The sequence below is a fragment of the Equus caballus genome, chromosome 3 (genome assembly GCF_041296265.1).
Source record: "Equus caballus isolate H_3958 breed thoroughbred chromosome 3, TB-T2T, whole genome shotgun sequence".
NCBI lineage: Eukaryota > Metazoa > Chordata > Mammalia > Perissodactyla > Equidae > Equus > Equus caballus.
In genome coordinates, this window is record NC_091686.1 from 122,715,066 (window position 1) to 122,970,138 (window position 255,073).

At 54.1% G+C, this 255,073-nt stretch overlaps 4 protein-coding genes, 1 long non-coding RNA gene and 1 other non-coding gene across 28 annotated transcripts; 3 read left to right on the forward strand and 3 right to left on the reverse strand.

Annotated features, from left to right (window-relative positions):
• The first annotated feature begins 21,032 nt into the window (after nucleotides 1-21,032).
• Nucleotides 21,033-42,175, forward strand: LRPAP1 (LDL receptor related protein associated protein 1). The gene is made up of 8 exons (XM_023638454.2): nucleotides 21,033-21,374; nucleotides 31,564-31,708; nucleotides 35,261-35,385; nucleotides 36,407-36,527; nucleotides 37,227-37,385; nucleotides 38,158-38,240; nucleotides 39,681-39,857; nucleotides 41,719-42,175. Exons 1-8 carry the CDS (start codon nucleotides 21,168-21,170, stop codon nucleotides 41,779-41,781), a joined length of 1,080 nt encoding a protein of 359 aa, XP_023494222.1. The 5' UTR covers nucleotides 21,033-21,167; the 3' UTR covers nucleotides 41,782-42,175.
• A 10,532-nt stretch (nucleotides 42,176-52,707) lies between these two features.
• DOK7 (docking protein 7) lies at nucleotides 52,708-88,694 on the reverse strand. 8 transcript variants are annotated; one of them, XR_011437270.1, is made up of 10 exons: nucleotides 88,473-88,661; nucleotides 88,355-88,400; nucleotides 80,065-80,295; nucleotides 78,065-78,254; nucleotides 66,395-66,514; nucleotides 64,444-64,563; nucleotides 62,520-63,244; nucleotides 57,995-58,037; nucleotides 53,959-54,087; nucleotides 52,708-53,612 (listed from the first exon to the last, which is right to left on the reverse strand). XR_011437270.1 is itself a non-coding variant. In XM_023638456.2 (10 exons), the coding sequence occupies exons 1-10, from the start codon at nucleotides 88,524-88,526 to the stop codon at nucleotides 53,476-53,478; spliced, it is 1,782 nt and encodes a 593-aa protein (XP_023494224.1). In that variant the 5' UTR covers nucleotides 88,527-88,664; the 3' UTR covers nucleotides 52,708-53,475. The 8 variants fall into 8 exon arrangements, 7 of the variants coding, with proteins under 7 accessions (XP_023494224.1, XP_023494223.1, XP_023494225.2 ...); XM_023638456.2 differs by having other exon boundaries at nucleotides 78,054-78,254; nucleotides 88,497-88,664; XM_023638455.2 differs by having other exon boundaries at nucleotides 78,054-78,254; nucleotides 88,473-88,663.
• A 6,646-nt stretch (nucleotides 88,695-95,340) lies between these two features.
• On the reverse strand, nucleotides 95,341-104,276 carry HGFAC (HGF activator). Of its 8 annotated transcripts, none has more exons than XM_023638465.2 (14): nucleotides 104,107-104,276; nucleotides 103,365-103,545; nucleotides 103,114-103,210; nucleotides 102,758-102,837; nucleotides 101,921-102,043; nucleotides 101,649-101,780; nucleotides 101,354-101,464; nucleotides 101,095-101,269; nucleotides 100,687-100,772; nucleotides 99,768-100,023; nucleotides 97,497-97,636; nucleotides 96,957-97,097; nucleotides 96,711-96,859; nucleotides 95,341-95,593 (listed from the first exon to the last, which is right to left on the reverse strand). In XM_023638465.2, exons 1-14 carry the CDS (start codon nucleotides 104,218-104,220, stop codon nucleotides 95,411-95,413), a joined length of 1,968 nt encoding a protein of 655 aa, XP_023494233.2. In that variant the 5' UTR covers nucleotides 104,221-104,276; the 3' UTR covers nucleotides 95,341-95,410. The 8 variants fall into 8 exon arrangements, with proteins under 8 accessions (XP_023494233.2, XP_023494232.2, XP_070118933.1 ...); XM_023638464.2 differs by having other exon boundaries at nucleotides 100,657-100,772; XM_070262832.1 differs by having other exon boundaries at nucleotides 100,657-100,772; nucleotides 101,921-101,981; nucleotides 104,107-104,257.
• Nucleotides 99,255-117,981, forward strand: LOC138923538 (uncharacterized). Of its 2 annotated transcripts, none has more exons than XR_011437273.1 (3): nucleotides 99,255-99,445; nucleotides 109,557-109,686; nucleotides 113,933-117,981. It is a non-coding gene; the product is annotated as an uncharacterized lncRNA (long non-coding RNA). The 2 variants fall into 2 exon arrangements; XR_011437272.1 differs by having other exon boundaries at nucleotides 99,257-99,445; nucleotides 113,336-117,981.
• Nucleotides 106,722-239,658, reverse strand: RGS12 (regulator of G protein signaling 12). 8 transcript variants are annotated; one of them, XM_023638459.2, is made up of 18 exons: nucleotides 239,463-239,658; nucleotides 204,837-206,817; nucleotides 186,189-186,305; nucleotides 161,549-161,570; nucleotides 132,605-132,774; nucleotides 131,956-132,048; nucleotides 130,843-130,986; nucleotides 129,821-130,000; nucleotides 129,348-129,501; nucleotides 127,223-127,299; nucleotides 124,746-124,940; nucleotides 124,317-124,390; nucleotides 123,678-123,804; nucleotides 121,029-121,125; nucleotides 119,234-119,313; nucleotides 118,701-118,854; nucleotides 116,637-117,119; nucleotides 106,722-107,197 (listed from the first exon to the last, which is right to left on the reverse strand). In XM_023638459.2, exons 2-18 carry the CDS (start codon nucleotides 206,715-206,717, stop codon nucleotides 106,971-106,973), a joined length of 4,275 nt encoding a protein of 1,424 aa, XP_023494227.2. In that variant the 5' UTR covers nucleotides 206,718-206,817; nucleotides 239,463-239,658; the 3' UTR covers nucleotides 106,722-106,970. The 8 variants fall into 8 exon arrangements, 7 of the variants coding, with proteins under 7 accessions (XP_023494227.2, XP_070118924.1, XP_070118925.1 ...); XR_011437271.1 differs by lacking the exon at nucleotides 118,701-118,854; XM_070262823.1 differs by lacking the exon at nucleotides 204,837-206,817 and having other exon boundaries at nucleotides 239,463-239,548.
• LOC111773033 (U6 spliceosomal RNA) lies at nucleotides 228,637-228,746 on the forward strand. Its single transcript, XR_002807241.1, has one exon. It is a non-coding gene; the product is annotated as a U6 spliceosomal RNA (small nuclear RNA).
• Nucleotides 239,659-255,073: the final 15,415 nt, after the last annotated feature.

The following is a 255,073-nucleotide window of genomic DNA, read 5'->3' on the forward strand; positions in this document are numbered from 1 at the left end:
GCTGGGGAGCCACCCCAGGTGTCAGAAGGATTGAGATGACCCCCAGGGCTAGCCCCGAGACCAGGCCCCTCCACAAGCCCACTCTCTCTACCTCCTGCCAGTCTGATGGCCGCCACCCCCACCTGGGCCTCAGGGCTGCCTCCAGCCTCTCCTTGAGCAGGCTTCACAGGACTGTCTCTCCTGTTTGCTGTCATTTCCTGCCATAAGCAGAAACACAGGGCTGACGGTGACACAGACAGAGCCACACTATGTGCAGCCACTTGTAGAGCTGATTCTGTTCACTTTGGGCTGTTGCCCTGGAAGTTGGAGGGCATCTTGCGACTCACCCAAGGAGAGCGCCTCTCCCTGCGCTCCCAACCCCTCCCCCGTGTCCCTCTCAGCCACCCCGCCCCTCCTGCCCCCGGCCTCCTGGGCACGCAGCTCTGAGCCTGGCATGAAGCAAGCCCTCAACGCAAGTGGACGAAAGGACCCATCAAGACCTGGAACCCACAGTCGTGCCAGCTGTGTGCACCAGCATGGACGGGCCGCACTTCTTTGTAAACAGAGTGACGGTGACACAGCAGGTGTCACCAAATGTGCACTTCCTCTCCCTCCTGTTGGGGCCAGAAAGTGACACTACAATTATTTTGCCACAAGGAACAGCCCTCCCTCCACGTGACACGCCAGAAACAGCAGAGCCGCCGCCCACCCGCCAAGCTGCAGGAATCAAGCCACAGGAATCGCAGGCGCGTGGCCTGCCTCTGCTCCTGCGCCTGCCACATGAGAAGCTTTGCCTGGAGGAGCCTGTGCTGCCGCGTCATGGGTCCCCGGCAAAGGGAGAGCAGCCTGGTCTCTCTATGAGGGGCCCTCAAGGCTCTGGGGGCTTCAGGACCGAGGACACAGTCACTGCTGTTGGGAGAGGCCTGCTTTCCCCCCGCACCCCCCAGGGAGACGGAGTGGGGGCTCCACCCTTCCTGAAGCACCGAGAGGCGGCTCCTGGGCCCCTCGCTGCCCCAGGAAGGAGAGCTGGCCGGTCGCCTGGCTTAGCCCTCAGCAGGGAGCTCAGGTGAGCCCTGTCCGCTGCAGCTCCAGCCCTCAGAGGGAAGGCGCTGTCGTCACTCAGCCCACCCATGGCGGGGGCCCTGCCCCACGCTGAATCCACCCTCATCAGTCATAAAACTGCTTGTCCTCCATCTGTGCGCATCCTGTGTCTCAGCTCTCCATCCGTCCAAACACGGCGAGGAGAGGGAAGGAATTCTCCTAAAACCCCGCACCAGCTGATGGGGAGGAGAGACTGACTCATAAGCTGGTGCTCTGTCTTCATGCCATGTGTCCCCTCCAGCCAGCTTCGGTGGCTTGGGGTGGATCGTCATGGACAGACTGCCATTGTGACTCAAGGAGAAAGCCACATGGCCTCAAGTCCAGACATCTGAGAAATGCCAGGCAGAGCTGGGCATACCTGCCACTTCCAGCGGTGTGACCTTGAGCAAGTGCCTTCACCTCTCTGAGCCTCAGCCCCTCTGTAGAAAAGTTATGATAAGTGTTAGCAATAATATATCTATGACGGCTTGGTTTGGCTGCACATAACAGACCAATCCCGACAAAAGAGGCATAAACAAGATAGAAGCTTATTTCTTTCAAAAGTAAAAGTCTGAAGGTGACTGATCCAGGGAGGCATGGCAACTCCACAATGTCCTCAGGGACCCAGGCTCCTCCATCTGCTCCTCCTCACCCTCAGTGCACGGCCCCCATCCCCAACGGCATTCGTGGTCCAAGGTGGCTGCTGGAGCTCCTGCCATGGAGACCACAGGACAGGCGGAAGAAGGGGCACGCCTCTTCTAAACAGACTTCCTGGAAGCCTCAGGGCTTGGCCTGAGGTCGCTTTACCCCCATTGGCCCACTTAGCTGGCGGGAGGGAGACTGGGAAACGTGGTCTTTTGTTCTGACCAGCTACATGTCCACCAAAACACAGCGTCTGTTCCCCTCAGGAAGCGGAGCGGGAGCGTCGGGAGGACGTGGTGCCCACACGAGGCAGCCCCACGATAGGCGGAGCCGCTGCTGCTGCTGACGTAAGTGTCCCGGGAACGTCCAACATGACCTTCACCCTGAGGTCAGGGGGACACTTGCCACGCCCCACCAGCACCAGCGTCCTGCCCAGGTGGGTCCTCACCACGGCCTGGAGGGAACCAGGGTGGAAAGGGGACCAAAACCGCCTCCAGAGACAGAGGGCTGAGGGGCAAGCTGGTCCCGGCAGCCCAGGTGTCTCAGTCAGCGGGGGAAGGTGGGCTGTGGGTCTCGCCCCACACCCTTCCTCCCTCTGCCCTCTCTCCTCACTCACTCCCGTGCTGTGAACTAACGTTCATCTGTGGAAGCCCTGCCCCCCACTGTGGAGACGTGGCCTTCGGGAGGTGAGTAGGGTTAGCTGAGGTCCCAAGGGCGGGGCGCCATGGTGCACCCACCAAAGAAGGCCATGTAAGGACACAACCAGGAAGAGAGCTCACCAGAACCCCACCACGCTGGCACCCTACTCCCTGACGTCCAGCCTCCGGAACCGTGAGGATCAAATGTCTGTTGTTTGAGCGCCATCTGGGGCGTTCTCCTTAGGGCAGGGGACTGACCTCCTCCTCCCCCCACCTCTGTTCCCAGCAAACACTCGCACATCCAGGCATCTCCTGCCGGATGGTGCCTCAGCCTCCCTGGGAGGGGCACACACCCGTTCGCAAGGGACTCGGAGCAGGGAAGCCCATGGAAGGCAGGAGGGAAGCCCTGAAGGCCCCCAGCTCTCCCGCAGGAGACAGACTCCCCCCAGCTGAACCGGGCTTCCACCTCAGAGAGATCACCACCGCAAACTGCTCTAAACCAGTTCCACCCAGACCGCCAAACTGCGCCAGCACAGCAGGACTTGGCGGTGACCTGACGTTGCCTCTGCTCCGTTGCTGTACAGAAATCTCCCCCACCGAGTACCCCGCCGGGCACACTCCGTGCAGTGCTCAAAGCAGTTCGGAGGACTGCGCTCACCAACCACTCCTGGAAACCTCCGCCCTTTCCTGGGCCCCTGAGGACGCTAGAACCCTTTGCCCCGGGGAGTTCCCCATTTCCCCGTCTTCCAGAAGAAGGTGTTTTAGAGCACGGGCTCTCCTTCTCCATTCCTTGATCAACAAATCAAGTTTCTGCTCTGCTGCTCCAAACCCGGTCTCATCCTATTGACGAGAGCGACTCCGGGCAGAAGGACCCACTTGTGGGCCACCCATCAGTCCCTTAGGGCTCAGTGACAAAACCATTTCACAAATGAAGTGACAAAGTGACAAGTAAGGTGAGAGGACAGATGCCGTGGAAATCACAGAAGGGACATTTAAAAAATGGAAAAGTGAACAAATAAAAAGAACTAGGAAAGAGAGTAAAAGGGATTAGAGAGAAAGTGACAGCTGTGACAGCAGCAAAGGGTTCCAACATACACGTAACTGAAGTCTCTCAAGGTGGTAACCAAGACTGTAACAGGTCAGAACAAACATGCAAACTATTACTCAAGAAAGCTTTCTTGAAATAAAGGCAGACATGCACGTACCCGTGGAAGCACAGGCCACGTACCTGGGTCCATTGGCCCAGAATGGTCAGCAGCAGGACAGCGCCTGGTAAAAGTACCGACTTTAAAGGCAAAGAAATCATCCTCTGGACAGCCAGACAAAAAGACCAAGCATCTCACAAAGGGAAGAAAACCAAGCTGAAGTCAGACTTCTCAACAGTCACATTGAATACCAGAAGAAATAAGAGCAAAACCTAGAAAACCCTTGTGGGTTGAATTGTGTCCCCCAAAATAGGCATTGAAGTCCCAACCCCGGTACCTGCGAACTCACGTTATTCAGACACAGGGTCCTTGTAGGTGCAGCCGAGTTGAGATGAGGTTGTACTCAATTAGGGTGGCCCTGATCCAACGCGTCTGGCGTCCTGAGAAGAAGGAAAAACAAGACACAGACCCAGAGAGAAGGCGATGTGACGGCAGGTGCAGTGGTTGGCGTGCAGAGGCCACCAGCCAGGAAACACCAGGGATCGCCAAGAAACGCCAAGGGTTGCCGGCAGCCCCAGCAGCTGAGAGACCGGCCTGGAGCAGCCCCTCCCTAGAGCTCCAGCAGGAGCACGTGGCCCTGCTGACACCCTGACGGCGACGTGCCACCTCCAGAACTGGGAGAGAGGAAACTCCTGTGGTTTGAAGGACCCCGTTGGCAGTGCTTTGCCATGGCGGCACTGGGACACTGGTCCCAGACCCAAGGGAAGAAAGCGTGAGCCGAGGGGTTCACGCCCGGCTTGGCGGTCTCGGGAGCTTTGCACACGCCAGCATTTGGGAAGCCTGGCACACACGAGTGTTTCTTGGAGTAACTCCTGAGCATGCGCTCTCCCCTCTGAAGCACGACGGAGGGAAATTTGGCAAAGGATTGGCAGAGGGCATCAAACGGAATTAACTGCAGACATTAAAAGAACTATCAAAAGTGAGAATGAGGACAGCCTAAGAGGAATTGAATGCAAGTATGGCATGTCCCAACTGTGCAGCAATAACACACCAACCAACCACGGAAGGAACGGGGAGACAAACGGAAACACAGGCGCTCCTGGCCGTCTCCTTGTAAGAGCTGGAAGTCAAAGGACCACAAAACTGACAAGGGTGGGCGTGTTCAGCAGCACAGAGGTAGACACTGAGAGAGTGTTGCGTCCCAGAGGAGAGGTGAAGGGGAGGAGGCGGGGGACCAAGGAGCCGTGGCCACACCCCACCCCACCACCCCCCCCACCACCCTCCCACCTCCAGTCCTGGGCTCACAGACAAGAGCCGCAGGCGCAGACCCATGAGCTGGAGGCCTCTGCAAGAATTCTCCTGTGACGTGAGATGGCCCTGCAGAGAACCAGCAGGGCCAGCGAGCTGTTGGCGTGGATCCTGCAACAGCAAGTTCAGACCCCGAGTGAACCCCACTTCTAGCTCACAGACTTCCCCCCATTTAATGCCAGCCTCTGCCCCAAAGCCTCTCCTGTATAAAGCAATGACCCAGACACATGGCCTTGGGGGACCCATGGGAAGTCAAGGGATCGGGGAACCCCAAACCCTCCTTCACCCCCAGGACCCCCAGCATGGAAGGACCCCACCAAACTCAGGGCCCTCTGCTCCAAACCAGGCCAGGGTCAAGGGCTATCAGTGCCCAAGGTGTGGCTTTCACAGGCGAGGGCTTGATGACCCCACGTAGCACTCCCTTCTGTGGATTTGACTTTGAGCAGGGACAGTGAAGGACATTGGGGGATCAAGTGGCAACGTTAGGTTTCAGGCTCTGAGGCTGCAGTGGGGGCCACAACTCTCAAAGCCCGGAGGGGGGACGTGTACTCACCAGGCTGGTAAGGAGGAGAGTGCAGGCCGGGGAAGGGCGGGCCCGGCCTGCGGGCTCCTTGGGGACCACGGTGGTTCCCAGGCTGGTTGCCATGGCTGCTGCTCAGGACATCCTTGGCAACAGGGGTCTGGGTCCAACAAGACACCAGGGGAGGGAACGTGAGCAGAGGGTGCCCAGGGAAGATTCCGGATCAAGGTTTCCCTTCCAACCTCGTGATCTGAGACTCGCCCAGATGCCTTTCTCCCCTTCACCTTTGCTGAGCTTTTCCCCGTGTGGGGAAGAGGATGCTCGGGTGGAGCCGGGAGGCAGCCCTGGAAGGAGGAGCCCTCACCAGGCCTGGGAAGGCAGCAAGGCGAGAAGCGGGGTGCGCTGGGCCCCAGCACGCAGCCTGAGTGCTGCGGAGTGCTCACCAGCCATGGCTCTCAGGCAAAGGCCTGACTTGGGGCATCTGCCACTTGCCAGGGTGTAAAGACACCACGGGGCTGATCTCAAGCTACCAGGTGACACTCCGCACCATTGGCACTCACGCAGAATTCAGCTCTGAATTTCAGTCTGCAAGCTTTCATGGTAAAAAGTTGGAAGGAAAAGCCGTCTCTGCAGAGTAATAGTGTATCATGATTTCGTCACCCATACACGCCGGCTTCCCCAGCCCCAGGCAGCACACTCCAGAACCGGCCACCCCTCTTTCTGCACGGGAGGCGGGAATGCTTCCTGGGAGCCCAGGAGGAGAGCACGGCCGGAGAGCAGGGACCTGAGTTCCAGATGACCCCCCGAGGCAAGCATGGCTGTCCCCACAGCACGGAGGCCTGCGCTGGCTGCCCCAACCTGCCCAAACCACTTCTCTCCGGCCTGAGTCCAAGTCCATGGAGCCTGCCTTCCCTCCCAGGCCAGTTTAGACTCACGGGTCACGGGAAGGGCACAGCCCCGGGGAGGCTGGATCCCCACCCACCTCAGGAAGGGTCCCTGGTGCAAGCCTCCGCCCTGCCCAGGGGCTGTGCATTCCTGTCTCCAGTCCCTCCCTGAGCCACACAGCCCGCCGAGACCCACTACCCCACCCCCCACCCACTCCCCACCCCCACCCTGTCAGGACCCCTGATACACCATTTACACTTGCGCACTTAACCACATGCAAGCATGGACTTTGAATAGATCCCAGCCCCCTTTACAGAGGAGCAAACTGAGGCTCAGAGAGGTTGAGTTACAGCCCAGTTTGCACAGCCAGGACGCAGGGCAGGGGGGCACCGAGCCCACAACCCTGCCTCCATCTCATTAATGCCCAGCCCTGCCCCCAAGGAGCACCCAGTCCAGGAGTACAGGTCAATGCAAACCCCAACGGCATGGCCAGGCCTTGACGGGCAGCCTGGCCAGGGGACAGAGCAGAGGTTTAGGGCCTCTGGGGGAGTTTACATGTCAGCTCTGCCTCCGGCTAGCCACAAGGTCCAGGGGGCCATGGGTGCCTTTCTGAGCCATGGCTCCTTTATCCACTCAGGGAGACAGTGGCGCTGGCCTCAGCGTGCTGTGAGCCCGAGGGGGTGTGTTGGGTGCTGGGCGACTCCTGCTGCCCCCCGAATCCTGCTCCTCCCAAACAATAATGGCAGCTCACGGCCTCCCCCACAGCCTGGATATTCCACTCAACATATCACCCCTCGGGAGATTGAAGAGGCCTCCAGGGCCTCGTTAGGGTAATTTTCTTTCCAATTAGTCGAGTGATATATTCTTGGAGATCCTGAGTCGCTCCGCCTTTGTCAGCGTGCAAGAATCAAAATCTTGCTGCGCCAGCTCAGAAGGTCTCCAGGATCTGGAATTACAACCCCAGGTAAGCTCAGGCAGGCCTCAGGGGGCTACAGATGGGGGTCTGGGGCCCAGGGTCTGGGGAGGCAGGAGCTCCCTTGAGAACAGGACAGCACCGGGCCTGGGGGCAGCTGTTCTGGGCAAGGATCTGCCCTGGCCTGTTTTCCTCGTCTGTAAACTGGGAGGAGCACCTCTCCTCTTGACTCTGGGAGCGTGGTGATTTGGGAGGTGGGACCTCTGCACACACCAAATGTTCTTTGGCAAAGTGCCTGGCGCTCAGACCCCGAGCTGTGGTGCTGGCCCAGCCGCAAGGCAGACACGGCCCTCCCAGGACTCAGTCCATCAATCTGTGGAATGGGAATAAGCGCCCTTGTCCTGCCACTGCACTGATCCTGCACGGAGTCCAGGCTTCTTCCCAGACCCCCAGACTGTGCGGATGGCCTGGCTCCTCCAGGTCTCCACAGCCTGGGGCAAGCCGGCGCCTCTGCTCTGCACCAGGGTTTCCAGCCCGGCAACACTGATGTTCGCTGCTGGAGAGTTCCTCGTGGGGGCCTGTCCTGGGCACTGCAGGATGTTTCCAGCATCCCTGGCCTCCCCCCCGCAGATGTTGGTAGCACGCCCCCCACCCAATGGTGACAGCCAACTTATCTCCAGGCATTGCCCACTGGGGGAGTTTGCATGTCAGCTATGCCTCCGGCTGGCCACAAGGTCCAGGGGGCCCATGGGTGCCTTTCTGGGCCGTGGCTCCTTTATCCACACAAGGGAGACAGCAAAACTGCCCCAGCTAAGAACCATCGCTCAGGAGCCAGACTGTCCTTTTCCCCTCTGACCCTTCCCCAGACAGGGCGTCTCCAGCACAGCCCTCGTCCAGCCCAGCTCTTTGTGTCCCCAGCATCCAGCTTTGGGCCTGACACTTAGTGAGGGCTCAGCAAGCCTTTTCCGAATGAATGAATGAATCGCTGGACGTGAGCACCGGCAACCCGCTTCACAGTGACGAGGTAGGGAGTGCTCGGTGGTTGAAGGCCCACTGTGTCCCAGGTGCTACGCTAACCACTAAAGGGCCACCCTCTGGCGGGATTCTAGGGGATTCTGGCAGCCATCCGGCAGGACGGGTGCCATCCTGGGATGACCCAGAGGCCTCAACACTGACAGTCACTTCCCAGGTCTCCTCCACCCTGGACGCAGCGCCAGGCCACCTCGTCCCAGCAAGGGGCAGGCACAGGGCCCTGGCAGGCAGGATGAGGTTTCATGGGGCCTGAGCTAATACAGTTTTTGGCTTTATCCAAAGAAAACAATACAAACTTACAGAAACAAAATTAGGTGTGAAAGTGAACGTTTATTCAGAGTGAGAAAGAAATTAAGACAAAATACGTTTTAAAAATCTGACAAATACCACAAACATACAAAATGTGGAAGTAACATCATATTTTTACTAATTAGCTGTGTGATGCAGCTCCGTAATACTTTCGCCTGCACTTTTTGGCCGCACACTTTCTGGTCATCTCAGTGTATGACAATTTCACATCATGTTCGCTAGAGGGGATACAAATGCAGCTGTCTCTCTCCCAGCATGGTTGATTGAAATGGGTTTTTCCTTATTTATCATTAGAATGCATAGATTGTGGTTCCTCACCCAATGCGTGTACCGTTTGCAGCACAAAGTTTGTTTGCCTTAAACAGCAGGAGTTCTGATCAATTCTATTTCATAAGTTCCTTTGTATGCGTGTGTGTGTGTGTGTGTGTGTGTGAGGAAGACCATCCCTGAGCTAACACCTGTGCCCATCTTCCACTGTTTTTTGTACGTGGGACACTGCCACAGCACGGCTTGATGAGCAGTGTGTAGGTCCACGCCCAGGATCCAAACCCATGAACTCTGGGCCGCTGAAGTGGAGTGCATGAACTTAACCACTATGCCACCAGGATGGCCCCAGATTCCCATATTTTATAAAAGGGACAATGCATGGTGCACATTTATAATTGTGTACAAGCCACTATCAAGAGCATTTCTGTCCTGACTAGGTGTTAATGAGGGTTGAACGCTCTGCTCACAACCGTACGTGTCTGAGGACTGCTGGAATAGTCCACAGACGGGCTCTGGCTCTGTACCTTTCGTGTCTTCTCCCCCCACACACACACCCGCACACTTGTGGTGCTGGGCACCGCGGGACGCACTCACATCCCACACACTCTCTCGCCCTGCAACATCAGGTCCTGATGCCAAAGAGACGTTTTGTGCCCGGGTCTTAACTTATAAAGGTGACTGAGGAATGACACAGAGCAGTCAATGACATTGAAAGAAAAGTTTACTGTTATTCACAGACCCTCAGCAACGAGAGGCTTGGCACACCCTGCAGGGCCACTGGGGAAGCACCAGAGTTGGTCAGGAGCCAGAAAGGAGTGAAGGGAAGGCCTTGGCCACCACCCTTTTGGGGGTTTGGGCAGGAAAGGAAAGGCAGGGCAGGGCAACCACTTAGGGCCGGCCAGTGTGAATAATTCCAGCAGGCTCTGGGGCAGAAGGGCTGTCCGTCATTGTCTGGTACCCAGGCCTGGGGTGATGTTGGCTTGGGAAATATCAGCTTGGTGTGTGAGTTAGATAAGGAGGTGGTTCAGAGTGTGGGATCTGGATTACAGGGAAGACATAAACAACTTTGACTGTTGGTTTGGCCTTGTGACTAAGGATGCCACGGAAACAAATACAGAATTTAAGAAAACACGCAACCAGGGAGGGGCCGGCAGAAGGACCGAGCATGGGAGGAAGGTGAGTGCAGGGTATTCGCTCCTCTGGCTCCCTCCCTTCCAGGAGTGAAGTGGGTTCCTCTCCCCCAGCCACAAGTACTCTTGTGCACCCAGTGAACGGTCACACATTAACAGGTCAAAAGACACAACTCACGTGGTCATCTCAATAAACGCAGAAGAAGCATTAGACAAAATTCAATTTCTGTTCTCAAGAAAATGTCTTGGCTGTTTAGGACGGGAAAGGAGCCCCGTAAATCTGATGAGGGCTATCTACAAAAACCTCGAGCAGTCACCCCAGTTAACGGAGAGGTGTTGAAAGTGTCCCCTTGAGACTAGCCAGGGGACAGACGCTTGTTGGCACTGCTATTCAGTGTCAGCCGGGGTGGGGCAGACGGCTCCAGGAGTCAGGAGAAGTTTGTAAAGAAAGAAACAAAACTGATTTTATTCACAGACGACATGGCTGTGTGTGCAAGAGTGTAAAGAACCAAAGAGAAATTATGATAATTAATAGGGAGCTCAGCAAAGTTGTTGGGTTGAAAGTCCACGTGCAAGATGAACTTTATTTCTGTATATAAGCAACAATGTTAGAAAAATAAAATTTCATAAGTAGACTGTTTATATCAGCATCAAAAAAATAAAAAATCTAGGGGGCCATCCCTGTGGCGGAGTGGTTACAGTTCCACGCACTCCACTTGGGCGGCCCGGATTCGCAGGTTCGGATCCCAGGTGCGGACCCACTCCACTCATCAGCCACGCCGTGGAAGCATCCCACATACAAAGCGGGGGAAGATTGGCACAGATGTTAGCTCAGGGCTAGTCTTCCTTACCAAAAAATATATATACATCAAAAAATCTAGGAATAATGTACAAGACGGCTATAAGGAAATTATAAAACATTATGAGAGACATCAAAGAAGGCCTAAATAAATGGAGATGCCGTGTTCCCGGAGTAAGAGACTCAATACAGATTCCCCCCAAATTGATTAGTTCTTTCCAAACCGATGTACACAACCAAAGAAACGTCCATCCAAATCCCAACCAAGTTTTTGTGGAACTTAAAATACTGATTCTAAGATTTATACGTAAATACAAATTCACTTCGACAAATACTTGCTGCTCCTGGTACTTGCGATGCGTCGGAGAATAAAATCGACAAAGGTCCCACCTTGGGCAGCTTTCATTCTAGCAGGGGAGACACACAACAAACCCCAAACACGAGAGGGGAACTTCCCAGTGTGGAGAAGGGAACAAAGGCTGTGCGGAAGACCAAGGGCAGAGCAGGATGAGGGGCGCCGGGACTGCGGGGGCGGGGGGGCTGGCGGAGGGAGGGCAATTTATTGAGGGTGACATTTGCAAGACTCAAGAAGAGCTGAAACACAAAGTGATGAAAGGCGGGAGGACAAGAGGCGCTCCACCAGCCCCGGGCGTATGAGGACCCTTCCGAAGACAGGGGGGCACGGGCACAGGGAGGACTCCCAAAAGTGTGGAAAAAAAATAAAAATCCCAGAAACACACCTTGTCTATACCAGCAGTTGACTTGAGACAAAGGTGGCATGGCATGGCAGTGGGGAAAGAAAGGACTTTTCATTCACTGGTGCTGGGACAACAGGCTACTTATCAGAGAAAAAGGTGACATTGTGCTCCTACCTAAAACCATCATCAAAAATCAATTCCAGGTGGCTTAAAGACTCAATCGTGAAAGGCAAAGCTATAGAGCATTTGGAAGATAGAATATATTCATGGTCTCGAAGTAGGAAAGGATTTCTTAAGAAAGACACAAAAAGTAGTAACACTGAAAGGAAAAAATATTGGTAACTTCAAGTATATTAAACTATACATCAAAAGACACCGTTAAAAGAGTAGAGCCAAGCCACAGAACAGAAGAATTTGCAACACATAAAGCTGACGAAGCAGTAGTGTCTAGAATATATAAAGAGTTTCAGTATATCAATGAGAAAAGGCAAAAACACGAGTAAAAAAGTGAACGAAAGACCTTGAGCGGAAACTTCACACAAGAGGAAATCCAAATGGCCGATATAGACAAAAAAAGTGCTGAACCGCATTAATAGCCAGGAAAACGCAGTTTAACCTGCCACAAGATGCTCCACAGGCCTCCCAGGTGGGCTGGCCGGAGGACATCAAGGGTTGGCCATAACTCGGACCATCAGTTCCACCCACTCTCTGCCCACGGGCATACGGACGCCCACAAAGCAACGCTGACTCATCTATTAAAGCTGAGGAAAGGCAGGCCGTGCAACCGAGGAATTCCACTCCAAGGCAAATACTCCAAAGAAACATAAGCTTGTTCACACCTGTTCTTAGCTGCAGTGTTGACAATTGCCAGAGACCAGAAACAAGCCAGAGGGCCACCAACAGTAGACCAGATAAGGGAGGCACAGGGTATTCCTGCCGTGGAATACCGTACAGTCCTGAGAATGCAGAACCCAGAGGTACTCAGAACACGGATAAGACTCGTCAACGAGACGTTGATGCCAGAGAAAAAGGGAACAAAGAATACACGCAGTACGATTCCATTTGTATAAGATGCAAACCAAACCACGTTGTTTGGGGCGCAATCATTATTGTAAGACTATAAAGAAACGCAAAAGAATGACCACAACAAAAAATAGAATAACGACTCCTGATTACCACTAACGGAAAGGGAGAGGCTTGGGGTCGGGAGGGCGTTCCTGGGGGCCGATAGCATTCTAGAGTTAGAGTTCTATCTGCATTGGGAAGACATGCTCCAAACACAGCTCATGAGCACCATTCATAAACGGCTTCAGCCTGCGCCCCTCGTAGGGTCCTCAGAGCAGTCCTGGGAGGCAGGCGTCTCCATTTAGAGACAAGGACTCAAGTCGCTGGTGGGAAACACTCTCTTCTAGTGCTTGGTCCAGGCCACGCCCAGGGAGGCCAAGTCACTCAGGCTGAGACGAGGTAACTGTCAACACCAACTGGTCATCACTTAGCAGAAGAATTTGCATTTTTCCAGTACACTCGCCTTGGACTGGGAGCACCTGAGGGCAGAGACTCTGGTTGTCTGTTCATCACTGTGTCCTCAACAGCTAAAGCGACACCTGACACACATGAGTGCTCAGCAATACTTGTTTAGTGAATGAATGAACCTCTGGCTTTATGGCAAACACCATAGAAACCAGCCTTAGAATTGAGGGTGAGAGGGGGCAGGACGAGACGAAGGAAAATCGTCACTGTCATGCAGCCTCATGTCCTGGGTAAGATCAGCTGACACGGATTTGAATCCCGGCTCTGCCACTTTCTAGCTGTTTGACCTTGGACGAATGACCTCACCTCTCTAAACCTTCATCTCCTCCTTTGCAAATGGGCGCCGAGTCCCTCCCAACAGAATGCTTCCTAGCAGAATGCCAGACACCCTCCCAACCCAGTGAGCAGGAGGCCCAGCTGTGCTGTCCCCCTTCAGTGGATGGCTGCTCAGTCTCGGGAAGTGGTGTGAACTTCCTGGAGTCATCCACATGTCTCTCGTCACCAGAAGAGAGGCCACTTATTTCATCAAGGAGAAAAAGTCCTTTTCCCCAAGTTCCACAGCTCATTGAGACGGGCCCTGGGAACTGGCCTACTTAATAAAGCATTTGTTTCCTCGGGTGGCAGTGCCAGCAGGCCCTAAGCACAGGTTCGCACCAAAGACCTGGTGACAAGGTGGGCCTGGCCACTTCCTAGGCCCCGGCGAGGGCGCTGGGCCCTGAGCCAGTTTAACTGCACATGGGCATCACAAGTTAGGGTCACACAAAATTACCTAAGCGCATGTCGCTTTGGGGGAGGCTGGAGCGCAGAGGAGGATGAACTCTTACAAAAAATGTCAACTTTTTAAAAACGTGTTTTCAGTAATTGCTGTTCTGTGCCAAGTTTCTGCCTGGTGGGAGTTTCATGTCGGAATTACTAAGTAGGAGTTTATAACAGACAAGTTAATCGTCCTTGTGTAGGGGTGAGGTGCTGAGTGAAGATCCCGGTGCCCAGGTGAGGTGCTTCCCAGGTCTGCCAGCACAGAAGACCCCAGAAAGGATGAAGGGCACTGGAGCAGGGGGTCAGGGGAAGGCGGGAGAGGGGTCCCCACCACAGCGACACACCTGGGGGAGGGGCCTCCAGGCCAGCGCCCATACCTGTGGGACCACACCGCCTGAGCCTCAAAAACGTTCAGGGGGGTACTGTCTGGAGTCTGGCAAAGTGGTTCAGAGCTGCCTTCTCTCCCCCACTCCCCAGCCTTAGCCCCCTTCATCAGCCAACGGATCCCACCTGAGTCTCTCTGAGGCCTCTTCTGGATCTGAAGAGGGTATGAAACATGCCATTCCTATCGCCCCATCATCACGAGGGACTTTGTGGCACCTTGTTTTTGAGAAAAGACAGCACGTTCCAGGACTGGGCTGAGAACAAGGGAGGAATTCATCACACATCCTTCCATCTATCCACCATCATCCACTCTTCCATCCACCTCCCTATCCATCCATCCACGACTCCTGCCTTCCAGCTATTCTTCCATCACCCATTCATCCATCCATCCACCCACCCTGCTTTCCACCCATCCATCCGTCACGCAATCACTCTTCATCCATCCACCCTTCCACTCATCCATCCATCATCCATCCTTCCATCCATTCATGCATCATCCATTCATCCATTCCACAAACCTTCATTGACCACCAGCTCGAAGCTCAGCCCCATGCTGGGCAACAGGAGACAGAGATGCAGGAAACATATCCCTGCTCTCGGAGAGCATTTGGTCCAGAGGGAAGACGATGGGCAGAAGCACAAGACAAAGATGCAAATAATGGCCAATCTGTGGCCCACATCCTGGGGGACAACTAGGGGTCTTGGTCTGAGGAACAGAAGACTTGGGGGAATAGGCAGCTGTTGCTAACAATGTTGGGTGCCCACCGTAGCAGCTGACAGGGGAGAAGAAAAACAGGAGGGGCTGATGAACAGTAACAAGGGGGTAGGCTCAGCTCATTGTAAACCCCAGCAGTTGAAGAATTGTTGAGGGAGGACACCGGAGGGAGTCAACTGGAAAGACAGGAGATGGTGACCACTCAGTGGGTGTTTGGAACTGTGTTCAGGGAGCAGGTAGAATTCACAGTCATGGGTCACAAAGTCTAGTGCGTGGCCATGGGAGCGGGTGGCTGGGGTAGTTGTGAGGTCAAGATCATCAAAGGAGAGCAGGCTAGGGTTTTGGAGGTATCACTCACCCGGAAATTGAAATCCACCCACTTCTTCTCACTCTGCCCACTTTCCCTGGGTGACCTCGGTTACAGCTCCCATCTCTCTCTCTGTCTCCTCTCTCTGCTCTACCCCTCTTCTGAGTGCTGAATCTATTTAACTAAATGCCCCCTGGAGAGCTCCCCTGGACGTACATCCTGCAGAGACCTCACACTTTAGAACTTTAAAACTGGATGCACCATCTGCCCTCTGAATTTGCTCTTCCTTCTGGGTTCTCTGTCTCTGGAAAGGGCCCCTCCCTCCATCTGGTCTCCTCAAGTAGAAGCCTGGGCGTCGGTCTAGACTTCAGTCACCAAACTCTGTCCCTTCTACCCTCATGTGGCCCCTCCATCTCCAACAGCTAAACACTCTCTCTCCTGAAAGTTGGCCCACCCAAAATGCCATACCCCCCAAGATGAGCTATTTGTTTTGCCCAGAGAGACAGCCTGCAAGTACGGCTCCCCTTTGCCTTAGCAGGCAACAAATTCAGTCTGGACATGGCCTCTTCCTGTGGCATCCTCAGGAAGGTCGAGGATGGCGCTCCCGGTACCATGTTTGTCTATCTACACAGCTTCACCCTCACCCTAGACAGGAGGGGCTTCTACCCAATGTGGAACGCTCGGTCCCCAGCACAGCCAGGCACAGTGGGTGCTGAGGGGGCTTTGTGGAACTGAATTGAGGCAGAAGTTGGCAGTTGCTGAAAACAATGACCAGCCCTGGAGGAGAAGCCCAGGAGAAGAGAAACCTGATGGCCCTCACCCAGAGCACCTGCTCTGTGCCAGGCATTCACTGAGTGTGTTCACTCATTAAAATGAAGATTTCTTGTTTTGACATAATGCACACAGAGGAGTGTAAAATGTGTACGCCCAATTTGAAGACTAATGACAGACACACACCTGTGCCCCCACCACCCGGGTTAAGAAGTACAAGGTGGACAGCACATGAGAAGCTTCTCTGTGTCCACCTTCGTCACGTCCTCCTCCTCCCTAGCCCAGATAACCACTATTCCAACTTTTAACCATCCCCTTGCCTTTCCTTAGAGTTTGACCAACTAGGTATGTATCCGTCTATCAGAGATAGCTTAGTTCTGGAGCACTGAGCGGCACAGGCAGCCATGGCTACGTAAGAAAGTGTGGTGGTGCCACTGCAAGATGAAGGTTCCCAGGAGAGGCTTTGGTTCCAATCTGGCTTCCATTTCCCTGTGAGTTTTAAGAGCCCTTTCTGGAAACACCAGGGGGCAAGGGAAAAACAAGAGTTCACAGAACTGAGGTGCTTGCAGGCTCTGCTGAGGACCAGGTCCCAGATGACCACCAGGATCTGCTCTTGGGGGCTGGCCCATCTGGACTGTATTGCTCTAAGCCCACCAAGACCTACCTCTAGCTCCGGGAGCAAGACAGACGGATACACACACAGGGTGGACGGGTCTCAGGGCATGGAAAGAAAAGCAGGAACTGGAGGGCACATGGTGAAGACAAGTACCCAGGAGAATCTGGGCCTTCTTTTGGTAGGTTTAGAAACGTGGAACAATGGTACTGACAGCATTGGACCAGCTGTCTCCTGAGTCACGCTGCTCCAGTAGAAACTTGCCTCTCCTGCAGCTGGCCATCCTCCCTTTGCCATCCTCTCAGGCTCTTGGGGGATTCCCTTAACCTCCCTCCTTCCCACGTGCACTCCATATTGGATCTTGTATCCTTGTCTTCCTCTTTCTTGGTTTATTTCTTGGTGGAGCATTCGCATGTCTGAAATGGCTTTACTAAGAGACTCTCATTAAGCACTTACGTACTTTCTTGATAGTTTGGCTGGGTATAGAATTCTAGGTTGGAGGTCATTTTCCTTCAGAGCCCTGAATTTACTACTCCACTGCCTTCTCACTTTGGGTTGCTGTTGAGAAGTCTGAAGACACTCTACACCCTTCCCGTTTATTAGCTTTTCTCCTTAAAACGTTATCTTATTTTTGCCCTCCATATTCTGAAATTTTGCACTAATGTGCCTTAGTGTGGGTCTATTTTCAGTCATTGTGAGAGTTGCTTGGTAGGTCCTTTCAACCTGTAACTTATGCCTTTGGGTCTGGAAATTTGTCTTGGATTATTTGATAGTTCTACCACTCCTCATTTTCTCTGTCCTTTCTTTTGGAAATTCCTGTTAATCAAATAATAGGTGTCCTAAACTGGAAATCTATTTTTTTCTTGTCTGTTCTTTCCTATTTGTCATCTCTGCATTACTTCAATCTGCTTTTCAGAGATTCCTTCAATGTTATCTTCCTATCCTTCTATTTGGTTTTTCATTTCTGCTATCATGGTTTTATTTTCCAATAGCTCCTTTGTTCTCTGAAGGCTATATATTTTCCTTCTGTAATATTATATATAATTCTCTAATTGTGCACACGTGTGTGCTCCATGAGTCTTCTCCCATCTCTGTGAGGATAGTATTGTCATTTTCCCCTTTTCTTTCCCTGCAGGGATCTTGTTTTCTCCAGTTGCTTTTTGGTGGTTATTGTCTGTTTCAGTCTCTCTCTTCCCCACTAGGAGCTCTCCCCAGATTCTCAGGAATCTTTAGCTGACTGCTCATGAGAAGGAGGAGGGGACTTAAGAGCTGATAGGAAGCCCTGCACACTCACATGCTGTTTGTTGACAGAGCTTCACTCTAGGTGCACCCTGGCAGGCCCCATGTTGGGTTACCCATGTGTCCATATCTTTGATTCTTTCCTGCTGAGATGGCCCAATTCAAAGGAAACATTTCTTCTAGTCTCCTGTCTGGAGGCTGAGGACCCAGCTGTCAGTGTTCTGAGAGCTGAGCAGGGGTTCAGATGAGGGTCTCTGCACTTAGAGTTCAGGATGACTCAGTCCCCATGTGTGTGTGATGGGGTGTGATGGTGTGTGTGTGTGTTGTCTTAAGATAAACTTCACATGTAGCAAAGTTCACAGATCTTAAACATGTAATTGATTTTTCACAAACGTATACACTCCTGTAACCAACATCCCAATCAAGACATCCAACATTTCCATCACTCCAGAAAGTTCTCTTGTGCTTCCTTCCAGTTAATGGCCGGGCCCCCCACTCACAGCCATAGGCAACCAATGTTCTGATTTCAAGTACCTTAGATTACTTTTGCCTTTGAAAAATGCAATCATACACTGTGCTCTCTTTCGTTTCTGGTTTATCTCACTCCTCATAATGACTTTTCCATATTGCTGCATGTAGCGGTAGTTCATATTTTGTTCTTTTCTTTTTGTGAGTAGTATTCCATTACACGCATATACCACAATTTATCCCTTCTCCCATTATGGGTATTTGAGTTGTTTCCAGTCTTTATTCTATTTTGTCTATTATGAATAAAGCTGCCCAAACCATTCTTGTACACGTCTTTTTGCAGGTATCTGTTTTAATTTCTCTTGGACAACCCAGGAGTTGAATTGTAGCATCATAGAATAGATGTTTGTTTAATTCTATAAGAAACTGAAAAACGGTTTCACAAAATGATTGACCATTTTACACATCTACTAGCAATGTATAGAGTTTCTGTTGCTTTATATTCTTTCCAATATTTCACATTGTGGATCTATTTAATTTCGGCTGTTCTAGGGGGCATGAAGTGGTGTGTTGAATATTAGTAACAAAAGTGAACATTCTTGCGTGCTTTCTAATTTTAGGGTGAAAGTGCTGAACATTTCACACTAAGTGTGATGTGAGTTGCACATCTTGTGTCGCTGCCTCTTATCAAAGTGGAAGAGTCCCCTTCTGTTGCAAGTTTGCTGAGCGACGTTATCACAGACGAGCGATTGATGACATTGGTCAAGTCCTTCTACTACACGTATTGAGAATGTTATGCTATTTTTTTCTCCTTTATTCCATTAAGGAGGAAAATTACAATGACTACTTTTCAAATATGAAGCCACACTTATTCATATATCTATATAATGCTGGATTTGATTTGCTAACATTTTGTTAAGGAATTTTGTGTCTGTGTTCATGGAGAATATGGGTCTGCAATTTTCTTGATCTGACGTATGTTTAAAAGGCTAATTCTGTTTGCTGTTTTGAGGCTAGACTCCTAAGGAAATGAGTTTAAAAGCATAGGGGCCAAAAGGGAGATACTGAAGTTATCAGGACAAGAATGCTAATTAACTAATTATGCGACTTTGGGTCAGTCGAACCACATCTCTTGGCCTCTATTTACCACTCACGTGTCTGTGAAACAAAGACGTACAACTAGATGATCATTATGGACCCTTACAGCTCTGACGCATTCTCGGTCTGTGAATTTTTGGCTTCATGATTCCAAGACCTGGAAGGTCACTGGCCTTGAGATCTGCAGTCCATGATATCCACCAAAAACCCAGAGGGAAGTAGCACCACGATTGCCCTGGATTAGCTCTTCAGTCAGGCAGTCTAAGAAAAACTCGGGCCAGCTGACCACAGCACTCGCCCTCCCTCCACCTGGGTACACAGCTACACAGCGTTTCACAGCTTCCCTTGTAGTCAGGTGTGGCCACAAGCTTGCTTCTAGGCAGTAGAAGGTGAGCAGAAGTGACAGTCCTGGCCTCTCTCCCACGTTCCCTGTGAGCTCCTCAATGCTCCGTCCCCTTCTGCTTCGGAAGCAGTCTCGGAAGGCCCGTGTTGAACATGGGTCAGCTTGGACCCCTGAATCACCACCTGGAGGACAACTGCCTGCTGATCATGAGCGTCTGCCTTTCAGATTTGAAGAGGAGTAAGAATAAACATCTATCCTCTGGGGGCCGTTATGCATTTTGGAGTTTGTCACAGTAGTTAATCTAACCTAACTAACAAATAGGATAAGCGTATTAAATATTAACAGGCTAGCAGCTGGGAAATCGTGTTTCTGGATAAGATGGAGTAATAGGGACTGAATTTATCCCTTTGCCTGAAACAACAAAACAACTGGACAAAATATATGAAACAATGGCTCTCAAGATACTGGACACCAGGCAGAAAGGACAGCAAATCATTCCTTAATCCCAGGCACCTTAAACCCTTTCTGGAACAACACAGGGTATGACTTAAAAGTAACTGAATATCAATTCCTCTCAAGATGCCCAGGTGTTCTTCACCCCCTTACTTTGTCCTCATTGTCCCTCCACTTGGAATGCCCTTCCTCGAAGGCACAGTCCACCACCTTGGGAGGCCTTTCAGGTCATCCTTACCAGATGGACTCACCCTGTCCCTCTCTAAGCCCCAAAGCACCTAGTTGGTGCCTCTACTCGACCCTCTGTCTCAAGCTACTTGAAGACAGCAACTCCCATCTCACTCTCTCCCTTTGTTTCCCACTCTGCCTCCAGGGCACTCACCGGCTCACCAGCCCAGCCCCCAACACATTGGCTATGTTGAATTTCGCTGATCTACTAAAACGTTAGGGGGTGGGAAGAGATGAAACAGGTGCGGGAATCTCTCTAATGCCTACAGAAAAAGTGCACGGAGGGTCAGTGTTTGGGAGGCAGTTCAAAGGCTGCTGGGGTGCCCGCGCTCCCTGGGTCATGGGGACGGCAGCGAGAAGGCCCAGGGCACTCCCTGAACCTCAGCTTTTCTTCCCGTCAAGTGAAGGAGTCAGCCAGGTGGTTTCCAGGTTCCTGACAGCAGCGACACTTACTCCTGAGCGCCAAGCAGGGCCACCTTGATGAAGCCCGTAATGACAAGGAAGATTCCCTATCAACGCAGGTGACAGAGAAGGTCTAAGGAACAGCCAGACACTGTCCCGATTTCTGAACTGTGTACTCTTTCTACGGAGTGGAGGGGAACGGGCCTCCTGTCATTCCAGATTCCGGGGTCTGGGCGGCTGGGTCCCCTCTCAACTCCGCAATCCCAGTTTGGGCAACCCTGGCTGTAAGGGCTTGCGGGGCGCCAGGCGTCACGAGGCGGAGGCGTGGTTGCCTAGGAAATGTCCACGTGCCTCCGCAGGGCTTCCCGGACCTTGTAGTCCGCCGGAGGCCTTGCCCGGGCCGGCCGCGCGGGAAGGGACTACAACTCCCAGGAGGCGGCGCGGCGGGGCGGGGCGGGGCGGGGCGGGGCCTCTTCCGTCCGGCAGCGCGGGGTCTCGGCGGCTGGAAGAGGAAGATGGCGTCGCGGAGGGTCCGAGCTGTGTCGCGCGGGCTCCCGCCGCTCTTGCTGCTGCTGCTGCTGCTGCTCGGGCCCCTGCCGGCGGCGGGCCACGGCGGCAAGTACTCGCGGGAGAAGAATGAGCCCGAGCTGTCGCCGAAGCGCGACCCCGGGGGGGAGTTCCGCATGGAGAAGCTGAACCAGCTGTGGGAGAAGGCCCGGCGGGTGAGCAGGGTGGGGCCTCCTCCACCCGGGGGTCGGCGGGGCCTGGGTCACCTCTGTCTCGGGGGTCCGCGAGGCCAGGGTCACCTCTATCTGCGGGTCCACGGGGCCAGGGCCTCCTTTATCCCGTGGGTCTGCAGGGCCAGCGTCACTTCTGTCTCTGGGGTGCTCGGGGCCAGCGTCATTTTTATCTGGGGCTACACGGGGCCAGGGCCTCCTGTTTCTCGGGGGTCCGCGGGGCCAGAGTCTCCTCTGATCTCAAGAGATGGATGGAGTGCCTGGCCCAAGCTCCCACTGACAGGTGGTGCCTACAGTCCTTAGACCCGCCCCCAAGTGTAGATAGGGATGTCCCTTGCCCCCCTGCCTTGGAAAGAGAGACCCAGACTCATGATTTCAGGCCGAGACTGGGGAGGCCTTTGTGCTGGTGCAGAAGGGGCTGCCCCCGCCAGTTAGTGCCCCCTCCCCCTGCAGCTGAGGCTGAGACCCCTCCCTGCATGCCGGCCCAGTGTTTGCTGCTGAGCTGAGTGACTTCTCCAGAGTCAGGGGCAGAACCAGGCTCGACCTCAGGCCTCCTCCGTTCAGGTCTGTGCTTCCTCTCTTACATTCCACCTCCCTGTGTGGAGAAACCAGAAACAGCCGTAGTGTTGGGCACAAAGCTGTGTCCCGGGACGGCAGAAATCCCAGCAGCAGGCCTGTTGTTAGCTGGGGAGAGAGGACCTGGTGAGGTGAGAGGAGAGGGCTCAGTTTAGAACACAAAGAGCACTACACTTGAGGAGTGCTCTCATCTGACTCGCATTCTACAGATGAAGATAAGGAGGCCTGGAGGGTAGAGGGCATCCCCAAGGTCACTCAGCCTGTGAGGGCAGAATTGGGACTACACTTTCTTAATGGGTGTGTGACCCTGGACCAGCCGCTCTCATTCACATACCGGTCACTCATTTGTTAGGCAGGGTGTGTGTTGAGTGGCAAAGGTATTTACAGGCTACACCCCCGCCCCTCCCGGCCTCAGTATCTAAGGTGAAGGGGGTCAGATTAGATCCAGCCTTCCAGTTTTATGCATTCCTGAATCTTTGAGAAGGAGAGTAAAACATTTGCAAAATAAGGACTAAGTCTTGGAGGAGAAAGAGGAGAGACTTTGGCAGGGGAGAAGGGGTGGGAGAGGGCGGGGAAGAAGACTGCAGGGGCGCTGGGGGGGTGGGATCCGTGCCAAGAGCATCAGCTCCACAGGCCCTTAAAGAGATTCTCCCGGGCCCAGTGCTGTTCCCAGACTAGTGTCCTTGAGGACTCTCTGGGGGGCCCAGCTGTCAAGGCCCGTTGGGTGTTCAGCCTGCAGAGGTGAGCGAGAGCGCTCTGGGCTGGAGAGGCAGGCAGGCTTCTTGAAGTGGGGGGCTCAGGAGGGGCTGGGGGCACCTGGATTTGGATGTGGCCGTAGAGAACAGAAGTGATGGGGAGGCCCAGGGATCCGTCCCCAGAGCCCCCTGTGGTGGGTGCCCTGCACAGCTGCTGAGCATTTGGGAACAGGAGGGACTGGCTCACTGAATCTGAGGTCGTGTCTGGAAATGCACTCTTGTGCCAGAGAGCCCGCCCCTGCCTCCCACCTGCCTGCAGTGCGTCCTGGTCCGCCCCACCTTGTTGGCAGATGCTGCTTTGCATGTGTCAGTCTGGATGGCTTCCTCGCATCTCCTGGCTGCTCACCTGCCCTCACTGCACCTGGACGTCCCCCACGTTCTCACCTGCGAAGTCCAGGCGTGACCTGTGTCAGTCTCAGGGCCTCATCCCCTGCTCTCTCTGCTCCGGGAACCCCAGCCCTGTCCCGGCTTTGGATGGCCGGTCCTTGAACTAGATGACCTGTCTGGTCCGCCCAAGTCCTGAAATTCTGCAATCGCAGGTGCAGGTCTTTTCTGCTGAACAAAATGCGCGGGTCCTCCAGGTGGCGTTTATGCCTGGTGGCATTTTCTGTGTCCCTCCCCACTTCCGGAGAGCCTCGCCCTTGGAGGCAGGCTCATCTTGGTCCTCCTCCTAGACAGTGGGAGCTTTAAGGGCGGCAATGGGAGCTTGTCCTGGGCAGCGAGCTGCGTGTAGGCCTCAGGCAGTGCCCGGCTCAGAATCAGCACTCCTGCTGCTCAGAGAGCCTGGGCCGGTGCCACAGAAGTGTCTCATGGCACACCTTGCACACCAGTGTTCTCAGCCTTTTTGATAATTTGCTCTGTGAAAACATCCAGTGTCTTCGTTTTCTAGATACAAAATGATATCATGGTGTATCATGTACAGCGTATCGTAGGATATATGGCGTATCACATAAATAGGGTAAAGGAGTCTGAGGAAGTTACTTGCCTCGTCCTCTCTCTCCAGCCCATGTTTTACGGGGCGGGGTTGGTGCCCTAGTTCGGGACTTCTGAGAAGACACTGAAACTCCCTTCCCGTCCCCTGAGACTGGACCGGGGAACGGCTTGTGTTGCTCCATCCCATCCCCGCATCTTAAATCTTGACTTTCTGTGAAATTACCCAGTTCCTGTTTGATGGGAGTCCATGGAAGGGCTCTGGGCCAGACCTCGGGAGCCAGGGTTGCTTTTGCCCAGCCTCGTGGGTCTCGTGACATTTTCCGGGCTGTTGCGAGACTCCTGAGCAGTGGGGCTGGGGGCTGTCTGTGGAGCCTTGGGGTTTGGGTAAAACGGTGAGAAGTCTTCTCGGGGTGCCTCTATGGGCATGGGGTCGTCTGGATGCCCCGTGCTGTGATGTGGGGGCATCCCGAGCAGGGCCACGGGGTGCCCCGGCAGAACACTCAGGGGCCTGGTTCTGTGAGCTCCAGGCTCCCGTCAGGGATTTAGTCATCCTGACACCGGTGATTAAAACATTTTGAAGCATGTCTTCTCCTCCCAGGTAGGAGGGCAGGAAGAGGGGGTTGTGTCTGAATGCACTTTCCCCCGCGTGGCCTGTTTCCCTTCCCTCATTGTGTGTACGCAGGCACCACACCCCTCGCTCCAGGGAGGCCTCAGGAAGGGCAGGCCAGGGACTGGGCATCATCTGCACATGTGCCCCCAGCGGCTGGGGGATGAGTGGAGCTGGGTTCTGTCCTTGGAGCTCACTCACTGTACACGATGAGAGTAAGACGGGGGGTGGGAGGTTGCCTCGAGGTGGATGTGGGCTCCCAGGTCCCCGTGGGCACAGGTACAGTGTTGGTGCCAGCACGACGCCCAGCCTCCTTGATTGTGCTCTGCACACCGTCGCTCAGCCAGAGCGCAGAGCTGTGGCCGGGGTGACGTTTTCTTTTACCACTTTACTGAGATGTGATCGGCATCAGAAAAGCTGTGCGTGTTTAACGTGTGCATCTTGACGCACGGCAGTGTTGTTAACCATAGGCACCCTACTGCGCGTAGGCCTCTAGGGCTTGCTCGTCTCACAGAACTGATGCTTTGTGCCCTTTGGCCAATACCGCCTGACTCCCTCCCCCCGGCGCCTGCCACCACCCTTCCACTCTGCTTCACTGAGTTTGGCTGTTTGAGCTTCTTCCCGTGAGTGTCACGTGGGAGTGTTTGTTGTTCTGCGTCTGGCTCCTTTCACTCAGCATCATATCCTCCGGGTTCATCCATGTTGTCACAAATGGCAGGATTTTCTTCTTTTTTGAGGCTGAATAATATTCCATTGTGTGTTTATACCACATTTTCTTTATCCATTTATTTGTCAGTGGGCGTTTAGGTTGTTTCCACGTCTTGGCTGTCGTGAATAATGCTGCGTTGAGCATGGGGGTGCAGCCATTTCTTGGAGATTCCCATTTCACTTCCTTTGGACACGTACCCGGAAGTGGGTTCTGGATCACGTGGTAGGTCTGTGTTGAGTTTCGAGGAGCCCCGTGCAGTTTCCACTGTGGCTGCAGCAGTTTACGTTCGCATCAGCAGTGCACAAGGCTTCCGCTTTCCCTCATCCTCGCCAGCGCTGGTTGTTTCCTGTTTTGTTTTTTTATAATGTGTCCTGCCAGGTGTGAGGTGATACCTCGTGGGGGTCTTGATTTGCATTTCCCTGGTGATGGGTGACGTTGAGCACCTTTTCATAGACCTTTTGGCCATTTGTGTGTTGTCTGAAGAAATAGTCAAGTTCTTTGCCCTTTTTTTTAATCACTTCTATTCAACATGGTACTTCAAGTCCTAGCCAGAGCCATTAGGCAAGAAGAAGAAATGAAAAGCATCCAAATTGGGAAGGAAGAAGTAAAATTATGTCTGTTCACAGATGTTATGATCTTACGTGTAGAAAACCCTAAAGACTCCAGAAGAAACTGTTAGAGCTAGTAAACTCGCTGAAGTTACAGGATACGAAATCAACGCACGAGAGTCAGTGCCTGTCTGTACACCAGCATCGACCTCTCTGAGAAGGAAAGTAAGAAAGCAGCCCCATTTACAGTAGCATCAGAAAGAGTGAAATACCCCGGCCAGCTCTGGGCCAGCTTCTTAACCTCCCTGGGCCTCAGTGTAACCGGCTGCCCAGAGTTGTCGTGAAAGTCACGGAGCCCTCCGCCTGGCACGTGGCGCTGCTCAGCGGAGGAGGGTGTGACGGGTCACGATGGTGCTGGCGCCTCCAGTCTGAGAGCAGTCCGGGAGGACAGGTCAGCCAGCCCGAGCGGCTCCTCAGAGAGTGCTCGGCTCTCAGGTGCCCTTGGTGCTCCCCCGGAGCATCTGGAAACACTCGTCTCTGACCAGCCGCCTCCTTGCCCGCCTGTCGGCTTGTCTCGTCCTTAGTGATGGTTTACCTCACTGTTAGTGTTGGGCAGATTCTGTTTGCATTTGGTTTTTATTAAGTAGTTCTTTTCTCATGTTGGGTTAACATTTACCCTTCAGTTGAAGAATTGAAAGAATGCAGAGTGGACGCCAGGTATTTGCGTGCGACCTGTTCCTTTTCCTCCTTTTTGGCCTGGACTTGATGGCTGCTGCTTCTGGGGCACTTCTGCCTGGGGGCATTTGCAGCATCAACTCGCGGGCCCTCCGTTTCAGGGGAAGGTCAGCGCCAGATCACGGCTGCTTTCTGTGAGATGCGGCATGTCGTCTAGATCCCCAGAGGCCTCAGAGCAGAGAGGGAGGGACTCGAGAGGGCATGCCAATAACGGGCCCTGATGGGCACCAGAGTGTGCAGCACCCTGGGCTCCTGCCCTGACGTTGGTGGGCTGACTCCGCTGGGGCCCTGGGGAGGTGGACAGATAAGAAGGTGAGGGGTCACTGGGTCCCCAGGCCCATGCTTTGTCTGCCAGCTCGAGGTCGTCAGATCTGTCCCCCTGCGGTGCAACTAGCTGGCAGTCAGAAGACACCAGGTCCCTCTCCTGCAGCCCAAGAGAGGGACACCCAGGGTCGTCCTGCTGTCGCAGTGACCATGGAGAACAGGGCCGGGAGCCAGCCCCTCCGCCCTCGCCGTCCCCAGCTGCAGCTCCTGCGGCGAGCAGGCCCCTGGCGGTGACGGCAGAGCGAGCCCTGCTCTTGCACAGAGATGCTCTGGGGCCTGGGCCTCAGTGCCTGTGTCCTCGGCGTCCTAGATGTGCTGCAGGCTCCCTTCCGGGCAGCACAGCAGACGAGACGCCACTCAGTAGGAGGCTAGTAACAGAGCAGCCAGACGTCGCGTTCAGGGAACCAGAAACGGGAGCAAGCCTGTCACTCCACAAAGCACACTCACAAAGCACAGAGATGCGGCTGAATGCCTCGCAGTGCCAGCCTGTTCTTCCTGCAGAAGGGGCCTCCCTCCCTTCTGCCTGCCCACTGCCCACCTGCCAGTGCCGGGCCGCCCCTCCTGGGAAGTCAGCACTCTCAGATCCATCGTCCAGTTCGTCTGCCCCGGGGAGCGCACAAGTCAGAGAGGTTGCGGTCCTGGTGGTCCTGAGAGCACCAGCAGACAGGCATCCAGGCAACGGGCCTGGAGGAGCCTGGGACGGAGCTCCGGGAGCTGGCTGGGCAGGTGGAGCCAGGTAGCCCCGCCCTGGGCACTGTTTGAGGAGCCCCGGGCATCCATGTAGGCTTCACATGGAAGGGTTTCGGCCCCGGGGGGGTGGTTGGGGTGGGGAGACCATGAGAGAGCCCAGGGCTCCTGAGGAACCTGCCCCTAGGAGAGCCCATGGGGGGGGTGCGAGCCCACAGAGCAGGTCAAAGAAACTTCCGGAGAATCAGAAGGCCGTCCTGTCCTCGGCCCTGGTGCCCTCTTTGTACTGTTGAGGAGCTGTTCTGGGCGGATTTCAGACCTGGGGAGGGCGGCCCGGGTTTCCTCGGCATCTCCCGAGAGGCCTCCCGGAAGCTGGGTGCTGATCCCGGTAGCTGTGGGCGATTCCGAGGAGAGAGCTCTGCCCTTCCTCGGGGCCATCCCCAAAGGGGTCATCGTGGTGACGCTTTTAACCTCAGAAGCGTGGCGGCCCTGTTCCTGTACCGTGTGGTCAACGGCTGGCTGTGCTGTCCCGTGCATGTTGGGTGGTTCCAACCGACCCCCTCCGCCAAGAGTGCCGCGTGCCCACAGGAGCGCCTGCAGGCTGGGCCTCGCTACCGTGGGCTCGGGTGCCTGGGCAGTGGCCTGCGCTGAGGCCTGATCCCTGGCAGGGGCAGCCATGTGAAACTCGGCAGCGGAATGTTCCAGTAGAGGAGTGCAGTGGAATGTTCCAGCTGGTCTGGCTGTGCCAACAGGAGTCAGCGGGAAGGGCTGAAGCAAAGGTCCAGGTCTCCTCTCAGCCTCCCTGGGCTCTGTCCCCGTGGGGTGGGGACGGTGGCCCAGAGCCTGGGGCCACAGAACACAGGGTCAGTGCTCACGCCTGCCTGGAGCCGAGGCTTCTGCCTGCCTCCCGCTGCCTTGGGCAGGGGCCGAGAGCTATGGCAACACCAGAGGGCGCTGGGCCCTTACTTCCCAGCGCCTTCACAGGAGGACCCCCCACACGGTACATGCATCCCGCTGGCCTTCTCCACTTGCCCCAGTGGAGGGTGGTGGCCCACTCCAGCTGCTGAGGCCACTCAGCCACCTCGAAGCCCCAGTTCCTCACACGCGGGGGCAGCGGATCACTCAGCCAGCGTGGCCATGTGTGGGCCCCCGTGCGTCAGGTGTGGCAGAGGCTGGGCAAGGTGGTCCTGGCACAGCTGTGAGGGGTGGGGGTTTTCTGAGGGGGGGTGGCAGAGCTGGCCGTGTCGCCTGGGCTGTGGCACCATCCAGCTATCGGTAGTGGTTCACTGGCCCCTGCGGGTCAGCCTGTGGTTAGGGCCTCCTTGTGCCCGGGCCTGGCACTGCCCCGAGGAATGAGCTGCCCAGGGGTGGGCGCGAGCCCCAGAGGACGAGTGGGGGAGGCAGCTCCAGACACAGGTGGTTTGGCGTCGCTAGTGCATCATTCTGGTCAGTCAGTGTTCCTAGGATGGGGCCAAGGAGTGGGGGACTGGTAGGTCCCTGCTGGAGCCACAGAGAGGTTCTGGTGGGGACCAGCTTCAGGACAAGCTCAGACGTGGGCTTTCGGGATGTCCTTAGCCACCCCTCACCCCAGGACTTGTTCTCGAGAATCTGGGTCCTCGCAGAACTTAACCGGTCTGAGATTCAGTAGATTTGGGAAGCTGGGCTCAGCAGAGCTGATAGTCCTTTGCTGCAGGACTTCTCAGAACCTTTAGTATGCTGATGTCACAATGTGGGCATGCTGTGGCCTTCCCCACTAAGCTGCCCTCAACCCATTTCCGTGAATCCTGGTGTGACCATCCAAGGCACATTCTGGGTAGTGCAGATCTTGGCAAACCTGCTTTATGAAGAGGAGCCTGAGCTCCACTGAGGACCCGGCTTGCCGCGGCACACCGAGCCAGGAGCAGGTCAGAGTCGGGAGCTGAGCTCACGAGAAGGTGGCGTCTGACCAGCTCTTACAGCGTGGGACGCTGGTGTGGTTTTAGACATCAGCCGCTAAACTTGCAGGGGTTTTTTTTAGGGTTTTTTTGGCATTTGGAATGCTTTGATCTTTCCAGTTAGCACCATTGGTATCCATAACTGCAACGTCATAACTTTTAGCATTTCACATAACTAGTCAGTAAGGACATTTTTTGAGGGTGGGAGTAAGAACAGAAGGGCAGGAGCTAGAGTGTCAGCTTTCACACTTCTCTTAAAAAGTCAGAAATCAAGGGGCCGGCCCAGTGGCGCAGCGGTGAAGTTCGCACGTTCTGCTTCGCCGGTTCAGATCCCGGGTGTGGACATGGTACCGCTTGGCATGCCATGCTGTGGTAGGCGTCCCACATATAAAGTAGAGGAAGATGGGCACGGATGTTAGCTCAGGGCCAGGCTTCCTCAGCAAAAAGAGGAGGATTGGCAGCAGATGTTAGCTCAGGGCTAATCTTCCTCAAAAAAAAAAAACCAGAAATCAAAACTGTTTTCTTCTCTGCATCGAGCCTCCTGCAGACTTGCAGGTGCTTTTAGCTTTAATCCTGGCTCATCTCCTGGATTGGGTGTCTGCGAAGGAGAAGAGCTTGCTGGGCCCCGAGTCCTCCGGCCCCACTGCTCTCTCGATCAGCGGACGCAAACACCCTCCTCTCGTACCGCCGCTGAAGCTGGGGCATGCGGACCGCACCCTTGTCCTGCGCTCCCGCCACTGTCAGCTGCAGTGGGGTCGGGGACGGCATGGAGTAAGCATGTCTTCCCAGCACCGGGTGGCCTGCCTGCTGACGGGCTGGGGCTGGGGTGCGCCTGCTGGGCCAATCGCAGCCGGTGCGTGGGGGTGGATTCTCCTGTCACAGAGGCCTGGGGTCCCTTTGAGGACACTCAGGTGGAGAGACCCGCTCCCTGAGTGAGGGCCGGTGAGACGAGGACGGCAACTCTGAAGTTGTGATTGTGGATGAAGGATGTTCAGCTGAGTGTCTGTAGTCTTTATTGTCACTTTGCCCAGGACCACAAGCTCAGGCCTCCAGCATTCGGTCCAGTTCACAGCAACTGTCTGGCCCCAGGGAGGCCGAGTCGAGGGGCCCCTGTCCGCGCTCCTTGGTGGTCAGGGTGGACGTGCTCCGCCCCGCCACTCCCTCTCCTGCAGCCGCTGTGGTCCTCCCTTCTTGGTAGCCTTCAGTTTTCCTCGAAATTTCCTTCCTGCCCTGACCTGAAACTCTTGCGTCAGAGGTTCTGGCACTGGTGTGTCTTCCCTCCCTCCTGTGCTCATGGGCATGCGTACACATCCACACATGTGTGTCCAGCCCCAGCTCAGACCCCGGGAACAGACCCTTCCCGCCGGACAGCCAGGCTGCCCGGGGTCAGGTCCCAGCACCCTCGCCCGTGTCTGAGCGGACATCCACAGGGGAGTGCCTGCCTGGGCCGGCACCAGCCATTGAAGGAGCTGAGGCACGGAAGTGCTACCCAGGGGGCCCCGCACCCCGCAGCCCCGGGGTGTCATTAACCAGTCCCTCAGGGGTGGGGGCATCTGTCAGGCATGTTAACTAATTCGTTTTTAAAGCTGCATGTTTAAGGGAACAAACTAGAACCTTCATGTGTCATTTCATCCAGCAGAGGTGGTGCTGGCCTGGAACTCGGTGGCTGAGCAGGTGAGCAGGATCTGTGAGGACCCAGAGTTCCCACGGAGGCCCTCGGTCTGTCGGCTCCCAGCCTGGCCACCTGCTCGGAGGGAAGAGTGCAACGTGGGGCAGAGCTTCCCAGCCACTCCCTGGGGCCCCAGTTGTGCTTTTATTCATTTTTTCTCCATTTGGAAGTTTTCCGTGAATCCAGTCTCCTATCCTCTCTGATAGTTGTAGTTTATTTTTTATTGTAGTTACATAATACAAGGAAAAGGTGGTGGTTTCTTCAAGTCCCACGTTCGTGCCCCTGCATCTTCCCCCTGCATTGAGCCGGGTCCCCACGAGTGTCCCCAGGGTCCAGGCTGGGAAGCTGGGGTGTGCTGTTAGAGATGGCGTCCCTCAGGGGAAGGGGTGGCCAGCCTTCCCTCCCGTGCCCGCGTGCTCAGGCTGCTGATAGCATTGGCTCCCTAGGGCCTTGAGATTTCTAGATGCTTTCATGCCATAGTGACAGGTCTTCCTTCAGGCGAGGCTGGAGAGCGGGCTCAGTGTGAAGGCCCGTGGTCTGCACACCGCAGGGCAGAGGTCCCCTCAAAGTTCTCATGGGGACTTGTGCAGGGCTTTGACTGTCTGGGCCCTGACTCCGTCTCCCACTTGTCTCCCGGGTGGTACTGTTGGTTCCTCACGCAGCGGGATGTCAGGTGTCCTCTCCCCTCCCTCCACAGCTTCAGCTCTCTCCTGTGAAACTCTCCGAGCTCCACGCTGATCTGAAGATACAAGAAAGGGATGAGTTCAGCTGGAAGAAACTGAAGGCTGAAGGCTTAGATGAAGACGGGGAGAAAGAAGCTAAACTTAGACGCAATCTCAATGGTATCCTTCTTTTCTTTTTCACGTGAAGGGAAGCGGTCGCCCCGGCTCCATCGCCCTGGCTTCTCATTCTGACTCCTTGGTTGGTGGACAGGACGGAAGTGGGGCCGTCCTAATGCAGCCTGCCCGGCGGCTCACCTCCCAGGACAGAGCAGCTCTCGGCCGTGGGCACGGCTGCTGGGCTGTTTTGAGGGCTCTGGCAAACAGGAGGGAGGGCCAGGCCAGGGGCGTCTGGGGCATTAGCACACAAGCAGCTGAAGGCCCTGGAGCTGCTTGGCCCAGGAAGGAGGCTGGGGGCGGCCAATGCCCACAGTCGCCTGGAAGAGGAAGCGGGTGTTCCCGGGGTCTGGAAGTTACGGGCGAGCCATTGCAGGTCTGTTAGGAAAATAGCTCTCTAACAGAACAGGATGCAGTGAGCTGCTTGTTGCTGTTGATAATCAGGAAGAGACAGAACGATTAACTGCCCGGGCAGCCCAGTGTGCAAGAGATGCGTGTTCTCAGGACCCGGAGGTTTTTCAGACCCCCTTCTCTGCCGTCCTCTCAGTCCAGCCAGGAGCCAGCAGTGCCCTGGCAGGAGGAGGCTGGACTCCAGGCGCTCCCATGCGTTCCGGTCAGCCGTGTTTTAGGCTGGCGCTTCCGAGCTGACTGGTCTTGCTGCCGTCCGCGTGGTGGAGAGCAGAGAGTAGAAGGAAGGCAGGTCACCATCCCGCCTGCTTGGCCCTGGCGCCTGGAGACCCACCACGCCCTGGCCTGCCATCCGCCACGGCACGTGGGCGTGCCCTGGCCACTCTGCGCCTGGTGCAGCTCCCTGCAGAGCCCAGACGTCGGGGGGTCAAGTGGTTGTGGCTGTGGGTGCTGCACGTGTGGCTGCAGAGTCTGCTCTGCCTGCGCTGTAGCCCTCCCACGTCTCACGCATGCCCCGTGCATTCCAGGTGGCCCAGGGCCAAGATGGAGGGGCAGGAGGGAGCACAGAGGTCGCCCAGCAGTCCTCTCCCTCCCCAGGGCACCTTCACCCTAAACTCCCACTGCCAGGCCATGTCCTCCTGGGAGTAGCCTTCAGACCAGAAATGTCCAGGTCCGTGTCCCAGGTGGAGCCATCCCTGTTTTCTGCTTGGGTGACGTTGGTGCCAAAGTCACCTGGCAGAAGATTGACCTGGACCAGAAGAGCTGGAGTGCTGAAGCAGACGCTCCCGAGCATTCGCTCTGGGAGACCTGTGTTCACCGAGTGGCTAGCCATCTTCCGGGTGTGGCCCGTAGGCCCCCACCCCGGGCTGTTACCAAGGCTGATGCCACACCTAGGGGTCCACATGGTGCAGCGTCCTGGCCAGAGCTTGGGACATGAAAGGGAAGATCCAAGTGTAACCAGATTTGTCATGGGCACGCCAGACGTTTGGTCCACCGGCCATGCCCCAGCTCCTTAGGGAGCAAGCCACATCGACTCTCCCTTGTCTTGGCCGACGGCTTTGAGCAGGCGGGTCCTGCTTGCTGCATCACCTCCAGAGCTGCGGCGCGCCCCAGGCTGGGCTGGCCTCGCCCCATCCAGCGTGGTGCTCCCTCCCCGGTGCACCCCAGAGGCGTGGCAGGGCCCATGAGCAGAGGAGGCTGCACTGGGTGCTCTGTGGGGCCTCTTCCATTCCACTTTAGTGTTTGTGACTCCAGTTCATGCCGAACCCAGCACTGCTGGGATCCAGAGCCTTTCACGGTCCAGGCTGCTGAGGGCACGCTCAGACTTGGGTGACTTGCTTTTTGACGGGGTCTGATGCAGCCTCCTTTGGCCTCTGACTTGGGACTCTCGGCTCGGACTTGGAGGACCTGGGCCAGCTGCTCTCTGAGAGCCCGATGACACGGTTGGGCCCGCTTCCCATTGCTCTTCCTCCCCAGGCTCGGGGGCCACTGGGGGTGCGCCAGAACTCAGAGGGGCTGGCGGGACGGCCGCTGAGTGGACTTCAGAGGCAGGGCCAGGCACCAGCTTGCTGGACGGGAGATACCCGGCAACCTTTTCTTCTAAATAGTGTTTAAGGTGTAAATTGCATGTGATGAAACACAGATCGCAGTTACACGGTGTCATGAGCTTCATAGCTGTGTGGCCCACACCTGACCATGTCCCTTCACCTGAGGCAGCTCTCCCTGGCTCAGTAGAGGGGCTCCTCTGCAGTTTAGGGCAAAGACCCCAGGCCATCTTGAATGTTCAGGAACCCTACGAGCTCTCACAGGCTGGGACACTGGGGGCATACACCTCACAGGTCATTCTCCAGACCTCCAGTCTAGGCTTCCAGGTGGAGTGAGTTCTGAGATGCAGGCAGTGTAGACTGAGACCAGGAAAGTGAAGCCTCCAGGAGCAGCTGAGCACAGGCCCCAGGGCTGACATGACCGAGGGTGGGCCCCTGGGATGAGGAGCGGCGTGTAGAGGTGTGCGCAGGTGGGCCATGATGCCCCCTGCTAGGACTGGTATGTCCAGTGTGCATTGTGGTTGAGGTCCAAAGGAGGGGCTAGGGGTCAGGGTTGGGTCAGGTGGGCTGCTGGCTTGAATGACAGGGACCCCAGGGGTTGCCAGGGTGGGGTGCAGGGTGAAGGGGAGTCTGCCACCCCACTTCTAGGGGAGACGTGATTGGGAGCTTGAGGGAGGCCCAGAGTGAGGACACCATCCCTTCAGAGCAGGGAGGAAGGGGCAAGCCCACCTCCAAGTAAGGAGGGGTGCGGGATGGGAGGGGATGCTGGGAGGGCACCAACGTCCCAGGTGGGCCCCGAGTTCCAGGTGGATCCAGCAGAGGGCTTGTCCCAGAGAGCCACAGCTGGAGGTCAGAATCCTGTCCCATGCCCAAAGCCGGCTTCCCGGGCCTGCCCCACGTCGTGTGGTGATGACAGGGTGCTGAGACGAGCCGCAGAGCAGGCCCCGTGCTGGAGAGGGGCTGTGGGGTGAGCCATGTCCTAGCTTCACTGAGAAGTAACCCTTAGTCACCGTCCCATGTTGACCGGCCCGGAGCAGGCTGTTAACTTTTTATTGGGAGCTGCTGACACTGAAGTTTCTCCTTTAGAAAATCTTTTCCTCCAAATACGAATGAGATTTGGGCTGCAGAAAACTCCCCTTGGTCTCCACCCGTGCACCCGTGAGCTGTCGTCCTCTTCCACGCTCACTGGCGTTCGCCCCATGACAGAAGCGGGGCTGCAGGTGTTGGTTTGGAAACGGCATGAAACCAGCCAGTAAAAACAACCCCATTGGTGGCGACTCCTGTCTGAGCCAGACCTGCCCACATGCCACTGGGTGCAGTGTGACCCCAGTGTGACAGGCATCAGGCCCGAAGTGTGTTCGGTAGGAAACCACGATGTGGTGGCATCTGTCTGAGGGGTCCCTGAAGCTGCTGGACCCATTGGTGAGAACAGGAGTCCTGGTCTGTTCACTCCTGTCCCCATGGGCCATATCCTGAGTGGTCACCAGAAAACCAGAGTGGGCGGAAGGACACTTGGAGGAAGGGAGCAGGCCCATGGCCAGCTTGAGTGGTGTGGGCTGTCCCTCACACGGAAGACCCTGTTGGGTAACCCCTGCTTCTCTCCTAGTCATCCTGGCCAAGTACGGTCTAGACGGGAGGAAGGACGCCCGCATGGTGACCAGCAACTTCCTCAGTGACGGCGCCGAGGAGGACAGCCTGGGCGACCCCAGGCTAGAGAAGCTGTGGCACAAGGTACCCCTCGGCGCATGCACACACCTGGAGCTCGTGTCCTCTCGTCGGGAGTTAAGGGGGCTGTCACGGAGCCTCTGCTCTGCAGGGTGGTCTCACCAAGGCAGCGGTTTCTTCATGAACCGGACGCCGTCTTCCTGTGGTCGTTGTCTCTCTCCTGTTCGGAGTACCTGCCCTCTCAGCAAAGGAATTCTATTTGGTGTACCAGCCATTAGAACTTCCGGTACAAGGACATGCTTAATCCCGTGTAGTTAACCGCCTGTACAGGCGCATAGTGTCACACGGGCCACGTGTTCACTTGTATTTAGTTTTAGGGTTGATCCTGTAGACTGTTTCTGTGATTCAGAAGGGGGTGTTCACCTGCTGGTCGGTGGCATTGGGCCACCCCTCGCCCTTCCCTGTGGGGGTGCAAACCTCCAGCGGGTGCCACTCCACCGGGCAGTGGTTTGGGCTGGCCGCAGCAAGGCGCTCATTGCTCCACTCCCCTTCGTCCACTGCTCCTGTTCAGCATGTTCTGCCTGGACCGCACTGGGCAGGGTCAAGCATTAGAATTCCAGCACCAGCCCAGCATCCTCGGTCACGAGGGTGGAGCTGGAGCAGGAGGGAGGGTGGGGATGTCTGCTGAGGAGTGGGGATCCCTGGACCTGCGTTACCCACGTGTCACTGCACAGCTCCAGGAGACAGGTGGGGTGACGATGAGGTGACTGGCCTGCGGCATCTCCTAGGAGGAGACGGTGCTCCCCACAACTGGCTAGTTTTATGGCCGTCTCCCCATTGGCCTTGGAGATGTTCAGGCAGGAGTGGTGACGGTGGTTGTTATTTTCCTGCCACCCCCCTGATAAAGGGTCATCAGGGGGAGAACAGGGCCCAAGCACTTCACACGGGAGCAAGGGTCCTCCCTGACCCCCGGGAACAATGACCTGTGTGACCCCAGGTGAACACTGCCCACAGCAGGGCACCCTGAGCTGTTGGTGGGTGAACATGGCCCATGGCAGGTGTTCACTCGAGATTGTCTTCCTCTTAGGCAAAGACCTCTGGGAAATTCTCCAGTGAAGAACTGGACAAGCTATGGCGGGAGTTTCAGCACCACAAAGAGAAAGTTCATGAGTACAATGTCCTGCTGGAGACCCTGAGCAGAACTGACGGTACTCCCCTGGCCTCCCTGTGAGCCCTGGCTCCACAATGCTCCAGAATGTTCTAGGATGGAGCTGCAGGGGGAAGGGGAAGATGGGGTTGGGGTGGGGTGCCCACTGCCTTTTTCTCAAGACTCTACCCAGCCCTCTGAGAATCTCAGTGTTTAGGGATATGTCAGTGCTTTTGACAGTTGCACAAGCACGTTTGGTTGGTCGAAACGTGTGTTTAGTAATATAGTCACCACTGGCCATCTCTCTCACACAAACGCGCAGTCGCCGCCTTTGGACTGCTGTGGTCCTCTGTGATAGCACCCTTGTTTTGGACTCGGGACTCACCCAGAATCCGTGGTTTTCCCACCCTCAGAAAGTCAGCAAACTGTGGGAGGGCTGGTGCGGGGTCACTGCATCCAGTCAGCCTCGGGTTCCTGGCTGAGCTCAGGACCGTCCCTGCAGGGGGCAGTCCTGGAACGTGTGTGCTGACGTCTGCACCTTTGAGCGGACGTGCGATGACAGTCCCCGTGTAAGAACCGCAGAGGCCGGCTGAGGGAGCAGGGCCTCTAGCAGGAGTGAGAGAGATTGGTTGCCCTCGCGGCCATGTGGGTTCAGGCAGAGCTCCGTGGGGTGGCATCTTAGGGCCATCTCAGGTCCTGCTGTCCCTGGGCCCACCCCCCCAGTGGAGGTCATCATCAGGCACTTGCTTCATTTCCGCAGAAATTCAGGAGAACATCATCAGCCCCTCCGACATGAGCCTCGTCAAGGAGGAGGTGCTGCACAGCAAGCACACGGAGCTGAAGGACCGCCTGCGGGGCATCAACCAGGGCTTCGACCGCCTGCGCAAAGTCAGCCACCAGGGCTACGGCGCCGAGTCCGGTACGCTCCGGGCCGTCTCCGGGGGGGAGGAAGTCCGGCCGTCTGCCCCAGTCACCCCTCTGATCCAGAACCGGCCTGGGTTGTGGGGGTGGGGTGGGAGCAGGGGGCCTTGGGGTGGGCGCCCTCCTGTCCGTCTCTGCATTCTCTGCAAGCGCACCTGGGCCCCTCTCTCTGGTGGCCACACTCAGCTGCACTTCGGGGCCATGCCACCCCTTTGACATCCGTCAGTCTTCCCTCGGCCCTGCATCAGTCAGGACTGCTGGTTACGCCAGGACAGGCAGTGGCCTGAGCCTCAGCCCAGGACTGTGGGCAGATGGACACAGTCCTGCCCTGGATGCCCCGAGGAACCCGCAGTCTCCGGACTCTGCTGCCCCTCGCCCCCACACACACTGCCTGCTCACTCGTCCGCCCCACCGGCCTCGAGTGCACAGGAGCACACCAAGTTAGCTCTGTCCCGCGGGAGAAGGCCCTCTCCGAGGTGCAGCAAACGCTCGTGCACACTGAGGAGAGTGGCTTTGACCAAGGGGCGGGTGAGGGCGTCCGCGAGGCCACATCCCGGGGTCCTGTGAACTATAGACTGAACGTGGGTGGGAAGAATGCTGGGTTTGCTGTCTGAGGAACCTGAACACATGCACGCACACTCATGCATATCACATACACATGCTCAGACACATGCACCTGTGTCCCCAGGGCTGGGTGGGACATGTGGGCCCCTGAGTGTCACGGGGGTGCTGCCACGCAGTCCCTGAGACGACTTTTGCTGTCCTGCCAGAGTTTGAGGAGCCCCGAGTGATCGACTTGTGGGACCTGGCCAGGTCTGCCAATTTTACAGAGAAGGAGCTGGAGTCGTTTCGGGTAAGGGGGCGCGAGAGCGTCCTGCCTCAGCAGCGCCGGCTGGCAGTGCCTCTCCTACGGGATTTCTGATCCCACGGGAAAGGCCCTTGGGCCTCGTCCCTTTCTGCACTCCGTCCCTCCATCGTCTGTTGTGGCATGTGGGGACCGTGCGTGTATCCTGGGACAGAGCAGGCCTCCAGTGAGTGGAGAGTGGCTTCAGGGCACCTGCTGCACGTTGGGTGTCCTGGGTATGAGAATTGGGGTGCGTGGAGGCAAGGGAGTTGATGGGTCTCTGGAGGAGGAGCTGTGGAGACCCTGCGTGGGGGCCCTGGCAGTGGACCTGGAGGAGAAGGTCTTTGGGTATCTGTGTCACCTCAGTGTGGGTCCTGTTGTGACAAAGCCACCACAGGCCAGTGGGTCAGGGATCAGCAAAGGGCACAGGCTGAGGGTGTGGAGCCGCCATTTCCTAGGACAGGAGCCCAGGGAGGGCAGAGTCTGCTGGGGCAGGGAGCTCCACCTGGGGCCTGTGGAGTTGAGCTCCTTCTGAGAGGTGCGGCCTGGAGCCAAGGGGTGGCGGGAGCTGGGAGCAGGGAGCAGCCCCCAGTGACGGAGGGATCAGGGAAGCCTCTGAAAAAATTGTCAGGTCGGATGAGAACAGAGACGTGATGTCGGGACACACAGGGAGGTCATTGCTTGTCCAGCAAAGGTCTCTATGCTGGGCATCTGTCCTGAGCTGGATGGGCAGTTGGCCCCTCTCAGAGCTTAGAGCAGTTCAGAGGGATGTGTCGCTGAGCTCTCACAGCCCCAGGGCAGGGCACTTGGCCCCACCCTGGAGGAAGTGACAGCTAACCGAGACTAGGACTGTGGTGGAATTGCTGGTTTGACGTCTCACCAGGAGCGCATTGGGCAGGAGGAGCAGGCAGGGTGGGACGGGGAGGAGAGGACAGTGCAGGAGTGGCCGGGATCAAAGCCCGAGCTCCACGTGTCGGGCTGGACATAGGGTCAGGGCTGGAGGGAACCAGATGCCTACAGGTGCCAATCACCGAGAGGGCACGAGGTCAGGGGTCAGCCAGGGCGCAGAGGGGCAGTGGCCCAAGTGTGGCCCCCAGCCGCTGTCGGGTTCTGGAGGGCAACCCGTCGGCGGATAGTGGTGCTCAGTATTTCTCCGTGTGCCGCTTCATAATGGCGTGGCGGCGGGGCCGGCGGAGCCATGGCCTCCACTCGGCCCTCGGGGCTGTCCTCAGCAGGCTGCATGCTGAAGGGGGCTCAGTGTGTGCAGCCTTCAGAGATGGGAGCACCTGTGTGCCGTGCTGCACCCCGTCACTCCGCAGGACCCCGTCCCTGCCCCAGACTGCAGCCTGCCGGCACTGTTCTCCTGAAGCCGTTGTCAGGCTTGCCCGGGGGCCCCAGAGGGCGTTAAGAGCATGTTAGGGAAATTCACTTGTTTAAACATCTGTCTAGGAGGAGCTGAAGCACTTTGAAGCCAAAATCGAAAAGCATAACCACTACCAGAAGCAGCTGGAGGTTTCTCACGAAAAGCTGAAGCACGTGGAGAGCTTTGGCGACAGAGAGCACGTCAGCCGGAACAAGGAGAAGTACGCCCTGCTGGAGGAGAAGACCAAAGAGCTGGGTTACAAGGTGGGCGTGCGCCCCCAGAAGGCGGCTCCCACTGGGGCTCTGTGGGGCCGGTGCGCACTGTCGCACTGGGGCCGGGATTCAGCCGTCTGCCTCCCCGGCCCCCGCGTGCACCAGCCTCCCCTCCCTGAGCCTCCTTTCCTCCTCTGCAAGGGGAGGCGGTCATCATGCCCCATGGAGCTCATGGAGGCGTCAGACAGGCAGCCACCTCCCGTCCTGCATGGGGGCTTCACGATCCTGAGGGGGCGACTGGGCCATGGTCTCTGCTGTGGGGCAGGGGCTTCCAAGCTCTTCCCACCCCCTGCCTCTGGGCCTGTTTGGCGCCGGGACACCTACACTACCACTCACACTCTCGGTGGTGACTCAGCAAGGGCGGTGGCGTGCACACACTCAGGTGGGGCCAGTGGGTGGGGCTGGAGCCTCGGCTCTTCCAGCTGCACAGCCAGCATCTTGGCCCCCAAATGTGTGGCTGGTCACTGGTTCTGTGGGTCCTTCGCTCCCGTGCGAGTGGCCCGTGATGGCTTTGGCGTCTCCCAAGTGCACCCGGCAGGCAGCGGTCTCTCCAGACTTTGGCCCCATGCGCGTGGAGACCATGCCCCGGGACACAGGGACCGGCTCAAGGCTGCAGCAGCTGGCCGAGCGGGGTTATCCTGTGTGTGTGGCTCGGATGGGGATCAGCTGCATTATGGGGAGACATTTGAACCCCAGATGATACACAGCCGTGGAGGACAGCTGAGACTGAAATGGCTCCCTTCTGGGGGACGCTCTGTATCCATGGGGTCTGTCTCTAGACCCTCGAGGCTGGACACCTGACCTGGCAGGGCCACCCAAGGTGGTGCAGGCCCCAGGCCAGCCACTGCTTCGTGCTCTGTAACAGCCAAGATGAGGGTGACCGGTGTCCTCCTGCAAGGCGCTGGTTAGGCTGTTTGTGGTGAGCCCACAAATCAGGGCACCTGCCCCCAGCATCAGAACATGAAGGGTCCTTTATCCAGAAGAGCTGCGGACACACGGGAGACTCTAGAAGGGGATGGAATGGGTTGCCTTGGGAGGGAGCTTCTCTTGTGCCTTTTGAATTTTGAACTACAGGGATGCGTTACATGTTCAAAAGTAAGTAACACTTAGAAAATAAAATAAGGGAAGATTTCCGAGAAGGAGGGGTGTGTGTGGATGCGCAGCTGCGTCTGGCAGGCATGGCGGGAGCAGCAAGTGCCTGTTGCCTGGGAGGTCGAGTCTAGAGTTCGCACCATAGCGCGAGAATGCTCAGGGGGCCTCCCCTAGGACAGAGGAAGATGACAAGTGAGCAGCTGCTCCTGGCTTCACCTGGCCGTGCAAAAAAGATGCCCTGTCGCTAGGAAATGCGTGTAGGTTGGACTCGGGTGCTTACGAGGACGGGGCGAGGGCAGAGGAGTGCCCAGTTGGTCGGAGGGGAGCCCCTGAGAGGAGGCACCAGAACCTTCCACAGGTTCTGCCCCCAGCACCAGCCTGCAGGGCTCTGTGAGGATTGGGAGAAGCTGCAGAGAGCTGAGCCTGGCCTGTGGGTGCTGACGAGGCTCCGCCCGCCATCGCGTTGTTGAGGGTGGACCCCTGGAGGAGCCAAGAAGAGTCCGACTGCCTTCGTGGCTTTGAAAGTGACGGGAGAGGACTGAGACAGCGCTCTTCTTTGTCAGCACGATCTGCTCCGAGCTGTCTGTTAGGCTCTGCAGGCGGTTTCTGGCTTGTGTTGAGCCGCTTTCGTGGCGTTCGTGACGGGTTCCCGATGCGCGGGTGACTGGACGGGAAGATTAGGAGCTCAGAGCTTCACTTCTAGACAGTGCGTCTCAGGTCCGGGTGAGTCTCCTCACCGGGTCTCCTTTGCTCTCTGCAGGTCAAGAAGCACTTCCAGGACCTGTCCAGCCGCATTTCAAGAGCTCGCCACAATGAACTCTGATGGCCCGGGGAGCCCAGCGTGAGGAGAAGGGAGGCACGATGCTCAGGGATTTTCCCAGAGACCATCCAGTGCTTTGGGGTGGCGTTCACATGACCAGGACCTCGGAAGGCGTGATGGGGACTGGCCCAGGGGCCTCAGGAGGGAAGGGTTGCTTCAAGTGCCGCCCGGGCCTGGCAGGGGCCTGCACTGTCGCCCTGGCAGCCCTGATTGGCCAGCGCCCTCCCCTCCAGTAATGCCGACACTCGCCTCCGGCCAGAGCGGTAATTTCCAGCTGCCGACTGAGTGGCGGCCTCTACGCTGCCAGGTGACAGTTCATGTCAAATCTTATAAATCTGCCCTGGAAATCCTCTGTGTGGAGTCCTGGAAATAGACGTGTGTGAATTGGGGGTCATTAGGTCACGTGGTGTTTCTGTCTCGTGTCTACGTCGGTCACGGTGAGCGCTCTGCCGCTGCGGCTGGAAGGGCCCTCTTCTGCCCCCACGGCCCCATTCTTGTCAAGAGCGTGTGGGGAAGGAAGGGCTGATGGCCTTAGCGGTCACCTCTCCTGGGGTTGGAGTGGAAATTACAGGGTGGAGAAGGCCAGGCAGGGGGAAGGGACTGTGACCTCTGGCCTGAGGCCTGCTGGGGTGGTAGGAGCCCGACGGGCCTGCAGGACCCCCTTGTCCAGCGACATGCCCAGTTCCCCCGAGGGAGGGCGCCCTCTCACAGCTGAGGTGGAAGTCAGCAGCTCACACAGTCCTGTTTTGAGCCTGGAAAAGGCCCAAGCTGGGCACGGCGTTCCTGTGTCAGTCGGCCACATCTTGGTGCCAGCGCCAATGCTGGGCTGACAGCACAGATACCCAGTAGCCGTTGTGATAAGAAAACCCGAGGCCAGGGCTCGGTGCTGGGCCTTTGGGTGTCAGGGCCGTGGACAAGAGCGGGCGGCATGTGTGCAGCTCCGTTCATCCGGGGGTCACTGGGTCACTGGCCAAGTGGGGGGCCTTCCTGCTGGGTCCCTGCCACCCCCTGTGCATGCCCGGCACAGGAGCCTCACTCTGGGCCTCCACGTCGTGTCTACTGCTAACCCGGCCGGCTGGTGTGTCCTTCCCAGCCGTCGCTGGGCCTCAGGCAGGGCCAGGGCCACAGCAGACTGCGCACAGGTGTGGTGTCCAGGACCCAGAGAAGCTGCCTTGTCAGGCTCCCAGGGGGCTGCCTGTGGGTCTCAGTGCTGAGTGCCCTGTGTGCAGGCCCAGCCCGGCCCTCATGGGGTTCCAGTTGGGGGGGTGCAAGCCCTGGGATGAGGTGACCAGAGGAGGACACTTGACTCAGGGTACCATCTGAGGAGGTGATGCCCTGGAGGGGGCCCCTGGCCTAGGGACTCGTCTTCACTGTGGGCTCGTTGCCTCTGCCCTGGAGGAAGTGGGCAGGGAGGGAGCCCCCACGCCAGGGGCCAGTGGCCACCTTGCTTGTGTTTAGCTTCTAAAGGACGGCTTTGAAGGAAAACATGTATTCCTGAACGGGCACAGAACCTGTTCCTGTGGCTCCGAGGCTCGGTCCAGTGAGTGCTGTGGGCGGGAGGGAGAGGCAGCTAGGATCCTAGGGTCCTGGCTCCCCAGTACTCCTCTCTCCTATAGCTCACCACTTGCTTGTGTGCCCCCAAATTCGTATGTCGAAACGTAACCCCCAGTGTGACGGTGTATGGAGGCGGGTAGGTCATGAGGGTGGAGCCGTCATGGATGGGATTGGTGCCCTTAGAAAAGAGACCCCTGAGAGCTCCCTCGCCCCTTTCACCATATGAGGACACAGTGAGAAGACCAGGTGGCGGGCCCTCACCAGACCCCAAATCTGCCCGCGCCTTGATCACGGATGTCCAGCCTCCAGAACTGTGAGAGACGAACGTGTGTCGTGAAAGCTGCCCAGTCTGTGGGATTCTGTTGTCGCAGCTCCAAGGGACTCAGACACACTCTCTTGACTTAATAGGGTTGGATGTCCCTGTTTGAACCTCACTGACATGAGATTACAGTGTAGTGTGTGTCTGTGGTCTGGCTGCTTTTGGTGGCTATGTTGCTGAGATTCAACCACGTCTGGAGCAGAAATTTGTTCCTTTCTATTGCTATATAGTATTCCATTATATGAATATACCACACTGTTTTTAATCCATTTTGCTTTGATGGATATTTGAGTTGTTTCCAATTTTGGATAATAACGCCAGTTGGAAAGGACTGTGTTGAACGTCTTGTGTGTGTGCGTGCACACGTTTTCTGGCTCTGGGAGGAATATCGATGGCTCCCACCGTGTGCGTTCACTCTGCAGTGCATGACTCCCGGTGGCTTCCCAAAGGTGGTGCCCTCATTTGTGCTTCTCCCAGCAGGACGGGGCGATGGCCAAGGCTTGGTGTTCGTCCTTAACTCTAGACCTTCTGGCTGGTGTTCAGTGGGATCTGACTGTGGAGTCGTTTTTCTGTGAGGTTATTTCCTGTGTGAGAGAGAAAATGGGAGGGAGTGCACACCAAAAGCACGCTCCTCGGTGCCGGGGTGACGAGCTGATGGTTGTGATTCCCGCACGGCCACTGCCCCGAGCAAGCAGCATGTCCTTCGCTCCCGAAAGCCGGCTTGCCGGGCGGCCTCTGGCTCGCTCTGCCTGGCCTTGCACTTCACTCAGTGGGATGGGCTGTTTTCCTGCTCTGCGTGCCTTCTCCCGGCAGCTGTGTTTCATCCGGTGGTGGCGTGCAGCAGTGACGGGTCCCGCTATTGCTGACAAGTGTCCTGGTGCACGGATGTCACTTGCTGATGAACATTTGGATTTCCGGCACTGGTTGGAGTCAAGTTCGTTTTTTCCTTACGTTGCAGCACTGTTGGTTATGCAGATTTCTCTCCCTTTGTTACTTGATTTGGTTTGGTGCCTTTGTCAAAAGTCAAGTGAGCTGCAGGCTGGATCTGTTTCTAGACTCGATTCTGTTCACTGGTCTGTTTGTCCGTATGTCTCTTGATTAATGGCAGCTTTAGAGTAATCTTGAAATCAGGTCGTATGCATTTCCCTCTCCTTTTTAAAGGTTCGTTCAAGGTCTTTGCATTCCCTGTACATTTTAGAATCAGCTTCTCAGCTTTTACAGGAAAGCATACTGGGTTTGGCAAGGGGGCCCTTGAACGCATGGGTCGCTCTGGGGAGAATCGACATCACACGTTGTCTGTAGCTCCGTTCAGGGGGCTGGTCTCTCTCTTCTCAGCAGTGGTCTGTTTGCTGTACCCGGGCCTCCCTGTTCCATCACATTTATTCCTGGTACCAGATATTCTGTGCTATTGTGAGTAGTCTGTTTTTACTCCACTTTTCAGTTGTTTGACTCATATAACGATCTCACACCTGTACCCTAGATTCACATATTAGCTCTGCGTGCTTGCTGTGCCGTCTGTCAGGACGGCAGCCTCGCCCCGGCTTTCCTGTCACCGCGCCTTCTCTCCACACTGCCGGGTTGGCCAGTCCAGCACTGCGCAGCGGTGGCGGAAGTGGACACCTTATGTTCCCCGTCTTAGTGGAGTCGTGGTCCTTCTTTCACAATTAAGTAGACTTGAGCCGGCGGGCTTTCAGGGGAGCCCTTACAGGTTGAAGAGCTTGCCCCCGTTTGCTGAGAGATGTTCGTGAAGGAGTGCCGAGTGTCGTCAGCTGCTTCTCGTGTGCCCACTGAGGCCATCGTCAGGCTGTGCTGCTTTATTGAGCTACCGTGCTGACACGCCGACTGCGCGTCATGCGCTAAAATAACCTTGCACCCAGGTACCTCCCACTGGCTCATGAGGCACTGTCCTTTTTCTGTGTGGCCAGTCTAGATTTGCCAGTACTGGGTTAGGGACTCTGCTTGTATCCTCCTGAGGGACACTGGTCTGTATGTCCTCTTCTTGTGGAAAGTCTCTGTCGTGTTTTGGTATCGGCAGTACATCAGCCTCCTAAAGTAAGTTGGGACATGTTCCCTTCTCCGTTTCCTGCCAGTTTGTGTGGTATTGGCGTTATTTCTTTCTTAAATGTGCGATGGAATTTATGGGTGAAGCCGTGTAGGCCTGGAATTTTCCTTGTGCTAAGAATTTTTATTAAGAGCTCAATTTTGGGGTCGGCCCGGTGGTGCAGCGGTTAAGTGCGCACGTTCCACTTCGGCGGCCTGGGGTTCGTGGGTTCAGATCCCAGGTGTGGACATGGCACCACTTGGCAAGCCATGCTGTGGCAGGCGTCCCACGTATAAAGTGGAGGAAGATGGGCACAGATGTTATCTCAGAGCCAGTCTTCCTCAGCAAAAAGAGGAGGATTGGCAGCAGATGTTAGCTCAGGGCTAATCTTCCTCAAAAAAAAAAACACTCAATTTTTAAAAATAGGAGCCTCCTTAGATTTTCTACTTCTTCTTGTGTCTTTTTTAAAGTTATGTTTGCCAAAGAATTTCATCTAAGTTGTCAGAATAATTGGCATAAAGTTGTTGATGACAGCCCCTTGTTGTCTTGATGTCTGTAGGATTTATGGTGACTGTCCCCTCCTTTATCCTGATACTGGTAATCTGTGTTTTCTCTTCCTCTGATCGGTCCAGCTAAGGGCTCGTTGATGTTACAGGTATTTTTCCCTCAGAATCAGCATTGGGTCGTGGACTTCTCTCTGTTGTCTGTCTGCTTTCTTCTTCATTAACTCTCTTCTTACTCTTTACACTTCCTTCCTTCTCTTTATTCTGTGTTTAGTTTGAGGTCCTTGTCCAGCTTCTTATGATGGGAGCTTAGATCATTGATTAAAAATATAGAAGAATGGACAGTGTGATTAACAAGCCTGATCTACTGTGCCCATTTAGAGAAAACATTCTTGTTAAGTATACATGGAACATTTTAAAAATGGACTCTGCACCAGGACACAAAGCAAATGCCAGTAATTTTCAAAGGTAGGTTAGCGGTGATCTGTATTTGACCTCAATGCGATTAAGGAAGAAATCAGTAAGAAAAAGATAATTAAAATAATTACATTTAGAAACTTCAAAAATGCACATGGATCAAAGATGAAATCATGTTAGAAATTAGAAAATATTTTGAATTGAATGGTAGTAAGAATATGGCCCACCAGAACTTGGGGAATGTGGCTGGAGTGATGCTTGGAGGGAAGTCTACAGCCATGGTGCTTGCTTTAAAAAAGCACGGGGTTATCTGGACCCTCCCACTGAAAATAAACATGCCTGTTAAATATCGCACAGACGTCCTCAGAAGTGGTGGGATCTGACCACCTGTGAGTGTCCGACCGAGGCAAGAGGAGGGACAGCAGGAGCCAGAGGCCACGCACCCCAGAGCTCTGAGCGCCTCGCCAAGGGCTTGGCCGTCCAGGCGCACTGGGCTCCGGTCCCGTGCCTCCCTTGGTGACAAGACAGGTCAGGGCCACATACTGGTCTAAGGCAGGGGTCGAAAGGGACAGCCTTTCCATAGGAATCCGGACCCCAGAGCTGTCCCCGCAGGGGGAGTCCATACCCAGAAAGGAGGGCTGGCTGGCTGCTGGCCAGAGAGGGGCTGGGGGAGAGTCCTGGCCCTGACGAGACCTGAGCGGGGGCCAGCCCCTAGGACTTGGTCTTGGGCCTCAAGCTGCAAACTTGGATCAGGGTGGTTCTGGACTGGTGCTGCTCCGGCGCCTGGCAGAAGTTAGCACAAACAGCCCTCTCTGGAAGAAACTGTCGTTATTCTCATCCTCAAATAAACCCAAGAATAGCTGTTCACAAACACCGAGTTGAAAATAACCAAGCACAGAAGACAGCAAGGCCCCACGAGCCAGAGCGCGGGAATAACAGCAGAAACGGAGCCGTGAGCCATCGGCGTGCCCAGCGGCAGACTCCACAGCAGTCGTGATCACTGTTTACAGAGCAAAAGGAGCTCAAAACACTGTGGAACAGGAAACCACGGAGTCACCTGACAGACTTGAAGAACTAGATTCCGGAGGAAAAGACTAGAACCCTCTAGATTGAGGAGAGAATGTCTCTTCAATAAACAGAGTTGGGGCAGCTTGTCGTATGTGGGGGGCGTTGACCTCACACCGTAGACAAAGTTAATTCAGGATGGTTCATAGACCAGAATGTGAAGACCAAAATTGTAACGCTTCTGGGAGAAAACAGGAGAATATTTTTCTGATCAGAGGGTAGGCAAAGGCTTCTTACGCCACAAAGAGCTCCAACCATAAAAGAAAAAGGAACAAAAATTGGATTTCATCAAAATTAGAAATTTCTCCTCATAATCTACTATTAAGAAAGTGAAATAGCCAGCTGGACACAGCGCCTATGTCTGAGAAAGGACTCAGACCCAGGATTCTACAGTGCAGTTTTCTTAGTGGACAGAAGAATTCGGCCCTTTACAGAAGAAGACAGCCCAGTGGGCGGTGGAAAGGTGCCCAGCATCATTAGTCATCAGAGAATTGCAAAGCAATACAGTGCGATAGCACCACGCACCCACTGGATGGCTGACATTCAAGTCAGGCCCCAGACCAGCGGGTGGGGACAGCAGCAGCTGGTGGAAAGCACAAGATGGTAAGACCACTGGAAAACTTGGCAGTTTCTTTTAAAACTTAAACATTTGCTTACTCTGTGACCTGGCAGTGCCACCACTCCTCGCAGACGTATCCAAGGGATAAATGTGTACGTCCAGAGGAGGCCTCAGCAAGAACGCCACAGCAACTTCACTCGAGACCAGAAGCAGCCTCAATGCCCAGCAACAGGAGAATCGATGGAAAGTTCTGGAGTGTCTGTGTCCGGAATGGGAACAGTTGAAAAAGGATGAGCTGCTAATACGACAGTATCGATGAGTCTAAGAAACACTGTGCTGAGCAAAGGAAGCTGGATGCAAGAGACCAAATCGGTCCATAGGGATGGAGTCGGAATCGTGCTCAGCTGGCGTGGTGGGCGGGGCCTGGAAAGGGGCGAGAGGGAGCTGTGGTGGGAGTGCCCTCTGTCTCACGGGCTGGAGGGTACGCGGGTCATACAGGTGTCACAGTTTGTCAAGCTGTACACTTAGGGTTGTGTGATTTTCTGTTTGTAAACTAAGAAAGTCCTCGGAGATAAAAGTGCATCCATGAGACAAGCATAGGATGCCATAAAAAACAGAACAAAAGAGCTCTTGGGAATTAAATGTTTGGTGACAGAAATAAAACACCCAAAGACTAGGAAATAAGAGTGGAGAAACTCACACTGAAAGTACCATAAAAAGATGGAAAATAAAAGGGAAAAAATATGAAAACTTAAAGAGCAACCCTGGTGGCCCAGCAATCTGAACAATGGGATCCAGGAGATCAGAGGGAGTGGAAAAACCAAGGAATTCCAAAACAGTCCCCGGAGCTGAAGAGATTTCCAGAATGGAAAGCCCCGTAGAGGAGACGGAAATGATCATTGTGAAATTAAAAGCAACAGAGGCAACAAGAAGATTCCAAGTACTACAGGAAGAGAGTGGGGTTAGGGCCCTCAGAACCATCCAGAATGGCAGCGGGCGCCACAGCAGCACAACCCGCTAGTCCACGGAGCAGTGCCTTCGAGATTCCGCTGGAAAATCACATCCACCCTAGAATTCCGTGCCCAGCCAAGCAGGCAGGAGGTGTGAACAGGAATCTGGGTGTTTCCCAAGCACGTAGGATCTCAGGTTTCCCCCAAAACCTTTCTTAGGTTGCTGCTGGAGGAAGCACTCCTTAAAACAGAGGGAAACCAAGAAAGAAGACCCGGGACCCTCGAGGAAGGGCTGGGCTTTCCAGGGCTTTGACGGGGGATGCAGAGTAAGAGCTGCACAGTGGGCTCCTTTTCAGAGCAAGGTTCTGATAAGGAGAAGGTTCCAGAAGAGACTTACTCAAGAAAATGACACTGATCAACAGCCTAATATGTTGGGCTGTTTTGAGAGGAGATTCGTACGACTACGGGAGAGTTGACCACATGTCACTGATGCATGTGTAGAAAATTGCACCCCAGGAAACCTGAAGCTGAGCCAGAGTCCTCACCTGTCGGTGGAATCTGCAGTGAGAGAGGGTGAGGGTGGAGCACTGCTCTAGCCAGTGTTAGTGCAAGGACACCGAGAGGGCAGCAGGCGTTCGCTGTGTGCGGGCGGGGTGCGGGTGCTGGTCATGGGGGACAGAGCCCCACAGTCCGCCTGGGAATTCAGGAAACCGGCGCGGGAGGACCAGCGGCGGCGCCGCGCGCAGGTTCAGTCCTGACAGACACACGGGCGCTGTCTGTCTGCAGGGGGTGGGCGCTGTCTGTCTGTCTGCGGGGGGTGGGTGCTGTCTGTCGGGGGGTGGTGGGCGCTGTCTGTCTGTCTGTCTGTCTGCGGGGAGCTGGGGGTGGGCGCTGGCTTCCTAACAAACCTGGTAGACAGTTTGATTCTAACTCATGTGATCTATCTCTGATTAAAAATATTAGCAAACTTATAAATCAATGTCATTGTGTCTGGGTATAAACAACCCCATAGAAAAGAGGGTGAAAGAGCTGGGCGGGCAGCGTGAGCAGAGGAAGCCCCGGCGGCCTGGACGGGTTTTCTTGCGCCGCCACGCGCAGCCTCACCAGTGCTCACAGAGCTGAGCCCCCGAGCTTCCGTCTCGGCCGCTGCGACTGCCCGGCCCTGGACCTGCTCCCGGGTGTCCGTCTGCACAGCCCGTCGGGAAGGCGGTGGCAAAGCCTGGGCCGAGGTGGGCCCTGGCCTGCGGAGCGCCGGCGCACACCGGGGCCGCGTCCTTGGGGTGGGGCTTCGCGGATGACTGCCTCTGGGCCGGGAGGCCGGGGGTCCAGGCCTCAGGTCTCCTTAGGCTGGGTCGCAGGTCCACGAGGGTGCAGCGTTTCTGTGCCTTAAGTGTCCGGTGACACCTCCCTGCCCCTTGGGGTCTCCCTCCCCAGAGACAAGCTGCCCTGCCTCTCTGCTGCCAGGTCCCCTCCCGAGACTGCACGTGTGCACACACGTGTGAAAAAAGAAGGCCGTGCCCGCTGCCCCGCCACCTGCCTGCTTTCCCCTGGCATCCCCAGGGCTCCTGCCTGGGCACGGGCCGCCGCCGTTGTCACAGCTGCACAAGGTGGGGGGACGCACATGCCCAGCCACGTCAGCAGTGCCCTGCAGAAGGGCAGCAAGGTGTCCTGTCCACGCTGGTGGTCCAGGGGTGAGTCGCTAAACCCACCCAGCATGGCCGGCCCTGAAGCCCCTCACCAGCCTCCAGCCGGGGCACTCGGGGGACGAGGTGGCGCTGCGCAGGGCCTGTGTCAGCCTGGCACAGTCTCCCTCATGCTGGCAGGAGGGCCCTAGCCTGGGCCAGCAGAAGCCGGAGGGGCCCTGCGGGCGGAGGGCGTGAGGGCACAGGGGAGCTGGGCGGGCAGGGGGTGTTGCTGCAGGGCGCCAGGTGCCCTGCCCTCTCAGCAAAGGCGGGGAGCCCTCCTAGGCTCGAGCTGGGGTTCCCACCTCTGCCATGGCCACACAATGGCCGTGTGCCTCATGTCGCGGCTGCAGCAGCTTTGCAGAGGGGACCCCAATGTCAGACTCTGGCCGCCCCAGCACTGACCAGCCTCCCTTCGCAGCCCCAGAGGAGGGACAGGCATCTGTCTGGTCCCTCTCGGCCCTGTGTGGCCACCCTAGCTGGCTTAGCCCCAGCACCCACTAAAGCCGCCCTGCCCTGGGCCTTGGCTGGCCCCACGGTGGCCTCGGTGGAGCGTGGACACTTGTCTCCTTTCGCAGCTTGCGCTCCCCAATCGCGCCTCACGTGATCCCCTCGGCCGGGCCTGGCCAACCCCTCGGGGATGTTTGCTCTCTTCCTGTGCCCTGCCCCCGTGTCTACACATCTCTAGGTGGGTGTTTCCCGGGAGACCCCTTGGCGACCCACGGGGAAGAGGGCGAGGGGCAGACAAACTCGTGGCGGGGAAAGAACGGGGCTCAAGTCCTGCCAGGCCCCCGGGTCTGAGCCCAGCCCTTCACGATTCCTCACACCCATGACCTGTGTGTCAGTATCACGAAACACAGCAGCTTATCCCATTTTGAAAACAGGAGACCCCAGGCGCAGCCACTCAAGGTCACTGGTAAGGCCCCAGAGCCCAAGTTGCCTGTTCCAGAGCTGGTGCATGCCGCCTGCCCAGGGCGTGGCCTCCCGAGCCTCTCCCATCAGAGGGGACCCCGACTGCTGGAACCCTGGACTGGGGTGCACTGGCCATGCTTTACCCCACTTGCAGCTTAAAAAGGAAGTTCTGCTACCCTAGGCTGTTGTCCAGGGTGTGCCAGTGGGAGCCTTCCAGGCTGAGAACCTGCCTTGTTTGCTGGATCAGCCCCGGGGCCTTTGCATCCCACCCAGGACATTTGCCCCCATGGGCTTAGGGCTGAGCCTGCTTCCCATGACCTGGACGGGTGGCTTCCCCAGCAGTCAGACGTCAGCTCAGAAGATGGGGCAGGGCAAGGGGGGGCTGTGGTCTGGAACCCACCAACCCAAAGGACCCCAGCCAAGGAGGAGAGCACATGGAGTGTCAGCTGCTGTGCTCCCCTCGGGCAGCTAACAGACTCGCTGCGTCCTTGGTGGGCTGTAGGGGGATGGAGGGATGGATGATGGATGGATGGTGGATGGAGGGGAACAGGGTTCTGGGTGGGCCGTGGTTGGAGCCCCTGTCCCAGTCTGGCTGCGAGGCTGGGTTGGAGGCCCAGCCCGCTGCTTCCCTCTCATGCCCAGGGCCTCGAGAGCAATAGCAGGAAGCCCACCACCAATGCCAGAAACTTCCCAGCGTCCAGACCCCCATCAGCCAGTGGAGCGGGGCCAACCCCCTTCCCCCAGCCCCAATCACTGAGTCATGGAAATATCCTCGAGACACCCCCAAGGCCACGGGCACGGTCGGGAGGAAGCACCAAGGGGGGCGACCCCGGCCCTGAGCCCCTCCAGCGTGTCAGAGACGGCAGAACCGCACCTGGGGCCGCGGCCCTCTGCAGACCCAGCGCAAGAAAGAGAAAACACCTCATCCATCAGGAAAATAGTATGTGGTGTTAAAAATAGAGCATTAACGATTTTAAACTATTTACATGACTAACTGTGATGGGTCCCAAGAAGCGATGCAGCCAGGTAAACACGTGTGGGGCCACGCGGGCGCCTGACAGGTCCGAACGTGGAATAGCCCTCCCGCGCCCAGGGCTGGGGCGGCTGTGACCCAGGAGGGGACGGCTGGAGGCCGCTACAGAGAGGGCACGATCGGGGGTCTGAGGTCCCTGAGCCGACAGCTGCCAGACACTCCGCGTGGGTGGGGGACTGGCCCAGCCCTGCTGTAGTTTGGGGACGTGCGTTTTGCCAGGACATGTCTGTATGTCTGTCGTCAGTTGGGTGGCCACATCCCCCAGAAGGGGACAGCAGTTGGCATCCCAGAGTCTCAGAAACTGCTCCCCGATCCCCCGGCCAGCTGCAGCCGAGCTGCTGCCACAAGAAACCACCCAGAAGCTGCCTGACACCTGGCACGTGGCCTGCCCACCCGCCTGAGGTCCAGAGTGGCTCGTTAAGGCAAAGGAGGGTCTGCTCTGGCACCAGCGACCAGCAAGGCGAGGGGGGCCGGGGCCTTCCGCCAGCCGCACCAGGGCACAGGGACCAGCCGCGCCCACCATGTGGCTAGGTGGCCACGAATCTCGGAGCCTAGATGGCCATGCAGAGGCGGGGCCCCTCATGCCCCTGGCTATTGCCCACCGAAGGGGCGGCCCACTCGGCCACGTTGGGCTGTCCAGCCGCAGGGGGTGTCCAGCCAGCTCACGGCGGGGCCCCCTTCCTCCTCTGCTCCAGCTCGGGCAGCCGCTCCTCCCGGCTCTGTGCGTGCCGGGCGCCCGCCCTGTGGGCCGCCTCGGTGGCTGTGATGTCGATCTGTGCGTAGCGGGAGGTGCCGGCCCCTGAAAACAGTGTGAGGTGAGCCGGCCCCGCTGGCCCCAGCCTCCCACGACCCCACGTGGCCTGCACCTCCCACAGGGCCTCGGCCTGGACGGGGTGACGGGGGCTGGGGCTGGGGGCTTCACCCACACCATGCACCCAGTGAGGACCTGAGCAGGGAAGTCCCTGAGTGGGGACGCAGGTGGGCCACAGTGTCGGGGACACGGCTCAGCAGGAGAAAGGAGCGGGGTGGGCTGGGAGCAAGAGCCCGCCAGCCGAGGGCTGAGATGCTGGGCGTAGGGGTTAAGGCCCCTTGGGGCTGCCGGGCTGCAGGCCCAGCACTTGCGTTGGGCCCGAGTGGGGACTCACCTCGGACGCCCGTGCTGGCCTCCTGGAGCTCCAGGCCCATGTAGTGCAGCTGCTTTTTGGAGGAGGGGCTGGCAGGGATGTTCACGTAGGTGGGTGCCTCGCTGCGTGGGCTCTCGGGCCCCAGGGCTCCTGTGGGGAGGGGGCTGTGGGTCCCCAGGTTGTGGCCGAGGGCTGAGCTGACCCCCAAGACTGTTCAGCAAAGAGCTCCCCACCCACACCACCCCGCACATCCCCCACCCTCCACCTCTCCAGGGCGGAGGGGACCTCCCGACTCTCCGATTTCCCTGGAGACCTTTGCCCACCCTGAGACCCCACCCACATCCCTCCCTGACCCAGGCACCCACCTGTCCCCCCTTCACCACCGAGCTTCTGGAAAGGGTGTGCCCCTCCCGTGCACTCTGCCTGCTGCAAGGGGCTGACCACCGCTGTGCTGCCCCCGGGGGGCCCCCATGGCCCGCTGGAGTCAAGCGACCACACTCTTCTACCTTCAGCCCCCTGCTGCCCACCCTCCACACTCGACCCTCATCCGCTGGACCGTCCCTCCCGGCCACTTTCTCCTCGGCTCCCCAGCACCCTGCCCCTCCCAGGCAGGACGCCCCTCCCTGTCCACGCCCCAGCCCTCCCTCTATATCCTCCTGGGTCACCCCGGCCGCTCCAGGCTTCAGGGACCCTCTCCAGACCGGTGAGTCCCCACGGGATCCCTCCCCTGAGCACAGGCCCACACTTCCATCCACAGTGACGCCTCCTCCAGGATGGCCCCAGGCACTTCAAGGCCCCTCCCCCATCCAAGAAACTGGTCCCCTGCCTGTCCCATGTCCCAGCAGCTGATGGAGTGGGACTCAGTGCTGGAACAAGAAGGTCCTGGCAAACCAGGACGCATTGGCCACCCTGCTGGAGACCCGCTGCCCTCCAGGGAGCATGGGAAGCACGAGCTTCCAGGCCGGCGCTTCAGGCCCTCGGTTGCCTGGGTTGCCTCACTCCGCCGGCCAGCTCGCAGTGTCCTGTGCCCTTGTCAAACAAGGACACACTGAGTGTTTTCGGTCCCCAGAAAATCTCCGCTCTGAGGCAAGCATTTCCGTACATGCGCTGCCTCTGCAGCACACGGGATCCATCACAGGAAAAGATGCCCTCCCCCACGGCCTGGCAGCCCGGCCAGGAGTGCCTTGAGGGAGTGCCTTGGCGGGCGGTGCAGGGCCAGGGCCCTCTGCCCGTCAGGCGGCGAGGCAGAGCCTGCCGCTCTGTGTCCACACGGGCTCCAACCACCTGTCTGTACTCCCAACAAACAGCACGGGAGCCTCCCCAGCCAGGCCAGGTGGGCCCTGGCACACAGAGGGGCAGATGCAGACCCTCTCCCGCGTCACCCACCATGACAGGCTGAGGCGCCCGGGGAGGCTAGGGGAAATGAGGGCAGGCTGCCTGGAGAAGGGGGCATGAGCCGGGAGGAGTGGAGACAAGCGGGGATGGAGGTGAAGCAGGCAGGGGCAAAGGCCTGGCTGGAGCTGGGAGACCCGTCAGGGGCCTGAGACGGGGTCCCAGGAGAGTCTGGGAAGGAGGCCCAGCCTCCGCACAGGGGCCTCTCAAAGCCAAAAGGGCAGCTGGATCTCACCCGAGGTCACGTGGCCAAGCTCCCCACCACTCAGCAGCTAGTGTTACGGGTGCCACCCATATGTCCCACGGTGGAAGCAGGACGGGGTGGAGGGTTCTGGACAGCCCGGCACCACCAGACTCGCACCGGCAGCCGAGGAAGGCTGCTCCCTCCCTCTCGCCTCAGCCTCTAAGCAGGTTCGTGGGCTGCAGGGGTGCTACACCCAACACCCGCCCCAAACTGCACCTCCCGGAGGAGGGCCCCTCAGCCCCGCCCCCTCACCCCTCCCGTCTCCCTCCCACTCCCTCCTTCCCCTGCTCCGGCTTCCTGTCAGCATCCCACGGTTGCCTCCTTGGCCACACGGCCCGTCCTTCCTACCGCAGCTCTGGCCTCACTTTCTCAGGTCCCATTCATCTCTGTCCCCCACCAGACCCAGGCGCCACCTGCCCCAGCCCCTGGCCTCAGAGGAAAGGATCCACGTCCCCCAGCAAATCCTGATGCCTGTTCTTCCCCCTCCCGTCCCCAGGGGACACACGCCCTGTCTCTGTAAAAGACACGTGAAGGGCACGGGCGGCTCCAGCGAGAGGCATCCAGAACCGCCTGGGAGGGCCACCCACAGCCTCGTGTTGTCAGGGGATGGTCCTCAAGGCCCCACCCCGACCGGGGAGCCCCAAGGCCAGCTGGTGTGGAGCCTTCCTGTGGTCTGTCTGACCTGCTAGCCCGCGGCCCTCCCGGCTCCTGCTTCTGCAGGTCCCCTCTGGGTGGGCCTGGGCCTGCTCCGCCTGCCTGCTCTGGCCCCACACATGCACCTCTGAAGAAGGGATGGAGGCACCCAAGCGTGTCAGGGCCCAGCCCCCAGCCGGAGGCTCCAGCAACAAAATGAGGCACAGAGCTGACCCCTGACCGCCAGCCACCCCTCCGCACCAGCCCAAACCCCCACCAACCTTCAGCCTTTCCCAACTTCCCAGGCCTTCCCCCTAGTCAGAGCCAGCGTCTCCCCATCGCTCCCTGCCTGGACCTCCCCCCACCACGGTCACCATCACCCGTGACCATCAATCGGTCCCCTGGACCGTCACTCACCTCTGTTCTCTGTCGCCTGAAGGACACGGCGCCCTCCTAAAGGCTGGGGTTCCAGGCCAGCCCCGACCCTGTCCACTCTGTCCACACACCCCACCCAGCTAGGCTGGCCACACTCAGCCACCCTGTCCTCAGCTCCCTGCCTGGCCCTGGCCCACTCTGGCCAGGGCTTGCCCCAGATGCACACGGCCACCCTGCTGTCCACTGCCACCCACTATCCATTGTCACCCCATCCACTGTCATCCCTCTGCCCACTGTCACCCCTCTGTCCACTGTCACCCACTGTCCACTGTCACCCCTCTGTCCACTGTCACCCACTGTTCACTGTCACGTCTCTGTCCACTGTCACCCCTCTGTCCACTGTCACCCACTGTCCACTGTCACCCCTCTGTCCACTGCTACCCACTGTCCACTGTCACGTCTCTGTCCACTGTCACCCACTGTTCACTGTCACGTCTCTGTCCACTGTCACCCACTGTTCACTGTCACCCCTCTGTCCACTGTCACCCACTGTCCACTGTCACCCCTCTGTCCACTGTCACCCACTGTCCACTGTCACGTCTCTGTCCACTGTCACCCACTGTCCACTGTCACCCCTCTGTCCACTGTCACCCACTGACCACTGTCACCCCTCTGTCCACTGTCACCCACTGTCCACTGTCACGTCTCTGTCCACTGTCACCCACTGTCCACTGTCACCCCTCTGTCCACTGTCACCCACTGTCCACTGTCACCCCTCTGTCCACTGTCACCTACTGTCCACTGTCACTCCTCTGTCCACTGCTACCCACTGTCCACTGTCACGTCTCTGTCCACTGTCACCCACTGTTCACTGTCACCCACTGACCACTGTCACCCCTCTGTCCACTGTCACCCACTGTCCACTGTCACGTCTCTGTCCACTGTCACCCACTGTCCACTGTCACCCCTCTGTCCACTGTCACCCACTGTCCACTGTCACCCCTCTGTCCACTGTCACCCACTGTCCACTGTCACATCTCTGTCCACTGTCACCCACTGTCCACTGTCACCCCTCTGTCCACTGTCACCCACTGTCCACTGTCACCCCTCTGTCCACTGTCACCTGCTGTCCACCATCACCTCTCTGTTCACTGTCACCCACTGTCCACTGTCACGTCTCTGTCCACTGTCACCTGCTGTCCACCATCACCTCTCTGTTCACTGTTGCCCACTGTCCACTGTCACCTACTGTCTACTGTCAACCATTGTCCACTCTCGCTCCTTGGTTCTCTGTCGCTGCACTGTCCACTGTCACCTTGCTTCCCTATCTGGTGTAGACTTTCCGACTGGACTGTAAGTGTGGCCACCTTGTCCCAGGGCTGTATGGGAGCTGGTCCCCAAGCCAAGGCCTACCTGAATGCGTCATCGGGAGCCCAGGGGGGGAGGCAGCTGCTCCCTAGACCAAAGAGAACCGGTGTCAGTCTGTCCATCTGGTCCTGCTCATCCTGCCCCCATCCCAAGAACCAGATGTTAACCCCGAGGGTGACACAGGTCACTGGGGGCCATGCCACCTACAGGGGAGACCAGCCTGGGGCCCTATTCTTCATCTCTAGGGGCCCCTCACCATGTCCTCCAGGACTCCAGCCGGCCGGCCAGCCTGATGTCCACGTGACCCCGTCTGGGGAGAGGGGTTGGCAACTCAGGCCCCCAGGTCAAACCCGCCCTACCTCTTCTTGTAAACATGTCTCAATGGCTCACCGCGCCCCTGTCCAGCTCATGCTGCCAGCCACACAGCAGGGTTTGCAGCCGATGCACAAGGGCCCTGGGCCCCGCCTGCCGTTGTAAGCAGCACCTGCAAGGCGGCCCACCCGGGACCCGGGAGAGGAGCCTCCAGATGCACAACGTGTCTTCGCAGTGCCTGACTAGAGGTGCGGAGACTCGAGGGAAGAAGGGGCCCTGGGGCAGGCCAGCTGGCAGGTCGGGAGGGACGGTGGCCCACGGCTGGCATGTTCATTGCTACTGGGCTGCGGTCTCCCAAAGCCCTCAGGGAACTGGCCACAACAGGGCCAGGGCAGGTGACATCCCACGAAAAGGCCTGGCATCCCCAGTGCTTCCAGGAGCACGGCCAGCAGTGGGGCCTCGCAGGGAGCCGGGTCTAGAACGGGGGTGCAGAAGCCCAACCCCCTCTCCGGGAGGGCAGAGGTGGGTGCCACAGACTCAGGACACTGCACCCCGACCCTGGGCCTGGGCCAGGCTGGAGGGACGCCCCTGAGCCCACTGGGCTCGTCTAACCTGCCACCTGCGTAAAGAAGTCCCCGTGCAGCCTTGGGGACTCGGGCAGGGCGCGTCTGACCGCTGACACCTGGGACAAGAGGCCAGCTGCTCTCGGAAGCCCTTCACACACACAGGCCTCTGGACCAGAGTTCTCGCCTGGCTCCTGACACAGGCCTCTGACACAGGAGGTCGGCCACTGCCCTCAGGAGCCCCCATCACTAACGGTTCAGAGCCCACCTGAGATGGCACCTGCACAGGGGGCCAGCCCTACAGACACCATCAAAGCCAAATGCTGGGTGTGGGTGGGATGCAACAAGATGCCACGGAGAATGAGCAGACACGGACCCACCTTGTCCCCTCCCTGGGGGCCAGGACCCAGGCGGGGCAGGCTGGCTTCGAGTGGCCCCAGGGAGGCAAGGAGGACTTGTGGCGGGTGTCTGTCCCTCTCCCCGTTGCCCCTAGCCCTGACACTCGGCAGGAAACCCCAGGGCACCTGAGAAGCCCCCCACACTGCCCACCCCACCCCAGGGAGGAGGAGCGGAGCTGGTGGCCCTGGGTGCCGGAGCAGCCGGTGGGCCGGAGCCTCGAACGGCTCCCAAGACGGAGCAAGAGGCCCACCGTGGGGGCCCGTTGGGAAGAGAACGGATGTAGGTGAATGCCTCCGGCAAAGCCCCCAGGAAAGGCTGTCCTGGCGCCCCGCCAAGCCCCACCAGACAGAAGGCCCCTGGGGCCACCACCTCAACCCCGGGGCCACGGGGCCACCAGGGATGGGGAGAGATGGAGGCACACTCGCTCTGGGGGCCTGGCCCTCCTCCTGAGCAGCCCAATGGCACAAGATGCCATGGCCCCCAACAGTTCCCAGAGGGTTACAGTGGTCAGCGGCCCCCCACACAAAGGGCCCCTCCCTCCTCTGGCCAGGACTTCGTGCAGACCGCCCAGGCCCCGCCTCCCCAAGTCCTCGGCTGAGCCTCCTCCCACCACCAGACCCAGGCCACCTGGCGCCCACCTTGCCCAAGACCCCACCTGGTGAGCCATAGTCCACCTTTCCTGCCTCACCCACCCGGTGGCCCTTCCCTGGAGTCCCAGCCATCAATCTCAGTCAAGGAGACCCTAGTCCACTGCCAGGACCCCCACACAGGAGGGGCAAGCAGAATGCCCGGCTCCAGCCCTCCCTGGCTTCCCAGCAGGGGCCAGACCCTCAGCTGCTGGGCCTCAGTCTGTTCTGGTCTGAGGGACCCCAGCCATCTCGGGGCAGGAGACCCGTGGGAGCAAGGCGGGGCTGAGCCCAGGTGACAAGGGGCTCTGGCCAGAGCAGACAGCCCAGCCCTGCAGCGCTGCTCCAGCCAGCTCACCGCACCAGCAGCTCGCAGCCTGATCTCTTTTGCAACAGGCTGGCCGGGGGCCTCGGGGGAGGTGAAAATGGTGTGTGTGACGACGACTCCCCTTCCCAGGCCTCCTCCCAGCGCTGGCATGCACCGTCTCATTAGACCCTCTCAGGGTACCCAGGGAGGTGGGGACTAGCATCCCCACCTAGGAAGAGGAAACTGAGGCTCAGACAGGTGTGGTGACTTGGCTGAGGCCACCCAGCCTGACTTTCTCAATGCTGCATTCAGTGTGGTGGGAGACCCCCAGCTACCCTGGCAGAGTCGGCTCCCACTGGGTGGTAAGCAAGGGTGAAGATGGGTGTGAGAGGGCAGGGCAGGGCCCCCCCCCCCAGGATGTGCAGGGGGCTGAGTGGGGATCCCCAGAGCTCCACCCACACGAGAGAGACAGGGAGGGGGTGCACCAGCTCAGAGCCAAGACCCTCACTGACCCAGAAAGCGAGTGTCCATCCTCACTGGACATAGGCACCACCTGCCTCAGCCCAAGGGACCACCAAGGACCTCATTGTGGTCTCCAGTGAACACAAACAAGCCACCTGTGTGCATACACATCACACACACACTCGTGCACACACGACGCATACATGTGCATGCAACTCACATGTGCATGCATATGCATACACACACCACAGATGCACACTTCACACCCCACATACAAATGCACGTACATGCAATGCATCACACACATGCACATGTATGCACACCATGCTTGCACATGTTTGCATGTGCAGACCATGCACGCCTCACACATATGTACAAATACATGCACCCAACACACACATGCACACACACACACAAGGGCCCTGGGGGTTTCTGAAGCCGCCTCTCCTTTTCACTCCTTGAGCGCATTCAGGCTGAAGGCAGACTGCGCAGCCAGGCAGCACGCTGCTCTCCTGACCCCCAGGCCAACGGGTGCCGGATCCTGGATTTCTGAGACATTCAAAGGCCCTCCTGGGAGGGCAGGGTGGGAGGCAGAGAGGGCTGGCCAAATGGAAAAAGACAAGACTCTAAGAAAAGAACATTTTATTTCCAGTCTAAGAATGTATTACAAACAGTGTCAGATTTTAAAAATGCAAAAGAGCAGCACACGTCTCCAGCCAACAGCGAAGGTTCAGAGCGAGGGATTTACAGGAAGGCTGTCTGCCCCGGACGGGGCTGATTCCAGACCGCGGGGACGAAGCCCACAGAGTCCACGACCGGAGGGACCAGGCCACGCCTCTCGCGGGAGCATCTGACATCGCAGAACGGACAGAACCAGGCCACGCGCTGCACTCCATGCAGGTGAGCAGACAGACCACGGAGGACGCCGGAGAGGCACGAGGCCAGGTGACCCAGGGGCGGCATCGGGGGCCCTCTACGTGCAGAGGGACGAGCCCTCGGAGCCAGGCAGCCTCTGTCCTCGCCACCAGCCTCCCAGCTCCCAGCCAGGAGCGCCGGGGGGAGCGCGGGGCCCCAGCACGTTTGCAGCTGGACCTCCCGGCAAGCTGACCCTGCAGAGCGGGCCCAACAGAAGGAGCCCACCGCCCTGCTCTCTGCTCCGCGGGCTGCAGCCCAGCCCTGCCCACCCCTCGCAGGGAGCCTTCAGGTTCAGGGAAAGGCTGGTGTGCAGTGAGCAGCGGGGGTCTCGAGTCCCAGACCCCACAAGTCCCTGGGCTTCCTGAGCCTCAGTTTCCTCCCCTGTAGGAGGAGCCACCTGCAGGTGCCGCTTTGGGAGGAGGCGAGGGGCAAATAGGTGAAGCTCGTCACACACACACACGGGACGCCAGCGGGTGAGTCTCGGGCTCACGTTCACGGGACTCAGGTGTCTGAGGAGCCGTGGCGGGGACTGAATCTTCAGCGGGCGGTGTGATTATGCCCCACGGAGGGGAGCAGGACTAAGAAGTAAGGCTGCTCACCAGGGAGGCGGTGGAGCAGGGAGCGGAGGAGGCGTCCAGGCCTGAGCACCTCAGGGGCACGGCATGAGCCAGAGGGACGCGGGCCCGCCTGCGCCCCCAGCACCTGAGCCTTGGGACCCTGCTGCCCCCGGCCTGCCCCGCGCACAGCCTCCCACTTTCCAGAACGCACTTTCAGCTGCATCCAAGCCGGACAGACCTCCCCCAGTGGCGTGGGCCCTCTGTAGGCGGCTGCAGCGCCCTCCCCACCAAGCCGCACATCGCGGCTTTGCCAACGCACGCAGGGCAGCCCTCTGCGAGGGGCCAGAGCCCCCACCTCCCCTCCGTGCGGAGGGGCCGCGGCCAGCCCTAGCGGGGGCCTGGGAGATGCTCTCAGGGCGGGGGGTTTACCTTGAGGCCTCCACAGACGGGACACACGGAAAAGAAGGCAGCCGGAGGCCCGGCGGGGGACACGCCCGCTTCCCAGGGCTCGCCGGGGGCCGGGCTGGGCAGTGCGGCCTCACCACCCGGGGCCTCTGTCGCCTGTCCCCGCCGTCTCGCGCCCAGCCAGCCAGAGGGACAGCCCGCAGACGTCTGGCTGCCCAAGTCCCCGGCTTCAGCGTCACCAGGGCGGCCCTGCGCGGCCAGGGGCTGGTCCCGGGGGCCATGGCGCAGGCTGCGCGGCGTGTCATAGTGGGGCCGTGGCACGCCAGGCACCTGGTACTCAGCTGCACCCGGCGGGCAGGCGCACAGGCTGGGCTCAGGTGCCCCGGGCATTGGTGGCAGGCTGAGCAGCGAGCCAAAGTCGTCGCCAGCGCGCCACACGTCCAGGCTGCTGCCGGCGCAGGATGAGAAGCTGCCTGAGTAGGAGGAGTGGCTGCCCGTGGCGATGCCGCTGTCCGAGGAGCTCTGGCGGCCGACCTCCTGCAGCTGCCGTGGCCGCAGTGGCTTGGGGGGCGGCCTCGAGGCGCCCAGCGCCGCCTCCCCAGGGGCCTGGGCAGCCGCCATCCCAGGCCCCTCTTGTGATGTGCCGGCCGAGGACGAGGACTGCTCAGGCCATGCCGTGAGCCGGCTGCCGGCGCTGACATCCGAGTGGCTGGCCTCTGACGACGAGCTGGACAGGCTGCGGTCATCCCCTGAGATGGAGAGCAGGAGCTGAGGCTGCTGTGGGGGCTCTGGGGTGCTCATGGGGGCTGGGGAGGGCTGGGTTAGAAGTGACATCTGGTACCCACCCGGTGCCCCCCACCCATCAGGGGTCGGGATTCTAGTCTCTAGTCCCGCTCTCCCCAGACCTCACCTGAGGCTGGAACACAAACCTAGCGCCACCCACCCCAGCCCCCCTCCCCACACAACTCTCTCCTCTTCTCCGGCCCTCTTAAGAGCCCGTGCCCCTCCCCTCTGTCCCCCTTGGCCACCACTCTCTGGAAACCCCATGTGAGCCCCTCCTCCAAGAAGGCAAATGCTCAAAGAGACCCCCTGCTCCAAAGGGTGGGCCTGGATGGGAGGGGAGAAGGCCACCGCCCCCACTGTGCCGCCGGTGGGACTAGCAGCAATCTGAGGACAGATAAGCCCACAAGCTCCCCTGCTCTGGCCCGGGAGACCCCAGTGCAGCCCCACCCCCCACTGGCCGCCCTCACCAGAGCTGAGTGGCCCCTCGGAGGGTGCCAGCCCCTTCTGTCCCTCTTCCCACAAACTGCGGCAAAGCGCAGACCGCGGGCAGCTGAGAGGGCCTCTGCTCTGAGCAGCCAGCACCCCTGAGCCTCTCTGGGCATCAATGGTGAAAGTGAAGCACGAGGCCATGGCCTTGCCCGGGCCACGTGGCTGTGAGTGGAGAATTCAAACCCAACCCACCGGCTGGTTCTTGGAGCCACAGCACACTTCCAGTCAGCACCCAGGCAAGAGCTTAGCGTTTGTGGCGTGGGAAGGAAACGAATAAATGAACAGGAGGGAGAGGAACGAATGAATGACCAGGAGGGAGAGAGAGGAATGAAGGAATGAATTAGTGAACAGGCAGGAGAGGAACAAATGAATGATCAGGAGGGAGGGGAATGAATGAATATCAGGAGAGAGAGAGAGAGAGAGGGGAATGAATGAATGAATTAGTGGACAGAGGGAGAGGAATGAAGGAAGGAATAGGAGGGAAAGGAACAAATGAATGATCAGGAGGGAGAGGAATGAATGAATGAACAGCAGGAAAAGGAGTGAATTAATGAATGAATAGCAAGGAGAGGAAGGAACAAGTGAATGAACAGGAGCTTGGAGGTGGCTGAGAGGGACCACGGAGCCGCGCCACTGCCCCTCCACCCGCCCAGGCCGAGGCCGCCGCCCGCCCTACCTGCACTGCCCGGCCGGCCGGAGTGGGAGAGGAGGCTGAGCCGCTTCTCCAGCTGCAGGGCTTCCAGGGCCTCCTGGGCCACGCGCTCCTCCACCGTGGCCGGCCCCCCCGGGCTTGGGTCTACGGCAGAGAGGAGAGTCAGCAGAGGAGGCAACCCCAGCCCTCTCCCCGAGGACCCTCGGCCGCAGCCCACGTGCTGCCCAGGACATCACGGTGAGCCCAGCACTGCTAGGGCCACGCGCACCCTGGTCCGGCCCCAGTACCTGTGCCCCAGCCACGTACATCAAACGCAGGGCGCCCAAACCACCCGCATCCAGGTCTCCTGGTCACCAGCCTGTGTCCTGTGCCCACGGACAGCCCTCTGCCAACCCCCCCCAGCCACCCCACGCCTGCGGACAGCCCCAGACTATCAGCCTGTGTCTTGTACCATCAACAGCCCCCTGACCAGTAGCCTATGTCATCGTTCCTGTGGACAGCCCCACACTGACCACCAGCCTGTGTTCTGTGCCCTAAAGCTGACAGGCCCTGTGGTGGGGACCGACCTCAGTGACACCCAGGGTCAGGAGCCAGGCGCACCCTCCTGACCACTTCTCACCTGGCAGTTCTTGGGGTAGCATTCGCTGGCATCGGACAGACTCTCAGTCCAACCATTGGCCCTCCCGGAGCCCCGTGTCCACGTCTGAAACCGTGGATGCAGAGACGGGGGGCCCCAGTCGCTGTGGGGCCAGGACGGGAGTGCGCAGGCTGTGCTCAGGGCAGGGCAGACCCCGAACACTAATCTCTGGCCCCCTCCTCCCAACTCTGTCTACGTGAGGTTAGTCCTGGCTCTGGGGTCTGCGTGGGTCTGGCCCAGCAGGAGTCAGTGGGAGAGGATACCAACCCCCTTCTGATCCCTGCCGCCCAGGCCACGTCTGCGGCTGCAAGACAGGCGAATGCCAGCAGAGGGCGCCACCACGCCGGCCACCAGAGCCGGGCAGCCAGGCTCTGGCCACAGGGGCCGCCTCCTTCCTCCCCAGCCACGCCTGTCCCTGGGGCCTGCGTAGGGAGGGGTGGGAATGGAGGGGTCGCGGCTGGGAGAAGGGGGACCTGGACTGGGGGCCAGTCGCCCGCCTCTGTCCTTCCTCAGGTGGCCCCGCCTGCCCTCGCCCTGGCTGCAGTGCCCAGGCCAGGAGGCTGCAGGTGTGAGCTCACTGACCCCCTGCCAGGCGGCCCCAGACCCTGGTCTGCCCCCCAACCCCGACAATAGGACAAGCACTGCCTCACTGAGGCAAGGGGAGAATCAGCAATCCTGGGTACTGCCCACCTGGTGGGGCAAGGGAAGCCGGGGTGACCAGGACCACCCTTTGTCTCTCCCACAGCAGCTGGGCTCGGGCCTCCCCGGCTGTCCCTGAGGGGAGGGCAGACCTCACCCGGTGAGAGGAGGTGCCCGGGGTAGCCTGGCCCCTCAGGGGTCCAGCACCGTCCCTGGCCTGGGGGCGCTTGACGAATGGTGCCCCAGCCACAACCAGGGAGGGCGTGGGGACAAGACGAGGCAACCTCAGTGCACCCTTGTACCCCCCAACACACTGAGACCCCACACACCAGGCAACCCCACAAGGTGGCTTCCCGCCAGAAAGCTGGCTGGACAGAGCCGGTCCTGACCCCAGCCCTCAGTCCAGTAACCTCTGGCAGGGCCCCACCCAGCTCTGGAGGACGGGGCAGGCTCGGAAGGTCTCCAGGAGCCCTGCTCGGGCCCAGGCCTCTCACTGCCACTGCAGCGGGGCTGTCCCAACAGCTCTGGCCCCGTGCAGGAGGGGCCGATCCCTCGCCACCCTGCCCTCAGGCCAGTGTGGCTCCGGGTGTCTCCGCTGCGCGTGGGGCGCAGGGCAGGGGCAGAGGCAGAGGGAAGGCAGCCCACTCAGCAGGGCTGACAGATCAGGGCGACCCCCCGCCAGGTCCCGCTCACACCCACCTGGGAGAACGGGCCGCAGCCCAAAGGGGCCCTTGGTTGGGGAGATGCCGCGGACGATGCAGTCGAACAGGAAGCTGATCTGCTCTCCCTCGGCCGAGGACAGGAAGAAGACTCCGGCCCCTGCATAGGGAGGACAGGCCCGCGTCAGCCCGCCCGAGCACGAATGGAGGGACCCCTGCAAGGCGGGCTCGCGGGAAACCAGAGCAAACCCACAAGACCACCACGCCAGGAGGCAGTGTCCCCAGAGCACCTTGCATGAGTCTCTCCCGGGCCTGGGCGCACCAGCCTGCCCAGCCAGCCCGCCACGTGCAGGAAGGCGCAGGGAGAGGAGTGCAGCCCTGCTGTCCCCAGCCTCTCCCATCCGCCGCCTTTGGCCAGGACCACGACAAGGAGCCAGGACTGCCTCTGGAGGAGGCTGGTGAGGGCGTCCTGGCTGCACAGGAGAGCCCAGCTGCCCCTCCCTCATGTCCCTGCCCTCCCTTAAGGGGCAAGGGCCTGCCTAGATTGGGGTTCACATCCCAGGAGGGGGCTACGAGACCTCGGTCACGTGGGAGGCCCCCACCTGGTTTCCTTACCCGGGGTTGTCATGAGGGTTAAGTTCGGGGCTTGGTAAACAGCATGCGGCAGTGCCTGCCCCACAAATGAGGCGGCCACCGCTGCTGGGCAGGGGTCCTCTCCCTGCTTCCTGGGTCCGATTTCACTGGGAAACTGGAGCCACGGGGTCAAGGTGCGAGGCTGAGGTCATGCCCACAGGGCTCCCACCAGCTGGGCGAGGCCCCTGCAAGGGATCCAGCCCGGGCAGGGGGTGCTCGGGTGGAGGGGGCACCTGGGGCAGAGGTGACGACACCTGGAGCCCCAGGAGCCCACGGGTGCCAGAGCAGAGAGCAGGCCGGTGAGTCAGCCCAGCACCGGGCCCCAGGCCGCCGCCCTCCCGCTGGGCCCCGAGCCGCGGCCAGAGTGAATGAAATCGCTCGCCACCTGCCCGCCAGTGAATGGGGACTCGGGTCACGTGGGGCTGGCTGCTGGCGCAGCGTCACCGCACAAGAATCCCTCGGCGCTCGCCCTCTGCCCATTGCCCAAAGAAAGGCACGCTCTCCCTGGAAGGGAAGGCTCCGGGGCGCTGGGGCGGGCGGGTAGGGAGGGGAAGGCTCCGCACCGAAACCTGTGTCACAGCCACGGCCACGCTCCGCCTTCACGGGATGCCAGGGCCTCGGGCCAGCCCCACACGCAGCAAGGCCCCCAGGACCTGGGGGCAGCGCCCCTGGTGTGGGAGCTCCATCTGTGCGATGCCTGCACTGCGGACAGGCCTGCTCTGGGGATGAGAAAGCAGAGGCCCAGAGAGGGGCCAAGAAGTGGACTCGAGCAGCCACCGGGCCACCTGGCTTGTCCTGGCACCACAGAGCTTCTGACCAGGAGGAAGGAGAGGCGAGGTGTGCAGTGGGGGCCGACGCCCACCCTGGCGCCCACCCAGGGACACCCCAGGAGGCTGGCCACTCAGAAAGGCCCGGATACATGGGCCTCCAGCTGGGGGACACGGTCGAGAACTTGTGCCCAGGACCTTGGCCAGAGGGCAGGCGAGGAGAAGGCCCTCACGCCGGCCACCGGCCCACTCGCAGTGTCCCTGTCCTGCCCCGCCCCGCCCCGCCAGGGCCCTCACGCAGGGTGGGGCCTCTAATCCTGAGCTCACGGTCAGCTGGCAGAGGCTGCAGCACAATCAGTCCCCCGACTATAAAAAACCACATTACGAAGGGAGCCGAGCCGGCAGCATTCCACCGGGACAGCCGCCCAGCGCCACACTCCCTGAAGACACGGCCGCCCCACCCGGCCAACAGCAGGGGCTCCCTGGGGAGACGCTCGTCCCCAAGGGCCCAACGGCCTGGGCTCACTGACCTCTCGCTGGCCCTCCGTGGGCTCCCCTCCCCGACCCAGGCTCTTTGGGAACCCCCAGAGCTCCCTAAACCAGCCCAGCCCACCCAACACACCCCCCAACCACCTGTAGTGCCCTTCACCCGTCGAGACTCTGCTCACATAATGTCACTTTCTTGATGCCTCTCCTGACCCCTGACCTCTGACCTTTCCCCGGATGACGCTTTCAGGTAACGCCTCCTCTGGGGCAGACCCTGTGGCCCTTGACTTCACATGTCCCCACATCTGTCTGGATGCCGTCCCGGCACCATGCCCAGTGAGCACCTCCCAGGCAGGGACCACTTCTGAGTGACCGGTCTGTGGCACCTGGAGACCCCCATGTGCAGTGTGGATGGAGAGAGAGATGGAGGCAGGCGGCCCTGCCCCTCCCCAGGGAGGCGCTCTTCACATCTCTCTGTGCTGGCTTGTTTGGGGCCGGGAGCCCGACCCAGGCTCGCCAGGGTGGACAGTGGGGGTCACTGCAGAGAATGCCCGCGCCTCCACCCATCAGTGTCCGTGAAGCCCCCCACCCGAGGCGGGGCCAGCCTGTGGCGTGCTCAGCCCACAGGGAGTGGCAGACAGACACTCTTCAGGGTTTGGGGCCGAGGTCCCAGGGGCTGGTGACTTCTATTCTCTTTTGGAAGCAGCCACCATGTGGGCAGCCGGCTACCCTGCTCAAGCGGCATCCCAGCCAACAGCCGGCAGGCACCAAGGCCCTGGACACATGCCTGAGGCCATCCTGGGCCTTCCAGCCAGGCCACCCGCCAAGTGCCACTGCCCAAGGGACCCCAGTTGGCCTGGTGGAGCAGAGACGAGCCATGTCTGCTGAGCCCTGCCCAGACCCCACAGAATTGCCAGAAACAGCCACTAGGTTTGGGGCGTTTGTTACGCAGCAACGAGTGACATAGGGAAATAAAGATAAGGAGAAGAGAGGGCTCTGCTGGGCCAAGAGCCAGCCGCCTGCCGGGCTCACGGCCACCTTATCCTCAGGACAGATGCTGAGGGTCCTCAGGATTGCGGGCAGACCTCACCCACCGTCCACGCAGTTACTCCCGGGACAAATACCTCCGATGGAAACACTGACGTGTTCGACTCAAAGATTCCCCAGCCGTGAGAAGGAAGAGGGTCTGCACTCAAACGGCCAGCGAGCTGGTCAGAGCTGGGCTGACTCCCTGAGGAGTCAGGGTGTCAGGAACCCCAGGGGCCCGATCCTGCCAGGAGCTCTCACTTCCTGCTCAGACTCCCAGCAACTCAGAGATCAGGTATCAGTGTGCCACCCTGTGTGACAAAGACCATGCGGTAGGAGTCCTGTCAAGGACTGAGAGCCCGAAGGCATCTGGAGGACTTTCACACTGAGAAGGTTCTAGAAGTGTGCAGACAGCACTGGCTTGCCTTGTGTGAGACCTTCAATCAGAAAGCTGGCACAGACAACCGAGCCCCTTGGGATAGTATTTGGCACAGGGTTTCCTAACAGAGTAAAACACCCACTAGTGAGAATTTCATTCTTCTCTGCCCTTATTTTGGGAGAAAGAAGCAAAGTTCGGTGAAACAACTTCCTTTGAAATTAAGTTTTAAGTCTCACCCAACAATCTCACACCCACTGGGAGGAGGAGTGTTTACAAAACAAAACAGAAACCAGTACTGGTGAGGATGTAGAGAGACTGGAACCCCGTGCTCTGCTGGTGGGAGTGTGAAATGGGGCAGCTGCTGTGCAAGCAGGATGGGGGCTCCTCAGAAAATTAAGCAGAGAATTATCACGTGAGCCAGCAATTCCACGTCTGGGTGCAGGCCCCAGAGAAGTGCAGTCAGAGTCTCAGAGACAGTGTCCAGCTATGTTCACAGCAGCACTGCTCACACTTACTGAGTGCCCCTCCAGGGATGGACAGGTCACCAAAACGCGGTCCCGCCACACAATGGAACGTTATCCAGCCTTAAAGGGAAGGACATTCCGACACAGCTACAACATGGACGGACCTGAGGACATTGTGCTGAGTGACATGAGCCAGTCACAGAAGGGCAAATACTGAACGAGTGCACTGACAGGAGGCCCTAGAGGAGTCAGAGCCCCAGGGACAGACAGCAGGACAGGGCTTGTCAGGGGCTGGGGACGGGGGATGGCAGTCAGTATGTAACGGGGACAGAGTTTCCATTTGGGACGATGAGAGAGTTATAGGGATGGGCTGTGGTGATGGCTGCACAACAACGTGAATGTGCTTAATGCCCCTCACTGGACACTTAAAAATGGTTACGATGGCAAATGTGTATATTTTGCTAAGGTAAAACCAAAACAATAAAACAAAACCTCAAGCCCAGCCACCCCCCGGAAGCAGGCTCTGCCCGCCGGCCCAGCCGCGCCTCTCTCTGTGCCACCGCTGCCCGCACAGCACGGACCCCGCACTGAGGGCATGTAAACTCCTCGCAGCCCCTCCCGCTAAATCCCAGGCCCAGGCCCCAACCACAGTGACAAGGACCCCTACACACACACACACACACACACACACACAAATGCCCCAGGGGCACAGCAGCCAGGAGGGGACCTGACGCCGTCCTGAGCCCAGTGGGGGACACTCGGCCGGGTCAGCCACGGCACTGGGCTCCATGCCTGAGTGGCGCTGGTCTCAGTCTCCCTGTCACCCATCGACACCCTGCTCCCTGTGAGGTCCAGCCAAGGCCACTCCTCGGTGACCCCCTCCCTCCCCCGCCACTGTGCTGACCCTGCCCCAGGGCCGCGCTGGGCACCCGGGCACAGCCAGCTCCAGGGGAGTCTCCTCAGGGCTGGCCCGGGTATGACTTTCTCTGCAACTCCCCAGCGCGAGTGAGGGTCCTGTTCCTCAAACCATCTGGAAAATGGCATCCTGCATGACCAGCAACAGAGGCGCCAGGGCGCCCCTGGCAGCCTCCCAGGCCAGGTGCGCAGGGCAGTAGCAGGAGGGCACAGGCAGCAGGGCCTGGCAGCTGGCACCGTCCCCAGCCCAGCTTTAGGACGTGGAGCTGAGGCGCGGGGCCGGGAGCAGCGGGTGAAGACTCGAACCCAGGCCCTGCTCTTCCCACGGGGCCGGCCGCCTCCCAGGGTCGTGCCAAGGGGAGGCTCAAAGGCTTGGGTGGGGAGGGCACTGCTCACGTTGCATCTCTGCCACCGGGAAAATTCCGTGAACTGCAGCCTGCTCGCCCAGCTCCACCACGGAAGGCGGGGCCCGTGCCGCAGCCCAGTCCATGCGGGCCCACGTGGCCCAGCACAGGGGTCTCTCGCTGGGAGAGCAGGACACAGCTGTCCCACACTGCCCAGGCACCTGGCTACATTGGCACCCGGCACCAGACCCTCCCTAGCCGGAGACCCAACTGTTGGGGTCACTCCTGAGCCACAAGAAGCTGCAAAGCTGGCGGAGGCGGGAGCAGCCTGGGGGGAGGGACTGAGCACACACGAGGTCAGGATCCAGGCCGGCCCTTTACCCACACGGTCGAGTGCTCCAGGCCCTCTTAGGGGCACAGTGAGCCCCACAGAGCAGAGAAGAAACTGAGTCTCAGAGAGATTAAGAGACGCAGCTAAGGTCTGAGGAAGTGGCAGAAAAGTTGTACATTGTCCTGAAATCCTGGGGTGAATGGGACTTCAAGCCCAAGGACATGGAGAGGTGGGATGAGGCTCGCATGCCATCACGTCCAGATGGTCCCACAGGGGGCCACAATGCACATCCCCGAGGCCAGGGGGACACCGTGCCAGCCCCTCGGGCTGCTTCTCTTCCCCGGGGGAGAAATAGACTCAAGCAAAATGCCCCGAGGAGGAAGCATGGAGGCTGCTGAGAGCTGGAAAGTGTCTGAGTTACTTAAGCTGGTCCTGCCCCACTTAACCCCCTGCGGGGCAGGCACTGGGCCAGGCCACCCGGGGTGCGATCCCGGTTCCAACGGATCCAGGCAAGTCAGGGACTGCTCCCTGCCTCAGTTTCCCCACCTGTAAAATGGGGACGGTGCACATACCTTGTAGGGTTGGTGTGAGGACCAACTCGCTAATACCAGTGATAGTTACTAAGTGTGGGACCCTGCAGGGTGGCTCTTGGGGCGGCTACCACCAATAGTCCCATCTCTCCAGGCCCCGGTGGCCCAGCCTGAGCTCCCACCCTGTGCAATGTGGTCTCCCTGTCATCTCCCTGGACACGCAGCGCACCCCGAATCATCATGGTATGCCAACGCCATGGGGGCCACAAAGGGATGACGGATTCCTGGCCCGACTCCCACCCCAGAGTAGAGCCTCAGAGCAAGGGGCAAAATGGACCACGGACCATCAGAAACGTGACAGGCGGTCAGCGCCCTGGAGGGGAGGCCCAATCTCCTGGATAAACTGAAATGCTCCACACCGAATGCCCGCAATTCGCACACTCCACTCAATTTGCTGCTGAGAGGAAGCGAGACGGGGCCTTTGCACAGGCCACTCCCCTGCCTGGGACGCCCCACCCATGGGTAGAGCACTAGAACGCCCAGCACGAGGCAGGGGCCCCCAGCAGCCCTCGCCTCAGCAAGGGCCCCATCTCCCCGCCCGCCCCAGGCTGGCCCTCCCTCTCTGCCCCTTTCAACCACCACACTGATAACAATGCTGGATCCACAGGGCCCTTCCCACCCTCACAGCGGCTGCTCACTCAGCTGGACCACATCTGGAACCTTCCCATGGCCCCTGCCTCAATCCCATCTGCACCCTGGGGCCAAAGTTATCACCCTAAACACAGACCTGCTGGTGGCACTCTCCTGCTCAAGCACCTTCAGTGGCTCCCTGCTTCCCCGGGAATGCAGTGCAAGCTTGGATCCAGCCTCCCAGGCTCTTCGTAACCCGGAACTGCTTCTTCCTTCTGCAGCCCCACCTCACAGGTTCCCACCTGTGCCGTGCGGATCACCCGTCCAGGCTTGACACACATCTGGAGCACCTTTTCTCTTCTCCCCACCTCTCCCCAACCCTGTGATAGCTGGGCTAACTCCTATTCACCCTGCAGAGGCCCCGCTCAGGCTCATCTCCAGAGAGCCTCCCCAACGCCCCTGGGCTGGAGTCTGTGCCCCCCGCCCGCCCCTCACACACACCCCCAGTGGGTTGTATGTCTCGCATCCGTCGCACACAGGCTCTGTGGCTGCCCGGCCCAGCCATGCGCTCCCTGCTCTGACCCCTGCACCCAGTGCCTAGCGCGGAGAGGCCACTGAACACATTCCCTCCTCCCCCCCAGTTCCTGGGGTCAGAGGCCAGCGCTTCAGCCAGCTCTGTCGAGACCGCCCAGCATTTGGACCACAAAGTCCAAAAGAGCCCCTGGAGGGCTTGTCAGAGCTGGACAGAGGCAGCGTTTTAAACACACGGCAAGAAAGTCTCTCCTGGTCTGGGCTTCGTCCTCGGCTCATTTCAAGAAGCTCACTGTGCCCCAGGAGGCTGCAGGAATGCCTGGAGGGATGGACTGGACCCAGAGGAGACGGAGGAGCCCGAGGGAGGAGCAGCCAGCAGACGGCTGGGCACAGGGACAAGGGCAGAGCGTTTCCGAGGGTCACCGTTCACCACGCGCCTCTGCCACAGACTCAGGGACCAGCCCCGGGCCTCAGTCTCTGCCACCTGCCACATTCCCCAGCATCCAAGGACCCTGATCCTTTGTGAATGCAGCCAGGGCTCAGGGATGTGGAAATGCCCTCGACGTGCCCTTGACAGGAGGACCCGCCAATGCCGGGGACCGAGACTTCCTCTGGGCCTCGTCCTCCTGGAAACTCCTACTCATCCTTAGGCACAGCCCAAATGCCCTCCCCCCAACCCCCGCCCCCAAAGCCTTCCTTTCCCAGGCTCTGGGCTCCAGGAGGGCCCCCCCACCTGGACAGTCCCTGAATCTCTGGGCCACCCCACCATCTGTCCCTGCACGCAGGGCCAGGTCTCGTGTGTGCAGTGCCTACGCCCTGCAGCCCTAAACACACAGCGGGCCATGACAAACCCAGAGAGAGGGAGTCAGGCCACAATGGGGGACCTCAGGCTTCCGGCCACCAAGCCCACCCCCATAATGAACCTGAACAGGCCGCTGTCCACGTGGAGGCCACAGAAAGCAAACGTCCACCGTGAGGTACCCAGAGCTGCACGGAGCCCCCGCGCACCTGGCCAGGTCCTGAGAGGTCTCACCCACACACCCCTGGTCATACCTTCCCGGATGCCTCTCCCATGCCTGCCAGGGCCTGCCGCCCCCTCCACACCCTCCAGGGCACATTCCTGCCACCCAGTCACACCGGACGTCTCAGATGGGCCAAGGAGACCAGGGTCTCTGTCTGCTGCTCTCTTGAGACTTGTCTGGGACCGAGGGCCAAGGGGCTGCGGTTCTTGGGGCCCTGGGGCCAGGCTGGGACCTGTACCAGGGGACGGAGAGGATATCAATTCCCTACACCCGAGACCTTCCAGGGCCTTCCAATGACTCCAGCCAGCTCTCTGTCCTCCAGGTGCCCAGGGCCCACAGACACATCACGGTCCAAATTCTGGAACCTTCACAGTCCAGGCGACCCCTGCCATGGGCTGGATGGTGGCACCCAAAAGATGTGTTCCCATCCTGGAACCCATGACTGTGACCTTGTTTGGAAAAAGGGTCTCTGCAGATGTGAACAAGCGAAGGATTTCGAGATGACCTCATCCTGGACTATGGGATGGCCCAAAACCAACGCCTGGTGACCTATCGGGACGGAGAAAAGACAGGGAGAATGTCATCTGAAGACAGAGGAGAGACGAGAGCAACAAGGCCAACAGCCCAGGGACTCCTGGAGCCCCCAGGAGCCAGGAACGGCAGGAGAGACCCTCCCCAGAGGCCCCAGAGCCTCTGGTGGCCCGGCCTACACACACCGGGACTCTGGACAGAAATGGGAAGGATCCGTGTGCCTCGTTCTAAGGCCCCGGCTGGAGGGGATTCGCTGCGGCAGCCCCAGGACACTGACCCCCACTCCTCCCTGGCCCTAAACCACCCGCCCTCCGCCCAGGTCCTGAGTGGCCTGGTGGTCCGACCACATGAGCAGGGGGCCCGTCCCTCTGCCATGAAGCGCTGCATGAGGACGTCCTTGCTCCGCTGAGGCGGTCTCCCGTAACAGTCTAAAACCAGCCTAAATCGGTGGAGCAGGGGCAAGCTTGTCACTGGAGAACAGAGCTTGGTGGGCCCCTCGGGAGGGCAGAGGGACGGGCTGGGCTGGCCCAGCCACTCACTCCCCTCCAGTGTTCTCCCGCCGTCGGCCAGTGGCGCAGGATGGGAGATTGAGAATCCCAAGAGTGTCTGCGCTCTGGGGTCAGCGACCCACTGGGGGACGGAACAGGCCCGGCTGGAGCACTGTGGGTCGAGGCAGGTCTGCCGGACCAGCCGGGGCTGCGCACAGAACTCATTCGAGGCCTCGCACAGAAGCCCCAGGAGACCCTGTACCAGCTCACTCTGGTTTTTTGGCAACCCAGGGAAAACACAACAGCGCGAGGTCCAGCCTCCGCCCTCGCAGGAGCCACTGCTGGATGCCCGGACTGTTTACAAGCCGACAAGAAGCCCACCCACACCGTGAGTCCAGAGTTCAAACTCTGAGGCCTGAGAGGAAGATACCCAGTGGGCCCTATGACATTAGATCCACCAAATAGCACGGGTCTCCAAGGAAATGGTCCTCCCGCCCCCAACACCGCGGGGCGCACACCAGCGCGGCCGCCGGCAGTGTGCACCCCAGTCCTTCAAGAAGCCACAAAGGATCCTGTCTGAGCATCAGCGCCAGGAAGGCCTGAGCCCGGGAGTTCCGCCATCCTGGGGGCGAGCAGGGAGCGGCAAGCACGCAGGCCTCCCTCCACCAGGGCGCCCCACAGCGAGGGGATCTCGGGAGCGGAGGGCTGCCACGTGCCGGGACAGCCCACTGTGGCGTGTGGCACCCAACCACCCAGGCAAGGGAGAGAATAAAGCTGGGTGAGGGTCCCCCACACCTCTCTTTGTTCTGGACCCCCAAGTGCCACGACCTCTAATGGGCCCAAGACAAGGGGGTCCGAGGGCTCGTCCAGCAGTCTCTGACCGCGGGCCCAGCCGGCCCCACCACACCAGCCCAGAGCAGCGGTCCAACAGCTGTGCTCACTTCCTGCTCAGAACCCCAGGGGAGGGAAAGGCACAGGCCTGGCCGCAGTCAAGGCCCTTCAGACTCTAGCTGTGGCCACCCCACTGGCTCCAGAGGCAGCTGCCCCACAAACCCACCTGCACCTCTGCTCATCACCCCCTCCTGCCTCCTTTTGCATCTCCAAACTCACAACATCCCCCAAGCCCACAACCCAGCGAGCATTGTAATATGCAGCTGCTGCAGATGTCCAGCTGCCTCGAGCGGGAACTGGACCCTCGCCTGCTCGTTCATGTCTTCATCGAGCATCTTTGTAGTCTGTGTCTCATCTCCTCACAGGCTACCCCCACAGGGCTGGCTCCTGCCACAAGACCCACTGGGTTTGTTCCCAGTGCCTGGCACAGCCGATGGAACATGGGCCCAATCAGCCTGTTCCACCCCATCTGCCCCTTGCAGAACGAGGAGGCCCAGGTGGCCAGCATCCAGCACGACCACGTCCTCACAGGCATTCCTTCTGCCCAGAGAATCCAGGCATGACCCAAGCCCAGGAGCCCGGCAGACCCCTATCCAACCTGGCCAGACCGAAAGGCTGTGGCAGGCCCTGAGCCACGAGAGCGCAGGTCAGGGGATCAATGCCCATAATGGTGGGGGGCAGGCAGAGTGAGGTCGCCAGCAGCTCAGAGCCTCCATCCTCACCTTCGCCCCAGGGAGGGGGCGACGATCCTTGTCTGACGGGGGTCCCGGGCTGAACAGGGATGGGGTGCACAACACTGGGCCCAGCGCACGGCTCCCACCCGGGGCCCACCCTCCAACCCAGCACACTGCCTGTGCTTACTGCGGCTGCATGCCCGGTCACCAGGAGGCCACTCGGCCCCACCGCGAGCCCTGGGCAGCCAGCACAGACAGACGTGCTCCTCTGGAGAGAGGATGAAGGGGCTTCGCGCTCCGCCCCCACCAGTGACTGCAGGTCCATATAGGGGCCCAGACGCGTGCACACCTCCTACTCAGCGAACTGTGGGCAGTGAACATTGGAATAACCCCCGTCCCCACGGGGCCCCAACTCCCGGTGGGAGGGGCAAGGGTGCGCTGCTCCGGCCAGGCCTCCGAGCCTGGAGGCCAGCTCGCTGGCGGCTTCTCCACACTCACTCCAGTTTCTGCACTCACCTCGCCTAGGACATCACTACAGCCCTCGGGGACGCCCTGCCCTCAGAGCTTGGGCAGGGCCCCCATCTGTGACACCCGGGCAGCTCCTCCTGCCCCACCCTGCACCTGGCTGTGGGGGCTCACAGACGGTGGGAGCTGGTCTGTCCACAGGGAATCCTTGGTCCACAAATGTGTTTCTCAGTAAGTCCTTGATAAGTTTATTCTTTTTTTTCCCGTTAAATGCAAACATGAGCAGCTCTGACGCTCTGTGACCTCAGACTCAGAGCCATGAGCTGTGACGTGAAGGCCTCGCTCCAGAGATGCTGAGCGCCTCCTGTGGGGGCTTTGTTCCCCTCCCTCCACCAGGAAGAGCAGGGTCAGCTGAGGGTCTGGATTCGGCGCTAAGCACCGGATCTTTGGGAGACAGAACCTCGCCGGGTTTCAGAGACGCCGGCAAAGCGAGCCTGCGAGGGGTGGGCTGGCTCCAAGCCAAGGTTTGCGGGGAAAGCTGAGAGCCCTGGAGCTGCCTGGGGTCTGGGGTCCCCGCAGCCAGCATACTTACAGTACCCACACCTGGTCCCGCCCTCAAAGATGAATCCATTTGGCACGGCCCCGTAGCGCCGGAGGTCGGACAGCTTCCACTGCCCCGTGACGGCCGGAGGGACGTCCCTGGCCACGACGAGGATGTCATTGCAGAGGTGGAGAGTGGCAGGGCCGCTTTCCAGCTTGGTGCCTGGAGCCACCGTCACGTGGAACCTGTGCACTAGGGGCCGGGCAGAGGCGAGAGGGCATCACCGGGGGGTGGAGGAAGGAGGGGAGGAGCACCCCAGGCGTCAGCTCCCTCGGGCACCGCGGCCCTGCACCACGGCCCTACCCTCGCCAGCGGCTCCCAGAGCGGTGTCCAGCCCTGGGGTGGCTTTACTCACCTCCCCTACCCTTCGGGACCACTTTGTTCATGGGTGCGGGGGGCAAGTCCTCAGAGGGGCTGCCCTGACCACCCTTCCCATCCCTGCCCCAGGAGCTGGCCTCGGCGAGCTCTTCACACGGGACGGCTGACAATACCCTTTGTCGGGATCCCTGTTCACAGAGCACCTCCCCTCAGGAAACACCCCACCATGGGCAGCTGGCATCGTCCCATTTCATAGATGGGGAAACTGAGGCTCAGGGAGGCCCAGCCTCCGGTCAGTTCACGGAAAGTCTAGGATCTGCCTTACAGCCCAACCTGGCCACAAGGACACTCAAGAAACCGCGGACCCTCCACTCTCCAGCTAGGGGCTCTCCCTGGCACTGAGCACGACAAACGGCTCCCCGCGATCTCGTCCACCTCCTCCACTCGGCCCTCCAGCCCTGACGCTGCTCCGAGGAGGAAGAGGAGCTCTGCTCACCCCAAATGGCGCCTCTCGGAGGGGGTGGGTGCAGCGTGCAGTACGGCCCGGCAGACAGTGGCTGGCCCGCCTCAGCCGCCACCTGGTCTCCAGCCCTGAGGCAGCAGGCCATCCCACCCGTCTCCAGCTCCCTACTGAGCCCCACCCCGAGGTCCTGCAGTGGGGGTGTCGAGGGCTACTGGGCAGGGACATCAGGCGCACCTGGTCCCACGTGGCTGGGCGTCAGCGAACCCATCATGACGTCCTCATCGTGATTTCTATAAAGGCGCCATGAAAGTGTGCCAGCTGCATCTGTGCAAGAACTGCCACCCCGTAGGAGCAGAGGGAGCTGTGCCACCGAATCGGGCTGAACCGGTGGGAGCCCCCAACTGGGGAACCTTCTGGAAAGGTGTGGCTCTTCCTTCCGGCCCCTGCGCCCTCTCACTGAGCCGTCCACCCGCCCCCTGCACAAAGCGCTGGTCTGGGGGCTCCTGGAGGTGGGAGGGGCTGCTGCCCGGCAGGGCTGGGGCGGGGCGAGCGAGGCCCTCACCTCGGGCCCAAAACGCTCCTCGGCCCAGATCAATGATACTTGAATGATTATTTAAACAAAGAAAAATTGATGCAAAAGTCCATGATGAACCAAATCTCAAATGTTTACAACAAAGACAAGGCTGGCCAGGGTCCTGGGGTCGAGTGAGGTGCACGTGCGGGCTCAGAGCTGGTCTTTATTTTAAATGGATTTTGAGTTTTTTAATTACTGTATTAAGCTATCACTGATGCTGACGGCTGTGTGTTCCGGCGTCCGAGGCGAGTCCGGGCCTGCGGCTTCACTGCTGTCCGCAGGGTCGGCCCCCACCGTTCTGCTGCTGGGGCTCAGTCCCGCCCTGGCGCAACCAGGGCCGCCCGCCTCTGCTCGCACGGCCAGGAGTAGGCAGCTGCCACCCCGTCTGCCCGCCGGCCGCCCTGCAGGGCCGTGAGGGCCCGCCCTGTTTTCCTCCCTCCCCTCCTTGGCCTTGTCACCCTGGGACGGTGACACTGTGACATCCCTCCTCGCACCCCAAGCACAGAGCCGGGTGGAGGAGGTACTCAGATACTGCTGCACGTGCCCTGGAGTCACGTCCTGGCCTCTGCAGCCCGTGGGTGCGGGCCCCACGGGACACTTAAGGGTGGAGCTGTCCCCTCGGATCCCCGAGCCCTGGCGTCACTCACCCTCGCCAAGTGCGTAGCGGATCCGGGCGTCCCAGGCGCACATGGCTTCCCGGCTGTCGAAGCCCAGCATGACGGCCTGCGACAGGCAGATGATGGCGAGCGTGTGGGCCAGGCCCTCGTAGGGCAGGCCGGGCTCCAGGCCACAGATGTCCTCCAGCGTCAGGCTGCTGCGCTCCCGGAGGCCCTTGGCTCGCTCCGACTTGTCCTTGTAGGCCAGCATCAGCAGGCAGTCTGCGGAGGTCACGGGACAGACAGGAGGCATGAGGGGCCATCAGGGGCGCGAGGCCAGCACAGATGCCACCCCCAAGTCCCCAGCATGCCCCAGACTCAGAGAGTCCTCGGTCAAGGCGTGACCCCAAGCAAGCCACCCAGCCACTCTGAGCCTCCATTCCCTCGCGTACAAAATTGCATCCCCACCCCACACAGCCTGCAGGCCACATGGGCACAAGTGGGCCCGCAACACCTCGTGGCCCACCCACCCGTCCCACTCAGACCCCCAAGGCTGGGTCCGGGCCCCGCCGGCACATCCACCCTGCCCCGGGCGCTAGGCTCCTGCGGGCTCCTGGGGGCTGCAGGAGCTGTGGTGGCCCAGGGGACGGGCATAGAGCCTGCGGGGCACTCGCACCTTCAGCCTGTGCCCCTTCCTGCCACAGCAGACCCACCTCGGCTCCTGGACTCCAGCCCCGGGAGGGGCAGGCGCTGGGCCCCAGGTCCCACTGCCAGACCCCACCCAAGCCCACCCCCGAGGCCCCGAGCAGCAGTCTCCTCCCGGCTGCAGGGGATGTGCCCGAGGCCGGCCCCCTCAGGCCTCTGTCCTCAAGACCCCCCCCGCCCCCCCTCGTTGTAACTGCCGTCCTGTTACTCCAACGGCACAGCGGACCCCGGGCCCAGCTGCCCTCGGCGCAGGGATGCGGTTCCAGACGCCGCCCGCCACCGGCCCGTCTGCCGTGTCTGAGGGGCGTGTGGGGTACGGGCCCGGCGTGAACACCTCCGGGTGAGACCACTGCACCCCACCTGACAGCCCGAGAATTGGGTGCCCCTGCCCTGTGCAGAGAGGGAAGGGGGGCAGCAACGTGTCCCCTCTAATCCTCAGAAAAGCAGGCCCCACAAACCAGGCGAGGACCAGGCCCAGGTGACCTGACTCAGGCAGGTCCTGGCCCACCGGAGATGGCGCATCCCCCCGCCAGGCCCGGACGCACAGCAGGGCCGGGGCGAGAGCAGCCCGGCACCCCCGAGGACCCGAGGCCACCCCTCCCTCCCTGCAGATGTGGCTGCACTCGGCTGACTCCTTCGGAACTCACTGCCGGCCAGAGAGGAATGTCATCCAGGCGGCATAAGGTCATGTGCCATTATGGAAACGTCCCCACATGTGCCACCAGAGGCCCCAGAGGTGAGAACTTCAGGAGGCAGTGAGCACAGAAAGACTCGCAGTAAAGAGCCTCCTGCACGTGATAGGAGAGAAGCCGCGAGCACAGAGGGCAGTGACAGAAGGGAGCGCAGCGAGACAGCCGCACCACCCACACCCCCAGACACACCGACCACGTCCTGCCGCCCCCTCCCCACAGCAGGCTCCGCGTCCCTCGCGGTGGTTTTTCTACCCAGCTGTCTATCTCTTGTCACTCTGCTGCTCTGTCCCCTACAACCGCCCCGCACATGCACACAAAGGTGAGCTCTTGAAGGCAGGCCCACTCCTGCTTGCGCAGTGACAGCCCCATCGCCTGGCACAGAGGAGGGTAGGGATGTGCTGTCAAATGAAAGACCATCGCTTTAGGTGAGGCCTGACCGGAAGAGCAGAACCAGACTATCACCTCCTTTGTTCTAGGCGTTATGCTCCCAGTAATATAGCCAAGAGCAGGGTCAAAAAAAACCTATCTGTAGAGAGCCAGATGGTAATTGTTTTTGGCTTTGTGGACCATACAGTCTCTGTCACAACTATTTGACTTAACGACACATAAGTGAACGGTTGTGTTCCAGTAAAACTTTATCACAGATAGAAGCAGGGGGCCAGTTTTGACTCAGGGGTGCAGTCTGTCGACTCCTGGGCTAGAGTCGAATTTTCTACAACGGCCAGTGCGTCACCCTGCGGCTCCTCACGCTCTCCTGGTGCCTCCTGCCGCCGAGCAGTTCTCCGCACCCTGGATGTCTGTCAGCAAGACTGGTCTCGGGGGCCCGCGCGCCAAGAGCCGACGTTTGTCCCTGAGACCCTTTTCCCCCGGCCCGTCCAGTCTTTTTGGATCCCGGCTGTGTCTGAAATGCAGCCATATCCTACTCCTGAAGATCCGGGTCCACGAGCGCCCTCGCGCATCTGTAGTGGGCTCGATGGGGGCCCCCAAAAGGTAGGAGCACATCTGACCCCTGGAACCTGCCAATATGACCTTCTTTAGAAAAAGGTCTTTGCAGATATAATCAAGTTAGGATCTCGAGATGAGCCCCTCCAGGATGAGAGTGGGCCGAAATCCAATGACCGTGACCTAAGAGGAGTGGAGGAGCCACGTGAAGACAGTGACAGCTGGTGCGCCGCAAGCCCAGGAGCACCTGGACCCGCCGGGCGAGAGTGGGAGGCGGGAAGGGGCCCCCGAGCTCCTCCAGCAGGAGCCGGCCTGCCTGCACCCAGACTTTGGGCGGCTGACCTCCAGGACTGAGAGAGAAGAGCCTGCTGTCTTAGGAGCCCCCAGGTTGGTGGCGATTTGTTACGGCCGCCCCAGGAAACGAAGACACCCCAGGTCACGGGTCCTGTTTTTACACGTGAGCAACGCAGGTGAGAGGCAGCTGTGTGGCCTACTCCGAGGGAGCTGACCGCCTCCCTGACCACCCACGGCCAAGAGCCTCATGGCCCCTTGGCCCCATGCTCCAGCCACGGCACCGCCCTGTCCCCGCCCCAGCCCCTCGGGCCACAGATGGACCCTATCTTTAAATCCCTTCCTGTGGGGAGGGCCAGGCAGCGCCAGGCCAGGAGAAGGGCAATTCTCGGCCTGGGGCCAGAGACAAAGCAGGAGCAGGGGAGACAGTGCCGGCACCCCCAGGGTGTGACACGGCCAGCCCTGCCAGAGGGACGGACGCCGAGCCTGCATGCCACCACGTGAAGGCCAGCGAGCCTGGTCCCTGGGACGGGTCCCCTGGTCAGGGCGGAGGAAGCCCCGCTGGCCTTCTCGCCCAGCATGCCAGCTGCCCCACACACGGCCTCGGGCGGGCTCCTCTCCAGGCCAGGCGGCCCTGAGGACCCCGAGGAACGCACTGGCCCCGCTCGCAGCAGCAGCAGCCTGTGTTGCAAGCCTGGGGCTGAAGGGGGCCATGGGGCTGCAGCCTGTGGGGACCGGGGACCAGGGACCGCCCTGGCCCGGGGCAGGAGACGAGCACCCACAGGCCAGGGCGGGTGGGGGGGCCACTGTGGAAGGGGGTGGAGGGAGGGAGGGAAAGATGTGGCAATGACAAAAGGTGCCAAAGATGTAAACCACGGCAGGGGACCGACGGGGTGCACGCACTCTCACACTCACACACTCACGCATGCTCACAGGCTGGCATGCACTCACAGATGCACACATACAGACACCCACACACTCGCTCACGAATGCGTGCATGCTCACACATGCATGCACACATATGCATTCTGCATGCTCGTTCTTACACACACACACGCACACACACACTCCGCATCATCCCCACGGCCACTTCGTGTGCAGGGGCTGACCCGGTTCAAACCCCACATTGGCGACTGGGGACTGTTCCTCAGCTCCTGGAGCCTCTGCTTTCCATCTGAGAAATGGGTACCCCCAGCCCCCGCAGAGCCGAAGCGCTAACAGAGCCCGGCCTGGCCCGGCGAGGCTCTCAGCAAGTGCCACCCCGCCAGCGAGCACAGAGCAGGACGAGCAGGGGATCTCGGCCAGGGCCTGGGCCAGACCCATGTCATCGTCAGACAGAGAAGGACTGGGTTTGGCCGTAGAGGACCCGCCCCCTGGACTCAGCGGGCCCTGCCTCCAGCAACTGCCACCTGTGGTGAGCAGGGCCGGGGGGCCGAGCTGGGGGAGGCCAGTGCCCCGTGGGCACCTCGGACCCCGCACAAGAGGCCTGACACTGACAGAACCCCGCGCCGGGACCCCCAGAGCCCACCACACCTCCCGCTCTGCCCACAGCCAGTCCGCTTCCCTGCAGCCCTCAGCCCAGTTCACTCTGCTCGGGAACAGCAGGGACCCAAGGGACTGAGCCGGGTCCCTCAGAGCTGACACCCAAGAGGAGAGGGACTGAAGAGGCAGATGGAGGAGAAACTGCCAGGAAGCACTCAGGGGATGGGAACAGGCACTGATGACAGCAGCTGTCGGGGACCTAAGCTGGGGTCAGAGACTCTCCCCAAGGAGACAACAGAACCACTCCTGAGTGATATACGGAGCCAGCCCAACAGCCCCACAGGGAATGGCACTGTACTAGAGGGAGCAGCCAGTGCAAAGGCCCAGAGGCAGGGACCCAAAGGGCCAGCCAGCATGAGGGGAGGGGAAGAGTGGTCCCAGGTGTCAGTGGGGTCTGGCCAGGTGGGCCTGGTGAGCGCACCTGATCCTCATCCCAGTGCACCAGGGAGCCCCGAGGGCTCTCAGCAAAGAGGGCTCAGCCTGGCTGCATGCGGAGAACAGACACAGGGTAACAGCATAGGCCTCCAGGCTCCTGCGGCTGTTCTGGTGGGAGGTGCTGCTGGCCTAGGCAGAGAGGAAACGGGGGCTGCTCCACAGGAACGCAGTGACAGCCAGAGGAGGCCCTCTCTCTGCCTGAGGTGGTACTGACTCACAGGACCTCCTGGCCGGCGGGATGCGGGGATGGGGAGCCGTGAGGGCGATGCTGGGTGCAGGCGGGGGAAGGGAGGCCTGGGGAGGCGGCTGCCGGGCGGGCGGCGGGGGGGCTAGGTGGGGTTCTGTCCAGGACACGTGAGCCGGAGAGGCCCATGAGATGCCGGGCGGCGCACGCAGGCAGCTGGACACGCGCGTCTGGAGTAAAAATAACCGGGGAGTCATGAGCACTCGAGGCGATCACAGCCGGGGGCTGGGCTGCAGGGAGGGCCGGCCAGGCAGAGGCAAACCTCCGGCCTCGGCCTCGGCGGCGGAGGGGAAGCCACAGAGGATGGAGAGCCAGGGAGACGAGGCCGACACCCACTCGGACACAGCTGGAGGCCTGGGACGGAGGCCCGGCAGGGACTGGATTTGGCCCTCAGAGGTCATGGTGACCTTGAGCCAGCGCCTTCAGCAGAGCAGTGTGGCAGGAGCCCTAGGGGACCCTGCTGAGGGGGCAGCGGCCTGGGAATGGGGACTGCTGACCAGGCCAGCTTGCTGGTGCCTCAGGTGAAAGGCAGGAGGGGCCCCTCTGACCCTGGCCCAGGCCTGTTGGTGATGCCACCAGGAAGGAAGCTGGTTCGTAGGGTGGGCCTGGGGCCCGTGGAGGGCTGTGCCGGCTCACACAGACGGCGCCCCCAGAGCACAGGCCAGCAGAAGCAGACGGGCCCGACAGGTCCAGGGTCAGCCCTCCCACCCACCATCTGTCTGCCCTCCGCGGGGACCATCACAAGAGCCCGACTAGGACTGTCAGTGTCACACAGTCTGTGCCAGCGGAGCCAAGATCTGAGCCCGGCTCTCCGATTCCCAGTCCTGACCCGGGGCTGCGGGGAGCCCTGGCTGTCTTCCGTGAGGTCTCCATGCGGACAGGAGGCTGAGGCCAAGCCCAGACCCTGCCTTCCAGGGCTCAGTGCCAGGACTGAGGGCGGGGACCCAGTGAGGCTGAACCAACACCCCACCGTCAGTAGCAAGAGCAGGTCTCAAGGGGACCCAGCCCAGAGAAGGGACCCAGACACGAATTCTCCAGCCAGGCCAGAGGTTGAGGCCCCAAGGGACATGTCCCACTGAAGCATTACTCCTGTTTGTGAAGATTCGTCACTTCGTGTAATAAAAGCAAAGCTTTTTCTTTCTCTCACTAACGAAACTTCATTGTCAGAAGAAATGCTCCTGGTTAAGAAAAGTGCCAACGGGAGAAAGAGCCCAGAGCGGAGGGTGTCCTCTGGGCCTGCCTCGGGCTGGGGGCACCTCTCAACTGCCCCTGAGGCCCTCCCGGAAGGAAAGGACCGTTTTTAAAGATAAGAGTCCTGGATTTTTATGACGAGAAGGCGGGCTGGCCCATGCTCTCTCCTTCACAGGCCTCCCCCGTTTGCCACATGCAGGATCTGGGGGGTCCTAGCTGTGGTGTCCTCCAGGATGCCAACCTGCCCCCTACACCTGAGGCCCCCTGGGAGCCGGTGTCCAGGACAAGGGCAGGTGAGGCGGGGGCCAAGGCAGGCCCACCCCAACGCACTCCAGAGAGGGGGCCACATGGGCCCAGAGCCAGGGATGGGAGGGCGGGGGGGGGAGGTCAGGAACGCTGACCTGAGGGGAGGGTGGACCAATGGCAGCGCAGCGTCAGCACTGGGCACCAGCAAGGCCGCTGAGAGCAGGCCAGCGTGGCAGGGGGCTCAGCTTGGAGCCCTGCCTGGCCAGCATCTGTAAGAGCATGACGGCAGTCCTCATGCGATGTGAGGATGAAGCGGGCCACCGCGGTGACTGGCACCGACAGTGGGCGTTCTGAGACACTGGGTAAGACACGAGATGATGGGTGCGGCTCAGAGTGGACCTCAGCCCAGAGGGGGGTGCCCTCCACCGCCCTCCATGCCCTCCCACCCTGTCCCCAACCTCTGCAGCCCTGCGCACGTGGGGCCCCACCTAGAACGTCCTCCCTTCTCTGGCCTGGGAGCTCGACCCTCCCGGACCGTGGCGCTCCACCACCACGGCCGCTTTCTCCGCTGCTCCTGGGCATGGGGTAAAACCCAGGAAAAGCTCGATGACCACCAAGTCCGCTACAGACTCAGCCTCTGGGGTGCTGGGGACCCGTTGCCAACCCCCCTGCAGTGCAGAAGGGCCCTTCCTCCACGGCGTTCTCCACGGCCGGGCTGGCAGCGCACCTACCAGGGATGTGATACGCAGATACAATCCACCACCCGGGGCTGCAAATCACCCCCACGTGCACACAGACAAAGACCACCCCCAGGGCTGCTCCTCAGGAGGGGCACCCCTCCCAGGAGCCTCTCTGGGGGCCTGCACAGCCCGGCTCACCACTGTCTCACCAAGCCACACCCGACCCCAGCCAGCCCCGCCTCCAGCCACAGGTGGCCAAAGCCTCTCCCCCATCCCTGTGGCCCCTGCCCCCGCCCTCCTCCTGGCCAGTGCCTCCCCACTCCCTGCCTGCTAGGGGCCCCTCTGTCTCCCCAGCCCCTACCCCTCCTCCACCAGGACCCCTGGAGTTCCCCAGGACAAGGACCCCACGGCACCAGGCACTGGTCTGGACAGGAAAGACAGACTGGATGAATGAACCGGGCACGGAGCCCAGGCCCCCTCGGAGGAGAAGCTGAGGCGAGCAAGGAGTGTGTCGCAGCCAAAAGGAGGCCCTCGCGCTGCAACCATGAGGTGCCCAGAGCAGGCTCAGCAGAAGGGACAGAGGAGGGGCCCCAGGCGCAGAACAAGGAGGACGCCCCCCGCCCTCCCTGGGAAATGACACACCCCAGGCGTCCCGGAAGACGCTCTGGCAGCCCCGCACGTGTGAGGCAGCGTGCATGCACACCCCCAGCATCCCACACAGACCCCTGGGGCCTGGGCCGGCTCCAGGGCACCTGTCTCAGAAACAGCTGCAGCCGCACAGCTCGAGTCTCCCAACCGCGCCTGAATCCTTGCTGAGGCTGAAGATGCCCAACTTCGGGGCTGGCCGACCCCGCTGGGGGCGCTGGGCGGCGGGGAGAGCTGGGGTGGCGCCACCGTCTCCTCCCGAGAGCTGCTCCCCCACAGCGGGGATTTTACTTTCTCAGACACAGAAGCAGCATTCTGCTCCCACCTGGCAGCCCAGCCTCTGCTCCACCTGGGGAAGGTGGACGGGCCGCCCGGGGTCCGCACCGCCATGCGCATTCGGCTCCAGCGACGCAACTCAAACCCGGAGGCGCACAGAAGCATAAGTTTCGGGGGTGCTCCCTGCTGCGTGATGGAGGAGGGGCAAGAGCAGGCTCCGCCGCCCCCCGCCAGCCCCTCCGGGCCTCAGTCAGCCCTTCTGGAAAGGGGGTCCTCGCCGGCGGGAGGGTCCCGGCGCCCCGGCGCCCGCGGCCGGAGCAGGCCGAGGCCGGGCCGCTCTCCGGTTACAGCCCGCGCCGCCGGCTATTTCGGGCGAGCTGGCTGCGCCCCGGCCGGCCGCGCTGGAGGCCGCCGCGCCCGCCCCTCCGCGCCCCGCGCCCGCGCCCGCTCACCTGCCACCGGCGACGGCTTGCGCAGCACCAGCCACCTACTCTTCCACTGCGGGGACAGAGGGAGCGTGAGCGGCCGCCCGCGCCCCGCGCCCGCCCCGCGCCCGCCGCGCGCCCCCACCTTCTTGCCGTCCCGCAGCTTGACCTGGCCCTCCACCAGCGCCGCCTCGGTCATCTTCTGTCATGGTTCCCGCGGCGCCCGCCGCGCCTCGCCCCGCCGCCCCGCGGCCGCACAGCCCAGGGTCACTTTCAAAATAGCTCCGCGAGGGCCCTGGGCTGGGCCGGCGAGGGCGGGCCGGCGGGCGGGGCGGCGGGCGGGGCGCACGGGGCTCCCCCGGCCGCCTGGGGCGTCCCCGCCGAGGTGCGCGCACGGCCACCCGCGGCCCCTCCGCCCCAGCGCCCCTCTGCCCCCTGCGCGGCCCGGCCCGGGCAATGGGCAGGCGGGGCACCTGAGGCCACCGGGGGCCCCCCTCCAGAACGAGGCTCAGTCTGGGGCTCCGACACTGCTCACCCCGGGGGCCGGGAGATGCTTCTCTTCCAAAAGCAAAGAAAACAGCCCAACAAAAAAGGGACACTCCTGCGTCCACATTTCCCAATTTTAAAGTTTGTCTTCAACCAACCTGGCTTCATCCTCTGGCACCTGCCCCCCGCCCACCACCACCACCTCAGGGCTGTCACCAGACACCCTGACAACAGACCAAACCTGGGACCACCCTGGCCAGGACACTGCCCAGCCCCCCCAGCACTCGGGCTCTCCCTCAGGGGGCCCCCACTCCCTAGGCAGACTGTGAAGGGGCGTCTCTCCATGTCACTCTGCAACGCGGCCCCACTGCAGGTTGCTGCCTGGTGGTGGGTGGGGCCCGGACCCACTGTGCCCCACAGTGCCCCAGGTCTCCGTGTCTGGTCTCCCCACCCTGGACTGGGAGCTGTCCCGCTGGGTGCTGGCCTTGCACCCCCGCCCCACCCCCCTGGATGGCTTGGAGGAGCTTGCTGCTTGCAAAGGCACTCTGGGAGCCCCCTTCAGAGGGCCCTCTGAGCTTCTACACGTCCCCTCCTCCCGCTGTGGCTCCAGGCCAGAAGCTCCCCGACCCTCCTGAGCCCAGGTGGTTTGGGAGATGTGGCAGGTCTACACCCTGGACGTCAGCCCCCATCTCTAAGACGGCCTCCAACACCCCTGCCTTCAGGAGCACCCAGCAGATAAGGGGACAGCAGCAGAGCTGGGGGCAGCACCCTAGAGAAGCAGTGCACCTGTTCTTCCTCAAGGGCCTTACGTTCCAGGCGGGATAAGAGTGAAGAGATAAACAGTGTCCTATTGGCTGGAAATCCGCACTGCCAGGACGAACTGGCGTTCATGGGGCATGTGTGTGGTCTTCATCCTGTCCAGGCCCTTGGGGTGGCTGGGTCCTTGTCACTCACAGAGGGAGCTGAAGCTCAGAGCCGAGAAGTCTCGCCAACCAAGACTGACCCACGTCAGCTGAGCCCGGAATGGGAGCCATGGGGGCAGGCAGAGCCCTGGGGTGGAGTCCCAGCTCAGCAGCTCCATGCTGAGTGCAGAAGGCCAGGTCCACGCCCTCTGGGCGCCCCCTTCCCACTGTCCCCGGGGATCTGAGAGGACAGGTCCCTGGTGGGCCACAAGCCTGACCCTGATGCCCCCGGGAAGTCTCCTTGGAGCCTGATGCAGAGCAGGGTCACACCAGGCCCAGGAGGCAGCTCTGTGTCTCCCCCATCCCATCCCTCCACCCCCCAGCCCATGTCATGTGTGGGCCACCAGCCGCCTTCCACAGAACAGTTGCCCAGCCAAAGAGCCCCATTCATGCTCCCCATACATCCCAGGCCCCCAGGGGCTGGCCTGGGGACAGCCGGTGTGGAGCCGGATGGCGGATGGGGACTGTGGCCACCGACGCATCCGCCACACCAGGAGCCTGGCACATGGTCATCCCTGCAGGGAGGGGCAGTGTCCTGCCACATTCCAGAGTGCTGGCCGCGACCCAGGCTGCTGCCCCGCCTGGCAGCTGCACCTGCTCCCGCACTGGCCCCAGAAAATGTGGGCCGCGGCTGGGACAGACAAATCCCCTCCCCCTCCACATGGCGCCAGGCGGCTGGAAGGCAGGAGGGCTTCCGGTCTGGCTCCCACTCCCAGACCCGGGGTGGGTTCCTGGCCTCTCTGCTCCTCAGTTCCTGCTGTGTCCCCAGAAAATTCATGTGTTGAAGTCCAACCCCCAAAGGGACGGCGTTAGGAGGCGACCTGGTCATGACGGTGGGCCCGTGGTGGGATTGGTATCCTTCTAGGAAGAGACACAAAGGGATGATCCCTCTCTGCCACAGCAGAAAGGTGGCTGTCTGCACACTTGGAAGGTGCCCAGCTCACCAGAACCCAGCCGTGTGGGCACCCTGACCTCTGACTTCCAACCTCCAGAACCGTGAGAAACGAGCATCCGCTGTTTCAGCCGCCCCGTCCGTGGCATGTTTGTTATAGCAGCCCCAGCAGACGAGTTTCCTCAGCTGTTGCAGCCAGAGTTGCTGGCTACGAATGGCAGAAACTGGCCCCTGAAGCAGGAAGGAATTTGCTAGAAGAATGTCAGGCCTCTGCTAGAACACAAGGGAGGCTGGAGAAGCCGTGGGAGCTTCAGGAGGCAGGGAGCACAGCTGCGTTCCTGAGACAGGACGGCACCCATCCTGCACCACGGCCCTGGGCACGGCTGTCACCTTCCAGGAAGTCGTGGGTCACAGCTGTACCACTGACTGACGACACAGCCACGGGTGCCACCTCATGGCCAGGGACACTGCCACCACGACCAGACTGTGGCCACAGGGCACTGTTTCTCATCAATGGCTCTGCAGCCACGGGACCTGCTGCCAGGCACAGCACCTGCCACTCCCCATCCAAGTGACCTTCAACCATCACACCACCTTTCTGGCCGCAGTGCTCCCTTCTACCCCAATACTATTATGATGGACCCCTAAATGAGACTGTGTGAGTGAGGGCCTTTCAAAATGACCACGGGTTTTATAAACCCAAGGGGATGATCAGGACCAGGGACCGGCTGCCTCGTCTCATATCTCCAGGTACTCAGTGTGGCTGGAGAAAAACACACACTGCCTGACTGTGGCAAGCCTCGTCCCCCCAACCCGTTGGTGCATTTACACTCCCAGCTCTCCCAGTTAGGGTGTGGCTAGTGAAGGAGCTCCGGCCAGTGGAGCATGGTGGAAGTGATGACCACCTGTTCCAGGCCCAGCCCAGCCGCAGGACGCCCTGTGCCGTCTTCTACATGCTTCCCCATCGCGTGGTGAGATGGAGCGTTATGGACTGAGCTGTGCCCCCAAAATTCACATGTGAATCCCCAACCCCCAGTGTGAATGCACATGGCGCTAGGGTCCTTAAGGAGGTAATGAGGGTGAAATGAGGTCATAAGGGTGGGGCCTTGATGCAATACAACTGTGGCCTCCAAGCGGAGGGAGAAACACCAGAGATGTCTCCACACGTGCAGAGAAAGGCCCGGTGGAGACACAGCAGGAAGGGGCCGTGTGCAAGCCAGGAAGAGGGGTCTCACCAGGACCCTTGCTGGATCTTAATCTTGGACTTCAGCCTCCAGGACTACGAGGAAATACATGTCTGTTGTTTGAGCCCCCAGTCTGTGGCATTCTGTGATGGCAGCCAAGCAGACTAGTACAGAGAGTGTCGCAGATTGTCTGAAAAAACGACTGTAAATATTCCCTTCCCTGCACCACACCCCTTGAAATGTGACCAGGCACCTCCTCCCACTAAGACGTAGAGTCTCTCTCTACCCCTGGAATACGCCTTGCTTTGACAAACGAAACGCACGGAAATGCTCACGGGCACTTTCTTTGGAGCCTCAGCCTCCATCACGTGAACAAGCCCAGGCGAGGCTGCTGGATGACAAAAGACATGAGGTCTGGTCACCCCATGGGCCCAGCCAAGAGCCGGTCAGCTGCCAGGAGCCGAAAGGCCTGAGACTCCCTGATGCCTCCAGATATGTGAAGGCTCGGCCCAGCCCCGAAGAACCACCGGGCCGAGCCCATCGAGGTCACTTGTGACACAGAAAGCGTTCCAATGTGGAGAGTGTCTGGTGGCGGTCTCCAAGCCATGGGATGTTAGAACCTCCAGACGGAAGGAGCAGGATCCCTGAGTTGCCCCAGGGAATGGCACCGCAAACGTCAGGCTGAGCAGGAAGTCCCGCGGGCACAAGCAGGACAGAAGAGAGGGAGGGCACCATGCCTGTCATGGTGGCACCGCGGCCCATCGAAGACAAAGGTCCCAAAAGCCACCTGAGGAAAAAAGTTATTCACAAAAGAACACCAACTGCCTGGAAGCTGATTTCTCAACAGCAGCGATGGGAGCCAGAAGCCAGCGGAACGCCTTCCAAGTGCTGACAGAAAAGGACCGCGTCCGAGCTTAAGTGATAGGAGAACCCCAGGAACGACTTTCCGGCAAAAAATGTGAAAATGTAGACAGGTAAGTTCATAAAGGCGTAACTTCCTGTAAGTGGCTCGAGAAGAAATAGAATTCTCGATGAGTGCCACGGCTGTTAAGACGTTGAGTGATATGATCCTGCAAAGAGAACACTGGGCCCAGGGCATTTATAGGGAATTTGACCAAACTTTCAAAGAACAGATCGTTCCAGCTGCATCCAGGGTCTTCCAGTGAAAATAAGGGACACTCTCGAACCCATTCTCCCAGGATGGTAGAGCCTGATGACAGTCGTTCCAGGAGTATAAGAAAGGAAAATTACAGGCCAATCTCACTTAGAAACATAAACATAAAATCCTAAACATAAGAGAAGTGAATCTATAAAAGCTCATTAAGTAATATAGCAGGGGTCAGCTAGGGGCCCGGCAGACTGACACGATGTGAGGACGATGCAAGGAGGGTTTGCTTACAAAGGTGTGGTCGTGGAGGGGCCACTCGGCAGCCCTGGGCTAGTCAGAGGGGAGGCGTGGGTACCACCTCCAGAGCTGGGGGAGTGGCTGTCCAACCCCGAAGGAGAGAGTCACATCCTGGGAGGAGCAGTGACCTTCCGCTAAGGGATCTGAGTGTGTTCGTTTGCTAGGGGCGCAAAGCACCACAGACTTAAACAACAGAAATTTCTATCTCCCAGTCTGGAGGCCAGAAGTCCGAGATGAAGATGGCGCAGTGCTGGCTCCTTGTGAGGCTGTGAGGGAGCGTCTGCTCCAGGCCTCGTCCTGGGCTTGCAGACGGTCATCCTCCCCTGTGGCACTTCACATCATCTTCCTTTCCTGTGGGCCTCTGGCCAAATGTCCCCTTTTTACAAGGATACAGTCATGTTGGATCAGGGCCCACCCTAGAGATCTCATCTTAACTTGATCCCCTCTGTAAAGACCCTGTCTCCAAATAAGGTCACATTCTGAGGTCCTAGGGGTTAAGACTCCAACATAGGAATTTTAGGAGGACACAGTTCAACCTATAACACTGAGGTGACCCCAAGAGAACCCCAAAAGGAGGGAGCCAGGGAAATCAATATCCCAATCTCACTCTCCTCCCTCCTCTGACCTCCTGCTGGTGACCTCCCCAGTGGCCCACAAAGACCCAAAGGGCACAGAACCCCACCTGTGCAGTCCATCGTGACCAGCCTCCTGGGGCAGAGCCCAAGGTGGAGAAGGCAGGGGTTAAATCGGGAGGGTAAATGGAAGACACCAGCTCACACTGACTCAGCAGGGTTCACTCCAGGAATGCAAGGTTGGCTTGAGGTTAGACAGTCTGTCAATGTCACTCACCTCTCTGGCAGCCACAGTCAACACTCAGAGGGCAGAAGGGTCAGGGGGAACTCACATCGGGTGAGGCTGTGGTGGAACTGAAGCGATACAGTTCTCGGAGGCTCAGAAGAGGCTGTCAGAGGCCCCACCTTCATGAGGAGCTTCTCCCCTCGCCGTGCTCCCAGGCAATGGCAGCAGCCTCTGTCCCCCAGTTACTGCCCTGGCCTATGATCGACACAGTGGGGGCTTCAGCAGCAAGCTCCAGCCAGCTGAGGGCTCTGAGTCCCACCTACAGCATTTGCACCCCTGCTGGTTGCCCCCCGAGTCCCTCTGTCCCTTCGCTCTGCTGTCAGAAGCCTGGCTTTGTGTGGGACAGTGCGCACCCCTCATGATGGTCTGACGGAGTCGTGACGATCCTGCTCCCTGCCCTCCCGGCCTCCTCTGCAGCTGGGTGTGGCCCAAGCTCTGAAGGACGAGTGAAGGGAGAAGCAGAGAGAACATTCTCGGTGGGGGTGGGACCAGCATGAGCAAGGGCTGCTGGTCAGTTTCGGGAAGAGAGGGGAGGCTGGCGGGGCCAGAGCACAGACTAGGGGGTGGGGTGGGGCAGAAGAGGGGCTGGAGGGAGGGCATCAGACCACTGAGATTAGGGGAGGCTCCAAGACAGGTGTGGGAGGCAGTGATATGGAGAAAGCCTTGGCCTGTCACCTGGAGACAGGCGGTAAGACCTGGTCCAGGGTGCGGGCCATGGAGATGACAGGAGAGAAGGCGGCTCTGGGTGTCAAGGAGCAAGAATGGTGGGTAGGGCCTGTGCAGAGAAGGACCCCTGCCCTTCTGGGCTGCTCTGGGTGGAGGGCCTCATTCCCAGGGTGGGGTGAGGGAGCCTGGGTTTGGTTTTAAGTTTTAATACCCTGCACATTACTTGGCTTGGGCCCTGCCCTTGGGGCCTGGACTCGGTTTCCAAGGCCTGCCCTGGGACAACCCGGGGCACCCAGACCTGAGCCCCACTTGCCCAGGGGCAGGCCTGGGGGACTGAGAGGGGTGCAGGCTCTGGAGAGGGCCTGGACTGGACCCCCTGTCGCAACTCCCTGGGCCACAGGGCCAGACCCTCCCCATGGGGTCGCAGGCTCCCTTCTCCACTGAGGCAGGGCAGCTGGGGTGCTGGCTCCGGGTGCCCCAGCCCCGAGGCCACGGCACCCACAAGTGTGGGCTGCTGGTGGCCCGGGAGAGAGGGCTGCGCGGGCAGCAGGACAGGCCGGTTCCTGGGAACGTCTTTATTGCCCATGAGGAAGGGAACAGAGTGGAGGCAGGATGCCCCCCGGGGGGGTCTCAGGAGCGATTCTCAGCCCGCTTAGGGGGCCGAATCCGGTCGTTGATCCAGTCCACATAATTGGTCACTCGGGTGTAGACACCTGGCTTATTGAGGCGCCCGCAGCCATCGCCCCAGCTGATGATGCCGTACAGGTAGGCCACACCGTTCTTCTCGCAGGCCAGGGGCCCGCCTGAGTCCCCCTGCGGCGGAGCAGCCGGTCAGAGCCAGGGCCGGCTGGGGAGACCCGTGGCTCAGCTCCTCTGCACCCCGGAATAGCCCCACCGGCCCTCCTGCCCCGGCCTCCCTGATCCCAGCCCTGAAAATGTCCTTAGAGGAACCGAAAGTCCAGACGGGTCTCAGAGCTCCCCTGTGATGCAGGACCCCCCGGAGCTCTCAAGGGGGACTCCTGACAGAGGGGGGACAGACGGCAAAGGTATTTCCAAGTAAGGGAACTGTCCACTTTCCCCGAATGCCGTGGACAGGACGGTCATCTCATTCCTGGCTGCTGCGGCAGCATCTGGCCAGTCTTTCCTGCTCGAGCCCCACCGTGGCTCCCTCTCACCTCGACGACCAGCAAGGCGCTCTTCAGTCTGGCCCCGCCCCACCCACTGGCACCCCACATGGACGAGGTGGGCCCCTGTGTGCTGGCACATGCTCTCCCCCTCACTTGAAATGCCCTCCTCGCCCCCTGGCAAACTCCCATTCACCTCTCAGGACAAGTGCAAATGTCCCCTCCTCCATGAAGCCACCCTTGACTCCCCCAAGGGTGTTCCCTGTACCACATGGTCTGGTGTCAAGCCCCCCACCTCTTTTGCCAATTCTCAGTTGTGTGGCCTTGGAAGAGTGTTTGGACTTCTTTTGGTCTCAGTTTCCCCGCCTATAAAATGGGAGTAAAGCAGCTCCTCCCTCTCAGGGTTGACGTGCAGCCTAACAAGACCCCACCCGTGGAGCCCTCGATAGGCGTCAATTATTGGGACTGGCTGATCGATTGAGCCCACCTCGGGGAACTCTGGGTGAAAAAGGTTTGGCCTTTGGTGTTGTGCAGACAGCCCTGCCCTTGGCTGGACAGCTGGGCCGTGTCTGGCTTTGTGACGCCAGCCCCACCCTGGGCCTCCGTCTCCCCATCACCGGGAGGAGGGACTTCTCTGCCCGCCTGTGAGGGCCTCCGGAGGGGGTGAGCACCCACCCTGGGGGCTGGCCCCCAGCTAGCAGGTGCGCTCTCTGCCCTGGCTCCCCGGCTGGCCCTGAGGGTCGGGGTCCCTTTGGGCTCTGAGCTCCCCAGGTGGTTCCGAGACTTGGCGGCAGGTCTGGCCTCACCTGGCAAGCATCGGACTTGCAGTCGAAGTAGCCGGCACACAGCATGTTGGGGCTGATGTCGGCCCCGTACACCTCCGGGCTGCTGCACTTGTGGTCGGCGACCAGGGGCACCAGTGCCTCCCGCAGGGAGCTGGAGTAGCCGCTCAGGTCTGGGGACACGGGGCTCTCAGGGTGGGCGGGCTCGCCGTGGCTGGCCTCCGCTCCCCTGGGCACGACGCTGGCGCGCTGCCCCCACCCTCTACTCACTCTCATCCTGGTGGCCCCAGCCCGCAATCTGGCACTTGTGCCCCGCGGGGAAGGCGCTGCCGGGCTCCGGCAGGCAGACGGGCTGGACAAACTGGGAGCGGACGGCACAGCGGTCGCCCTTCTTCTTCAGCCGGATCAGCACTGGGCGGGAGAGAGGCCAGAGGTCAGCCTGGGGCAGGAAGTGTGATGGACGGAGCGTGGCCACTGAGTCACACTGCAGCGCAGCCCTCCTGGGCAGAGGCGCTGTGGCCTGGGAGACCCAGGAGGGGCTGGAGCGCCCGCCCAGGGCTTCCTCCTGCCAGGCCGAGGCCGCTCTGCCACACCGGCACCCTTGCTGCCCTGGCCCCTGCCCCTCCCCCTCCACTCTCCCTTCCCCTGTGTCTCTCCTTCCCTGCCCTCCCTCTCCCCCTCTCCGGCCCCTGTCTGAGGACTCCCAGGCCTGCCTGGGGCCCACCCCTGCCTCTTTCCTGGCTCTGGTCCCAGGTGTGCAGCGAGCACACATCCCCAGACCCCCTGCCCCCAGCGTGCCCCGAGCCTCACCGAGGTCGTGGTCACTGGGGTTGAATACCGAGTACAGGGGATACGGGATGTACTTCTCGATGCCAAACGTCTGTGTGACATCCGTCGTGCGGTTGAAGAAGTGTTGACCCAGGACCACTGAGACGCTTTCCCTGGAGGGGCTGTGCAGGGGGCGCTGGTGGCAGCATGACCCTGGCCTTCCCCTCGGGCCCCTGAGGTTGGCTCTCCCCCTACCCATGGCGCCTGTGCATCCAAGAGACAGCCCCAGGAGGGCGACGCCCAGCAGGCCCCGCAGCCCTGGGGAGAGGCTGAGCAGGGACTGGGTGTGGGCAGACGAGACACCAGGGCCGCACCCACAGTCCTGGGCAGCACCACCTCTAACACAACCCCATTAGTAACCAGAGGGGCCTCATGCAGGCCCAGGCGGGGTCAGCCCTGAGACTGGGCCCCACTGGATGGATACCCGACCCTGCCTGCAGCCCGGCCCCAGCTCATGTCTGACTTGTGCAGTGCCCCAGACACAGGCCCTCACTCCCGCTGGGCACAGGGCCTGGGCCCCCTTGGTCAGCCCCTCTGCTCCCGACCTGGGCCTCCGTTTTCCCCATCTGCTGTGTATGGTGGTCATCTCACCCTGGCTCGGCCCTTCTGCGTGGGACTCCACCTCCAGGCCACTGCGGAACCTCGGCCACTCGGCCCTCCCAGGCCTCAGTCCCTCCTGGAAAATGGGCTCCCACACCCAGGGCAGCTGGATGCCCAGCACACAGTGGGGCTCGGTGCCCTGGCCCCCATGCAGGGCCAGCAATGCGAGTCCAGGGCCAGAGCTGGGGGCTCCTGGGCCTCACTCCGGCGGCCTCTTAGGGTGCGTGGACAGCGAGCTCGTGGCTTGAAACACCCAGGCCTCCGAAGAGCGCGAGGGGCTGAAAGAGCTGTGTGGAGCCGGGGGCCAGGCTGAGGGGGCACTGGCGTCCTCTCCACAGGCTCTGGGCACCCAGGTCTGCTCTTTGCCCCCACTAAAGTAAGGTACCCCTCCTGTGCCCCTGCCCTCATCCATGCCCATCCATGCCCATCCACGCCTGTCTTGTTTCACCCACCTCCACAGCCCTGCTTGCCCAGACCTGGGGTCCGGCCCACAGTGGGTGGGTACCCCTAGGCAGCTTGGCCCCTCCCCAGCCCCTCCCTGGTTGTCCGAAGGGGATGCCTGCTCCCCTCCCCAGGCCTCTTAACCCTCTCATCCTATTCCTCGCTGGGGAGGCCTCAGGGGTCCCATTTCACAGGCCCAGCAGGAAGCATGCCGCAGGGCACACAGCAGGCAGCACAGGGCAGGACTTCCGCCCACTGTCCCGCCCCCCACGTTGTATTCCCTGGGGTAACCCTCAGCCTCCCCCAGATCCTGACGCCTGGAATGCCACTGTCAGGTCCATCCCCTCCCACCGGACCCCCAGGGGGAGCCCCCCAGGCAGAGCCTCAACCCTATCACAGCGGTGGGAGAAGGCAGGGTCTGGCTGGCCCCCTAGCTGTGCAGTGGTGGGTCTCGCACCTCGAGCCCCACCTCGGCTGTCAGCCCCACCCTGCCTTCGCCGTTTGGACGCGCTGAATGGGCGGGGCCTCCAACTCCCTGCCCCCTCTGGTGCCACTTGCGCAGACTGGGAGGAGGGGTCTGCGCGGGGACTGGCTCCGCCCACCGCCCTGGTGCGCATGCGCGCTCCCCGCTCCTCCGAGCACCGCCCCGCCCCGCCCCGTCCCGCCGCGCCCCGCCCCGGGCACGATTGCCCAGACCTCCCGGTGCAGGGACTGGACGGCCACCTAGGGACGGGGATGGCTTCCCAAGGCAAGGAAGGGAGCAGCAACCCGGGCTGGGGACGGGGTGGGTCTCTGCAGCCTCCATGCCTAGCGCTGGGCTGAGCACTGAGTCCCACGTGGATCAGAGGGGCCACGGAGAACGGAGGGACCGAAGGATGGGGGTTACATGGGTAGGTGGGGACACATGGGGACACGTGGGTGATGGTTAGGAAGAAATGTATGAGGACAGGCAGATGGAGGATGGGGAGGGAGAGTGAGGGATGGGTGAGTGGGCGGGTGGGGATGGATGGGTGAGGAATGGGGGATGGAGGGTAGGTGATGGATGGATGCATGGGGGCGGGTAGATGGGTGGTGGATGGAGTGGAAAGATGTGGAATGGGTGGTGGGGATATGGCCGGTGGGTGGGTGGGTGGGTGGAGGTGATGGGGATGGACGAGGGATGGTTTGAGGGATGGCATGGGGGTTGTGGACACTGGGGCCAGAACTGCTCACCTGTTGGAGAAGCAGTGGGCCGCAGACACCACCCAGCAGGTGTGGACAAGGCTCCCTGCACAGAAGTTGTTCCCGATGTAGATGGCGGCCAGCCAGGGGTGGGAGCCAGGCAGCGAGGACGAGCCACCGATGATGCGTGGCCTTAGGAAGCTCCTCTTCTTGTGCCGCTTGCCGCAGTTCTGGCGTCCAGCTGGGGCGGGCTCACGCAGGGTCAGCAGGACCTCGGGGGGTGGGGCCTGCATTCTGGTGAGGGATCCTGGGAGCACAGGTCATAGGTCATACCCCCGGCCAGAGAGGGTGCTGGCTGGACCCACTGTCCACCATCCTCAGGCCCCCTGGCGGTTCACCCGCCTCCTGCTCCACCCTGGGCAGCTCGTCTGGGGGAGGGTCCAGGGCTTGGGTCCAGCTCAGCCCTCATGGGCACATGATTACTCTCTGAGCCTCAGTTTCCTCATCTGTAGGATGAGGAGAACAATATCCGGTCACAAGGCCTTGTGGGAACCAGAGTGGCCTAGTACACCTGGCAGGTGTTCACGTCCCTTCCAGCAGCCTGGACCCCAGAGCCAACCTAGGATGGTCAGAGAGCCGGCTGGCCTCCTGGAGCTGCCCACCCCCAGGGTCTGTCTCCAGGGGTGCCTGCTTGGCTTCCCACCCATGTTTTTGGGAGCTGTCCCGGCACGGGTTCAGGCTAGGCAGGAGCCACCCAGAAGACCTGGTGACCGGCTTGCCTGCTCTGACCCCTGGTGCCAGCCTACTGCAGGGCCTTGGACCAGCTCTACTCCAGTGAGCCTCAGTTTCCCCATTTCTAAGATGGAGTAGTGGTCATCCAGAGAGAGAAGGCCAGGCATGGGGGTGGGGTGGGGAGGACCACAGGACAAACTGCTGTGACCTCGGTGGGAGGGGAGCAAGCTGCGCGCACCGCAGGCGGCCAGGCGGCAGTACTCCCAGGAGAGCGCGCTGTCCTTCACCACGTAGCACCAGGGCCTCTCGTCCTTGTCCGGGTTCCTGGAGAGCACGGAGAGGCGGGTGGGGTGGGGAGCCACACGGCCCCTCAGAGAGGGCAAGCGGGAGAGAGAAATGGGGACACCTAGCAGGGTGGGGCTTGGGACTTCCCCAACAGCATTTTGCTCATTCTACAAATGGACACAGTGGCCTTAGGCCCCGTGGGCCTGATCCCAGCCGCAGGCTCCCGTTTGCTGGGGCCGCCACCCAGGCCAAGGGGTCAGGCGCCCCCAGGGGCAGGCCAGGCCTGGAAGGTTCCCCCACAACAGACCCCACCCGCCCGCCCTGGATGCGGTGGCCTGGGGTGGGCCAGGCCAGTGCTGACCGGCAGTAGGCATGGGGGCCCAGGCCGAGCAGGGCCGCGGCGCCCACCGAGTCCACATGCAGCTCCTGGTAGAGCAGGTCGGAGTTCCAGGCCAGGCAGCTGAGGCCCGAGGCCGCCGGGCTGGACACGCCTCGGTACTCGGTGCCATCCCCCTTAAAGCAGCGCTGGGTGGGCACTGTGGGCAGCATGGTGTGCAGTGAGCCTGGCCCCGGGCTGCATCCACGCTGACCCCCAGCCCCCAGGGGGCCAAACAACTCACCGATGTTGCAGAGCCGCCCAGCGTGGTCCGGGGGGCAGGCGCACACGGAGGTCCCAGTGGCCACAATCAGGTGGCAGGTGCCACCGTTCAGGCACGGGTTGCTCAGGCAAGCTAGGGGGAGGACTCAGAAGCTAGGCCTCACGCCTTGAGGTGCCGGCCGCATGGGGGTGGGGTCAGGGCCCGGTCGGAGCCCTGGAGCTCGGTGCTGGGTAACCCTGGGTAAGTTCCTTCCCCTTGGGTGGGATGGGGACACGGGTTGGGAAGGCTCTGGGACGCCTTCCCTGGCCATAGGTACCTGTGTGGCGGGTGCCCTCGCACTGGACGTGGCCCCCCGCGCACTGGCACCACTCCACCCTGCCCTGGTGCACGCGGGCCCAGCGGTCACCCTCCTCCAGGTGCTCGTAGCGTGTCTCATCGAAGCATTTCTCTGCGGGTCACACAGTGAGTGCCCTGCTCCCTGCGCGCCACCACCCTCCCCTGGGGGGACCCTCCCGCCCTCGGCAGGCACCCTCCCACCCCATCCTCCCAGGACCTGGCCTGGACCCGCGGCCCCATGGACCCGCTCACCCGTGCCACAGTCCTTGCCCGTGAAGGCCACGGGGCAGGCGCAGTGGTAGGACTCGGGGGCCTGCGTGTTGGAGCACAAGCCCCCGTTGAGGCAGGGCCCGGAGGCACAGGGATCTGGGCCAGCTGGGACACACAGGAGGGGTGGGGGTGTCTGAGGGCCCAGCCAGGCCGCATCTCCCCTACCTGTGACCCTCCCTGCTTGCCAAGGGACCCCAGTGCCTCCATCAGGCCTGCCGCCTTAAAGTGGCCCCCTGGGTTCCTTGAAATGCAGGTGCCCTGGGAGGCACAGGCCTCCCCGCCCTCCCCAGACCCCCTGCCCAGCGCTTAGACCCTGGCGGGGGGCCTCTGGCTCTGCACTCGGCAGCCTGGAAGCCCACCCCCACCCACCCCTGTCAGGCAGCAGAGTCCCCTCCCTTGTGCCCCCAGACCCTACTAAGCAGGCTGCTGGCACAGCACCCTGCAGATGCCACAGGTCCTCACCCCTGTCTGGGGCTCTGCCTGTGTGGCTGCAGGGCCTGGCCTGACCACCAGGGGGCGCCTTGGCCCCAGCAATGACCAAGGCAGCGGCTCCTGGCAAGGGCGGGGTCCTGTGTGGGAGAGGCTCCCCGCTCTACACTCCTGTGATCCCCTGGCCTGGTTGCTTCTCTGCCTCTGCCTGGCCCACCAGGCCTGCAGTGGGATCAATCCTGGAGCCCCCTCCTGCACTCGACGCAGCTCTGTCCCCTTCATCCCCACCCCCATCAGCACACTGACCCTGGCGCCTCCCTAGCTCACCCTCCAGCCCCAGCCCCAGCCCCCTCTAGCAAGATTTGGCGTCCCAGACCCCCAGGCACCCACCTGGGCCCTCCTGGGGCGCAGGGACCTGCATACAGTAGCCCCAGGCCCTGTCTCGGTCATAGTTGTGAGTCGTGGCACACCTGGGGGCAATGTACACAGTGACTTGGGAGTCCCAGACCAGACTTGCCCATCCCAGCCCTGACCCACGCAGGGTGCCCCTCTGACCACTCTGGGAGCTCTCTCCCATTCACTCGCTCACTCATTCATTCGTGACACTTGCTGTGTGCCAGGCTCATTGTGGAGTAGGGAGGGCAGAGGATGGGAAGGTCTCCGGGGGTAGTGGGAGGCTGGGGGGACTGGGAGGAGGGGAGGCTGGTGGTCTGTGCTTGCAGGCCTTGCTGCAGCCCGGGACCCACCATTTCCTGTGGGCGCTTCCCTCCGAAGTGCAGGAGTGGAGCATGCGGCCGCCATAGCGGAAGGGGAAGCTGCAGGGCTGCCCGTCCTCGGTGAGCACTGCAGGGGAGGGGCAGGGGTCAAGGGGCTCCCTTGCTGGACACCTCCTGACACCCCATCGCACACCCCGCTCCCCAGCAGCCGCCTGTGTTCCTCCCGACCCACCCACCCAGGTGCAGCCGGCCACCTCCTCCAGAAAGCCCTCCTGACCCACCTGGGCCCCCAGGGCTGCTGCTGGAGGGGGCCGCCCTGGGTGGAGGGGCGAGTCCCTCACCACCGGGTCCCTCTGCCTCTGAAGCTCTCGTGGCTGGGGTCGCAGGTGTCACGGAGGTCACGGGGATCACGGGGGTCCCAGGAGTCACTGTGGCTTTAGGTTTTGGGGGTTCCGTATAGTTCTAGGAGGAGCCAAGAGGGGTGTGACCAGCATCGTTGTGGGACAGGCCCCCCTCCCAGTCAGCACCCACCAGGTGAGCTGGTTGCAAGCCTCGGCCTCAGTTTCCGCATTGGGGCCATCAAGTCTTGGAGCAGGGACCAGGGGGACACGAAACCTCTGAGGCCTCAGCTGGGCCTGTGCCCTCCCCCTCCTGCCGAGCCCAAGGGGTTAGACAGACTGGCTCGGGGTCTGCCCAGGCCAGGCCCCCCCCCCGCCCTCCAGGCCCGCGTCCTGGGGGTCTGCGGTAGGGCATGGAGAGGAGCAGCTTGAGGCCCTTAGATCCCCCACCTCCCACCAGACACTCGGACCCAACAGGGCCCAGAGAGGGTGGGGGCCCAGCAAGTTGGAGCCCAGGCCCCAGGCCCCGGTCCACGGGCCAGCCTAGCAAGCCCACCTCAGCCGCGAAGGCCAGCTTTCACCACATCGGGCCTCACGCCCGCTCCACAGCCCTGCCTGGCCTCGGCCTCAGGAGCCAGAGTGGGCACAGGAGCCCATGGCACTGTGTGATGGGGTCAGCGCTCACCCTGCCAGCCCGGGGCCGGGCCCCATGAGGCGCCAGCGGCAGCAGCAGCAGCAGCAGGAGCAGGGAGAGCCCGGGCAGAGGGCAGGAGCTGGGGACCCAGGCCCGGCGCCCCATGGCTCCTCCTGAGCTGGCGTGAGGGGCAGCAGGAGGCGGGAGCAGAGCAGCCAGGGCAGGTGGGGTCAAGGCCGCCTGGAAATGATTAACCCTGGCTGCCTCCCGTGCTGGGCCCACAAGTCCACCATATCTGCTGCCCAGCTCACCCAACCCAGGCCAGAGGGCCCAGCTGTTCCCTCTGGCCTCAGCCATGCTGGCCCTGGGCCTGCCAGCATCCATGAGTCTTAGCTTAGAAGCTTCCTCCAAGAAGTCTTCCAGGATGACTCAGCAAGCCCTGCTCGACTCCCGGCCCCAGCTTCCAGTCCCCTCCTGGCCGAGGGGCTGGCTGCTGCCTATTTGTGAATTATTCATAACCAGAGCGGCTTCCAGTGCTGAGACTTTTCGAGGGCCCAGGCCTGGAGGGTGCAGTGCTGGCCTCATGGCAACAGGCCAGGCACAGAGAGGAGGGCGTGCACACCACCGGTGTGTTACAATGATCCCAGGACGCAGACCTCCACTGCCCCCAGCACTTCAGCCTGGCACCTCCCGGGATAAGCCTGGAGTGGGGACCCTCGTGGGAGTAGAGCCGGGGGGAGGTGGGTAGTGCCAGAGTCAGCCTGCCCTAACTCCAGGCAGTGCCCAGGAGTGTTCCCTCCCCCACCTATCCTGGACCCGCTTAGGCACTGCCTCCAGGAAGCCTTCCCGCCCCTGGACTCCCTCAGCCTTGGGCTTCCCCCATCACAGTCTAGATGACCTCACTGTCCCCATCTCCGTCCAGGTCTGCCCCCCACCCCATCCCAAGCCCTGGCTGTCTCTGGGTATCTCTGGTCCCCCGCAGAGCCCTAGCCAGACACCCAGGGGCCATCATGGGCCACAGAGACCTGGCTTGGGGTCCTGCTTAGATCTGTGTGCAGCTTGCTGTTCCTATTTGTGGCCCGGGATGGGGACACTATCCCTGGCTGCAGCCGCAGTAGTCCCTTCAGCCAGCCCCGGAATGCATGACTGGGGGCGCAGCACAGCTACCGCAGAACCTCTTCTGCAATTTCCAAGCCACCGCAGGGACGGGGCCCCGCCGCTTCCCCATGAGTCAGCTCGGCGCCCGCACGGGGCTGAGGGAAGGCTGGTGGCTGACTCTTCACTTTGGCCTGGGGATTGGCCTGGCACTGCAGCTGTCTCACTGTGCGCCCCAAACTGCATGCTGTCTGGTCCCCCGTTTTCCCTTCTGTGCAGAGGAAGGGAGAGTGGAAACTGAGTGGATACTCAGCTTGGCACACAGTGCGTGCTGGGGGCACAGTGGGTGCTGGGGGCACAGTGGGAGCTGGGGGCACAGTGGTGCTGAGCACAGTGTGTGCTGGGGAAATGGTGGTGCTGGGCATGGTGGGTGCTGGGGGCATAGTGGTGCTAAGCACTGTGGGAGTGGGGGGCACAGTGGTGCTGGTCAGTGGTACTGGGATCACAGTGGGTACTGGGGGCACAGTGGTGCTGGGTGCACAGTGGATGCTGGGGGCATGGTGGGTGCTAGGGGCATGGTGGTGCTGGGGACACAGTGGGTACTGGGGGCACAGTGGGATCTGAGGACACAGAGGTGCTGGGCACACAATGGTGTTGGGCAGAGTGGGTGCTGGGGGCACAGTGGGTGCTGGGCCCCTCTCTTCCATTCTGACGCCTCCCCCAGACCCCTGCTCAGAGCACCACTCATGGGGGTTTACTCCCTGGAAGCATCCAGAACCCCAGCAGCCTTGCTGTGCACCCTCAGGCCTAGGGCCCTCTCTGACAAACCTGCCATGACAAGACACCCTTCCCCCGCCAACTCTGAGGAGGGAGAGGTGTGGGGGGGCCCTCAGTGCTCCGCTGCTCAAGGTTGGGATTCCACCGAGGCAACCTGGCCAATGGCACCATCTCTATCTGCTTCAGCCCACCACCACATGGTGGCCCTGTCCACTGGCCCAGCCTGCCACCCAGTCCCCTCCTGACTCAGCTCAAGCCATTCTGTAATCAAACTTACTCCAGCCTCAGGGCCTTTGCATGGCCTGACACTCTTTCCCAGGCCTTCTCAGCAGCCAGGTTTCCACTCAGATGATCCTTTCACAGACAGGCCCTGCCAAACCCCCCCTCTAAATGAGGCCAAGGCAGGGGGACAGAGCACAGCAGCTTGAAAGGTGCCCACTTTGCCCATGGGATTCGTAGAGCACAGACCCAGAGCCTGGGCAGGAGACCTGGCTCAGAGCTGCAGACCACAGTGACCTGCTGAGTTCCCCAGGTCCCCCAGGCCGAGCCCTGCCCCCAGCGGCGGCCACTTGGAGAGGAGACCGTGGGTTGACCTTTGGGGGCTGCATGAAGCAGCTCGCTTCCTCGCTCCCTGCGGGGCTCAGCCTTGGTCCTGCCCACCTGTGACCTCACCACACAGACCCCTCCTCTCCCCAGCCCCGCCCCTGATGCGATTACAGAGCCCACGGGAACAGGGCTCCCTGAGGGCAGAGCCTGGGACTCCAGCACCCAGCAGGAGGCTGACACTCGCGGGGTCCTCAAGGTCACTTTATTGGGAGAATGCTGGATGCTGAGGGGCATCTGGGGTGCAGGGTCTGAGGAGCCCTATGAGCCAGCCGTGGCAAAGCCAGGTCCCTCGGCCCTGTCCTGGTTTGGCTCCAAGGCCCTCAAGATGGGCTCGGGCTGCCCCTCGAGATCACGGGCCTCCACACGTGTATCCGGGCGGCACAGTTCAGACGCAGGCTCAGGAGGGACGGCCGGCGGGGGCAGGGCTGCGGGCAGCCTCAGACGAAGGTCGCGTGGTGCGGGCTGGCTTTGGGCTTGGCCGGCCGGTCTGGGATGGAGCTCAGGCCAGGGAGGTCTGATGTTGGGGGCCCACTGGCCCGTGACCTCCGGGGGCCTGTCCGCACTCTTGAGACGCTGCCGCCCAGCCCGGGTGCCAAGCCAGCGACGCGGTCCACATCGATGATTGTGCTGACCGGGAGGCCTCGGCTGCCTCGGGCCCCGCCTCCTGTCACAGGGAGAAGAAAGAGGCTGTCACCTGTCTGTCCTGCTCTGGGCTCTGGAGCCCTGCAGGCACCCAGGACAGGAGACCCCTCCCCACCCTCCTTGCAGACATTGGCCTGGGGAGGGTTTCCCGAAACACCAAATGCATCCCAGAGACGGGTGACCAACCTTGGGCCCCCTGGCCTGGGGCAGGAGTGCCAGGAAGGTCTGCAGAGTGCCAACCTCATGGGCCCACCAGCCCCTCGCAGGCCCACGGCACACCCAGCAGCGTGGAGGGGCCCTGGCAGACAAGCCACGCATTATGGGGAGAGTCCCTCAGCCAAGAGAGCCAGGACCCTGAATCGACAGGCTGGTGCAGGCAGGTGGTGGGGAGAGCAGAGGCAGGGGCCGGTGCTGGGGGATGAGGTCTGGGTGTGCAGGGCCCAAGTTCTGGGTGGTGGGAGCCGGGGGAGGCCTTTACCTGCCACAGGGACACCCAGGGCCCCCTGCACCCTGCATTCCTCAAGTCTGTGCCAGGCCAGCCGGGGCGTCTCACTGGCTCGGGGCTGTCCCCCTGAGCCAGGGCCCCCTCCTTAGGAAGAGCTCAAGAGCTGTTCAGCACCTGAGTCCCCTGCAGCTCCCCATTGGCCTCAGCCCCCAGCCTTGCCCGTGCCACCTTCTCCTCGTTCTTCCTGGTGGCGTTAGATGCCCCTCCCCAAGCCCTGACGATGCTGAGCTGTCCCCTCACCAGGGCTGTAAGTGGGGAAGGTGGGTGTGACTGGTCTGTGGGTTTGCGTTGCAGGAACGAGGACTCAGTGCTTGTCAGCGGGGGCTGGGGTGGCAGAAGAAATGGGCAAAGGGAGAGGAGAGGGGGCAGGGTCCAGGGCCCCACCAGGGCTCCCGGAGGATGCTCATGGGATTGAGTCAGCCTCCCGGAGCAGGGTGCAGCCAGCAAAGAGCATGAGGGGAAACTCTTGCCCCCACCCCACCCTGCCCCTCAGACACCCCGTGTCACTCCCACACCCGCTGCAGCTCAGGAACAGAGGGCCACAGTGAGGCCCCCAGGGTCATCTCACCCTGCCCACTCAACCCTCCCCCCGGGCTAGTATGGACCCCCTAATCCCTCCTGGAGGGCTGTCTGCAGGGCTTGTCCACAGGCCAAGGGGCCTTTGGGGAGGTGGGAAGTGAGGCGAGGCCCTCGGCCATACCAGGGAGTCCTAGCAGGGAGGCACCCCTGCCTGGACTGGGGGGAAGGACCAAGCACTGGGTGGGGTTGTTCCAGACGGGCTGGACCCTCAGGGCAAAGCCCCCAACCAGGAACTCCAGGCTTCCACCCACAGACCTCAGTGCGGGGCTTCTCCAAGGGCTGCAGTCCACAGGCCAGGGCAGGGCAGGGGCCCGAGCCCAGCTTCTGGCTCCCCGCCAGCGCCCTCCCAACCTGGCTGCCTGCTTATCCACCTGCCTGTGGCCTCAGGCCCAACTTTTCCCCCTTACAAAGTCCGCCCTTTCCAGCCCCTGCTCCGGTTCTGGGGGCCACGCTATGCTTTCCCACCCTATCCCCAACACCTCAGGCCGTGTGCCTCTTCCTCCGTATCAGCCCCACCGTCCGCCCTCTTCCAGGCTGCTCAGTGGTCAGCAGGCCTCTGGCTCCAAGCCCCCACCTCACCCCTAGGAGTTCCAAGGCTGCCTGAAACTGCCTTGGAAACTTCTAGACCCTGGGGTGGGCAGCCCTACCTCCCTGCCAACGCTCTCCCCCAGGGAGGCCCGCCCGCCCCAGGGCTGTCACATCTGGCTGGTACCTGGAGGGGCCCCTGGAGGACAGAGACATGTCTTCCTGGGTGCGGTCCCCAGGGACCAGAGAGGGTAGCACAGTGGGTGCTTGGCCAGTGTTCAGCCTCATCTTCATCCCCTGAGCCCCCAGGCTCACCCCCAGATGGGGGCCAGGCAGCACGGGGCCCAGGCGGGACTTTAGGGCCGGGGCTGGCTGGGGCTGGGCAGGAGCCCTGGCCTATCTTGCAGGGGTGGCCTCAGTGAGCCTGGTGCCAGGGACCCTCAGGTGCCTATGGCGGGCCCATGTCAGACAGGCTGGAGGAGGAGTCCAGCCCCCAGGGACACAGGGTCCTGCTGCCCTGACTCCCCTCCTTGGGCCTCAGTTTCCCCGGCCTTGCTGGTAGAGGTGAAGACTCATCTGCCCCCATGGGTACGAGGCCTATAAGCGAGAGTGGGGACGGCCATGGGGGTCAGCAGCCTGTGCTACCCTAGCTGCTCCATGGCCTCCAGGGTCCCCTGACCCCATGGCACCCATGCCTCTGGAAGTGCCTCTACACAGCCTCCTGGGAAAGTCCTGGCCTGCAGGCAGAGTGCGGCGTCCTCTCTAATCACAGGTGGAGGCGGCGGACGAGGAGCCCTTCACCCCAGCCTGCATAACGCATCAGCGTCAGGGCACCCGGCTGCACGTGTCATCCCCCGCCTCACACGGGGCTGCTCGGGCCAGGCTGTGTGTATCCTACTGAGGTAGGTCGGGCAATGGGAGAGGGTCTCAGGAAAAGCTAGTTCCCCTGAGGTCCAGGGGTCCACATGGAGCAGCCGTGACTGGAAGCTTCTCCAAGACAGACCTTTAGTCATTCAACAAATGTTCCACTATGGCTGCTGGGATCCACCCTATCCTTTGCCTGTCACTGGGTCCCCATGGCCCCAAGTGCCAGGCTGCAGGGCCGGGAGGTGATAGCGTGGGGCGGGTCTTCACCTTGGATTTGGGATCGTTGAGAGAGGCAGGCGTTTGCCCCCTCAATTGTTTCTCCCCACTTGGGGCATGTGTCTAGAGGGTAAAGGACCTGTAACCCCATAGGGGTTCAGGGGCTCAGCCCTCGCCCGTCCAGCCCCGTTTGCACCCCAGGAAGATGGAGGCCTGAAGATATGGGCCTCGGCCACAGGCCCCTCTGACCCCCAGGCAGCTTGGTGGGCTCAGAATTGGGAGGAACGCCTGTTTCTGGGGATGGGGCATTTTGTCCACGGGCCAAGGACAAGCACATCACAGGCAGGGTGGCCGAGGTCCAGGCCCTTCCTGCCTGATTGGCCCAGACTTGCTCTCCTAAGTGAGTGGCAGCTCGGGCCCGTGACTCAGTGACAGGGGTCCAGCCCCAGGCAGCAGGCGGCATCACGGCCTCCATGCCAGGGCCTGCCGGAGCGGCCGCCCACGCGGCTTCCCGAGCCTCCTCCAGCCCTTGCCTAGCAGGGACGGCGACAAAGAGGGCCCCACAGGGCTCCAGGGGCTGTCACTTCCAAGGGGAGGCTGACTCTGCTCTGCAAAAGGTTCGCTCCCTGCGCAGCCTCATCTGGATCCTCTGCCTCAGGTCCCTCAAACACCCACAGACTTGTCTCCCGCCCCTCAGGCTGCCCTCTGACCCCTCCTCTCCCAGGGGCACACAGACCCCATCCCTTCACTGACCAAGGTCTGCAGTTCCGACCCTGCAGTCAGGCCCTCCCTGGGGGGACTGTGCTGGAGCCCCCACCGTAGACCGGAACTGGAGCGCCTGTCCCGAGAGCCTGGAGACATTCCCTTCACCCACGGTCAGCCCCTCACCCGCTGTCTGTTGTTCGTCCCTCAGGCGACCCTTTCATTTGTCCACCAGCGTTCTCTGCGCTGGCTGCCAAGTCTCCTGTGGTCCTTTAAGCCTCCACATTGGGAGAAGGTGGCGGCAAGTCAGGACCCTCCTCTCAAGGTCAGCAGGGGACAGGGTTGCACCCTCAGCCACCTCCAGGTTCTCTCTCAGGACCTGACCCTAGCTGCCTGTCCCAGGGCCCTCCCTGCCCCCAGAGGGACCCTCCCCATCCTCTGGACATTTTGCTGCAATTTCTGCCCCCCATGCTCTGAATCGTCTCATCAACAACTCTGCAGTACGCAGCTGCAGGGCACCGGTCTACAGCCCCAGCAGCCGTGGCAAGGGAGGGAGCATCTGTGGGGAGAACAGGGATGGGGAGTGGTGGGGCCACACCTGGCGCAGGCATGCAGGCCCCAGGGAGAGGATGCAGGCAGGAGCTCCTGCGGTACCGGTCCCAGAGGGAGCAGCGGCCAAGGCCCAGGACCCCGTGCTGTGCTGGAGGGGAAAGTGGGGGTGGGGGTAGGTCATGCTATGTGCCACTGGTGGCCCGTGGCTTCCACTCTAAGAGACCCAGAGATCAGATGGAACAGACCCACTGCAGGGCACAGTGAGGAGGACACACAGAGAAGATGGGGCGAGGAGGGTGGATGCACAGCGGGAGACCAGGGCTATTGGCCAGAGCAGCCAGGAGGACGGAGTTGTCACAGCCATCCCAGGGGTCTGGGGAGATGCTGGGCTAGCTTGGTCAGCCCTGGAAGTCCATGGAGGCCGGCAGAGTGGGCCAGGCCAGTGCAGGAGCCCCCAGGCATCTACAGGAGAAGGTCCACTCAGGTCCTTCTGGCCAGGGCAAGGCCAGAGCAGCAGAACATGCTCTGGTGGAAAGAGGGGTTCTGGAGAGGCCCCAAGTGGAGAGTTGCCCTCCTGGCGACTTACAGGCCTGAGATTGGTGGCAGGGCCCCTAGTAGTGACATGTCCCAAGAAAGCCAGGCAGCTGCCCCATCCACATGATGGTTTGTGCTGGTGAGGGCTGAGCCGTCTGCCCCTGGAAGGCAAGTGTGCATGGGGGCAAGGCGGCCCTCGATCACCCCCAAACCTCTGCTGGGGAGACAGAATGTCTGAATGGACAAGTGCAGACTTGAACAGATATTGGAACAAGAGGCCAAGCCCTGGGCTGGGGAGACTTGCATATCTGTCCCGGGAGGCTCTGACACCCCTGGGGACAGGTTGTTGGACTGTAGTAGCAGAGAGGCCTCCCCATGGCTGTTGTCTTGAACATAACTGGAGTAAGGCAGAGTTCCCCCGCAGTGTCCCCAGCCCAGGGCTTCCACCTCACCTGGGACTGGGAAGGTGTGACACACAGAGACTGTGGCCAGGGGTCCAGGTTAGGGGTGGAGAAGGAGGGAAGGTGGCTGACCACTGAGCAGCCAGGCACAAATGGGCTCCTGGGACTCATGGCCACACCAAGGGCATGTGGTCCAGCTACCTTCGCTACCAAGGTGAAGGGCATCGCCCCTTGAGTGGGTACGTGGCCTCTAGTCAACGGTCCAGCTCCATTCCCATGGGAACCTTATTACTAGGCCACAGCAACCCGTGGCTGGTGGTCTGCGTGTGAGCAGACAGGGAAAGCTACCCGTATCTGTTAGGAAGTGAGCTAGGGGCTCCCTGAGAGTCACCACTCTAGTAACTGGACGTGCCTTTGGGGACCCTGGACACCAGGACAGTGGGGCATGAAGCCTCCCAGTGAAGGTGACTTCCACCTCCCCCCCCCCCCCCCCCCCCCCACTGAGCAGCATCTCCTTGTGCCTGAGCACCCTTCCTTGCCTTGGGACCCTGGGCTGGGATGGCTGTGCGAGGACTCCTCTCTGGGGCGGGGCGTGCGGCTCTGCTGGCAGCCGCGCTCCTTCATGGTCACTGAGGGGCTGCACCATGGCCAAGGGCTGCTGCAGAGCCAGCTGAGGAGAGGAGCAGGGAGCCCAGCCTGGCCTGTGGGGCCCCGAGAACCCGGCCTCTGGAGAGGGCTGGGAGGGGCTCAGCCAGCACCCAGACCCAGCCCTCCAACACCAGCACAGCCAGAGGGCAGTGAGAGAAAACCGGGCTCTGCCCCATGGGCCTGGTGCCTGCGTGAGGGGGCCGAGTTGGGGCAGTGCTGGGAGAGTGTGGGGGGCCCCTCCTGGCCCTGTGGCCCATCCATTAGACAGAGGGAGGGCAGTTCAGCAGAAATTTCTCTGAGCCCAGGCCCTGGGGAAGGGCTCCAAACATCCCCTCACAAAGACCTCTCCCGAATCACACCAGGTCAAGATCTGTACCCTGGTCACGGCCCACTGACCCTTTACTCACGTGTCAATGCTGAGCACTGAGTGTGAGCTGAATGCTCAGACCTGGGAGCCAAGGCAAGGACCCAGCCTCAGTCCAACACTGCCTGAGTGTGGGGGGCCTGGGGCAGGGGCCACCAGGGCCGCCGGGGCTGCCGGGGCCACCGGTCAGCGCCGAGGGCAGCTCCTCAGCTGGCTCTGGACACCCTCACCAAAAACTCAGTTCAACAGATGTGTTTTTCTCACTAGGAAGGTGCCCTTTATCTGCACACCCTCTCTGAGTGTGTGGACACAGGCGTCTTCTCCCAGTGGGTGCCCACACCCTTGAGACAGTGTCACCCTCTGCACGGGTGTTGTAGGACCAGCACTTGGAACCTGACTCTCGCTCTGCCAGGACCTGAGGACACACGGCCACCGCCCCTCTGGTCCTCCCCACCCGGGACAGGGAACGCCAGAGGATGCCCACGAGCTTCCAGAGTTTTTGCTGGAAACAAATAGGTCCCAGTTAGGAAGGCAGCTGGGAATTAGGATGAAAACACCCACAGGACAGGTTTTTAGGTTGTGCCTTTGGAAGGAGCACTTCACACTGGGGGCTCAGTTCTGGGTCCACATGTCCTTTTGACTGTCTCTATACTCTGCCCGCATAGGGTGTTGACAGACACCCTGTGTACACCGGTGCCGGGGATGGAGGACCAAGGTGAGCGAGCAGCACGGCTCTCAGAGGCAGACCCTCCCTACTTGGGGGCACATTGCTGGCAACCCCCTAACAAGCTGCATGGCCCAGACATGGCCGTGGGGCTGGGGGCCCAAGGAGCATCACCACGTTTTGTTTCTCACCCTGGACAGAATCTGCAGTGGCCTCCATGCTGCTAAGAAACATTTCACAGCAACTGTTAGAATCAGTCAGCGTGCCCTGGACCAACGCTGCTTTGCAAAGCCTGGGAGATACAAGGCAGCGCTCAGCCCAACGCGCCTGGCCCAAGGGCGAAGAGACACTCCTCATCAGGACGGAGGTCTCAGGCGTGGGTCTCCCTTCATTGTAACGTGGAGGCAATAGACACAAGGTCCCCATGGATAAGTGAGTCTCTGCCACAGAGTCCGTAGGAGAAACCAAACTCTGTGGCTCCTGAGGTGAGGCCGCCCAGCCAGGCCGGCTCTCGCGGGTGTTGCGCAGGAGGAAGTTCCTTCCCGAGGCCCTTCCCCACACACAGCCTCGTCAGCTCCAGGAAGACTCTGGACGGACCACAGATCCTTCACAGCTCCTCACGGCCCACCTCACTGGCCTGTGGCCAAGGCCCCTCCCACCCCCTCTCCTGCTCAGGACAGCCTGAGAGCCAAGGGTTCAGGGTCCCCATCTCCCGCGGGCTGGGGGGCTAGCAGGGGCCATGGAACTGGTCCCGGCCAGTGGTGGTCAGGAGGAGCCTGCCAGGGCGCTGGGAAGACCTCCCTTCCCACATGGCTGGTGCCACCCCCTGTGCCCTGAACACATCAGGGACTGCTAGTGCACAGAAGATGCTGACGTCCCCGAGGGATGAGCCCAGGGAATGGAGAGTGCCTGGCCTGGGCACATGGCCATGCTGATGGTTGCTGGGCGGGAAGACTGAGCCCCGAGTGGGTAAACCATGTGGGCCCGCCGCCACAGGAGGCAGGTGGAGCTGAGAGAACAGGCCAACAACAGACCACGGCCAACCTCGGCTCCGGGTTGATGAAGAACAAGCCGGAAGAACTGGGCCTTGCTGCTCAGTGGCCACTGCCTGCACCCAACTCTCCTCTCCTGGAGGTAACAGCAGACGGGGGAGGCCGGACCACCAAGCCTGCCCCGTGTCCTCAGGGAGGTGGCCCCTGGCACGTTAGGCTGCAGCCTCATGGGTTCAGTCTCCCCATTCCTGCGGTGGTGGTCTCCCAGGGTCAGCGGTCCCCCACCGTCACACCTGCCCCCCTCGTCACTCTCGTTACTGCGGCCATTGCACAATGGTGTTTGTGGGTGTGTGTGAAGCACTCAAGAATATTTGTTGAGTGAATGGTAGATTTTTAAAAGCCAGTATATTAAGGTAATGAATCCATTAAAATATAGAATATTTTCCCTGGATTAAAATACATCTATAGTTTTCTAAAGCAGAAATGAATTTTCAAATGAGAAAGAAAAGAGTTTTAAACCAGTGCAATGATGAGATCTAGAGTTTATTACTCTTGGAAGAACACAGACTCAAAACTTAGGTGAAAACTACACACAGGTGGCTACAACGAAGAGCAGAAAGGGAAAGTCAGGCGCAGCGCAGACCGTGCAGAAGTGCGACACACATGGGAAGGCTGTGGCTGCTCCCGCGTCCGCGTCCACGTGCTGTCTCAGTGGGGTGCCAGGGGAGCCCACCCAACACAGCACTTGTCCTCCAAAGCCCTCGGATGTGTACACGTATACAGAACACAGTGACAAATGCCCCCCCGCTCCCCTCGAGATGCGGGCTGCAGGCCCCACAAGACCCGATCCTGGGGCAGGGCTTGGACTGCCGCAGGCATCCTGGACCAGGGGCCCGAGCAAAGCGGGGGGTCCATGTCGCCCCCAACAGCAGATCATATCCAGAAGTGTCCACACATCACGGAGCATAGAGAAGGGAAAGGGCAGCCACCAGGGGCTCTGAAAGTGTACAGTGAAAAGGCCTCACCTGCATTGCGGGGACGAGGGGACGCAGGCACACAGGCCACGGAGCAAGGGCGCGGCAGGGAGCAGAGCTGCTCCTGGAGGCCCCTTTCCCAGGAGGCCAGCAGCCTCGTCTCACCTTCTAACATTCGTGGTTCTCAGGACTAGTCTTGCCACCTGCCATTCCTGTCACCTTCACACACTAAGTTCCTGCTTCCATTCCGAGAAACACCTGGACTATTCGAGGTCAGGGACCCCACAGAAATTCCTCTGATGCCCTGGTCGCTGAGCCACTGCCTGGCCCACGCAGGCCCGACACACCTGCTGTGTGACCGAGCGGGCGGAGTGGGAACAGCCCTGCGGTGGACCACTGTGTCCGAGAGCGCAGTCCTGTCTAAGTCACGGGTGGCTTTACTTACGTGCTCAAGACAATACCGGTTTGTTTTTCAGTCTTGAGACTAAAACACTAGCTATCCAAATTTTAAAAGTTAACACATAAATTTTCAGAAATTTCCAGGGCCTTGCTGGCTGGTGTTAGTGGCCCTGGGACCAAGGAGGAGGCGGGTGAGGGGAGCGGCGCTGTCTGTCTGGGTGCGGGCGCCCTCATGAGCTTCGCCCTCTCCAGAGCGTCACACCACAGCCGCACAGGCACTCCAGGCCCTCCACGACCCTCCGACCGCACTGTGACCTCAGCCGCTGCGAGGCCCTCCTTCCAGAAAAGGCAGAGGCAGCGGCAATAAATACAGTAAGTGAGGAGGAGGAGGGCACACCCAAACGCCTTGCCAGATAGACGACTGGGGCACAGGCTCTTAGCAGAGCTGTTTCTTTTTATTGGAAACTGGGCGGACAACACTGGGTGGACAGTGGAGGAGAAGAGTCAAAGGTGTGTGGGGGAGTCAAGCCGGGAGGTACCTGGTCTCGGAGGTCCGGCCGGGTCCTGCGGGGTGGGGTCCTGCGGGGCGGGGGGTGGCGGCAGTAAAGTGCTGTTAGGGCTGCTGATGTCGCCCTCCCCCGTGAGCGTCAGGTCGGCCCCGTGCTCGCCCTCCACAGTCTGGACGCCCCCGGCCTCCACTTCCTGCGCGCGGGGCGTGGGGGTCAGGGGCGCAGAGAAGGGCGGGCTGTCGGCCGAGCCAGGGCTTGTCGCCGGGCTGTCGCGGCAGTCTCGGGCGGGCCCCTGGGGCTCTCTGGGCTGGGGAGCCTCCTCCCTGCCGTGGCCTGCCGCTGCCGCTGTCCTCTTGCCGAAGCCCTTGGCGGTGGGCGGGGAGGAGAGGGCGAGCTCGGTGGGGCTGGGAGGCAAACGCAGAAACTCAGGCAGCACCAGGTCCTCCTTCCTCAGCAACCCGCGCTGGTCGTCTGCTCTGTTGCTCTGAGCTTTGGAAATGAGCTCAAAAAACTCTATTGGAAGAAAACCCACAGTGAGCACGTTTTAGAGAGCTTCATACTCAGGTGTGCCACAGCAAAAAATGCTCGTCTGGAAAGCTCTCGTGATGGCTGTCCCACCCTGAGCCTTCGAAGGGCTGCGGGCCAGCAGGCGCTTGCACTCTCCACCATCTCGGCCCACAGAACTGCAGGGAAGGAAGACCCGGGCCTCTGGCACAGTGTGTTTTTGGGAGTCGCAAACAGCACTGTACCCCCCTGAAAATGCAGTTGTGTGAAGTCCAGACTTGGAAAAACCAAAACCCTGGACTGAACGCAGTCGTGTGTGGCCTGTGCTTTACTGGCACAGTGTCTACTCTGCCCAGGGTTTGATCCCGCTGGAGGCCCCTGACATGGCCTGGAGAGAAGGGACTGGCCAGACCCTGGGCACCACAGAGCCAGGAGTCCCGGGCACTCACAAGCTGGGAGCTGGGTGAGCCCACCCAGACAAGGGGAGAAGAACCCCTGAGAGGCAGCGTGTGAAGCCAGGCCTCTGGGGACACCAGCTCTTCGCAGAGGGTGGTCCTGACAGGGCCTGGGGGCAGCGCCTGGCCCTGACTCCCCTCCTGCCCGGAGCTCCACAGCCCCTGTGGGCCTGCCCCTCCCCAGCCATCCTCGCTTGCCTGCTGTATACTTCCAGCTTCTTGGCTGCTCCTCCAGAACTCTTCTTTTTCTTACCTGGGCAGCTTTTTAATTGTGATTTGAGCTCACAATTCAAAGTAGAAGATGTCTAAACTGAGCTTTCTCTAGCCTTTAAATTACAGTCTTAGTTTTTAATAAAAGACAAGGAGTTTAAAATCTCAAATCTTAATGGTTCTCAGAAATACACAAACTTCAGAGCGAGTGTGTGTTTCATTGCTGCCTCGTTGTGGCCAACTGTGGCCGAAGGAGCGGGTTGTATGGTTTTAAGGTTGGATTTCACAAGGAGCTGGGACAAGCCCAGCTGACTAGGAAGTACTCCCTGGATTAAAATTCAACTCACAGTAATAGCTGTTAATTTTGAGTTGCTTTTCATGCTTCTCTTTGTTACAAGCTTTTGGAAGAAAAAGAAATTTCTCTCACCTCTCCCTCTCTCTCTTACGTGCATCCCTCCTTTCTCCTGCAGGCCCAGGGGAGTGCAGCTCACCCCCAGGGCCTCTGACCAGCAGAGGTCAGCAAACCCAGGGCCCGAGCGGGCCCATCTCCTCCTCGCCCACCACCCGCCTCGCTGGTGAGGACCCTCAGGGATGTGGACCCTGTAACACTCACTGAGCCTCCGTCTGAGCTGGGGACCTGTCGTAAGGAGGAGACAGAGAGAGGGAGCAGGCGGACCAGGACCACCGTGCTGCTGCCCAACGTGGGTGCTCTGCAGCTCCTAAGGGGCCTGGCTCTCAGTCTGAAACTGGGGTCTTAGTAAAGTTATAGCTACAGCCACAGACTGACACGGGGGGAGCACATTCTCAGTGTGACAGGGATCATAGTCACCTGATGTCAATAACTCAGAGAAAGTTCTAATGACTGTACTGAAAAACGGACATCACATTCACTGAAAAATGTGGAAGTTTTAAAAAGTACACATACCCTCTGCTTCGTCCAAATTAATTTTCTGATATTTTTTTTTCCCAATCTTTGCAATAGATTCTTCTCTCTTTGAAAGCCGGGGATCCCTAGCATTTTTTCCATTTTCTCCTTTTATTTTAATAGAGTTAGACTTGCCTAGTGTTCTTTCCTCTCCCTGCATTAGAAGGAAAGTCAGAGTTCCACTCACATTTCAGAGACACGACAACACACAATCCACCAGTTACAGACAAAAAGGTCCTTAAAATATACATCGCACTGATAGGGACTTTATGCCCATCGCAATGACAGAGATTACAACACCAAGAGCATGGCAGCACAACCACCCCCACCCCCAGGGGAGAAGGCCGGCGACTCACAGGTTGGTGGGCGTGGATGCCAGAAAGGACCGTGAGAAGAACCGCCCGTGGGTGCAGGGCCAACCCGATCAGAGAGAGCCCACAGACAGGCTCGCCAGCAGGCTCACGGAGCCCGGCCAGCCCCCGCTGCCCCACGAGGAGCCAGGAAACCGCGTGCACAGGGCGGAGGGGAATTACCGTAGCCGAGTGGTTTCTGGAACTGGCATTTACAGCTATATTCTGTTTGACTGCTGCACTTTTCTGTTTATCTGTGGATACTGAACATAATGAGATAAGCTTTATAATTACACTGAATCACAAATCCATCCGAACATTTAACTATCATCCTGTTCATATTGTCTTTGAGAGCAAAGCTGTGGAGAAGCCAAAGGCATTAGCTATCCCTTATCTAATATGCACAAACAAGCTGAAATGCCCCACGTGGGACAAAACACAGGAAGGACCCCCTCTTCCACCCTCCGCGTCTTGCACCCGGGCGTGGGGGAGGCACGGTGGGGGCACTCCACAGTCACTGCGGAGCTCCTGAGGAGGGCTTTTCGGAAGCGTGGTGAATAAAAGCTCACTTCACATATGATTTGGCACAAATACGCCAGGCAGTGGAAGAGTCTCACATTTATTACATATTTTCAATTACGGCCCCTGCCCCAAGTCAGGGCCGCAGCTGGCCTCGGGGGCACTCGCAGCCCAAAGCCCAGTTCTGTGGCCCAGAACCGACTAGAGGAGTCACGGCACTCCTGCCTGTAAACAGCTCTACAAACACGCATGGGCACTGGCCCGCAACGCCAGCAGCAGACTCACCTGCACATGGACAGGCCAGAAGGTGCAACCTCGTCAGACCCGGGGGGTAGACGCCAGGAACCGCACCCCACTCAGCCGCTCCCCCACCCAGCTTGGTTACCAGGCCCAGAGAAGAGTGCACGGCATTCTCTAGAACTAAGGACGGCTCAGGAAGGCCTCTCCTCTGCAGCAGGGGGGAGGAGGAGCAGGCACTGGAGCCCAAGGGCAGAGGGACCAAGGGGCCTGGGTCACCCAAGGGGACAGACGAGTGACCCACACTATATTTCAGAGCTGAGCCATTCCTCAGAAATCACCGGGTCCACAGCCCTCACTGGGCCGAAGCTGGGAAAGGGAAGGGGCAGCCTGAAGTCGCCTCAGGCAGCCCCTTACAAACCCATCTCCTCCCAGATAATCAGTAGGTGGTTCCAGAAACCTCCCTCCAGAAGGCATGCTTCCTACTGCCCTCTGCCTGCAGGGGGCTGAGTGCTCCTGAGGAGGAGCGCAGGTCCCCAAGGCATTAGGGTGAGGTGCGAGGGACTTTACTGAGCCCCAGCTGTCACACTGCTGGCCCTGAAGCCAGGCACCAGGCTGTGGGGACACCAGCATTCCGAGGACAGGACTGTCGTGGCCGAGTCAGCATGTAGGAAAGGGTTCCCTACGCAAGGAGCAATGGGACCACCGATGCCACCCAGTCCACTGTCTCAGCTACAGCTGGGCCTGGCCAGGCAGTGATGCCACCAGGGGCCTGTGTCTCTCGTGCAGAGGGATTGTGAGGCCTCCCAGGAATACAGCACTCTAGTTAAAGCTCTCGACACATGGGCAGGATGGGAACTCGGAGCAATTCCTTGGTTGGGGGGGCTCGGCAGGGCTTGTCACCCCTTCTTACAGCTGAGAGGACAGCTCAGGGAGGTGCCACTGATCAGGAGGTGCATGGCTCCCAGAGTGAGGTCCCTGTGCTCCTGAGCCCAGGCCCTCCAGCCCACAGTCAGGGGCTGGACTAGTCTAGGACCCCTCAGATGCCCAGTCAGGGATGAACTCTGCCGTGGCTGGGGCATCGCTAGGCCCCATGAGACCAAGTGAGGCCATCTGTGGTATCACTCAGAGACCAGGGGCAACAGGGCCGGGGGCTCTCAGGAGGCAGAGTGAAGGGGCCTGCTCAAGCCAGAAGGTGGGGGAGCGCCAGGGCCTCACTCACCTTTCCCTCTGGAAGGGTCCCTCTCCTCCAAGATGACCCGCTGTCCGTCCAGACTCGAGATGGGGGCACCAAGGTCCAGTGGCTCTTTCTCTCCACTCTAGAGACAGAGATGGTGCACTGAGTAACTCACCCAAACCAGAAACTCCGGAATAGCTGTGCGTGGTCTAGCTGCTGACAGCAAGACAGTCTCAGGCTTGATGGAGTCACACACCAGATGACCCCGGGTCCTGTCACCTCAGCAGGGCTGCCTCAGAGGGCACTTCAGAGGTGCCCAGCCAACGTGCATGGGCCCAACAGGAAGGCCTTGGGGCTGGCCACAGACTCCTGACATGGAATAATGAGGATTCCAAGCACTGGCTGGTCTGCCAGGGAGGCTGGCGCTCTGAGGAATCCGTGTAGGCGGGCTGCTGCTGTCACTCAAGCGACAGCACTGGCCTGCAATTCACTGAATTGAAGACCCAGGTGTGAAAGAACAACACTGGATGAATGTTCAAACATCTCAGTTCACAAATTTCATGTTTTTAAATATTCAGTCAAGTGGCATGTCTCAACACTGCTCATAACCTGGATGAGATGAACCTGAAAACCCACCTCACTGACCCTCAAACACCATTAGAAGGCGAATGCTGAAAGCAAATTGTCCCCTTTGTAGACAAGGAAGCAGAGGTGGACAATCCTGGGAGTAGGTCTGAGGCCCAAGGGCAGCACCCTCGGATGCAGAACTCAGGCCCTGCCCTCTCCTCCTTGGGGAGACTATCTTGCTGTTCAGGGCACAACCACTGTTTAAGAAAAGAAATCTGAACTTGTGGCTTGGCTTCTCAAATTCCCTGTCAGTCAGGAGAACCATCAGAGTGACAAACGTCAAGGGAGAGTGACTGCCAACTCCCTGAAGGAGGGCCCATGGCCCCGCAGCTCCGGCTGAGTGAGGCCAGGTCCACGGCTGGCGGGGTCCTGCCTCGCTCACGACACTCCTGGCTTAGGTGGGCCACACATTCACTGACGAGGGTCAGCAGGGGGGTCCAAGGAAAGCAGGCCCGGCACAAGCCGTCCCACGAGAACTCTCCACAACCAACCGGCTCCCCACTCTCCCTGGCCGGGAACCCTGGGGCGGCCGGCTGCGCTTCCCGGGGAGGGCCTAGGCAGCCAGGAACACGGCTAACCAGGGCATGAGCCACCACCACCGGCCAGGCCTTCAGGACTGGAAGTCCCACAGCACCCTCACAAGTACATGACCACGACTAACCCCATTTTACAGTTGGGGAAACTGAGGCACAGGGAATTAAGCAATTGCTTAGCACCTCACAGAGTAAGAGCAGGGAGGTCCACATGGAACTCAGGCCGTGTCCGTCTCCAGCTGGCATATTCTGGACTCCAGAACAGTGGCCCTCCCTGCTGAGCTGAGGGACGGGGCTTCAGGTTACCCTTGATGTCTGTAAACAACTTGACATGGTCCTCTCGTTCACTTCAAAGCTCCTGAACAATTTTGGGGCCCGTTTCATAGAAAATTAAAATCCTAAAAATTCTTGAAATCATAGCTCTAATAAAGTTTATTTTCTAAAGAAGGAGAACACGAGGCAAACACTGTATCATAAATCACGACATTTCGAAGCAAACACATAGAACATGCTGGAACACAGCAGTGACTCCAGCATCAACGAGGTCTCAGTGATCTGAGCTTGCTGACCCAAGACATCACCCCGAAAACATTCCCTGGTTTCTGGGACAGGGACTCTGCTCTCGTCCAATACCTGTTTTCCTTCTGTCCCAGAGTGTTTTCTTCCTTAACCCGTTCACACAATAACCCAAAGGCCCCGTTTGGAAATGCCACAGGGATGTTTTCTTTCTTTCTTTATTTTAAATTATTTTATTGAGGTCATACTGGTTTATAACATTGTGTAATTTCAGCTGTACATTATTACATATCAGTTTCTGTACAGACTGCATCTTTTTTTTTTTTGAGGAAGATTAGCCCTGAGCTAACATCTGCCAATCCTCCTCTTTTTGCTGAGGAAGACTGGCCCTGAGCTAACATCCGTGCCCGTGTTCCTCCACTTTATATGTGGGATGCCTGCCACAGCATGGCGTGACAAGCAGTGCCATGTCCGCACCCAGGATCCAAACCGGCAAACCCCGGGTCACCAAAGCGGAACATGCACATTTAACCGCTGCCACAGGGCTGGTCCCCAGAAAGATGTTTTAAATCTACAAAGTGTCAGTGGGAATTAGGACATTTACACGAGAGTGTGCATTTAATAAGGCAGTCAGCAAAATGCCTGCCGATTGACTCGAGCACAGTGGGTCTTAGGTGACACCGGTACTCTGTTATCTGATCAGAATTGCAAATGGCAGCAATATTTCAGGGGTTTTTGACTTGTTTGTTTCTCATTTTGGTTTCCCTGCACCAAAACCACATCTCAAATATCAGCCCAGATCCTTTTGGGAATGACCAAGGTATAAACAACAAGCATTTCTACTCAGTAGCATGAGAAAGGCGGGGACAGAGGGACATGGCCCCACCCAGGGCCCGCCATGCGAGAAAGTGAAGACAGGTATGTGTCCACTGCTGACGCCGCAGCTCCGCTCTGTGGAGAAGCAGAGGCCAACGCGCCACAGCAGGCAGGCTGGAGCATGCAGGCCCCAGTCACTCACCAGCCTGGCCACCAGCTCACTCAGGTGCAGGCCATATTTGGCCACCACGGGCCGCAGCACTTCTGTGACGGGCTTGGTGGGCTTGGCCTTGAGTCCCACTGACCGATTAATTGGAACCAGATCCAGCCTATTTGGAGGGGGAGAAACATGAATATCTTTACTACAAATAAATGTCAGTTTTCACCTACATATCTGTCGCAAGAGCAGAACAGTGCAGCCCCCACGGATGGCCCTTAGCGCCTCGGCTTCACCCCACTCAGCCCGGGTCTGGCTGTGGAACCCCTTCTTCGGCACGAGAAGGCCTAAGGGGGCTTCTCTAAGGTTTCGTGTGGAGCTGAGCCAGGGCTGTCACCCAGGAAAGAGAAGACCCCTCTCCACAGGATGGCCAGCTCTGCCATCCAGTCTGACCGCCCCTGGGGTGCAGTCCTGCTGTGGCTATAGGGCAGGAGGGGAGAATGACCCTCTGGCCCCTTGGGCTCCCGGGCCTGTGTGCAGCTGCCGCCCCCCAGCCTCATGAGTAGGGTGTCGGTAGCCCTTTCTCAGCCCAGCGCGTAGCAGCTGCTATCTACTCAGTAAGCAGAGGCTGGCAGGGGTAGTCGTCCAGCAACCTCACAAACGTGGCAATTGCATTTTTCTTACCGAAACAAAGTACGTTTTTCTAGGCGCAGATCCCTAGACTCCAAGATGCTACTGTCTTGATGCAGCACCAGAGGCTTTGGAGTACATGAAAGGAACAAAGAGACCGACTCAGAGTGGGAGCCAGCGAGCACCCCCGACACGCTGCACAGCGCACAGCGGGGCACACAGCTGTGTGGAACAAAGGAGCAGCTTCAAAAATAGCCTGCCCAGCGGAGGCTGTGCTCTAAACAAACCACCATTAGCACGCAGAGGGCTCTGTGTGGCCTGACTCAACCCTCAGGACCAGCCTCTATCAAACACACTGTTTAGACAAGGAGCACAGAGCAGAGTCGACTGCAAGGGCCGAACACAGGCCAGGGCAACAGGCAGGTTCCCCTAGTGGGCGGTTCCCCCATGGGAGGGGCCCTGAGGGTCTTCCCAGTCCCATACCTTGTCCCCGCCCACCAGGAAGAGGTCCACAGCAGCCCCGTTGATGCCGTGTCGCTCACAGAGCCCGGAGAGGACCTCTTTGATGGACAGCCCCGCCTTGACGAGCACCACGCAGGACGTCCCGTCTGGGAGCTGGATACAGCAGTGCTTGGCGGCCTTGTCCCTCTCGGGTGCTGAGGTCCTGCAGGCCTCCGACTGGGGAGCAGGGAGACAGGCCATGGCACGGGCGTTACGGGGAAGTGTGCGGGCACCCGAAGAAGGGCATCGCAAGCTTGCCCGTGCTTAGGGAGGCCTGACAGTGTATCTCACTGTCCCACATTCAGCGCCGTAAATGCAAAAATGTTACAATAAATCTACACAGTGTACCACGCACAAAAGCCCACTGAGTTGTTGAGACTTCTGAGTTAACACAGGAGGCAACTGTCCTTCTCTCAACTATGGGCACTGTACAGTCTTGCGCCACTTAACACTTCGGCCAACAGTGGACCGAGTATGAACGGTGGACCCATAGAGATTAGAACCATGTAGCCTAGGTGTGTAGGAGCCTCTACTGTCTAGATTTGCGTAAGGACGCTCTGTGATGTTCACACAATGACAAAATCGCCCACCGACACAGCACTCAGAACGTATCCCAGTGGTTAAGCGACACACGACTGTAATCACAACCTTATCCTCCAATCTCTTAATCTACACATTTATACGGGCCAGACTTAACTCGCTTTCCCTCGCAGAATAGGATGGGCCCTTCATGTTGTTGTTTTCGGGAGTCTGGTCTGGCCTCCCCGACCCGGAAGCAGGCAGCCATTCTGTGGAGCCCACTGAAGCCACTCAGTGACCATGGGCTGCCTTCACCCACCTCTCATGTCTGCGGGACTGAGGACCCACGGGGCAGACTGATCACACGCTGAGGGGCCCAAGGCCCAACCTGGTATGGGAGGACCTTGGCTGGTTCTCTTGCTGCTCCTTGTCATCTTTCCGGCTTTTCCCACCTGACCTCCCAGGACCAGAGGCCTCTCCGAGAGGAATGGACTTATGGATAGAAAGTCACCTGCATAGAGGCAGGCAACTATGCCCTGAGGGGCTACCAGGAGATTCTGAGAAGCTGGTGAAGGGCAGGCGGGGCTGTAAGGGGCACAGTGGGAGCTTCGCCTCAGGCCTCCTTTGGCTGCTGGCCGAGGACCTGTCATTTCTGCCCAGACAATGCTAAGTCCCTCTGCCTGGGCAAGGACGTGGCCCAGTTCCTCCGCCCGCCTCCCCCAAGGACTCTCAGCTAGGGCTGCCGTGCTGAGGCGACACAGCTGCAGGAAGGGGCTGAGGGTGGTCTGGAGCACGGGGATTGAGCCTTTTCAGATCAGCAGCATTGGTGATTCGACTGCCTGCATTACGCATGGACTGAGGCAGGAGCTCAGGAAACTGCTCTTTAGCATGTCGCCCAGCACCAGGACCCACGCTCAGATACAGAGGCTCCTAAGTGGGCAGCGTGTGGGCCCTGCCTGTGGCAGTGCACCCTGCAGCCAACTTCTAGGTGTCTCCTGGGATGCCTCCTCTGGGTCTCTGAGTCACAATACCATTTCCTCACTAGAAACAGCCCCTACAGATATCCTTCTAATGGACAACTTGCCTTGTTATTGCTTCAGCATCACTATCTCCTCCTGACAGTCTGAAAATCTCTTTCACCCAAATGTTATTCCAGAAAACCACTTTGCAGGTGGGAGACTAATTACAAAATGACCTCAACTATCCCCTGCCCACAGACACAGTGCAAGAATAAAAGTCCTTTGTTTTAAGCCACGGGTTTGGGGTGGTTTGTTAAGCAGCAATAGCTGATACATGGCAACCCTTACAGCTTTAACTGTTGTTTGGTATAAGTGAAGAAGAAATAATATTCTACATTAACTGCTGCTTGACAATTTCAAGCAACTAGGATGCTGGCAACAACAAGGTTTTCCAAAACCTTGGTATCAGACAAGAGCTGACAAGCTGGTAGGTCCTGCCTAGTGCCTCCCTGCTCTGCTCACTAATTGGAAATGGCTCCAGAACAAGAAAGCAGACAATCAGATTAGCAGAGTGTGAGAAGAGAGCACAGAGTGAGACGAGATGCAGGTCGCCGCCGCTGCGGCCAGGGCCTGGTGGGAGGAGCCCCCTCATCCAGTCCCACTGCAGAAGCAGGCGCTGGGGTGTCTGAGTTAAGGGGCATTCAGATGCTGAGACAAGGACAAAGCATCAGGCTGTCAGGGGGAGTGCAAAACAACGGGAACTGAATGAGAACAAAAAGAGGTCAAAAATAAATCCAGAAACACTTTTAGTACTCAAGGAACACACCTCCCCCATCTCTCAAAGGGTTCCTTGCCTGTCTGTCCCAGGAACCCAGGGCTGGGGAGGGCCTGGCCATGCCCCGTGCCCCGTGGGACTAGACACGGACACGGGCTCCACGAGTCAGCTGTGGCCTTTGGGACAAGGGGCAGGCAGTGACTTACCAGGTCCAGGCTCCCCGCAGAGGACACGGAGCCCTGTGACTCCCTGCGGCCCAGGCCTCCGTTGGCATGCAGGGGGTCTTGAGGGAGGAAACACAATGACAGAAAATCAAACAGCCAGCTTCCCTTTTCCTCACTTAATACAGAAACTCCACTTATTTGGTCATATTTCCCAACCTCCACCCCTTTAGGCTGAACAGACGTATGGGAAGGACAGAAGCCGGACATGGAAAAGCCCTTCGGAGGCACCACCTCGCCTCACCGAGACAGTCAGAAGTGGCTGCTCAGCACGCAGCTGGAGCCCAGGAGCCAAGGCCACAGAGACGTTGCTCTCTGGTCTGTCCTGGGCCACCGCCGCCCCCCGCGTGCCTGCTGTCTCACAGCAGGTCAAAGTGCAAGTAAGTGCTCCTGAGGCAGGACCTCCCTTCCCTTCATCTGATCTGGAATTTTCATCTCGCCACGCGGCTGCTGGCCCTCCCTGGAAACTGTCCCCTGTGGACAGCAGTGAGCATCCAGCGGTTACTGAGCCTCAGCAGCTGCCCTTTCACATCTTCCTGCCGAGTCCCAACGCGCACTGACAATCCCACCACCCGCGGTCACCGACTGAGCTGACCGCAGTCCGAGGCTAATCTCAAGATCATGAGACTCTGATGCAGAAAGGTCCGTTTACAACACCATCTACTCCCCAGTCAGGCTGCTGCGCAGGGGCCCTGGGGCCACCGAGGGGGTGTCATAACACACCCCATCCCAGGTCCCACTGACCTCCAGAACCACTGGCCCACCTTCTAAAAGCAATTCCCACGCAACCAAGCCAGAGTTCCTAGGGAACGCCCTGGAATCAGGATTGAGGATCGAAAGCCCTTTCCAGATGGCTCTCTAAAGATCTGCCAAGTATGGGGACCCCAGCCTCCTGGGGTCTTGCTCACGGGGACAGACTGTATGAGGTGATCACTCTCCCATCTCCCGGTGCCGCAGTCAATAACCCTGCTCCCGTCCCTGCGCGGTCTCTCACTAAGTGAGCTCTGCAACTCTGCCTTTCCTTTTGAAAGAACACCTGCGTCAGTTGTCCGCAGCATGACCCCGGAGCGTGGGGCCACTGACACCAGGCCCAGAGCCTTCCTAAGCCGCTGTCTGTAAAATGGGCATGAAAAGACCTACTTTGCAGGCTGCTCTGAAGAGGAGATGAAATATACACTATCTAAACCACTCGGCACAGCACAGGCCACGTCTGGGGAGCTGCTCCTGCCCCCTCCTTCCTCCCTCAGGTGCTTCCTGCCTGTGCGCTCTCCATGAGGGTCACTGCCCAATTTAAACTTGTGGTCCACAGGCCTGGAGCTTTCAGGAAAATAATCCCTGTCTTGAAAATCTCTAGAGAAGAAAATCCTTCTAAACCCTTCCCCCTTATGCTTTTCAGTGCCTGGTATACACGCTTCCATCTTTCTCTGCCTTATCTGAAGGCTGTTCTGTTCCCTTTGAGCCGCCTCCCAGCAGCCGGCACCCATCTGAGCTGGTGTCAGCAGCTGGCAAAGGATCCCTGGGGCCCTTAATCCGGGCTCCGGGGATGAGCCTGTCCCTCTCACACTATCTTCTCACTTACATATGAGAAAAAGACCAAGGAAAAAAATATGTAGAACGACTGACCTTTAAGATTTACAATAATAAAAAATTGTAATTTTGAAAATGCTTGAGACCCAAACTGAGCTGTTATATTTTCAAAAGAAAAAAATTACAAAGGCTCATGTATTCCTAACATACCTAGAGAAAAGCCTAGGCAGAAAAACAAGAGGCTGTCTGGGTGGACAGATGGCAGGACACTTCTTCTTTTTACTTGGTTGTATTTTCCATATTTTCTACCAAGAGTACCTACGAGTGCTGGAGCAAGAAGCGTGGAGGAGAGCAGCAGACGCTCGGTCTCCTGCAGGCCCTGTGGGAATGCTCCCTCCCCACTTTTTCAGAAGACCCTACAGCCACCCTGCTCTGCACTGGCTGGCCTGCCCCTACAGGCTACGCTCACAAACACAGCACTCCATTTCCCCACTAGGTCCCCGAAGCGTCCTCACGCCACCCTGCCCTGGAGGACTGCAGCCTCGGCCAGGCTCCCAGCCCGCCCCATCCGCAAGCCGCTCACCATTTGGATGGTCGCTGTGGTCCTTCTTCTTCTGGGACCGCCCAGTGCTCCTGGTCCTTGACCAAGAGAAGAAGGCTCCTTTTCGTTTCTTCTCACTGTCCTCATCCCCCAGTTCTTCATTCAGGGATCTTCCTGATTTTGATTTTCCACTCAACTGTCATCAGATAGAAAATGTTGGTAAAATAATGTGAAGTTATTAACATTACATTAACCGCAAAAGGAAGTTGAGGTAAGATGTGAAGGTAAACACTCTATGGGATGGCACAGATCCTACAAGGCCGGAGGGCGCAGCCCTGACAGCAGCGGGACATCCCCCCCCAGGTAGAGCCCCAGCTTAAGACACGTCCTAGAAGGTCAGAGTCCCACAGCGCCTTTTGCTCACGGTGAGCGAGAGGATAAACTGACTCAGGCGCTTGTTTTCCTTTCCTGTAGATAGCTTTCCTCTGGTGAGACGAGCACACGGGGCTGAGCACCTTTTTTGGCGTGGACACGTTGGAGTGGTCTGAGCTGATGCTGTGCTTGGAGGCCGGGCTGCTGGGGACCTGCTGCGAGTCAGGGAGAGAGCGGCCTTCCACCTCCGCCAGGATGCATTCTTGGTACAGCTGGGACTTCAGAAAGCGAGTGTAGCTATCAAACTTCATCAGATTGAAAATCTGAAGAGTAAGTGCAACACAGCTTAGTTACTGAAGTAGCTAGAATCCTCAGCCCTGAAGGTGCAAGGTTGCGTGGGGGACCGCAGACACCAAGTGGTCCTATTCTGAAAGGACATCATTTCAGCACCCCCAGCCCCGCCCCAGAGCGCTCAGAATCAGTTCCCAGTGTGCCTTTACATCCAAATGCTCTTTTTCATGACACACCAGCTTTTCAATTATCACACTGAGAATCAGCAAATTCCAACAACGTCTATAAAGCCAGCACCACAGTAGACTCAGGACAGCCAACACGCAATCTTGGAGAATCTTTACTTCGTTAAATAAGAATGAAACCAAAAGCAACTGAAAATCTAAAGGAAGTGAGAACTGCCTTGAAAATACCTTCCTCTGTTTTGTTTTTTTCACATTATTCCTACGACTTAGCAACAGAAGGAATCTCTGAGAAGGCCAGTGGGACACATGCTCTAAATAACATCAGCTCCAATGCACACTTTTTATCACAGGATGTCCCCAAATCGAAAAAAATCCAAACATCTATCTCTGTCAGCACCCGTGGGTCTGAGAGGTCACACAGGCGCGTATATAAAAGTGCAGACAGACAGGTGGAAGGGGCCAGGTCTTCCTGGTTCACAGCCCAACTGCAGTCCTCAGGCTCCACCTGCCTTGCTCTGAGACCGAAGCCCAGTGGGTAAGACGGGCTGCCTTTTACCCGCCTCTATGCTGACCAGCAACTCTCCTCCCCATCTGGCGGCCTGCTTGGGAGCATGCTCTCTCAGATGTGAGTCCCCTACTCCATGCCCTGGCTAGGAGTCCCTGTGGGAAACTGAGGCACAGACAGTCACCTGGAGCTGCTGCTCCTTGAACATGTCGGGGTGAGGGGCGCTGAGAATGTCATCTGCCAGCTGGGCCTGGCTGTCAATGTTGACTGGAGTGGTGGCTTTGCTGCACAGGAACTTACTGAAAATTTCACGGGCCCTGTAGGAAAGCTGACAGAACATGTGAATGAGCAGGACACGCAGACCACAGGCTCCTGCCACGTGCGCATTTTCTGCTTGGTTCACTGCTGTATTCCAAATGCCTGACACAGTTCCAGGCACTGGAGATACATTTTCTCAGGGCCCCATAAATATTTCTTGCTTGAATAAATAAATAAAAGTATGAGCTTGTATGAAACTTTCTGCTGAATCAGCTCCTCCCTCATTTTTTCAGTGGGCAATTTAAATGTTTCAAAGACTCCGGGCAAACCTGCCGCCACAGGGGCCTGTGTGCGCAGTGTCCACGTGTGCTGCTTTATGCAACATCGTTTTAGTAAGGTGGGAACTCAGTTCGTGCCGTGCAGAGCGTGACAGGCTGATGAGAGGCCTTGCCTGTGATGGGGGGGGTGGGCCAAAGGCTGCCTTTGAGCAGATCATGGACCGGGACCATGCCAGGGGCTTGTTTGCCCCTCAGGTGCAGCACATGAGGTGGAGCTGTACAAATGGATATTCTTAGGATGCTCTTCTGCCCTGGATTTTCTCTTTTTTTCTTTTTTTGCTGAGGAAGATTAGCCCTGAGCTAACATTTGTGCCAATCTTCACTGCCACAGCACGGCTGATGAGTGGTGTAGGTCTGCGCCTGGGATCCAAATCCACGAACCCAGGTCGCCAAAGCAGAGCACGCCAAACTTAACCACTACACCACTGGGCCAGCCCCTGGATTTTCTTTTAAATTACTCTTTCCATACACTGAGTGGCAGCATGTCTGCTGATGAAAGTTTTACTGCAAAATGCATTTATGCAAATATGTTTAGGCAAAATTAAATATTACATATATTAAGAAATTTACTCTGAAAAAGAAATGTTTTTTTAAATAACGTGAACTATTTTCACGTGGACCTTTCAGACTGTGCCAGATGTTACCCCACGGTGAAATCATCCTCTCTAACCATCCCACTTCTGAGGCGGGAAGACACTTACCTCTTTTTTGTCGTGTGCAGGCACATGATTAAAATATTCACAGGCCTGCCAGAATAAAATGTTTTCTTCACTGAATTCTTTCCTTAGAAAATCCTAAGAAAAACATGGTCAATTAACCTTCACACAATGGTCAAGAAAAGATACATCACTGGTTACTACGGGACCTGCCCTCCTCTTGAGGTTGGACTGTTTCTTCATTCCTGTTTTTTCCTTATTTTTACCTTTCACAGGGGGTTATAAGCACCTCTCCAGAATTTCCTGGAGGGCCGTGAAAGATAAACTTAAAAGCTGCCTACACTTTAAGGACCACCTCGGGGTTCACAGCTGTTTTCTTAAGAGCTGAACATCCCTTTCTAATAGCTGGACTTGGCATTTACAAGAAGCTCCAATGCTCCTGGCGGCAGAGAGCTTTCCGGCAGAGAGCCAAGCCCGGAGTGAGCTGAGGCTCCCCTGACCCCCTGAGCCCCGAGTGCGAGGAGCAGGTATAGGAGGAAGAGACATCTACGGTGGAGCTGCTCAGGGCTTGCGTGGTGACCCACGACCCCACTGTCCTCACAGCCTGAGCCGAGGCCTGGGCAATGAAGCTTGCTCAAGGAGCCCCGTGTGGGGTACAGACAGCCTCCGGGCCCCGCTGTCCCACCCTACTCACAGAGAAGTATCGAACACCAAGAGGATCCTGCAGAAGACGCTCAAACGACACAGCCCAGCTGGCAACCCTCCTCTCACGCAGGCGCCTGCAGCTCTGCACACTGGGGAGGCTGGCATTGCTGCTCAGACTGTGGTTGCTCACGCAGTCCTTCAGGTCGGCACCGTTCAGCTCTGCAGGGACCAGCACAGACCTCACTTCCATGTGTGTCCTCCACTCCTGCCCAGCAGTGCTCAGCCCGGCCTTGCAGAGGCGACCAGGCTCTCACCAAGGTGTCCTCCCCAAAACATGCATTCTGTCCACAAAATGCACTAAGTGCCTGCAAAGTGCCCAGCTGTTGTAGGTACAGAGGACAGAGTATGGAACAAGACTAAACCCCATCCTCATGCAGTCACAGGCACACGTGCAGAGCAGTAAGAACGGATGACTACGACCACACACGACAAGGATGCTCATCACAAATCCACTGCTGAGCAGAAGTCGAGCATGCAACCAGTGCTCCTGAGCGATTCCATCTGTGAGATTCGGGGAGGTGTTGGAAGTCAGGGCCGGGGCACCCATGGGGTGGGCAGAGGGGGGCTCCAGGACCTAGGGACACTGCTCTCCACCTTGATGGGAATATCCACCACGTGAGACTCACACTTGTACACTTCTCTGCATGTGGGCTACTCTCCATACAAAATGTTTAGGCATCATGTCCAAAAGGGAGTATTTAAGCAAACACGTTAGTGTGACAAGTCGCGTCCAGGCCACCCCAATGTGGAAAACATTACACGTACCCTAGGAGGTCTGTTCCTGAGCTGTCCACAAAACCACACTAAATAGCCTTGTTCCTGTTGTCTTTAAGGTAAGCTCTGGAATAAACCGTTTCCCTCCACAAAGAGAAGGGGAGGCGCTGGGGAAAGCCCATGTCACCCTGCCCACCAGGCATGAACAGTGCCGTGATCCCCCAGGCCCCGCGTGGGCAGCCAGGCCAGTGAGACCTGAGAGTGAGGGGCACAGGCCAGCCGAGGGCAGCAGCAGTGACACATTCTGCCATGAACATCCCCCTTGTGGAGAAGTCCCACCCGGGGCTGTTCTCTCCCCTGGTCCTAAAATGAAGAAGACCTCGGGCCAAGCCACAGCCTGCTGACCACAGACAACACGGGACAGGGGAATCACCACACCTGTGTGGGCGGGAGGCTGTGGGTCTGGCCCGACACCACGGCTTTGGGGAGCAAAGCCAGCTCAGGAAATATTATTCGTCATAATGCTCTCATGTCACTCTTCCATCTGTCCCACTGCCCGCTGTGCCCAGTCACTTGTGCTTGATAGGCCACCTGGGCTGGTCGTGGTGAGGAGCCAAGTGGACGAGTTAACTGGCTCAGCTCTAGGCCGACCATTTAAAATGCGCCCTATCAGTGCTGAGGGGCCAGCGGTGGGAGGAGGCGGTAAGGGGAGTCAGTGCAGCAGGATAAATCCCTGATGGGGCTGAGGCGACGCCAACCTTTCCACTAGCCCTCGTCCACAGACATGCTGAGAACTGTGGGCAGAGGCCATGGCACAGACCCCATGAGTCTAGAGAGAGGGAACTTTTAGGGGCCGAGAAAGCAAAGCCAGGAATGATCAAAGTGGATCTGTATGGTAATTAAAATCCACTTTGGGCAGAAACACTTCAAAGCTCAAAACGTATTTAGGTTAGGAAAGAAAAGAAAAATAGAAAGTCAAAGGGTAATCAAATAAACTGCTAGAGAAAAAAATCAAAATAAAATTCAGAAGGTATATAAGATCAGAGAAGGACAATTTTAACTTTCTTTGAGGCTCCTGAGAATCCCCCCTGCTGTATCTGTTATTTTGAGCTGAATTCCCATGACAGAATCTGCCCCCAGTGCTCACTGCAGGCGGAAGGGAAGGCTCTGACTCTGAGCTCAGCCGGGACGCACAGCTCGCCACAAACACATGCCACTGCTGAGCACCTACAGCGGCACGGCCAGCGGGCAAGCGGCGGGACGAGGTCCGTGTGAGGCTCCCGGAGAACTCAGCAGCTCTGCGTCATGCAGAAGGAACCATCTAGGAACGCCTTGCTTAAGAATCCCAACATCCAACACTCCCATGTGAAGCTCCCTTTGACGTGGATGCGATGTAGGGGACACAGTCGTCTGTGCACCCACACATGCACGCACTCTCTCTCTGGGCCTGGGGTCCTGGAGGAGGCCCAGCTCTTTAGGTTGGATTTGTGTCCAGTAACTAGAGCATTGAGGGCTAACCACCAGATGTTAATTCTCTCTGAATTAACTCGTAATTCCAATGGACTTCCCAATAAATGCTTTATTAGAACTAAACACGCTGAGTGTAAAAGTTCCCACAGAAAACTAAACACGAAATGCTGCAAAAACAAAACAAAACAGAGCAACGAGGCGGGGCCAGTCGCACCTAACATTACACCACAGCCCAAATGCACGTCCTAAACAGCTGGGTCGATGGTGCTGGTGGGTGCAGAAACAGACGCCCCACTGGGACTGAACACAAATGGGGTACTCAATAAGTGGGAGAGGGGCAACTGGACAACCATCTGAAAAACAAACTGGAGCCCTTCCAAGACACGCTGAAATAAATTCCACATGGAGGAAAGATATAAACGTAAAAAATGAAAGTAGAGAAATACTAGAAAAAAGCATGGGATAATTTTTGGAAATATCTGAGTGAGGAGAGCCAGAAGACACAAGTCCAGAGCCATAAAAGACAATATTGACATAACAGACGACGCATTTAGAATCTCTGGATGTGTGACCAGAGTGTGGTTCCAGAGGCGGGTTGCGAAAGGGGCGAAGGGGTCAGAAGGTACAGACACCCAGTTGCAGGAGAAGGAAGTGCTGGGGACGGCGTATCCAGCTAGGCAGCGACAGTTAGTAACACTGTGCTGTGTACTTGAAAGCGCTGAGAAAGGAGCTCTTAAAAGTTCTCACAAGGAAAAAACTTCTGTAACTATGTTTGGTGACAGATTTTAACTAGACCGACTGTGATCACTGCACAGCACAGACAAACACCAAACCATTATGCTGTCCACCTGAGGCTGACACATCGCGCGTCAACTATACCTCAGTAAAATCAACAAAATGAAATCTCTGTATGTAAAAAACACCATAGGTTAAGTCAAAAGACAAATGGGAAACTGTGGGAAAATATATGTAACACACTACACAAAGAACTAACCTTGTTTTTTAAGAGCACATATACATCAATAAGAAAAAGATGAACCAAGCAAAGAAGAATATGGACAGTCACTAAGTGGGGGCTTGAAAGGGCTCCTAACCACATGGAGACTTGTTCGGCTTCATCTACAATGAGCTAAAGGTGAACTCAAACCATGAGCCACTTTGCACCTCCCTAACTGGCCAATAGCACAAGCAGTAGGGTCTGAGCAAAGAGGTGCTCTCCTGCTACATTTTGTTAATAAATGAGGTGGTCCTCACAAAATGAAATAATCTATTTTTTAAACACTCTATAAAGTATAAGCACCAAAACATTCTTTACCCAGCTTTTTATCCTTGAGGCAATACAGGCTGAACTGAGAGATGAACAGAAGTTGACCTTAGGGAAGTAAGAAAAGCCTTTTGTAGAGGGACAAGCAGACGCAAAGGCCCTGTGGCAGAAGAAACACGGCTCATGGCCGTGGCTGGGCCTTGGGGGCTACGTGCGGAGGAACAGGAGAGAGAAACAACAGAATGTTAAGAACAGACTTTCATGCTTCACAGGTCCTTTGGCTGCATGTAGAGGGAGGTCCTGAGCTCTGCCCAGGCGAAGGCCCAGCTGAGGTGCTGGTGGCCTGGTTCCTGAGGGCAGGGGAGGCAAAGAAGACTGATCACAACCCGCAGCAGAGCAGCTGAGCCCCACCAAGGGGGTTGCAGCTTTTACTTCTCAAATAAAGGCATTTGGATTCCAACAATGCAACAAGCAGAGGGATTTAGAGTGTCTGCCTCCCTTGCCACCAGCGCAGGTAGGGCCACAAGGAGGCGAGACTGTCGGCTCTGCCTCCTCCCTCCCAGCCAGCCGGCTGCTCCTCAGCACTTCCCACCTCCAACCTACTTCCTCATCTATGGCGGTGCCTCAACGTGTGGTTCTTGGATCTTCCCCCAGCGCAGGGCTGAGGGGTGCTATGTATTTCCAGAATGAATGAATGCTGATTGAATATAAATTTTAAGTGAAAGATGACCCATCTATTGACTAAACTCATCTTTATAAGACTTGGCAAGTACTAATTATTTTTTAAGATTCACAAATCAACAACTGACACTGTAAAAGTCTAATCAAGAAAGAAACTTTAAAATTAAAAAAAGAAACTACTGCCCCCACAGCATGTGATGCTCCATTGTGTCAGAGGACCATCAGCATGCTTTGAGGTCTGCATTTACTGATTCCTTGGAGCATGCTCATTCTTGCCTTGGGGTCTTAGGGGTACTGACATCATGCCCAAAAAGATGCATGCCATGGGACTGGCACCGTGGCCCAGTGGTTAAGTTCATGTGCTCCACTTCGGTGGCCCAGGGTTTCGCCGGTTCAGATCCTGGGCGCAGACATGGCACCGCTAATCAAGCCATGCTGAGGTGGCATCCCACATGCCACAACTAGAAGGACCCACAACTACAATATACAACTATGTACTAGGGAGCTTTGGGGAGAAGAAGGAAACAAAAAAAAACGATGATTAGCAAAAGATGTTAGCTCAGGTGCCAATCTTTAAAAAAAAAAAAAAGACGTATGCCAGGCCTAAGAAGGCACAGGCTTGAGGGTGCGGGTAACACAGAGACTTAGCTCAAGGGGCAGAGGGACAGTGGGATAGCAGGGAGCAGAACTCTGATGGCTGCATGCACACAGACCCTCTCCCTGGCCAGCTGGGCTCAGTGGAGACACTCAGGAAATAAAGGGAAGAGTTACTTTAGCTGAAAACCCCACCTCCACTGAGGGGACGCAGGTCCTGGGATCCTTGCTTTCATTTGATCCCAGACTCTGGGAAGAGTTAGCTTGCCGCTGGCTGCCCGCACCGCAGGAGGTAAAGGCAGCGGCTCCTTCCCACAGTCTGCTTTTGTTTCCTCCCAGAATGGCACCCACGCTGTTTCATTTCTGACTGAACTGGCCCCCTCCCAGTGCCTGCTTGCTGGGCCTCAGGTCCAGCACCAGGGAGCTCAGAGAGTGAACAGCAGAGAGAATGACCTGAAGGAGCCTCTCTGGGCTAGGGCGTGGGGGAGCACAGGCCTTGCTATCCAAGTCCGCAGACTGGGGCCATTTTACTCCACATGCTTCAAAGTGGGAAAATTAGAGACAACTCCTGGCTACATGAAGCCTGTCAACACAGGGTTCCTTTAATCACAGATCTGGTGAATTTTTGTGACGGTTTGCTCTTGCAGAAGGACGTAGCATGTCAGCGGTGGGTGCAGAGCCCCCTGGGAGAGAGGTTAAAGCTGAAGCTGCTCACATGCGTTACAAAATCTTAGCCCCTTCCGTGTGTTCTCAACACACACGGAAAGTCTCCTCATCTTTGATATCATTTTCAAATTCTGAATTTCCTAATTCACACCATCTTTAAACCCCTTGCTAAGTGTTCTTGACACACGGAAAACAGTGCACATTTACGGAAGGATTGACTTCCACTCTGAAATGAAATTCCTTCAAATGCCAGGATTCCTACGTCAACTCCAAGGCCAGAGCAGAGAGGCATCCAGTCTGTCTAACTCACTGCCTGATGCTCTCCCAGGTGTCAGGTGTTGGGTAAAGCACACACTGGTGCTCTAAGCAAAGAAAACACGTCCATGGAAGACACCCACATCCCGCGCTGTAGCATCACTTTAGAGCACATCTCCTGGGTTTTGGTGTCACTGTTATGAGGGTTTTTTTTTCTTTCAACTGACCACTCTGAGTCAAAAAAAATGCTTTCCTGGTAAGAAAGTTTTTAAAGAATATTTCAGATTTGCTGAAAACTGGAAAAGCCACGGTCTTTATTTTGGTTGGACAAACACGTAGGTCACATTTCACAAACAATTTTAATATGCCTTAGTATTAAAGTTTTATAGATAATTCTGTTCACCAGGCTTTAGCCCAGCACTATCTCACCAGAATCTCTCATCCACACCACATCTCAAGCACTTTCAATATTTAAATTACATCTCAAGGCCGTGTCATCGGGCTGACTGCGCGGCTGACTCGGCACCCCCGGCAGACGTACCTGAGGACCGCACAGCCAGCCTGCCCCCGCCAACCACGACAAGGCGCACAGAGCCGAGGGACTTTACCTGGGTGGAGCTGATAAGAGCCACTGTGATGCCATCTAACCAAATACTTCCAACCATTCACTGCAAACCACCCCTCTGAATCCATACCAGGGTCAGCTGGGATGGCCCTGGGACCCCGGGGCAGAGGCGCAGGCCACACACAGAGCCATCCTTCCTTAGCTCGCGCTCCCCACGGAGGCCAATTAGTGCACTTTCTCCAGCAGTCCCAGTCGGCAGGCTGACAAAGGCGATTCTCTCCCTTCGTGCTCAGGAGAGGAAAGCAATAGTATACTTAACAAAAAGCATTCCAGAAGACACATGCATAATTTACGTGGAGACCTTTAGCCTGCTGTTGCTAAGGGCCCTTGAATTATTTAGTCAGGCAGCACAGAGCTAAAGAAACTGTGCGCTCAGTGGGACAAACGTGGAGGGTGAAACCTCGAGCAGGGCCTTCCAATGTGTTGCTCTCTTTCAGTCATTTGATTTTTGTTAAAGTAGCAGCAGTAAAGGAAAACAATAAACACCTGTAGCTTTTTATAATACTTATGAGGTTTTAAAACTCTTATTTCCCTATGTATCTTAAATTAAAAAATTGTTAATCCTGTAAACATAAAACCTATCTTTTTAATGAGAAGGTGATCACCAAAAACCGCATGCATCAGGACTAAGTACTACTTAGGTAACAAGCAGCTCTGCCAAACAGGGCCACTTGCAAACTGTAAGGAGCATCGTGAGGTCAAAGCAAAGTGCGCGTGTGCCACTGTCCCTGCGAGCCTGCCTTACAACAGCGGCAGTGGGCTGGCCTGGCTCCAGGCTGACCCCCCTACAGACTCTCGGATGGCCACTGCTACATGAACAACTGTAACTGACGACAGTTCTGTCACAAGGTGCTAAGGCAATCTCAACATTCTCCAGAAAAGAAAACAATTCCAGAAAGGGGTGTAAAGATGAAGCTCAGCCTCAGGGCCAGCCTGGTGGTGCAGCGGTTAAGTTCGCACGTTCCGCTTCTCGGCGGCCAGGGGTTTGCCTGTTCGGATCCCGGGTGCGGACATGGCACCGCTTGGCAGCCATGCTGTGGCAGGCGTCCCACGTATAAAGTAGAGGAAGATGGGCACGGATGTTAGCTCAGGGCCAGTCTTCCTCAGCAAAAAGTTAGCTCAGGGCTAATCTCCCCCCCCCCCCCAAAAAAAGATGAAGCTCAGCCTCAATTGATTCTACCTTCCTATATATGTCCTTTTTGACCTCAAATTTCCGAAGCACATGAAGACACCCCACAACCATCCACCAGCAAGGCAGCAGAGTGCAGGAGGGGCAGCAGCGAGCCATGCTCTGCTCCTTTCTGGCCCTGTAAGCCAGGGCAGGTCCTAGTCCCTCTGTGCCTCCGTCCCAGTGTCTGCACGCAGTTCCCAGGGTTGTCATGAGGACAGCACAAGGGAAAATGTGAACATCCCTGGAGCAACATCTGGAATAGCTGGTGCTCAGAAGGGCAGAGCTATTAGGACAGCTCAATACAACAGGGGTAAGAGGATGCTGGACAGGAGAGGCCATGGCAAACATCTGCACTTGCATGAAAACCGTCCCTTTCTTGGGCCATATGTGCCATCCTTAGGGGGCAACTTTTGATTTTGACATAATTTGAAACTTGCAGAAAGGTTACAAGAATAGTAAAAGGAATCCCCATACAAGCCGTATGCCTACATTGTCTCCTATTTGCGATAGCATTCTCTCTCTGTCTCCCACTGTCTCACTCCCTTCCTCCCACTCTCTTTCTATAAACACACACACCCATACACATGAACTTTTTCTGATCTACTTGAGATTAAGTTGGAGACAGCATACCTCTTTGCCCCTAAATTCTTCAGTGAGTATTTCCGAAGAACAAGAACATTCTCTTTCATAAGCACAATACAGCCTTCAAAATTGGGAAAAGTAGCCCAGTCCATATTCCAATTTCATCAATAATGTACTTTCTAGCTAATTCCCCCCAGGTCCAGGATAGAATTCAGGATCACCTACTTGTCATGTCTCTTTAAAAGCTCCCAGCCTTTCTTTGTGTTTCTAGACCTATATACAGACCAATCCTTTTGGAGACTGTCCCTCAGTTTGGATTGTCTGACGTTTCCTTGTGAGTAGGCAGGAATACTCCAGAGGTGACGTATGTCCTTCTTGGTGCTGCTCATCAGCACATACACGCTGTCAGTTTATTGCCACATTGGTGACGTCCAGTTAGGGTGTAGGTTTCTCCCCTGGAGAGTTACTATCTTCCCCTTTGAGATGATGTATACATCTTATTCCTCATCGAGCTGGTATCCACTATTCTAGCATCCAGTGATGATTTTCTTAAGCCGGCCTTCCTCCTCCATTTTCAGTTGGCACTCTACTGGAAGAAAGAGCTTTCCCTTCTTCCCCGTTTATTACAAATTCATTTATCTCGATCAGTATGCACTCAATGAATTTTTGTTTTATTCAATGGCCTATAATCCATAAATATCTGGGTTTTTTCTTCTTTTTATGCTCTGCCTCCCTTCAGGCTGGTACCTGGGTACTTCTGGTAAGTCCTTATCATGCATTGAGCACTTCCTTATTTTCTGGTGTAAAAAAAGAATGTACCAGTTCATTTTGTTCTTTCCTTGCTCCAGCTCAGGAATTAGTCTTTGCTCCAAGGAGCCTGGTTCCTTTTACTGAAGAACAGTATTTACACACCAAGATCTGGACACAAGGGGTGCTCACTGCTGCTGGGGCCTCATTATTTCCAGGCCCTCCCAGTGGACAGAGCTAGGAAATGCTGATACATGCCCCCCCTACACACATATGAATACACAGATGTGCATATATCTCTACATTTATTTCTATTATCTATACATCCATCTGTTACAACCATGAGTTCATACTGACATCTCCAACTCCACCCCAGCCCGAAGTGCATCCTCTTTTCCATATAAGTAACTCCCTCCCCAGCAGTGGAGAACTGGGCTTCCATTATCCTTGATGTATTTACTCATTTGCTCAAGCCTAGAATACACTTGAACCGTCTAGAAGGTAGTTAAAGAACTGCTAACCCATACCACTGCAAAAAACAACCTACTAACTAGAGCTTAATCTTTGTTTACAGTTCTTTTTTAGATAAAATCTATAGACAGTGAAATGCACAGTCTTAGATGCAGGATTCAATGAGTTTTAAAATCACATCATCTACTTTTTAAAGCCTGCACTTGCTCACCAAGTGAACTTGTCCACCCTTCAACCTGACCAGGCCTTGAGATACTTGAGATAGCACTGGAGGGCAGGTAAAATGCCTTACAATTTGTATCGAACCCTCGATTTACAGTGTACTTCTGAGGGCCAGAAGAAATGAGGGTCCAAACAGGAGAAATCTAAACTCTGAATCTTTCCTAGAATCAGTACTAGAAAACTTTGATTTATAACTGTTCTGGCAGAGCAGAGCAAAACAAACTTTCCATGTCTGAAATGACACAGTCCTTCTGGAGAGTGAAATGCCAGCAGATGGGGGTAAAATGCTGGAAGGGCTCTCAAGGCCACGTGAGTGGGCAGAACAGGAACCAAAAAGGGTCGGTGTGGGAAGTGTGAGGCGACAAGTGGAGACGAGTGAATTTTGTCACTTGTTACACTGAATTTTCAGGATCCGAGGCTCAGCTATCAACTACCACCACAAGTGGCTGACAGACTAAAAGTGGCATCTGACCACAGGGAGCCTCTAGGACTCACCAAAAAGGGACACAGGACATTTTTCAAAGATTAGCCTTAATCAAATTCATTATGCTGATTTGAACAAAAAGTTTACATTATTCACTTACTAACTAATTCCTTTGTGAAATTTATGTATTTCATTTCAATGGGTAAAATATGTCTACTTTATGAAGACATTCTTTTATTCCCACACCAAGGGCCACAACATGAAGTATACACCCGCCAGCTGTGGCCTGTCCTTGTCTAGAGAACACTGCCCAACGCAGAAGTCCAAGGACCCCAAGTGTGAGGCTCCAGGAGTAAGACTCAAAACTGGTGCTAAACCCTCCCCACAGCCAAGGGAGGGCCATCTGCACAGGAAACTCAAGGCACAGCTCTGAGTCCCTTCCTGCACTGAGACGGTACAGGTGGAGAAAAGGCAACAGCACCTTCCCAGACAGGACAGGGGGCTGGAAGGCCAGCCATCAGGGAAAGAACAGGATCAAGTATATAAAATTACAGAGGATGCATGGGAATGGCACCCCCTAAACCAGGGATGGCACTTAGAAGCCACTCCTGTAAGTGGAAAAGAGGTAATACTGAGACACGGGGGAAGACTCACTTTATGTCAGGTGTAAACTGTGCAATTTTTTGGCTATAGCAACCATAAGCCTGGGTGTTCTGGGACAATTATAATTTCTCATAATTTTAATGATGAAGATAATATGTTAGATGTAAAACTAAACATAATGTAATATTTGCACCTTTTATACAACTTCCAAATAAAACAATCAAATTTCAAGTCATTTGTCCAAAATTGAGTTCCACAAAATCTGGTCACCATGCTGGTTCCTGTCCTCTGGGGAGCCTCAGCCCAGCGGCCCAGGGAGGGCAGGCAGCTCACCTGCTCCTCCTCCTACCCGGTGGCAATGAGCAGGCTCCCAGGGTCCGCGACCACTGGTTTATATTCCTCTGGGGATGGGGCCTGTCACCATTGGTCTGTACATCTCCAGTGGGTGGAGCTCAAGGCTGGGGTGCCCAGCAGCTGGCCTGCCCTCTTTCCTTCCTGCTTGCCTTAGGGATCTGTCCAGCCTGACTCTTCTATGGAATAAGCAGATGATCAGGGCTCCACTACCCAGGGGGAGCCAACCATTCTCTATGTTTTCTTCCTAAAACTGGGTGAGGACATTTAAGATAAGCAAGAGATAAATGCACCACCCTGACTCTCATTTAGTCAACAGATATTTGTTGAAAGTCTACTCTGTGCAAGCTGTGTCCTAGGAGCCTGAGGCTCCAGCCCAGCTCCACTTAGCACAGGGTGGTTCATAGTGTGGGTTCCAGTCACACCGCCTGGCTGAATCAGAGCCCCACCCTTCCTGGCTGGGCACGGTACTCACCCTTGTGTAACACTGTGGTAAGAACCAGGGACAGCTATCACAGGGATCCTGTGAGAACTCCACTCCTTGCCAAGTCACTTTCGAGTCACTTCACCCTTCTACAAAACTGGTAATAAGTCTGTACTGTTGTCATAGGACATTGTGACAAACAGTACCAGGCACATAGTAGGCATTCAAAAATATTGGTTGACTAAGTGGATCATGTGTCCCAAATACAAGCTAATGAGATGGTACAGGCTAAAAAGCCATATAACTTCAAATGACACATATCTTGCAGTTTTAATGCACAATTCATGAAATATTTTCTCCTTTAAAAAATTTAAACATAAATCTAAAATCCCTATGAATCATTATCTAAAATCCGGGTCCTATCTCCCCTCCTCAGAGAAAATCCATTTTATTAATTTGGTGTTGATCCTTTCAAATATTTTTAATGCTTTTACCAACATATATATGTTTCTATAGAAACAATTGTTTAGGAATGTTACTAATTTTTATCCTTCTGAATTCCATTATTTCTAAAAGGCCTGGCCATGTGATTGATATGCTTCAGGTTCTCTAGTTAGACAATATCATCATTCAAGAATAATGATTAGGGGCCCAGCCCCATGGACGAGTGGTTAAGTTCACGTGCTCCGCTTCGGCAGCCCAGGGTTTCACTGGTTCGGATCCGGGTGTGGACATGGCACCGCTCATCAAGCCATGCTGAGGTGGCATCCCACATGCTACAACTAGAAGGACCCACAACTAAAACTATACAACTACGTACCAGGGGACTTTGGGGAGAAAAAGGAAAAACAAAATCTTAAAAAAAAAAAAAAAGAAGAATGATTATTCGGTTTCTTCTTTTACAAATTTTTTAATTTATTTCTTTTTCTTGCCTAGAGTGTTGGTCAGAATCTCCAAAACAATGTTAAATAGTTGCTGAGATAGGGAACATCTTGTCTTATTCCTGGCTCTAATGTTTAACTATTAAGGCTACCTTTTAAAGAACAGAGTGGGTACTTAGTTTTATCAGAGGCTGCTTCAGCCTCTATTGTGATAATTATACGGTTTTACTCCTTTAATCTATTAATATAACACAAGCTGTTTATGTGCCCGTGATATTCCACTGCCAAAATGTAAGCCCCATAAAGTCAGGGGCTTCGTTTTGTTCATTAATGTATCCCCAGCGCCCAGAAAGTTTTTAAAAGAAAGTAGGAGCTCAAAAAATAATTGTAAATAGATGAATGGTAACCTGAATGGGAAATTCCCTAATGTTCACATATCTTTGCATTCCTCAAGTAAAATTCACTTCATAAGGATGCAGTTAGGAAAAAAAAAACAAAAACACTGCTGGATTCAATTTACTAATACTTTATTTAGGAAGTTTCCATATTAATTCACAAGCAAAATTGGCCAACAATTTAATTTTGTGCTATCCTTGTCCAGTTTTGCTCTCAAGGTTACGCTAGCCTTGCAAAGTGAGTTGAGTAGCTGCCCATCTTCTATACCCTGTGTGGTGGAACATATATTACGTTCAAAATATTTGCTGCCCCTCCCTGTGGGAGGGTTATCCATGGTCTCAGCTTTGACATCAGGCTTGGCCTTGTGATGTGCTTTGGCCAATGAGTATGAAGGAGCATTCTATGTGGCACTTTGTGGGGAGGAGCTTTAGGAGCCGTTGCTTGGTTCTGTCTTGTCTTTTCCCTCTGCCATAAGACTCAGAGTGTCCCGCAGACCCACAGTGTCCCATAGAGGCGTTGTTCCAACAGCCTGGCTCCTGGAGTGAAACCACTCAGAACAAAAACAAAGCCAAATTGCAGTAGGCATATATTGTAAGTAAGAAAGAAACTTTTTATTTTTAAAGCTGCTAAGATTTTGGAGTTATTTGCGATTGCAACATTATTCATCCTAAACTGATTGATGTACTCACCTATAAATTGGTTTGGGCACAGTGCCTTTTGGGGCCTAAATCTCTGACTTCCAAATAATTTTTGTCTATGTTGATGTACCTAACCAAAGTTTCTTTTTCTTCCTAGGCCAACTTTGATCATTTATATTTTCCTAAAAGTTGTCCAGTTGATCTGGTAATCAAACGTATTAGTATAAAGTTATTCACAGAATTTTCTTATAACGTTACTTCTTCTCTAGCTGTACTTAGGACCTCTTTTTTATTATTGATGTTATCTTTGTCTTTTCCCTCTTCTTCTGGATCATATTTGCCAAAGACTTATCTTTTGGTTTTATTAGTCAGCTATAAACTGTTTGTTTTGTTTTATATTTTGTTAGTTTCTGCTTTATCTTTATTATTTCCTTAATTTTTTTTTTTTTTTTTTTTTGCTGGGAAAGGTTCACCCTGAGCATCTATTGCCAATCTTCCTCTTTTTTTTTTTTTCCTCCCCAAAGCCCCAGTACATAGTTGTACATTCTAGTTGTAAGTCCTTCTAGCTCTTCTATGTGGGATGCCACCACAGCATGGCTACTGACAGACAGGTGGTGTAGTTCCACACCCAGAAACTGAACCCAGGCCGCTGAAGCAGAGCATGCTGAGCTTTAACCACTAGGCCATTGGGGCTGGCTCTTACTTCCTTAAACTTAATTTGCACTTACTTTGTTCTGTTTTTTCACTACCTTCTTATGTTGAAAGCTTATTTCTTATATTTTCCAACTTTTCTTTTGTATAATATATGCATTTAATGCTACAAATTTTTCTCTGAAAATCTATATCTCACTGGTGTTAATATGTAGCACCATAATTGTTAAACAGTTCTAAATTGTATTATAATTTCTATTTTAATTTTTCCCTTGACCCGTGGATTACTTAGAAGTATAGTTTTAAACTTTTATATGTATGGATTATTTTTTGTTTTCCTTTTATGGTTGACTTCTATTTAATTACACTGCTGTCACTAGATGCGATCTGTATGCTATAAATATTTTTTAAATTTGTAGCAACTGCATTTCTGGCATAGGAAATAGTCAACTGTGGTGAATATTCCACACACCTTTGGAAAAAAGTGTATTCTCTATTGGTGCAAAGTTCTGTATATATCTGTTAGATTTAATTTGTCTGTTTTATCATTCAAATACTCTGTGGCCTTATTCTTCTTTACCAGCTTGATCTCTCAGTTCCTGAAAGAGGTATACTACAGGCTCCCCTGAGGAGTACTTCACCACTTTCATTATTGTAGTTCCATTTAATTTTGCTTCATAAATGCAATGCTCTATTTTTGGTGCACACTGCCCTCTTTGTTGTTTTTTATAGTTTTTTCACTTTGAATTACTTTGTCTGATATTAATACTGTCAAATCAATTTTCTTTTTTCTTAGTATTTGCCTGGTATATCTTCTTTCATTTAATTATTTTCAATCTACCTGTGTCATCTTGTTTCAAAATTGGATTTTTAACATCTAAATGGACAGTGTCTCTCCGCTGAGCTCTTTTTCTTCCACTGATCTCATAATCTTCAGGACCTGCCTAGGCTCCTTCTCTACCCAGTCCCTCCAGGCCACTTTTCCACTGCCATGCTTCAATTATATTGGAAATGCAATGGAAACAACAACAGTAACACCAATAATGGCCACTGTCATTTACAGAGCTCTTCATTATGTGCCAGGTACTGTTCTAAGTGCATCACATACATAAATTCATTTAATTCTCACAATAACTCTGAAGTCGAGTCCTAGTACTCCCATTACACAAGACGAGAGAACTGAGGCCCACAGCCAGCAGCAGCATCAGGATTTAAACCCAGTGTGGCTCCTGAGTTCACGCTCTTATATGTCCTATTGCCGCTCAAATCTCCACCCCTAGCTGTCTTCCAACTTCCCACTTATTTCATAGATTTGAGACTCACCTTTTCTGCATGATCTCTAATTATTCAAGTTTCCCAAGGCATTAAATTCCATTGATAAGACTGATGACTCCCAAATTTATGCTTCCAGGCCCAACCACTTTTCTGCATTCCATATTCATTTACCCCAACTGTCTACACAGTATCTCCACTTGGAAATTGAAGAAGCACCTCAAAAATCTCAGGTCCAACGCAGAAGTCTTGTTATTGCCCCCTTATCCACATCTCCCCACCCTATTCCTTACCATCCCCACAATGCCACGATCATCCCCCAGTCGCCCAAGCAAAAAACCTGAGGTCGGTTTTGGGTCCTCTCTCACCCTTCCATGCTCTCCCCATGGAGACACAGTCACTCTCTCTCAGGTTTCCTGGAACCCCAGCTGCTGCTTCTCAGCTTTTTCTTGGTTCCTTCTATCTCCCCAAACTCAAGTGAGGGTTTACCTCAACTCATCTTTCAGGTCTCAGCTTTGCCAGCCATGCTGACCTCTGGCTGAATTAGGCCCACACATGGCCTCTCACCTCTTCCACCACACCAGCATCACATCCCACTCCAGTCTGTCAGCTACCAGAGGCATGCACACCTTTCCCACCGCTGCTCTGTGATCTGAAGGTCCTCACAGTCTTGTACCTTACGTCTCCTTCACCTTCTTTTGAACGACGAGTCTATTGGAGGGGGACACATTAGCCTGAAAGAATCTCAGTTAATGCTGATCTTAGATATTTATAGAGATCAGTCATCTAAAAGAAGTGGCTTTTTAAAAGGCAAACATAACCACGCCAGATTTAGTACTTATTCTTGGGGAAATGACCTCAAGCTTTTTAGAGAGCAAGACAGTAAGTAGCTACATAACGACAATCACAAATGTAGTTACAAAACAATTCTTAAAACCCTACTTCCTAATGTCGATGGCTATTTGTGGCTTATGATAACATTTCCAGCGAAAGCATCATACAGAGATTCTAAAACTGTTGTATCTCAACCAGCTCAGACAGAAGCCAAGATGACTCTGGGAAACTGACAGAAACCTACAGACTGGCTCTAAAATGTATAAGGAAATACAAAGGGCCTGAAATAACCAAAGCAATCCTCAATATACACAGAGCTGAGGCTGTACTACCGGGTCTCAAAACGCACTGCAGAGTAAGAGCCATTACGACACAAGGTGCTGACCCAATGACAGACACAGAGACCAACGGAACAGAAGACAGAGGCCAGAAACAAACCCGCAAATATATGATTACCTGATAACGGTGCTGCTTCACTTCAGTGGGGGAAGGATCATCTTTTCAATAAATGGACCTGGGTCGACAGGATCTCATGTGGGAGAAAATGAATCTTGTCCCCTAACTCACATCATACACAGAAATCAGTTCCAGATGATCAGAGATTTCAAGTGGAAGATAAAACAGTAATGGTTCTACCTTCATGGTCTTGGGAAGGGAACTGCCTGCTCTAAAAGGACATAAAAAGCATTACCAGAAAGGAAAAAAATGACAAATTCAATGACATGCAGATTAAGAACTTTTGGTCATGCAAAGACAGCACTAAGAGCATGAACCAGGAAGCTGCAGAGGGGTTTACTTGCAGACATAAATCCAACACAACAATCACTTGCAGAAAATTTGCTACAAATCAATAAGGAAAGGCAGATGATCCAACAGGAAAATGTGCAGAAGTGTTGTACAGACGCTTCCCAAACGGAACAGTCAAACACGCAAACACATGAGCAGGTGCTCAGCTCACTAGTAATCATGAAGCTGCAAACTAAAATCACAAGCAATACCCCTCACACCTATTCAATGACTAAAACGAAAACACAATATAAAGTGCCGAGAGGACGTGGACTACCCAGAATTCTCATACACTGCTGGTGGGCATATATATTCTAAAATTATTTTGGAAAACTGGCAGTATTTACCACAGCTCCATATACATAAACTCTATGACCAGCCTATCACAAGAGAAATGTGTCCGGATAGCTACCGAAAGTCCTGCGCTAGCATCTTACGGCAGCACCATCTGTAACAGCCTAGAGTCAAAACCCACTCAATGCCATCAACAGCAGAATGGAGAGGTCACCAGTGAGGCACTGATACAGTGCACAGTACAAGGCAACGGGAAGGAACAGTTGTTGATACACACGACATGTACAAAACTCACAAACCTAACGTTAAATGAAAGCCAGGCACTGAAGAGTATATATTACATGAATTCATCTGTTGAAAATTCAGATACAGGCAAAACTAACTGATGGTGTCAGACCCAGGCCAGTGGTCAGCTTTAGGGGGTACAAGGAGGTTTCTGGGTGCTGGCAATACAGGTGTGTTCACTTTGTGAAAATTCCTCAAGCCAATTTTGATGGTGTGTGTGCACTTTCAGTGTATGTTATTCTTCAATAAGAAGTCTTTACGCCTGGAAGAACAACTGTAATAAAAATGCATGTCAAGTGTTTGAACAGCATCATGGGCCCAGCCCAGTGGAACAGCAGTTACGTTCGCACGTTCCGCTTTGGCAGCCCCAGGGTTTACTGGTTCAGATCCCGGGTGCGGACCTACACACCACTCGTCCAGCCAGGCTGTGGTAGGCGTCCCACGTATAAAGTAGAGGAAGATGGGCATGGATATTAGCTCAGGGCTAATCGGCCTCAAAAAAAAAAAAAGTATCATGAAACATTAGAACAGAAGAAAAGAGCAGCCTTTCTAAAATAGTGTCATTTAATTAAACTGTAACTCTGTATAATGAAATAAACAGCATATTCCCTAAGTAGACGTCTGATATCTACATTCCTTTCTAGATGTGTTGTCTACATTTTATACATTCAAATAGGCCAACATTGGGTTTTGGGGACTTGTCATTAGAAAAAAATGGGGACTGTCCTAAGTGAGGGCTGTCCCATGCTGCGTGTCCTGGCTGCCCTGTCAGTGGGGGTGGGGAGCTGTGCATCTGTGCTTCCGCATTTCCCCAGCGCCTGGGAAAGCGGCTGGCACACACAGATCTGCTGAGGACTGATAGTGATGTGCCCTGGAAGAGCATCAGTCTAAGAACAAGGGACCAGTCAGGAGCAAAGCTGGCAGAAAGGGCTGAGTGCACACCAGGCACCGGCAGAGGCTCCGGCTTCCTGACCTCCTCCTTCCGGCCACCAGCAGGACACAGGTGGGGGGCCGGGCCAAACCCAGCCTCCCCAAATTCCAGCCATTTCTCCACAGTGAGTTCTTAAAGATAAATCACTCTGGCGTCAGTGAATTGGAGCTCGATTAACGTGAACTAACTCAAAGGGATGCCTTTTTACAGCTGCGGAAACATCAAATTATATCAGGGTCGTGGTATTTGGCTGCTCTTAAAATACTTATATGGAAGCTTTCCACCATCACAGAAGAGGGACAAGTGACGGTCACATAGATTTGCTTTTAGTGGTAGGAACACACTGAGCGCCGACACGCCTGAGCTGAAGCTACGCCACAACCAGAGGGGGCCTCAGCCAACTCCAAGCTCCTGTCCGCATCCCTGGGCCTGCAGGAACCACACACACAGACATCTGCTTTGAGGAAACATGATGACAACACCAACACACCATGTGGTGAGCAAGCACGTGGGCTGCTGCTGGGCCAAAAGGCCAGATTCCCCACCCCTCTGACCAACCGCAAGGCCTCGGTGCCTCGGCAGACAACCTGCAGACCAGAAGCCACCTGCTCACATGGCTGTAGCAAGGACTGCATGCATTAAAGTGTGTGAAGTGCCAAGGAGAGCGCCTGATCCTGGCCTGTGCTCAGGCAGTACCACCACCATCGCCAGCATCACCCAAAGCCTCTCCTATTCCAAGGAAATGCACTTAATAACATCCAACTATGCCTCTGATGTTTCTCTATATGGTACTGGACAAGCCAGGAATCCCACCTGGGAAGGTACGCTCCCCAAATTCCCTCCCAGACTGCTCCATGCACCCAATACTGAGCCAGGTACTGGGGGCACCAGGGACAGGCTGGGGGTGAGGACCAAGTCTGGGCTGGGAGGGCAGTTTTACCCTCTAGCTAATGGGAAATCACTGAAGTTCTTTGTGTAAGGAAGTGTCATAACTCGAGTTTTGTTCTGAATTTTACAGATCATATCCCACAATCATAGTGAAAAAAATTGCATCACAAGAATTCTGCGTCTGGCCATGATGGAGTGACTGGACCAGACTTCTCCGCCTGCCATACATTACCAGAAAACTTGGCAAAATAGACGAAGCAACAGCTTTCAGAAACTGGACCACAGCCACCACAAGACTGATTCCTGATGGAAAGAAACCAATGAGGTGACCCCTAAGATCACCTGGCCATCTGCCAGGAGGCCCTTTATAAACTGCAGCAAAGGGAGGGGGAGCCCAAGTAGACTCCAGCTCTTCCATCTTCCTCTGAGTTGAAGAGACAGAGATTAGAACTGGGGAAGGCTGAGGTGGCTGGAATTCGCAGGTGCCAGGACAGCACTAGTGGAAGACGAGCTCCAGAGATCTCAGGGGAGACCCCTTGAGTCTGTTGTTGAATTCTAAGTTGTGCGTGCACAGAGTGAAACCCCATGAGGCTACACAAAGAACAGCTGGGAAGCTGCAGGCTGAACAGTTTCCAGAACTCATACAGGATTGCGAGATTTTCCAGTCCCAACTGGCTCTTGTTGAACACCTGGCCTTCAAAGCAGACCCTACAAGTGTTAGGCTTAAATAGTGGGCTAAACTAGCCTACAGTAAAAACTATTATACTGAACTGGAAATCAACAATTCAAAGACATTTATGCGCCCCTATGTTCACTGCAGCATTGCTCACAATAGCCAAGAAGAAACCCAAGTGCTCATCAACTGAAGAATGGATAAAGAAGATGTGGTATATATATACACAATGGAATACTACTCAGCCATAAAAAGACAAAATCGTCCCATTTGCACACACATGGATGGAACTTGAGGGTATTATGTTAGGTGAGATAAGCCAGACAGAGAAAGACAAACCCATATGATTTCACTCACATGTGGAATATAAACAAACACATGGACAAAGAGAACAGTTTAGTGGTTACCAGAGGGGAAGGGGGCTGGGGTGGGCATAAGGGGTAAAGGGGCGCATATATATGGTGACTGACAAATATAATGTACAAGTGAAATTTCACAAGGTTACAAACTATTATGACATCAATAAAAAAAAAAACTTTACTTACTACTTTTTACTACTTTCTCCTAAAAAAAAAGAGTCTAAAAACAAGCCTCAAAGGGATCAAGCCAATCCACAAGCAGCTTAACTATTAAAAACAAACCTCTAGACTCTTCAAAGGAAGCCAACAAAACTAGCACCCAGTCGAAAATCACTAGATATGGGAAGATGCAGAAAAATGTGATCCATAACCAGGAGAAAAATCAGTCACCAGAATGGAACCAGGAATGACAGTGATGGCAAGTCAGCAGACAAGGACTGAGGACACCCAGAGATGCTGTAAACATGCTCAAGAGTTTCAAGGAAAGCATGGACACAATGAGGAGAGAAGTGAAGGTTACAAAACAGCCAAAAGGAATTGCTAGAGATAAAAAATACAATCTCTGAAATGAATGGTTCACAGGATGGAATTAATAGCATATTAGACACTGCAGAAGAACAGTGAACTTAAAGACAGAGCAAAAGAAACTGATACATGAAGCATATGAAGAAAATAAAGAACCAAAATGAATAAGTCTCAATGGCCTGTAGGGAAAACGCAAGTGGTCTAATGTACGTATTTGCAATTAAAGTCCCCAAAGCAGGGGAGCGGTATAAACTGTCTGACTCTCAACAAACCCCAAATGGCATATACACAAAGAAAACCAACCCAAGACTCATCATAATTACCTTGCTGAAAACCAGCGATACAGAGAAAATCCTAAAAGCTTTCTTCTAAATTGTATGCCCAGAGGCGTACACTTCATCTGCTTAGAGTTTATCCAGCTTGCGGTTCAGGGGAGTTTTTCCTAATCTGCACAAAACCTACTCAGGTAGAGCCCTTGAGAAAAGCCACTGAGTGCTCCTCAACCTCAGGGTCTCCTTCTAGACCTTTCCTCTAAATTATTTTGGCCAATAAGATTTTCAACACACTCTAATTAATACTTTCTCTCAGCAACTTTATACACATTCTCCTGAGAGAGAATCCATTAAAATTTTCAGGCCATTTTGAAAGTCCTTGGGTAAAAGGCTTCAAATATTTAAAACAATATTAATTACTTTAGTAAGCTCTTTATTAAAGTATAACACATATAGAAAAGCACACCAATCATCAGTGTATTACTCGCTGGGCTCTCACAAGTGAACACATCCCTGGGGCCAGCTCCTAGATCAAGAGGCAGGACACGGGCAGCCCCGGGAGCCGCACAGCGCGGCTGCTCCCCGATGGGACACATGGCTCACGAAAACAGTCCTCACGTTGTTCTCCATGCTACAGTTTTGTCAGAGAGGCCTGTTCCCCCAAGAATCAAACTAACCAATTCCCTTGAAGTGGATGGATACACACCGACTCCCAGGTAGGGTCTCTGGGTGAGGATGAGGAACGGTCACAGGAGGGGCACGAAGGGGACCTCCACTGTGACTTTAACGCTTTAGAGAAAACATCTGAAGCAAATACGCCCAATGTTAACACCGTCACTGCTGGGAGGTCGGTATGTGGCCACTGGTTTTATTACCTTTGAACTCCTGTTTGCTTGAAAAAAATTTCTCAATATGAATAATTACTAATAAAATCTCTCTCCAAACATCTCGTAGAACTGGAAAGAAATAAGCACAGTGGAAGGCATGTTGGCAGAAATAAAGTCTCCTTCCTTCCAAAAACTCAAATCCACAGTCTAACTAGTGTTTACAAATACTTAGAACTGCGTACCCTATAAATACACTGCTATTCTGGGGATAATTTTTAAGTTCAAAAGCAAACCATAAAGAATGTGATACATTAAACCCAACTAAAGAGTTCTGGTTAAAACCACCCCTCTCACATCACCTATTACAAATTAACATTCTACTGCTACTATTTAGCAAACATTTTCCAAAAATGTGCAATTAGGCCGCACTGTTTTTCTGATGAGGAAAATATGAACTCACCAAAATTCTGTACAATTACCTATGGCACTGCTCTAAAACCTTTACATTTAACTTTCTCTTTCATAATTTTATACAATGCAAATAGCGTGGCTCCTACCTGCTGCCCACCTGCCAGAACTGCTCTCTCTATAAACATCTGGGGTGATGTTCACCTATTTCTGGGATATTGAATTCGGGTTGATTTTATTTTTAACTACTTTCTGTTTTACTTTTCTTATTACTTAAATTATTTATAATGCATATGTATAATTTTACCAGAAAGGTCATGTTCCTCAAATATTAAATAAATAAAATAAAGTGGCTATTAAAGGTTCAGTGACTTGGTTCAGGGTTCAGGGTTCAGGTTCAGGGAACACCTGGTTTCAGAGCAGGTCCATCTGCTCTGGCCGCACCCCTGCTGTCACCCTCTGTTCCTGAGGCACAAGGTGCAGACTCATTGCCCTACTGTCCTATTGTGAGACTATTCCAGACTTATTCAGCTATTCCCCTGCTGATGGACATCCGGGCCTGCCTACCAGGGTGGTCATTAAGATGGAAAAGGAACAGAGCATGCTGTGACAGGCACAGGGGCTGGCACACAGCACATGCTCTCTGCGAGGAGCGGTGGCCTCCACGGTCACCACTGTCAACGGCTCCAGCTGGGCCTCCTCACCAGGCTCTTCTAGCCCCTGAGCCTCACTCAGAAAATGCCAGGGGATAAAGGTCTGAATTGCTTAGTTGTGGTCAGAAATCCTTCTGTAGAAGATTTGCAAATCTATCTGATAAAGAATTAATATCCAAAATATACAAGGAACTCATATAATTCAATAACAGAAAACTAACTAACCAAATTAAAAATGAGCAAAGGACCTGAATAGATATTTTTCCAAAGAAGACATACAAATAGCCAACAGGTACATGATAAGATGTTCAACATCCCGAAACATCAAGGAAATACAAATGAAAACCACAACGAGATACTACCTCACACCTGTTAGAATGGCTATTATCAAAGAGACGAGATAACAAGTGTTGGCAAGGATGCAGAGGAAAGGGAACCCTGTGCACTATTGGTGGGAATGTAAATTGGCGCAGCCACTGTGTATAACAGTATGGAGGTTCCTCAAAAAATTAAAAATAGAACTGCCATATGATCCAGCAATTCCACTTCAGGTATTTATCCAAATTGAAATCAGGATCCCAAAAGATATCTGTATCCCCATGTTCAATGCAGCATTATTCACAATAGCCAAGATATGGAAACAACTTAAGTGTCTGTTGAGAGGTGAGTGGACAAAGAAGTTGTAGCATATACAAACGATGGAATATTATACAGTCTTTAAAAAGAAGGAAATCCTGCCTTCGTGACACTGTGGGTAAATCTGGAGGACATCATGCTGGGTGGAATAAGCCAGGTACAGAAAATCAAACACTGCATGGTCTCACTTCTATATGGAATCTAAAATAGACAAATTCATAGAAGCAGAGAGTAGAATGGTGGTTACCAGGGGCTGGGGGGAGGAGGACATGGGGAGATGTTTGTCAAGGTATACAAAGTTTCAGTTACAGATGAATGAGCCCTGAGGATCTAAGGTTCAGCATGCGACCATAGTTAATAATACTGTATTGTATACTTGAATTTTGCTAAGAGAGTAGATCTTAAGTGTTCTCACCACAAAAAAAAGGTAACTATGTGAGGTGATGGGATGTGCTAACTAGCCTGATGATGGTGATCATTTCACACTGTACACATACATCAAAGAAAAAAAGGAAGAAAAGAACTCCTCATGCAGGAAGTAGTTACTGGTAACAGAAGTGAGGCAGAATGCACACAGGCCAGGGACTGAGCGCCATCAAGAACACCTGACCTTAGCCATAATTCCTTTCTTTTTGATGGTATCTTTCACAAGGCCCAAGTTTTATGATATAGTCTTAGTGATTTAAGAATAATTGGCATAAAAAGACATATTTGGTTGCATTCCACTTTGATTACAATTCCTCAATGATCCTAACCTGCTAGCACAACCTCTGAGCTATCAGCTGGCCAGTCTCCACTGGACCCACATCTGCCCGTTACTGAGCTCCCGGGACTGAGCTGGGTTGGGCAAAGCCCCAGAGTTTACAAAGCCTAGGTCAGTGTTCCCCAGGCCCGATAAAACCCAGCACAGCTCCACAGGCTCTGGTGGCCAGGGCTCCTCAGCTGCCACGTGACAAGGAGCTCCATGCATGGCCTTCTTTGTCACTTCCTAGCCCAGTAAGCTCGTTTGCTCGTTTTTTGAGAGGGTTTCACTACAGAGGAGAAACTTTGAAAGCCACTACCCTAACCCAGGTCTTATTCCCATGCTGTGGCCGATGTCTGCACACACTGTAAATACCTTAATTCAATCATTCATTCAACAAATCCTTCTTGTGCCCTCTGCTGTGCAGGGCACTGAGGACAACCTTGAAGCTGCCCCATGGAGATCACGTTCTAGTGGATGCGGGAAGCACACAAAACCGGTGACATAGCTAAATAATTTAAATGGCAGGACCTTGTCATGAGTGTTGGAGGGAAATGAAGGAGGGCTGATATTCAGAATAAGGGCCAGGGTCAGTGCAGGCTTCTCTGAGGGGCTGGCACAATGGGGAGGGCACACCGGCAGTGGGCCAGCACTGTGTGAGACCCCTGGAGACCCCATGTGCCTGAGGGGCCGTGGGAGACCAGCATGGGAGGACAGCACTGGGGTGCTAACACACCCCCAGACAGCTGTAAGCAGGCAGTGAGTGGGGCCCAGGTTAGGGGTTAGGTGGGGAGCAAACCACAAAGGGGCAGGAGTTTAGATGAAGGGAGTGAGGGGAGAGGTGCAGCCTCGTGGGCCCGGGAGGTGGACACTGAGCAAGGTCACGGACACGGATACAGATGTGCCCCCACAGGGACGGGAGACTCTAGGACCAGCATGCTTGGGGGAAAGCCGAGACCAAGGTCGCACAAGTTAAGTTGGAGCATTTATGAAGCAGCCAAAGAAGTGTCCCATGAATGCATCACAGACCCAGAAGCAAGAGCCAGGTTCCTCCGCTGACTTTCTCCACAGTCACTGCCCAGTGAGTGCCTGTGGATGTGGGCGTTTATGCGAATGCTCCCTGACACTCCCAACTTCTCAACTGCAAAAGATGTATCTAGCAACGGCAGGAGGCATCCTAGCCTTTCAAGGATGTGTGAGTCAGGTGGGAGCGGGAATCCTGGCAAAGCTGCTTAGTACAGAGTTTAAAAAAAAAGGAAGAAAATATGAGAATAAACTTTTATTACCATAAAGCTGTATTATGCAAAACCCCAGAAGCAGGGGCTGGTCTGGCAGCCTAGTTGTTAAGTTTGCATGGTCCGCTTTCGCAGCCAGGGTTCAGGAGTTCAGGTCCTGGGTGCGGACCTACACACTACTCATCAAGTCACGCTGTGGGGGCGTCCCACATACAAAAACGGAGGAAGACTGGCACCTATGTCAGCTCTGCAACAATCTTCCTCAAGCAAAAAGAGGAAAACTGGCAACAGTTGGTAGCTCAGGGTCAATCTTCCTCACCAAACAAAACAAAAACAAAAACCCAGAAGCAGGGGCCGGTCCCGTGGCCAGGTGGTTAAGTTTGTGCCCTCTGCTTTAGGGGCCCAGGGTTTCACTGGTTCAGATCCTGGGCAAGGACATGGCACTGCTCATCAGGCCATGCTGAGGCGGCATCCCACATGCCACAACTAGAAGGATCCACAACTAAAAATACACAACTATGTACTGGGGGGCTTTGGGAGAAAAAGGAAAAATGAAATCTTAAAAAAAAAACAGAAGCAGAGAATTGGAAGGCTCTCTCCCACCAACATTGGAAGGTCTTCCTTCCTACCAATCTCCAGCCACAATCTCCTCACACTTCTGTTTGAATGCTGTGGGTACTTTGTGTGAATACGTGTTTGAATAATTTCCCACAGGCATATCATTACACTTTTAAGCCTCACTATACTGCTAGAATGTTCTTTCTTTTCTTGAGGCAGATTCTGCCTCCGTGAACCTCACCCCCGGGTCCTGGTTTGCCCTCCACAGAGACTGACCTCTACCCCTTCCTTCACAGGGTGCTCTTTGGCTACAGGGAGCAGTCATTACGGCCCCTCTCCTTCTGGGAAAGTGAAAAAACACACTTCAAGTTGACAAAGATTGCAAAAATAGCATTGTCCAACTTCCTTAAAATAAAGCCACAAAACTATACGGTGAGAACATACATAATAAAAGGATACTATTCAAAATGGAATACAACAGTTAAATGCGCCCAAGTTAGCTCACTGACAAGGTTAACCAAGCACAAAGTATTTCTGAGTGAGTGATTTATTAGTCACCAAAGCCAGGCTGGATGGCCAGGTGGAGATCAGCCCAACTTGTGAACAGGTGCTTTCCAAAGCCGGCTCCTGAGTCACTGCCCAGAGCTCAGGATGCCTTTTTCCCATAGAAACTCTGTGCTGCTGGAGTGCCAGGCCCCCTCGGAGCCTGACCCCCTGCTCCACACGGAATATAAAACCATCTGTGTGGAAATACATTCTGAGCTTCCTCCTGATCCTCTCACCAGTGCCATCACTGCTGGGGAGGAAGGCAAGAAGGGGTCTCCTCTTTCCGCCGGAGGCATTCAGGAAGCCGGGTGTCAGACTGGAGGGTCAGGGCTGGAGCTGGGACTCTCGGGTAAGACAGGGTGGGACACGAGCACCGGGAGCCTCGGCGGCCAGGGGGCTTCCCTGCGTTGGCTCTGGAGTCAGGCAGACCTCCCAGTCTGAATCCAGCCTCTCAGCCTGGTGCCTAATGACCCTGGCCAATTTACTCTCTTTCTGCCTTGGCGTCTTTATCTGCGAAGACGGCAGAATATAATACATACCTCCTAGAACTAACATGCAAGTTAAATAAGACAACTTTTCTTCATATAATCAGAAAAGAAATTGAAGGTGGAAAAATAAGAAAAGCATGAAAAAAACTAAATAAAACACATGTAAGCTGTCTGGTGCAGTTTCTGAGATCCAGGGCGTGCTCAGGAAACAACGACTTCTTCCCTTCCCCCCTCTGCCACCACGGGACTCTCAGGACGAAGGGGCGTGTCCCCAGTGGCGCCAAGGTCTGAAGGAGAGAAGAGAAGGAGGGACTAGCGGGGCGGAAAGCCCCTGCAGGGGAAGGGGAGCCCCCGCCACCAGCCAGGACACCACTTCCTTAGACAGACACACAGGCTGAGTCAGGGACTTCCCACACCTGGGAAGCTCCGTTTCTTAAAAAATTATAAAATGGGCTATATAATAAAACTCTCTGGGTTCCTGCATCTATTGCTGACAGAAAAAAATTTTATAGATGAATAAGGCTTAATATTTATGATTAAATTGATCATATTAAATAAACTTCTCAAATTTATAAATTTCCTGCAGAAATGAATGTCTTCTACCAGAAGAGATAAATTAGACCACAGTAGAAAGGGTAAGCGTGAATAGGATATTATAAAAACCACTCACTTTTATCCTGGATTTGGTTACAAGTCCTATTTCTTTTCATTAAGGAAGTTTTTCCCACTTCCAGCTTAAGAGTGATTAAATGACATGATTATCATTGTACATAAAACAGGTAACATAATTCCTTTTACTAAAAAAAATAAATCTCCAAACACAAACTTGAGGATCTCTCTGGTCTCAGCTTCAGGTGTCAGCACACTTGTAATTCAAGACGTGCTCTTCCCACACTTCCCACGGACAGACGGACTGCGGGGCAGAGGGCCCCGGCTCCACCTGCCCCGGTTCACAAGAACCCTCCCGAAGGCCCATGACCAAAGAAGGCCGTTGTAGGATAACAGAAAGTGTCGAGGAAACCACACTTATAAAGTAAGAGGGCGACCCTGAACCCCGTCACTTGTCCCCCCGTCAGCTTTTGCTGTCATCTGTACTTCAGACCCACAGCCAGCATATAAATGAAAATACAGCCAACACTTTTTGATAAATTATAAAATTGAACTCTCAAAAAAACAAAAATAAATTAATTGGAAACGTAAAACAAAACAAAATAAAACTTGTGAGCATAAGGGCTTTTATGAGTATTCTAAGAAACAAGGAACATTTCGAAGAAACTTTCCAAATCATTTTAGAGAATTTTTAAAAAATCATTGAACTAAAATGATAAAAGTTACATCAGAGAAAGGTTAAGTGAAATAATACACCTTTGGCCATTTCCTTTTTGGATCCGTCCCATTAAAAGAATTTCCATGCACAAAATTATTTAAAGATGAAAGGTTTTGATTTCTCTTCGTTCCACAACTCTCAATTCATCTACACTTTTCCTAATAAAAGGAAATTTAGAACTGAGAGAATGGCTTAAATTCAGTAAGAGCTTTGCAATCTTCACTTGCTGGTCTAAAAGCTGGTTATCCCACAAGGGGCAGCATGTTTTAACCTGTCAAGCACAGGTACGCCATAGGAGGTGCTGCAGCCCAACGCCCAGGAGACCACAGGTGCTCCATCACGCCAAAGTTCAGATTCATAACATGTCTCTGCAACACACAGCTTCCAAAACGCATGTCACAGCCACCTGGGAGCGACCGAAAGCTCCCCAAATCAGCCTGACTAAAGCCCTCCCCCCAGGGGATGGGGAAGGCAAAGAAAACACCTCTTTTAATGGCAAACACACTTTCACAATTTGAAAACTTGATTAAAAATTTAAAATATACATCAGAAATTGTGACTTACCACCATCGGATACGGTTGCGGACTGAAAGAAAAGAGAGAGAGACATGAGTTAATTAAGCCTCATGACAAAAGTCAGGAAATGGTACGTCCATCTGAGGAACAAAACTGGGAGATTCTTTGGAAAGTTCTTGGTTCTCAGTGCGGTATCTGAGGAAAACCCAACACCTCAGTGAGTCAAGAGTTACTCTCCCACTTCCTGAGTGAACTCCGCCCAAGCCGGGCAAGCAGGGCGACATCAGGACAACACGGAAGTCATCATCATTTTCATTTGAAAAGAACAAATCTGAGCACGGTTGACATCATAGTCTTAGTAGTAGCTTCAGTAGAAACAGCTTTACAAACTTCGGTCGATCGGCCAAGGGTCTGCAGTATCAAGGCAGCTGACGATCCATTTAGCGCTGCTTGCTTGCAAGTCAGCCATGCCAGTGCTGGGCACTGCCCTGGGCAGGTCACACCCCCACACTCGGTGCTCACCACGCCCCCCACACCGTGCACCAGGCTACTAGTATCCTCTCCACCCTATGGGGCGGAACCCAGGTCCAGAGAGGTGAAACAGCCCCAGGGGGATGGCAGAGCAGGGGTCAGCCCACAGCCAGGCCCTGCCCACCAGGCCCGGCTGCCCAGCAAGTGGTGGAGGAGCGGCTCTGAGCAGGTAGGTCAGGGGAGGTTTCCAAGGAGGGAGTCTGGAATAGGCTGAGTGACTGGAGGAGAGGAGGGTGGCTGGCTCAAAGGCACCAGGAACAAGAACAAACAAGTCATGCCAGAGAGAGAGGCAGGCAGTACTGGAAGGAGAAGGCTGTGGGGGAGGTCCTGGGCGGACAGACATTCAGAACAACAAAAAGCCACAGGGAGTTCTTTGCCGGGAACATCTAGAAAGACTATTTAGGGATGTACTTGAAGGTCAGACAGCTCCCTGGGGAAGGTCACTTCCACCTGGCGATGGGGAGGGAGAAGAATCCAGAGAAGTCAAGAAAGGGGAAGGAACCAGGGCTGAGGAAGGGGGATCCCAGGTGGCAGGGACTCCAGGAAGCCGTGGAGGAACCAACATGGGAAGGGCTGGGGAGCTTGGAGGTTGGGCCAGTTTGGTGCAGGGGTGACTTGCACCTTGAGATGTCCTGGTCAAAGCACAGGCCACAGCTCTGCAGAGCACAGGCAAAGGCCCCAAAGGCAGTGACCAGGCGCCTGGCTGCCCTCTACGTCTTCTACACACAGGACCGGGTGTAAGGAAACCTCCAGCTCCACAGGAGGATAAACCCACGTGCTTCCCAGTGGCCACAGAAGGATGCCTTCCTGGAGCTCAGTCTTTGCTGCAGAAGCCCCACCACCCTGGCTTGGAAATGGACTCGCACCATGTCCTCTCTCTGCAGAGGGTAGTGAGGCTGGAGTGCAGGCTGTGTGGAAGGCTTTGCCAAACGCTCAGTGGCAGAGGGAAGTGAACAAGAGTGCCTAGACCCTCTAGCTTACCAAACAGAGCCCGCGCCTCCTCAGCCTGAGGCCATGCACGACGCCCCTTTCCAAATCCGGGGCCTCCTCCAACATGTTTTAAGACCCCTAAGGACAAAATTCAAACAAGTGAGGCCTAGAGGTACCTCTGGGTTAGCCAGGCTTCCAGTTAAAGGCCCCTTCCTGTTATGACAGAGACATCATATGTCCTATACCACTGGGGAGCGAAAACAAACGTGTGTCATTTGAATTGAAAAATTCAATTATCCATGTCAACTGGCTTCCGCACTTACTGTTTGAGCATCCCACCCCAGTGCCAAAGCCCTCCAAGCCTTGCCTCCCAGCCTGAGTGGAGGATGGTGGGCCCTCTCCCATTCCAAGTAGACTTGGTCTCAGCCTCTCACCGTGTGGGAATTACACCTGCAAGACTAGAGAACCCAGATAAATGACCCCCCTCCTCCGGCAAACAGATGGTCTGTCCTCTGACAGCCAGAAGCAGCCACGCTGACAGTTCAGAATAGGGGCCTGTCCCTGTTTCACAACATCATGAGGCCCAGGTCAGAAAGACTCTGGAAACATATCCTGGCACCTTATCAATACGTTTTTCCATAGTAAAAACATACACTGTTATGTGTCCAGTTTTCAAACTTTCATCTTGCCAGACAGGCAGGCAAAAGAACAAACCCCAGCAAGCCAATACTTGGCCATCTGGCCAAGGGCCTGATTCCCACTGCAGAAGGCTGGGGTGGGCCTCCTCAGGGCCGACAATGCACAGGGGAAGTGGCTCTTCTTCCCACACTCACAATAAATCACCGACAGTCATGTTACAAATTAACTAATATCAAAGGCAAATTATTCCCTCGAGATTCTGAGAAGAAAATCTGCACGGCCCTGCACAAAGTAAGAAATACTGTCAATAATATCTGAAAATAAATTATAAAATGTAAACTTCATAAATATGAAGGAGGTAGTTCACTTCACATCACAACCAGGATTAAAACTAAATTCTCAGGCTTTAGCAGACTGAACAAAATGCACTAAAAGATCTCTATACACATCCCAAAAATGAAGTGAAACTCAAGATCCAGGAAAGAGGGGTGCCCCTGAAGCCAGAGACTCAAGAAGGTGGCAGATGAGAGTGGGATGCCCACAGAGAGACAAACAGGGGATGATTTTTCCTGAGCAGGTTACTTAATTTGCAAATAAATTATGTCTAATTATCATTAACCTAGCGCTTCTGTTCTCCGTCTAGTATTTATCCTATTTATAAGCACACACCTGGGGTGGTGGGATCATGCCATTACATTAACCGATACCCAGGTGCCTGCACACGAAGGGCCCACTCGATCCCCAGTCAGGCCTGGCTCCTTGGCCCTTGTGAGAAGGATGCGGAAGCAGGCTAAGGAGCACATCGCCAAGGGCCTCCTCCTGAGCGGAGGCGAGGTGTAAGCAGGTGAGGCAGTTAGTGCGATTCAGGTAACAGGTGTGTGGGGGGAGCATGGAAGACAGTGTGATTCACGTGGGGTCAGGGGATGAGGAAGCACAGGCAGCCAACCTGCCAACAACAGCGGGGGGAGCAGAACAGGCAGGGCACCCCCAAATCATTGCTGTTTGCCTCAGGATTAATGACACGTCCTATTCTGACCAAATTACCCTTTTTTAAGCCTAGTTTGCATTGGGGAGGGGGAAATCCTGGCTGACAGGGGGAAGCAGCCCCAAACAGCAAAGATTCAGAAACTCCCATAGATAATTCCCAAAGAGAATCCCCCACAAAGGGTAGGGAGGCCTGGCTGCAGCTCAGCGTGACTTTGACAGGTAGGCATTCCCAAACATCTTGGCATACTTAGACCACTAGACCCCAGTGACACTTAGGAATTACAACTTACCGTTCCTAGTGTTTATTCTGATACCATACAATCTGTACTAACAACTGGCTCTCATTACCCTGTACTTCTTGGGTTCTTTCCAAATTCCCATACCGACACGTTATACTTACAAGAAAAGTACAGCCACAAAAACAAGCTGCCAGGGAAACAAGGTCCCAGTTGGTTAGCATTTTTCTGTCCTTACAATTTAAACACATCCCATCAGTACACAGCCCTAAAAAGGTCTATAATACTCCTCCACATCTGGAATTTACACTAACGTAAATCCATTTGTTTTAAGGAAACTGTATAAAGTATTTTAGAGATGGAATTCAAGCTCAAACAATCTCCATTTCTCGGGTCAGCCTCTTAAACCTGATAGTTCAGAGGAAACCAATTTGGATTTATTTCCAGCAGGAAATTGATCGAGACCACACATGTTCCATGGATATTTTATTTTGAATTAACGTTTTGAAAGTTTTAGATGATTTATATGAAGAGTGCTATATGATGAATCTAGCCTTCATCAAGGTTGATTCTGTTAGTAATAGGAAACAAAAACAATTAACAGAATACATCATTTCCAAGTTACTTTTGTATACAGTAATATAATTTTCAGTTTTGAGCCACTGACAAAATTTCCTGCCTTGGAATAAAAAATATTAAATAACCACATATGATTCCTAAATAAGAGACTAAAGGCCTGTAAGTTGCCCAAATGTATCAAATGTTTTGAATACAAAGAGAAGAAATATAAATAATCCAATGATAAAAAAACCATAAGAATTTAACAACCCAATTTGTATCTAATACATATTGATTCGATCTTTTAAAAACCCTGATCTTTAAGTTTTAAGGCGACTCCTCGCTGGTCCAAGCAAAGAAGAGAGCAGGTCCCCGTGGGGAAGACTGAAAGGCAGGGTGCAGGGCGAGGCGGAGCGTGCATGAGACACCGCCTAGGTCCGAGCCTGCTGGTGGGGTTATACCCGGCCTCGGTTCGGCTCGGCCTGCCCATGCCCGCTCACAGGCTCCCACGTGTCAGCCTGCTCTCTGCCCTGTGAGCTCAGGGGTCTTCACACCCAGCCAGGACCCTCTAAGGAGTTGTCAGATCAATCCAGTGGGCCGTGAGCAGCATTTGTTAAAAAATGAAATAAGATGGGACAGAATAACGTGACAGGAAAATACAAAGTACAGTCATGTGTCACTTAATGACAGGGACAGGTTCTGAGAACTGCATTGTTAGGCGATTGCCTCATTGTGTGAACACCACAGAGTGTCCTTACCCAAGCCTAGACGATGTAGCCTACAACACACCTAGGCTACACAGCACTAATCTTATGGAACCACTGTCACCTATGTGGTCTGTCATTGACCAAAGCGTCATTATATGCGCACAGCTGCATATCTCAGGGTCTATGCTGTCCTTGAGCCTGGCTTCAGAGCTGCACATCTGTGTAGCACACACACATCCCCTGTGTGTGAAGTCCTGACTCTGACATGTTTCTCCTACTGTGGGTGGTAGTCCCAGTACTCTGAGAGTCAGTGCGCAGAAGGACCAACCCGTTCCACTCCTCAGCATGGAGCACCCCTTGCTGCACCCCAACTCTTGCCTGCAGCCTCCCTGGCAAGCCCACCTACCTGGGCTGCAGCTTCACTGACACCTTCTCAGGGAAGCCCTCCCTGCCAGGATCCCTGGGGTAAACCCACCACAGCCAAGACGACTGTCCTTATGGGGCAGGTCCCGGGTCCCTTGGTTACAGGACACAGAAGAGCCCTCTCACAGACCTCGCAGGGGCTCGAGCAACAGGGGCTGTGCTCCATGGCCCCTCCCCACACTAGGATTCCACAGCATTTTATCCCACCTCCAGCTCTCTCTATGTTCACACATGCGATTGCGCAGGACACATACACACACATGAGCACACACCTCACCCTCCCCCCCCAAACACACTACTTCTTTCCTGCAGGTTCAACCAAAGAGACAAGTGGACACAGGCTCAGGAGGTAGGGAAGAGGCATGCATCTAGGTTCAGACTACGATGTTTACAATAAAGAATTTCTGGGATCCACAAGAGAGTGACGACAACAGAATGAAGGCACGATGGGTGTGTTCAGTGCTACACAGTGACAAACAGGACAGCTGAACACAGGCATGGGATGTGGATAAGGAGGGCAGAGTCATCACAGCGCAGCCCACCACAGTTTGTGCAGCCTGAGAGGGAGAGGGGATGGCAGCCAAGGGCCTTCAATGGGATGACGGCAGAGCACTCAAAGGCAGAGGGGAAGCTGTACTTCTCTGTTAAAGTGTGAATGGGCACACGTGCGTGATTGTACGTGTGCACACATGCATATGTGTGCGTGTCCCAAAGGGCTCTTGAATCTTCAGTAAAATCAGAAGAAACCCAACCACGCAAAACCTTCAATGACCGCATTTTTCCTAAGAATTTCACAGTTAATACTCTTGCCCTGCCCTCAGTGAAGCCCAAGATAATTCATTATAAAAACTTTTAAAAGTCCAAAGTGACTCCTGGTGAAGCGGCACATGAGCTCCACATTAACACTAGGTATTCAGTGTAAACTTCTGACTTTACACAACAATCCTCTGACCTTGCTGTGAAATAAAGACTGCAGAATCCCTTTTCCTCACTGGCTGGTCGGAGTAAGAAAGACAAGAGTCCCCAAAGCAGAGGCGGGGGGGGGAAGGTGCAGAGGGGTCTGGCCCAACAGGACTAAACTCCTCCAAGTTAAGTTAAGCTAAACACTGGCCTTCCTGGAATGTTCTGGGCAGGAAGTGGCACTAAGTATAGTTCTCCGATAGACACTCTCACCGGGGAGCTCCTTCTGGATAAACAGCACGCTTGTTTATGTGCTGGAGACTAGAGTCCAAGCCCCCACTCCCATCTGAGGAGGAAGCCCATGGAAACGTTTTCTCATAAAGGCTGAGACGTATCAACAGTTTCAAAACCTCCACCCAGTGGAGTCCACCCCGAGCTGGAGCCCTCCGTCCTCCCCAGCAGCCCTGAGGGCGGGGGCCAGGCAGAGCCCAGGCTCAGGTGGTTGTAGGTGCAGGTTATGGGGGTGCAGCCTTCCAACAAAATGTTGGCTGAGTATCTGCTTGGGGCCGGGCCTCCTCCAGACGCAGGATGCACACAACAAACCCGCAAACCCAGAATAGGCAGCCCAGCCCCCGTGGCGTTTATGCCGGGGGCTGGAGCTAAATCCAGAAATGTCAGGTCCCTGCCATCCGGGCGAGCGTGGTGCAGAGGAGGGTGGACATGGGTGGCCTCTTGGGCCTTCACTGGAGGCCGGGGTGTGGGAGGAGGGCTGACGCAGGGCAGAGTTGGCAGCCCCCAGGGCTCCAGGCAAAAGAGTGAGGTGGGTAAGGAGGGTAACATAAGGACAGGTTTGGAGGGCCGGGTCCATGGGCCTGCCGACTGGGCGCTCCAGAGGTGGCCCGAGTGAAGGCGGGGGACTGAGAGAGGAGTCAAAGTCCAACTTTGGCACTTATGCCCACCGGCCTCCTGCACTTTCAGGGGGAGATGGGAGGAGACACGGACGTGCTGCCAGGTCTGGAGGGGTCCCTACTGGGGAGGGCAGACTCCAAGTGACAGCTCAGAAGGACCTAGAGAAGGAGAGAAGTGGTGGGGGAGGGTTGGTAAGAGGGCCCCCAGGAAAGCTGGTCAAATACTGGGACACACAGACAAATCCTGCTGTTTTAGGAGACCTGGCACTTCATGTGTAAGATGACAAGCACTGAAAGGGACCCCAGCTTCCACATCTGTTAACGAGAACCTCCATGCTCCCCGAGTCATTTCGAGATTGAGGGAGAGAAGGTGTGGAGCACTGGATAGTGCTCACTGCCACAAGCTCACCCCTCAGGACCCAGGAGAAAGGAGCCCGTGCTGACACACCGCAGGAGCCAGTGGGAGTCAGCACCCACCTTCCAGCGAGAGACGCGGAGGGAAAGCCACCAGTCGAAGGCGACCAACTTCTTAAAAGAAAAAAGAGAGGAAGATGTGGAAATAGAAACCTGGTATTTTCTCTCAACTATATGAGGTCTTCTTAGATAGATACAGGAATCAGAGCATTCTTTAGAAGTGAGAAAAGAATTTATGCAACCAACAGATTAAAGGGGATAAACGCAGATCGTTCCTAACAGACCACAGGCCCCTCCTCCACCCAGTTTTACAGTTGAAAGAGGTCTGCGACAAAGTAGGTGCTAACTGATCAATGGATGGGCAGAGCACAGAGGGGCTGCACCAGCCTGATGCAGAGGACAGATGCCGTACGTGGAGTCAGAGAGGCCAACGTGGGAGAGGAGGTCAGTAGGCAGGCAATGAACAGAAGTCAGTAAATCTGAGCTAAGAAAAGAGAAATTCAGTGAAAGGCAGAAGTCCGTGACAGCCCATCAAGCTAAGAGATTCAGAGACAACCAGGCGAGGTGTCCTCAAACACATCAGCCCACAGAAGGCCATGCCTGACGCGCTCCCTCACACCCCACGGCCAGCCCAGCAGCCCGGCCCACGTTCCACCGTCACCACAACCGTGGCTCCTCTCCACACCACCTCCCATGTGCCTGCCTCCACCTCGACGGCCCCCTCTTTCCCTGGAACCCTGGCCGGGTCCTCATGCAGAGTCCTGGGCCAGAGTCTGTGCTAGAGACTCTCCAGAGGGGGTCACCGAACTCCTGTTCTCAGATCTCTCCTCCTGCCCACGTTGCCTGCCCTCAGGAGACCCATGAGAGGAGAGGGCTGAGAGTTCTAGTCAAATGACGCAGGGGAAGGAAGGCTGGGCTGCTGGAGCCAGACAGCCCCGACTCCTCCTGACCACTTCTCCACCTTCCCCATTATGCCTCCACTTCCCCAGGCACAACCGCAGAGCCCTCCCTCTTCGATGCCAAGGCTCCCTCTTCCCCAAGCCTCTCCAGGGCTTCTCTGTGGGACCCATGACATTTGTATTCTGCACTCGCACAGCCACCCCTGGGATCCAGCACCATCACTCCCACCAGGGGCCCTGCAGCAGCTCACCCCACTCCTGTAAGTGCGCAGTGGGGCTCCACGCTGCCTGGACAAGAATATTCAACTTCGGGGCCGGCCCCATGGCCGAGTAGTTAAGTTTGCACGCTCTGCTTTGACGGCCCAGGGTTTCGCCAGTTCGAATCCTGGGTGCGAACATGGCACCACTCATCAAACCATGCTGAGGCGGCATCCCACATGCCACCACTAGAAGGACCCACAACTAAAAAATACACAACTATGTACCGGGGGGCTTTGGGAGAAAAAGGAAAAAAAATAAAATCTTATAAAAAAAAATATTCAACTTCTTATTATACTGCAACTCTTCTTTGTTTTCAAGGCTTCCATGGAGCCCCCGTGCACGAAGAGGCAAAAGCCTCTTGGTCTCTGGAGGTTCTCTCCGTCCTCCTCTAGCAGCCCAAAGGGCCCTGCCTGGGCAGACAGGTGTCAGAACAAACCTGTTACACTGATGGGCTTCCAAATCCCCAAGGGACAGCCTCAAGAGACACACCTCTGCCAAGCAAGCAACACGGCAGAATGTGTATTCTACGACCAAGAAGGGAAGGACAAACCGTGGGAGGGACTGACCACCCTCCACAGCCCTGGCCACCTGAAGCAGGCACTGACGGGGCCCCACATCTCAGGCTGATGCACTGAGCATGAGGGTCTAATGCCAAGTGAGAGCAGAGCAGGGACACCACGGGAAGGGCTCAGGGACAAAGCAGCAGGTCAGACAGTGCCCTGGGCTAGGGACCGAGCTGAGGTGGGGGCTTGCTCCTGCAGCTCAGGGGAGGATGGAAAGTAAAACCTGTCTGTGACACTGTGATAGCCACAGCTTCACTAAATTGCCAATGCCCTGCTCTCAGGCTAGCTTAGGAAGCCCTCCACCTCAGGACCGGAGGGAAGTACCCCACTGGAGCAGTATGTGGTGAATTTTGTCACAGTCGTCTCAGACTGCTGCCCTGGCCACAGCGCTGAGATAGGCAGCCTGTCCCCACTAAGCCCCATAGCAGAACCCCAACCCAAGCAACGCCTGGTCAGACACAGCAGGGGAGCTCTGGGTGAGAGTCCAAGGTCAGGGATGGGGGCTCACACAGGAAGCTTGTTAAACCTTTCTTCTTGTGACAATTCATATTTCTTTTAGGCTGTGGGTTTTCATGTCTCCTCAATCAGTATCTTTCTAGCATCTAAGACAGTGACACCCCATCGTGATGTGTTTTAAATACGACAAATCGCTTTGTCTTGGCAAAGGAGCATATCCATTTTCAAAGTCTACTAATGCTGGATCTCATTTTTAAAAAGACGGGGAAACCGTGATCAGCTCATTTGGCCACTGAGATCCTCATGTTCTTTCTGAGTCAGAATCCCATCAGCTCTCCTCTGTGCTTCTTGTCATTATGGGCAATAGCTCCTCTCAAGGCTTAAGAGTTCTCTACTCAAGGTGAAAGACGCTTACAAGAAACACAGAGCCTTTTAAAAAACCCTCTCACAAAGTACAACTTTTACTGCGCACATATATACTAGGGATGGAGCCCCAGCCTTCTTGTGACACCCACATTTTAAAGATAAAGAATCTGAGGCTCAAAGGGATAGGCAGTATGCTTATGATCACAGAGCCGGCAAGGTGAGGAGCCAGCCTTCTGACACAGGTCCCTCCAACCTTAAATTCCCTGCACCGCGTGACTTCTCAAGCACTGCAGGGTCAGCCCCTTGCAGTGACTGCCCAGGAAAGCGGGTCCTCTGCCCTCTCTCCCACTGGCCGCGTGGAGCCAGGAAGAGCTGCTGCATCGAACGCCCTCCCCACGACCTGCCACCGAACCTCTCAGCGTGAGAGGGAGCGGCTCATTTTCCAAAGCTTTAAACACAACCACACCAACCAGATTTTGTTAACACACTCGTGTAAACAATTTATTTGCCAGTTTGAGTATTTGCAAAAATTTCTAAGGAATCTAAATCATTTATATGCAAGTACAAAGGCAGATTTTTAGTGACCTTTTTGTTTACTCAGAATAAAAAACATTTTCTAAAACTTGCCTTTATATAGTCTTGAAATGAAAGTGCAATCTACGTATATGTACAAATAACTAACTGGTTAATTGGTCCATTGAGGACATAATATACCCAGAGTTCACTCTTCCACCCGGGAGGTGACGGGGAACGTACAGGAACACAGCATTACCCTGCCCAGGGGCAGCAGAGGAGCCAGGCAGGGAGGACGTCCACAAACATCCAAGTCAGCTTTATTACTACAAGGGGTTTCCAAAACACAAAGGGAATATTTAAAAAATACACTAAACTCTGCACTTATTTCATAAGCCTAATTCTTGACCATCCAGCAGCCCTATTTCTATTTTCTATTGACAAGGAAGGATGTAGGTCACTTTCCCATGCCCAACGTCCAAACTAGTGGCCTCTGAACCAGCAGCTTCTCCTGCAATTCTCTACAGAGGTTCTAATTCTATATGGGGAAAGAATATTAAGATGAAACAACCTTTAGAAAAGAATGAATTTAAAATCGGTACCCAGTAATTAGTAAAGATGATTGAAAGAAACTTCAAATTTAAATAATTTAAATTTATTTTTACCTTTACATCAACATAGCACAGCCACGAGAAGGAAATAAGAATTATTCTTTTTATTTAATCTCAAACCTTTTAAAAAAGTCCTATAGTAAGTTCTACTTCATAAACTCAGATACTAATCAGTCATTAAATGATTGCCGGTAGTTCTCTGTGCATGTACAGGAAACAGTCACTCGCTACATCTAAAAATGTACGACATAAAACCCTAAAAAAGAGGATTGGATTTTAAAGAGTATTTAAAGAGTATTAGATTTTAATACATTTATCTAGTTGAAATTTAATATTTCAATAAAATTAATTCACTCATCTTTACATTCTATTAGAATTACTAGGGTAAGAACAAGAAAAACATTGATGCCTTCCGTAAGGCTGCCTTAGAACGAGGCAGCTTGACCCTCTGTGAGGGTGGGCTGGACCCGGCATGACCAGGCGGCCGCCCAGGAGAGCTCTGGGTGTTGGTCTGTGTGCCCAGAGATGGGCATTTCCCTCCACAGGACTCACTCCAAGCTCCATGAAGCAGACACAAGAAACGCGATTTCAAAGGTTATACTCACAGGCTACCATTCACCAAACAGGCTGAAAATAAAGCAGTAACCAAGAAGCCAAGTTTTCTTACCGATTGTCTAAATGACAAGAAACAGCTGGAATAACTTACCTGCTGATCATTTAAAACGTGCGTTTCCTTTGACAACCCTCTTCCCAAATTCATCTTAAGACAAGAAAACTTCCAACCCACACCAGGCACGCAGATCTAAAATCTACCATTTAAGACCGCAGCATGCCTGTGCCTGTCAGGAAAGTTTAAAGACATTTCAGTTGAGTTCCATTTCACTCCCTTCGTAACCCATGGCAACAGGACACTGCAGGAAGCTGTGGTTTGCCAGGGATTCAGACTCTCTCAATTGTCTCATACAAAGAAAAAAAAAGCCGTTTACATAAATCGCGCTGTGAGATCATTTTTAAAGTATTTCCTCTACCAAATGAGAAAAATGAAACTTCAGCTGATAGGGGTAATTTCTCAGTCAGTACAACAGCTGCAGAGAAGCTGTTTCTTCAGCAGGGTGGTGCAGTTCACAACCTTAATTACAGTGGCTGACAATTCTATTATAAGCCTCCATATGCACGAGTTTATGGGGTGCCAGCCCGCGAATCTGCTGTGTGCCTAAAACCCATTTCGTCTCAGTGCATCAATCTCTATTCCATCATCTGCTTTGTCTGCCTTCCAACATTGCACACAACCTGAAACTGAGGGAACCATGACAGATTCGGATTTAAAAAGAAAACTGTTTCCAGAACCTAGGTATCACGGCAAGACTACTTAACTTTCTAGAGACTCAGGGGTAAACTGCTCACCTTACTGTCAAGATCTCACAGCAGTGGATATCTGGCGTCTCATCTGAACAGGTCCCAGAATTCACCCCACTCTTAGAAGGTTAGATTGGAGCAGACCTTAGGGAGCATCTTGTCGAAGGCTGCACACCCAAGACCCACAGGGCCAAGGGGCTGGGGTGATGGCCCTGAGGTTGGGAGTCAGGCCACTAGCCGGGACATGCTGAGCTCGCCCTTATTTTACAGGAACATTCCTAACAGGAGTATTCAGTAAAGAGAATCTGCAACATGGGCACACAGCTCTGTGTTTACTGCAGAAGTGTACACGCCTTGCTGAAAAGTGAAAATCTCACAGACAAAAATGGGCATCAGCTCAAGCTCCTCAGATAGCTTTTCTCAAGAGATCTGTGCACAATAAAAGTATGAAAGGACATCAAAGCAAGAGCTGAGGAGGAGCAGAGCCTGCCATCGCCATCCTCACCAGCACCACCAAGCGCAGGAGCTGCCTGCCCAGCTGGCGCTCAGGAGACACCGGGGGCTATGTGAGGGCTGGGCAAGTGAGGAGGAGGCGGCGGCCACAGCCAGGGCTGGAGAACGGCAAGGGAAGGCTGAGTGCAAGAGCTGGGACTTGAGGCTGAGAGGCAGGGATGGGAGCAGCAGCCAACAGCCCAGGCCCGGACAGGGGCAGGAATGGCCCTAGGCAGCCCCACCTCTCCCTCTGCATAGCTGCTCCTCCCTGGAAGGGAGTGGCAGGGATCAAACAAGCCACAGAGAAGAGAAGCCTGGCTCCTTCCAGCTCTGCTTCCTTCGTCGTCATCAGCCCTGGGCTTCACGGGATCCCGTGGGTGGCCTGCCCGAACTGGAGGGGCCTTAGGGCCCCTGTCCTTGGCAGAGCCTCACCTTTAAGTACCATGGCCCGCCCACTTCACCTGTTCTCGGGGCAGGGCGAGCACAGCTCAGGGAGCAAGGCCTCCTCCGTGAGCCACCACGGTTGGCACACTCCAGCCTGAAACGGGCCGAGCAGCTCCGGGCTCTGGACAACAGGAAGTAAGCACCAAGCCGCCACAGTACATCATGGGGCCGGAGGGAGCCCAGAGGTCCTTTATTCCCTCCACCCTGTGCCTGTGCACGGGCGTGTCCTGAGCTGGAAATCCAGTATAAGCACTTGGGAATGGTAAGAGAGGCCCTGTGGGGGACTCTCGGGGCAGCTCAGGGAGGATGTCAGGGGAGGGCCCAGCCAAAACACACAGATGAGAGGGAGATGAGGGCATTCCAGTAGGAACAGAGGCGAGCCAGGGCAGAGCGAGAATCCTCCTGAGGCGTGTCCCAGGGCCAGGAGGCCTGACCAGCTGGAAAGTCCAGTGAAGGCACCTGCCTAAGAGCTCCTCCTTTATTCTGGGTGCCCTTGCAGTGGTCACTAGTTACTGCCCCCAGCCCCACACCAGTCTTGGAAGAGGGAGGGGTATTCTCCTTAATACCCTGGACCCATCAGGCCTTCCCAAGTCCTCCGGCCAGTTCTGGGCACAGTGGGGCCCAAAGGGAACAGATACACATGCTCCATCAAATGTTCAAAGTAACAGAAGGGAAAGGAAGAAGAACGCAGTGGCACCCTCAGACACAGGCTCCCATCAGCCCTGCCAGCCCCACTCCCGTAACAAGGAGACAAGGACAGTAGCACTCTCAGGGATGCCCAAGACTTTCCAAGGAAGAAGCGGCAGGACTTGCCAAGTGGGTGAAAGGAGAGGCCAGAGGAGGGTCCACGGCATTCCTCGTATCAGGTGCTCTGGAAATATGGCCTCAGGACCCCCTGCTCCTAGCCCCTGCCTCCTGGGGCCAGGCTCAGGGCTTCACTGCAACCCCATGGGCAGGAACCCTCAAGTCTCCCTCCATCCCTGACCTGAGGTAAGAAGTCTGACGGTTCCCATCTACCTGGCCCAAGCCCCGTCCCCTCCCCTGTACCACCACATGGCCCAGTAATCCTGACAGCCTCCCCTCCTTCCCGAGAGCCCTACTGTTCATTCTCAGCTCAGCAGCCAGAGGAGCCCTTTTAAAAGGTGGCTCGTGATGCTCCCCTGCCTGGCCTCCGACCTTCCCAGCCGTGTGCACCCACCTCCCGCCGCCTCCCACATTGCACAGCCACAGTCCACCGTCCGTAACCCGCTGGGAGGCCAGCTCCACAAAGGCAGGACTGGTGTCAGTGCTGGTCACTGCTGTCCCCTGAGCTGGAATAACATCTGACACAGAGCAGGTGTCCACCAAACACTGATTGAGTGAGAGGACAGGCAAGACACCGAGAAGTACTAGTACATGCCCCGAGTTAACAGGATTTTTAAGATAATTAATTAATAATTAAGATAATTTCCTATGTAAATAAAGAGTAAGCTAGTGTATGAAAGACCAAAATAAGCAAAAATTTCTAGGTTAAATTCCCCTGGAAATAGCAAACTTAAGAAACAAGGTAAAAAGAGCTTGTTTTAAAATGTCTGTGTAGATTTCATCCTAGATAATGTCAATTCCATAAATTGTGCAGAGTGACCCAGAGGTGAGCCAGAGGCTTGAAGGAATAAACCAAATCAGCCAATGCAGCCACCACAGAGCCCTGGGCCTGGTTCAGGTTCTGCTCGCCGGCTCAGAGACGACAGCTCTCTGACAGCAAGCATGACGGGCACGCCCCGCCCTGGTAGAAAGTAGCCCACTTAGGACCTCTGCCATGAGGAGACAACCAAGCCCCTTGCCTCCCTCCCTCTCTTCCTCCCTCTCTTTCTCCCTCCCTCTCTTCCCTGGCTGTCCACCCTCGCACCCTCACCTCCTGGGAAGTCTGGACAGGTTCTGAGGAGGGAACCACGTGGCCTCAGCGCCCCCTGCTGTCCAGGCCCAGCACTGCCAGTCCCTACCAACAACACCTGGGCGCTGCCCCCACCCAGACGGTGATGCAGAAGGATCAAGACAGAGCAGGAGCCGGGGTGCTGTGAGAGACAGAAGGAGCATCAGGTGCTGCAATAAGGAGTGGGGAGCTTTGAATGCGTTGGGTCTAGGACGCTGGCTACAGCCAGCAAGGGAGTCCAGGGGCAAGAGGACAGGTGGCCCTGGCACTCAAGAGATGCCGTGTCTGGAAACGGGTGGTGCCTCGGGCCACGGCTAGGGGCTAAAGGACCCCAGCCACAGTCTAGAGAACAGTCCAGAGCAATTAGGGAGGCAGGGCTGGATCCTCCCTGCCTCCCACCCAGCCCTGGCACTGGGAGCAGGCTGGAGTTCTGTGGCTCGCACCAGGGCGCAGGGAGCTTGCTCTGAGATAGGCCAAGAGTAAACATTTCCAGCTTTGTGGGTGATACATTCTGTCTCTACTGCCATTCTGTCAACTCTGCCACCACTGTTGTGTGAAAACAGCATAGATGTGCCAATGGCCTGACTGTGTGCCAATGAAACTTTACCCACCTGACAAGCCATGGGCAGATCTGGCCCTGACCATCACCCGTCTGCCTAGTGCCTGATCGCCACCGCTCTCCTGGGCTCTAGCTCCCAGGGCTGCTGCCGGCTCTCCCAGCTCTCGCCCATCCCCCCCTCCCCCCACCCACCCCTGTTCTCTAGTCCTGACGTTGGTGCTCTCTCCTGGTCATTCGGAAACTTGAGAGCTTCCTCTGAGCACAGCCATGCCCCAGGAGCTCCTGGAGGCAGGGACTGCATTGTGAGGGCTTGGACAGTGGCTGCTCGGCTTCCAGCTGCCTTGGGCGAGGTCTGGACCTTCTCCCTCCTCTACTGCCCTCCTGGGGAGTCTCGCTGCCCCTGCCCAGCCTCCACATGCTGCCGGAGGAGCTTTCCAAACACAGCTGCATGACTCTGCAGGCAAGGCAACTGAGCCAGGCGTGCAAACAGTCCTCAGTGCTGTGATGAATGGCGGGCAAGCAGCGCTCTCCCTCAGCTCCCAGCTGCGAACTGACCACAGGCTTCTATCACACTTAGAAGAAAACCCAAGGTCTCCACCTGGCCCTCCCTCCCTCCTGTCCTGGGGCACGCCAGCAGTTCCCCAGCCCAAGACCTTCGCACGGCTAGCCCCCTCCTAGTATCAAGGGCTCGGCGTGAACGTTCCCTCCTCAGAGGGGCCACCCGACCACAGCATGCAAAGGAGCCCCATCTCTCCCCTGCACACCTGGCCTTGCTTCCCCATAGCCATCACCCTGCCTGACGTCTTCCTGTTGATGCAACTGTCTATGTGTCTCTTACCTATAGGGCGAGCTCTCTGAGAGCAGGACCACTGCTGTGCCCACAGCTCCAGGAACAGGGGGGATGGACAGAAGTCTGGAAGGACAGAGGCAGAGACCTGTGGGCCTTCCCAGGGGCTCTGGCGTCCTGGGAGAGGCAGCACGGGTGAGTCTAGCGTGCACTCGGGAGCGCGGCCCTGGAAGCCAGCCTGCCCGGGGACGCCTGGCTGCAGCCCTTCCACACTTCATGGACTTAGACAAGTTGCTTAACCCCCTGGCACCCTGCCTCAATTTCTCACTCTGTAAAGCAGAAATAATGATAGTTCCTATGGCATAGGGTTCATTGTTATATCTCCAACAACAGGGCAGGTTGTAGACACCATTAGCCATGGCCGCCTGGTGTGGCATCTGTCAGTGCAGGTTGTGGTGATGCCCCCACTGCACGAGGCCCTGACAGGTCGAGGAGCTTCCCTCAGGGAGTGGCGGACATCATCATTGTCACCACATTACACGGAAATCATGAGCCAAGGAGACCCTAAGGGGGCAGCTGATGCCGCAGGTGCCGGTGTTGGATAGGTTATGTCTGAGCCAGGCCTCAAAGGATGACCAGGATTTTCCCAGGGCTTAGCACACACAGTGCTTCCTACGAGCAGTTACAGCTTTTAAACTAAGTACTATGAATACCACTTATTCCTCAAGTGAATACACAAAACCACCATTAGCAATAAAACCAGATTCCTGTCCATCTCGAGGCTGCTTAGCAGACAGAGAATGTGACATTTCAAGTCACAGATGTGTCAGCAAGTGCAGTCTGGGACCCCACGGCTTGCCCCGGTCTCTCCAGCAGGTGTGGTTCTGCAAGTCTGCATGCCTGGGCCCCTCATTGCCGCTGTCCCCAGGCTGCAAAGCCCTTCTCTGAGCTTCCAGGGCAACACGTTCCGCTGCTCACCTGCTCCCTGGTCCACTTCCCCAGGCACCTCCCACAAATGTGCCCACAGCCCACCAGGTGGTCCTCAGGCTTCAGGTGCCAGGCCTTCTTCAAAGATGTCCCCAGGGGCTGGCCCCATGACCGAGTGGTTAAGTTCGTGCGCTCCGCTGCAGCAGACCAGGGTTTGGATCCTGGGCACAGACATGGCACCGCTCGTCAGGCCACATTGAGGCAGCGTTCCATGTGCCACAACTAGAAGGACCTGCAACTAAGATATACAACTATGTACCGGGGGGATTTGGGGAAATAAAGCAGGAAAAAAAAAAAAAAAAGATTGGCCACAGTTGTTAGCTCAGAAAAAAAAAAAGATGTCCCCAGTACCAGACGCCTCCCTCTCAGAGCCCCAGGCCCACCTCCCTTCACCCTAGTGACCCTTGATCCCCTCCCTGGACACTAGCCGACCACTCAGCACCCACCAGCCCAGTATAGGAGCCTTCCTGCCATGCCTGTAGCAAATCAGAGGGAAGTGAAGGTCCCAGAGCCGCCCATCCCATTTCTCGTGTACACTGGGTGCACGTAGGCAATTTCAACTTCCCATCCACAATGGCCATCACTGCTGTACTGGACAGGCACCCTCTCGACCCTTTCCGATGACCTCACACGCTTACACACACTCACAGTCTTTCACACACTCTCATTCACTCATACTCAGTCTCTCTCACACAGAATCTCACACATTCACACACGCTCACACAATCTCACACTCTTACTCTCACATACACTCACTCGTGCACATGACCTAGCACATTCTTCATAACGTGAAGCTTCCTAACGCACTAGTTAGGACCGCTAAGGAGAGATACATACTCCATGGATCTGACACTACGAGGAGGTCCTGCAGACCCACTCCTGCTCGTCTTGGTGGGGGGACTACAAGCCCACCCCAACCCATTCCCTCCCCTCAGGCACCAGCACCCCACCTCCCCCTCACTGCAGCTGCCCTCTGAATGAGGGAGGCACACGTAGAGAAACGTCCATGAACAGAATCACAGTGGATCAGCCCAGCCGCACACACAAATGTGGGTCAATAGCCTGCGACAGGTGACAACAGAGGGAGAACTCCTAGAAGGTGGCTCTTGCCTCCCACACTGGACTCGGGGGTCACTGTTCCCTTTTAAGCCTCGGTCCCCAGCAAGAACACACGAAGTGCTGTTCTTCCGGGAACTCGGCTTGCAAGCAGCCTCTGTGCACGTTCAGCTCAGGACCCCTGCAACTGGAGACCCCCCTTCTAAGGCCTTCTGAACCTTGAAGCTATCTCACAAATGCTAAGACCAAGGCTGTGACTCTCTTTCTGTGCCTGACTTTAAACACCTCAAGGGCGGAGACATGTCTGTCATCCCATGTTGGGCCTATAGTGCTGATCCTTGACGGGCTTCTTGGGCCACTGTCTCCTTGGTGACCACCTGCCATGGGCATAACCAAAACTGGCGCTCTCTTAAAACAAACAAAAACTCACCTCTGACATTTCCATAGCAACTGTCTCGTTCTCTGACCTCCATCTCCTGTCTCAAGAGCCCCTCCAACAAGGACCCCATGCCACAAGGACCTTCCCTTTTTCCCACAATCTGTCACCAGCTCATCTCCCAAGTTTCCCTCTTACATGGCTCAGAGACCAGCCTCTTCCTTCATCACTCCCTCCACTCACCCTCGGTTCCTCAGTCCCATCCTCCTCTCTAGGCTCATTTGCAAAACCCTAACCCTAGTTGTTAACACTGCCTACTCCAGTCTACCCTCTAGGAGCTCAACAGGGCTGGAAGAAACACACACGATCATGGTGATCATTTTTAGTGCAAGCTACAACACAAATCTGGAAAACAGCACAAAATGCAAATATATGGTTCAGTGATTTATCACAATGTGAAGCCCATGTAGCTCCCACCCAGGTCATAACAAAAAGCATAACAATGTTCTAGCTTTTCTTTATGGTTCTACACTGTGAAAATCAATAAAGGGAAACCGCATTTAAAATGGAGTCAGGAGGCCAGAAGGAGGAGCTCCCATGCAGTACCACTGGAGGGCAATTACAGAAAAGCGTCAATTGCAGACCCCAGCCGAAAGAGGTCTTCAACAGGAAGACAGCCGATTACAGACCCCAGCCGAAAGGAGTCAACAGGAAAGAATTGTCAGTTATAGGAAGATTTGTACATTGCATCCCAAACAGAAATCAATGACCCCAGCAACTCAGCCAATGAGAAGCCATCACCACCCTGAACTCTTGCTTTTCTCCAAAGGACTTTCCTTCAAAACAGCCCCTTCCAATTTCCTCCTTTTCCTCTATAAAATAATGTTCCTCTGGCCTTATTTGTTGGATTCAACTATGGTCTGCCACAGCACACATATCCCAAATTGCAATTCATTGGCTATTCCCAAATAAACTCATTTTGCTGGTAAAATAACCGGCTGTTTTATTTTTAAGGTTGACAACACTGAACACACAACCAAAACCCATGGCTTAATCTCACCTGTTTTCAGAGTCACATAAATGGAACCACACAGATGCATTCTTTTGTGTCTGCCTTCTTTCTGTGATATTTATCCATGTTAGGAAGGCAGCCATAGAGCATTCCATTGCATGAATAAATCACAAATTATTTGTCCTTTCCACTGTGGGTGGACAATTAAGTTGCTTTGGTTTAGGAATCTCATGACTACTGCTGTTTTGAATTCTTATACCTGTCTTTTGGAATACATGATGTGTATTTCAGATGGAGTGGAACTGCCAAATCATAGGGCATATGTCCCTTCAAATGTAGTTGAACCCTCACCCAGGGGGTTTATAAGAGATTTGGTCTCTTTCCACTTCAGCCAGTCTGGTGTGGGGACTTCACTGTGGCTGTAATTTGCGCCTCGCTGATGACTAATGGGCTTGGAAACCTCTTCCGGTGTGGGTTTGCCACTGCGGTATCCTCTTCCCTAAAGTGCCAGTTTGAATTGCTTACCCATTTTGCATCTGTAGGCGGCCCCAGGACACACGGCCCTTGTAGGATACCCATGTTGCCGACGTCATCTTCCCTTTCACTCTAGTAATGGTGTGTTTGGATGAGTGTAGGTTCCTAACATTCGTTGAGTCAGAGTCATCAATCTTTATCACAGGTTAGTGCTTTCTGTGTCTGGTTTTAAAAGTCTTCCCTTCCCCAAGATCATGAAGATGTGTGTCTACATTACCCCCCAGTCACTCTCATTTGTCCTCATGATTAGAGCTTCAACACAGCTGGGGCTAATTGTGTTTGTCTGGTGCGGGGAAGAATCGAGTTTCTTTGTTTTTCCATGTAGACCTCTACTTATTCCAGCACCAGTGAAGAGACCACACTCACCCTGCTCTGCCCACAAGCCAAGTGCCTGCAGATGCTGCTCTGTTTCTGTGCTGTCTCTTCTACTCCACTGTCTGTCCGTATGCCAACATTCACACAGCCTTAAATTGCTCTAACTTGATACAGTAAGTTTTGATAGCTGATAGAGGAAGTCCTCCTACCTTATCCTTCTTCAAGAACATCTTGGCTACTCTTAGCCCTCTGCATTTCCATGAAAATTTTTTAATCATCTTCTTAAGTTCCACAAAACATGTGTTGGGATTTTGATTAAAATTGCATTGAATCTATAGGTCGTTTTCTAACCGTATCCACAACTGATTTTTGTAAGTTGACCATATATCCAGCAACCCTGCTAACTCATTCATTAACTTTAACAATTAATCTATAGGTTATTTCAGATTTTCTGTTACAATCATACCATGCGAGAATAACATTTTCATTTCTTCTTTGCAAACTTTCAAATTTCTATTGTCTTTATGATAGTGACCCTGATATCTGTTTACCTACATTAAACCCAGCATATATGGGGTTAAAACCAAGACACTCATTCCCTGCTTACTCCCTAGATTCCTGGCTCCAGAATCCCCAATCCTCCATGGAGACAGACACCACCAAGGACAAGCACCTGGATTCATTATCTCCTCCTCGCAAAGAGATACAGGCTGCTGGGAAAGTTGCTGACCAGCAAGGTCACGGGCTCCCTCCTCTCTGCAAGTAGTCTTAAGGCCAAAGACAGGCTGGTGGGAAAGCTCCGACCAGCAAGGCCACATGCTCCTGCCTCCCCTACCTAAAGCTCCAAATAAAAACCCTTCCTTTTAGCTTTTCAGGGAGTTTGGGATTTCAGCATTAGCTGCCCTCTCTCCTTGCTCAGCGTTGTGCAATAATAAAATTCCTGCTTTCTTCCACTACCCCGTGTCAGAGATTGACTTCCTGCACAACGGGTGAGCGAACTCACTTTAGGTTCGATATCATCCATAGAACAGAATATGATTCCGTCTTGAAAGGGAAGGGAATTCTGTCACACACTACAACAGGGATGAACCTTGAAGATATTATGCAAAGTGAAAAAAGCGAGACATAAAAGGATATATACTATAGGATTCCACTTATACGAGGTCCTCAGAGGAGTCAAATCCATAGAAACAGAAGGTAGCATGGAGGTGACCAGGGGCTGGAAGGTGGGGGGATGGGGAGTAGTTGATTAATGGGGACAGAGTTTCAGCTGAGGAGGATGAAAAGTTCTGGAGATGGACTATGGTGATGGTTGTGCCACGGTGTGCATGTGCTTACTACCACTGAACTGTACACTTCAAAACGGGAAACTCTACGTTATAATAGTTTACAACTTAAATATATATATCTAACTAAGACACCCTAAACCAAGGTAAAAATAAGTCACAAAAAAGATATTTTCAAAATTGGTTAACTGACAAAGGACCCATATCCAGAATATATAAAGAACTACTACAAAAACCTGGTAAAAAAAAAAAAAAATTAGAAAAAAGACATGAATAAGCTACTAATTCAAAAAAGAGAAAACAGGGGCCAGCCCAGTGGCGCAATGGTTAAGTTTGCACATTCTGCTTTGGCGGCCGGGGTTCAGTGATTGGGATCCCAGGTACAACCTATGCCCCGCCTGTCAAGCCATGCTGTGGCAGGCGTCCCACATATAAAGTAGAGGAAGATGGGCACGGATGTTAGCTCAGGGCCAGTCTTCCTCAGCAAAAAGAGCAGAATTGGCAGCAGATGTTAACTTAAGGCTAATCTTCCTCAAAAAAAAAAAAAAAAAGAGAGAGAGAGAGAAAACAGCCAAAATACCCACGGTGGAACGCTCAACCTCACTCATAATTACTGAAATGCAAATTAAAACATGAGGCCATTTCACTGAAACTGGGAAAAATTCAAGTCTGACAGTACCAAGTGTTGGTGAGGAGAGACTACCAGGGACCCTGCCCTGTGGTAACCAGAGCCTGAGTGGGAACAGCCACTGTGAGTGGCGTTTGGACATGCCCGTCACCCAGCAGTCTGCCTAATAGGAATAGTCTCTCTTTCTCCACGTGCGCCCAAGGACACTTGTTTAAGAATGTCCACAAGGCTCTGTTCAGAGTAGACTGTCCAGCTTTCCACCAAGTGCCCGCAAGAGCAAAACGGATAAAAATTGTGGCATATTCATAATGGAATGCCACATAACAAGCAAAATAAATGAACCAAAACTACGAGGGTCAATCTTGAAAACATAATGCAATGTTTTAAAGGTGGCAGAATAACACATGCAGAATAACTGCATGTGTGTAAAATTTTACAACACAAAATGAACCAGTGAAAAGATCCGTGGCTGCCGAGGGTTCAGGGGAGGAGGGAGGTGACCAGGAAGAGCACAGGGGTTTTAGGGCAGGGAAGCCACTCTGAGTGACACTGTCCTGGCGGCTACATGACAGACTGCCTTTGTCCAAACCTTAAGAATGAACAGCACCAAGAGTGTCGTCTCATAATCATAATGTACCTACATTGGCTCATCAACTGTAACAGAAGTACCACTCCAACAGAAGATGTCAACAACTGGGGAAACTTCCTATGGGAACTCTGCACTTTGTGCTTCACTTTTCTGTAAATCTAAAATGCTCTCAAAGTAAAGTCTATGAATTTTTTTTATTGAGTCCATAATAGTTTACATCATTGTGAAATTTCAGTTGTACATTATTTCTTGTCCATCACCAAGTACTTGCTCCCCTTCACCCCCTGTGCCCACCCCCCATATGAATTTTTTTTTAAGGAATATAAATAAAAGAACCACACCAAAGATACTCTATCTGTATCTGTGGATCAATATCACATCTTTAAAATGGGAGTAAGATGGGCCCTACCTCACAGAGCTCTTGTGAGGGTTACACAAGTTCACATCCAGCAAGTGTCTACAACAGCATCAGGCACAAAAGAGAGAACACCAAACATACGACGATCGTCCAGGGATGCGCAGCGGTAGAAGAGGACCCAGAGATGACAGGAGATGGTGTGGGGACACATGCAGGGGTAGAAGAGGACCCAGAGATGACAGGAGATGGTGTGGGGACACGTGCAGGGGTAGAAGAGGACCCAGAGATGACAGGAGATGGTGTGGGGACACATGCAGGGGTAGAAGAGGACCCAGAGATGACAGGAGATGGTCTGAGGACACGTGCAGGGGTATAAGAGGACCCAGAGATGACAGGAGATGGTGTGGGGACACGTGCAGGGGTAGAAGAGGACCCAGAGATGACAGGAGATGGTGTGGGGACACGTGCAGGGGTAGAAGAGGACCCAGAGATGACAGGAGATGGTGTGGGGACACGTGCAGCGGTAGAAGAGGACCCAGAGATGACAGGAGATGGTGTGGGGACACGTGCAGGGGTAGAAGAGGACCCAGAGATGACAGGAGATGGTGTGGGGACACGTGCAGGGGTAGAAGAGGACCCAGAGATGACAGGAGATGGTGTGGGGACACGTGCAGGGGTAGAAGAGGACCCAGAGATGACAGGAGATGGTCTGAGGACACGTGCAGGGGTAGAAGAGGACCCAGAGATGACAGGAGATGGTCTGGGGACACGTGCAGGGGTAGAAGAGGACCCAGAGATGACAGGAGATGGTGTGGGGACACGTGCAGGGGTAGAAGAGGACCCAGAGATGACAGGAGATGGTCTGGGGACACGTGCAGGGGTAGAAGAGGACCCAGAGATGACAGGAGATGGTGTGGGGACACGTGCAGGGGTAGAAGAGGTGCATCAGAAGCCCCCACATGAAGACAGTGGTTACCACAGGAGAGGAGAGAAGGTATTAGGATTAGGGTGAATTCAATGAGAGTCAGATCTATCTGTAAGCTTTATTTTCATTCTTAAAAACATGAAGAAGAAAAGAAAAACTAAAATCATTACCTCAAGATCATCAAGGGAGCGAGTGATACTAAATCTCTTGGATCTTCCAAACGATCTCCGAGCAGAGGTGCGTTGAGAAGTCTGAGGGAGTCCAATTCCCCGCCCAAATTTCGAGCCCTAAACACAAAGAAAAAATATATCAAGTTAAGTTCTTGAGAAGAGATGCTTAGATTTGCCTGATGTACTACCTTGGAGAGAACAGAGGGGCACTGTGGAACAGAGAAAATACTAGACTTAGGTCATCTCAGGGTAAATTTCACGTTATGTATGTTACCACAATTTTTAAAAAGGCAAAATTTAAAAAAAAAAAAAAAAACAGTCATCCAGGGATCTCCAAGTAGTTGCTCTGCCACTTACAACTGTGAGCCCCCAGAACGACCCCTAGTCTCAAAATCCATTATCAGGAAACAGGATTATAACAGCTGACGTCCAAAGGCTGTTACAAAGAGCAAGTGAAACAGTATGAAGGTTTGGGAAGCATCAATTGTGGGATAATGGTGATAATTATTAATATAAAGGCTAGTTTTCAGCAAGTTTGTGTGTTTCCATAATTTTATAAGCATTTTGGGAAACTGAATCGCTAGATATTCAGCTGGTGTCTGAAGACCAAACCAACTCAGGTGCATAAAATAACTGGCCATTAAAACATCTTGTTCTTTCTCCAGGAAATGGCCAGAATTAATTCACTGTTACTATGCTAGACACTTCTCCAAATGTGATCTTGGTTCTAACAAATAAGTGATCACATCTTTAAAATAAAAAGCATCATAGCGGGGCCGACCCCCTGCCCGAGTGGTTAGGTTCGTGTGCTCCGCTTTGGTGGTCCAGGGTTTCGCCAGTTTGGATCCTGGGCGCAGACCTAGCACTGCTCATCAGGCCATGCTGAGATGGCGTCCCACATGCCACAACTAGAAGAACCTACAACTAGAACATACAACTATGTACCGGGAGGCTTGGAGGAGAAGAAAAAGAAGAAAAAAAATAAGATTGGCAACAGATGTCAGCTCAGGTGCCAATCTTTAAAAAAAAAAATAATAATTTTAAAGAAAGGAATGTATTTAAAACAACAAAAAAAAGCATCACAGGGGCCAGCCCGGTGGCATAGTGGTTAAGTTCACGCACTCTGCTTCCATGGCCCTGGGTTCACAGGTTCGGATCCCGGGCACACACAGCACCGCTCATCAAGCCACACCATGGTGGCAATCCACATAAAATAGAAGATGGGCACAGATGTTAGCTCAGTGACAATCTTCGTCACAAAATAAATAAAAATAAAAAGCATCACAGCTGAAAATCTCTGATTTCCTGGTACTTGAAATCCTAAGAGACCAATTTCAGCCATAGAGGAAGTTAAGGTGTTTTCTAAAGGCTGTGGGGCTCTCAGACTCTCTGCTCTGCACAGCATGAGAATCATCTGGGCATCTTACAGCAAGAGAAAACCATGCAGCACTTCCTTGTAAAGCTCTGCGGGCTATGTCCCTTTCTCTCTCCCTGTTGAACTCATCCAGTAAAATCCAACTCTCTTCCTACTGACCGACCGGCCGACGCACCTGTGCCCAGGCCACTCAGTCAGCTCACTGCCCAGCGGAAGGACACACCCCTGGGGCTGCTCTCACTGACATTTCTGACACCCACTCAAGTGGCCCTCAGCACTGCAACTGTCTTCCTCTCACTCATCCCCCTCTGCTAGACTGTTTCACCGCCTTCTCCCTCCTGCCCCCTTCTCAGGCTCTCCCTGTCCTGCCCTCCACTGAACCTGCTCCCACCAGTGGCCTCCAACGGGACAGTCATCCTCACCCGCTGACCACGTCCTCTTCCTCTTTCCCCTCCCTGGCCCCTCTGGCACCCACTAGCTGCTCCCATCACTCACACCCAAAACCCCACACATCTCACCTCTGCCCCAAAACCACTCTGACCTGAACCAGGGCAACAAGAACAATACTTTTAATCCCTCAAATTTTAAGAAGCAGTGTAGATGCCAGTAGTGACCAGCTTCACTCCGTATGCTCCATATTGTCCCAGGGCTCTCACCAAGTGTTTTCTGAGCAACAACTATGTGCACGGTACCACAGGGCACCTCAGAGAAGCAAGCAGAAGACAGGTTTTCAGACTCAGGAACTCACGATCTACTGGTCCTCCCGAGAGGCTCCCTGAAGATGGCAAGAGGGGGCTGCAAGCTATCTGAACACTTCTGAACTAGAAGCAGCTGGAGCAGCCCTGGAGGCTGTGCTGTAGACGACAAGCACAATGGGGTGCACGGCGGGTCTGGGAGGGCCACTCAGGAACGAGCCAATGAAAAACAGGCCGGCTCCTGGGGAGATGAGGAGACCAAGCTGACAGGAACAGAGGTCAAGCTGCAGAGCAGCGATGGGGTAGTCAGAGTAGGGCCATGCTGCAGACATTACTGGTAGTGATATTTCAGAAAAGTCACCCGAAATATAGCATGCAAGCTGGAGTGGATGGGGCAACCTGTCAGAAGTCAAGAGTAGAAAGATCCTGAACTAAGGAGCAGCAGCAGAAATAGTAAAACCATGGAAAGAAAGGAAGTGTGGGAGATAGAGAGAGGGAGAGAGAGAGAGCGAGCGAGGCTGATTTAGGGAGAGAAGAAATGGAGGGCCTGATGAAGAAAGCAGCAGAGACGAACAGAGAGTTCCTCGTCTCAGATGGTATCATCACCAACAGCAAGGAGTCCTTGGGAATAATAATACAAATCCCACGTGCGTTCCTCAAACTCGAATATCCCGACAAGGGTTCAAAAGAGAAGCTGGTTATACACTATCACAGCAAACACGTTTCTCTGTCTTCCGTGTCTACGACCAGTGGCAGCTGTGCCACAAAGCCTGCCTGCCAGCGGTGCCCAGACTGGTGGGGGAAGACAGTAGCTAACCCACAAGGATGACACAAAGCTTTCTGGGAGCACAGAGAGGGTGACACTGGTGCGGCACCCGGGGGAACCCTGCACAGACACCCCCCAAGAAGGCTGCATGTGAGCTGGACTTAAAGGCAGGCAGAGGGGGTCACCAAGGATGCAGTAAGGATAACTTACCTGGGCCAGAACCAGGGCAAGGAGGCTTGAAGGCCGTCATCCTGAAAGTGACAACGGACCACAGAGGATGCCAGCAGGAGAGCCGTATGGAGGCAAAGCCACAGGAGGCTGCATCAGAGCCCTCTCAAATGCGCCCATGCTCGTGTCCAGCTGGGAATTCCCTCTAAGCAGTCAAACTGCACAGGAAGAACTGCCTGTCCCCAGGAGGGATGGGTGACCTGTGCACACTGGCTCTCTGGGGTTGAGAAAACACCTGATTACAACTCCCGCCTGTCTCTGGGAGCTCAGCTGCTGGTCTCAGGGGACACTGCTTCCTACCTTCCGCTAATCAGCCTCTGAGACACTCCTAGAGGTTGGGCCTCGTGGTTCCAATTCAGACACAGATGTGTCCCAACCGCATGCTTCTACTCCTGGTGACAGGCACCTCAGACCATGCCACAGAAGTTCTCCATGACAGCTGATAAATGGGTAGAAATGGGACATTGCTATAACCTTGCTAGAAGCAGTATGCTCTCTCTTGCATCTGTGCCATTCTCCTGGGTGATCGTCTCTGTCCAGGCCCCCTCTTGCTCCACCCTCTCTGAAGCAGCAGACTCTGCTCACCGTGCCGGTTCCTTGCTAGCAAGTTACCAAATCTGACATATTCTTTTTTTCTGTGAGGAAGACTGGCCCTGAGCTAACCTCTGTTGCCAATCTTCCCCCTTTTGCTTAAGGAAGATTGCTGCTGTGCTAACATCTGTGCCCATCTTCCTCTATTTTATGTGGGATGCCGCCACAGCGTGGCTTGATGAGTAGTGTTAGGTCTGTGCTTGAGATCCAAACCTGCAAATCCCGGGCTACCGAAGCAGAGCATGTAAACTTAACCATTATGCCACCAGGCTGGCCCCACAAGTTACTAAATTTGCTATATTCTTGAGAAAAATTTGTCTAAGAAATTTCTTTTTCAAAAAATCATCCCAAATATAATATGTATCTAGAACCCAGGATCTCTCTCCAGACCCACTGCTCCCCTACCCCCCAACCCCGGCCCCAGGACCCAGCATGTGGTGGCCAGCCTCCTCACTGGTCTTCCTGCTCCCCACTGTGCAGTCTGCTCCCCACACATCTGCCGGGCAGGCCCTAGCTCCAAGCCCTTCAGAAGCTTCTGGCACCATGCTCTGTGCCATGGGCGAGGCCTGACGTGATCTGGTCCCTGTCACCCAGACTCTTCTGGGGCCCCCACCTCACCACCTCCCCTCTTTGGGGCCTGTTCTGCCCTCAACCCAGTGTCACCTCTTTTAAGAGACCTCCTTGAACTCCCCTGTCTAAATAGACTGCCCCAGGTCCTCTCTCCTAGGTTGTGTGCTTTTCCTTCTCACCTCTTAGCACAAACTGAAATGACAAAGCTTCTGCAGCATCTCCCCCAGAAGACTGTCAATCACAGGGGCTAGCGGGGGGCTGGGTTTCTGTTTGCTCCCTTTGAATACCTGCTGCCCGGTGCAAGGCTCAGCCTAGCAGACGCAGCACTTGCTGAGAGAATGAATGAGAGTGAAATAATACGGGAACCAAGTACCCCACAATAGGGAGTCCCTCACTAACGGACAGGGATCCGTGCAGCCACCCAGATGCTTCTGCTGCTGCATAAGTAATAATGTGGAAAATGCTTTTTATTACTAAACCAAAGAAGGCTCCAAACATGTTCAAAATGAACCTTCGTACAAATTATATATTTGCTATTCTGTATTTTTACTTTTCTTTGGGTGGGGGAGGTAATGAGCACAAAGCTTTGTGATAAGAAGAGTTTAATTTTTAAAACCCAGGTGGCTATAGAGGAAATTCTGGCTGACAGAGACCTGCTCCAGCACAGTTAGCTCTGGAACTCGTGCCCCATTACAGGCAAAAGAAACGAAGACATTTAACACCTAGTTACACAAGGATGTGTTGTGGGATTTGGAAAGTTAAAGGAGAAGGAGAAATTTAACAAGCAAGCAAACAGAAAAAAATTCCTACAAAGAACTGAATCAACTCAGTGGTGACACTTCACTAACAAGCAGAATCTTTAGCAGTGATCTGTTTGTTTCCCAAATCGAGAGTGCACTGCCCCAGTGTATGAGGAGAAATAAGTTCCGTACTTTAACGAACTGTCACAGGATCACCACTGATCCAGCCCCTTCAGCACCCTTCAGGCGCTAAATAATCCTCCTCTCCAAACAGTACTAAACAGTGATGTCACTGTAAAAATGGCCTAAAACCAGCTCCCTTCTTCCAAATCAACTCCACTTGTGAAATTGCAAACAAACAATTCATCAAGACTGCAAGAAGGCGAGCAGGCAACACCAGGCCACACCACGACGCCTGCGCGGCCCAGCCCACAGCCACTGTGCCCCAACCCTCCGTGGTGCTGGTGGAGAAAGTGCATCTCACTGCCCCCGAGTCACACACAAGGCCCTGCTCCCAGGCACCGAGAGCACAGCCTGACTGAAGCACTGACTTCGACAGCCACGCCTGAGCCAGCACGTAGCCAGTGTGCTTCCAGGAGAACCAAAGGGCCCCTACCTACTCCCGGCCCCTGCTTAGGACTTGGGGAAATAACCCACTTGGTTACTGTCGCCTCAAAACATGAGGGGTGGGAGGGCCCCAAGGGATGCCTTCATCCATCACAGGCAAGGCCCAGCGAGGTGCTGGGCTCTCTCGGGCAAACCAGCTGGTAAACAGGGTGAGGGCAGAACCCGGGTTGGCTGACCCCCACCCACCACCAAGGGTGCCAAACTGCCTTGACTACTCTCAGTGCCAACCCTGAACCATCCTCCAGGCCACCGGCTCAGAGAGAGGACTCTGGTCAGCATAGCCAGTCTGCCCGCCTCAATCTACAGATGAGAACCCAGAAGCCACTGAAGGACATGCTCAGGTCACACAGCTGAAGGCAGCCTGGGCAAAACCAGATCTCGTTCTACTACTCTGTGATTTTTCAGTTACAATTAGGACTAGAAGCTCCTAACCTAAAGTGTCTAAACAATAGACCAGAAGCGCCAGTAGGGCAAGGACTATGGTTGTCCTGGTCACCACTCTGTCCCACCCCTCCCACAGTGCCTGGTACAGAGAAGTTGCTCAGTAAGCACTTACTGAACAAACAAACTCTAACCAAGGAGACTATCTAGCTTAAAATAGAGACTATATCATTTGAAGGTTTTTCCAAAAAGAGGTAACATAGAGAATTGGAAGAATAAGATTTCCAGCTGACATACTTACCTCTCCCGATGTATCAGAGTCTACTCAGAAAGCAAAACCACACCAGTTACTTTAACAGAGAGGATTTCATAGAAAGAACTGTCAACAAGGGATCTCAGAATTGAAAAGGTGAAAAGAGACTCTAAGACGTCACTGTGGGAATTGGCTGCGAGGGGGGCTCGGGGCTGAGGGACAACAGGTGAGTAATTGGCTCAACTTATTAAATCCTGTTGCTACAAAACTACATAGCAGGAAGAATTCCAAGCCCAAAATCAAAACAATTTTGGAATCTACAAAATTCTATTTCAAACATAAAACTGGACAAACATATAGAGATAACTATGGGAGTAACATGTAAGGAGCTGAAGAAAGGTTTCCTGGTCATTGTGAATGACCTTCTGGAGAAAGGAAGGAGAAAACTGCATACAGAGACTGTATCCTATTCAAGAAAGAAAAGGATGAATATACAGGAAAGGACATTTAAGTGGAGACAGAAAATTAAGGAAAACATTTGTTTATTCAACAAACATCTAGGGGCCAGTCCAGTGGTGCAGCGGTTAAGTTCTCATGTTCTGCTTCGGCAGCCTGGGGTTCGCCGGTTCAGATCCCGGATGCGGACATGGCACTGCTTGGCAAGCCATGCTGTGGTAGGCGTCCCACATATAAAGCAGAGGAAGATGGGCACGGATGTGAGCTCAGGGCCAGTCTTCCTCAGCAAAAAGAGGAGGATTGGCAGCAAATGTTATCTCAGGGCTAATCTTCCTAAAAAAAAAAAAAATCTAAGAGCCTACAATGTGCCAGGCAATCAGCTAGGACAAAGCCTTTATAAGGCAGAAACAAAGGATATAATTTCCAAACCAATAAAGGAGGGGTAATAAAGTTGGCAAACTAACCAAAAACAGCCTTGAAAACAAAACAGGCAAACAAAGGCTCTGGGAAAGCAGGAAGGAGAAAGCCTAGAAAAAAACTGATGTATAGAAAGTACACAGTAACATCATGGAACCAAGACTAATATACCAGCAATACCAATAAATATAAATGGACTAAATTTGCCAATTTATTTTTATTTTACTCTTGAACTGTCAGAATGTCAAATTGGATCAGAAAAAAAAAAATCCAACTATCTGCCACTTATAATAACAATCTTAGAACATGGAGAAATGGAAAAGCTTAAATTAAAGCATAGAATATGCTGCCTCAGAGAAAGCTTGTATAGCTATATTAACAACAGACTTCATCCGTAATAGGACTTTTAAAATAAAAGATTCAATGCATCAAAAAGAGAATAAGGGACGTTTGAGAGGGAGAAAAAGGCGACCATTGATTTTATAACATTATGAGGCTGGTAACCTTCATCCCAAAGCCAGATAAAGACAATGAAAGAAGGGAAAATTATGATAGCCTCACTCACAAACACAGATTCAAAAATTCTATAAAAATATTAGCAAACCAAATCCATCGGTGTATAAAAAGATAATCATAAGTTAGGTTTATCTCAAGAATGCAAGTGTGGTTTAACATTCAAAAATCTTCAGTGCAATTTGCCACATTAGCACAGTAAAGGAGGAAGCCCATTTAATCATCTCTATGAATGCAAAATAACCAAAAAAAGAAAAGCTAAAATTTAACACCCATTCATGGTGACAAGTATGAACAAATATGAATAGCAGTAACCTTAGCAAGACAGCTGGATATAAAAGCAGCAAATCTATTATATTTTTATATATCACAAAGTTAGCATTACGATATTTAAATGGGTACTATTTATAAAAGTAACAAAATATATAAGGTACCTAGGAACAAATTTAACTAAAGAATCTAAGAATAAATCTAATTAAAGATGTTTATGAAGGTAGTTATAAAATATTACTGAAAGAAAATAAAGAAAACCTAAATAAATGTAGAGAGATACCATTTTCATGGATAAGAGGGCTCAACATCTTAAAGATGTCAATTCTCCCAAACTGGTCTACAGATTAAAATACAATTGCAATAAGACTGTCAATAGCATCTCTGGAGAATTTGTAAACTGACTGTGAAGTTTATATAGGAGCAAGGCTAAAGCATAGTTAAGATAAGGCACACAGATTTGGCGTTATCTGATAGAAAGACTTATTATGAAGCTACAATTTTAAAAAGCAAAGTATTTTTTGGAGTCTTGACAGTGGAAAAGAACAGAGGACTGAGAAACAGACCCACATATACGTTGAACACATGATGTGTGGAGAGGACTCGGCTGAGCCACTGGAGAGGGTGAATTCAGCACTCCGACAACTGGTCATCCACGGAGAGAAAAAACTTCACTTGCCACCCACCTTATTCCATTCATAAAAATCAACTCCAAAAAATTTCTAGGAAAAAAAAGAATCTTTCTGACCTCAGGATAGTAACGAATGTGTTACATCAAAACTGCAAACCACGAGAGAAAAGATTGACAAGTTGGATGACATTAAAGTCAAGAACTTCGTTCATCAAGACACCATAAAGCAAGCGAAAAAAACAAACCACAAAGTGGGAAGACACCATGCGCAATACATAGAATCAGCAAAGGATTAAGAGCCAGTACCTATAACTCCTACAAATCAAAGAGAAAAAGACAACCCAACAGAAAAATGGGCATAAGGTTTGAGTTGGTCCCTCAACAAAGAGGAAACCAGAATCTTTATGATCAAGGAAATTCAAATTAAAGGCACAGTGAGACACCATTTTGCAACTACTAGATTGGCAAAAAATTAAGAAGTCTGACGATGGCAAGTTTTGATGAGGATATGAAGCAATCTGAGCTCTTACACTAACTAGTGTGGGACTGTGGGGAAAATAGCATGTTTCTGCACAGTTAGGGCATTCAGAGCAAATTTTACTGAGACCTGGGACCTGGTCTCCAGGTCTTGAGACTTGGCAGTTAAATGATGAGGGGATAGACAGTGCAAATGTCAGGAGACTGATCTCCCACGGGCATGTTCTCACATTTCAGACAGGTGAGACCTGGAACGTCTCCTGGGAGAAGTTCGTCTTACATTCCTCCTGGAGATGTTTGCCTACATTGCAAAGGGTAAGAGGAAAAACCCAAGATTCTCCCCACTGTCTTGAAGGAGAATTTCCTTAAAGAACAAAGATTTTTCACCCCGTCTCAAGAGAGGAAGGAGACAGCGTGTGTATAAGCTCCCAGATTCCTGTTTTTGGGGTTCCTTGCCTACGATACAACACCAGTATGTGTAGGGTGACACCGGATATGGCTCTCGTTGCACCCAGGGGTAAGCAGAGACTCGGGGGAACCAGCGTGGTTAGTACAAGCCAGTAATTAAATCTGGCCCTGCTCCAGAAACCTGGCATCTACTGTCAACATGAACAAATGTAGATACTGAAAACCTAACACCCAGCCGTTACCTGCAAAAATGAATACAGCTACAGACTAGCCATTCCACTCTTTGGATAGACCCCAAGAGATTCCTTAATATACACACCTGGAGACATGTGCAAGAATGTTCACAATAGCATTATCATCATTTCTTTAACGGCTCTGTGTGTGCGTGTGTGTGTAGTGGTATATTCACACAATGGTTAACACATTTTAACCACACACAGTTAAAATGAACGAACTACAGCTATAGATAATATCTTGGACAAATCTTTGAAATGATAATGAATGATTAAAAAACAAGCTGCGGAAGACTGTTATGAAGCTATTTTTATAAAGCTGAAGCAGCAGCAAAACTAATCAATATATTGTTAATGGGATTCAAACACTTCTGATTCCAGCAGGAACATGGTGGTCACTTAGCTCTGAATATTCTCACTTTTCCTGGAAACCACACAAAACAAAAGGAGAACAATAAGTGGTGGTACGCCTTGTGACTCTGCTCCCATTTCCTCCACCTCAGAGTCGCCCCTCTCCATCTTACGGACCCCGTCCAGCTTCCCCGGGAAGCCCTGCCCTGTCTAGTCGAGGTGGGCCAAGTGCTTCTCCCCTCTGCTCCCAGCCCCGCGACCAGCCTTGACCGCAGCATTCCCACGCAGCGCCGAGCCCCCAGAGAGGCCAGCGCACGCTGTGGAAAGGCGCTCCCTGCGCGGAGCAAGCGCTGCGGGGACGGAGACCGAGCGGTTGCAGGAAGCACCAGGACCCCGCGCCAGCGCGGACCCGAGGGCGCTCCTCTCACCACAGCCGGGCTGCACGGACCAGCTGGCGCTCCACGCCCGCTGCTGCTATGGTCTGCGCCCCTGCCTCTGGATTTGGGGCAGAGAGGGACGCCATGTCACCCACTGGCACCGTTTACACAGGATAATGATTAGAGCTGCTCTTTTCAGAGAGATTTCAATCATGAGGGCTTAGCTGTGGCCTTTTTAGTATTCTCCAGATTGTTTTTACGATCTATTTTACAACTTCCTTTCATTGTACTAGGAAAACTGCACAAGATCTGTTTGCTGCATCCAGTACTGCCCCGGCCTGATAGCTGACGCACCATCATTAGCTACGCCACAGAAACTCAGCTTAGAGCTTCCAATGCCATGCCTCACTTCATTCTTATTAAAAGAATTAAGAAAAATAATTATTTTTTCTTCGAAGGAATTATTTTTAGTAAGCAAAATAACTTCATATTCTTTTAATAAAAAATCAGAAGAACACAAGATGACATTAAAATGTCCTGGACCCTTCCCAGTTTTCACTTACTATGCCTGAGGTAACTACTACTATCAGTTTGGAGTGCTTCCTTTGAATTTTTTCTATCTATAAACATACGTTTATTTGAAATGTATAAGTTTATTTGAGAGGAGTTGAAATTTTTTACACAAAAACCAGATAATATTAAATGTGTGTATTTTTGTGACCTGCATGTGCCTTAGGGAGCTTTCTGTATCGGTAACACCCAGACCCACCACTGCGGCAGAGAGCGCGTAACCACTCTCGACCTTCTGACGCCATGATGGGCATCTGAGCCGGACACACGCCGGGCAGCTACAGGCCAGGCGCCCCAGCCTCCCTGCAGCAGGCTGCAGCCACGAGACCAGGCCTGACCAATGAGGAGAGCAGACACGACGTGCACAACTGGCCCTGTGACCCCACACCTCCTTTCTGTCTTCTGGCTGGCTGGATGTGGACGTGAAGCTATTTTGCATGTGCAGAGCAGCCAGCTTCGAGTTCAGGTGGAGGCCACACACGGAGGATGGCAGTAACCCAGCACAAGGAACCTGGGTCCTGAGGAAGGGCCGCCTCGCTAGCCCCGGACGGCCTACCGAGCCTTCCCGAGCGGGACAGCGTCCCTCACGCTGCGTGGCCACCGCTCGCGTCCGCCTGCTACAGCGCTGAAACTCACAGTACTTGTAAGTGAGTGCACGCATTTCCAAAGTACGGAAATGCCACATTTTACTTCACTCCATTGTCAGTAAGTATTTTTATTCAATCAAGAAGATATTTATTAAGTGCCTACTAATGCTGCCAGTTTAGAAATGACTCCTCCTGAAAGTCCATCCCTCTGCACGCAGGTGAGTGTCCCCAGGGGCCGCAGTCCTCAGACACTGCGGTCTCAGGATGCCTGTATACTCTTTTTATTTTCATGGGTTTCATCTATTGATAGTTTCCATATTAAAAATTAAACTGAGAAAATTTTTTTTTTTTGAGGAAGATTAGCCCTGAGCTAACTACTGCCAATCCTCTTCTTTTTCTGAGGAAGACTGGCCCTAAGCTAACATCTGTGCCCATCTTCCTCTACTTTATATGTGGGACGCCTACCACAGCATGGCTTTGCCCAGCGGTGCCATGTCTGCACCCAGGATCCGAACCGGCGAACCCTGGGCTGCTGAGAAGCGGAATGTGAGAACTTAACCACTGCGCCACCGGGCCGGCCCCTAAACTGAGAAATTTTTAAATATTTAATTCATTTGAAAATAATAATAAATCCTTTACATGCTATCATAAATAATATATTTTCATTTTAAAAATTTCCAAAATCCATCATATGCAAAGTTTACAAACATGGATTTTGCTACTTAACCAGATATTTTAATTAATATTATTCTTAGAGTATCAATTTTTCAAAGAAGCAGAATTAAATATCCTTAATTCAAATTAAACATAACTCGATCATTTTTGATGATATAGACAGCATTTCGAAATCTTGAATTTTCTTCCTTTCACACCAATCCCTTTTGTTAGTCATAGACTTTAAATTTTATCTCCGTTAGTACCAACTTCTACTTCAACTGGCCGTAGACATTAAGCTGAAAGAAAAGCAAAGTAAACAAAATGGAAGATCACCCGTTAGCAAACCTTACTCAACTCTGTTCAACAATTTCATACACTCGGTCAAGTCTACAAGTGCTCGGCACCAACTCCCAGCCCCAACCTTCCTTCCTCCCCACGTGAGGACGTGTTGCTGCGGTGGGGTCAGCTTCTCGAGCATCACCTGGGTCAGCGTATCATGGGGAGGGCTCTGGATATCACCAGGAAGAGGTCCAAATGCCGAACACTCATCTCCGTGTACCTCCCACTGCACTAGCATAATAAAAGAGCCTGAGGCAGAGGTGCCTCCCCGAGTGGGCAGAGTGGGAAAAGTACACCTTCTCTTTGGTTTCCCTCGGGGCTCCCACAGCAGTAAGGGGTTACAGAAAGCCGAGATCTGGATTGAGCTAAAGGACCAAGAAGGTAGTGACAAAAGCACTGGGAAAGGAGAGTAATGAAAAGATGAATCTGGTGACTATCTGGACACAGAACTGATAGGACTTAGAGACCAACTGGTGACAGTGCAGTGACATATTTCTTCTAATAGCTGGCTTTCTTTTGTGCATACAGAAATAAGAAAGGCTGTGTGCCAGTACTTTAAAAGGTAAGATTTACTATAGAGTTAACGAGTCTAACATGGAAGCAATCAGCAACGTGTAAGGAGGCCACCAGAATCCATCCTAGGACTGAGAGAGGGTGCCGAGGGAAGAATAGCCCCAGAAGGGGCCCTCCCCAGGCCTGGGATCAGCTGTGCTTGCAGCCCACTTAGAGGAGGAGCTCACAAGGTTGTCCAGGCCAGAGCTGCCCCATGGTCACAGGAAACACTCCTCATGGGCACAGGTGACCAAGGCTGGCTTAAGGAAAAGCTGGGGAATGAGACGTCCTTAGGGGGGTTGAAAAGCTCCACCACATTGCCAGGAATCTAGAAAGCCACTGTAGGGCTGTGCCCATGTCCAGGACTGTGCAAGCTCACAAAAGGCCTGAGAAGATCCCAGCTCTCACCTCTGGCTGACCCAGAGGCTCTGCACAAGCAGGATGTGAAGGCCAAGGCAGAGTTGTCAGCTGCCTGGCTGGGCACTGAAGGTGTGCCCCAACACGCACTCAGAGCCCCTCAGCACAGACGGGAAGACCGACTGGTTCCAGGCATCTAAAGAAATCTCTATCCAGTCATTAGCTGACCACTAAGCTAACCAAGCAGAGACCATGTGGCCACACACAGCAAAGAATGCACGTTACAGAATTAGTTCAGAAAAGCCCCCACCACGACAAACGGCAACAACAATAATGACTGTCTGTGTTAGAGAGAAGAGTCTTCGCGCGTGCAAAGAGCAGCTGCATCCTGTTGGAGGCTCCACCCACGTCGCTCGGTTGTTGAGCTGAAGACTGCATTGTGTAGAGAGTGCATATGGATGCTGGGTGGCAAACGGCTGTGCCGTGCCAGTCAGCAGGGTATCGCCTCAGCGCCAGGCCACCCTTCTCTGCCAGCACGGGATACTGGCTGGCCCTTGCAGACTGCACTGCTCCCCTGCCCGCTGGCATGGCAGCAGGCTCTGCCAGCAGAGGGCCCCAGAGGGAAGTGTCAAGTCTGAACAGTTCATTTCTGGTTTTGGCTGTCTTCAGGAGGTGTGCACTGGAGTAGTGTCACACCTCTCCTCTGGGGGCTCTCCTTCAGCCTACAGGGCCTTTTCCTCTGAGTTTTAGTCTCTTCCTTGTCACGTTTCCCTCCACCCCTTTCTGCAGTTACTACCTTACCTTCCATTAGAGCGCTCTTAGCAGTTAACCACCTTTTGCCTAGTTAACAATTCCTCACACTAAATTTTCCCTGTTCAAATCACTGCTGTGTTTTCTGTCTCCTGGCTGGACCCTGACTGATATAGCCTGGTTTTGTGCACAGCAAGACACTGAAGCTACTGTTACCACGGAGAAGACCTCAGAGTAACTGAGGACATCCAACTACTCAACATTCCACGACCACTAGCATCTCCCCAGTTCCCTTTCCTATTGCCTCTTCCTCTGCTCATTCCTGGGCATTTCCTTCATCCCTTCCTGGCCTGTCCTCTGCTCATCCTGACAAGCCTCCAGCCAGTTCAGGCAAGGCCAGGAGGGACACCAGGAGACCCACCTCACGACCTCTGGAAGCTTCTGCCAGTCCAACAAGGGATGCTCATAGACTAAGCTCATAACACAGGGGAACCCGTATAGCAAAGTAAAAAGCAACTGATAAATTTCAGAGAGATTATAGCAAGAACCCAATGAAACACAATTCATTACTACTTATTTTCAGATAAATTGTGTCCCATCACACTGCAAAAGGAATTACAGGTCATACAAACTAATGTAGGAGGTGACATGGAGCCCTAAGTTTGTCTTAGTCTCAGCACTTATTTGCCACTTGACTGTGGGCTAGTCATTTAATATGCATAAACTTACTTTCCTTCTCAGTAAAATGAAAATAAACATACTCGGCCTGATGAGCTCCCAGAATCCCCACCCAGGCCCAACAAGGAACAGAGCTCACTGTGAACCAGTGACTGCCCCACTGCAGCGCTCCAGCACCAGACGTGCCAGCTCCATCACAGGACTCCATCCTCTTGTTGCAGTGCAACAGCAGCCAATACCTACATTTTCACATTTTTGTTCAAGGTGCAAGAACATTAGAAAGAAGCCAAAGATCCTCAGAAATGTCATCAATCGGTCTTTGACAAAGGAGCAAAGACAATACAATGGAGCAAAGACAGTCTTTTCTATAAACAGTGTTGGAGCATCTACATCCAAAAAACGAATCTAGACGCAGACCTTACACTCTTCATAAAAACTAACTCAAAATGGATCATAGACCTAAATGTAAAATAAAAAATTACAAAACTCCTAGAAGATAACACAGGAGAAAAACTAGATGATCTTGGGTTTGGTGATGCCTTATTTTTATTTTTTTATTTTTTATGTTTTTGAGGAAGATTAGCCCTGAGCTAACATCTGCCACCAATCTTCCTCTTTTTGCCGAGGAAGACTGGCCCTGAGCTCACATCCGTGCCCATCTTCCTCTACTTTATATGTAGGATGCCTACCACAGCATAGCTTTGCCAAGCAGTGCCATGTCCACACCCGGGATCCGAACCGGTGAACCCCGGGCTGCCAAAGCAGAACGTAGGTGAAGCCTTTTTAGATACAACCCCAAAGGCACAATCCATGAAAGAATTGATAAGCTGGACTTCATTAAAATTAAAAGCTTCTGCTCTGAGAAACATAATATCAAGGGAATGAGAAGACAAGCCACAGAATGGGAGAAAAAGTTTGTAAAAGACATGTCCGATAAAGGACTGTTACCTAAAATGTACAAAGAACTCTTAAAACTCAACAATAAGAAAACAAACAATCTGATTAAAAATAGTCCAAAGATCTTAACAGACATCTCACCAAAAAAAATATACAGATGATAAGTAAGCACATGAAAAGATGTTCAACATCATTTGTCACCAGGGAAGTGCAAATTAAAACAACAGTGAGATACCACTACACACCTCTTGGAATGGCAAAAATACAGAACACTGACACCACCATTGCTGGTGGGAATGCAAAATGGCATGGCTACTTCGGAAGACAGTTTGACGGTTTCCCATAAAACTAAACATACTTTTACCATCATCCAGCAATCCTGCTCCTTGGCATTTATCCAAAAGAGCTAAAAACTTAGGCCCACACAAAACCCTGCAGACAGATGTTTAAAGCAGCTTTATTCATAACTGCCAAAACCTGGAAGCAACCAAGATATCCTTCAGTAGATGAATGGATAAATAAACTGTGATACATCCAGACAATGGACTATTATTCAGCACTAAAAAGAAATGAATTATCAAGCCATGAACAGACACGGAGGAACTTTAAATGCATGTTACTACAGGAAAGCAGCCAATGTGAACAGGCTACACACTGTATGATTCCAACTATATGACATTCTGGAAAAGGCAAACTATGGAGGCAGTAAAAAGATCAGTGGTCCAGGCTGGGGTAGGTGGGAGGGGAGATGAATAGGTGGAGAACAGAGGATTTTTAGGGCAGTGAAACTACTCTGTATGATACCATAATGATGGATACATGTCATTATAAATTTGTCCAAACCCATAGGACATAAAGCACCAAGAGTGAACCCTAATGGAAGCCATGGACTTTGGGTGATTGATTATGATGTGTCAATGGAGGTTCATCAATTGTAACAAATACACCACTCTGGTGGGGGTTGTTAATAGTTGAGGAAGCTGTACATGTTTGAGAGCAGAGGGTATGTGGAAAATAGCTGTTCCTTCCTCCCAGTTTTATTGTAAAGCTAAAAGTGCTCTAAAAAAATTAAGTCTTTAAAAAAAACAAGCAGCCCAAGGTCTGAATCATGACCCTGCTTAATCCTGACTGTTAAACCTTAGATAAGTCACTTAACCTCTCCAGGACTGGTCACTTCACACTTGTAGACTAGGGACCACAGCATCCCCGTCTCTCAGGTTTCCTGAGGTCAGAACCCCACTATATAATCTAAGACAGCATAGTGCTCTACAGTGCATATACATAGGGCACTTCCAACTCAATGAGAATGGATACAAAGTTGCACCACAGTCCACAAAGAACCATACAAACACCATTGATTTCTATCAATGTCATTGTTCACTTACACACTGGCAATGGAGAAAATCCATTTGTAGGATACGCATTCCAAGAGATGGTGATTTTCCCAATTTCGAATAATATTTTAGCCACATTCCAGGGCCTTCCCTCCCCAGCTCCAGCCCCACCCAAGAGGGAAGCCCAGGCTGAAGCTCCTGCCCACACTACAGGTGGGCCCAGGGGGCAGGGGCAGGAGCACTACCCTAAGAATCCAGCCTGCTGCAGTTCAGACCACAGGACAAGAGGAGGGGAGGCCACACAACTGCAGAACTCCCACCAGCAAGTCAGCTGAGGAACTGAGTTGGAAACCCATATGACTACAACTATGTTTATACAAACAAAAATCTGTACTTAACAGATATCAAAATGTTACCCATGGTCACTTCGGGGAGGTAAAACTACAGGAGATCTGTCCTTTCCCCCAAGCTTAAATTTTCTTTAATGTGTTTTATAATGAAAAATAGTAAGACTTGGGAAGGAGATGGATCTTGAACACAACATTCATTAAACACTACCGCCCCACAGCTTTCCAGCCCTAACCAGCCAGCGACTTTTAGAGGGTTTTCTCATGAGATTTTTCAGCTATCGAGAACAAAAATGTGAACAAACATATTTTGAAAAGGTCTTTTAACACTGTGAAAGTCCTCTGAGGAAAGTTCCTTTGAAACAAGCCAGGCTAAGTGCCATCCTCTTCTCACCCAGCCACAGACCCTCCCGGTTCCAAACGGAGCATCACACCACTTCGCAGCTGCACCGCCAGCACCGCTGGCCCAGCCCTTCTGCTAAGCAGAGTCCTTCATAGTGATTCCTTACCTCCAGCTCCAAATTGAGCCCTTGTGTGGGCAGACACACATCCCAAAGGGACACTGAAGGACCTGGGGATTTTAGAGCCGCGCTACACCAAGCATGGCCCCCTAACTGTTTGATATTCGTCCTCAATGATCAAGGAGCTTGAGCCACTAGCCACTGTTGAATTCGGCTGGCGTTTTTCCGTAGCAGGATTTCTTGATGAAGGAAACAGTACAAGGATCAACACCACGGTGAAGCTCCCCATCCTGAAGTGAACAGTCTCCGTGTCTCAAGAATTTTCTCACCTCAGACCCTGGGATGAAGACTCTGGGGCCAGAGATAAAACAGACTTCAAAGAAGCTGCAGGGACAGAACCTCCCAGGCACCGCAGTCAGAAAGGGCAGGAAGGAGGGAGGAGGGTCTCATGCCGGGCTGTAAGAAGTCAACGGCCCTTCTGCTACCACCTGTCCTGCCCAGATGTCCTGCCCAGGACCCGCCAAGAGAGCCGGCAGGGCCAGGGCCAGTGCTGGGGCTGAGAGCCCAGAGGGCTCCTGGGCAAGACACAGCCTGCAGCACAGGAGCAAAGCAAACGTCCTGTGACAGCCGAGAGAGGCCACAGGGCAGCCAGAGGAGGCTGGGACAGAGAACTTAGCATTAATGTGCCACCATTGCATCAGTAATTGACTAAGTTATAAAATCAAGCTCAATTTTGCTGAACCACTCCTAACAGGCTTACCTTTTTGTCTTCCTTAGTCTTTCTAACATTTCGATGCGGACCAAAAATGTTTTGCATCCCAAAAGCCTTCCTGGACCAGTCCCTTTTCTGGGCACTCAGCAGGGGCTGCGCCAAGCTGCCCTCCACCCTGTAGCGGTCCGCGGGAATCTTGCTCATAGGAGGGGGCAGTGTGCCACAGTTGACACTGGACCACCCGTCGGTGGAGTCCGTGTAAGACTCCTGGTCGCTGGCGTGTCCACACTGCCACTCCTGCAGAACGTGAACTGGAAGCCACCGCTGGCCAAAACCACCACCAGGGCCCACAGCACCCCTCTTGGAAGGAGGAACTGAATTCCGCAAGGAGGCCGGGGGGACCTCCACGTGAGAGGCGGGCCCTAAATGCTTAGTGAAGTCCCGACACCTGTCACCCTGTGAGGCAGCTTCAAACAGGGGTCCCCCTTCAGGGTCATGGGAGAAGGCCCCGTTCCAGGGGGCGCCCCAGGGCTGGGAGCCCCTGCCACCCACTCCCTCCCAGGTGCTGCTGCTGGCGCCATGCCTGCCCGAGCTGGCGCCCAGGTCGACAACGAGCACCCGGCTGCTCTTTTCTTCCTGGTTGAAATTTCCAATGCCGCTGTCACTGTTGCTGCTGGTGCTAGTGTTCTGATGGGCATCTGCATCCCCATCCACAAAGGCCCGGGCCCGTACCCCCTCAATCAGCTCGCCCATGTCTCTGTACAGCACAGAGATGAACTGGAGGACAGGGAGAGAGGACGCCGGGAATTCAAGGCAGCCATTGGTGTCAGGGTCAGCCGTGCACTCAAACCCAAACCGCCGAGCAATGCCCTGATGGATCTTGTGATTGAACAAATCTGGATCCACCATAAACACGTGGCAGGAAGTCCGCAAGACACCTTCATCCTCCTGTGCCAGGCTCCCATCATCACTCGTCTGCATGGTCACAAGCCCAAAAAACCTCCTGTCATCTGGGCACACAGCGCTGAATGCCAGCTTCTCGGCTGGGTACTCGGCCAGGACAGCAGCTTTGTCGGTGCAGAGCTGCACGCAGTCATGCATGATCTTCATGGTCACCAGAGAATGGATCTTCTGCTCTGCCCGCAGGCGCCGGAGGCAGCCACGGATGGCCTGTAAACTGTCAGACTCCAGGTTGCAGCTTGTGGAAGGAAGTTCAATAGAACCTAAGTAGCCTACGACCATGGCAACATTTAAAATACTTGCATCTAATCCAAAATCTTCATGATTCTCTAGTCCAATAGTGAAAACCGAATCATCGTTAATAACTTTTGCTATTTCCTCTTTAGAAAGCAGGTTGGAAGTCCGATTATTTATACATTCATGCCCAAGGTCAAATCGTGCAGCGGCCGACTCTGAAAGGGATCTTTGTTTCAATTTCAAGGGCTCTGAACTGCTTGCACAAAGACTAGGATTTTCAAAGATCATATTGAAAATTCCACCAGACTGCATTTCTTCAACGACTCTCTCTGCTCTATTGATACCTAATGCTTTAGAATCAAGTTTGGGCCTCAGCCAGCCTTTTCCTTCATAAAATCCAACTTCTTCATCACTGGAGCAGGACTCTAAGTGGCTGATGCCTTCACCAATCACCATGTGTAGGACACCAGAACATTTCCCAATCAATTTCACTACATCTTCATGGGACGCTTTCTTCACATTGATTTCATTGACAGCAAATATCTGATCTCCAGCGCGGAGGCCCACAAAATCCGCAGGGCTCCCTCTCATGACACAGCTGAGCACACAAGGAGCCTGACCAGAAAGGGTGAATCCGTACCCTGCTCTTCCTCGGGCCACCTCCACACTCCTCATGCGAGGGGGCGCCGTCCCGTGCAGCGGGCGCTCTGCCGTGTCCCCTGCTCTATACATCTCGATGTGCTTCTAAGACGAGGAGCATAGTTCACTATTCCAGGGGATCCATAGTTCAGGGAAAACTTGATGCTACCATATTTTTTCTTGAAATAGTGCCCTAAGGAAGAAAAATGAACAGCTCATTATTGAAAAGCCCATATTTCTTTTACTTACTGGTATTACGTAAACATAAAAAGATAATTCATAACAAAAACCATCACAGAAAGAGTCTCTAGTTACCACATAAATGTTAAATGAAAGAGAAGCAGTAAATCTTAAAGTCAGGCTAAGAATTTCCTTCCAAAGTAGAAAACACTGCTCTCTCAGAGCCTAATCCTGCCTTGTGTTTGAGGAATACAGGACTCCAGCAGAATCTGCCTCCTGGCACTCTTCTCCTCCCTGACTGGATGGAAAAAGAAGAGACCTCGAAACCCTAACTACTCAAAGTGTGGTCCGAGGACTAGCAGCCCAGCATCCTGGGGGGCTCTCAGGCTCCTCCACAGATCCAATGCATCCAAGTCTGCATTTAATGGAGGGGCAGAGTCAGAGTGAAAAGCAGTCCTGGCTACAGACATAGGGATGCCTGATCCAGCTCCATCTTTGATCGCAAGCCCCCTCCACGAGAAGTTTTCCCTCAGGATAGGAAGTCAGCTTATATTCTCTCATATTCTGTGCGCCCCACTAATTTATTTTGAACAAGGTACTGATGCCGGCCCTGATATCAGTTCCCTCACATTAATCCCAGAATATGTGGGGTTAAAACCAAAGCACTCTTTCCCTGCTTACTCCCCAGCTCCCCGGCTCCAGAATCCACCATCCACCATGGAGACAAACTCCTGGATTCCTTAACATCCCCTCCTCCTCCCTGCAAAGTGTCCCAAGGCCAAACACAGTCTGGTGGGAAAGCTCCAACCAGCAAGGCCACTGACTTCCCTCGCCTCTCTACAAGCAGCCACATTGCTCACAAACCTTTAAAACCCCTCGCCTCCCCTTTCAGGGAGAGGAGATAAAACAAGACAAATTTGAGGGCTCAATCTCATCTCCCAGCTGATGTCACCTGAAATAAAAACCCTTTCCCTGCCATAAGCCTGGTGTTCCAGTTTTTATTTGGCCCCTCTTGTATGGTGGGTAAAGAAACTGTTTGTATGCGGTAACAATCTGGGGAGCCAGCCAGCAGGCTCCTGCCCGTGGCTCCGTGGCCCCAGGCCAACTGGGATTTCCTGGGAAGCAGTCGGGCAGCTGCCTAGGTGATTTGCCCTAGGGACTGTCCCCAGTACTTTCCGTCTAGCCCGGCACCGCTGACCCTAGGCGCACTCTCTTATGGCAAGGAAACAGGCTCTAGATTTGTGTGTGTGTTTGTTTGTTTCTTTGTTCATCCTGGTGAGTCGACGGACTCTGAAATAGGGTAAGTCGCCTCGGGGACGCCTGTGAACTTCCTTCCCCTCCTCTGGGGTCCCTTCCATTCATGGAGAGGCTATCTGGGGTACTTTCCCTTCATGGAGGGGCCATCTGGGGTACTTTTCCTTCATGGAGGGGCCATCTGGGGTACTTTCCCTTCATGGAGGGGCCATCTGGGGTACTTTTCCTTCATGGAGGGGCCATCTGGGGTACATTCCCTTCATGGAGGGGCCATCTGGGCGTACATTCAGAGTGGGAATAGTTGTAAGACATTCTACCCTCAATCTGGGAACCGGTTCACTGGTGTCTGGTTTTTCTGTCTGGGTCTGTATGTCTGTCTGTCTCTATGTACTGGAATGGGAAACATGCTGTCTGTCCCCAAGCAGAGCCCATTGGGGTTAATTCTGAGTAGATGGTCTAATTATAAGCCAATGTCTAAAAGGTATGATTTTCTTTTGTAACACATGGCCACAATATTCTTTAAACTCTGGAGAGAATATGGCCAAACAATGGATCCTTAAGTTGGAAAATTTTTAGAGAGCTCTTTTCGTAAACAGCTGTTTTATTGGTACCTATGAAAAGGCCAAATTAAAAGGAAAATACAATGACTAGTCTTAAGAACTTAACCAAACTTGGAGTCTCAGCTTGTTATGGTTTCACAGATGCTAATGAAAACATTAAGTTAACAAACAGAAATCAAAAAGGAAAGAGACACAGGACTCATCCCCACAGGATGAAAATCTTTAACTAGTTATTAAAAAGGAAAATGAGGTAAATAGAACAGACATAAATAAAGTTAAAAGAAAGGTTTTATTAAAACACTGGCTAAGGTTGAATGGGCTAAAGGGTACCCCCATTTTAGCCCCCCAACATTAAAAGACATCAAACCTGTTTTATTCACCCCAGTTTAACAAAATTTAATAAGTCAGGAGGCTAAAATCACAGTGAGAAACCTGACCAACGATTGTTTGAGGCAACAGTTAGGTTGCTAAAGTTGGTAAAACTATAAAAATTAAAGTGTTTAAGCTAATATTATATAAAGAGGTTATGTCAACTTTGCCTGGATTTTTTTTGGGAATAGATGTTATGTCTACCTGGGGATGCTCCCCCAACACAATGCTGTAATACTAAAACTTGTTAACAGAATTCTAATGTAAGTTATAATTAGAAGTATACGTTGGAAACATTAAAGGTTTGTAAAAACTGGTATATTTAAATGGGCTTTATATAAAATGATTACATCTCTTCTGTCTTATTGTATTATAGATTACCTTGTGGGGATAAACATTGTGTCTCATTAGGGTAGGTTTCCCCTCCCTGATATTGTAAAAGCATAAGAAATCCACCCTTCAGCCGATGTTAATTAAGCATGCTAAAGGAGATCTCACTTTAAAATGGCCAAAATGGGGCAATTTCAGTTTACCCAAACTGATGTAAGCAATTGGAAAAAGCCAGCCACAACAATGGGAAGCTTGTTTTAATCTTTTGTGGCTTCTAAATAAAATCAGAAATACTTTACTGCCTCTTTAAGAGAAAATAATTAAATACTTAAACATGCCAGCGCCTGAAGCCAAATCTGCTGCTTCTCTCTATTCTCTGAGATGCGCCACTTCAACTCCCCTGAAACTCCTGATCTAAAATTAAACACGCAAAAATAAGTAAACTTTGAGACAACTTGGAATCATAATGGCCATTCTGGGGAACCTCTGTTTCAGATGAGTCCACCTTAGGGGTCATCCTTAAAAGAGAGGATTCAAAACCTCTCACAATGGAACTCAGTCTTTAATTAATATACAGAATCTTCTAAAAGACAAAGTTATTTAACATGATATAAAATGACCTTTGGTAAATAAAAGTCTGTTTAAGTTTGCAGGCTTGATTTAAAATAGGCATGTCCTCAAAGTTATCAGCATTAGATACAATGCAGACACACAGCCTGGGTTTACTGGTCAAAGGAGGTCATATTCTCTCTGCTACAAAATTCGTCAGCAAGAGTAATAACTTAAAATAATAGCTGTTTTTGCTTAATGTCTCATGAGGTTTTCGCAGACGATCTAAATATAATTGTTAAGACCATGTAAACTAAATAAATGTAAAAGGACAAGTGTTTTTGGAGAAACTTTTTAATAGTTATGTGTTATGATGTATGTACTTAAAACAACTTAAGTGACGGCTCACTGCTTTGGTGTCACACAGTGTCTTTGAGAGTAATCTAACATGATTGCTAAAACAAATAGTTTAAATAGATGAAAATGGGTAAAAGTGTCTGAGTAAAGTAACTGCGTTTTGTGGTCTGTATACTTAAAAAACACAGCTTCCAAAATTTTTTTGGAAACAAACTTTATAGTTTTACTAAGTTAAGTTAAATGACAAAACCTGTTGAATATCTGGTCATTTCTGGATAGGATAGAACACTGAAACATTATTGCTGAACATGTCTAACTACTTTTGGCTTCTTATTACAGAAAATCTAAAACATGTTTGGGTCTATTAGCATACACACCTTGTGTTTTATTACTATAGAGTAACATTTCCAAAAATTATAGAAGGTAATTGTAAATTTGTCAAGCCACAGAATGCTAACGTAAAGAAAAGTTTATAATTGCTTAGTTGGTTTTTACTTAGAAATTAAGGTTTCTAAGGGTTAAAGATTCTAATTAACATATATAATTAAAGCTATTAAAAATTAATAAGAAAAAAAATCTTTGCATTCAAGGAAAGTAAAATGTATGTTTTCAGTAAAAACGTATAAAAAATAAAAGTATTTTTGCTTTTTGGGTGAAAAAAAGATAAATTTGTCCTAATGTACTAAAAGGGAAGAAAGGGAAACTGGGACAAATTCTGAATGTAAAAAGTAAGTAACAAAAGGTTTAGAAAAGCAAAACCCTGAGGAGTTTTATGTACGGTCAAGTTGGCTAAGATTAAAATAAATTTACTGGGGCCGGCTCTGTGGTCGAGTGGTTAAGTTTGCGCGCTCCGCTGCGGCGGCCCAGGGTTCGGATCCTGGGCGCGGACATGGCACTGCTCGTCAGGCCATGTTGAGGCAGCATCCCACATCCCACAACTAGAAGGACATGCAACTAAGATGTACAACTATGTACAGGAGATAAAAGCAGAAAAAAAAGAAAAGAAAAGAAAAGATTGGCAACAGTTGTTAGCCCAGGTGCCAATCTTTAAAATAAATAAATAAATAAATAAATAAATTTACTTAAGTAAATAAATTTAAATGTCAAAAGTAAACTGGTACAAAATTAAAACTTGGTCTTATCTTTCTTAAAAAGATAACTTTCCTAAACTTTTAGTCTGCTTGTGGTAAAAAAAAAAAAATTATAAAAGATTTTTTTTCTTTAAATAATCTACCAAAAGGATAAGGATTTTATGTTTTATCAAAATTAATTTCCTACATTGTTTTTGTCAGGTCCTTAATCACAGATGCTGAGGTTTTTCTCACAACTATTTAATTCTCTGCATTTGCCTAAAATTCTTTAACTGTCACCATGGTTAAAGGGATAATTAAACATTGCTTCATGGGGACCTATCATATTATATGGGTAAATGTTATTGATGTAAATGTTTTAAAAATTGTATAACATTACTAAAATTCTAATCTGTCCTGGTTATCAGTCATAATTCTGGTTATTTTAAAGCATTACATGTCACAGAAATAGTCAAGTTTCTTTGTCAATTGCCATTTTTAAATAGTTGCTTATTTATAGACGGTTGTTTTACCCTGATGCTTTTACAAGTATGTTTTATTTTCAGAAAAGTTCATGGAAAGGACTCTGACGTTCACTCTAGAATACAGCTTTCTGATAAACGTTCAGATTGTAAAACTAAACTGGGTAAGAAATTACAGAACTCTAACAGAGAAACTCATGCCTTCATAAAACTGCTGACAGAAGATTAAGATCAAGAACCAACTACACGGGACTAAATAAACTGATGAGAATAATTAGAATTTTTATGACTTCTTGTTTAAAATATTGCTTATTTTTTTAATGTTTTGTGTTTTGTTTTCTCAGATTTAAGAAAATCTTTTCTTCCTTTCCCTTATGCTAACTATGACTTATATCAATTTGATGAAATTATACATTTGTAAATAAAACTGCACCATTTATCTTTTTCTCCTTACCTTATCCCTCCAGAATTTGGAAATTCTTAGTGAGTAAATATTCTTATTTCCATGGCTCTATAATTGTTTGTATAAGTTCAACAAGAATCTGTTCTTCTTATAACAGGACACAATTGGAAACACTGGTTATAATACCAAGGCTTTGACTGGAATGTCATATTTGAGAGAAATATACAGACTTGGATATGACCAGACAGCATTTGAGGAACAAAGGTTGACTTTCTGAAATAAAGCCACTTGGAAATATTGGCCTGGTACCTTGCTCATGGGTTCCCAAGAATCTGGTAAGGTTGAGTAAAGAATGTCACTCCCTCTGGCAGATACAAGGAACCTCAATATTTTTTTTTTCTGAGGAAGATTAGCCCTGAGCTAACTTCTGCCAATCCTCCTCTTTTTTGCTGAGGAAGACTGGCCCTGAGCTAACATCCATGCCCATCTTCCTCTACTTTATATGTGGGACGCCTGCCACAGCATGGCTTTGCCAAGCAGTACCATGTCCACACCCAGGATCTGTACCAGCAAACCCCGGGCTGCCAAAATGGAATGTGTGAACTTAACCGCTGCGTCACTGGGCAGGACCCTGGAACCTCAATATTTTGGGGACCTCGTGAAGGGAGGAATGCACCCAAATCTGTAGGTATTGCAGGCTGAATCTGATGACAAGTTTTGGTCTGGGTTTCCTTGCCTCGAGAAGCCTTTAAAGTTCAATCTGAGAGTCCTTGTAAAAAGTTCCAGCAAAGCAGATTTAAAAGAGCCTATATGACCAATTGCTATTCTTGCTGTACTTATGTATATAACTGGGCCAAATTTATTAAAACTAGACTTATTTTGTAAACCAGTTAGTCTTAATTTGGCTATGTTTGGTAAAATTGAGGGTGATTTTAGAGAAAAATTATGTTTCAATAAAAACTATAATACACATTCATGGATATTAGATTCTGGTTCCATTAATTGTCTTTGAAGTTTTTGTTTTATATCTGTAAACTCAACTAGATCCTAAATTCTTCTAGTCTCCTGAAATATCTGAAATAATAAACCTCCAAACTAATATTCTGTTTTTTCCTTCATTTTCACTTGAAATCATTAAAAATTGAATCTGCCCTTTTTCCTGAAGCTTTACAAACTCAAGCTGGACAACTTGATGTAACTTTAAGAAAGATTCATGTCTGTTGCTGTGTAAGCCACTCAGAAAGATACCTGAGCGCCTGATGACACCATCAGAGACATTTCAAACTGCAAAAGATGCTTTGACTCTGACTTCTAGGAATCTTGATTGGCTGCCCCCTGGGCTCCGGAACTGGGTTATAATTTGCTCCAACCATTAACCTTGTTTTACCATTTCCTTTCTCTAAAAATACTTATTAAATACCTAGTTAGTTACTTACATGATACAGGCCTAAATTTGGTATCACTGCATTACTGCCTTATTAAAAGACTGGTTCAATGAGATGGAATAACCTACGCCCTGATTCAGAGAAGTTGCTAGATCAGTCATTGCCCCAAATCCCTCAAGATTGAGAAATGAGCATAAAATAGGGGGGAATTGATGCCAGCCCTGATATCATTTCCCCTACATTAAACCCAGCATATGTGGGGTTAAAACCAAAGGACTCTTTCTCTGTGTGAAAATATTGGTTGTCATCGAAAACTAACATGTGTCAGGTCCCCAAGACCACCCCAAAGTTCAATGACTCACTAAGAGGACACACAGAACTCAGCATACAGTTGTGCTCAAGGCTAAGCACTATTCTCTGGCTCCCTGGCTCCAGAATCCACTACCTGCCATGGAGACAGATGGCCAAAGTCACACACCTAGGTTCCTTATCATCTCCTCCTCCCTGCAAGCAGCATCCCAAGGTCGAATGCAGGCTGGTGGGAAAGCACCAACCAGCAAGGCCGCTGACTACTCCCCCACACAAGCAGCCACATTCCTCACAAAGCTTTAAAACCCCTCACCTCCCCTCTTTTGGGGAGACGAGATGAAATGAGACAAATTTGAGGGCTTACTCTCGTCTCCCGGCTGATATCACTCGAAATAAAAGCCCTTTCTTTTGCCATAGCCTGGTGTTCCAGTTTTTATTTGGCCCCTCTTGTGTGGCGGGGAAAGAGCCTATGTTTGTAGGTTGTAACAGTACCACATGGGGAAAACATATTAGTCTGAAACAGCCTCAGTCAATACTACAGAGGTCACCTGATAGAACAGACAAAACAACCAAAAAGAGCAAAGAAATTTAATACTAACTTAATTATTCCAGGGGGATGACTTGATAAGTGAAAATATTGGTTGTCATCGAAAACTAACGTGTGTCAGGTCCCCAAGACCACCCCAAAGTTCAATGACTCACTAAGAGGACACACAGAACTCAGCATACAGTTGTGCTCAAGGCTAAGATTTATTACACTGAAAAGATACAAATCAAAATCAGTGAAGGGAGGGGCCAGCTGGTAGCATAGTGGTTAAGTTCCCATGCTCTGCTTCGGTGGCCCGAGGTTCCTGGGTTCACATCCCAGGCACAGACCTACACACCACTTATCAAGCCATGCTGTGGCGGCATTCCACATATAAAGTGAAGGAAGATGGGCACAGATGTTGGCTCAGGGTCAATCTTCCTCAGCAAAAAGAGGAGCATTGACGGTGATGTTAGTTCAGGGCTAATCTTCCACACGAAAAACAAAAACAAAAACAAAAAAGTCAGTGAAGGGAGAAAGCACATGGGTCCAGGGGATACAAGTACCAGCTTCCAAAATCCTCTCTGGGGAGTCACACAAGACATGCTCAATTCACCCAGTAGAGGATTGTGACAACACATGTGGAATGCTGTCCACCAGGGAAGCCCGTCAGAGACTCAGACCCAGGGCTTTCACTGGTGGCTGGTCCTGTGGGCCCCTCTGCCCGGTACGCCCCCAACTCCAGACCCCCAGGGGGAAAGGGGCATCAGCACAGACAGCACTGTTTGCACAAACAGGTGAGGCACAGGAGCCGCTCACATCAGGCAGAGTGCTGGGAGCCCTCCCGACATCCGGGCTCCTGACGCCAGCCCAGGGCTAGCCCCGCACGGGCTCCCGGGGCCCGCAGTCAGGCCTGTGGTGAGAAGTCCTTTCTACACACAAAACCCTTTAAAGATCACTTTAAAAAGCAATACAGTAAGTGTTTATGTTGTAAAGACCCAAAATGTAATAGAGAATATGTTTTTTAAAGAGGGTATGTTTTTGAAATAATTGTTTTAAAGTTGTTAAAAGAAATTCTTGTGTCTTGGGATAAAGTTTCCAGTAACAGAAGCATAATCCAAAGCAATTTCTGCACACACACAAAGTGAAAGAACTAGACAAAAGGGAAAGTGTATTATTAGACGACTCCAAGAGCAGCTTCAAAGACGACGCTACGCAGGATGCATGTTTGAATAAAATCATTTTATGATACATAAGAGTGAAAAAAGAACAACTTAATTCTAAATTACCATATTACTTAATATCCAACTGGTGCTAAATTAATCATTTAAATATTATGACTAGACATTTAACTATTTAATATTCATCATTAAAAATGTTTATATTCATGTTGGCCAAGAATTGTGTTTTAGGGTCTTCTCATTGGATCTTCTAAAAGGGTGTGGTGGGCTGAATACGCCCCCAGAGATGCCACATCCTAACCTCTGGAACCCACGACGTCACCTCACGTGGCCAAAGGGACCTTGCAGCTGTGATCCAGTGAAGGATCCTGAGATGGGAGGTGATCCTGGGTTCCCCGGGTGGGCCCCATGTCACCACAGGGTCCTTATCAGAGGGAGGCAGGAGGGTCAGAGCGAGAGAGCAGGCCACGCGAGGATGGAGCAGAGATTAGAGCCACAGCTCTGAGACGGAGAAAGGGGCCACACGCCAAGGGATGCAGGCGGCCCCTAGAAGCCACAAAAGGAACCAGATTCTCCCCGGGGCTCCAGAAGGACCAGCCCTGCCCACACGTGGACGTCTAGCCCAGGGAGACTGACTTGGGACTTCTGACCACTGGAACCGTAAGAGAACAAAGTTGTGCTGTTTTCGGCCCCTAAGTTGGTGGCAACGCGTTTCAGCAGCCACAGGAAACTTGTACAAGGGGAATCACCCTATCGGTCGGGGAGGGGGATAGAGTAGATGCATGAAATAACCCATCTAAAAAATGCTCAGACAGGATCCGGTTCCTGGCAGACATGACACATCAAAGTGGCCGCTGTTCCTGATGTTACTGCAAGAGTCTTGTCACTGTGGATTCTCCAGGACAGAGCTCAGTGAGACCTGCTGGTTTCCTCCAGTCACAAGAGACCTCCTAGCCTTCTCTTCCAAACAATAATAGATGCTGCCCCTATGAAAGAAATGATTTCCTAGTTTTATATGCAGAATTATTTTATGATTCATCTGAGCACCATGGAGTCATAACACTGTATGACACAATTTCAAATAATAGTTTCGTATATGGTTTAACCAAATATTTCTATTAGACTCTCTTACTGTCATGTCCCTCAAGTAATTAAAAATAAATTATTTCTGGGGCCAGCCTGGTGGCATAGTGGTTAAGTTCATGCATTCCACTTTGGTGGCCCAGGGTTTGCAGGTTCAGATCCCAGGCATGGACCTAGACACCGCTCATCAAGCCACGCTGTGGCAGCATCCCACATAAAATAGAGAAGATTGGCACAGATATTAGCTCAGTCACAATTTCCTCAAGCAAAAAGAGGAAGATTGACAACAGATGTTAGCTCAGGGCCAATCTTCCTCACAAAAAAAATTAAAAAATAAATTATTTCTAATTCTAATAATTCTAACAACTAATTCTATAAGTAATACCCATAACACATTTTATAAGTTCAGCCTATAGCTTAATTTTTCCTTAAACCGTATCAACAAATAGTAAAACTAGTGGAACCAACAGTGAAATCCAAAAGAAACCATAGCACACTAGTTTCCAACTTCAGCTGGCAATTCCACCACCTGGACTACGGAAACACCAGTTCCTGGGCCCTCTCCTCCACCCGAGGCTCTGGGTTGGCAGGTCTGGGGAGGGGCCAGGAGCCGCCTGCTTTAACAAAGCCCCACCCCCCCATACCTTCCAGTTGATTCTGACATAGGGGGCAACACTTGAAACATCTTGAGATCATCTGCTGTTGGCTGAAAGTCTGCAACCCCCAAAATTCACATGTTGAAATGCTGAGCCCAAAAGTGATAGCGTCTGGGAGTGATTAGGTTTAGATGAGGTCATGAGGGTGGAGACCTTGTGAGGGGATTAACGTCCTTGTAAAAGATGAAGAGACACAGGATCTCACCCTCCCACACACTCTGTCTCTCCGCCATGTGAAGATACGAGAAGACGGCCATCTGTGAACCAGAAAGTGGGGCCTCACCAGACAGGTGACCTGCCAGCACCTTGATCATGGACCCCCAGCCCAGAACTGGGAGGAATGAATGTCTGCCGTTTAAGCCCCTCCATGTATGGTATTCTGTTATAGCAGGCCAAGCAGATGAAAACATCATCTAATCCAGCTGCCTCACTTTGCAGAAAAGGTAACTGAGGTCGGAAAGAAATGCTTCATTCAAGCGACAGCTTCCTAATGGCACAGACGGCTACAGCACAGAGTCTCCACTCTCCCCCCACCCGACGAGGAGGATCAGTCGATTCCGGCCAAATGATACTGACATTGCTTCACTCACTCCTTGTTCAGACTGACAGGAGCTAGGAATAAGTGCCAGGTGCCATGACCTTCCCTCTCCTCTCCAAGGTCTACGTCTGCTAGACACAGTCCCATTCTGATGAATTTCTCCGCTCACAGCCACTGAATGAGTGCCCACCCCATTCCAGGCAATGTCCCAGCCCTTCAAACGGCCTCACTCGGGAGCAGAGCGAGTGCCAGCCCCCGCTGCATGCTCGGTGCCCTGGACAGGGAGCAGAAGTCTGCTGGCAGATGAGACGGGAAAGCCATTCCAGGGAGGCGACAAGCACGTCACTAGTGATGCCCGTCCATGTGGCTCAGCCCCATCTCTGCCCACACAGAGGGGACGTTTTGTGAGTATGACACTCTAGCTCTCCATGATTGTGCCACCAAAGTTCACAGAGATTCACAGTGCAACAGGCCCTGAGCTGAGCATGGGGGCCAAAAGACCAAAGCAATAAAGAAGAGCGACAGTGGAAGGAAACGCGACAGGAGGGAGAGAAACTGAGTACTTCCAATGAGGCAGAAAGCATCCAACACACTGAGGAGAAAGGTAAAGTTCAGGAATAAGAACAAGACAAGAACAATACTAGCAGTAGGGAAACACACATGGTACTTGGCACAGGCTGGGGATGTTCTCCGGACTTTGCATATATTAATTCGTGAGTCCATAAGCAACGTCACTATGAAGTAGGTACGATTATTATTTCTATTTTGTGAGATGAGGAAACAGAGGCAGAGAGAAGTTAAGTAACTTGTCTATGGCTGCACAGGTAACTGGTGTCAGAGGCAGATTTGGACCCAGGCTGTTCTCAGTTTTCTCTATCCCCACACAGCAGGATTCTTAGAAGCAGAGGGGGCCTTGGGCCTGAGAGAGCAGGCGCGGTCTGCTTCCACAGTCCTTCCAGAACTGGCGACACCCCATCAGCCTGTCCCCAGTCAGTACAGGAGCCTGGTGGCACCATGCCACCTTCTCTGACCGGGACACGCTCAACCACAGACCCCTGCCCCTCGTACTCACCCCCAAAGCCACTGTGTCTCAGCAGCCACCTCCAGCCACCACTCTGGTACTGCGCATGGCGCCCAACACCCACCAGGCACCACCACCCCCCAACACCCACCTTGGGGACATAGACGGAAGACCCAACACATCCCCAACGCAGACACACACACCAGGACACCCCCGACCGTCCCTGCATCCCAGCCGCCTCACCCTCCACCCACTCTAGCAGCCCACCACCTGACCCTGAAAAGCTCTCTGAGTCCAAAGCCACTCTTCTTGCCTCCCCTGAGCTACACCAACCTGGGCCCTGCCCATCCCAACACAGCAGGAGTCCATGACGCCAGAGGATGAGCTGGCAGATTCTTGGCTCACCAAGGCCATTTCCAGGCTACTTACTGCCACCAATGATCAACGGCCTCACCACGCTATTATCCTTAAAGGGTCCTTTTAACACCACTCACCACCTGACCCACCCTCATCAGTGCAGACCCTTCACCTGCCGGTCAATGGTGTCACTGAGCGCCAACTGTGTGTGGGACTGGGCCAGGCACAGGGCTGCCACGTGAGGGAATAACAGTGCCTTCCTGCAAAGACTTCTCAGCTTGGGGACAAGAGAACCAGGAGGCTACTGATGGCAGCAGCTTCCTGAGGGGTGCTGGCTCCCCAGCTGTGCAGCATGACTGGCTCCCAAGGGACCTGAGAGGCACAGCACACCAGCAGGGACCCTCTGGTGGTAGGCAGCCCCGCCCACCGAGCTCCACAGAGCGGCACCATCAGCTCCCTCTCCCAGGCAAGGACCCCTTCTCTGTGGCCCGTCCCCTCTCCCTTGAGGCCCCATTTCCTCTCTGAACTTCAACGCCCTCCCCACACGGGTGACCCCATGGCCTAAGAGCTGGCTGAGAATTCTCTCCCGAGCAACCTCACTCTGCACGTCCACACCTCAATGCACCTTCTGCTGGAAGCATCCCCTCCTCCTCTTCCTGGGGCCCTGACTTCCACCTAAGTTCACCCCACCCTTCTGGGCGCCCAGGCAGTGCCTCGGTTACCCCTGACGAGGCCTCCCTCAACCGTGGCACACCGTCCCCCCAGCCCACCTTACCATCCTCCTCTACCTGACACGCTCCATTCCCCTGGATGGCCCAGTCCCGGCCTTCTCTGTCCCTCCACTGCTCACCCCAAAGGCCTTATCCTCCTCACCGTGGCCAGCCTGCTCCTCTCTCACCTCAGCCTCATGACCACCCTCGGGCCCGCCCCACTGGCCCTGCTGCTTCTCCCGGCCCGCGGCCCCTCCCTCCACCCTGCCCTCCTCACTGGGCCTGCAGTCCACAGGAGCCTTCCTGTCCACTGCCATGTCCTCCGCACCCACCCGGGCACCCCAGCCTGTAGGAACTGACCATGGGCTTTCTCCATAGCACATGCTGCAGGGCTGTCATGCCACATGGCACCTGGGTCCCTCTCCAAAATCATGCTCCTCAGCCTGAGGGGCTCTCAATACTCTCGTCGACCCTTCAACGCTCCTCTGGCCAACTCACGACCCCTCAAACTCACCCTCCGTTGGAGACCCTGTGCAGTCCCCCTTCCTGCTCTCCTTCAGAGAGAAGACACATGCCATCCCACAGGCCTCCCTCGCCTTCCTCCGGCCAGATGTCCAGTGCTCATACCACCCCACCTTTTTCTTCAAGTTAAATGAGGCCAAATAGCCCACCTAATGCTAAAATCTAGCTTCAATTTCAGATGCCTCCAAGGTTCTCCAAAGAAAATTTTGTCTTCTACATAAACTACAATTTAAGACATATAACCCCAAATACACCCTACAAGTTTGGGGAAACCCTCCCTGGTTGCCCTTTGTGGTAATGCAGTGACAGATGAACAGACTTTTCACTGAATTTGCCCCAGTGTCTTCTCTCCTTCCATGCCACACTTCGCCTCTCGGGACCTCCTGGTTGACCCTCGTGGTCTCCCAGCTCTTCTGTGGAGAGCCCATCCCCTGGCCCCTCGCTCTGCAGAGGAAGCTGCCCTGGATTTACCCTCCAGCCCTGCTGTTTGTGCATTTTTGCAGACTTTCTGTTCACACGGTTGTTCCTTGTTCGTGGTAGCCTTTTCTTGAGACCTCATCTTTTTGAACCTCCGTGTGTCCTGATAACATTTCGAGAGAGTCTCTGGGAGCCCCCTCTCTGGGTCTGCCTCCACCTGTGCTTCTGGGGAGACGGCAGCTGGTCACTGAGGCAGCTTTGGGGAAGGGAGTTTGTTTTGACTGTTGAGTTTGAGGTCTCCCTGAGCTCACAGGAGAGGTGCGGGCAGGAGATGAGCACATGGGAGATCCTGGCCTGATTAGCTAGTTGGTCCAAAAATTAATGGATCATCTCCCAGAGCTACAGAAAGACAAGAATCTTTCATTTCAAAGGGCCCACCAAGTGCTGAGCAGAGTAAGTAAAAAAAAAAGTCCCATCAAACATTGAGAGAGAAAAGACAGATCGCACAAAGAGGAACAGAATCTGCCAGCAGGCATCCGAGGAGAGCACAGCCCAGCCCTCGAGGTTCTGCGGCTTCTCACCTGCTTGCTGAGGAGCGGCGAGAAGGCAGCAGGCAGGCAAAGGCCTGGGCTGGGTGTTCCCGCTGCATTACACAGGCCGTGCCCACAGTGTGCCTGCAGACTGGCCAAGCTCCCCAGATGCAGCCAGCACCCCGAGTACCTGTGTGAGTAAGCCACGTTGCTAATCCCATCCCCAGGACTTGAAACCTGTGGCAGCTCTAGAAGGTGAGTGTGGCCAGAAAAAGTAGCACGTCCAGTGTCGCCATTTCAGGGTGATGGGCAACCTAGAGCAAGGGAGGCGCAGAAACCAGGCGTTGTGTGTCTGAATCTGTCCCGCTGTGACCACTGTCAGGATGAACTTGACATCCCTTAGCCGGAGCACAGTCTCCTACCAATATCATTTGTTTGCCTCCTCAGCTTGTGTGTCTTTTTATTCACCCATGATGCAAGCTCTAGCCCAGTGCAGGGCTGCCTGGGGAGAAGCTCGGCCCGGGCCGCCATGTAGTCAGTAGAGGCACAGACTAAGCTGTCAACGAGCTAGACAGACAGGTGCGCTGTGGGCAGTGTGCCCAGAACAACCCTCCAATATCTGATCCTGGACTAGAAGAACCTGATAAACACCAACAATGCATAAACAAGCCCCTGGCATCTCCTCTGCCCAGGCCCCCAAGCATCCCAGCGAGGTGGGCTGGAGCCCAAACACTAGGCAAGGAAGATGCCCCGTGCTTGCCCTGGAAGACTGCTTGGACTTTGGGAACTAAGAAGGAAGTGCCCTTTTAAAAGGACAGCTGGCCAGGGGCCGGCCCCACGGCTTAGTGGTTAAGTCCAGGTGCTCCATTTTGAAGGCCCAGGTTCACAGGTTCAGATCCCAGTTGCGGACCTACACCGCTCATCAAGCCACGCTGCAGCGGCAACCCAGATACAAAATAGAGGAAGACTGGCACAGATGTTAGCTCAGGGCAAATCTTCCTCAAGCAAAAAAAGAGGAAGATTGACAATGGATGTTAGCTCAGAGCTAATCTTCCTCACCAAAAAATAAAACAAAACAAAGGACTGCTGGCCAGGCAGTACCTTCTGAGTGTAAAATTTAACACCCCTACCCTATATACCAGAGGCACTAAAACAGCTCTGCTAATACAAAGGAGCAAGCTGCAGTTTGTTCCCGTCCATTCTACAAACACTTAGGAGTGCCTTCTCTATACAGGCACCTTGTCTAGGAAGAGGAAACAACAGAGACAATGGGGTCCATCCAAGGGGAATCGATCTTGGGGAGCCCATCCTGGTGGAGGCTGTCCTGGAGAGCCCATCCTAAGGGAGCCCACTTCAGGGGGGCCCACCCTGGGGGAGCCTGTCCTGGGGAGCCCGTCCTGGGGGAGCCTATCTTCTGTCTGTGCAGCAACAGCTGAGACAGAGTCCAGAAGACTGTTCCAAGTAGGGCCCAGGGACCGAGGAGCTGGATGCCAGAGGCCCAGCCCTGCACTCATGTGACCTTGGTCATGTGATGACCTTGGTCGTGTGTACAGCAGAGAACATAGAGTCTCTTTCCTAAGGTTGTGAGGATGAGATAAGACCACAGAGGAGCCAGCAGAGGCTCACCTTCCGCTTCAGCTGTTCCCATCATCCCTGCTGATACTCCTCCACCCATCTGAGGAGCCACAGGGCCTGGCAGACACCATAAGACCCCATGCAATTCCCAGAGGGCAAGCACATGCTGGCTCACGCTCCTTGTCACCTACACCAACCTCACCTGTACCCTCCCCGTGGAACATCTAGGAACCACCCACTCTCCACAGGGCCCATCATAAGCCCAGATGGCATCCGCTTGCTTCCCTCCGTGACCCGCGCAAGACGTGGAGGTAGGGAGCAAGTTTTCCATGTCTGCGTCTATGTGCCCCAGGAGCATGAGAAAGTGTTCAGTGAGTACCTGCTGAGCAAATAAATGGGGTTGAAATAGCCTTAGCTTTCTCTAAGTGTTAGAATTTAATTATTTTTGTCTATAGTATCTAAATTTTCTAGAAAGAATAGATATAACTTTTGTAACAAGAGAAAAATAAAAGGTAACTGAAGATGGTAATGAGTTGCGTTTTTTTCCTCCCCAAAGCCCCAGTACGTAGTTATATATCTTAGTTGTAGGTTCTTCTGGTTCTTCTATGTGGGATGCCACCACAGCATGGCTTGATGAGCAGTGTGTAGGTCTGCACCCAGGATCAGAACCAGCAAACCACAGGCTGCAGAGGCAGAGCACGCGAACTTAACCACTTGGCCACAGGGCCAGCCCTGTAATGAATTTTTATATGTAGGCCATCATAACCATAAAAGAAATACCCATAATTTCCTAGTGGTACAAAAATAAAGGTGGCCTTCTCTTTCCAGACCCACTTTAATCCTGCCTCACCACCAGCTCAGAAGGGACAAAACAGTGGAGACTGGCGTCCTGCAGCGTGCACCCACTGCTGCTGTGGGTCTGTCCCCACCATGCACAGCTCCCGTCCAGGAGACCGTCTGAGCCATAATGGAGATTGGCGAGAGCGTGACGCATCAGCAAACTCCAGCCCTAGGAGCAGAACAGCAAGTCAAACCTCAGGGCTGCAGTGGAAGGCGAGACACATCCTCCCAGAGCACGACTATCATCACACAACCTCAACTTGATGGTTGGGATGAGCAAAGGGACTCGCCCCTGTCCATGACAGTTAACCACAATCTGGATCAGCACCAATGCAGAACAGAGAGTGAAGGGATGAAAGGAAATCAAACATCCGCAGAAAACGGAGAAAATCCACGCTGGCACGTTTCTGAGTTCCCTAAAGTGAAGCCACAATCCCACTCTCATTTCCTGTTCCCAAACCCCATCACCCCTTAACCCCTTAACCCCCGTTAACCCAATCCAACTCCTCCAAGGGGGGCTGTCAGCCTAACTGCCCAGATAATCAGGCAAGAGACGCCGAGTTCCCACCCACCAGAGTCCCCTAGAAACATCCCAACCCCGACAGAAGCAGAGTGCCATGGTGGGCTGGGGTCAGGTGGGCAGGACCATGCACTGCTCCCTGCTCAGGTCATCTTCCAGGTATGCAATGTGTACCCTGAGGGGCGGTCCTGAGGTTCAAGTGCCAGAGCGGACTGATACTGTTTATATTAAGGGAGGAAACAATGACCAAGAGTTTTCGGACAAGGCTAGTAACTGATTGATGAGTGTATGGAAAGCCCCCAAATTAAAATCCAATTATACTAAATGAATCCAAATGACATAGGAGAGGGGAGGCACTGACATTCCACAAGTGCAGCCTCCGAAGTTACCCCTCATCACCCTACTTGGATTCCCCACCTGGAACAGTGCGGTTGAGCTGTTCGCCGTGGGAAAGCTCACCTGCATCTTTCTCCTCCTCTCCATATCTCCGCTCAACTCTTGTCATCATCGTCTCACCTCCTGCCACCTAACTCTCCTCCGAGGAATCCACCACCCACATGGACCCTAAATGTGCCCAGAAGCCAACTCCTCACCTTACCTTCCATTTCTGTGCCAAGTCCTAGTACATGTGAAGTCAAGTAAAAACCGCTGTGTGAGAGTAAAGGTATAAGAGATAGACAGAGGCCCTTAAAGAGACTAAGGGTGAGGCTCACAGACCTTCTCTTTGAACAACTGGGCCTCTAGAAGCTTCCAGGCACTGTCCCTCGCCCTGCAGGAGCCCAAGGTAGTAGAGAAGGGCTTATCTCAAAGAGATTTGAGGGATGGTTTTTGTCTGATAGAGTGAACACCAATGAGATTCACAGAAGGCCCACGAAGTTTTCAAGAAAACCATATCAGGAGAAATACTGCCAGCTTGCACTGAAAGGGTGAGAGGCAGTGCAAACTGAAAACTAGGCACTGAATCCCAAAAATTCTACTGGCAGGAAGCAGGCTGAGAAAACGACTCAACTGCAAACACAGGCTATCTTCGATGAAAAGCAAAAGATGACTCAGAGAGAGGAATCAGGAGCCCAGGAGGCGGAGAGAGGACCACTACCCTCAATCTCGAGACCTAACCAAGGAACTTCCAACATCGGACAGGCTAGATTTCAGAACTGCTATACACCTGTGACTCCTTTATGCCTCCCATTTTCCCTCATTTGGGGCAGGAGTGTCTACAGTGGATATCCTATGTCTGTCCCAACATGGCATTTTTGGTGGAGGTGGAGGAGCTGACAGCGGGTCTCTTTAATTCCGATCTACAGATGGAGAAGAAGTGCACTCCAGGAGCTATACTCAAGGAGCTTCAACGCGGAGCCTCATCCACACCTGGAGCTGATTTACATGATGGGATTCTGGACTTTGATGCTGATGCTGTCATGGCAGGAACTTGGGGGGAGTGTGCTTAGTATGTGGGAGGGACATGGATCACGGGGGCCAGGGGCTGGACGGTGATAGGCAGCTTCTACGAGGGCCCCAGTGATCTTGCCTTCTAGTCAGCCGCCTGTGGCAGTTCCCTCCCTTTGGGTGTGGCCTGGACCTACTGCCTTACTTCTAACAAAGAGAAGATGGCAAAAGTGATGAGATGTCACTTCCAAGATAGGTTACAAAAACACTCTGGCTTTCATCTTGCTCACCCTCTGCCTCACTCGCTCTGAGGGAAGTCAGCTGCCAGGCTGTGAGCTGCCCTAAGAAACAGTCCACATGGCAAGGAACGATGTCTCTGGCCAACAGCCAGCAAGGTCAGGAGGCCTGCCAACAGCCACATTAGTGACCTTGGAAGCCGATCTTCTGAGGCCACCAACCACCACGTGAGGAAGCGGATCCCCACCCACTGCAGCCCTGGCTGATATCTTGATCACAACCTCATGTGAGACCCTGGACAGAGGCCCAGCTAAGCCTCACCCCAATTCCTGACCGCAGAGACTGGGAGATAACACCCACTCTTAGAAGGGAGCTGCTGCATTTAGGGAGCAGGCTGTTACACAATAGGAGATAACTAATGTACCACATAATGCGAATATAAATGTTATCATTTGATGTGTTACCACTGGTGCTATCAACACATACAAAACAGCACTGTATTTATTTCTAGGCAGCGATGCATGATTAAGCATTTTTTTAAGTGTTCCCTCAATTTAATCTGCGATGAGGTGATTAAGGAAATCATCCTGCATACACCAGAGATAAACTGACTACAGAATAGAAAAAACTGGCTAAGAAAAATGACTACCATTGGACGACTACCTAGTCCAGCTTGACCTCACAAGCTGAAGAGAACAATTCCCCTTCACAACCGAGGAAGGCAAGGCCCAGCACCTCGCCCACGAGCACGACCGAAGACAGGTTAGGACTCAAAGCCAGGGCTGACGGACCTCAGTCTGGGCTCCTCACCTTGCCCCGCCTGCTCCCTTTTCACTATTAGCATGTGAGCAAACGCCTGTGTAGAAACTGACCCCCCTTGAAGCCTTTCTGCTAACAAAAATTATTTACCAGGTTTTCAGAGTCTCTCAATTCCTCGGTAGCTTCAACTCCCATATTTGAACATTAATCTAAGCTTAGGAAGCAGAACAGCAGCTACCAAAATTATTAGTATGCACGATTGTTGAATAACTTACACTAAGCTAAACAGACGAGCACAGTACATAAACTGTCCCCAGCCGGCATTTTGTTACTATGCAGAGTTTTGCGTGAGTATTTTCAAATGTCAGTCCTTGAGGTTTAACACCTCAAGCCCACAGAAACCAAGAGGCCAGGCCGCAGGGACGTGTATCCGATGTCTCAGTTCTGGTCCCCAGGAGCACGCTCCCTTCTGCCTTTCCAGTCAGTCTCCGTCAGGAAGAGCCAGTTCATTGCTAAGCAGCTACACGACAATTAGGAATGGAGACAAGAATTGACTCGAACACTAAAGCAGCTCTTGGAATTAGGAAATATAGCAAATATAAATAATCAGGAAAGAGGAGAGAGAAATAAGAAAGGGAGAGAAGAAATTAAACACGGATAACTTTAAGAACGTTTCATTTGTGTCAACACATCAGAAGAATGTATACACAATTATTACTCACAGTCTAATAATGTTAAAAGGAAACAGAATTCCAAAAATAATATAAAGTTGAGGAAATACAGTTATGCTAATGTCATATTCAGCACATAAAGTTTAAAACCCTAGCTTTAAACTCATCTGGCTCCCTCTTCCTTCAAGAGAACACATCACAAATGCATTTTTGCAGCACTAAGCTATCACACTCGGGCAGGGAGGCGCCAGGCCCCCGGAGGACAGACGCACTAGCTCCCCTAGGCCTCTCCCGCCCCCATGGACAGCTCAGGCTGCAGAGCGGGGAGAGGGGCTGTCCCAAAGGAAGGGAGACCTGTGGACCCCCATGAGCACCCACAGCCCTCAGCACAGAAGGGCCTAGGGGAACAGGATACCTGCGCCGCTGCCAGAACATTTTTTATCGCTCGTTCCCAGAGTCCCTGCCTACTGGAGAAGGCCTGACACTAAGCAGCATCCCTAACCTAGTACTTTCCCTTTTTTTAATGCACGCAGAAGAAAATCTAGATTTAGCAGAAAAGATATTATTTTAAATTACAAAAGTTCATTTTACTAGTTCAAAAATATTAATATATTGCATCTTTCTGAGTGATTCTAATCCATCGTAATGCAAAGTTTACATTAAGCAAAATCCATAGGATAACCAATGAAGAGAAACAAACGTGCAAAAGCCCTCTCATGTGAAAGAAGGGAAAATGTAGACCGACAATTAGAAAAGCACATTATTTAATATTAGCTGGGTTCACACAGTGCTCCGAGGACACAGACCACCTTCAGCCCCAGAACTCAACAGACACCTATGTTGTAAATCAGGCACCCATTCCAGAAAACCGTCTCCCAACCAGACCCCGGGCCCAGTCACCGGCCTGAGCCAGGGGCTCTCTCCTGCCACTCTGCATTACAGTCAACCCCCCTCTGCAATTTCAGTTACCCAGTCAACTCTGGCACAAAAATGTTAGATGAAAAGTTCCAGAAAGAAGCAATTCCTAAGTTTTCAATCGTGCATGGTTCTGAGTAGCATGATGAAATCCTGTGCCGGCCCCTCCAGGACGTGAACCATCCCCTCGTCCAGCAGATCCCGCCGTACGTGCTACCCGCCCATTAGCCACTTAGTAGCCGTCTCAGTTAGCAGATCACTGTCGCTGTAACTCAGTGCTTGTGTTCAAGTCGCCCTTGTTTTGCTTAACAACGACCCTAGCGCTCGCTTCGGCAGCACATGTACTAAAACTGGAACGATACAGAGAAGATTAGCAGGCCCCTGCGCAAGGATGACACGCAAATTCAAATTCGTGGTGTTCCATATTTTTAAATTACACCTTGTTACAAACCATTACGATCTCAATAAAATTACTTTAACAAAATACTAACGACCCTAAAGCAGGAGAGCAGCGATGCTGCAATTCGGACACGTCAAAGGGAAGCGGGAAGTGCTGCTTTCAAGTGAAAAGGTGCAAGTGCTCTACTTAATAAGAAAAAAAAATTATATGCCGAGGTTGCTCGGATCTATAGCAACTTCTATTACAGTGTATTGTTATAATCGTTCTATTTCATTATTAGTTATTGTTGTTAACCTTTTACGGTGCCTAGCTTATAAATGAAACTTTATCATAGGTATGTACGTATAGGAAAAAACATAGTCTCTATAGGGTTCGATACCATCTGTGTTTTCAGGCATCACTGATGGTCGGAACATATCGCCCACGGATAAAGGGGGACTTACATACCCTCCAGTGTGCTAGGCTTAACAAAGATACAGAGGTAGGTGCATTTTGAAGTAACTTTTTATTCACATTAAGAACACTTTCTACACACAAAGGAATTTAAGGTCTCAATTAAGGAAAGAAGCAGCTCGGCAGAAGGAAGGCAGCCAGACATCCAGGTGGGAGACGGCGGTGATCGCAGCAAAGATAGGGGGCAAAAGACAGGGCGAGGAGGAGAGCCTGGCTGCGGGGCCTGCCAGCACCCTGCTGTCACTGTCACCGGGTAGGCAAGAGGTCCAGCGCTCAGCTCAGTCCTCCTCCTGCTCACATCGTGCATCCAGCTGCACTACCGAATGCCAACTCCTTTTCCCAGCACATCACCCCGCTCAAACATGCGAGGCTCCCCCGCTTCTCACAGGATCCACCCTTAAGCCCCCAGCCTGCCCTCCAAAGCCTCCCTCAGCGGGTCCCAGCCTAAACCTCGACATCCACTTCAGGCAGATCCATCCTCACTACCCCACAACTCTGTTCACTCATCCATTTGTTCATTCATTCACTCACTCAATAATTGTCAAGTGGCTTCCACAGCAGCACCAGGTAGACAATTACAAACAGGAGACTGGTGATGGCCCTGACTTTCAAGGGCTAGCTGCCTCTGGGAGACAAGACAGCTCAACAGGCCAATACCACCACACACGGAAGGTGGGCAGACACACAGGAGGGCACCCACAGCCCTGACTCCATTTAAGAAATTACTCTCCCATGAAGTACCCTCTCCCCCTCCCTCCACTGCTCCTTAGCTCAGCTCAGACCCCACCTTCTCTCTGAGAACCCCCAACTCCTCCAATCCTCACCAACCCCCCAACTACCTCATAGACCAGTGGGCCCCACTCTCTGGCTGTGTCTGCTGTTCACTCACGAGCCCCTCGCTTCTCACACCTAGGGACATCACCACACAGCCTTGTCTGAGTCAGCGCTGCGGGCACACACACAGGCTCTGGGTACACATACTCTGAATGCACAAGCGGGCTGTGGCTATACACACTGAGTACACGTGCAGGCTGTGGGTACACACACAGATGTCGGTACACATGTGGGCATCAGGACAGGAGACAGGTCTGAGGGGAAGTAGTGAGGGGCAGGAAGAGCCCCGTCTGTGAGCAAGGAAGTGGAGCCTGGCAGCATGAGAAGCTGGGAGGAACCATCAGCTCAGGGTCCACCTGCCACAAAGGTAAGCTGCACAGAGGCTGTGAACTCCAGAAATCCTAACTGTGCGGAAGCACCACAGCAATCAGAAGCTCAGACAAGGGCCAGGAACCGTGCCCCACCTAGCCCCTCCCCACCAGGAAGGAGCCCAAGGGGGCTCAAAGAGCAGGTGCCAACCTACCCCGCAGTCAGCGGGCAGCCCTGACCCACAAGCTCACGGCTTGCCCCAGGCATAAGCCTGGCAATTACGGAGCTTCGGGAAAGGAAACAGGACAAGCTGAAGCTACAACCTTTCAGGATCTACGGTTGATGGGACCGCGGGGCTATTTCTGATTCCAGAAACAAATTCTAGCTCAATAATCTTGAAATACTGTAGGTTAAACCTTCTCAATTTTCCCTTCCCATTATTATTTGACTTCCCATTTTTATCTCAATTTGATATTTATTTTTGTTTGTGGTTTTTAAACCTGGGCAAAGGGGGACTATAAATAGAGTTGCCAGATTTAGCAAATAAAAATACAGTTAAATTTGAATTTCAGATAAAAGATGAAGAACTGTTTAGTATACATATGACCCAAATATTGCACAGCACATTTTATCTGACAAATCCAGAAGGGACAGACGAGGCTACATTGCCTGCAGGGCCATGCTGTAGTACTCAGGGCCCGTGACTCAGTATCCCTGAGCCCCTCCTTGCTGGAGCCTGGCTGTCTCCCGTCATCCCCGCCTGGAATGTCACCTCCACTCCCACCACCCCTCCTGATCCCTCACAGCCAACCCCTCACAGCCAGCTTCCTTGGGTGAAGCTGACAGGGGCTGGCCAAGGATAGCAGGGGGCAGGCCAAGCCCTGTGTCCTGCTGCCCTGCCTGACCCTGGCCTCATTCCATCCCCTGCCCTAGCCTGCGTCCTCGCCGCACCTCCAAACGCCCTGGCAAGACTGAGGACAATTTGCCTCATCAACAAATGGGTCTAATGTCAGGCCTCCTCCATGAGATTCCACTACCCACATCCGAACTTGGTCACTCCCTATAGGATTCGGGGGGAACAGCAGCAGAGTGCTGCACTGTCCGTCTCGTCTTTTCACTGGGCCTGAAGGCAGTCTTTCTGCTCTCCATGTCTTTCCAGTTACTCTCAAGAAGATAAGAGAATCTGCAAAAGCACAAAGTCCTGGGTGTCCTCTTCCTGTGCACAGGGCGGCTGGGGACAGACCCCTTTTGGAAGTAACAAAGGCAGGGTGGCCAGAGGAGGTCTTGTGAGCGGGAGCCCCGTCCCCCCTCATGACCCCACATGGCTCCTCACCTCCCACATCCAGGCAGGGTGTGGTAGGCCGAACAGTGGCCCCAAAGACACCAGGTCCTAATCCCCAACACCTGGAAATGCGACCTTATTTTTAAAAAGAGTCTTTGCAGACAGAATTAAGCTAAGGATTTTCAGATGGGGAGATGATCCTGGATTATTCAGGTGGGCCCTAAATGCAATCACAAGGGTCCTTCTAAGAGGGAAGGTCAGACACCGGGAGAAGGCCACCTGAAGACAGAGGCAGAGATGAAAGCAATGCGGCCACAAGCCCGTGATTGCTGGCAGCCACCAGGAGCTGGAAGAGGCAGGAAGGAGTCACCCCTAGAGCCTCCAGGAGGAGCCCAGCCCCACCTATACCTTGACTTGGACTCTGGCCTCCAGAACTGGGAGAGAACAAATTTCTGCTGTTTTCAGCCACCCAGCTTGTGGCGCTTTGTTACAACAGCCACAGCAACTGACACAGAGGGGGGCCCAGGGAACCCTCCTCAAAAGCTACCAAAAGGCAGTCATCTGCATCTTTGCCTATCAGCCCGCACGTGGAGCCCTATGCCTAGTAAACTTGTACCAGGCCCAGGGATCACCCACCTCTGGGGAGTTTAAAGACGAACAACCCCCAGGCCTGATCCCTCAGTGGCTCCCAGCAGAGGAAGACGATGAAGAAGGCACAACCTCTACTGCCACCATGCTCTTCAAATTCCTTTACATATCCAAAAGAGGCATCTGTTCAGGCTAACACTTAGAAGAGCCAGCCCTGGGCTTTATTTTATCCAGGATTTGTCAAGGAAAAGCTTTCTACTAGGCTAGAGTGGCTCATTCCCCAACTACTTGATTCTCTAGACGACAAACAAGTAAACCCCAAGATCAATGCCTGGCTACTAAGCAAAGTGCCAGGAGGCCTTCAGTGAAGCGGCAAAACTCACGCACTCTCCCATGCTGCTAAATCAAGTTCCAACCAAGCACAAAATATAAAAACCGAGCATTTGAAGGCACTGGAGAGCTATGAAAAGCAGGCAGGAAATGAGGGGAGTTGTCCCCTAAAAGAAGAGGGGTGCACACTAAGATGTGTGTCCACACAAATGCGTGGAGCTCAGGTGGAAAGTCTCAGGCCCCTGAGCTTCCAGTCAGAGTGGAGTCTGGGCACAGAAGGCTGGCTGAAAAGTGAGGGGGACATCTCAACGTCTCAGAAAGAAGGTGGCTGGGGAGAGGGGAAGCCCTGGGATCCGCTCATAAACTGCCCAGGCCCTGGGCCAGCCCTTCAACTGTCCACGCACAAGGACACTCCAAAGAGCAGAGGAGGCAGCTGGTAGGCCGAGCACACCAAGCAGAGACTACAGCAGAGATGTGTGCAGTCTGAGCCCAGACAGACTGACTTCAAGAACAAAAACCAACACTCTTCAGAAAAAAAGAATCACTACAATGGCTCATCCACAATGTTCAGTACAGTCAAACACTGCTAGATGTTCAAAAAAACAGGCAGGTGTGACCCACAGTCAAGAGACAAAGGAGTCAAGAGAAACTGATCCTGAGATAAGCCAGGTGTTGAAATTAGCAGATAAGAACTTTAAGACAGCTAATAGAGTATGTTCAAGGATTTAATGGAAAATATGGTAACAATAAACAGATGACATATCTCAGTAGAGAAAGGGAACTCTAAAAAAGAGGCAACTGGAAATTCCAGAAACAAAAACTACAGTAACTAAAATTTGAAAATTCACCAAATGAAGTTAATAGTACACTGGAGACAGAAGAAAGGATGAGGTAACTTGAAGACAGAAATTATCTAATACGAAAAATGACAAAAACTATTTTTAAAATGGACAGAGCCTGAACGCCCTGTAGGACAATATCAAACATCAACCATAAATGTAATTCAAGTCCCAAAATAAGAAGACAACAAACGGGGCAGAAAAAATATTTGAAGAAACAGTGACCAAATTTTTCCCAAACTTGGTGAAAAATTATAAACTTTTATATCCAAGGCGCTCAATAAACCCCAAGCAAGATAAATACAAAGAAAAGCCTTCTAAGCACATCACAGCCCAGCTGCTGAAAGACAAAGTGGAGAGCTGCAGAGCAGCGTCGCCATGTGACACACAGGGACAAGGCAGCTACAGCAGGGCTCACGTCTCTACCAACAGCAGCAGCCAGAAGACTCTGGAAAGACACAGTCAGAGCGCAGGGAAAACTGAAAACCCAGAAATAGATCTCCAGTGAAAAGATACTTTAACACTGAAAGAAAACAAAGACATCATAGATAAAGGAAAACTGGGAGAATTCGTCATTAACAGGCAAAAAATGCTAAAGGAAGTGTTTCAAAGCTGAAGAGAAGGGATACCAGATGGAAATGCAAATCTCTAAGGAGGAAAAAAGCACACCAAAAGCGGTGAATATGTGGGTAAATATTTTTAAATATTGTTTTTCTTATCTTAATTTCTTTAAAATACATATGAGTTTTTAAAGCAAAAATTATAACACTGCGTTGTGTGGCTTATAACATATGTAGAAGTAATATGAATGACAATAGCTTAAAGGGGGGTAAATGGAACTTTTATAACTATTAAAAAAAATCTTACATTTTATGTAAAGTGTTACAAAATTAACTCTGAACAGACTGCGGTAAGTCAAGATACATAAGATAGACTACTAAAAAATAATGCAAAGAGGTATAGGTGAAAAGTCAATAGAGGAATTAAAATGGAATACTAAAAAATATACTGCATATATACTATATTTATGTATGTATGTTATATATATGTACACACACAAATAATACATACATACCTACATGTACACAGACATAGATGGATATACTCGATTATCCCAAACAAGGCAGAGGAGGGAAAAATGAACAGCAACAACAACAAAAAATACGACAAGTAGAAAACAAAGTGTGCGGCCGGCCTGGTGGCATAGTGGGTAAGTTCAAGTGTTCTGCTTCGGCGGCCCGGGGTTCAAAGGTTCGGATCCCAGGCAGAGACCTAGCACCGCTTGTCAGGCCATGCTGTGGCGGCATCCCACAGAAAATAGAGGAAGACTGGCAGAGATGTTAGCTCAGCAACAATCTTCCTCAAGCAAAATGAGAAAGAGTAGCAACAGATGGTAGCTCAGGGCCAATCAACCTAACAAAAAAAAAAAAGAGAAGAAAACAAAGCAGCAGACACATTAATATCCACCTGAACTAGAAAGAAGAACTCTTATTGAAATAAGAGGAGCGAGGACTGAGTGGAGCAGACATGAAACAAGAGGGACAGGACGTGGACAGTTCTAACAGCCAAGAGACAGGCACATGAGAGTCCATCATACTCTTCAGTTCACACCGTATCTATTCCAACATTTTCCATGATGAACACTTTTCAAAAATTAGATTTAAGACTATTCCAAATATTATTTATGCACCACCCCCCAAGCTGCTTTGGAAAAATTTGCGTTTATTGTTCATTTACTAGCTAATAAAAAAGTCTTCAATTTGGGGGATATTTAAACACTAAAAAATGTAAATAGAAAAAACACTCACATTCAAAACCAGAAACTATCAGACTGGCTTTATAAGAAGCTGACTTTAAATATAAGGACACAAATAAGCTGAGAGTCAAAGAACGGAAAAGCTATACCGTGCAAACAACAAACATGAGAAAGCTGGAGGAGCTGTCTTCATAGCAGACAGAACAGACTTCTACACAAAAGCTCCATTCACTAGCAAGACAGAATCATCATAAACGTGCACAAGCCTAACAAGAGAGATTCAAACACATGAACCAAACCCAAAAGAACTAAAGGCAGAAACAGACAAATCGACAGTCAATTTTGGAGATTTTAACACCTTTCTTAGCAACTGTTAGAACAACCAGAACAACAACCCCCCAACAAAATCAGTAATAATATAGGCGACACGAACACTATATAGTGTTCCTTCTATGTGCCAGGCACAACTTTAGGTGTCTGCATTCAGCCATGACTAATACTGACAGAAAAATCTCTGATCTCAAGGAGGATACAGTCTGGTGAAAAAGTGAAAAAAAAAAAAACAAAAAAGAAGAAAACAGAATAAAAACTCAATTATCTTCTAAATGATAAGATCTTGCATCTCTAAATGAAGAACGAGATGTTATTTTTAAAGATTTTATTTTTTTCCTTTTTCTCCTCAAAGCCCCCTGGTACACAGTTGTATATTCTTCGATGTGGGTCCTTCTAGTTGTGGCATGTGGGACGCCGCCTCAGCGTGGTTTGATGAGCAGTGCCATGTCCGCGCCCAGGATTCAAACCAACGAAACAGTGGGCCGCCTGCAGCGGAGCGCGCGAACTTAACCACTCGGCCATGGGGCCAGCCCCGAGATGTTATTTTAAAAATAGAAAAGGGAGGGGCTGGCCCCGTGGCCGAGTGGTTGGGTTCGCGCGCTCCGCTGCAGGCGGCCCAGTGTTTCGTTGGTTCGAATCCTGGGCGCGGACATGGCACTGCTCATCGGACCACGCTGAGGTGGCGTCCCACATGCCACAACTAGAAGAACCCACAACGAAGAATACACAACTATGTACCGGGGGGCTTTGGGGAGAAAAAGGAAAAAAAAAATAAAATCTTTAAAAAAAAAAAAAATAAAAGTAAAAATAGAAAAGGGAAATCAGAATAAGAACTCTTGAAAAATAAAAAGGATAACAGAAACAAAACAACTAATGGAAGGGTTGGAAGACAATGCACAGCAATCTCCCAAGAGCAGAACAAACATCAAAGAGATCAACAAGACGAGAGAAAAGACGAGGGGGTGGGAGGTCAACCCAGGAGGTCCAACCTCCAAATAAAAGGAGTTCCAGAAAGAGAGGACACAAAAGTGAAAGACTTGAGGAACAATCGTCGGTCCTCAGACTGAAGGGGCCCAGCACAGTGCCTAGAACACATGGGTGGACAAGAGCAGCTCCTATGAGCTTCCTGGGGCCGGGCCACGTCCAGAGAACTGAAATCAGAATGGCAGCAGACTTCCCACCAGCGCTGGAAACTAAATACGGAGAAGCAACATCTTCAAAATCCTGAGACATACCTTTTAGTAGAATTCTATACCCAGCTAAACTGAAACTTAACTGAATAGGTATTTTCAAAATCAAAGACAAAAGAAAAATCTATGTAACGTTTCTTAGTTATCAAGAGCACGGACTTCAACAAAATGAGGAGTGAGCCCAGACAGAGAAGAGAGGGGTCAGAGAGCAGGGCCCGCACAGGGGAGAAGGGCCCAGGGAAATCCTGGGTCTCGCTGGGACTAGAAGAGACCAGGGCAGCAAGCTGGCCTCCAAGTGAGAAGCCTCCGAACAAGCACCACACCACAAAAGGGGTTCAGGGACACGGGCTGGATGTAAGGAAAAAGAGGTTTTTGCCCGGTGAGTGACAGGCCAGGATGAGAAAAGAGCTGCGCTGGAGTGTACCACAGGGTTCAGTCTGAATAATATTTAGTCATAAAAAGGTAAGCAATGACCACGAGTTTAACCAAAAGAAGGTGACAGGACTAAGCTGGGAAACGCAGGGAGAGGAAGCAGCGGTGGTGTAGAGAGGAGAGCTGAAGCTTCCTCTGTACCTTTGAGAGAAGTCCAAAGATGATGTCTAAAATACATAAATTTTAAAACAGCAGCTTAAACAGCAACAAGCACCTGAGAAAACAATGCTTAGGATGACTGCCTCTGGGAGACGGGGCGAAGCAGGACAGGAGAATGCCCACTGTCTGATCTTTCAATGAGTAGGCTCAGCGCTTCATCTAGCGTCCTGGAAGTATGACCAAGACCACTGTTAAGGGACAAAAGTAAGACGCAGAAAGACATGTAGGTAGCACGGTGTGTAAGTGAGTGTGTGTGCATACCTGTGTCTGTTTCTGTCTGTGTATGGGTGTCTATGTGTACATCTGTGTGTATGTCTGTGTGTCAATAAACGACTGTGTGAACAAGGGAAAAGATGAGGAAGGACACTTATCAGAATATCACCTGATTACAGGGTTGGGGACAGCAAGGCCATTGGAAAGGAGAGAGGGAAGAAAAACAGGACAAACTACATGTTTTCTTTGGGAAAGCTCTAACACAAGAGTTCCTTGCCTAGAGCACATGGTCTCCTTCCTGGATGCATCAGGTGAACTTTTGAAATGGTGAACCCCCTGAAAATCACAGGTAACCTGGTGTCCGCATTAAAATCGCATGTGCACATGTGTAGAATATACTTCAGAAGAGAGACTGTAGTTTTTATCAGATTGCCAAAGGAGCTGGTAAGCATCCCCCTAAAAGTAAAGAACGAGTGATCTACCAGACTAGGACCCCAAGCAAGGCTTCTCTTCCTTCTCGGGACACCTTTTTCCAGGACAGCCCCAGCCTCTCCTCCAGGGCACAGCAGGGAATCCACGAGGCCCTTCTGGACACAGGAGCAGCAGCAGCCCCTTGGAGAGACCTGCCCGACCTGGGAGGGTGTGTGAGGTGGCTGCTTCTCAGCACAGAATAGGAAAAACCAGTCCTTTCAAAAATAAAGTCAGGAGCACTGTGGTAGGCTGAGGGTGGTCCCGAAAGACACCAGGTCCTGGCCCTGGGAACTGTGAATGTCACCTTACAGGCAACAGGGGCTTTGCAGGTGGATTACATTAAGAGTCCTGGGATAGGAGACATCCTACTGGGCCGTGAATGCAATCACTGTCCTTCTGGGAGGGAGGCAGGGGGAGTGAACGACGAAAGAACAGCAGAGGAGGCGGGGATGGAAGCACAGGGAGCCAGGGCTCTGGGACATGTTGGGGGGGGCACAGACCAAGGATTGAGGACAGCATCCAGAAGCCGAAAAGGGACAGAACCAAGCGTCCCTGCAGCCTCCCCGGCCTTCACCTTGGTTCAGCCCAGTGAAACCCACTTTGGACTTGTGGCCTCCAGAACTGGGAGGGAATACATTTCTGTTGTTTAAGCCACTAAATTGATGGTACTTCGTTACAGCAGCCACAGAAAACTCATACAAGTGCTAATTAGAAAGTGAAATGTTCATAGGAATTCCACCACTGAAAGAATATGTAAAGCATTCTTTCTGCACCCCACAACTCTGGGCCACTCCGTCCACACCCCACAACTCTGGAGCCAGCGCATCTGCACCCACAACTCTGGGCCACTCCGTCCGCACCCCACAACTCTGGAGCCAGCGCATCTGCACCCACAACTCTGGGCCACTCCGTCCGCACCCCACAACTCTAGAGCCACGGCATCTGCACCCACAACTCGGGGCCGCTCCATCCGCACCCCAGAACTCCGCGGCCACTACGTCTACACCCAAGTCGGGGCCGGGCCGTCTACACCCCACAAGTCGGGGCCGCTCCGTCCGCACCCCACAACTCTGGAGCCGCTCCGTCGACACCCCAGCGCCCTGAACTGCAGCACGGAGCCCAGAACGGGACCCCGGCGCGGCGGCTGCACGGACGTGGCTGCGGTTGCCGTCCCGAGTCGGGGTCTCTGGGGACAGCGCCTGCCACACAATGCGGCCACCCGGCAGGGACTGACCACCGGAAGCTCAGGACCCGTCCCGACGCGGCCCGGGCCCGGGCTCCGGCCGAGGGCCGAGCGAACGCGGGGGCACAGCAGGCCCCTCCTGCCGCCTGCGAGCGCGCCCTCCCCACATCGGCCCGCGCCCGGTCCGCGGGCTCCGGGGCTGCGCCGCGAACAAAAGGAGAGGGCCGGCGGCTCGGGGCTCGGGGCCGAGGGGCGGGACCCCGGGCGGCCGCCCCACACTCTCGACCCCGCTGGCGGGCCGGGCCGCGGGGGCGAGCGCGCGCCCCGAGAAGAAACAAAGCGGAGGCGGGGCGGCCTGCGCCCGCCGAACCTACCGGCCACTCGCCCGGCGGCAGCGATCCGCTCCGCCCGCGCGCCCAACGGTCGCCTCCGCGTCGCCGCCCGGCCGAGGGGCGGGGCCGGGGGTGGGGCCGATGGCCGGAGCCAGGGCAGAGGGGCGGGGCCGGGGGCGGGGCCGGGGAAGAGGGGCGGGGAAGGGGGCGGGGCCGATGGCGAGAGCCAGGGCGGAGGGCCCGGGCCGGGGGGGCGGGGCTGCTGGCCGGAGCCAGGCCAGGGGGGCCGGGTCGAGGGGCGGGGCAGGGCGGGGGCGGGGACGAGGGCGGGGGGGGGGGGGCCGAGGGCCGGAGCCGGGGCAGGGGGTCGAGGGGCGGGGCTGGTCCGAGGGGTGGGCGGGGCTTGGGTCGGGGCCCCGGGAGGGGCGACATCTCCAGGGGCGAGACAAGGCGGGGCGTGGTCTCCAGGAGCGTGGGTCTCGGGATCCGGCGGGAGTGCGTGTCTACGGGGTGGGGCCTCCGGGGGCGATGAACCGGGAGCGCAACGGGGTTTCTAGGGGGCGGGGCGTCCGGCGGACAGGACGGGGGGCGGGGCTTCCAGGGGACGCGGGTAGGAAAAGACGAGGAGCTGGGCCTTGATAGGAGGGGCGGAGCCCGTGGGGGCGGATCTGGGGGCGGGGCCTCCCAGGCCAGTGACCGGACTTCCGCTGCTCGCGGTAAAGCGGCGGGTCCAGCTCTGGCTGTGGATTCTCTGCTCCCGGGCCGAGTCACCTCCCGGTTCCACTCCCTGGATCCCCTCCCTTGCCACCTGCCTCGGATCCCCTCCCGCACCCGCCGCCTGGTCCCCTCCCAGCTCAGATTCCATCCTGCGCTTCCGCCAGGTCCCTTCCTGGCCCGAGTCCTCTCCTTGCCCGATTCCCCTCCCTGCCCGAGTCCCTTCCTCGCCCGCATCCCCTCCCGCGCTCCCTGCCCTGGTCCCCTCCTAGCCCAGGTGCCCCCTTGCGCCCCACGCCGACGCATTCTCCTCACCCCCGCCCCGGCCGCTCCGCGTCGAGGACCCCGTCCTCTTCTCCTGATTGCTGACCTTGATGTTCATCCAGACCGCATTCCACCGAGAAATCTTTTATTTTTAAGAGAGGGGAGCGACTGGGAAGTGTGGGGTCCCCCGCAGGGCACAGTCACCCCCTAGTCCTCCAACTGGTGGGAGAAGCCAAGCAGACGGCACTCAGCATGACCCCGGCTGCCGTGGAGGTCCTGAGGGGGCCTGTGCCGCTCCCGCCTGTCCGGACACCTTGCCTCTGACCCCCAGGAGACCTTCCAGAGTCAACTCTCCAGTTGTCTTCTTCCTCAGCAATCATGTTTTCTTTGGAAATTCCGTTTCTGTTAGTCATAGTGACCGGCCAGAGCATTTTCAGGAAACAGTCTAGTGAGCATTTACTGTACAATCTAAGTGTGGGAAAAAATCAAGCCTAGGACTCCTGACTAGTTGGGCCCTGACTTTCAGTTACACATCCAGCACCTAAACCTGGCTGGAGCCTCCTGGGTTGTGTATTAAATCATTGTAACAAATCCACCACCCATCACACTTCCAGCCCCTCCACTGACTAGACAAACAGAATCTAACTTACGATTCTTATTCCCTCTAGTGCTCCCAAAATAACAGCAAGGGCAATATTTTCACTACTTGGCATGCCGTCAGTATGCATCTTCCACTTATATTTGCAAATAAGGTGCCTCGATAGCATTATGGAATGTGGAACTGGCAGTGGTAGAAGCGTACTGTCGCTCAGGTGAGCTGCTCTGCTGAGCAGAGGCCAGGAAATGGGGAGCTCTGAGGCACGGGGGCCAACTGTCTCTACAACAGCACTGCTCTTGACTGAATGTTTGTGTCCCCCCCCTAAAATTCGTTTGCTGAAACCTGTTCCCCAGTGTGATGGCATTTGGAGGTGGAGCCTCTGGGAGGTGCTTCGGTCACAAGGGTGGGGCCCCAAGGTGAGATTAGTGCCCAGCCCAGGCTGGCTGGCAGCCTCTGGAGCGATGACAGCCGTGCACTTGGTCCTGTAGTGCATGCCCAGTGGTGACATAGCATTCCCACATGCGTTCCATCGGCTGCAGCAGGTCACATCATCACTGCCGAGGTGGCAGGGTGGGATGTCCAACCCTAGACTTGCTCAGGCTCACCTGTGCTCTGAGCCTTAAGCTGCTTGCCCAGCAGAGAGCGCTAGATGCCGCTTATCTGTGTCAGCTCAGCTGCTGTAACAGTACCACAGACTGGGGGCTTATTCCTCACAGTACTGGGGGCTGGAAGCCCGAGATCAAGGTGCCAGCGATCCAGGATCCAGTGAGGACCTTCTTCCTGGTTTGCAGATGGCCATCTTCTCTCAGTCTCTTCACATGGCGGAGAGCAGAAAGGGTGCAAACTCACTTGTGTCTGTTCTTAAAGGGACACTAGTCTCATCATGGGGTCCCCACCCTCATGACCTCATCTAAACCTAATCACCTCCCAAAGCCCCCACCTCCTAACACCATCACCTTGGAGGTTAGGGCTTCCACACATGAACTGTGTAGGGGACAAACTCGGTCCACACAGGGCTGCTGCAGCATCGGCTACCTCCATTGGTCCTGCCAGCCTCGTAGACGGAGGTCTGGCACGTGTGAGCCACAGCAGCTCTGCTCCCCATGCCCAGCCTAACCGGACCCCACATCCAGACCCAGAGGAAGCACTCCCCGTGGGGGGTGGGTCCTGGCTCCCCTCCAGCCCTCCAAGGGCCAAGGAGAGACCCAAGACAGAAGGGTCCTGCAGTTCCACTCCTCGCCCTTTCTCTTCCGTGTCAGTTTGCCCCAAGGAAGGCCGTTCCTCTCGGCAGTTCGAGACATCCTGCATTGCTGAGCCAAAGGCCAGGGAGCTGTGGCAAGCTCTAGGGACAGAGTGCCCCTGCACTCCTCTCCCCTGCCTGGGGCCACTCTGCCCTCCTCTCATACCTCTCCGTCCAGAAGTATAGGCTTGTAAGCTTAGCCTCAGGCTCTGTTTCCCAGGGAGCCTCAGCCAAGGGCCCTAGGACACGGCACAGCCCTCTGGGAAGCAGATTGTCAGGAAGGGATTTCAGAACTGGATTCCTGAGCCACGTGACCACAGCGTGGCCCCCCCCCGCCCCTGGTTGTGGGTGGTGTGACCTGCATGAAGGCACTCCATGTCACCGCTTGCATTCCTGGGCAGCAGGAGAAGGTACAGGGTTGGGCGGTAAGTGGCTGCTGCAGCTGAGCAGCCTGGGGCTCTTGGAAGCTGAGCGTGCTAGAGATGCCTTGACACAGTGCTGCAGACGGAGGTGGAAATGTCAAAGTGGGTTTGCCACGTTGGACCTGCGAACCCACAGCTGATGTTCCTAGGGTGGTCTCAGATGACACTCCTTCCCCGAGACACTCAGAACCATATGAGTCAGGGTTCTCTAGAGAAACAGAACCAATAGGATACATATATGTAGGAAAAGATTTATTGCCAGGAACTGGCTCACACAGTTACGCAGGCTGAGAAGTTCCACCGTCTTCTAGGTAGAGACACAGGGAAGCTGGTGAAGTCCGGTCCAAGTCCAAAGGCCTGGGAACCAGGAGCGCGAGGCCAGAAGAAGATCAATGTCCCAGCTCGAGTCATCAGGCAGGGAGGGCGAGTTCTTCCTTCCTCCACTTTCTGTTCTGTTCAGGCCCTAATGGGTGGGATAGTGCCCACCCATACAGGGGAAGGCAAACCACTTTACTCAGTCCATGTATTCGAAAGCAAATTGCACCTGGAATCAGCCTCACAGACACACCCAGCAATAATGTTTGGCCAAACATCTGGGCATCTTGTGATCCAGTCAAGCTGACACATAAAATTCCCCATCACAGGTACTCAGACTCTACCCTGGCTGGTACAGGCCCAATCGATGCCTGTTGTCCTCATTCTTTATCTCTATTCTTAATAGCTCCCCCTTGCTCTCCAGAGGCGTCCCATTTGGGGCAATAAAGCATATGGTCGCCAAGCCTGAGAAATATTCTCTGCGAGAACACCAGCCCATCTGGGACGTGGCAGTGGCTGTCCTCCACAGGCTAAGGCTGACGGTGGAGGTGCTGCCGCGGCTGGTCCCTCACAGCAGCAGAAAGAGATGGTGGAGCTGCCTGAGTGGGCAGCCCAGCGGGGCCCGACCCTCGCGGCTCTGCGGTGATGGTGTTCCGAGGACCAAGAAAGATGGGCCATGCACTGGGTGCTGGTTGTTTCACATACTTAAAGCAAAGGAGAGTTGGGAGCAGCAGGCTGCTGTCACCTGCCCGGGAGGAAAGCCACCACCGGCCTCCACTTCCAGATCTCAGTTCAAAGAGCCAGAGCTTGACTGAGGGGAGAGGGGACCCTTTTGAGGAAGGCCCAGGAGTGCCACTGTGAGTCTCTCCGGTAGACGTGTCCCCCAGCCTCCCCCTCAGGGACAAGGGGCAATTTGACAAGATAATTTGGTCCCAGGAAGGGGGAATGTGCAGATTTTTTGAGAACTGTTCCTTTTAGGGTTTGAGCTGATGCTGGTTCTAGGATAACTAAGCCCCATCCTGTCCTCTGGTTAGAGTCAGGGCTCATATGGACCGTGACCAAGTCCATCTCTTGGGGCATCGGTAGGTCTGCAGATCTCCACGGATATTTTCCTGGCCCCCAAATGTAAAACTGGACAGATAGACTACTCAGCAGCTGGCCGGGCCCTCCCAGCACTCCCTTGCCCTGGGGAGTCAGGGATCCTACAGGAGGAAATCCCTGACTGCCCCCTTCCTGGCAAAACCATCCATCAGAAGCCAACCCATATGACCAGTTCAACAAGGACAGCCATGCAATCCGTGCTCCTCCTGTGTCACGGTTGCTATGCATGTCACTTCCCATGTTTGGCTCCCTGCTCTGTCCAGAAATTCTCCAATTTACCTAATACCTTGTAATTTTAAAAAAAGGGTTTTTTCCTGCAAAAATAACTTCTCAGTAACTAAGAACCCTGACCTAGAAAAGGAGTTGCAGAGGCCTCTTCTGGGGCTGAGTCACGCCAGGTCCTGGGCCGCCCTCTGGAGCGTCGGTACTGGGGCTGGGTTACCCGTCTCCCTGAACTCACCTGCCAGTGACTGTAGGTGACCAGTCCCTGCAAGACACCCAGGAGATGGCTGTCCAATGCCCCCACATTGGTCCCCCCCCCCAGCTGAGGTTGCCGTCTTCCTGCATCTCACCAGTGGGGAGTGACCACCTTGGTCTGTGAGTCCAGGCACCTGGAATCTCCCCAAAGCCGGTGCTGAGCTGCGCCCCCTGGAGGACCCATGCTGAGGCCAGACTCCTGGGCCAAGGCTGGAGTTGTCCGGGTTTGGCTCCCAGTCCGTGGCTTAGCCCTGGGCAAGGCACATGATCACTCCGCATCTGCTTCCTCCCATCTCGAAAGCGGGGTAATCATGGAGCCCCAAGTCAGGGGCTGTTGTGAAGACTGGCTTAGCGAGATGGCGTAAAGGGTGTAGAAACGTCCCTGGCACATCCTGGACAAGGTGCTGGACAAGGGGGAGCCATCACCAGCATTTGCCTCCAGGCCAGCAAGGCCCTCACCAGGTCACATGGCCAGCAAGTGGACCCAGCCCACGCCCGTCCAAAGCCGAAGGCGGCACTGTGGCCCCTGGCTCACCTTCCACACTCCCCTGTGATGCAGGCAGCAGCACTGGCTCAACCCGAGGGGAGAGGACCTGGCCCCCTGGTGCCCCCTGACTTGAGCCCAGCCAAGCCCTACTTGGGCAGTGGTCTCATCTACCACACCTGCTCTATGAGCAAGAAGGGGTTCACTTAGAACTGCTCACTGCCCCCCACCTCCCCATGACTGCTCTGCCACATCCCCCTCATAGCCCCCCTTCCACCTCATGGCCCCCTACTTCCCCCTCACTGCCCCCACTTCCTTCTCACTGCCCCCCCACTGCCCACCCAATGCCCACTCACTTCTCCCTCTCTGCCCCCCACTTCCCCCTCACAGCCCCCCACTTTCCTACCACTACCTCCACTTCCCCCTCACTGCCCCCATCACTTCCCCCTCACTGCCCCCCGACTGGCCCCTCACTGCCTCCTCAGTGCCCCCCTACTGTCCCCTCACTGGCCCCCCACTGCCCCCTCACTGCCCCCCATCACTTCCCCCTCACTGGCCCCGCACTGCCCCCTCACTGCCCCCCATCACTTCCCCCTCACTGGCCCCGCACTGCCCCCCACTGCCCGCCCCCGCCCAGACCCTGTCCTTGATGTACCCAAAGCCTTCCCCGCAGCTTCCCAGCGGCAGGCACAGCACGGTCTAACACGGTCACGCCAACAGAGCATCCCGAGAACCCGTCCCACCCTGCTCTGTCCGGCCAGCGTGGCTGCTCTACTGACTCCCCCAGCGCGCCGTCCAGGCCAAGCTGCCCTCCAGCCCCTAAATGGGGATGTTCTGTCCCTGACCCAGAAAGGCCCTGGCCCGGTATTCTCTCTCTCTCTCTCTCTCTCACACACACACTCTCACACACGAACACATGCGCGTGCTTCTCTGGTGTCCATTCCCTCTGCACATGGATGTCACCAGGTCAGCTTCCCCAGCTCCTGCCCCTCCCGCAGGACATCCGTGATGGGACATCCCACACCGCCTCCACCTTGGCAGATGCCTGCCCTCCCCACTCCCCTGCGCCTCCCACCTCTAGCCATCCTCCCAGCACCCAGCTTCAGCCTGAGGCCACCAGCACCTTCCTGCCCAACCCAGTCAGCCACCAGCTTGCAGTCACACCTTACCAGCCACCACAGAGCCAAGGCCCATGTGCCAAGCTGTGCCAAGAGCATCGCCCACACTGGATGCACCTGTCACCCTGTGAGGCAGGCGTGTTAGCACCAGCCCATTTTACTGACGGAGACTGAGCCTGGAGCAGGGGCCTGCAGCAGGCGCCGCTAAGTGGCGGAGCTGGGATTTGATGCAGAGCCTGACGCAGCTCCACACAGCCCTCCCCCATGCCCTGGGCAATCACCCAGAAGGCCAGCAGGCACACACAGTGTGCCAGTCCCCTCTCAGACCTGCCTTTGCTGTGCCAGCCCCACACCAAATCCCTCGGTGACCCCGCTGTCTGCGGGAAGAAATTCCACTGTCTGGTTCCCAAGGCCTGCATTCCCAGCTCCCCTCCACAGGGCCCCTTTCTGCTTTCCGAGAAGTTGAGGGGATGGGACCTTAGGGCCTTGCAGCCAGGCACCCTGGTGCCAGCCAGAAACGAGGCTGGATGGGGGAGCTTGTGGTCAAGCATCCAGTGGTCCGAGCCTGGCCTGCAGGCCAAGGTCCTCTCCCCACTCCCAAGTCAGCGCCGTACCTGCTCAACAGTTCTTGGTGGGCCTGCTGGGAAGCTGCCCCCACACCTCACCTCCTGCCCTGTCTCCTCACCTGTCAGGGCTCAGCTCAGTGTCACACCTCTCCTACCCACCCCAGGTGGAAGAGAGTGCTCCCCCTCCCCCGCACCCACCAGACCCAAATACACACCTGTCACCATCCTGTCACTCTGTAAGGGGGTCAAGTTCATGTCTGTCCCACACTCCCCACACAGTCCACTCCCATCCCAGAGCTCCTGGACAGGAAGGACCACAACAGACCAACAGACACTTCTGAGCACCCACCCATGCCAGGCGTGTGCTAGGCTTGGGGACACAATGTCCAGGCCCAGAGAACAGGAGCTTCCAGCAGTGCCATGGCCCACAGGTGGCTGGCCAGCAGACAGCCTGCAGGGTCACTTCAGGAAGAGTTTGGGAACCATGCCCAGGAGACTGAGCATATCTGTCACATTGACTGTGTGGGGGGAGGGACAACAGACGGGAGCAGCGCCGTGATGCTGGGGAACGGGGACAGCAATCTGGCCTCAGAGAGGGACAGTGCCTGGGGTAGGGGTGGCAGTGGATTTGAGAGGCTAGAGTCAGCGGTGTGTGTGGGGTGGGGGTGGGGGGATGCAGGGGCCAAGCGGGCAAGGCCACAGTGGGACCCAGAGGATTTGGGCAGCTGGGGGCACTGAGGAGTTAGATGGGAGGGTGCCCAGCCCAGTTCTGGCTCTCAGCGTGCCCCCACCTGAAATGCTCAGCATCCCGTTCCCCTCGGAGACCCTTCCTGACCTCTGGGGGCAGAGGGGACAGGACACTCGCCCCGAATGTCTGCAGAATCCTCCGGCTGCACCCCTGTGTTTTGGAATTCAGTAGGATCAGTGAACAGATGAAATAAATCAAATGAAGCATAATGTCATTTTTAAGCAGAACACATGAAATTAATTAAATAGAGCATATTGTTACTAAACAGAATTTGTATGAATCAAGGACATTGTTACCCCTAGAATCCGCATTAATTAAATAGACCGTATTGTTACTGGGGAACATGCACTAATTAACCAGAGCACATTGTTCCTGCCTGGAACTTACTTTATTTTTCCTGGGGCCCCAAGAAGGATCACACAGGGCTGCTGGTGGCCCAGGGACAGGGAGGTCCCACAGGTAGGCCGGCTCGGGCGAGTTCCCCGAGGGGAAAAGGGAGTCTCCTGCGTGGTGTGAAGGTTGCCCTCTTGTTCAGACCTGACCTTGAAGAGTCTCTACTCCTCAAGGTACTTAAATCAAATTTGGCCGTAACTGAATCGCCCCTGCTGGAAAAATATCTATTTGGGGAAAACGTATGTTAGGAGAGTGTTTTCCTTTACAGAAAATAAACAGGAAATAATCAGAAAGCAAAACAGGAAAATGACAATGTAATGAATTTCTGAATGTGTCACTTCGAGTCCCTTGAGCATTCCACATGGATGTTGTCCCTGCGCTTCACTCCCAGTGGACACAGCTCACTTTTCTGGCCACTCAGTGAGCAGGCAGCATCCAGAACTCACCTTTCGATGAGAATTTTGAAGGAATGAGTGTTCCTTTTCTTACGATGGTGACTTCCTCTTCCTGAGGCATTCCCTCATGGGTGCACGAGCTGATGCCACTAGCCTGGCCCTCACCCAGCAAGTCCCAGGTCAAGGCCAGCGCTGGAGAGAGGCGCTCTCGGTCTGTGAAGAATGCCCTTGCGCAGGATGCGCACCAATGCCTACCGCCGATTGGGTACGACTGGGTGCCCGGCAGCGCGCTGGGGGCTTTACCCGCCCTGGCTTTTTAATCCTTACTCGCTCGACCTGCACTCGGCCAGATGTGGAGACTGAGGCTCGGGAAACGAGCCCTGTGCCACTGACACACGGCGACTGAGCCTGCCCCAGATGTGCAGCGCACCTGCCTGGCCTCCAGCCATCTGGGCAGCTCCCCTTCTTGCCTCCCAAAGCTGGCTCCCAGCTTCAAGAATGCTCTGTTCACACCACAGGCAGTGCAGGGACCACAGAGGGGTGACTGAGCAAAGCCATGGGGCACACAGCTGTTTGGGAGAAGGAGTGTCAGTAGGGCTGGCCAGAAGGGCCATCCTCTCTGCTCTGCGCCCTCCTCTGTCTGGGACAGACAGGCCATGGCGGCCACCACAGGTCTGTGAGCAGGCGAGCGACAGCGCAGGATCAGGGCTCTGGGACGCGCACCAGCAGCAGAGATTGCAGGAGGCTCAGGCCTGGAGTCCCCAGCCCGCAGCCCCTCCGATGACGGACAGGGCCCCGGGGCCACACCTTGGTGAGGACTTGGAGGGCTTCCCCACTCCTCCTCCTCCCCCAGCATGTGCTGACTCCCCTCCCCTCCCCACCCCACGCATGCTTCCTGCATCTTCCATGGTGATAACCGGTACTGCGTGAGGAACTTTCTGGGCAACGCCCTTGTCAGCCAGCCTCATAAAGTGTGTATTATTAGTATTATCCAAATCTTCAGATGATGAAACAGGCTCAGGAGATAAAGTCACCCCACCCCCTCCAGGGGCAGGCCAGAGCCAGCGTCTCTGCGTCCAGATGACAGCATGACAGCACAATAAAGGTGTGAGGAGGTGTGAAAGTGGGGAGGCAGCACTTACAAAGGCAAGAAGTGGCCCCTGGACCCGTCGCTCACTGGAGAGGGCAGAGGAGGATTTAGAGAGAGATTCCTTGGGGTGTCCTGCGGGTCCCATTGGCAGCACGGAGGTGAGGTGCTGCCTTCTCTGTGCCCAGGTGTCACTCTGTGGCCTGTGTCCACTACAGAAGGGACACCGGGGACCCAGAAGTGTCCTGGATGGCCAAGCTCATCCCACGCTCTGAGTCTGTGGGCACAAGGGATGCCTGGGTTCCCATGGACTGCACACGGTGCCAGTATCATTGTCCTGTTCCCTTGGCACCCAAAGCAGCAGAGGGCCCACAGCAAGGACAGGAGTGGACCCTGATTCCTTGGGGCCAAGGAAGGAGGCAGGGGTCCCCACTCACGGGCTCACCAAGAACCCGTGAAGCTCCCGCAGGAGGGCGAGGTGGGCGTCTCTCCGGCCTCCTCCTCCTCCCCGCAGGCTCCTCCTGCCCCTCTTGGAGCCCCGCTGGGCAGTGCTGCCTTGGGGTGGGTCTCTCCTGCTTCCTCCACTTTTCCAGGCAGATTCCGTCCATCTCTCAGCTGTGATTCACACACAGGTAGGAATCCTAAGTGCTCAGTGCTGTGCTCTGAATGTCTTTGTCCCCGACAACTCATATGTTGAAGGCTATTCCCCAATGTGATGGTATGTGGAGGTGATTAAGTCATGAGGGTGGGGCCCTCATGAATGTGATTAGTGCCCTTATGAAAGAGACCCCAGAGAACTCCTGGTGCCCTGTGAGGACACACTGAGAAGATGGCCATCTATGAATCAGGTGGCTGGCCCTTACCAGACACCAAATCTGCCCACATGAGGCAGACGGATCATGGAATTCCTGCCGCCATAAGTGTGAGGAATCGCTGTCTGCTGTTTAAGCTGCCCAGTCTATGGTATTCTGTTACAGCAGCCTGGAGGGACTGAGACACTCAGTACCCAGGGGCAGGGTCCCTTCCAGCCTACAGCCCTTCCCTGGCACCTCCAATCCTCATGACCCCAGAGGAAGCGCATAAATGGGAGCCACACACACATACCTAACAAATATAAATGAAGCCAATAAAATGTCTTTTGTCCCCCTATCTTGACAAAAATTCCCATAAAACAACAAAATTAAAAAATAGAGCTAAAGCTATGGGGCTTTTTCCCGGTTATGTTACTGTGGTAAAATAGACAAAAATAAAATTCACCATTTTAACCATTTTTAAGTGTACAGTTCAGTGGTATTAAATACATTCATAACGTGCACCCATCACCACCATCCATCTCCAGACCTTTTTCATCTTCCCAAACTGATACTCTGTCCCCATTAAACACTAACTCCCTATCCTCCTGACCCCAGCCCCTGGGAACCCCCATTCTACTTTCTGTCCTAATACATTTGACTACTCTAGGGACCTCATATAAGTGGATTCACACAGTAGTTGTCCATTTGTGACTGGCTTATTTCACTGAGCATAATGTCCTCAAGGTTCATCCATATTGTAGCATGTGACAGAATTTCCTTCCTTTTTAGGGCTGAATAATACTCCACTATATAGATATGTCACATTTGGTCTATCCATTCATCTGTCAATGGACACTTGGGTTGCTCCCACCCTTTGGGTATTGTGAATAATGCTGCTGTGAACATGGCTGGACAACATCTGGTCCAGTCCCTGCTTTCAATTCTTTGGGGTATATACCCCGAAGTGGAATCATTGGATCATATGGTAATTTTGTTTTTAATTTTTTGAAGCACTGCCATCCTTTTCCCATTGCAGCATTTTATATTCCACAAACAGTGCACAAGGATTCCAATTCCTCTGTATCCTTGCCAACATTTGGCATTTTCTGGTTTGTTGGTTGGTTTGTTTTGATAGCAGTCATCCTAATGAGTGTGAGGTGGTATCTCATAGTGGGTTTGATTTGTATTTCCCTGATGGTTAATGATGTTGAGCATCTTTTCATGTGTTTATTGGCTATTTGTATATCTTCTAAAGCTATGGCTTTTATACAAACACACAATAGCAAAATATCAAAACTATATATTGTTGCTGTTGATGGGTCAACTGTGACTGGATGAATAACAACAGAAAGACATGCACTATTCACAAATGATTATGCTATTTATTCCAAAAACTAACTTTTCCTGCATTCATTTCAGCAAAATCTCTAACTATGTTGCTATAATCCAGATTTCCACATAATTGTGTTATATTTTCAACTTGGAGAAACTTTTCTCTACTGAGGCAGAAGCAATCGTAACTGTCAAAAAAATTTTTTTTTTGAGGAAGATTAGCCTGAACTAACTACTGCCAGTCCTCCTCTTTTTGCTGAGGAAGACTGGCCCTGAGCTCACATCTGTGCCCATCTTCCTCTACTTTATATATGGGACGCCTACCACAGCATGGCTTGACAAGTGGGGCCACGTCTGCACTCGGGATCCAAACCAGCGAACCCCGGGCCGCTGAGAAGCGGAACGTGCGAACTTAACCGCTGCGCCACCAGGCCGGCCCCCCCCAAAATTCTTAAAGCAAATATTTACAGTTGGAAAAGAACCACAAATTTTATGGATCAGGTTCAAATATTGTTATGAAACATTATTGTTATCACAGAAAATATTACAAACTACTTTTAATTTCATCATATAAATCACTATAACATAGCAAGATTTTCAACAACTCTTAAAACTATATCTAGATTCATGCAGTATTTCTAAAGTTATTTAAAATTTGTCAGTGCTATTTCAAAAATACCAAAATATTACTGTTTATTCAAATCTCTCCAGTTGAGATTGTCTTAAATCTAAAATGACAGAAAATAATCTCGATAGAATTAAGATTACTTTACGTGAATCATCTCTTTCACCACCATGCAAATATTTTCATTTCCTTCCTCTGGTTTCCTTACATTTTACTAGAATGCTATTTTTGTTGCTTATTTCACATGCAGTTTTTTTCCATGGAGAAAAGCTATTTTCTCTCCAATTAAAAAAGTTTGTAATTTTTAAGCATGAAATAGTCAACCTGTTTTTCTTTTTTGTAAGCTTTTCCTAATGTTTTCAATAGTGATCAACGTAGCAAACGACTGGAACAGAGCCAGTTCCATTTTCCTCTAAAGATCACAATTCCTCTTTATCTGAGGATACTCTGCTGTTTCACTTAACTCTTCCAAAGCAGCTTGAATCTTGTATAAATTAAATCTAATTGCTTTAACAGCATTTAGTTGACATTCTTTTTGTGTTTCTGAGGGTGATTATGTGTCAAATATGATCCATGTTTCATCAAGATGTTCCATCTTTGGGCAGATGCAGGAACTATCAAATATCATCTTTGAACTACTCCGAAGCACGTCATCACTGCTGGCATCCTCTAAGCCACGTCTCCCAATAACAAATTCCGACTCTGTGCCATAGTTGGCACAGGAAAGCTTCCGGGTTTCTGGCCAAAATTTTGGCTTGTTTACCTTTTCCTTTATACATCCCGATAGCACCATTATCACAGCCTTCCCTTGACAATCTTTTAAAGTATTTAAATGAAAGTAAAATTGTTTTATTTGATTTTTCAAAATTTAATTAAATCTTATTAAATAAAACAATTCCCACTTCAATGTTCAATGTCCATCTGTTGCCAATGTGCAGTAGAGGTAGCCACTTCTCTGGTCTAGCCCAACATGTACGTAAATGTAAGAGTAACAGGCATGCTCAGTATTGCAGGATGCTGTGCAGCTGCTGTGTGAAACTCTAGTAAATGCTCTGCTAATTTCTGACCACCTCTGGAAACAATCACAAATAAAAATATGAGGAAAAGCAAGACAAATGAGCATCAGTATTATTGGGAAACAGTATTCTATTATGTGAAACCTGTGGCATTCACTCCACCTGAGAGGAAAGACTTAACAGACTCGTTAATTTGTCTTTTGCCTTGGCCTGAGCACTTTCAATGTGGAGCATAATGAAGGAGAGAAAATGGGACATCTTCCTCCGCCTAGGGTGTAGCAGGATGCAAGACTCTCACTCCCATGGTAGCAATGAGATAAACCAAGAAAAAAAATAATCGTACTTTTCTATGGGGTTAGTAGACCAGTAGATACAAAGAAACTTTTATGAACTGAATTCCTAAGACAAGCTCTTCATAGAGAACAGAGAGTGGTGGCAACATCCATGTCTAGAACAGGAGTCTGATCCACATATTAGCAGATGGAGGAGCAGGAATGAAGAGAAACCAGCCCAGTCTTAGATGACAAGTAACTCAGCCCCAGCAAGTCTACCCTCTCCCATTCAGACGCAGACTTGGCAAAGGAAGCGTGAGGAGAGGCTGGAAAGCGCAGCACAATCACCTGGTCCTCCACATTCTCACAGTGCTGGGGTTCCAGGGCTCTGCCCGAGTTAAATCTAAGGTGAGCTCAACATATCTGAAACTGTTCTTATCCTCCTACTTCAAACACAGACAAGATCAAAAACGCTACCGTGAGAGGAAGGTGGAGCGTTCTGCTGAACACAGGTGAACTCAGCACAATTAAAGCTGTGCTCCAGACCCACAGTTAACTTGACTCGGGGGAATCTGAATGGTGAGCCCCTCACCCAAACTGAGGAAACAGTTTACATTCTGTGGGAAATCAGCAGAACAAAATCAAAACAAAATATTATATATCAGTCTCCACTGTTCATTTACACACAATGTTTGGAATGAAATAAAAAATTACAAGAATGTGAAGGAGACAACGTTGACCTATAATGAAGAGAAAATACAACCAAAAGATGTAGACCCCAGATAATCCAGTAATTGAAATTAGCAGACATACAATGTAACAAAATATTATGATTATGTAGAAGAATTTTCAGATAAAAAGAGATATAATATATAAAGAGATTGGATATTTTGGAAGAGAAATGAAAATTCTAAAATCTCAAAGGAAATTCAAGAACTGAAGACTACAATATCATAATATGTGAAATAAAAATGTATTGGCTAGGCTTCTGGACACTGCAAAAGAAAATTTCAGTGAACCTGAAGACAGGAAAATGTGAATAATCCAAACTAAATCATGGGGAGGCAAAAAAGATTGAATAAAATGAAAAGAGTGTTTGCTTGTGACCTGTGGGATAATATCAAGTGATGTGACATATGTGTAACTGGAGTCCCAAAAAAGATAAAATGGGAAAACATATTTGAAGAACTAGTGGTCAAAATTTTCTCAAATTTGACTTTTTAAAAAATCAATCCATAGATCCAAAAACTCAACAAACCCCAAGCGGGATACATACAAGGAAAACACACCTAGACACAAATTGTTGAAAATAAAAACTGAAATCTTAGAAGAATTGAGAGAAAAAAAGATACATTACATCCACTAGTACAATAATAAAAATGTTAGAGTTCTCATCAGAAATGATGGAAGCCCCCAAAACAAAAGAGAAACATCTTTAAAGGACTGGGAGGAAAAACCGTCAACTGAGAAGTCTACATTCAGTGAAAATATCCTTGAAAAATGAAAGCAGAATAAAGGCATTTTCAGATACACAAAAGCTGAGTGAATTCACTGCTAGCATACTCATGCTGCAAGAAACGCTAAAAGAAGTTCTTTAGGCTGAAAGGAAATGATGCGAGATGGAAACTTGGACCTATACAAAGGAATGAAGAGCACTAGAAATGGTTAATGTGCAGGTAAATATGAAAGACT

Coding starts and splice junctions, on each gene's coding strand:
- LRPAP1 (XM_023638454.2), top strand. CDS start 21,168: ATGGCGTCGCGGAGGGTCCGAGCTGTGTCGCGCGGGCTCCCGCCGCTC. Junction 31,709..35,260: donor ACTTAGACGCAATCTCAATG/GTATCCTTCTTT, acceptor CTTCTCTCCTAG/TCATCCTGGCCAAGTACGGT. Junction 38,241..39,680: donor AGGAGCTGGAGTCGTTTCGG/GTAAGGGGGCGC, acceptor ACATCTGTCTAG/GAGGAGCTGAAGCACTTTGA.
- DOK7 (XM_023638455.2), bottom strand. CDS start 88,526: ATGACCGAGGCGGCGCTGGTGGAGGGCCAGGTCAAGCTGCGGGACGGC. Junction 80,296..88,354: donor CAAGCCGTCGCCGGTGGCAG/GTGAGCGGGCGC, acceptor TGACCTCCGCAG/ACTGCCTGCTGATGCTGGCC. Junction 66,515..78,053: donor CGGGACCAGGTGTGGGTACT/GTAAGTATGCTG, acceptor CTCCCTATGCAG/GGGCCGGAGTCTTCTTCCTG.
- HGFAC (XM_023638464.2), bottom strand. CDS start 104,220: ATGGGGCGCCGGGCCTGGGTCCCCAGCTCCTGCCCTCTGCCCGGGCTC. Junction 103,546..104,106: donor CCCGGCCCCGGGCTGGCAGG/GTGAGCGCTGAC, acceptor GGCTCCTCCTAG/AACTATACGGAACCCCCAAA. Junction 102,044..102,757: donor TGCGCCCCAGGAGGGCCCAG/GTGGGTGCCTGG, acceptor TGTGTGTCCCAG/CTGGCCCAGATCCCTGTGCC.
- RGS12 (XM_023638459.2), bottom strand. CDS start 206,717: ATGTATAGAGCAGGGGACACGGCAGAGCGCCCGCTGCACGGGACGGCG. Junction 186,306..204,836: donor AGACTAAGGAAGACAAAAAG/GTAAGCCTGTTA, acceptor CTTTGTGTTTAG/GGCTCGAAATTTGGGCGGGG. Junction 127,300..129,347: donor CCACAGCGACCATCCAAATG/GTGAGCGGCTTG, acceptor TCCTCCCTCAAG/ACCCCCTGCATGCCAACGGA.